This window comes from Netta rufina (assembly GCF_964035555.1).
Source record: "Netta rufina genome assembly, chromosome: 7".
Taxonomy (NCBI): Eukaryota; Metazoa; Chordata; class Aves; order Anseriformes; family Anatidae; genus Netta; species Netta rufina.
In genome coordinates this window covers 21,123,489-21,411,846 of record NC_140130.1, presented here as the reverse complement: position 1 = coordinate 21,411,846, position 288,358 = coordinate 21,123,489, and the positions used below count along the sequence as shown (strand labels likewise).

The 288,358-nt window shown below is 37.8% G+C and overlaps 7 protein-coding genes across 13 annotated transcripts in view; 5 read left to right on the top strand and 2 right to left on the bottom strand.

Moving 5' to 3' along the window:
• EXOC6 (exocyst complex component 6) overlaps window positions 1-92,300 on the top strand; it is a gene marked incomplete at its 3' end in the record, with an annotated part of 92,634 nt that extends 334 nt beyond the window's left edge. Inside the window, exons 1-23 of one of the 7 annotated variants that reach the window (XM_084290003.1) lie at window positions 1,709-1,906; window positions 18,847-19,018; window positions 20,347-20,394; window positions 20,501-20,591; window positions 21,483-21,528; window positions 29,100-29,304; window positions 30,624-30,779; window positions 31,783-31,851; window positions 35,433-35,516; window positions 35,616-35,662; window positions 36,032-36,152; window positions 38,108-38,179; window positions 38,876-38,973; window positions 40,089-40,194; window positions 42,607-42,716; window positions 43,726-43,837; window positions 44,930-45,064; window positions 48,979-49,158; window positions 52,108-52,137; window positions 58,827-58,968; window positions 66,510-66,583; window positions 90,205-90,317; window positions 91,167-92,300. In XM_084290003.1, the coding sequence (XP_084146129.1) occupies window positions 1,824-1,906; window positions 18,847-19,018; window positions 20,347-20,394; window positions 20,501-20,591; window positions 21,483-21,528; window positions 29,100-29,304; window positions 30,624-30,779; window positions 31,783-31,851; window positions 35,433-35,516; window positions 35,616-35,662; window positions 36,032-36,152; window positions 38,108-38,179; window positions 38,876-38,973; window positions 40,089-40,194; window positions 42,607-42,716; window positions 43,726-43,837; window positions 44,930-45,064; window positions 48,979-49,158; window positions 52,108-52,137; window positions 58,827-58,968; window positions 66,510-66,583; window positions 90,205-90,317; window positions 91,167-91,299 (2,427 nt within the window). In that variant the 5' untranslated portion in view covers window positions 1,709-1,823. Of the gene's footprint in view, window positions 1-1,708; window positions 1,907-18,846; window positions 19,019-20,346; window positions 20,395-20,500; window positions 20,592-21,482; window positions 21,529-29,099; window positions 29,305-30,623; window positions 30,780-31,782; window positions 31,852-35,432; window positions 35,517-35,615; window positions 35,663-36,031; window positions 36,153-38,107; window positions 38,180-38,875; window positions 38,974-40,088; window positions 40,195-42,606; window positions 42,717-43,725; window positions 43,838-44,929; window positions 45,065-48,978; window positions 49,159-52,107; window positions 52,138-58,826; window positions 58,969-66,509; window positions 66,584-90,204; window positions 90,322-91,166 lie in introns of those variants that run through there. The other 6 variants (XM_084290001.1, XM_084290004.1, XM_084290005.1 and 3 more) reach the window with 6 other exon arrangements.
• Window positions 92,301-92,966: 666 nt separating this feature from the next.
• On the top strand, window positions 92,967-102,747 carry CYP26C1 (cytochrome P450 family 26 subfamily C member 1; the record flags this gene model as incomplete). Its single annotated transcript, XM_084290197.1, has 8 exons — window positions 92,967-93,158; window positions 93,241-93,465; window positions 93,583-93,858; window positions 95,533-95,688; window positions 98,614-99,108; window positions 99,204-99,552; window positions 101,373-101,621; window positions 101,888-102,747. The coding sequence occupies 8 exons, from the start codon at window positions 92,967-92,969 to the stop codon at window positions 102,745-102,747; spliced, it is 2,802 nt and encodes a 933-aa protein (XP_084146323.1).
• Window positions 102,748-102,888: 141 nt separating this feature from the next.
• On the top strand, window positions 102,889-105,503 carry CYP26A1 (cytochrome P450 family 26 subfamily A member 1; the record flags this gene model as incomplete). Its single annotated transcript, XM_084290381.1, has 7 exons — window positions 102,889-103,077; window positions 103,283-103,507; window positions 103,603-103,890; window positions 103,998-104,147; window positions 104,479-104,613; window positions 104,818-104,970; window positions 105,162-105,503. The coding sequence occupies 7 exons, from the start codon at window positions 102,889-102,891 to the stop codon at window positions 105,501-105,503; spliced, it is 1,482 nt and encodes a 493-aa protein (XP_084146507.1).
• Window positions 105,504-174,906: 69,403 nt separating this feature from the next.
• On the bottom strand, window positions 174,907-245,242 carry MYOF (myoferlin; the record flags this gene model as incomplete). Its single annotated transcript, XM_084290195.1, has 56 exons — window positions 174,907-175,445; window positions 175,902-176,049; window positions 176,393-176,502; window positions 177,447-177,640; window positions 178,918-179,017; window positions 179,314-179,455; window positions 180,114-180,209; window positions 180,295-180,383; window positions 180,612-180,751; window positions 180,924-181,072; window positions 181,604-181,774; window positions 182,728-182,819; window positions 182,928-183,083; window positions 183,815-183,940; window positions 184,633-184,731; window positions 186,016-186,027; window positions 188,050-188,106; window positions 189,538-189,614; window positions 190,507-190,672; window positions 191,193-191,354; window positions 191,683-191,781; window positions 191,944-192,102; window positions 192,199-192,380; window positions 193,700-193,777; window positions 195,055-195,166; window positions 196,298-196,471; window positions 196,606-196,748; window positions 197,966-198,071; window positions 198,197-198,311; window positions 199,916-200,079; window positions 201,458-201,589; window positions 202,609-202,764; window positions 203,817-204,009; window positions 206,175-206,281; window positions 206,804-206,928; window positions 207,767-207,944; window positions 208,299-208,415; window positions 208,873-208,997; window positions 210,794-210,832; window positions 212,970-213,052; window positions 213,901-213,944; window positions 214,058-214,126; window positions 215,057-215,160; window positions 215,914-216,040; window positions 217,146-217,261; window positions 217,745-217,775; window positions 219,313-219,363; window positions 219,473-219,535; window positions 220,920-221,048; window positions 221,595-221,758; window positions 223,993-224,077; window positions 225,365-225,473; window positions 236,835-236,926; window positions 237,831-237,886; window positions 243,896-243,998; window positions 245,174-245,242. 56 exons carry the CDS (start codon window positions 245,240-245,242, stop codon window positions 175,410-175,412), a joined length of 6,321 nt encoding a protein of 2,106 aa, XP_084146321.1. The 3' UTR covers window positions 174,907-175,409.
• Window positions 245,243-245,613: 371 nt separating this feature from the next.
• CEP55 (centrosomal protein 55) lies at window positions 245,614-259,827 on the top strand (the record flags this gene model as incomplete). Its single annotated transcript, XM_084290194.1, has 8 exons — window positions 245,614-245,787; window positions 246,701-246,985; window positions 251,029-251,094; window positions 251,866-252,007; window positions 253,959-254,275; window positions 255,916-255,987; window positions 256,776-256,901; window positions 259,621-259,827. 8 exons carry the CDS (start codon window positions 245,614-245,616, stop codon window positions 259,825-259,827), a joined length of 1,389 nt encoding a protein of 462 aa, XP_084146320.1.
• Window positions 259,828-270,152: 10,325 nt separating this feature from the next.
• Window positions 270,153-275,298, top strand: FFAR4 (free fatty acid receptor 4; the record flags this gene model as incomplete). Its single annotated transcript, XM_084289999.1, has 3 exons — window positions 270,153-270,674; window positions 271,105-271,233; window positions 274,891-275,298. The coding sequence occupies 3 exons, from the start codon at window positions 270,153-270,155 to the stop codon at window positions 275,296-275,298; spliced, it is 1,059 nt and encodes a 352-aa protein (XP_084146125.1).
• A 4,314-nt stretch (window positions 275,299-279,612) lies between these two features.
• On the bottom strand, window positions 279,613-283,683 carry RBP4 (retinol binding protein 4; the record flags this gene model as incomplete). The annotated part of the gene is made up of 5 exons (XM_084290193.1): window positions 279,613-279,695; window positions 280,874-281,086; window positions 282,447-282,553; window positions 282,713-282,849; window positions 283,516-283,683. 5 exons carry the CDS (start codon window positions 283,681-283,683, stop codon window positions 279,613-279,615), a joined length of 708 nt encoding a protein of 235 aa, XP_084146319.1.
• Between the last annotated feature and the right edge of the window lie 4,675 nt (window positions 283,684-288,358).

Below are 288,358 nucleotides of genomic sequence, written 5' to 3'. Positions count from 1 at the left end.
TGTATGAAAAAATACAAAACAAGGGCATCTATGCAAGTCTTTACTGGGACAAAGCTTTTTGTCTACAGAAGTCTGGCTGTGGGTTCTCTATAAATTAAAAAAAATAAAAATAAAAATAAAAAAATACACTTAAACCTGAAAATGAGGGGGAAAAAAACACTTTTTTTTTAAGCATTTTTTTTTTACATGGTACATTTTAAAATAATTGCTTATTCTTAATTTGTAATAAATGTAACTTTCTTTTCAATCACTCAAGTTGGTACTTAAAGTAAATCTTTACTATTGATGTTTGTAAATATCTGAAGATTTTAACTTTTTTTCTTTTACAGCTTATGGAAACAACCTAATTAAAAAGTGATTGATTGATTAAATTAATAAAAAGTGCAACTGAAAAAAAAATCTTTTGCATATTCATTCCTACAAAAAAAGTAACATATAAAAGATTATGATGTAATGTGCCTAAGTATGTTGTTAGTAGCTGTAGATGAGTTTTAAAAATAGCCTGCCTGGGACTGTAGGCATCAGGTTGCAGTGACTACCAGGCTAAAGAAAGAAAATGTAATTTACCCTGAAAAAATGTATGTGTCAATCTATTAGTTAAGTAATTTGATGACTGAAAAGAAAGGGGGGGGGGGGGCGGTTTTTACTGCATTTGAGTGATTTCTTGAAGGAAATACCGCATTAGTAGCCTGTGGGATTTTTCCTGTTTTAGTTCTGCAGCACACACTTTGTAGGCACTTGTCTGTATTTTGAATAGTTGTTGTTTTAGTAGGTATCATCAATAAATTCAGCTGAATCAACATTGCACAGGTTAAAACCACGAGCATAGACAAGATGTACGCAGCCTCCAGTGCCCTTTGTTAACTAGCATCCAGGTGAAGTCACACCAGGGCAGGGGGGGGGGTGAAGAGTTTGATTACAGTAATTGGAAAGGTGGCAAACACCATTGTAGCTGGCTGGTGTCTAGACTTAGATGCACTCATGGCTGTGAACGGTTGTCAGTTTCTCACTGGCGAAGCAGCCGTATGTCACCCTGGAGTTTTACGCGGTGGGCCTATTTCTTTCAGTTGGCTTCCCGCTTGCGTGCAGATAACTTTGCCCAGAAAGCAGGTGTATCCTGTTTCCTGAGCATGCAAAACCCAAGGACTCGCTCATCTTCGGCCACAAACCACAAAGTGCATAATTTAAATAGAAGATGAGCTATTCCCACTTCATTGAAAAACGAGGCTTTATTGTACACGTGCCCAAGGACAGCAGAAGACAGCCGTACCAACGCAGGAAATGATGTGCCAGCTCCTAGTGAAGCAGAAAAGCGAGTGGAAGGCAGCAAGGCACTGCACCAGAAGTGCACTCAGGGGAGCAGTGGAAGCTCAGAGACCCAAAGGGGTAAATAATGAAATAGACCAATCCCCGAGAAACAGACCAGAGCTAGCCCACAGGGGAAAAAAAGGCCTTTATTGAGTCTGCAAGGCTTCGTCTCTAGCATCCTAGCACAGCGAGGGCAGCTCCTGGGAGCTCCTGGTGAGGCAGAGCCTTCAGGCAGATCCCTCCGTGAGGGGCTGCGGCAGGGCGTTGGTCTGAGCCGCGCAGCACTGCCGGGCGAGCCTAGGCGATGGGGGGGCTCTGCCGAGGGTACCCTCGGAGCCTGGCAGAGCCCTTCTGACGAGGGCTGCGGGGCACCGAGGAGCCGTGCCGGGCGGCGGGGAGCAGGAGGCGGGTCGCGGCTACCGGTACCCCCCGCCGGGCTCCGTGGCCGCCTCCGCCCTCGGTCCCTCCCCGGCGCCTCCCGCAGCGGCGCGGCCGGCGGGTCCCTCCCATCCAAGATGGCGGACAGCCTCCCCGAGCATGATCGGATCCTGCAGGAGATCGAGAGCACCGACACGGCCTGCGTGGGACCCACCCTGAGGTGAGGGGCGGCGGGGGCCGCGGCAACGCCGCAGGCCGAGGGCCCTCAGCTCGCCCCACGCCGCCCGGCCAGCCACGGCCCGGCCCGGCGCGGCCCGGCTCTGACAGCTCGTCCCCAGAGACCCCGCGGGGCCGCCCGCAGCGCCTCCGCCGAGAGCGGCGGCTGAGAACGAGGGGGCCGCGGCGCGGACAGGGAGCGGCGCTGGGGCGGCCGCGGGCAGCCCCGGGCGGGCTGCGCTGACAGGAGGGCGGCGGGCAGGGCCGAGGCGGCCGCCGTGCCCCCGCCCCCGGCCGGTATCTCCAGCAGGGGCCGGGGCTGGGGCGGCCCCGCTGTGTGATGGGGTCTCCGGGGGCAGGGAGGTGCGGGGCGCTTCTCCGTGTGCGGGTCTGCGCTGGGAGCCGGGCCGAGCCCTCGTTTTGGGTGGTGGCTGCGTTGCTGCGAGGCGCCTCTGTGTGCAGCCCTTTCTAACCGGGCGCAGACGGAAACCGCCGGCTGAAATCTGCCACCCTGGATAGTTTCCGCGTCCTGGGGACTTGACAGCGTCCAGAGCGCTTTCCGAGTGCCGCGAGCTCGTTGGCTTGTCCCTTTTCGATGCCACACTGGCAAATGGCGTGGGATGCGTGTCGAGGAAGAGGTTTAGCTCTGTCCCGTGGGAGAGAGGCTCGCTGCTGCCAGGCCTGGAGGGAGTGAAGCAGGGTATGGGGAAGGTGCAGGGGGCACAGGGGTTTTCACCCCGCGGCTGTGCTGGCAGCCCGCTGGTCAGAGCCCTCTGAAGTGAAAGAGCCCGGGCACCAGCCAAACAAGGAGGAGATGGCTGCAAGTTTGCACAGTATCTCTTTGGGAAGATATGGAGATCTTGTGTGCAGGGAACTGGAAAAAGCGGTTTGTGGTGTCAGCGTGTGCAGGGTGGCGAGCACAGGTTGTTGATTCTCCCTGGAGAGCATGTACTGGAGAGTGCAGGAGGGGGCAGACATGGGGTGGGAGGCTGGGGAACTTTTTGCGGAGAACTTATGGAAGAAAAATATCCATTGCCCATGAAATGGGTCATTTTGCGCTTCACAGCGAATGATGTTGTGACGTGTCTGCAGCAGGTCCTCCAGTAACGAGGGGTCCAGGGGAGTTTGTGGGCAGGGGACTGGTGTGGGGCTGGGGCTAATCAGCCCCTGAGCAGCCCAACCGGGGAGTGTGTTGGAGCGGACCAGACATCACTAGCGCTGCTGTGGTCCCCCCTTACTGTTTCTTCAACACAGCCAGTACAAGGGGTGCACGTGGGGCACTGAAGCTGGGCGTCACATGGAGCTTCATCTGTGAGCTCAGGCTGAGAGACAGCAGCTGAGATGTTCTCAGACTTGAGTTGGGCCTGGAGGCAATCTAGCCATGTTTGAGCTAGCAAGCCCAGGCACATTGAAGCTGATGTCTGCAAAAATACCCACACCAAAACAAAACAAAACTTAGTAACAAAATATTAATCTAAGTGCAGTTTCACTACAGTCTCCAATACAGAGCTTATATCAGATGTGCAATGTGTCCTTATGCAAAGGACATGCAAAGAACCGGGCTGAACAGTGGAAGAAGGCACATTTGGGAGCCACAAGCATGGATAGGGGAGAGACATGAAATGAGGAAGGAGCGATATGAGTCTCTTATTTTGTGTTATACATCTAAAATATATTTCCAGTTTTTACAAATATAAATATTTAGATTCTTGGTTTTTATATGCTTTTGTCCTTCCAGTTTATATATATATAGAAAGATATATAAAAAATACATATATATAAAATATATATAAATATAATATATATATATTTATATTATATATAAACAAATAAATAATATGTTCATATTGATATAAATACATCTTGTTATCTTCATGGCTTTTCAGAAATGTAGCTTTGCATTGGTGACTTTCAGAATTTTTAGAAAAGCGTACATTGGTCTGATTTAGCAGCTAGTGCTTATTTACAAACCCATAAATCAAGCTAAAGAACATTTACATCTGGCTGAGTGTTTTGAAAGAAGTCCAGCTGACATCACAGAAATATTTTGCTTTTTTATAGAATGAGACGTGTTTGAAATCAAAACTGTCTGTCTGCTCAGCTGTTTGTTAAAATTTGTGAGTTGCTGTGTGAAACTGAAAAGTCTAAAATCTCAAATCTAATTTCAAGATCTATTTCAATAAACAAAAGCTTGAACATAAAATGGAGCATTATTTTCTGCACAAGATACAGCTTTTACTTGTTAAACAATATAAACCAGATAAATGAGTTTAGTAATTCCACATGCAGTTGCCTAAGCCTACCACATCAAGTGATCCATTGATTTCCGTCACGGAATTCATTCATACCAGTTGTGTCATGTAATGACTGAAGTTACATCCATTTCATTGTGTGAAATGGAACATTTTAGTAATTCTTGGTCTGTAATGCTGGGAGAATATTTATAGCATCATGACATGAAATGAAGCACCAACATACGTTTTAAAAATAGCAGAACAATAGAGGTGTGCGCTTTGGATAAGCAGTGTGAGGTAATACTTAATGCTGAAGATCATAGAATGTGCAAGATCTGACTTATCCTGAATTGTTCCTATCGCAATCTGAATATCTTCCTAATGCTTTACAAGGAAGTATAATTTTTATTTTATTTTATTTTATTTTTTTGGGGCCATATGTGGGTTCCATGGAAACGTGCTTCTGCTCCTATTTTTCTTCACTGTTCTGTTTGCTCGCTTGGTGTAGATGTCTCTGCTAGTGTAGCATTTCCTGTCCTGCTGGAACAGCAGCAGCACTTGTGTGTAGGGTATTGATGTATCTATTGCTGAGGGTATTTTATGTGTTACTGACAGATAAGGACCATTGATCCTGCAGGTGATTTATAGTACTGAGATGCACCTATGTATAGGAATGGGAAACACAGGTCCTTCACAGAAGGAGCAAAGGGAGAGCTGGGATTACTTACTATTTAGGACCATTAGCTCCTAAAAATTGTGCAACTTTTTTAGATATCAAATGCAGAGATTATATTTGATTTTTATTTATTTTAAGTATTAAGTGGATGAACTTACAGCTTTCAAATTGCTGGCACTTAACTTGCATCTCTAAATATAGCGGCATACACAGAGTCCTTACAAATGAGATGTAAATCAACTGTACAACATACTTTTCATTAACAAGGTAAACTGTGTATATAGCAGGCCTGGATTTTTTTTTTCCTCCCGCAGACTCTGTGACTGCTTTATCAACATCTTAACATCTTTCTAGCTTTAATGGCTAACTAAACATGGTTAATGACAACACCTGTTAAAGGCTTGTCACTCTCACATTTTTATATAATGTGTTAATATCTTATAATTCCTTTCTTATACGTACTATTGGGCTTTGCAAAACCAGGAAGAGAAGAGATGTCAGTGAATATTCGAATATACAAAGGAAAAGGTGAAAAACACGGTGAAAAGCAATACCCCTGTTCCCCTCAGAAAAAAAATAATCCAAAAGTTAATAACAAAAAAATCTTAGGCCCTACTGAGCTTCATAGGAATACATATTAAGATTTCAACAGCCAATTTTTAAGAGTGTCTTCATACTTCTTGAATACTCTGTTGGACGCACAAGGAAAATTAATAAGATCAATTATATTCAGAAGAAAATAACTGACCTTATCTGCTGGTTAGTGATATGTAGGTCCACAGAGGTCAAACAGAGCAGACAGTACTGTTCCAGCAATGTCCTGATGTACTGTACTGAAGAGTCTTTTTCAGCTTGTGGTAATGTGTAATATTTCAAAGTCCTTTTCTAAAAACTGTATGAATTAACTCTTAACTCTAACTTGGCAATGTCTAGCATAAGCAGAGAGCAGGCTTATTTTTTCATCTCATCCTTCACGTCACTGAGTTTGCGGTGTTCTGGGAGCCCCATACAGCCTGTCAAAGGAGTGCCTCCAGACCTGCAAGCAGTAGGCTAAGCAACTAATGCAAAGTAAAATTTAAAAATTATGGGGGAATCAGTGATGGGAATTTTGTAGATAGGTAAAGTTGATAAAGAGGTGCTATGTCATTGCTATATGGGATGTAAGCAGGATGTTCTCTGTGGCTTCCACCCATAATTGCAGCTCAGAAGTACTCCTCCTAAGTCAGTGTAAAAATGCTTGCAAGCAACTTTTCTCTCGCCCTCTTCCTGAAATCCATCATCACAAAGCTGTTGCCTCAGTAGATCTTCTCAGTTGCTGTAAATTGTGCTGGCCATGAAACTTCTTGACTGAGTTATTGGGGGGCTTTGTAGGAAGACGTTGCTGGCATATTATCTGAGGCTCCAGGCACGGCACTGACACAGCCGTTACATTGCTGCTTTTCTGCCTGGTGCTGCAAGAGGCTGTGGTGACCTTCCACAGACCTAACACTGCCTTGCTCTGATAATGGCAATGGAGCTGCCTAGCTGAGAAGCAAAATCACTTCTGCCTGATGCTCTTTTTGTAGTATGGGTTGAACAGAGTTTGGAGGTAGAATACAGATTTGTTGCAAGCTTTGTTAAAGAATATGGGTGAAGTGTTAGAAGCCATTAATGAAAAAACTACTCATCCTGAACTTCTGTTTTTGTTTTGCAGGAAAGCTAAAGCAAAAAAAAAAAAAAAAAAAAAAAAGCATGCTCCAGTAAGGCAGTAAGGCATCATTTGAGGAATAAATCAAGAAAGCAAGAGTAGCAAAATGGTGCAAGCAAGGCTGTTTTGTCCTTCCTTGATCAAGATTTCTAAGAAAATTTAGAGGTAGAAATATGAAGAGAAACTAATTCTGCTTTTACTAAGTCATGGTACACAGTGCAACTGCAGACACTTTGTCCAGACTGGGGTCTGTAATTTGTATTTCAGAGATATCCCTATATCCATTGAGGGGCCTGTTCAAAGCCAAGTAAATGAAGTGCCTAAATATATAGCATATGACAGGATGCTCTGAAGCCTCAACATGATTTACTGAGAGCGTACATGATTTACTGGTAGGTATAGTTTACTTATGTGACTCTGTGTTTTTAGCAGTACAGGTAGCAGTAGCATAAGCAGTATGAATGATTTTTCTAGATGTGGGAAGACAAAACAACATCAACACAGTCGCAGGCTGGGAAATATTTTTTCTGAATGCTTGCCTACAGACTGCTGGGATTTGTGATGTGGTTATCCAATGGCAAAATGTGGTTGCCCTCATTTTTGCCTTGTGGTCATATTTGTCAGGTATGATTATCTACAGGCATTTTTCCATGTCCTCATAATTTTGTTTTTGGACTATAAGGCAGCAATTCACATCTGTTCCTTGCCAATAGCTTAGTCTTCTTTTAAAGGCAGAGTAAACATATTGATCTCTGAGTCCCTTGTTTTGAAACAGAACTTATATGGTTTAATAATGTATTTCAATTTAAAATAATATGATAATTAATATTTTAGGTATTACAAGCTATTTTTATGGTTCAAAAGTCACTCTGTAACTTTGTTAATAGTCTGTCTTCAAATTGTGGGCTGTTTTCAGGTTAATTTGTTTCATTCCTTTTCAAAATGAAGTTGCATGGTAGCCCAAAGGAACTAGCAATTCCTTCTGTGTCAGCTGTAGGGATTTCTGGATCAGGTCATAGGATGTTCTCGTGTATATGTAAATATCGATTTATCTTTATTATAATAGCTATCTTGTATGTTGCAACTGGGTGCTATAGAGCAAGGAGAATAGCCTGATCATTGAGAAAGCGTATCCTGAAAAACTGGTGGCTTGCTTGTAGCCTGTCTGTTGCAGTTTTGTCACTTGGTGCAGGACTTGGTGATATTACAAATATTCATATTGAAAGGCAAGACTCAGATAAAACCACTGTCTATGTGAACAAATCTATCGCTGTGTGTATTTTTATAAAGGAATAATATATACATATATATATATTATCACTAGCCCACTATATAGCATCAAAACAGTGTAAGAATACTGTATGCTGTAGGCTAATTAATTTGACATTTATATATTCAGTGGAAGTACTGCCTTTTTTTTTTTTTTCTGTAAGCTAGTCTGATATTTCAGAAATTCTTCAGATTTGCCACTGGTGGCAAAAAAAAAAAAAAAAAAAAAAAAAGATATTAGAAAAAGGTGAGGATTCACTTCCATTCTTGCAAGTTTCAGCACAGTACTTCACTTTTTACAACGGCTGAAACTGTTTGTGGTTAATATCTGCTTTGCATTGCATTGCATTTGTAAAAAAATCTTTAGGGTTGATGCTGATTAAGTCTGTCATGAAAAATGTCTGCAAGTCAGGCTATCTTGATCTTTTTAAATGCTTATACATCAGCTTCTGACTCAGTTCTTACAGTGGTTTCCAAATGGACAACTGCCAAATGAAGTTTTAAACTAACTAGTAACCCGTGTGGAGAATACTTCTGACATAGATCTCTGCAATTTCATGAGCATTACCAAAGAGCTTGAAATTTTTCCCATGTTTAGGAGACGTATTTCAAAATACATGAAAGCTTTTAAAATAAAGACATCATCTGCTGAGAGATCCAGAATGGTGTACTTACTAGGCGGCTGATGTAGTTTGTATTATTGTGTTGCATCTAAATGTAACCTTCCTATCATACGAATGGCTTACTTGTTGTAATATCAGGTACATTCAGGAAAGCTAACTGTTAATCATGTAGTTTCTTCACATTCCTCAAGCTGAAGTCTGTCGACCCAGATTTTAGACCTGTCCTATAGGAAACGCATTAATTTTACATCCTGCATGAATGTCAGTCATGTGGGTAATTTCCTGCATTTTTTTCCTTAGAAGCCAGTGGCATATGCTGTACCCTAGCTTTCTGTGTGCATTTCTGAATCGTTGCTCTGCGACTTTGCAATTTCCTCAATACAGATCTCTACCTGAGGAGTGCTAGCATACTTCAATTAAACATAAGCCTATTTTTGACCAGTAAGTTCTGGACCATTTGCACATAAAAGTCAGAGCAACTGCAGTTAAGCAAGTTTTGTCATGTTGTGTTTTATGGATTATACTACTAAAAGAAGTTCATAAAAATCTGTGAGGACTAGTCTTTCTTAAATAATGCCAAACGTAGATTTGCAAATAGGAAACTATTTCTATGGGCTGTAGTAAAATATTCAGTACTAACTTGTTCAAAAACATCAAGCTAATTTTGAATCAGCATCAAGCAATCAAATTAGATATTATCTTACTTAAGGGCTTGCTATGGCTAGTTAAAAAACCTAGCTGTTGCCAGTCTTTCTGGCTGTTATCTGACAGTGGATGAAATGCCCAAGCCTAATCCCTTTCACCACAGACCCTGGCAAAACAATGACATCATGTTCAATTTTATGTTCATCTTCAGGTGTGCTCAGCAACGCATCTTTTCCTCATCCTGTCCACGTCTGCTAAGGAATTGCTTGTATGCCTGGCCAGTTGCGTCCTGTACAGGAAGGAGTTAATGATCTGTGCTGGAGGCTGGCTGTGCCTCAGCCTTTGCCAGTCATACCAAACTGGCATCGAACTTAATCGCTGATGGAGGTGTTAAGAAGGAAAGAAGCAGCTTTTGGAGTGCATCAGCACTGGTGGGAAGACTTGGGTTTGACAAAGAGGACCTAAAAGATGTCTTTGAACAGTTCTGTACTGGGAGCCTGCAGAGATGGCAAGGACAGGGACTTTTCTTTTTTCCCCTGTTCATAGCATCAGATTTTAAGAAGGGTGTTCAGCTCTAAAACTGAGTGGGATTTTCACTGTCTCAGAGAAAGTAATTTACTTGCAAAACTACAAGTGAGTGTAATTCTTGCAATTGTCCCGTGAATCAGAGCAATACAAAACTAAAAATGCATATGCTGTAGTACATATATCTAGGGGCGCTTGGGACGCTTCAACTTCAAAAAGAAGTGTTTGCACTTTCAAGTATCACATACTTGAATATTAATACCCTCTACTCTCCTTTCTATTACAGAACATTGGATGTTTCTGTTGGTAGCAGCTGTCTCTGGGACTTTCACAGTTTGCCAACTTCCTTATGCTTAGGGTGCCTTTGAACTATCTCTACCCCATTGATATCGGCGAGGCAGTGTTTTCAGTTTTGTTCTTAGGTTAATTTCAAGCTGAAGTTAACATAATTGTTTTATATTATGTTTGTTTTGTTTTATGACTTTAGGGAATTGTAAGCAGGTAGCCAATATGCACTCCCTCCTTTTGAAATGTGTCATCAGTGAGTTGTTGGTTTTATCTTTCTCAAAGGAATGGACATTTTTTTCTGCCATTTAGTCTGTTTATCAAGCAGATGGACTATTGGAGTAAGTTTCATAGAATCAATTTAACAAATACTAGTACAAGTCAGTTAACACATGCTTTTACTTGCTACTCAGCAGAGAGAAGCTCTGTTAATTTTAGTTGGTCTTTTGAATTAAACTGAGAATTAAAAGTCATCTTCCATTTTCTTCAGTGGTCCTGGGAGACAAGAATATGTAATACAGACTGGATTTGTGTGAGAAGAATCATTTTATTTTTATAGAAAGAATGCATCCTTTTACCTGGCTTGCCCTGGACTGAAAATAATACATTCTTAACACAATTTTGTGTAAAACTTCAATTATTGGATATTTTATTAAATCTGAAACTTCTTGATTCCTAAAATAATGTATTTACATCTGTGTGGTGTTGATATACAAAGCCAATTGAGGTAAATAACCTAGACATCCTAGTTATGTCTGTGGGCCTTTGTTACCTTAAATGTTCTGTTGAACCTTCATATATCTCACAAGGTCTGTACAGAAACAATTGGTATGTATTTATCTTGAAGGTTATGTCTAAAGTGTTGCAGATAAAGAAAGCAGATTAGTTGTAGATTGTAATAGATGGCTATTTTTGGACCATACAGAATAGAAGTCTGATCAGATCTTTAAAAACAACTTAGAAGCTAAACTTTTCATTTCTAGATGAATCTCTGTTCGCTCCTAAAATGGAGCAATTTATGTTACAGTCTGGGGAAATAAGAAGGGAAAATAAGAATATTGCTTTATGGACTTGAGTTGCCTATTTTATTTGCTATGAAATAGCGTTGGTTCCACCTATGTCTGCTGTATTCGTTTAGGCACATGAAGCAGATGGCCAGACTTGGCATTTTGTTATGTGTCAATAGCTATTACCGAAGTGAGTGGGGCTGGCACTTTCTTTGCTGTTTTTTAATCTACTATTACAACACAAATTTGGAAAAAAATAGTAGTACAGCACTTGTTTTTCAGTTTCTTGCTTCATACATCAGTAAGTAGCACAAAGGCTTAGCAGGAAGAGGCATCTCCTTGGTCAGCAGTGTAAAAACAGGAAGGAGGAAGTCTATTGCAAATCTGGGTTTGCTGATTATCAGTTCATGTTTCACTGCAGAGGATGTCCATTAACAGCCATCAGCGTCCTACATTGCTTATCCAGAATGAACAATGACTGCCGTAGTGTTGCTACTACAGAATATGGACCCTGGTTATAGGAAGTAATGTTAACTAACAAACTGTACTCAGCCCTTTCCTGCTCATAGAAACAGGATACTATTAGTGAGAACAATTCACAGAAACTGCACATACAGGAAAACCAGGCAAGTAAAGCATACCAGCTAAACTAAGATTAATAAAATCTTTTCTCTGATTAGGCCATAGCTTTGGTTGTGCATTGTTCTGGCATGTAACATGATCTTTTAAATAGAGTGGTGAGAGGTAGTTATAAATAAGGATGGCAGAACTGGACCCTAGGTAGTGTCTGGCATAGAAAGTCTGCTTAGGTTCTAAGAAATGTGCTTATTACCATAACTCTAGTTGAATTACAGGAAACACCTGGACATTATTTTATAAAGCTTTTTAAGGGTGTATGCAGCAACCTATATGAAATTACTCCATGGAAAAATCCATACAAAGTTTGCAGTTTGTGTAAACAGAAAATATCTTTGTATATTGCAGGACAAAGGAAATTTCTGCAGTGTTTCCTGTGAAATTGCAGCTTCAATTGAATATGTGATACAATATCGTGCTTAGGGATGCCATGGTTAGAGTCAAAATGACAGTTCTATTCTAAGGGCAGGATCTTAATTTGCATGGTCAGTTTTTTGCACTTGCATAGATTCCACTGAACTCATCATGCAAATTTGACTTATTATTATTAAGTGTTATTATGTATCTTTATTCAGTTTCTCTCTTTCTCATCTACTTGAATACCTCTTGCAATGTGTATGTGGGAGCTAGTTGGGAACTTATCTGGCCTCCTTTCAAAATTAGCATTGTTAGCAAGATATTAATTCTAAAAGCATGATTTTTCACAAGCACAGTTTGTTCATTTGAGGGCTGTTATTTTTTTTAATTTTTTTTGTGTGCCTTGGTTTAACTACTCACTTTAATCACTTCAAAATTTATTTTTCCCCTACACTTGTAAGTCTGAAGCTCTATGCATGAACGTTTTTCTGTTGCATCCTTTGCAGTTCTGGAAGTTGCATGATTAGGCTTACGTTCCCTGTCAAACGTGTACGCCTATTGTGCAGATGTGTGTAATTCCCATTATTGTTACAGCACTCATGGGGATGTGGCACCTACCTAATGGTTATCAGTATACAGCAAGGAATGTGTGTATACAGTTTTTAATTGCTTCATGTGTCTTGTGTAATCAGGAAATGAAAGACTTTGTGGCAATGCAGGCAGGGGTGGGGAACCTGCAATTCTTCCCAGAAATGGGACAGGACGGGATGGGCTGGCCGCTGTGAAAATGGTGGAAGGAGGCATGTCATCCGCGAGGGGCTGCTGCCTTCCAAACCACCGCACTGTCCCTGCTGGGGAACTTCAGTCACATCTTTCTCTGCTTAAGTCCCGCTCCTCACATTTACCCCAACTTTATGAATTATTACTAACATCAGCATTTTCAGTTTGCATCCTCACCACCTTCTGAACGGGACAGAAATGGAGTGCAGAAAACTTGGTGTCTGGAGAAGTAGAACTGTTGTTTTCTCTGTGCTGCTTACCCACTGGCCTGGGTATTTCAGCTCACAACAATGGATGGAGAAGTGAGGGAAAGCATCATGTTTCTGCCGGAGTGGGCTTGTTGTAGGTCAAAATAAGAACTGAAAATATTTGAGAGTCCCAATGCATTTCATACTTGAGTACTTGTAATGTGTGCAGATGTGTTTCAGCCTTTGGTTTGCTCCCGGAGTTCTGTTGCTCATCAAACTCATCCATATATTTTCATAGTCTGTAATTTGTCCCCTAAAAAGATAGGTGGGATTTTCTCTCTTTTCTGATATCTGTATTTGCTATTTTTTAAATAAACTGTCTCTTTTGAGAATCTTTGCTGCTGTTAGAACATGTTATTATAAGTAATTTCATTACTAGGAAGAGAATTGTGCACTCGAAAAACTTCCGGTAATGCTGCATAAGCTCAGAGATTTCTCCTGAATATAGGTTGTAATTAAAAATCAAATCATCACCCATGTAAAGCAAACCAACCAACCAGCCAACAAACAAACAAAAACAAAAAACTTGGAGAAATAATGCTTTTTTAAATTTTGCAACCCAAAGTGGATGTTTGTCTATTTGACTGTGTTAATAATGATTTTTCATAGACAATTATTTACCACCAACCAGGAAGTTACATTGTCTTCTGAATCATTATTTGCTTATGAATGACTGGAACTTCTCTTTCTCTCTTTCACTGTCTCTCTTTTTTTTTTTTTTTTTTTTTTTTTTGTTAGCTTGTTTTTCCTTTTTGAGTTCATTTTTACCTGAACAATGAGTAGTTGAGCAGTTCTGGCTACCATTTTTTTTAGTTACATCTATTGCCATAGATAAAAAGGACAAAACTATCTCATTTCTCATTCTGATTACTCTTGCAATTCACTCTTCCAAGCTAAACTCCCACCAGGTAGATGACAGTGAAAGTTGTTTTCAGGTTTCCGATTATCCACATTTTCTAGTAGGAAGATGACATAGACATGGAGACTGATGGGAGGGGTGAAAAGGAAATTTGGTGTATTGGCTGATTTCTCAAAAATATTTTTAAACTCTTCTCCTTTTACACTTCCTAACCTATTTGCCTACCTTTCCACTAGTCCAGTCAATGTATTAAATTAATCATTATTTTTCTTTGGCCTGTAGCTTTTTTTTTTTTTTTTTTTTTTTTTTTTTTTTCCCCACATTAGTGAAATGCTGACCTTTTTTTAATCCACTTTGCAGTTGGGCATTTAATGGCTCACATCCTGGCTGCATTGACAGAAATGATCTATGTGCATCTCTAGCCGAAATGGGTTTTTGAAGCTGTACTGTAACCATCTGTGAAGAGATCTGTGATAGCAGCTCAAAGTGACAACGCATATGATGGAAATTGTCATTATAATGGAATGGATAATATGAGGGTTATATATCATAAAGGGTCAGGTGGAATTCATGGCAGGTTGGATGTTAACAGTTCTTTGCTGAATTTTAGCTCTCTGGAGATTAGCCTTTTTGCTTACTCAGCAGATGTTATTTTTGTGTGTGGAATGGTGCCCTCTGGTGTTGCAGTAGATTTTTGCAGGTAAACAAACAAAAAAATGAGACGTACTAAATATTTTTCTTAGTGTGCTTCAGTTTAAAAATGAAATTAAGAAGTTGTTTTATGGTTATTATTAAAGTGTCCAGTAACCTTGTTTGATTTTAATAGTAAATGGTTGCATATGTGTTTTTTTTTTTTTTTTTTTTTCCCATCATTTATTTGAGACCTGAGTTCAAGTATGTTTATGCTCATCATTCTCCCTTCAGTCCAGCTGGTAAGAAAAGACCTGGGCAAAAATAACCCTATTGCAATATCATGGAGTCAGCGAGGGAGAGAGAGATCTTTCTCCCTCTTTACATATTTTTTTTAATCTTTGTGAGCATTGAACTATTACAGAAAGCTTTACTACTGCACTGTACTAAGCTCTACCTCGATATAATATTTAAAACCAATTTTTTTAAGCTGCCTTCCAAGTCTGTCTTTCTCTGTTTTTTTTTTTTTTGTTTTTTTTTTTTTTTTTCCCATCTTTTGAGTACTTTTTGCACTATCTTGTATTTACCTGTAGCCAAATAGATACGACTCATATTGTCCAGTTATTGGGATGATTCAGAAGTAATCTCTGTCTATAGACAGAGTTCTGGGAGCAAATAACCTGCTACACTCATTAACAGAACATCCTTTGCCTCTGCTTGTGCTTTTCCTGGGTGCCCAGCTTGCCCCATCTGTTGAGAGTGAGGGTAGCACCTGCCCTGTCCTGGCAGCTTGCACATTGCCCAAATGCACATGGTGATTTCTCTTGAGAGTTGAACTGAAAAGCACAGAATTATTATTGGAATTGCTTGCAGTGCCATAACTTTCAAATAATTATTCAAAGTTCGTAATTATTTAGCTACATCAAGGTCAATTTTGAAAATGTGTGCGCAGCAAATAAACTTCAGGAGCAAAAATAAACCACACTGTAGTAGGGTTACCTACGGGGTAAATCAGGCATGCATTCCTCAGTTCTATTTCCAGTTTTGAGAAAAAGTGTAATTTCAGTCCATGGCCAGAGGTGGCACGGCTCTCTCAAGTACGTGTACACTTCTTAAATACTGCTGCTTTAGGTCAGACTTCTTTCTAAGCCTCTGAAGTAGCATGTGTATAGTGTCCTAAGAGTGCAGAGTACTGAGAAAGTTAGGGAGCGTTTTAATTCATTTTCTTACTTATCATGGATATCAGGGAATTGTGACACAAAGTATGATTTTTTTTTTCTAAATACTGTGATTTATTTCTTTAAAAGTAGGCAGTTCTCAGGATTTTTTTCCTTCGTGTGCTGAAGAGGGTTGATTTGTTACTCTTCCCACAAGGTGGAGCTATTTACATTTGGAATTAATATGGAATTTATACCATTAGTGAATCTTAAGGGACTCCATTAAACTATTGGTGTAGATCACAGATTATCATTTAGGTCATAATTTTGTTAGTATCCTTCCAGTAAGCAGTATAATGTAGAACATAAAATAGTTACCCTTATTTTAATAAGGCAGAGTAATCTTGTGGTTAAGTCAGTGTACTGATATTGTTTCCTGACATTAAACACTTACTGTATGGTTTTGAATTAAATATTTTGATAATACATCTGACCTTTTATATATTAATTTTATGCACTGCAGTCACCAGGCAATAACAAGGTCCAAAAAGACAGTGTGTTGCTGCCACCACAAGCAGAAACTTTGGTGGTACAAACGCAGCTGTGGAGTTCCCCTTCCTCCATCTTTTTACTGTCTTGTTCTCGTTTTAGGTATATTTAGTCTACTGTGTTTTACTGTTTTCACTTACAAATATGTTGACAACTGAGTACACAGTGCTAGAGAGAAGTCCCCTATTTTTGTGATAATGATACCTCTTTTTTTTGGCCTTTTTGATTTTATTTTATTTTTTGAGAACACTGGAAGGAGACCTAAACTTTGAGACTCCTCCTGCTGTTAAAAGGCTTAAGGCAGCAGTAATAAAGAGAGCTTTTTGCTTGTTCCGTTTTAGCACATTCTGGGGGAGCTCATGCATGCACAGTATCTGTGAGGGCACTATCTGATGCCTCTGGTCCTCCTAATCTTTTTATTTCTTCTCCAGAATTGGTGCTCTGCAGGAAGGCAGGTGTCCCTCTCTGCCCACCCTGCAGGTTTCGACACCTCTCACCCTTTTCTTGTAGAGCCAGAGCAGAGCTCACATAACCAGCTTGTGCTGTTTTGGAGCACTCCAACATCGCTTGTTGAACCTTTTTCCTCACCCCTTTCCCATATCTTTAGAGGCAGTGTAGTCCACGTGTCTCTCCCAATTTCTCCAGATGCAAAACATCAGCTTGCCCAGCGAGGGTTCACCCAGTGCCATGCAGCTTGCAGCTTCCTCCCCCCTCTGGGCCGCAGTAGGCCGCAGGTGTGGGTCGCTTCCATCTTCCAGCCCAGCCCTTCGCACCGCGGCTGCCCTGGGCAGCCATGAGGTGTTCCTGTCAGGCAGCCTGCCAGGAACCTCGGGGAGCGAGGCTGGCTGTGACACTTTTGCTCCTTCCAGCTGTCATTTCAAACTGCAGCAGTGGAAAGGGTGAGGGGCATTTTTTTTCCCCCTTTGTGATTCATTTCATGGGTCAACAACTTTGGATTTTCCACTGTTGCTCTTAGGAGGAAAGAGCCTGCCTTTCAGCGTGCTAGCCTTCTTTTCCTATCAGAAGCAAAGGAGAATAATCCTCGCAACTTTTAGGGGTTGATTTATCAGACAAACCGGAATATTTTATTGCATGGATAATGAGAAAATATTTAGAGCAAGCAGGCTGTCTGGAACTATCTTCCTTCACCATGTGGGACAACGTATTACCTTTCTTATTTCTGTAACTTCAATTGCTTCTCTCAATATGTTGCCCAAGGTCAGAAGGAACTAAAAAAGCATCAAGAATCTAGTTACAGTCTCTTTTCAGTCTTCCTTGAAAGGTCAAGTTCTTAGCAGACACTCAGCCATAGGTTTGTTGAACCAGGTGGTGATGACCCCAGACCTTGGTGGAGCCCAGCTGGTCTGGTTAGAAAAGAGGATCTTGACTATGGGAAGTCATACTTCTGCAAGAAGACCAGAAGGGAAGTCCTTTCCCTGTCCTTGAGAGTTTTAGAGACTTTTGCTTACTGTTGCCTCGTTTTTGAACTTCAGACTGAAGTCTCCCACAAACAGCAGTGAGACCTTTGGAACTTCAACCTTTTTCCCATTTTATTCCCTCATGTTACTATTTATTTATTCTACATTTATGGAGAAATCTTTGCAATTATGGAGAGAAATTAAAGGCTAAAAAAAAAAAAACAACGGCATTTTTGAGGTCTTCAATCTCCTGTGTTTTTTTTTTGTTTTGTTTTGAATTGCTCGCTTTCTTAGGAGACTTCATACCTTTGATTTCCAGGGTAGCAGATTAGGATTATGGTTAAAGTTAGGGGTTAGTGTGAGTGTTTAGGTTAGTGCTTGCATTACGGTTAAGAGTTAGTGTTAGAGGTAGCATTTGGTTACGGTTAGGGATAAGTTTTGGTGTTCAGGTTCAATTGTATTAGGGTTCCTTCTTGGGAAAGGGTTAGGTATAGGGTTAGGAGTTGCAGTTACGGAATGCAGTTCTCTGTAATACCCCTTTTTTGCTTCTTCTACTAAGTCTAAAGCTTTAAATTGTCCACAGTTGTCTTTGCTCTTTCTCATGCTTGAGTATTTTTCCCTGCAGCTTTCTATTTCTGATGCAGCTCAACAGGCTACACTGGTAACTTCTGGAGTCATATTTCCCACTTGAGGTTTCTATGTTTAGCACTCAACCAATTAGTAAAATAAATCAAAAGGCATCATTTTAGCCATTCCTGAAAGTTAGATCCCATATAGGTAGCAGCCTTAGGCATGCGCATATCATGATTTTCCTTTAGGACATGTTTTGAGGGGGCTGGAGGATGGGAGGGGAACAGGGTGGCTGGGCATCTGGCCATAGCAGCACACTGCTCGGGTCACGCTGTCTGCGAGTACCCAACACTGGCACTGCTGGATAACTGCTGTTAGGAGTACTAGAAGAGCAAATTTGTATGTTTGCACTTTTTTATACTGAAGAAATAGTGGAGTTTGATGGAAAAGTGATCCATGCTATTTGAAGTGGTCAGAGAAACTGAATCTTTTGTACCCGTATTTGAGCATTAGGGCATAAACAACAGACCAGTGAGGCTCAGGTCAACCATGATGTAACTGGTTAAGCACCTGGATTAATGCCATAAGGGCTGGGTTCTGTTCTCAGTTTTGCACTATCTGTTTGTTTTAATGCTGATTTTGGTGGAGTGCATCACAAATGATGGTACCATAACATCAAGTTTGCATGCTTTTGTGTATTTTAGAGATATTTCAATAAAGATTCTTGCATACTGCACTTAACTGGTGGGTGGGAAAGTAAACTCTGATTTTCTTACTTGTATTTAACAGGTCTGTATATGATGACCAGCCAAATGCACATCAGAGGTTTATGGAAAAACTAGACGCCTGCATACGTAACCATGACAGGGAGATAGAAAAGATGTGCAATTTTCACCATCAGGGCTTTGTGGATGCTATTACAGAACTTCTTAAAGTTAGGGCTGACGCAGAAAAATTAAAGGTAAGGAACTAGTTTCTCAGTGTTTTGTATCATTGTCTTTGAATTCAAGGAAAAGGGACTTGACTTTTCTACTGAAGAATAGTATTTTCATGGCTATCACATACACCCTGATATTTCCAACAGTTCTGTTTGTTTTTAAAGTGGATTACCTGGGACTTGTGACAAGGACTGTGTTGTCTGATCCAGTAATACATTTATAAAGCTGAATATGTTATTAGGTCCAATTCTGTGTTTTGTTTTGTTTTGTTTTGTTTTTAATGTATGTTTTCGGAACATGTTACCAAAATTATTTTTGCCATTTCTTAAAGGCTTTCTCACATGGTAAAGAACAACAAAGGCTAAAGTATCAGCAAAACCAGTATTGTTTTTGTAGGCCTGCTTTTTCTGATCATGTGTTTATATGTCAGACCTTAGAAGGTTTCAAATCTTTAATGGAAAAATAAAAACGCTGCAATTATTCATGAAAAATACATTTTATTTACTCTGGAAATGAGTAGGAGAGTAGGTGGAGTTAGCAGTTTTCTTTAGAAATGAGAACTAAGATTTACTCACAAATCAGAATGGAGGATAGTGAATTATGAGATCCGTCCCTTTTAGCTCTCTTTACACTTTTGAGAGCAAAATATGCACACCAGACAGAATGAGCATAGTTCATCAGAGGTTATGATTAGAAGAGCATTATATAAAGGATATTCAGATAACAAGAGACCAAATACAGCGTCAATGAGGTCATTGAGCATCTTTGTTCAGAAATTAATGAGATTTTTAATAAACTAGAATGTGCTTCCTTATTATGATGACCTAATGAGTCACTTACTATGTGGGAAAATCTGAGGTCGAGCTTTGCCTGCACCTGCAGCATTAAAATGTTGCTGTGGTTTGGAGATTTCCACGTTTGATGTTAATCAACCACCCAGTGTTTGCATTCAGCAAAGTATGAATGTTTAATTACCATAAAATGCAATCACCATTTCTTACAGACAATGAATGGCCCATAGAGCTCATTGAGGTTATCAAAAAGGGACCAGTGGTCAATTGGGTCAATGATTTGAATTGTTTGACAGACCTACAGAAACAAGGAAAGTTCAAAAATCCCAAGTAAATTTGAGAAGTTTGCCACAGAATCTGTTAGAAAGAACTGTCATAAGTAATTGAAGTTAACAAAAGCCCTTTGCGATCAAAAGTTCAAGTTCAAGCTGTAGAGTTAATTTGAATTTGCATTTCTTTGTTCTAAGTTTCTCATGAAGCATGATCTGATTACAAGGGTGAGCAGTCACATCAGGGCAATATATGCATATTTGTCTAACAAAGGTGAAATTATTTTTAAGGTCCAAGTTACTGATACCAACCGAAGGCTTCAGGATGCTGGGAAAGAGGTGAGAAAATGGTGCTTCCTATATGGGCATTATGAATATTTGTAGCAAATTAAGTTTATTTGCATAATTTAATTGTAATTTTCTTTTAAAAAAACAACACTCCAAGGTGATAGCCCAAACAGAGGAAATCATCCGATGTAGAGTTCAACAACGGAATATTACAACAGTTGTGGAAAAACTACAGTTGTGTCTTCCAGGTGAGTGCCAGATAGCTGAATACGATGGCAAAAAGTAAGTCAAAATAGCCAAAGTGCAAAAGAATTTTATTTTTAAGTTGTGTTCTTGTAACATCCAGTTTAGCAGAAGGATTGCTGGGTTTTAGAAAGCTGTCTGCATGTAGATTCCGCAACTTTACAGTGTTTGACATAGGGTAATTATGTCACTTTGTGAGAAGACATTGAGACAGATATAAATGATGCAAACAATGTAGCCACATACAGCTTCAAATGCAGTCATACTTTTAATATGGTAAACAATAAATTTGTTGCTTAATTTTTTTTACTGTTTGAGTTCTGTGAAAAATACTGATGAGTCCATTTGAACATCTTTTATCTGTGTCATTGCAGTCTTTTTTTTTAAATAAACCATAAGGGCTCTAAAAAGTGTTTTAGAAAGGTGATATTGTAGGGTTACACCTAGCTCTATAATGTTTGTAATATTAGTGTAAAACAGATTTGAGAACTTTCCTTCGTTAAGTCTTGTTGCTGACTTGCTATGGTTACAGTAGATGGTACTGTTGCCATTTAATGGAGACAGGACATAAACTTGTAATACAGTTGAAGTTATGGTGCATAACAAGTGAACAAATGATGTAGTGTCTGCTATTCTGTTTAATCTTAATTGTTTTTTCATTTGAAAGCTGTTAAGATATTGGCATTTTTTTTATTTGCCTTAGCTGCTTTCTAGATTTTTTTTTGTTTTGTTTTGCTAGTTTTACTACATTTCTATTGTAGCAGGAATCGACTAAGGCAAATTTAGCGTATCCTTTTCTGTGGTTTATTTTGTTCTTTACAGTATACGTTGCCTTTTTTTTTTATTAACTAAAGCCACAATAAGATCCATGGGTTAATCTGCTTGTTTTTATGCAGTGCTGGAAATGTACAGCAAATTAAAAGAACAGATGAATGTAAAAAGGTGAGTGAATTTATTTTTCTTAGCAAAATATGTTTGTAAATAAACCGGTAGATTAGCAAAAACTAGTGCGGACAAGTCAATTTTCTAAGTCCTGTAGTGTGGTATGAATAGTCTTTTCATATCTTGTCTATGTTTCAAGAATGTCAGTACAAGTGGACAAATGTTATACTAAATAAAGACTTCTGGGACCTTAACGATTGCCATGAAAAGTAATGTTTAGTTAAAAAAGCATTAAATGCAGTGAAAATAAGTTTATAAAATGTGAAATAGAAAGTATTTTTTAATACTTGAAACAGTTTAAAATGCAAGAACACCACAACTGTTAGGGAGTAAAGACCTTTGCAGTGTACATTAATATCTGCTTAATTTATCATAATACATTTAAATCAAAATTATAATCCAAGAAAAAAGGACATTTTATTCCATATATTTTTCCTCAGATCTGTCTGGTATCTGTGCTAATTTTTTGTGTATGTAGAACTATGAGAATGAAGTGCAGAAAGTGTTGTGTTTTTTCATCAGTGTTGAAAAGGAAAAAAAAAAAAAAAGCAAACATAATCAAAACCATAATGAAAAATAAAATTCTATAATAAAAATAAAATTGTATTATAGGGTTTTTTTTGACTGGTACCTCACCAGTTGCACCTTCCTCTGTTGTGTCTTCATTTTCCGTTTTCTCTGAGCGCCGCTCGTTGCAGCTGTACCCCTTTATTCCCAGTTCTCTCTCCCCAGCCTCTTGTCTGCCCCTGCCTCCCTGCAGCTGTCATCCTGTCCCACAGGGCTGCTGCTGCCACCTTGTACCTCATGCACGCACACCCCAGGAATACAGCTTCTTCTTTTTCTTCTTCCTGCTTTCTACAGGATCATTGCCACTTTGTCCCTTGGTGCGCTTCATGCAGCCCCAGTCACACTGATTGCTCTTTCTCTTCCCTGCTGGATTTGCGGTCATTGTCATCGCCTCTGTGTGCTCCTGGCACCACTGCAGGGAGCTCCTGTTAACAAGTCTGTCTGGATCGAACTGTCTCCATTTAGAACCATTTGTGCATAGTCAGATGTATGCAGTGCAATCTGGAAGTACTTTTTGACTGTGTGTTTGGATTTCTGTGGTCTCAATAGGCAACATCTCTTGTCATACTGCTGGACACTTAAATATCCTAAACAATTGCCTTTGTGTATGAGTAAATCAGCTCGAAAGCCTGTGTGCAGACATGTCCAAAATGGATCAGATCTATGCACCAGATTAATCAGCAGCACTGTAGCAAATCTGATACATCTTCATCATCAATTAATGTGGTATGTGACACTTGTACACACATACTGTGGAGGAGGTTTTCTGCAGAAATACGAGTGCTTTGAGGAGAAACTAATAGCTATGGCTTTTGCTGTATCACATTACAATCAAAACTTGCTGGATAGGACCCAGTGTGGTAGATCTCACCAGCTTGACTACTATACACAAGGTCTTCTGAGCAAAACACTGGCTTGACGTTTGCTTGAAGTAGCTGGCAGCATGCCGTTGCAGTGATTTTTGGAGCTGCTCAGCAAAAGGATGTAAACAGTCCGGTGCCCCTGCTAGTCTGCTTGGAGAATGTAGTGCAGGGTGTGCTGCCTGAGCTGCACCACTTCCTGCTGCCTTGTGCAAGGTGGTCTGCAGAGTGTGCTGCTTCTTGCACGTTGAAAATTTGGAAACACTAGGATCAAGGTCTACATTCTACCATTCCACTGATCTGTCGGGCAAAATAAACATCATTCTGGCTTTAAAATTGTGAGGGAAATGATAATTCCTAACATCATCGTGGAGAGATCACTTCAGTGAGATAAAATGGCAGATGGCTTTTAACGTTTTCACTCTGTTTACAAAATAGATTTGCAGTTAGAGTTCACTGATATTTGATGGGCTTTCTGAAAAGCATCAGTATTTGTTAAATCTAAAACTAAATTTTCATTATTTAAAAGATTCATTCATAATTTTCCTGTGGAAGGAGTTGCTAGACTGGAAATCTTAAATGTTGCAAGCCAAATGATGATACACTGAACTGAGGGGTTTGGACATGTCCTTGTCATACCATAAAAAGATCTAAGGGAAAGTGGAGATGCCATAGCTTTGATGTACCATGCCTTGAAATCACATGGAGTACAGAAGGTTTAGACTGTGCTGCAGGCTACTGCTCCAGCTCAGATAGATCTCATTAGCTACGGTATGGTCACTACTTTGCCTGTGACTTACAATTTTCTATAATACAGCCTAGAGGTGGATATTTCATAGAACTTGCAATTAATTCAAATGATAATTTCCTTGTGGCTTACCAGGCAACAAATCCAAAGGGTGAATGTGTCCTGGTCTTTATCACTAAGTGGTTCAGCAGTGACAAGGACATGCAGAGCATTAGTGCTAAGATTTCACAGCTGATGTGTACAGGTACAAGGAATTTCAAAACTGCCCTTCCTAAGTTCTGCTGTGAGGCTTTCTTGGAAGAGTCAGAGATACAAGCATTCACAATGCCTGACTTAACAAAATTATAGGAGTGTTTATTTTGGACAAACATAATTTTTCACATAAGCTTTCACTGAGATTTGTGAATGCAGCAAAGCTTTCATTGGTTTAAAAAAAAAGGGGGGGGGGAGGGAAGACCTCTTTTCTTTTGAGTTTGTTTGAGCCTTTTAGAATATAATTTCATTATTCCATTTTCTTTAAATGTGACACTATGAGTCAAACTAGCCTTTCTAATATTTGGAAAAAGGGAAGAAGAAAGTGTGGATGTTCTATATTATAGAGAATAGTTGTTCTACAATAAAAATTGGAATTCCATTTCTTTTTTTCTTGATGGCCACCTCTCAAGATAATGTGGGATTTGGGGTCTGGAACACATTCTGCTTTATGCAGACAGAATGAAGTTTTACTGAGGAGTCCAAAAAGTCATCGATTGGTAGCAACTTCTGGTCACTACCAACATGGGCTATGTTTGAACTGATGACCTAGAGGTGAAAGAATCTGTATCCTATTTATCTGTTTCCTGAGCCATGCATAACACAAGTTGACAAGAACTATAGTTGAGAGGAAATAATTGAGGAATCTGCTCTAAACAGACACAGTTGGCTGGAAAGATTTATGGAGGGTTTAAAGTCTTAGAGGAGGAAGCACAAGGGAGAGGCGTGGTTTGTCCACTGCTCTTCAGAACACCTAGTGAACTTCCTTTAGTTTTAAGTCAGAGATAAGGTCATTACATATTTCATATAGTTCTGTTGGCATGGCCCGTGTGTTTGGGTTTTGATACATTTCACTGGAAAGAGCTCTCATTTTGATACATTTCACTGGAAAGAGCTGCTTCAAGTGATTGTGGATGACCAGTCTAATTGGAATCGTTAAAACTGGTGTTTTTGCAAAAATTCTTTCACAGTAAGTATTACTAAAAACAACAAACAAACAAACAAACACTCCCAACACAAAATGAAAATAATTAAATGATTAAATCTGCAAAGGTTGTTGCTGAATCTTCTTCAGTCTGTTCTGGGAAGGACTATGGTCTTTCAGACTGAGCTTTTTGCCCTGAAAAGCTTGGGTTTATTTTCTGACCTTGCTATACCTTCTTCTGAACTGTGGAAAAGACAGACTTATTTAGTCTTTTAGGTTACTAAGGCTCACTAAGAATCATGCAACCTTTCTCTGCATAAACATTCCATGCATTCAAATAAATGTTAAGACATGGAGAATACAAATAGGGAAACTTCATAGTTTATACATGTATAACTTGGTTCTCATATCTGTATGACAAGGGAAGATAGAGCAGATAAAAAGCGATGCTCATTTGTTTTTCTGCATTGTTTTGGAGTGATGTCAAAATGAAGCACTGGACTTTACCAACTGCATATCAGTGCCCAGTGGCATCCTGCTTCTGGCAACCCCCTTCCCCACAACAAAACAGAACAATAACTACAACAATAACAACAAAAGAAACACCCTAAAAATAGGCATTCGTTACTGTGCTGAAAGCTGCATTCTTTCTCACCATCTTCATAATATTATTTGTTTGATAATTACTGTTTTAAAGAATGGACACCTACCACATCATTATGGATGAAAAATGTATTCCATAGAACTTGTTTTTGTTTTTTTTTTTCACACAGGAGGTCTTCCATATGATTTTTGGAAATACTGAACTTTTGAGTCACTATCCAGAAGTTTCAGAATAGCGGTGCCTTGATCTTCTAATTTGGTTATCCTTTGGGCAACTTTTAACATTAGTATGCTGGAGAACCTTAAAAATCAGGTGTTGAATTATAAAGACAACTATAAGACAGCTAGAAATAAAAAAGTTGTTTGTGTAGTGAAAGGTGACATATTTTCAATTGCATTTTCAATGTGTGAATTTGACTCTTATTACTGAAAAATTCTAATCAACTCCCTTAAATTTATTTTGTTTTGATAGAGAACAAAAAATATTGAGTATTTAATCAATGGAAATGTAATAAGAGGGATATATAGTATTTGTCTCCGAAGGAAGCACACAATTCAGATAACATCTTTTTCTTTGTAGATTCTTTCTGTTTCTTAATAAAATTAAAGTGAGAATTTCAAGATTATCTCTTCTTTTCTTTTCTTTTTTTTTTTTTTAATGGGAAGTTTTAGTTACATGACTGTACATTTCTGTACACAAATACTTGCATGCAAATGCTTTCTACTCAATGAAATACACAGCCTTTGAATTCATCTTGCTCCCATCCTGTGTCAGTTCTTGACTGCTCTATTTAACGTGGAGCTTTTTTAGTAAGTTACAGTAATTCTCATATCTGCCTCCAAATGACACTCCACTGTTAAAAAATCTCCTGGTTTTGTTTGTTTGTTTTTCAGTCCCACTTTTTGCTGATTTTAGAAGTTTCCATTTTTATAGTGGAGATGTTATTAAAGGTCTGATCAATCGATTTTACAGTGTTCTGGCAGTAATGACAAGATGGATCAGTTCAGTACAGTCTTATTGTATGATCTCCATTGTTGTTTCAAACTTCTATCTTCGGTTTCAAAACTTGTAAGATTTGTTTTGGAAAACATATTCTTACAAGATTAGCTCAGAAGAATAGATAGGTGACTGCTACATTTATATGACAAAAATAACACTGAAAATGCTTCTCATTTATATTTAAATGGACAGTCTTCACCTTTATATGATAATGTATGATATAATGTAAAAATCTTCAGCATTGAGTTAAATCTATGGAATGTTTTTAAAGGAAAATATTTCATGGAATGATGTATTTGTATGATATGCAAAACTTTTTAGTTTAAATCCTGACCTGCAAGTGACCTTCAAATTAATAAGACTTCAGTGCTTTATCTGAACAGATGCTAAAAGGGCAAGGTCTTGAGCTCCATATATATATAATTAGTAAGCGACTCTAGAATGGATTTAAAGTGGATTATGTTAATTCTGAGCTTGGAGACAGCAGTCAAAAACCTTCCAGATGAACTAACAGTGTTCTGATAAGCTGATCTGTATAATTTAAATACAAACCTTTTATACGATTTTGATGCTATTATGGTTTTATTCCCCAGAAATCTCACCATGTGGCCCCTCTTAGTCATTTGCTATTTAAAAAAAACAACACACAAAAAACACAAAACAACAAAACCCACACACATAATACCCCCAGATCCATTCTTATCTGCAACATTCCTGTTGCCTTATGTATATTTTATATAAACCAAGCACATAATAAACAAAAGCACCTAATTTACACTTGAAACCTCTTTATTTGCAGTCTCCTGAAAGCAGTTGTGTTCTAGAATAAAAGAGAAGGTTTTTCACATCCTCTGCCTACGCTGAATTGTTAGCTTAGCTTAGAAATGCATTGACTGAGAAAATTAAAAACAAAAAAAAAAGTGTTTATTTCAGAACGAAGCATTAAGTCAGAACTGAACTATTAACAACTTACTATTGCTTGTCTGTGGAAGGGAAACCATCAGCTTGAATTTTATTTCAGTTTGAACATGAAGACCTATTCTATCTATAAAGTCTATCTATCCAGATGAACCACAACTGAAAAAGTACACATTTCCAGTTTCTCTTGAACATTTTCAATGAACTTTGCAGATACTCTGTTTTACCCTTTCAAAATGATTCAGTAGTTTTGCATTACTGATTGTGTAGGACTTCAAAAAGAAAAAGGAGCCAAGGTTGTAATACAAAAAGCTAAAACTGGGCTAAGTACATCGCTTGGCATTTTTGGAAAGGTTTGGAACTAAACAGCAAGTTAACTGAGTTTGATCTCGGTTTTTCTCCTTTTCCCATTCAATACCAAGCTAGAAGACATTGGTTCACTTTAATCCATTATAATAGGCCAAAATAAATGTGTTTTTTTAAAAGCCTCCCGGACTAAGAATGCTGTGTAAAGGAAAATTCACATCTACAGATAATTGCTGTCCTATCTACAGATAATATGCAGACATACTAAACTCTCTGGACTAAAAGTAATAATCTTGTGCAATATTCATATAAAATGTTCTGTTACAATTTACTGGGAGTTCAGATCCTGTTGTCAGTACAGCATTTTCAGTATCATTTATTTTATGTGATGGATACAAGTTATTTTCATTTTTCCTGAAATGCTCCATAATTTCATTTAAATAACTTTATTATGAAAAAGATAAATGAAAAAATACTTTATCATGATATTTTGTGTGTAGACAACCAATTTCAGTATAGCCTGTTTCACTCTTTCCTCTACAGTTACCTATCTTCATAATTTATGGACACGAGAAGAAATATTTCTTGGTGTTTTCCTTTTTCCCCTCTTTCAGGCCACATCTTCTGTATTTCTGCTACGAATAGTCTGTAGGCTAATAGAACACTGAAGAACACTGTAAATTATACAATCTTTGTTGTTTTTCGTTTGGAAAACCTTCTGACCTTAAAGCTTGTTCAAAGCAGTCATTTTGTTGGTGGGGCATACTGTATTTTGTCAGAACAGTAAATTAGATGCATGACTTATAGCAAAATATGTTAGACTGCTGGAAAAAATGTTGCTTAAGATAAGTTATGCATGTCTTTTCGAGCTACAGATGGTGGAAGGAGAGTGGGTATGGATGTGTGTGTGTGTTCACATACACCTAAATAAATTACATGCATGCAGGCACACTTTTCCAAGATTGTTTTTGTTGTTTGGTACATATACTGCAGTGTTAAATGATTGGCAATTTGTGTTTCAAAACCAAAAATTAATTTAAACAACAACAAAAAATCAATCTAGAAGGAGAGAGAGTTGTTAAAACTTTAATGCCTCTGTTCCACAAGTTTCTACATGTGGTATTAGGAATATATTGATTAGAAGAGCTATGTAGAAGTCCATTTAAAATCTTGACTTGACTGAGTTACTCTGATGTTTGTTTGTTTGTTTTTTCCAAATGAAAACTGTATGGACGACCTTTTGTTTCACATTACTCATTTTTCTAAGAACACAGTAATTTCATGAGATGCTTATTGATTGCATGTATGATATTGATATGCTATATCTAATAAACAATGTTTTATTAAAATTTGATAAGAAAGCTATATAATTTGCTTTTAATCTCTTTGTAGGTACTACTCTGCTTTAAAGACAATGGAACAGCTAGAAAATCTGTATCTTCCTAGAGTTAGCCAATACCGTTTTTGCCAGATAATGATAGAAAATCTTCCAAAACTACGTGAAGAAATAAAAGAAATTTCTATGTCTGATCTCAAGGATTTCTTAGAGAGCATTCGAAAGCATTCTGACAGAATTGGGGAAACTGCAATGAAGCAGGTAAGTCTGCCTAACAGGATGATTTGAAAACTGACCTAAAGCTGCAAAACAAAGATGCTGACATCTCATGTAGTTTCTTCCTCTGGATGTGAAGTTCACAATTCCAGCAGTCTGTGTCTAATACAGGAGGCAGCAGCATTACCCCTCAGTAGCATTCAGTTTTTTCTTTCAGATTTGTGTCTGTGTTCTAGACAAGAAGTATTTTCCTCCCTTGGAAGGGAAGGGAAAGTGCTGTGTATCTTAAGTTGCAATAAATAAATAAATAAATCATAAAATTGTGAAATGCTTTGAGTAGTCAGCTCCTAGGAAGTCTGTAACTCAGCTACTGCACCAAAACAGAGTAGCACATCTGGCCAGCCTGCAAGGATGAATAAGACTAAATGATGCGTTGAGATTACCGCCCAGTTCTTTCTGAAGTGCTACTAATACAGGGTATATTATTGGCATATTATCCTTCAGAGGCATGGTAAGAGGGAAGAGAACTGAGGAGAGAGCCAGGATGAGATTTGGACAGATGGAGCCATTGCCTGTTCTGTCACAAAATACTCTGCCGCATAAAAGCACTGGTGCAGGGCAAGTTCTGGGCAAGCAGTTAATGCTTTTAAAAATTATTTGGAGAGCAAGTCAAGTTTTAACTTGACTTCTTGCTGAGCAGAGTTCATGTTAGGTTGCCATTTTGTCATCTAAGATTTTTAGAATTTTGTTTTGTCTTTCAGAAACAAAATTCTTGTAAAATGCAGTGTTGATTAGTATAAATGAAACTTAACTGTGTCTCTCAACAAGGTTGTTTGGATACTGGATATTGTATTGTCCCGTGCCATACCCGAGGAAAAGAGCATCTCTCCACACTTAAATACAAGATTATACAGTGCTACCTTGGTGCATTTCTTTCAACAAATACGGACACCATAGTGCATTTGACTTCTGCAGCTGACTGTTTGCTAGGGCTTAACTGAAAACAGCAAACAAATAGCTGGAAAGTTATGTTATGATAACTGTATGAAGATTTGAATTTTGATTCTGTGCTTGTAGTTTGATTGGGAAAGTTGTGAAGATGACTTTGTAATTTTTTTTTCTACTACATTCTGGGGATTTGGGAAAAAACATACAAAAAATAGCTGTTCTGATGAATTTGGAACTAGAGTTCACCACCTGAAACTAACTAAGGACAAAATCAGCAGTATAGGTTGAGAGCACACATTCTGCAGTTACCCTGATTTGTATTCAATATCACCACCTGTTTTTCATGGCATAGCATATACTCATCAATGATGGAATTTGCATTACATCCCTCTCAATTGGTACTACTTTTAAAACAGGCACAACAGCAGAAAACCTTTAGTACCACTCTTCAGAAGCAGAATAACGTAAACTATGGTCGGAATATGCATTTAGGTAGAAGCAGAATTTTGGAATCCAAGAACGAAATTACATTGAAGCGAACATTTGAAGAAGATGATGAACATGAAGAAGAGGTGATGTTTTATTAAATCAGTACATCTTATTTAAAGTGGATTTTGTAGTTTTATTGAACAAAACTTGGAGTCTGCTGTCTATAGATGGAACAATGTTAGAAGGGACAAGAGAACACTTTCAAGGGACACCAGACGGGATCAACATTTTAGGGGGAAAATGCAAAATATTAATTGTATGAATGACAGCTTTAGTATCATGTTTGGGAACATTCAATTGAATAGAAATTTTAATTATTCAGGAATCAAACTGCAAGTGATATTATATAGTACCTGTTCACTTAAAAGGTTATTGGACCCAGTGGAATTTTCCTCTGTTGCTAAAGCCAGCAGTTCTTTGTTCAGGACTTCAGCTTGTCTTAGAAGCGTTTCAGAACACTTAATATCCATAATTTGAATAAAATGGTAAATATTTAGACCTTTAAATCTAAGGTGGAAATAAATCTAAATGGTGGAAAATGCTGTGAAAATAATGTTTTCATAACACAAATAAAATCTAATACTGTAAAAAAAGAGAGGGGGAAGTCAAGCAGTTAATTTACTCTTCTGTGTTAGAACAGTCTTTTTGGGTTCTGAATTACTGGCAAAAAGACTGATTCAGTGGCTCTTCAAGTCATTAGTACAAACTAATTCTACCACTTTGTGTCAAAACAGCAGCTTTTATAGCCATAAAACCTGTCAACATGGTTAATTTTGCTGGACCCAATTTGGCTTTTGTCAACCCCAATGTATTTCCATATTCACTTGAAACTTATATATATCAGTCTGTTAACTTCTCACCCTACTAACTGATCAGTTCTTCCTTAAATATTTCCAAATATTAAAGAAGCCAAATCAGACAGTTTTAAAGATGAGGGCACTAAGACTGAATTTGAAAGTTAGGGACATTTCCTTTCCAGTAAGATGTCTTACCAAGTATGTAGTAAGTGGGCGATTTCTATTGGTATTGTGTCACATTTTGCAGATTATATGCTTTTTAAGATTTATAACTTTTTCCTTTCCTCAGGTTTTAACTGCTCAAGATCTTGTAGACTTTTCTCCAGTCTATAGGTGTTTGCACATTTACTCTGTTTTGGTATGTATGACTTTAAAAGACCTTTTACTTTTTTTTTTTTTTTTCAAGTTGAACATTCTTCTTTATTATTATTTTTTGCAAGCAAGCATATTTCTTCCAGTAGTTGTAGTTCTGGATGAACCAGATGAAATGTATATACCATGGACACAGGGCATGACTGCATATTTTATTTTATATGCATTATAAAGGACACACAGGAAGACTTACTAATTATGTAAGTGGTTTTAGTAATATGGTAAAATACGTGTCTGTTTTAATATTGATGTCACCATTTTTGCAGTTCCCCCTAGTGTTCCATGTTACCTGAATGACTGGGGGGAGACAATCAATATTGCAAAACACAGGAATATTCATTGTAATTTTTTCTACGTACAGAAAAAAATGCTAAGGGCGTATAGATGAAATACTTCTGAGTATTGCTAATGCTACAATTTCAGTTGGACCTGGCTTTGACTATTCAGCCTGGGTTAGAGTCTTCCTGTGGAACACTTGCAGCTGTGTAACATGAAAGCTTTATCTTAAAATAATTTTTAGTGTTATTTCACATTTTTCATAAAGAAGGAATACAAACAAAAGTATCCATAATTACATCAGCAATTATTCATCTCAGTGAAAAGGAACAGAAGGACAGGCTGCCAGAACTGTTATAAAAGAGAAGACCATTTATTTCTACAGAGGAAATAAGTATGAAGTAACATGAGTAATATAAAGTAGACAGCTAACTTTTGCATATTCTTCCTTTAGTGTAATAAAGCAACAGGAAATAAAATTGATAGATGACATTTAAAAGTAATATATTATTATGGTCTTCACTGTGTCAAGGATCGTGATGTTGGGTCCTTGATCTAAGGATATGCTCTTTGGGTTTGCAGAGAAAGAACGTTTGCCAGCTTGCAAATTTACTGGAGGCAGAAAACAACTTTGGAGTGTTCTCTGATGTTAAAAGTCCTTAGCCCCTTAGAAAAAAGGCTTGTTGATGTCTTCAGAATAGGGTTTCTGTCTTTCCTGCCAACATCATCCAATTAATAAGCCATGGTAACAATATCAAGAGATGTGCGTTAACCACTTCTTGGATTCCTTCTCTTTTAGCTCCTATTGTAAAACATTTTTTTTTGGAGTTTACAAAACTTTATGATAACAGCAAAGGAGAGTTTATACAAAATTCATTACACTAGTATATCAAAGACTTATCTCACAGCAAACATCACCTTCTTAGTGAATTCTCTCTCTCCTACAAAGCTGTAGAAAATATTCTTTTAACATAGAACAAAAGTTTTCTACTCCTTTTTATATCTCAAAATGAGTACCTACAATTTTTTACAAGATACATACAGACCAAAAATGAACTTGTATTTATTGACAACTAAGCTTCTTTACACTGCTTAACTTCTGTACAGTAGAATGATGAGATTATTAAAAAAAAAAATTAAAAGGTGAATTTCTTATATAGAAAAAAAAAATCCATAGTTAAATAAGACTGACTGAAATATTTGCTAGTTGTTCAGATGGGAAGAAACTTTTATTTCACAGCAGCTTATGTTGTACTTACTAATTTTCAGTTTCTTGCAACTTCCTGTGATGTGTCTGAGAAGCATAAAGTGAGAGACAGTTTATATGGCCCATTATGACTGTATATTTCTGGGTTTTAAATGTGAGAGACATCCTGTATAATTTCAGTTGTATACTTGTCACTCTCATTATTATGTCTTAGTGAAATTTAGTCTCTTCATTACCCATTTTTCTCCATTACTCCTTTTGGTGGTGGAAGGAGTTGTATTTTTGATAGGGCAATCTTTGCACTGAGACTGTATATTTAAGCAATATAGAATTATATATAACAGTATCATTATGTGAAATGCTGTATATTTAATTTTTACTGAAATTAAAAGGGTAATTGCATACCCTTTTGTATGCAATAGTACCTTTTAACTAAATGCTATGTTAGTATAAAATAAATGTAACTATGGTGTGAAACATTTGATATATGAGCATATATTTGATATATGTATTCTTACAATGTATAACCTAGCATTAACTGATTTATTATTTCTGTTGATATAAACGCATAAACTTTTGGAAGCTGGGCAAAAGAAATACATTATTTAGGTATATTTTATCTTGGCTTTCCTTTGTTTATTTAGTGCATGAATCACCAGAATAGTTGCTGTACTCTACTGATTGCTTTAGAGCATATGTTTAAAATAGTTGTTATGCCTGAATTGCTGATCTTGATTGCATAAGATAGCGTAGTGTATAATTATTCATGATATATTTTACATCTCAGTATTTGGTGTGGATTTGAGAAGAACACCTAGTCTTTTTCACTTGAGAAGCTTCTGTCAGGACTGAGTAGAAATTTGGCATTGGGATTAGAATTAAATAATGTCTTTGTGCATCTGAAAACTGTGTTGAATATTTGGGCTGGAAATGACTGTTTAGCATGTCTGATAAGTATGTGTTAGTATGAATTACATCAGACTAAACTTCTCCTGTAGTAGAAAGTGTCCTGTAAAATATGCATCTCATTTACAGTGGGTTTATTTTTAAACAAAGTTTCTTTTTTTTTTTTACTTTTATATTTTGCTAGGTTTGCATTATTTCTAAATATGACAAAATACTCGTTATGAACTTAAAATATTAAAATTAATATTTCTTTGTTACGTCTTATAAAAGAGGTAAGTAATGCTGTAGCATTACAGTAGCATTCAGTCTCTGTAATATTTTGATTCAAATATATATTTTTTTGGAGATTTTTTGGAAGTCCAAGTAATGGAATTCTAAATAGCACAGGCATAATAATTAGGCCCATGATGTAAAAAACAACCTTGAATATACTAAGCTGCGTTATTCTGCTTGCATACAAATTACATTGCATTCAGTAGGTAGATAAGTAAACGTAGCACTGATTTCAAATGGACAGATGGTTTCTACTGAATGGTCATTTTAATGAGATGGTTTGGATGTCACTTGAATTCCTCACAATGTAATCATTAGGCACAGAGGGTGTTGTATTTTGAGGACTGTGATAGAAGAAAAATCCACATCCATTGTCAGTATATTTAGCAATTCCAAAGAGAATAAGCAAATACTCAGTAACTCTGTTGTGCTCTGTCAAAGCTCTTGCATTCAGATGTATCATATAAACACAGAAACAGCATTGTAACTTAGCTTTGCAATGCAGTCAGTTTCTTGAATAACCTAAAGAACCATTTTAAGAGGCATAGAGTTTCAGTTATAGAACAACAGGTAATATGCCGTATCTATTAGCATTACTATAGTCAGAAGGCTATGGTTTAAAACATAAATATTGCTTAAAATGTCCAATACTGTATGATGAAATACAATAGATATAAGCTTTTTTTTTTTTCTTTATGATACATTGTGTAGACTGCACTTTTTTTAAAGTAATCTATATATTTCATGCATGCAAAACTTCCTTGATGTCAGCTGGAAGTCTCTATGTGGAACAAATGCAAAATATGTGGCTTAGTTTAAGACAGAGAATTCTACCATTATTGTAAAAAAGTGTCTTGTAATACTGAAAAAATGTTCTTGTTTTACCTATTTTTGTCCTCTTTTAGGGTGATGGAGAAATATTTGAAAATTACTACAGAAAGCAAAGAAGGAAACAAGCAAGATTAGTTCTGCAGCCGCAGTCAAGCATGGTAACCAATACTTTATTTTTTGCATTGAATTACGTTGTACCTAATAATTAATGGTATTTTTATTCTTAATCCTTTTTTTTTTTTTTTTTTCACTGCAAGCATGAAACAGTAGAAGGCTATAGAAGATACTTCAGCCAGATTGTAGGGTAAGTTTTCTAAATGGAGATTTATTTCAGATGTGCAATACTGATTCTTAATTTACCATTTTATCTCCCATTGTCCAAAAACTTCTGTAAGATTCAGTTTCTGCACAAATCATGTGGGTGTTGGTAGCTGAATCTGAGCAATGAAAAGCATTCATATCCTACCAGTATGGTGCCCCACAGGGACCCTCCAGCACCCTGGGCTCCAGGGGGCACAAAACAAGCTTTTCACAGTTTGACTTGTGCAGGGCAAAGCGGAACACCAAACCTACCGAAGTGTTACTGCTCCAGTGGGAAAGGGTTTGACTATACTCGTGTGCGAAAGAGTTTGCGCTAATGTTACAAGACAATTTAAGTATTGCTTTATTTTAGTTTCTTTGTAGTAGAAGACCACATTTTACACGTAACCCAAGGACTGGTAACTAGAACATACACTGATGAACTCTGGAACATGGCCCTTTCAAAGATCATTGCTGTTCTTAGAACGCATTCAGTAAGTGAAAAGATTTATCACTATTTCAGTTTAAAACCTTTTACCCAAGAATTCTGTGTGTATAAAGCTGAGATAATAAGAAAGTGAAAAATTACACCTCTCTCATGTTTTCTTTTCCTTGTGATTAAAAATTGCTCAGATATGGGAGGGAGCCTGCCAAGCTTTTGTTTTTTACCAACAGTATCAGGCTGTGATCCACAGCCATGGGCTATTTGCATAATCCTTCTCTGATTTACAACTCACTGGGTCTTCCAAACGTTCTCTTAGTCCAGCAGCTTAGAATATGCAGAGTTAATCTGCTGTTATTATTGCAATCCTTCCTCATTAGTCTCAACTGACCTCTTCATTAGATCAGATTGAATAGTTCAGCACTGAAAGCACCACCAGGAAATAGTTCCTAATTATCATTCCAAATGCTGTGTTTCCAAAATAAACTCCGCCAGCAAAACCCTTGGAGCTATCTCTTCAGTGCTATACTAGTAATATGTTTATGTTGAAGTAAAAGAAAAATCTTCAGGATGTTAGAATGTAATTTCGTGTCAGCTGAGCATTTCACTATATTCATAGGGTACCTCCTAAAGTTACATTTCTATTCCAGCTCAAATGATACTGTGTGCTATTTCTTATTCCTCAGTGAAAATCAATGGAATACCATTGTTCACTGAGACTGACTTGATAGTGAATTGCTTGAGTTTACCAGTAAGGGCTGGTTTGACATAATATTTGCTATCAGAAAAAGTAGAAAAGTTTTATCTTTATCTTTTTTAAAATTTGCCAGTAGTGGTTTCTTAATAGAACGTTATTTTTAGTACAATTTTATTTTAATTTGAGGAATATTTTACTATCCATATATACTTAGAAAAACTGGGTAAAAATTCAGATTGCAGCTATAGTTTTATCACAGTAACTTTACTGATCAGTGTTATATGAGATGGTCTAATGACTTCTTAATTCATTTCAGAGGATTGGGATAAATTAAGAGATATTCATGTATTTTTTTTTAATCCAAATACTTTGCAGGTTAGTTGGCTGCATACAGATTTATAGAACTATTTAAGAGTACAGTACTTTAAGCAGTAATGTAATCTCTAATTTAAGAACTCTTCCATGTAATGTCATTGATGTAGTTGATCGTTATTTCTTCTTAAAACACATAACTCCTATCAAAATCAGTTCTATGACAGTCTCTTTCTAACATCATCCCAGTACAGAATAATGTTTAGATAAACATGTGTTGTCTTATAAGGTGTTGCAAATGAAACCCTTACTTTATTTAAGTAGACTCAGAGCAAAAATTAAAGAAAGCTGAAACAGTCAAAAACAGTCTCTAACCAATTTTACACTACCATGATGCTTTAAATTATATAAAAATAAGTATTTTTGTACTGTATACATTATTGAAAATAATGAAGTTAAGGTAAAAATCAAGTTTCAGTCATTTAGTCGACTAAAGAATTTAATGTCTGACCTTTTTTCATCAAATCTGTAATTTGAGTAAATACTGAGAAAGTATTTTTATAGGGTTTTGCCCTTACATCTGGGAAACTGTCTGAGGTCTTAGCACTAGTTACACCCAGGCTTTTAGTGTTCAAAAGAAATTCTTATGGAAATCTCTGATGTTAATTTAGCAAAGCATTTTGATATATGCTTATATTCCATTACAATAAATGTAATTTGCTGTTTTTGAATCTCAGCTCAACACTAATTTTTATTGCATCTCATATTTTAGTTTACTTTTTCTGAGCTTTGTACTGCTGATATATAATTTCACATAAGAAATTGAGCAAATGCTTTTATATAACTACACTAGGTAAAGATAAGTTAGCATAAGTTGTTTTTCACCAAGGCAGTCAGTTAGGTAAATGGAGACTTTAACCTTCTGTGCTAATGTTCTTTGAAAACATATGTCCACTATTTAAAACCATTTTAACAAAACCAGATTTTCTCTCTTTCAGTCATATTGCAGTGATCCTGATCTTGTTCTGGAACTAAAGAATCTCATTGTAGTATTTGCTGATACTTTGCAGGTAGGTATTATATTAGTAATTTAACTGAAATTCATAGACTCATTTTTTTGCTTTTATGTGTAAATACAGTGCTTTGGATCTCTTAGTCACATATATGAATCAAGTACACAATAACACAATATTTTAAATAATTAATTATATTTTTATATTTCTTGCCCTTGTTCCACCTCTTCACTATTACTAACTTTGTGTATGCATTCTGGGCTATCCAGCTAGCATCTAGTTATTCATATGCATGCAAAATCATTGTTAGCTTTGTAATTTTTTTACGTTTTTGTCTTTTGACAATGTTTTACTTCTGATCTTAAGCAAGAATTAGCATTCCAGCTACTGTTAACTGTGTAACTAGAAGACCAGATAAACATCATTAAAAAGTATTCTTGCAGTGTTTAACAGGCCGATGAAGAAGATAAATTTTTGCATAAATAGGAACTTAAATGTTACAGAAAAATGGGACAAATTTCTGCTTGAAAACTGAAAGCATGGCATAAAATATTTACTAAAAACTTAATATGTAATCTTCTAATTGCAATGGTGTATTTACAGTAGAATAATTTGTTTTATAGAAGGGATAAGATTGAATGATGAGTCTCATCGCAGATTTTTGAAGTGATGTGATAGAATGAATTTATTATTTCTTGAATCTTCCATCTTTATTATTATTATTATTATTATTATTTATTTTTTTTACCTCAGGGCTACGGTTTTCCTGTGAATCGACTCTTTGATCTTTTATTTGAGATAAGAGACCAGTACAATGAAACACTTCTTAAAAAGTGGTCTGGATTGTTCAGGTTAGTATTTCAAAATAATTAATTATGCTTTTCATATTGCATCTATTGTTTTTGTCTTGAAGTTTTCTTGATAGAGTTTTTAAGTCTGGAAAAATTGATTGAGTCTATATGAACTAATTAAGTAGCTAATCTTTAGGGAGAAACCATTGAGGACTGTTTTTATGGTTAATGGGGAGAAGGAACCCTCCTTATTTGGGACTTGATTGGAGAGTCACCAAAGAGAAGGACACCTGTTTTTCTTCGTTAGGAACCTAATCAACCTAGCTAGGCAATTGCTATAGGCCATTAGGTTCCTAATTTAGGTTATCTTAACGTTTAAAGTTAGCTGATATGTGTATCTCCCTGACAAGAGTCCTGACATTGCCAGTACATCATCACGTTCTTTTAATGCACTTGGGTTTCCACCTCATCCTTGCAGTCGCTTAGTTGACCAAGCGACTTAAGTCTGGGAATAGAGTAGCCTGGAAAAACTACTGGAAAACTACTCAAAAGCCTGTTTGCAGATAGGGTATGATGTCTAAATATGCAGATGTTGTTTACCATAAAAGATGTTATATCATAGTGCAGAAAACCTTAAAATGAACTTGACCACTTAAGATTCTCAAGCTCTTTAGACACCTAATATAGTCAATGGACTAGCAGAGAAGTCCAGAGAATACTTCAGTAAAGCTGCGTCCGTTTGTGTAAAGTTCTCTGAATCATCCCTGTTGACTCTATGTACTGAAGTGAGATGTTCTATATATCTCCTTTAGTGTAGGCTAAGTGTAGGCTACCATAATTAACAAACATCTCATTATGGTTTTCCTTGAAGTTGATTAGTTGATCTAAAGTTCCTTTACTGTATTAAAGTTCCTTTACTGTATTAAAGACACACATAGTAAAATGTTTTCAGCTATTTTTGCTCTGTGATAATACATGGTTTAAAGAGTTATCATATAAAAGATACTTTCAATTTACTCTAAAAATAGTTTGGATTTCTGATATTAGAATGATCCCAATTCATAACATTTTGTGGTAGTAAAATTTATATTAATTTACGTATTTTAACTCTGGAAAGTATTATAAATAAATTACACATCCCATTTTTTTTTCCACTTTACCAACAAATTCACCAGGGATATTTTTGAAGCAGACAACTACAGCCCTATTCCTGTAGCAAATGAAGAGGAATACAAAATAGTTATAAGCAAATTTCCTTTTCAAGATCCAGAACTTGATAAGGTAAGGAAAAGTTTTATGTTATTAAAGTTTGCCAAAATCCAATTAGGGACTCATAGGACTGTAATGATGTTTATAATTAAAAAATAATTAAAATTTGAAAAGCTAGGTAGATTAAGAGGCTAAATCACCTTCTCTGAATGTAATTATCTAGTAATAAATATGAAAATTAAAGCTTTAGTCATTTGTTCTGATGCATGAATGAATAATGAAACCTATTGTTTTGTAAACAAATTAATAATATGGTTTAACTAATACAATCTGCCTTTAATTACTTAACTTAAATTTTGTTGCAAGACATTGGGTTTTGTAACCCAACAGTATATTATATATTATAACATTGCAAAAGTACAAGTAATGATAAACAAGGATCTATGAGAGACAGCAACTTCTTTATTTCACTTTGTAAATTAATTATTTGTGTTTCGGCATGTGGGACAAAGCAGACACAAAGAAACTGTAAATAATTCTGCTCTACTGGCATCCCAGTAGGATATTCTTTCATAGCATCAGCCATTCTGTCACTAAAATACGCTTTCACGGAAAGATGGCTAGTAAGTTCTGCTTTCTAAATATGGTTTTGGTAGTACTTATCAAGTAGTATTAGACACATGGTAGAGTCTGCAGAGGGGATCTAAATATAAGAACCACATGACAATTGGAGTAACTGGTGTAGAGGGAAACTGGTTTATTCAAGATCCATCACTACAGACATCTGCAAAAATAAAGAGATATTAAGTCCGTGATTCAGCAGTTCATAGAGAAGAATACATGTAGACACCCCAAAGGACTAATTCCATTTTGATGCATCTGTGACGCCTATTACAGATTAAAATGAATTTCACTTCTGAAAATGTGTATTTCTCTACAATTAATATAAAAAGAGATGAAATGTCTAATATTGCATTATATATTAGGATGAATCAAATTCAGAGCTTTACAAGTAAGTTTATTATAGAAGTTGCTTGCAGCACATTAAGCAGAACTGAAACCAGAACAAGAGTAAATATTTAATATACCAAATCCAATCTGACTAGACAAAAAATTCTTTTCTGCACTCCACTGTTCAGAAATCTAAAGATGGAATGTGCCAAACTCTCATGGTTTGATTATATAATCTAATGTCTGCACTTTACTCCCTGTCCACATTCAGAAATGAAACAATTGGCTTTTCTGTTTTGTTTTGTTTTTTTTTTTCTTTTTTCTTTCTTTTTTATTTTCTTGCTGGTTACTATAAGAATCTGTTGACTGAAAGAATGTTGTGTCCTTCTGTATTGACTAGACACTGTACAGGATTGCACAACAAATTGCTTCTCCTAGATTGTTGACTGTATGAAGGTTGATGCTCAAGCACTGCTGTTAGAACACCGTGAAGATCTTTATAGTTGAATACAATTGCTCTTGTTTTATCGTAAAAATGCATTGCTTGAATCAGATGCACATATATCTGAAGTCAATTTTATCATTAAAAATGTTTTCTATCACTGTTGAATGACACAAACGCATGCACTTATACCACATACATGTCACATCATGTAATTTTAAATAAGGAGCACTGGTTAGAAGGGTGGAAAGTTTTTTTTAATATAAAAACCTTTGTTTTGTTTTTTATGTTTTGTTTTTTAATATAAAAACATTGAGCTGCTGTTGATTTACTCTCTTATTTAGAGAAATAGAATTCTCCTGGGATGATACAGATTGTTAATTATTTTTCTCTTGGATTATGATCTTTCTGTAATAAACAGGAAATTGTTTTGCAGATTTAAAAAATTATATATTCAATAACGAAATACCTGTTTTGTATGTGTAAACATAGTTGAATTTTTTTTGTTCATCCAAATGCAATATCAACTTTAAAAATGAAATGAGAAGTGTAATTTTATTACTGCAGATGACTAGTATTTCCCATGTGTTCATCTAAATTAATGAAAAGAGTCCAAATTATGTTAAAATTTTGTGAATCATCTAGAGGTAAATATATGTCTAAACATTCTTAAGATGCTTTGAATATCTCAGACACATTGGACAACTTCTGATTTTTTTTCCTATTTCCCTTGTCAAACAATAAGCATTTTTTTGAGCCTCTCATCACACTTAAGTCTATATCTTGTCTATTCAGACTGTTTTCTAATGTGTTTGTAAATTGCTTTCTACAGAGGGATCTTAAACTACCTACTGTCTCTAAACTTTATTGCAATTAAAATAAGTGATAATATATTTTGCTTCTAAGCTATTTAAAAGATTCAGAAGTTAGCTCAACACATACCACTGTTTATATTTGATGAAAAACATAAAAGCATAAGAGATTAAAACATTGATAGTGTTAAGTGGTTTTCCAGTTGTTGTGTTTAATGCCAATCTCACCTTAGAATTAGAATTTGAAGTATAAGATAGCATTGTCTTTTATTTTTACAGCAATCCTTTCCAAAGAAGCTCCCAATGTCTCAGTCAGTGCCTCAGATTTATATCCAGGTTAAGGAATTTATTTATGCAAGCCTTAAATTTTCAGAGTCACTTCACCGCAGGTAAGCTTTAAGTCTGACGAATGTGAATGGGTATAAAGTAACCTATAACTTCCAGGTGAACTAACAATACATATTAAATTGAAAATACATTTTCCTGGGTACTTTCTTGTTGTGCTTATTTAATAATTTACATGTATACATTTTTTATATTTAATCTGTGATTTCCAATGCTATAACATATTTCATATGTTTACGTGTGTGTATGTATGCTGTGTGTGTAGGTGAAGGTAGCTTGGCATGGTGAATACTCTAAAGCGGTGCTGGGGCTTTTTAAACACTACTGGCTAATTCAAATAATCTGGAGATTTTTTCTTTAACAAACCCTGTAAGATTTTGAAAATATGCTTTTATACTGATCATTTCAGGAATAATTGTGTAGAACCCCTGATTACTTCAATCTAGCTTTCCCTCTGTAGAGCTTTGAGTTTTCTTCGTGATGATTTCTCTTGCAATGAACTGTTGCCTACATGCTAATTCCCTCTTCTTTTCCACCTTTTTCTGAAGGAAAACATCACAATTCTCCCATCTTGTTTACTCTTGTGCACCTCAGAAGCTCAATTTTAATTACGTAAAATAACATTGTAGATCTGAAATCTGGGTGGTATTTGTGGCTGCTCACCCACTTCTGCACTGTTAAAGATGTAAATGACTCGCTTTCACACATTCTTAATTGATTCAGTTTATAATTTACACGTACTAATTGGCACATGTTGACCTCTGTGGTAACTCATTAAAAAACACAAATTACTCTGTCCTAACTGCTGTGTCAATAAACATGTCCAAAATCTAAAAATAACAAGTTTTGCTTCAACATTGAAATTTAGTTAATGGATAATTTGGTAAGTTAAAGAGGTGTTTTGTGTGTTAGAACACAGACGATTTGAAGCAACCAGATATTCAATGCATATGGTAATTCTGAACATGAAAAGTTCTCTTTGCAAGGAAGAAAATAAGTTTTACTTACACGTGTTGTCATGTACAGCAGAGTTATACTACATGTTTTTTTCAGCTCAACAGAAATAGATGATATGCTCAGAAAATCTACAAATTTGCTGCTCACCAGAACTCTAAGTAGTTGTTTACAGAACCTAATTAAGAAGCCTCATATAGGTTTAACAGAGGTAAGTTTTAAAATACACACTCAAAACTGTGCTTTTATAAGAAAATTAGTGCTAAAACTATTCTTGTGAATTTTGATATAATATAGAATTCAGATTGTATAATAAAAGCAAGTTGTGTTTTCTTTAGAGATGACATTTTTAAAAGGTGAGAGAAGTATGAAGAATTGTCAATATCTACTACATAGATAAATAAAAAAAATAAGATACAGTGTTGGGTCTAGTTGGAAGTATATTTACATAAGGATGCTTACTGAGAGTTAGGTGACAATGAAAGAGCTTTGTCTCCTGTATGATAAACAGGGGGTTGCAAGAAATTACCTGAAAACTCTTACCACTTTGCTTGTATACAGGACTCAATTCTTGTGTTCTGCTTCTGTCTAGCACTTATCAGGACATTGCCAAGTTTATTTTTCCCTTTTTAAAAAAAAAAAAAAAAAAAAAAAGGGAGAAATAGCAAATCACTCTATAAATATTCACTGCAGGCACATACAAGGTCAGGAGACAGCAGGTACTGACATACTGTTATGTCAGTTACTATGCATTATCTGTGTTGTCTAATTTGTGAACTGAATGTGAATAAAGGTCCTTCTTGTAAAAAGATTTATATTATTTATATCAATATCTATATCATATATTTATATCAAAAGCAGGATTGTTACTAGTTGGGGGTTTGGGGAGTTGGCAACCTTATTTTTGAAGTTTCCTAACTTCTTTATGCATTGTGTTTTGTTTTGTTTTGTTTTTTAATTGCAGTAATTGTGTTTGTTTTGTTGTTTGTTTACTTGTTTTTGTGGTACAAGTTATTGTTTTTATTTTGGCAATATATTGTATTTTATTTTCCCTTTTTTAAATCTGAATTATCAGTTGGATTCATTTCACTGAGTAAATGTCTGCAGTCTTCATTTTGAAAATGGCATCATTTGTATGTAAACTGTGGTATTGCTCCTTAATGGTATTTGAAAGATAACTTAAAAATTGCCAGTTAATAGCTGGTAACTTGAAATACTGTAATTAACTTTTAGAACTACCCTTTTATTAAAAAAAATGGCAAAGGGAAAAAGGCTTTATATAATAACTGTTTGTTTCTTGCAGCTTGTTCAAATCATCATAAACACAACCCACCTGGAACAAGCCTGTAAATACCTTGAGGATTTTATATCTAACATTACAAACATTTCACAAGTGACTGTTCACACTGCAAGACTTTATGGACTTTCTACATTTAAGGTATAGTTTATGTCATCTGTTACATGACCATGTGAAAAGTTAAATCATTTATAGTGATTTTAATGTTTTTAAAAATAAAAGGGAATGAGGGGAAAGCTGCACATTTATTCATTTTGAACGTCAAAAAAACCCTGAACTGTTAAGACTTAATTTATAACACTGAGCAGATAAACACCTTTTTATGTTATCAATATTATCTGAAATATGTCATTATATGAGAAGCGCATCCCATTTTTACAGATGCATCTTTTACTACGTTAAAAAATCTTTCAGTAGATTAAGCTTCAAGCAATGTAATATCTTCCATTTCTGAATGGAATCAGGCAAAAACAGCAACTGTAATCTGAAATGTTTGTAATATTTGGTTGTTTTTATTCTACAATAGAAATATTTGTAGTATATTTTCAGACTATGTAATGATAATATAAAAGCAGTATTAAGAATATTATACAAAGCATAAATTATTCAATTCTTTTTAGAATTCATATTTCATTTATATGTCCTTTAAATTTATATGTGCAGTAATGGTCATTAAAATAGAATATGTAGGGGTAAATATAAGTAATTATTTTAATGTATAATTATCTACAAAGAAGCTGTAGTATTTTTTTATCTTTAAATAATAAGAGCTATTCTAAGTAGGAAGGGGAACAAATTGAAGAACATTTATTCCAAAACACTTATATCTACATGACCAAGTGGTTGAGATTATATTCAGAATTGTATATTCAGAAAGCAAATCTATATATGATTGTCTATCCAAGTAGCTTTTTTGGTTTAGAATAGAAGCAAATGTGTGTGTGTCAGGAGGGATGGATGGACTTAGGGGTTTCTTTCTGAAGAAAAGATTCCTACAGAAGAATAATCCTCTATAAGTCACATTGTCCAGTTAGTGCATTCGTTAGTCACCATGTTCAGCCAGTGCATTATCTTCTTAGCCACTTGGGACTTTTATGTAGAAATTTTTGGAGGAGAAATAAAACATTTAAAAACAAAACAAACAAACAAACAAAAAACTTAAAAAAGCAGCTGTAACTTAAACTTTAACGTGTATGTGTTGTTTTTTAAAGATGGGATAAGGAGAATTAATCCTATTTAGAGTAGCTCTGTTTTCTGCACCTATTTTTTTTTTTCTCTTGGTACAATATGTACCCTATCCTACTATAGTATCTCCTCTGGCATACATTTTAAAGGTGGGTGAGGTAACACCAACATTGCCATGCAGTTCATATTTCCAGTTGACACGCAATAATTTTTCCATTAACTTTTTTTTTTTTTTTTTTTCAAAGGGTTTAATGAACAAGGCAAGGCAGAAGGGTTCTGACTTAGTAGCTGTAGCTAGGTTACCATTGTCCTGCTAGTATGGTTTTACTAAATGTTGACCTATGTTGTAGGTATAGGCTGAGTAGTTTTTTTGTTATATACCAGTAGTGTATGTGTATATTTTAATTTGCGTGTATATGGATATTTTCTTGTAAGGTCAGCTCAAGCTCTTTTTAACAGTCAAAGCAAAATGCTTAATGCAGCCATAGTCTAATTTCATTGAAAGGTAAAATGTTCTTTGTGTTTGAATTTCATCTGATAAATGCAGTTTAAAGTTTGCATTACATTTTGTGCTGATTGCTTATGCTATAAGTTATGCTAACTCTACTAAAAACTATTTAAGTTTCATTGGAGAGAATCACAGAATATTATACATGTATTTAGTGAGCATAGGGCCTAGGCACTGTGGCAAAGTACAGAGTGAACAGTGACAAACATAAGAAATTTTTTCTGTTTTCTCTCCTATCTCTTTCCCTTTTCTCCCCTTTTTTCTCTCCTATCTCTTTCCTTTTTCTTCCCTTTCTATCTTAATGAAAAACTACATGTGGTTCCCCAGCTAGCACCTCATGGAGTTTGGTATGCTATACAGTTATTAAATTCATCTCCTGGTAGCAAATCATGTCACATCCATTCTTTCTTGAGTGATCAAAAATTTCCTTTTATTAGCAGTGTTGATCAGATTTACATTCCATGAGATGATCTTACAAATACATCTACACTGTACTTTTTTAATAGAAACCCTCAGACCTATTTCATTGCTACTATATTAGAGAACTGTTTTTCCCATGTTATTATTGTATATAAGATGTCATTTTCAAATGCCATTCAAATTCTCCAAGCATTGTTTAATGGTGCTAGAAGGAAATAATAATAATAAAAAAATGCTAGTTTATTTTTATCAAATTAAACAATTGTGTAGCTTTCAGTATTTACAGCTACACTTTCCAGCTTTGGATGACTGACTGCAAATGTGGATACCATTATATTTCTTTGTCTCTTGAAAGCAGTTTTTGATGCAATTCTGTCATCAAGTTAAGAGATGGAATACTTCCTCTGCATCTGCTTCTTGGAGTCATCTCCTACTGCTAATTCACTCTTTATCGTGCATGGGATTCACAGTGCTGCTTTTCAGAAGTAATTTCTGGGTTTCTAATCTGTTCACAGTTTTCTCAGGGAACAGTGTACAACATTCCTTGCTTAAAGTGTTGGTAGCACAGTGCTGCTGTTGTAACCCAATAACCAAAGCAAAATAAAGTAGCCAAAACCAGGCTTCCAGAAACAAAAACCAATGGGCTGGTCTTGTTGTTGCCATTTAGTAGAACCAGTTAACTGTTGAAGATGATACAGCCACTCCATAAATGACTTGGGTTTTGTTTGTTTTATAAACCAAGTAATCTCACTAAATTTAAGCAGATGTATTTGCTAGCCTTGTTCTTATAGACTGTTGAAACATCATTAATTAGAAACTTTGAACAAAGAATTATCTTTAATTGAAGCTGTTACATTAATAGCCATCTATAAAACTGTGAATATCAACGTACTTCTTTGTTTGAGACATTTTCATATGTGTTAGAGGAGAGCTGTTTAGTGGAAACTTTTACAAGTTGGTTTGGCATTAAAGTGCCATTTTTAGTGAACCATACCTTGATATTGTTACATGGCAGGACCATATGCTTGCTCACTTCCTCCTGAAATGCCTCACAGCCTGGAGCCTGGCAGAAAATTGAATTTGGTGCATACCTTTGGTGCCACCTTTAGGCTCAGGGCCTTTTGATTTTTCCTTTTTTTATTTTTTTTTTTCCTTTCCTTTTTCTTTTCTTATCTACACCTTGTCTGAACTGCCATGATTTTGGGCTGGTTTATCTTAGAGGAAACTTGCAATGGGAATTTTATCCACTTTTATGTTGCTCCAGTGTACCCAACCTATTTTTCCTCTCTAAAAACCCTCAGCAACTGACCAGTTCATTTAAAATTAAACCTCTTTATTGATTTGTTTCTCAAGATCACTGAAGAAAGTTTCATCTTGAGCTTGAATCACAGTATGGAATTTTTCCAGTATCATTAAATTCCAGTCTGGCAAAAACATTCCTTTCCAGCAAGATACACTTTATCAAGCATCTGTAGGTAGATCCCATTGCTTCTAGGAGGATCTGTCCTAAACAAATCAGGCAGATAGCATCATAATCTTGCTTCACAGTAAATGCTAGATGTTATCTCTGATCAGATCATTTCTACATTGACCGGCACAAAAGCAGGATCTAGATAGTGGCAGAACAAAAAGGAGCATGAGGAAGTAGGGGAGTGGTCTGCATCAGTGTGTTATGATCAGGATATGTACGGGAGGGTGAAAAATGATGTGTATTCTTCAGATATACAGCATTAAATTAATTACATAAAAATCCTATGATTGCCGGACCTCCTGCCATAACAGATAAAATAACTACGTTCTTTTGTTATTCTCTTTTTTAGATAGGGTAAGTAAACCTTGTATCAGAGAAAAACACAAGACTTAAGTTTAACTGATGAGAACTATTTATGTTCTAGTAGTATTTTAGAATTCTGACAATTGTGCACTATTTATTTGTTTTCAGGATGCAAGGCATGCTGCAGAAGGAGAAATATATACAAAACTTAACCAAAAAATAGATGAATTTATTCAAATTGCTGACTATGATTGGACAATGTCTGAATCAGATGGAAGAGCCAGTGGATACTTAATGGACCTTATTAACTTTTTAAGAAGCACATTTCAAGTTTTTACTCATTTACCTGTAAGTGTTGAAAAATACGTTTAATTTCAAGCCATTGTAGCTTTATTTTATTTTAAAATACTGATGTTTTGAACAAATATGTGATTTTCGAATTGCATACATGCTAGCAGATTAATTTTCCAGTATTTTCAATACAGACGTGTTTTCAGATGTTTCACTATGTTGATGATGCTTATCTATCATAATTAGAAAAATGCTTCTGAATACTTTAGTAATAATTGTAACAACAGCTAATTTACAAAACAATTTGTAAATAGGTGGTTTTCTAGAGCGAGCTAGCCCTCAACTGGCCTTCTGTGTACAGTTCTGTATACACATTCATTGATTTAAAGGACACCGAATTGGTGTAAGTCCTGCAATTGTGCAGAATATTCTGGTTCTCCAAAGTTGTTTTTAGTTAAATAGTCATTTGATTCTTGTTAAATAAGCTTCCTTGAACCAAGTCCTTGTTCTTATTCAAATATATTCTTTGTCACTTTGTTCTAGGTAAAAGGGCATTGGCAACCTGTTTTGTGTGTTCATTGTTATATTCTGTTGTCTGATTTCCCCTTGCTTTAAGATAAAAAAGACAATTTCTAATTTGAGTTACCATCATAATAGTTTATACCTTTGTAAGTATGGAGTAACTTTAGTAAGTCTTTTGAGCTGCATCTGCTTTTCATCAGCTTGTCCTTGGCTGCTACCGTCACACTGATGTCTGATTGCTTTACCCACATGCAGTGCCTATCAGGAATTAGTTCTCAATGCATAGAATGTTTTGAGGCTCCAGAGTGGAAATAAAATATAATTTATTTATGTGCGCAGCAAAGTTTGAAGTTGCTGGCATAGCAGGCTTCTCAGGTCTTCTAAATCATGTTAAGTGGTTGTGATTCTTTAGTCTATTTTTTTTAATTACTCAAAGACATAACCAACTCAAAATGTATCACATAATGTTTATGTGAATGGAAGTATGAGGCATGTACTTTCATGCCAAGTAAGTCAAGCATTTTTTTTAATAAAGAATAGCATGTTTGTTAGTTAATTTCACTGTCACTTTTTGTCACTCTTTGAACAAATGGCATTGCTCCTCAATGGCCATATGCATATAGCAGCTGTGAACAATGATGTACAGCTTCTAGAGAAAGATGTAAAGAGGTTTATCATGACTGTATGTTGTGATATACCTGTTCTAAAATGGGGCCCAGACAGAAATAATGTTCTTCTATGAGCTGAAATGAAAATGTGGTTTCCTTGAATGAGATAGTTTGTTAGGAGGGTTGTGAAGATGCTACTATGGCATTAGGACTTAGCATGAAGGGAATATGAATAAGCGCCTGGGGACACAAGCCAAACTTTTGAGAAAACTAGTTCCTATGAGGAGGTTATTCTATAATTTCTAACTCTGGCCAGGTAACGGGCTGGGGCTGTACAATTGACTAGTCTGCTCTGGCAAGAGGGTTCTTCTAACTTGACTTATACCGTGCATCACTTACTGTTCTGGCTTGGCAGATTATAGAAAAATACAGTCCTATAAATGTTGTTGTGCATGAGCTGTGAAGATTATATGAAAATGTGCATACAGTTTAATTTTGGTGATTCTAATTTTCATTATTTTCATTAAAGATATTTTCTGTGGCAAGCTCAAAAGTAGGTTCTTTTCATTAAAGATATTTTCTGTGGCAAGCTCAGAAGTAGGTTCCATAATTCAGGAAAACATTAAGTGCTGTGGAGTCATAGGCAAAACTAGATTAGCATATGGCACAGTTAAAATTTAGAATAATTTTAGTATTCATTTTCATTAACAGAATAAGGATGTCACAGTGTCATTTCTATAACAATTTTTGTATTGCTGGCAGAAACAGCAAAATAGTTCTTCAGAACCATGCCCGTAATCAGAAATCAAAGAACAAAAGTTCTGACCACTGGTTGTAATTTTACTAAAGAAAAGAGTGGGACAGGTAGAGGAACCTCTTCTCTTACTACCATAGTGGATCCAATTGTGCTATAGTGCTAGGGCTTGGGGCACTACTTTGCTGCATTCATTCTCCATAGTCTCATTCAAGGGTTACTCACATTCTCTTTGATACTGTTTCAAAATCTAGTCTTATGGTAAAAGTGTTAGGCTATGTTCTTTAACAATTGTTTGGCTGTTGTCAAATTCCTGCCATTAGAGTCCTGTCTTGTTTGAGATGTATGTGTAAGCTGTGTAAACACATGGGGATGTCTCCTTTTGTGCTCCCACATGGGTCTATACAGAATTATTTCTGTAGAAATGTAGACACATGGAATTGCTAGAAACGTCTTACACCTCCAAATGTTTTTTCTTTCAAGTTTTATATCATAATTTTTCTTCTCTGTATTTATGCACTGTGCTTTAGTGTCAGTTTGGGGAAAGAAAATACATTTATTTAATAAATTATAGTACCAGTTATAGTACCTTTTTCTTTATGTTAAAAAAATATTAATGCATTGTGTTACATTTAGATTAGTACTGTCCTAAGCCATTCTAAATTTTGTGTGAAATACGTTAATAATGTACAGATAGTCTCTATAGGCCAAGACAGTAAGCATGGCATTTATTTTAAAACCAAAGTATTTTGGAATTGATTATTTGTGGTAATGAAAACTTTCTGGAAAGGCATATCAACAGATGTTTCCTAATTTGAAGGATTGCTAATTTGGTATTTTGGCATACTTGTCCTTATTACAGAAAAACATTTTATTATTGAGTTATTATTACTTCAATTATAATCTCTTTGTTGGGCCTTGACAAAATACTATAAAAGTTCTTTTGTTTTTCTTTTTTTTTAAAGAAAAAATGAATTATGTAGATATAATTGTTATTTTTTGGAACTTTTCCTTACCTTTTATTACTACCAATTTTTTATTCTTTTTTTTTTTTTTTTTTTTGATGTTGACAGTACATCTTAATTTTTTTTGTTTTGATTGCCTTACTGGTTTCCTTCTCAGAATAACAACAATGACCATGCAGCTATGTCGGTAAGTAGATGAAAGATGAAGAAAAAGCATGTGATCTGAAAAACTATGAACTGCCTGCAGGCTTATTGCTTCAATGTTTAATCATTTAATAAAAAGATATTTCTGTTTTGCTGATGACTTGCTGTGTACCTTGTGTGATTGCATGCAGGAATCAGGTTAACGACTAACGCTGAGTTTTCATGCACTTGAAGGGCAGGAGCCCTAAAAACCTTGCAGAAGGGTGGTGGGGTGTGCATTGCATCCCAAATGAGATCATTTAGAGGAGGCTGAAACCTTTTGGAAGTGAGGTCAGGTATCAAAATGCAGCTATAAGGCATGCATACAGAATAGAGGTGGAGTGACAAAACAAAATAAAGAATCAGTGAAAGTTCCATTGTTCCTCTGCTACATCTGTCAGAGGTCAAGGGAATGTGTATGCCCAAATATATATTTGTTTAGAAGATGATGAATTACATTTAAAAATTCTTCCAAGTTCTGATTATTTTTAGGTCATCAATTCATTTGGCATAAGCATTTTAATTATAATGAAAATGTTGAAATTCATATAGTTACTTTTAGTAGTTTTCTGTGAATATAGAGTTCTGGTTTATCAGCTCTGATGTGTTTGAATCTTATTGCTGTATGCTGCTTAATTGAACAAATGTACACTGTGCCATTCACTATTTAAGTGAATAAATGTATAAGGCATTACCATACACAGTGTGGGGATTCATATTTTTACAGTTAAAATTACATCTCCTCAGGGAAGAAATAATTAACTCAAGACATTGTGTGTTTTAGATTAAGGGTAAAGACTGGAGCAAAAGCTTTGAAACTCAGTATCTAACTGTTCCACAGATCTATTCTCTGCATTCAGTAAAGCATACACTTCAAATAGATGTGTAAGAGGTGGGCAAATACGAAGCAGTCATTTTATTCTATTAATTAAAACCTTCAATTTATGTTAAAACAATTTAGAAGTAAAATAAAACATATCAATCAAAAGGGAAAATAACAAACAAACAAACAAAAAAAACCAACAGTAGTACCAGTGTTATTGTCTAGGACTCCTTGCTGTATTTTTCAGTAATTTTCAAGAGTAGCATTAGAAAGCTTCAGTTATTATATTTGTGTGTGGTGTGGATTAGAATGTTTTATCAATGGTAGCCAGACATCTGGACTATTTTCTAACAGGACAGCACTCTTAGACTAGATGCCAAAAACAGTAGAGGGAATCTTGGTGTCCTGATTTCCAAGGAAGTTGTAAGTGGATCCAAAGTACCTTGTGTCAGAGTGTGTAGAGAATGTCTTTAAAGCTGACTAGCATACATTAAGTAGCAAATCCTGTTCCTGACTGCCAAAAAAATACGTTGGATGTATATAAAATTATACTACGTTTGCTTTTTTTCCTTTTAATTTTGGATGGTTATAATGTTTTCTCAGGATTTTTAGTTTGCACCTAAATTTATCCTGGTATTTTACATCAGATAAAACCAAAGCTTAATTCAGTTACTCAGCCTGGATAGAGCCTATCGCACCAACTAGCATGCTTCCTCTACAGTGTCATCAGAAGAGTGTGCTTTAAGGAAAGTTGTTAGAAATTAAGTATCAATTTCCAACATTAAAGGTCCTTAGTAGTGTGCTCAGTTTTCCTTTATTTCTGATGGGGTGGTCTTAAGATTGGTGATCTCATTAGAAAGTCAGCAGTGCCTTGAGGAACTTGCCTCCTTGTCTTACAGAGGCTGGGACACTGGAGCCGAAGTGCTGTGGCTGGGAGTCACTGCTGAAGCAGTTTTAGTATGTGACCCAGTAAGAGTGAATTCCAGCTATGGTTTTATTTTAGTCTTTCTGTCTGTGCCTCTAGGGCTGTTCTCATCTCTTTCCAGTTAATTTACCACTCCAAATAATAGAGAGGATGTGGGTTCCATACAGCAGCTTCTTTAAAGCTAGTTCCTGTGCCACCTTCCCTGTCAGGAAAAGTTTAGCTGGCTTTATTGAAAGACGTAGTACACGTTTCACTAATCAAAGAAAACTCAGTTCAGTGAGTAGCTTATGATCTTTTTTTCCTAACTTTACACACTTGCTTTAGTAGATTGTGGGAAATTCCACCTGTCTCATCATCACTGCAGTAAAAAACTGTATTAGGCAGAGATCTTCTGAGAATAGGAAAAGAGGAAACAAACCTTCACATTTCAAAACCTTTCTTGGCTCAGACGGGGAAAAAAACAAACAAACAAAAAAAACCACAAACAAACAAAAAAACAAAACAAAACAAAAAAACAAAACAAAACAAAACAAAAAAAAAAAAACAAACAAACAAAAAAAAAAAATGGGCCTAAACTAGTGTTGGAAGTAAACAGCTAAATGAGGCATGAGTAATCATACCTCTTGTTTTAGATAAGTTAATTTGAAATTATAGAGAGTATATAAGGGTTTTTAACTGAAGTTTAGAATGATCTGAACTTTTATTCCAGACACAATTTACATGCTTTGTCAGTACAAAGTTAGTATTGGACAACTCTGAAAGAGAAAATGAATGACCAGTGAAAAGTTAAAATTACAAATTACTTTCAATTAGGTATTTTTTGACTGTTTTCATTAGAATGTGGAGATTAGAAGTAAAATTGAGTCTTAAACTCTATTTGTGATTTTGAATATACTTGTTTTTTTATCAATAGTTCAAAAATTGTATTTTATTCTTGCTTTAGTTATTAGAATCATAGAATCATTTAGGTTGGGAAAGACCTTTAAGATCATCAAGTCCAACTGTTATCATATGCATATGCAATGTGTGGGCTGCTATAAGCAGCAAAGAAGCAGATAAAGCAAAGATTACAAAATCTATGCACTTACCAGTTATTATAACTGATGAAATCTGTATGTTTAAGGATTGGGTGTTGTTTTTTTTCCAGTTTCAGAAAGTCTTTTTTTAATTATTTGTCATTTCATAATGTTAAATTAATTCCTAAGCTTAACTTCTTAGTTTTAACAGATAAGTTTTGTTATCTCCTTTTATGCTGAGGATGGCAGTTTGTGTTATTTTATTGTTTCTGTGATTGACAGCAAAAGCCCAATTTCACAGCTTGCAGTGAGGGTGAAGGGGTGGTGGTTTTCTGCAGCTATATTCAAAAACTGTCAATCAAAAGCCTTCACAGGCTACTTAGTGAATGGTGGTTTTTTCCCTGATTTCTCCAAATGCCGCTTCATGCTGTCTTTGATTGGCACAGCCTGGCAGGGAGGATGGATGAATCTGTCACTGGACGGTTAATTGTGTTGCTGGTCTCAGCCTGACATCAGGTCTTTGACTCGTAACTGGCTCAATACAAAACAAATTAGCAGATTGTAGTCATATTTCTCATTCTATATGCTTTGACTTTGTTGAATGCAGTCCATAAATCATATTGACTGACACCATAGTGAATGATGAAAGCTGCTTTTGAGACGGCTAGCGTGGGTCTTAGAAAGCAGCACCATGAAGGTGCCATGGAAGGATGCATATGGCTGACCCTTTGGGAATTTCCTAGGAGCCAAATGTCTCTTTACTGCAATTGTTCTTAGGAGAAAAGCTTTTGGGTCCTATAAAAAAGGATTTAATATGTCAGCAGATTCTCTTTACAAGCTCCTTTGAAATATAAGCAGTTTGTCTAAGGGGTTTCTCTTTTTACAAACTTGTATTTCAGCAAAATGTGAAGACGGGGTTAAAAAACAGTTGCCTTTAATACTGTTCGCAGGTGTTTCTGCTTATAGAATAGGGTCCTTGTTTCTTAAACTTTACATTGGTTGAGTGGAAGAATAGGTTTTGTAGATAGCAGCAATTAACATAGGCAGAGCAGAGATAATAGTAGTGTTTCCCAAATGGGAGGCAAAACTGGAACGAATGTGAGAAGCATCCTGAATCTCTGCATGCTACTGAATATAGGTATTTAATTGCTTCATACAGTAGCCACAGCCACCCCCTCTTAAAAATAAAAAGATAAAAATTATGAATGTTTTAAAACTGAGATTTGTTTCATTCTGGAAAAGAAACATGTTCTTTTTATGTTCATAGATCATTAAATTTCCTGCATTATGAAAATGAATGCATTATGAAAAATGGCAAGTAATTGATTAATTGGGGAAAGATGGAAATTTGGAAAGAGATTTTAACTGGAACTCATTTGTCAACCAAATTTGAATTTAATTATTTTTGGTATGTTGTACATCCAGCATATTTTGCTCTGGGAAGCCCTGAATTTTGAGGAGGATAACAGTAAAATCTGTATTTTTCTGAGTTAAAATTCAGCATTTAGGTTGATACGTTTAGCTTCATTTTTTCCTCTAGTCTTACAAAAATCAAGTGATATATCAAGTATAAACTATGCATAGTAAACTTCTATTATTTGTTGATATACCTTGTGAACAATAAGCCTGTAGTTCAAGTTGCATAGTTGGAAATAGTTTAAATGTTAGGATGTTTCCATCTTACGAAAATTTAAAAGAAGCATTAAATGTTCATGTATTGATACTTCTTTAAAGTCCAAGTGACTTTTACCATGTCATTTCTGTATTGTAACCATTATTTCTTGTGCTCCAGTACTATTGATATTTGCCAGATTGTAGAAACTACCTACAGATATTTGTCAGAAAGATAAAATTCTGTCTTTTACTTATAATAACAGGGGAGGGAGTAAACATCATTTGTATATAAAACAAATTAAATGTTAATTTTTTTCTTGACAACCTATCAATCTGGTTGAACTTTTATTACATTATAGTGGCAGCATAAATAGGACATGGAGCTGATTTGATGGAGCAGTACATTAAACGGAGATGCACTAGTTGTTCCATTAAATCAAAATGACATTTCCATTAAGTATTTCAAACCTACTACATTGTAATTAAATGAACTGTGGCCCATTAATTCCCCTCTTCACCCCCTTTTTCTCTCCTTCCCTCTTCCCCCCCCATTTTTTGGGCTTTTTTTTTTTTTTTTTTTTTTCCATTCATATTGATATTGTTCTGCTTGGGGAATAGAGCTGCATGTCTCCCAGTGTAATTAACATTGGGTTTGGGAGACTTTTAAGCATGCTGTTCTTGCATTGTTTCTTACATTCTTTGTTGTCAGTTCATCTATTTTGGTCAAAAATGTTATTTGCTTTTCTGAGATGTTCAATTAAGAAACTGACATCTCATTTTAGATATAAAGCTTCTAACAGTTCAAGGTGTCTTAATGCCAAAGAGGTATTAGCAAAAGCCCTTTAATGTTTCTGTTTGACATATGAAGAGAATGAACATTTTACATTGTATTGTCTACATTTTATTATGCTTTAACAAAGCATGGATTTTTAAAGTACACAATGTTTATGGAGAAATGTGCTTTCTGCAATATGTATACATGTACATGAATATACAATGCTACGTACAAGTTGTCTTATTAAGGGGAAGGTTGGGCTCTTCAGATGTTAGAGCAGAATTTTCCAAACTTCTGGAAAAGTGAACTGCTGTCAGTCCTTCCCATTTTTCATTGCTTATATGTGTTTCTCTGAGTCAGTAGTGAATTGATCATCCTGACCTTGCAGAAAACAGTTGGGGAACCATTGCTTTAGAGAATAGGTGTCATCACTTTGCTGATGGATATAAGGAAAACAGTAGTGGTTTGTAGTCCAGTAGGTGGATTACATAATTACGATTTCTTTCATATAAACATGTTAATAGTTACTTTTGGTTCCATGTATACCATAACATATGTCAATTGAAAAGCGTGGTTTAAATACATGAAACTACAGAGACAGAAATTCATATAATTGCATTTGCAAGGTGTCTCTGCTCTTAAAGATCGCAGTGCTATGAATAGCATGTTGCCATCTAATCAGGTATCTGGTCTTAACTGATTTTTCTTCTCTGGTAGAACTTCTATATTTTTCTGATTTTCTGTATGAAATTGTTAGTAATTTATCAAATTAACATCTGATTTGGGGGATTTGTTTTATTGGTCTCTGGTTTGGAAAATTATTTGTCTCAATTACATATACATTGTAAAAAGATGAAAAAACTTTACTTGCTAAACTGTGATTAGAGAATTATTTCTATTTTGTACAGCAGAGGGCTGCATTTCATTTTGCAAGTTGTTGATTGCCAACAGCACTGATTTATTAAGCACCTGAAAGATGATGGATAAGCATGAATATTTAAAATAATTTAGCAACAACCTTTGAGATGGAATTCAAGTAATTAAGTGGCACAAGCTGTAATGAGAAATGCCCCAACTGAAAGCAATGGTTTTGGTTTATATATATACACATGTTTATTTATTTATTTATTTATGACTGTTGTTAAGAATATGTGGCATGTTGATTTACATTCCTGCTTTCATTTTGTTTGGGTTAAAAAAATAAAAATAAAAATCCACTCTCATGCTTCTGCAGCTTACATTGTTATTATGCTCTTCCATGTTGGGAAATGTCTTTGTATTCTTAAAGACTGTTGGATTTCTGCAAGAAGTATCAGTGATTGTTTGATTGTTTAACATACATTTAATTTAGCTCCCTAATTGATTTAATAGAAATGAAGCTAATGGGCCAAAGAAATAACAAGAAGTGTGATCATTCCTCTTCTAACCTAAGTCCTGCATCATTAAGACTTTGGCTGTATAATAAATTCAAATCAGATAAGACGTTCTTTACTGACATAACATTTGTTTCTATCTTAAAACCTGTTGCTCTTTCTACTAGGGAAAAGTGGCACAGACAGCTTGCATGTCAGCCTGCCAGCATCTTTCAACATCCCTAATGCAGATGCTACTGGACAGTGAATTAAAACAAATAAGCATGGGAGCAATTCAGCAGTTTAATTTAGATGTGATACAGTGTGAATGTAAGTAGATATCTCCATATTCCTATCTATATCTGTCTTAGCGTTGCAAAAAAAATCTTTAACGTAAGCTATATAGTGATCTTTTTCCATTATCTGCTAAAACTGTCTTTTTTTTTCTTTTAATGTTATTGCATTACAGCCTCCTGTAAAAGTATTTATGATTAATTATGTTAACATTTCTGGGAAAATTTATATATATATATTTTTAAAACTTTAGTATCTGATTGAAACGTCCATCTGTTGTTACTGTTAATGGCATCATAATGAGTACATCCCATAAACAGACCATAGTCTAGCACAGAATTGCCCCAAATCACTATATAAATATTATGGTCTAATAGTTGTGCACCAAAAGGTCAAAAGTCTGTAAAATTTAGTTTTCCCTCCGGGGAGTATTTATTACAATACAAGTTTTATTTGTGTTGTTACATAGGTTTTGTCTCTCCTAAAACTATTGCCTTACTCACTGTAAGTAGGGGTATTCACTAGAGTAGTAGTACTCATTTAATAGATGTCAGACATTGTTTTATTCTCACTATTCAAAATACAGCATCAGAATTACTTCATAAAACTGGTTGAATCCAGCACTGAAGGCAGGATTAATTTTATCATGTTTTACATGGAACTCGCCACCGTAGGGTGAGCTCATACTCTGTATTAAGGAAGTTACTTTCATAACATTGTGATACGAATAGGTTTTATGGTCGATGACTGAATAGGTTATGAATAGGTTTTTATGGTTGATGACTGAGATGCAACAAAAAGGCAGACTAGGGCTTTTTAAAATTCATATCTTTAGTTTCTTATACTCTTTTTTTTTTTTTTTTCCTTTTTATTTATTTATTTCTAAAATATCATTCCTCGTATGTTTGAAGCAGAGACCTCAATGATTTTGATGACTGCTTTAAAAAGTGGCAGTTTTGCAAATCCTCAGGTGTGTTTAGTGTGGGCATATGAGAAAACTGATGACTACTCAATTAGCAGCCACCATGGGAAACTGGAAATCTGTTTTCAAGTAATTTAGTGAGCATCATAAAGGATTCTTGTGGGAATAGAGTTAAAGGGCATTTGTGACTTTTTCACTACAAATGTATCTTTCCTCCTCCTGCCCTGTTTGTTGCATTCCATCTAAACTCCACAACAAGGCAGGCATCTTTCTGACAGTCCTTCCTTGTGCAGCCTTGAGGCCTTTCAGTGCAATGTGAGGACCTGACAGGATTATCAGTCTGTTTTGAAAAAAAATATTTGTGATTGTGATGTTAAAGTTTGCCTCATGATTGCACAAGTTGGCCAAATAGAGGTATGCAGATGTTTTGACATTTTTAGTACAAATTTATATATTTTTGCATTGCAAATTTGATAGAGTTCTTTTCAAGTAGGTGAATAGGGGTATGTATGCACATTTGTGTGGTTTCTTGGTTTAAAAAAAAAAAAAATCCAGCTGCAAAACAAATTCCATAACATTGATAATACTGATACCATAATCATTTATCTAGACAAGTCAAATTGGTGCATCCACTACATAGTTATCTTCTGAACTAATAGTATAACAGCAGAGAAAGCTTGTTACCACCATGTTATTTTTTCTAGTGCCTGAAATATGTACAACTGCAAATAGAATAAACTTCAATTCTTTCTACGCTTTTAAAGCATGTTAGAAAAAAATGGTTTTGCACAGAAACCTTTTGAGTAGCTTAAAGATGGCAGCTTGGCAGAATAGTATGTTGCAGCAAATGATGCCTTACAATCTGTAAGGGATTGTCACAAGATGATGTTCAGAGTCTGCTTTGCTGTTGCAGTTCATTCATAAGGTCTGTCACAGGCACATTCCAGGCCTGGCTGAGACGCCTGTGATTTATGTTCTTGCTCATCACCCTCCCCCAGCTTTATTCTTTGACACTTTGGGTGTAATGGATACAACAATGACATTTCAATTAGTGCTTAGGGTGTGCAAATAATTCACAAATGTTGGGTAATTTTCTACTGTATTTTACACATGGATATGACACTTTAGTTATAGACAGGGTGCATTCTGAACGAATAAGTTATGTGAAACATAGAAAGTTATGATTATTTGAAGATGCATTTCAAAACATTGTTGGCAATATTCTACTTATTTATTCTAATTTTTAATGTTGCATTTTTATTCTTTCTAGTATGAAATGGAGGAGACCTAAATAAAAACAGGAAAATGTGATTACTAGTCAGAAAAAGCAATCAGCAGCCCAACAAACAGCCCAACAGTCTGTTAATGAGCTGTTAAGTCAGTAAGTGCTGAAGTTCTTGAGTCATAGCAACGAGGTAGAATGATGAGTGGAATTCCAAGAAATGGAGGTGGAAGGGGTTCACAAGAGGTTATCTTGTGAACGCTGAGATTTTGTTATCCTGTGCTGCATTTCAGTGCAAAGTACCTAACTCTAAGAAGCAGAACAGAAAATCTGGGAGTACCTGATACTTTTCCTTGAGAATAAGATCAGGTGGTCTTATGTTTTTAAAAAAGAATAGTGATGATCATCTTGTTCTGCTCTTCAGTTTCATGTGTTCCTTCCAAACGTTCTAAAAGCCTTAAGTTTGATTTCAGGATGTCCTGTTTTAATTGTAATGTTTTCCACTCTCGCTACCTATTTTGTAATGTAGAACAGTGTTCCACCTTTGGTTTTTACGCCATTCTTTCTCAATTACGATCTTCTGCTATGATGACTGGGTTTCGTACAGCAGGATTCAGGAAAATAGCATGTACTAGACTCCATTGAACAAAAGCTGGAGAATGGCCTTTTGTTTGCACATTGCATTTCAGTGTCCCAAGGAGGAAAATGGATCGGTGAGGAGAGGCATTTGCCATTTCTTCAAGATGAAATTCAGGTGTGGGTTTCTGTATCTCACTTTATGAGAAGCAAGTTGTAAATAATAGCACACAGGCTTTTCAGTGATGGAGTTGACTTTGGGAATGTGTACTAGTTGTGTTCGGGAATCAAAAATTCACTGCAACCAGGCTTCTGATCTTCAGTACTTTTGAACTGCAATTGTAGTTGTATCTTTCTGATCTTCACAGAAAAGTACTGGTAAAATTCTGTAAGCCACTTAATACATTTAATACATTTACATGCTGTAAGCCACTTAATACATTTTACATTATGAGGTTTTTATGTAAAATGTATTAGTTATTGTATATTTTTCTCTTGTTCAGTCAAAATGATTTATAGCTGCACTATCAGCAAGTTGTTTTGCTGAAGAGATCTAACCATACAAAAGTATGTGTCTCTTTCTTGGTACAAATATTTTATACTTTTTTTCAACTTTCACAGAAAAAAAATCTTTTTGGGGTGAAGCTGACATATGAATACTAATTTAGACTTCTTCTGTTTGTTTTAATCCTTAAAGTTTACACTTTAAGGTTAAGTGGTCATAGTGCTTTAATTTAGAACACCATCCAGATCTAGATATCTTACATCAGCATTTTATTAGTTAAGTAGAACTGATCAGAAATTCTGATTGCTGGAAAAGTTATTGTTAACTTTTGTAATTTATGTCTGTTTTAAAGTAATGGAATTGTGAGACAGGATTAATTGGCAGAAGGAGGTACAGTTGAGTAGTCAACCTTCTTCATCCAGCTGTGAATCTGTGCGAGGATGGAAAGGTTTTGAGCCATGACAATAGGTGAGGGTGAAAGAAATCCTGAAACAGCATCAGCTAGCAGAGAACTAGCACAAAGCAAATTGTAATATACCTTCTTTACCAGCCCCACCTGGGGATTCCTGCCAGTCCCTCCTTTGTCACACACTGTGTTGAGAGCTGCAGTGTCCAAGAGCAAGAGAGAATCTTGACCCATGTACTCTCTGTTGAGGAGGCCCCTTGCTTTACCTGCCTTGTCTCCCTTCTGGGAAGTCAGGTTAACTTGGCTCACTTGAGACCATCCTTCATCCCATGGTCTCATATGGCAGCACAGGACCGAGAGTAAGCTGCAAGTCCTGGGCAGCGCTGGGGGCTGCTGCCCTGCCAGTTGGCAGCTCCCTCAGCAAGGCTCCCCTCCAGGCGTGTTTGAACAGCTGGAGCCTCCAGCAGGGCTGCGAAGTGGATAAAGGCTACTGTGATGGTCACCTGGCTTTCTGCTCCTCATTCCAAAATACATCTGCAGCTTTGCTGTCCTGCCTTTGAATCGAGAATTGATGCTATAAGGCTAAAGGAAAGGCTGCACTAATTTAGCTTTTAATCCAAAATTTGGACACCAATTGTAATTTTTGCAATTGAACTACAGCTATCTGTCAGAAAATAAGTAAGTGAGTACTGAATTCCCAAACAAGCACAGGCACACACAGATTGTATGTATCTAAAGTCTGGGTTTTGAGAGAATAAAATGAAGAGACTGGTTAATAAATCTAGAATTGCATAGAAATTCAATGCAACCTACAGATGTCTTTAATTCCATTTTAGCAGATGCCAAGCTTTTTCTTAAGATAACCATCAACACACATATATATCAGTTCACATACATCCTGTATACAAAATGTAATGAAAGAACCAAAATGAAGTACTCAAAAGAAAATGAAGTCATCTTTTCAATATTTATATTTATCATTCTTATGTATGTGTTACCTCAGAGCCCATTGTGGTGTTGTTACATGTTGTTTTCATTGGATCTTACCTCCTGTAAATTACCAACCTGGCTGTTACAGGAAGCACATTTTTGTGCTTAATAGTAATGAGATTGGGTATACCCAATACATTCTGCCAAAGATCCTGTATTTTATACACAGAAAAGAACTACACAGTATTAATGAAGTGCGGGAAAAGATGTTAATAAAAACCTTTTGAACACCAGTCATCTAATGCCTATTTTCATTTTTTTTTTCCTGAAAACACTGAGGTTTTTGATTCAAACTGCTGAGCAGTTAGTTATTTGCCCTTATATGTGATAGTTTTATGGTAATCTTTGCATTTTCACTCTCAGGTATTATAAAATTCCTGTATTTCCTTATGCATACTAAAATAAACAACCAAGTAGCCCCCTATCCTTCCAAATCCTCTTTAAGCCTAGAATGAATGTAGGGGGTGAATATTTTAAAAGACGTTTATGTGACAATGTTTCATTACTATCTGGAAAGGGACCCCTAGGACACAGACATTAAGAATGTTAATCCTGTTCTTATAATATCTTCCTAAAATGCTGTGCAGCAGAAAACATTTAATTAGCTTTGTAAAATTGTTAGCAAAACTTAAAAGCCCTGAGCTGAGGGGGTTGAACTGTCTGACCATTACCATAAGTGGATTATCTTTTTGCCCTTTGAACTCATGAAATTGTAATAATGAAACAAATCCTACTGTAGGCACCTGTCAAAAATGACCAAAATGTGAGAATAAATTCTTATGCTATGGTAAATGTCCCCAGTGTTGTAAATTTATTTATAAAAGGAAATTGTAGTTAAAGAGAAAGGAGCATATACAATAATTCAGTTTGGTACCTTGTTTGCTCCTTGTACTATAGCTGCCACTGCAATAGGTGCTTTGCAGGGAAGCAAACTAATTCTGCATTATTAAATGCATTAGGATAATTTCCAGACGATGTTAACCTGATGAGCAGTATCTATTTTGTTCAGTGCACAAACTGAAGAGCCTAAGAAAAATTCACTTAAACTCTTTTAAAGGATACCTTACTTAAGTGAAGAAGTGAGGCAATGGGTTTTTCTGCAAATGTCTGTGTTATAAATGTGTGACTGGGGCAAGAGCATAAGATCTACCTAGTGAGGCTAAACCTTCCTTTAGCCAAGTGTCCTGTCTCCAGTGGTGGTCAGTGACAGGTCTTTAGAGAAGAGTGTAAAACCCTGGGCTGTATATTGAGTGGTCCTTGCCATTGCAGATCCATCTTCTGTAGCTTAGGGATTTAATGAACAGCTGAATTCAGACTGTTGTTTTATCACTGTTGAAGAACCTGTATTTCACGTTGTTTGTTTGTTGTGTGGGGGGGTTGTTTTTTTTTTTTTACATTTATAATTTCTGCCTCATTTATACTTCTGCCATTCACAACTTGGCACAAGAATGAGTCCTATAATTAATTGTATTGTGTTATATAAACAAGTAATCTATTTTGGTTTGCATAATTCTGCTGATTTATTGAATTGCCCATTATTTCTTATATTATGTGAAACAGTAAATCAATGATAGTTTCCTTTCCATCTTTTTTATGCAATTGATGACTTCCTAGAGTTTGGTTATTAGGCTTCTGCAGTGCTGCTGTCTGGAGGGCTCGACTGAGTCCATGAGTAAGTCCTCTGATTGTGTAATAGACTCTATTAATTATGTACTCTGTGCTCCACTGCACCTGATCTACTTCTTAAAGTGTTGTCATCATGTATTCTATTTTACTTACTCCCCCCTTTACATTTAAGAGACAGTGTCTGGAAACAGATTCATTTGGACACGTGGGCATATTGCATCCCAGCAGTAGTAAGTGCTGCTTTTGAGTACAACCTGAAATCATCTGAAATGTCTACGACATTTTGCTGAGCTTGCGTTCATGTGTTTTTCAAAGAAGAAAGTGGGAAATTGCTCAAGTCTTGATTTAATGGAGCTCTGTGATGTGGACAAAGGGAAGGGGCTGCTGGAAAACTTGTTGTCTTCTCTTTCCTGGATGTGCTGGCCTTCTCCGTAGTACAATTTTTTAAGTTTGCATCATTGCTTCCTGATATTTCCTGGTTGATAGTTCAACTATGATATAGTGTATTGGAGATTTATAGTTTTAATGAATTTTCAGTGTAATTGTTTTTGCCTAATAGTAACAGAAAGTTGTGACATTTCTCTGCCTTTGTAGATGCTTTTATTTTCTTTAGTTGCCATCAAATTGTACTTGAAATTAAAAAAATCTTTTAAAAAATTGTTTACAATTACTGATAATTTCCCAACTTAAATGAGTAGCTAACTTGTTTTGTTAATATTTTACTGTTTTCTGTATTTTGAAGATAGATTTGCCTTCCTATTTTGAGTCTATTTTGGGGTTCCAAAAGAACAGAAGTTCTTGATCAATAAGCTAGCTAAAAGGCATGAACAGGCATTTCAATTATGTTCAGACTGTAGCACTTTGAGCTTTCCACCTGTCACCTGCACATTAAACTAACTCCCACCTTAGTGTCTGTCTTTTATTGCTATTTGGCTAGAGGTGGGGTTTTATAGAGCGGATGCTATAACAAAAGCAGGTGTTTCAAAATATGTTGACAGCCATGGAATTGGTATTATTTCAAAATACTTCAGTAATCGTTTACCTCAGGCTGAAAATGTAAATGTGTTGGGTTTCACGCTTGTAACTTTATTACTGGTTTAGAATTTTAAGCTGAATTCGTAAATGTACTCCTAAAGGTATTTTTCCTGGAAGGTTTTGTTTGTTGGTTTGTTTGTTTTAAAACAGGGTGGGTTAATTAGTTGTAATGTGATTGTTTCAACCTAGTTTCATTTTCATGCTAGCTAGCATTTATAATGCATGTATTGATTTTCTGTTAGATTTCAAACAATATAAAATCTGCATCCATAATATTTTTAACCTTTCCTTGCAGTGTTTGCTAGTTCTGAGCCTGTGCCAGGATTCCAGGGAGACACCCTGCAGTTAGCTTTCATCGACCTCAGACAAGTAAGACACTAGTTGTTGTTTTTTATCCTACTAATTTCCCCTTTTGACCAGTGCTGGAGTTATTAAATTCAAGAACCTTTCATGCTTTAGAATTCCCATGTAATTAGTTTTGAAAAGCAGTTATTTGAAGTGTTATTAGTGGCACTATTCCCTGTAGCTTAGTATAAAAGTTTTCTCCAGTGTGATGTTAGGGGGCACTGTGCTACTGGTGGTACTATTGCATGTATATAACATTGAAATTTGGTCCAAACAATTTTGTAAAGATCCTGTGATTTTTTTTTTTTTTTTTTTTTTTTCCCCAAGAGTATACATGTTACCGTGTTGTGCTGTTACCCTGATTTCATTTTGAGCAATTGCTCCTTTCTAGAAAGTTGCTCCCTGGAGAGTAGAATCGGGCACGGTGTTATCTAGTGCTTATTTTCCTTAACTTGTTACATAAATTTATTTTAAACAGTTAGAAAACAGATTTATTCCATCCTTCTGATCTTTACTCTATATAAAATATAATTTTAAATGCCCTAATATTGGAAGCACTTCTACACAGTTCTTGCCAAAAGGAAGGTTTTTCTGGACTGAAATCTACTTATCTTAATTTCATGTAGTTATTTCTATGCCCTGCTCTCTAAAATCTGACACTATATCCAACGATAGCAATCACATAACACCATTATGAGTCTGCCGAAGTCATCAGAAAAGAAGAGAAATGCAGAAAGAATAAAGTATCAAATTATTTATATAGCAAGAATATTTTTGCTTTTGATGGTTTAGGATGTTTTTTTCACAGTAAGATAATTAAAAGACATTTCAGAATGGAAAATTCCTGTAGCAACAGCATTCCAGTTTCTCCTAGTAGAAAGGATTTAATTAAACTGTATTTTAAATGAGAAAGTTCAAAGTTAGAGTTGTATGTTATATTCCCACAGCAATATAATATAATGAACGATATCTACAATAGGATAAGCCTGGTCTACATGAGGAGGATACAGGATTGTGGCCATAAGATTCATTAATGTGCTAACTATAGAGTTCCAAAATTCAATATGTAAAGATGTGCTTTGCCGGATTTAAACTACTACAAGTCTTGCCTTGACTAGCAGCCACCTTCTTTGGGATTCTGTTTTATTCTCCCTTTATTGCCAGTGTTAGAATTGACTAAACATCTTCCAATTTGTACGACAACAATTTAGTTGAAGGGAAAGGACGTTGAGAGATTTTTGGCATCATTTCTTTCATCCACCTGAGTGCTATAAATCCTTGTGGAGCCTATGTTTGTTTCAAGGAAAACGTGATTTCCAACTATGCAGGAGGGCAGGGTGTGTACATACTTGCTACAGGAAATAAATAATATTTTTGTGTGTTTAAAGTACCAGCTGCTGAGCATGTCACGTAAATAAGGATTATGTTGCTTATGATAGCAGTCAGTTTATGTTAGCAACTTATATTTAGAATTCTCTTGATGCAAGTAACACTTTATAGAGAATGCTCTGTATGCCATGGGAATCTAATTGATTTCAGATAATTTATAAATAGCTAAAGTCTGGGCAGCTCTCTGTACCAGGTTGTAATGTGAGCTTGTGCGTGATCTACTATATTTGCTTTTTTGTTGTTTTTACTATATATTTTCATGCCCTGCCAGAAGTGCATACATATTGCAAGAACACATTAAAAATAACGCTTACCATTTAGTATGGATTTGCAGTGTTTTTCCTCTCTTCGTTATTTGTGATCCATTTCTATCTTAATAGGGTGGATGACAGTTCTTTTCAAGAATACTTAGAAAGGCAACAGAGCCTTTTTCAGAAAGTTCTTATAAAAGGTCATGCTTCTGTTTTTTAGTTTGAATTTGATACTTCTTCATGAATTGCAGGATATGAAAGATAAGGAAGTAGGTCCAGTGGTCAGGTTTTACCTGCCCACCCGGACTGTGCCCTGAGGTCAAACTCCTGATACTGGCTGTTTGGTACAGAGGAGCTGATGACAGGTAGGGGCTGATACAAGGGGGAAAGCTTGAACCGTATCAAAGCTAAAAGGCAGGAGATTTGGGACTCAGTGAGAGACTGTAGCTAAAAGATGGATCAGCAGGATTGCCCTCTTCTTAAAAAGCAGCTGACCTGCAAGGGAAAAGACTTTATCGTCCTGCCAATCACATGCTTGCTAATGGAAGCCAGTTATCTCAACAACAGCTTACTCTCTCTGTGTTGTACCAGGACAATGTGTAAGATTAATGAGGATAGGGTGGTAGAATATTATAGCACATTTTCTGAAAGAACTAAAATGGCTTACGAGGAACCACTAGCTTGGAAGAAAAAGAGGGAAGAGCTACACTTGGATGTACCACAGGGAGAGAAGCAGCTTTGAAAAGAATTGACTTAGGTATTTGCATCCCGATGGTTCATGGAGGCAGTGTATGAACAGTATGTTTTTCTCTGCAAGCCCAGTTCCTTCCTTTTTCCTCCCACGAATGCAGAAGAGCCAACAGAAACAGTTTATGTGAGAGAGGATTGCTTCTAAGAAGAGAACAGTTCTAAGTGAGAACAGTAGCAGAAAGCTGTAAGAATCTGGGAAGGATGAAGGGGCAATCACTTAGTGTCCCCTTTAATGAGCCACCTATTTCTCCTTATATTATCCCCTTTTATGCTCTTGTACTTAACATACTCCTTAAAGAAGCTTAGTAATTTGTAGAAACACTAGTAAATAAAGATTTTTACTCTATTCCCATAACTATAGTATCTCAGCATCTTACATATATGATGTACCTGTTGCAGTTGGCTAATCACACACGGTGCATTTATTTGCAATTCTGTTTTCTGCTGCCAAGAGGAAGACTTCTATGTGCATAGACTTCTTTCTAACTTTTATGTTTTGACTGTGCTCTGCTATATGTTTTTGGCAGGCAAAACAAAAAATGTTGGGTGGACACAATTTCTGAAGAACTTGAAAGCTTCTATATCACATGAAGTAATCTAGAAAAAATGAATCCAGGATAAGTTTATATTCAGTCTCTCTGCTCTGTTCAAGTGAATTACTTCAAACGGCAGAGTCCATTATATTTGCTTCATGCTGACTAGTATGTAATGAGCATAGCCAAGAACATGGTTGGCTTTTGCATCACTGCAAATTTTTGCATGGCAGCCAAAGGATATATGTAGCTATGTAGTGTCATCCCTCTGCTGGTAAGATGGGTTTGTAGTTCAGACTTGGGAATACAGGCAGTGGCTGTAGAACCACAGAATAACATACAGCAATTTCTTAGAGTTACCTGAAGTTCAGTACAGGGAGAATACCAATATACAATTCCCTGTACTAGTTAAGAATCAGGTGGCCATGACCATCTAGAAACTTGCAGCTCTAGCTAGTTTAGCACTAGTTAAAGCAGCCAGCAGCTGTTAAGAAAATTGGGATAAATTCATGGTGCTGTACGGCTGCTGTAATTGTATCATGTCTCCTGCCACATGTCTTACCATATGACCTGAGTTCATACTTGGGTGCACTCTTTCACCCCACTTAACACCACTGAGGTACAAGCCAGCTCACCAAGGCAATTATCAAAGCGGCATGTGACTCTATAAAGAAACTGGTCTTTGGCATCTCTTGAAGATGACCCATCTCTCAGCTGACCTGCCTCGCTCTCTGAAGATAAGCTCTCGCTACTGACTATATAGGGAGCCTGGGTAAATAATGTACTGGCCCAACGTGAGGTGGAATGAACTTTGGGGAATTCATTACCATTTCAAATCTTAGGTCAATTGGAATTAAACTTCAAAAGTGAACAGATGCTAGTTTGTCCTACTTGAATTAGTCTCCAGGGAAGCTCAGCCTCCTACATGAATTAGTTTTGTCCCGGTTATGATCTGTTCTTTAGTGTCTAAACACTAGGAATTTCTAAGCATGTTCTGTAATGTGAGGCAGTTTCCTGGATGTCCTGGACAGTTAAAGGCTGTGAGGAAAAGACCTGAATGTTACAATGTGTGCTTTTATTCTTTGCAGAACCAGTGTAGTGTGTAGTAGACAATAATGATAACCTAATGGTAGCCTTAGAGGTCCTGCTGTATTGTGTCGATAGTTGATTTCCCAGGGCAAATTTCATGCTTCTTAACCATCTGGGAGGTAATAAATGCTTATTCTTGAAATAAAATTATTGCCTGCAGACTTGCAATTTAGGCTGCCAATTTAGTTTGACTTTTTTTTTTTTTTTTTTTTTTAACCTTAGACTTCACAGGTGATCTCTTGTGTTTCTCTCTGCCATGAGCACTACTCCAGATTCAAACAGGCCTTCTTCCTCTTCTGTCTAATCTCAGACAAGTACTCATCTAGTTTGATGATTGTGGAATTTTCTTATTTTGGCAGGGGTGAAGAGAACTGACTCATCTGTGTTCTTTTGGCACTTAAGCATATGATTTTAATATCCTCCAGTTGCCCTTAGTGCTGGTCCTGTGACAGGGACAGCATTTTGAAGTGAAGCAGAACGATGTGCTGTTGGTAATCCCCAAGTTAAGTGACCACCGCAGCAATATCTCCACCCATGTGCTAATACAGAGTTTACAGTCTGTGAAACTGTTTAAAGACTGTGAATGATAGGGTCCATAAATTCAGGAGAGGTAATGAGAGAAAATACTCAATCTTCTGCAGCAGTTTCTGTTAACATTTTGATAGAATTAGACAGTAATTATATATAAAGCTGTAATACAATCAATGCAATCAATATACAGAATAATGTACCATGGAAGCATTAGCACATACATTTTTCTTAGTCTTCTGTTTGTGTTGTGTATAAATAAGCATGCGTATAAGCGTTTCCAATAGATCAAGTTATTGTTAATATACAATATGTATTCATTTTAAAAAATTATATTGGATAATTAAAAGTATAGTATATTTCCTTCTGATTCCAAAGCATAATGGAAACTGGATTGCTAGTTTCTTGGGTTGCTTTTCCACTTAATTTGTAATACATTTGCTGGTGTACTGTTGATGAGAAATATCGCTAACCTTCTGAAATGTGGTGTTGCATGCAGCAGATGTAAATTTATTTCAAAGAGAAAATTTAGTATCTTAATATTGTCCTTCTTTTTCTTCTGCTGCACACCTTAGTTTCTCATTCATCACTGAGAGATGTTACTGTCCTGATAACTCAGTAGCAACTCGTAGGTAGAAACTGTGAAACAGATCGCTGGAGTTCAATCCCAGCCACCGAGGTGTCTGCCACTAAAGGCAGACTGACAGCTTGGTCTTCTCCACTGTTTTGTTTGCAGTGTTTAATTTGATTTAATTTCTTGTAGTAGTACAGCTCTACATTTCAGCTCTGGCTTCTCTCTGATTCCCCCAGTGTGCAGCGTGCCAAAGCTCCCTGCCATCTGTAAGGAAAATGCTCTCAAGTAGACATCAGAGAATAAGTTGTAGGCTGTTGCCAAAATGCTCTAACATGATTCTTGAATGCCATGGGCTCTAAAGGCATCCTGCACAATCTGCCAGTCCATGCAGTGCCTAGGCGTTGAAAGGAGTCAGGTACTCCTAGTCCCTGCTTCATGAAAGAGTCTTGACTAGAAGGACCATCAGGGTTTTCCAAGAGGAAGAAATCCCTAACAGTATGTTTAGAAGCAAGTCTTAAAAACTTTGGAGTTTAAAGATAAAAGTAAGCTTCTCTTTTTATAAGACAGCAGTTTGAATTTTTAATTAGCAGGTATTATAGAATATTTCATCTTTCCCTTCCTGAGGGAAATGATTGTTGAGACTTTCATCTTCACAGAGGCTCTTTCACAATGCTTACTGATCCCTTTCTCCCCCCACCCATTCTCCAGCTTCTCCGAACAAGCAGAGGAGCATGTTACATCTGTAACATGAAGCCCAGCCTCAGGGTGCGATGTAATGGGATTTGCGCTTCTCTGAGTTTTCAGTGCAATGCTGCTTGTTCAGCTAAAGAAAAGAGCTCAGATTTCAGACAGCAACAAAACAGGAGTTGCACCTCTCTGGATTTCAGGTCACAAATCTTCACTTTGCTGGGGAAGGAAGCAACTCCCTTGCTGACCGTCCCCCTTTCCATAAATTGACTCCACACTAAAGCAGGAGGAGGTCTTGAGCCATGCAATGAGCAGAACAGAGACACTGAAAGGCTCAATTTCTCACCAGTTTGTGTTATATTGGGGTAACATGCATATATATATATATACCTGTGTTCAAAATAACACAGTTACAAGTATGACTGTATGGTAAATGTGTGCTATCCAGCTTGCAGGGAGCACACAATGTCTTCTGAGTACTGTAGTCTTACAAATAAATGGGAATTCTTCTCACAAACATGACAATCTGCTTGTATGCACTTATATTCCCCAGTGGAAACTCCTGGTTTTGACTTTTCCTTTTCACCTAGATTCTGTAAAGCCAGTAGGTAATCGTGGTAGGCTCAGATCACAAGATGTGTGTGTAGAAATTCATGAGGAAGATCTCAATCAGTGCTCTGTACACAGAAACCAGCTCATTACTTAGATGGGATTTATATTTGCCAGCTGGTAAGAATTAGGAAGCTTTGGAAACAAATGCATGGTAATTAGCAGTGGGGATGGTCAAAACTAAGCATGGCTTTGAATACACTATCTTGATAAGGATTTTCAGAATCAAAGCAGGATGGCATGTCAGTCACTTCCTGGCAGTAGGTGTTCTTACCCAGTACTGCCAGGAACTAAGAGACACGTGCCAGTTATTAGATCTGTGTTCTTTGGGACATTGAATCATTTATCAAATTCAGTGTAAAACAGTCTGTATCCAGGTCAGCTTCTGAATGCCCCTTTTTCATCAGAGAAGTGCAAGTAACATGGTGATATTGCACCAAGTTTTCATTCTAGATCCTGGATTATTGACAATGAGGGGACATAACTGAAAAACAGATTAAAATCCTCAGTATACAAATACTGTTACTTCAGTAGCCCTATCAATAGCTTACCTAACTAAAACAATATACATATAGCCATTTGCCTACATGATACATTATTCTACCTCTAGCAAAAACCGTAACAGTTTCTCCAGAGGAAAATACAAAAGATTATATACAGAAGACTTCATGGTGATGGCTATAATGTTTAAAATGAATGGCATTTCCTAACTGACAGTAAAGAATACTGTAGGTACATGTAACTGTGGAAGTTATCAAAAATAAAAACATTTCTTGTTGTTTCTTTATGCTAGTTCATGTAAGGGATACAATTATCGTAGTTCTCCACTTGTTGAACCAGAAATATGCAAGAATTAGTTGAGCTGCCAAGCAATTGGCACTGTGTATTTAGAAAATGACATAATTCATGAAGCTTGATGTAGAGACTTGCAGATAACACCTTTGTATAAGATCATGAGCTTTTCTTGAACAAGTGGGGGTTGTTGTTGTTGTTGAGTGAATTTATAGTTTTTAGAATTGAGACAGGAAATGTTTTTTGTTGATCTCATTTATCATATGCAGATTAAACATTTGACTTCTTACAGCAGTGCACTGGAGCTTCTAAATGCAACCGTCATAGAAATCAATAAAAACTTCACTGGAGAGGCTGATCGAAGTGGATATTACAGAAATAAAATTTAAAAAGGGCAAAAGCTCCTGTCAAGACTCTTTAGGTGGGCATATCTCAGTCACTTTCTGAAGACTGCCAACTTTCACAATTAATCAGCTTTCAGCTTTTCTAGTCATCAGAACGATCAGAAGACAAGGTTTAAGAGGAGTCAATTAATTCACTCAAAAACTACAAGGCTGTTATGATGAAAACTCTGTATCTGCGGAAAGCCTCTCTCTCCAAGAAAGTTCATCTCTGAGTTACACCGGAATTCTCTTCAAGACCATAATGTAAATGGCATTAAAACCATATCCTTAGTAGTTGAAGTGCATATACCAGTTATGCCCTCTCCATAATGGCATAATGGTCTCAGTTTTCTCAAATGGAATACTAGATTTCTTCAATAAATGGCATGCTATGTGTCTGGAAAACTATTTATGAAGCAGTCAAGTTTTAATTTGCAGTATCTCCAGGACGTTATGAAAGAAAGCACAAAATAAGCCTTATCTGGAAACATTTCCATTCTTCTGCAGAAGTACCTCGTACTAGAAAGTTGCAACTGGGTTGACTTTCAAATAATTTCTCAATTAACAAATCTCATGGTTGAATTAGAAGAAATTGATCCATTTGCCTATTATATTTATTAACTCCTACATTCACTTTCTTTGAGTCACTGATATATATCCTATTCAGTGGAAGTTATTTAGTAGAATGAGGAGTTTCTGAGTTTTCTGCTGGCAGTTTTGCTCCCCAGCTGATTCTTGCCTTTATCTTAATCCCATAGGAAATTACATAAATGCAAACTGAAGGCTTTGCTTACAGGAAGATTTGGGTGCCTGACTTTCCTGAAGTTTAGGAATACATTATATCAAGCTGTTGTCTTCCTGCTGACAGCCAGTTACTGCAGGATCCCTGCCTTTGTGTCTGAGCCTTTCTGAGCTGATGGATGGAGTTCAGTTTTTGAGCCCCACACCTCCACAGGACTTCCTCTGAATCCTGTGGGTGGTATTTGGTTCCTATGACTAATGAAGGAGCATTGTTAGTTGAACAACACAAGAGAAGAAAACTGTTGTTTTCCTTCAAATTACTTGTTATTTGTATTCTTTTAACATCTATGAGCCCTAGTCACCCATCAGGGAGCTGTGGGGCTCCTAGCTGCTTCAGTGGATTCAATAATTTCTGCTCCCAAACTCCTTACATCCTCCAGCCTTAGCTAAGCAGGTAGTATCACTGATATGTAGTACTATATATTGGGCTAGACTACTAACCCCTTAACCCTGAAGAGTTGCCTTCAATATTTTTTCAGTTGCATCTATCAACATATTTAGATTCCATTCCTTCTATAAATTATCTGTCAAGCACAGGCAGCAGGCAGAATACGCCCCCCACCCCCTCTTTTTCTTTTGCTACAATTTATTCTGTGAAAAAGAAAGTTAATCAATTCTACATCAATTCCTTGGCCATCACTATACGGGCAATGTAAAATTCTGAAAAATCAAGGAAATCTTTTATAACAAGGAATTGGGGAAGGAATTGAGGAATTGGTTTGGTTTGGTTTTTGTTTTTAAGCACAAAATACCTTCATAAGTAAAAGGCTTCCAAAGCTCACATAGATGCAAGATTGCATAGATGTGGCATATTCATTTGGAACATAGCTTTCCATACGTTTGGAAACGAATGTATATTCATTTGAACCACAGTGTCGTAGAACAAAAGGTTATATCTTGAAATGTGTTTGTACAATATATACCATAGTGTGACATTGATGCTCAGCTGGGTGTTTCGGCACTGCAAAAATATAAATAAAACAGTATTTTCCTGGCTGTTTGACTACCTCCAGACAGTCAGTGAAAGCTGGGAGAAGAAAACTGACCACCCTCATATTTTCTTCTTGTTAGTCAAGAGATACTTAATAGGATGACAAAATAAATGAATGAATTTCATACAGTTATTTAGGTAACTGATTTCTAGATGTTGTGAACTAATTACAGTATAAGCAATTTGAAGCACTGGGTTCTTAGGCACAGTTTGATATCGTAGTGGCTTCTACCTTTTTAATGCATGTTTCTTGTAGGTGTGTCTGGTTTGAAGCAATTCGTCATCTTACAAGGTGCACTGTTTTCAATAATATTGATAAAGTGTTTTGGAACCTTTAAAAAAAAAAAAAAGCCCTCTTGGAGAGGGTGTCCCCTAGATCGTTATTAGTGAAGGAACAGCACAACTTAGAAAACCCCACAATGCACAATGACAGGAAGTGCTGGGTGGGGGGAGAATGAATAAGACCAGAAATGTGAAGAAATGGGGGAGAACATGAAATGTCAGAAGATAAGTAGATGAAAGCAGTAGATGATTGAGGGGATGAAGGGGGGAGGGAGAATTTAAAGATATTGGTTGAAGGACAAGAGGAAAAAAATGAGAATAAGTTCCTGCCTACAAATGCACTTTGTTGTTATTCTTTTTTCTTTCTGTGTTTATCATTTTCTATGGTTTTATACTGAGACCCATTAAGAACAGTGTTTTGTTTTGTTTTGTTATGTGTTTTTTTTTTTTTTTAACAGTAGAAGTTTGAAGAGGTGTTTTTACCCAAAGGAAAGAAAGGACTTTCAGTACACAGTTAATGGTGTATAAAGCCCGTGAAGCCATCAGGTAGTCTTATTCCCCAGAGAACATCAGCTTTCCTGGTTTCAGTGGCAAGCCTCCAGGAAATCATTCCAGGAGGACACACAATTAGCCCACACTCTTCCAGAGTGCACAGTGTAACATGATGCAGTTAAACCAGAAGACAGTTTTCATCTTTTGACCCTGTGTCAAACATGTCAATTGAGCAGCTTACCTGAGATCTGTAAGAGCACATAGGCCTTCAGAGGCTTTCCCATAGACAGGAACATGTGGTAGATGCACAAAAAAATGCAGTTTTAAAAATTGACTTACTTTACCTTACTCAACATGTATGAGGACAGTAAAAGTTGCTTGCTCATTTTAAGCTCTGACAGGATATTGGGTCCTATGGAAGTACAGATTTGATCCTAATTTTGCTAATGTCATTGAAACACATATCCAGATGATAGTTTGGGGGAAGGTTATCTGTTCAGTATTGTGCCAAAGTCTTGCATCCGTTCACACAGAGGACACTTGAAAAAAGTTCCTAGTGAAACAGAGTAATGCAGAATAATTCCTGAATGGAAATAGGCAGGCAGTGGAGGAAAGCTGCCTAACTGGTAGGTTGGAAAAGGCAAGCTGAAAACTCAAATGACAGTGTAAAACAGTCTCCATAGTTTAATTAAATAAAACCAATAATGCGATTTAAACTTCTTTGGGTTAAAATTACTTTAATAAGGGTGTTAATTACTAGAGGATTAACACTGCTTACATGTGATAATAGATGCAGTCAGTCAATAAAGGGTGAGAATAATGTTCATTTAAGAAGCAAAAGAATCTAGCACAGGATTACTGACCAGAAGGGGATAACATTTCAAGGTAGCAAGTAAGATCAGGGGAAGAGTTTTTCAGATTGCAGGAGGCATTAGAGGCTGAATTGTGCCATCACTGCCCAGCAAGGTTCCACGTGTATTGGGATCTATTGGGGCTAATGTATGAAGAGTAATTGTTACAAATTACATACTGTGTATAGTTTGGAAATTTTCTCTCTTCTGGAGCAACTGTAAAAATAACTTTTCAGATTAAAAATTTTCAGAAAATGTTGTCACCAGAGAATTGATGAGAAAAGGAAAAGGATCAGCTTCTAAGAATAAATTCTGGAAGATGTGTTTCTTAGAAATGAAGTAATATTAGGTATTGACATTGAGCAGACAGGGGTTTTCGTAAAACATTTGTAAATATAACAACAGGAAAAGAAAGATCTTTTTCAAAAGCCAACAAAAACAAATTCTGAGTTATCCAGGTTTCTTGTTACTGCAACTTACTAGGCTCAGAGACCTTTGCTAAACCAAGTTATCTAGGCAAGAAAAACAAACAAAAAAACAAATACCAAGATTTTATATAGGCAGCAGTGTTTGCAAAATATTTTGAGTCATCTGACAGATATAAATGTGGAAGTAAACTACTTGTGGTAGCTGAAGAAGAAAGTGAAGGTTGTCCAGGAAAGAATAGGAAACTTTAGTCAAGTGATTTTGGCTTTGCTTTTAACTTGTCTATATTTACATTCCTGAGCTACTGCTTGTGGAATTCCTTGTCCAGTGGTTCCCAGGTCTAGTATAGCTTTCCCTAAGGGATGTAACTTCATCTGCTGTGAAGGGTGGGTATGCAAGCATACTCTGAATGCACTACTTTGGAAGAAACAATTATCTGTTTACAGTAAAGTCATGGTGAGCACATCTGTAAGCATCTGTGCCTTATGGATTGCATTGGATTTTTGTTTGTTCCTGGATGCAAACAAAAAAGATGCTGGTTTATTGTCTGTTATGCCTTAGATTTCGGTTCTGGTTGAAACTTACTTGTGCTACTGCTGATAATTATTTTTTTACACTTACAAATACCATTAGTATGCTATACATGTTCTTTAAAACTGAAGTGTAGACCTTATGTAACATGGATGGTATGGTGGTGGTGCTCTGAGACAGAGTCACTGAAAGTGACCAAAGGCAGAGCAAATACAGCCTCAGAGGAATATTACATTAACTTGGGTGTGAAACGCTGGAGGCTTTGTTGGCCAGGTGGCCAAGAGAAGAGTCCTGAGCACTATGATTTTTAAATTTAGATTTGTTGCTTTTCAAGAACTGTGCACATCTTAAAATTAAACAAATTATAGATTCAAAAATTACTAAAACTGTTGCATTAAAACAATTTGTCCATACCTGCTGTAAAAGCTGCAGTTACCTTTTTGGAGGTGATGTGTTTCAGTACACACTGGAGATCACTGAACTCTGTGGAGACCATATGCTGCACAGTCAGGAAGATGTTCATAAACTTTATAGACCTGATGTATATCCTCCTGTAATGTTGAAAGCCTCAGTCTCTTTAACAATGTAATTTCAGTATTTTCCTGAGATACGTTATTCGATCTAGTGTTTTGGTCTAAGTGTGAATATGGCAAGGAATAACTTGACAGCTAGGAAAAGGAAATATTTCATCCTGACACTAAATAGCTAACTCTCAGTAGCTAGGTTAGCTGCTTCCTGGGTCAGTTTTGCAAGCTGCAACTTCATACAAAGGGCGAACATGGTTCATCTTTGCATCCTTGTGAATGCAAGCCTGATGCCATGGCTCTGTGTCATGCTTACTTGTCTACTTGTAGGCATCCATTTACATTGGTGGGCCAAGACTGTGTTTCTTTAACTCCTTCCTTCAACCCTAGAAGTAATCAAACTGAAATTTAAACGTGAAGGTACAATTATACTTGGACAGACCACTACAGATGTATAGTTTCAGAGTACAACAGCCTGACTTTATGCATTAGGTGTACAGGTATGCAAGGACAGTTTGGATTAGTTAGTTCAAAACAGCAGTTGTCAGGAAATGACTTCCCATGGTACAATATGTATCCTAATGTTTGGTGAGATTGTCAATATCTAGGGTTACTCACATGGCTACTGCTAAATTTTAAATGTGACAGATAGGACAAGTGTCTTCACTTCCACAACACATTGTGAAGGATGTTTTGTGTGTAAGTTTTATTCCAGTTACACCGTTAGATTATTTTAACTAGTCCTGCTGTCTCTAAATTAGTTAACTTTGACATTTGATTTAAAAATTTTTGAATATACCTCAAATGTATTTGTACAGGAACAACTGAGATAAATTATAGCTTAAGTCTTCAAGAAATGCGTTTAAGGTACTGTGCCAAGTAACATGCTATTTAAGGCCTTATTTCATAGATAACCAAATAGTTGAAAGCAAGCCTGTTAAAAGTATCATGCATTTAAAAAAACTGTTTATTGATAATTTAAGTTTAAATAAACTGTGCTGCAAAAACTCCCTTGTCAGTTACTAGTGTTCGTGGTAAGTTTTCGTGTTCAAGCACTACTCACACACCTGTCTGTGTTTAAAAACGAAAAAAGAAAAATGAAAATGGCAGCTTTAAATTTAACTGTGATATATCAAAGACTTCATGATTCTAACAACTGAAATTATATTTTCAAAGTCCCGATCACATCAGAGGCAGAAGCTCTGTTTTGGGGGCTGCTCTTGTTGCTCCCTGCATGCTACTGGTAGGAGTACGCCTTAGCGTCAGGAGCTCAAAAACAAACAAAAAAAATTGGTGAAGGACCCAAATATTGCATAATACGCAATTTTTAATCCACACAAATTTTACCACTGACATAGTTCTATGCTTTGTCTAAAGGCACTGCATGTACAGGCTGATGGGCTTGACAGGAGCAATTTGGCCAGAGCCCGTGCCCTCTGGAGCCTGACTGTCTGCCAGGCTTCTGCTTTTCAAACACTTGCCTGTTTCTGGGCTCAAAAGACAGTTCTTTTGCTACTAGTCCAGTTTATTCGTTAATGATGAAGAAGAACGCACTTCATAATAAACATTCACACCGTAATCAAACGAGTCTTCTTTGAATATCTATTACTTGTTGCTACATTCTATATTGCTTGGGACTTAGCTATTTATATTTGCCTCAATGACTGTACTTGAGTGACTTTCTTGGGAAGTTACATCTTTGGTTGCTTGAAGTCTTGGTGTTTGTTTTAGTCATGATAACAGCAACAAGCTTGTTCACATGTCCTCAACAGTGTGCATTTTATTTTGCAGGCAGGAATATGTTCATTTCAAGTGCCAAAAAATATTCATGTACATAACAAGATCAGGCATCTGTCAGAGTGTACCTGAAGGTCCAGATTTTAGGAAAGTATTCTGCCCTTTGGGAGAACTTAGGTTGTAAAGGATATATTTGAAAACAAGTAACTTCTCATTTTTTCTTAGCATAACAACAATTCCCAGCGGTTTGGCTGTCATAACCGCTGAGTTTACATGTTACGCACATGTGTTAAAGATTGTAACCCAACATTCAAGATAGTGACAGATATGATTTTCACTTATAAATTCGAAACAGATGTAAGCATTTAAATATAAAACTGTTTCATTCTTGTAAACATTTAAATGTCCCCAGTTTAAACCCAATTTGTACATGCATAGTGCTTAAAAAATAAAAAATAATTAAAAAAAAAGGAGCGTTTTAATGCAGTGGCTTAAAAACTTAAAGAAACTGCCTTTCTAACACAAACTATCCTTCCTTTGAAAATCCGGGGCTCAGTTTTCAAAGCATTGCCTAGGAATTTAGCCTGCGACCCCCATTGACACTAATGGGAATTGCATAGCTAAATCCCCATACCATCACTTTGAAAATGCATTTGCTCTACCAATCCAGAAAAAAAGGTAGCATAAACTATAGGGAGACATTCACAGATCAAGAGATCAATTTACACTTTGAAATACAAAACCAAAGTGTGTTATTCCAGTTATGTGATCAGTAGGGGGGGATTTTAAAATTCACCACGTTCACAAAATTAGTCACCAGGAGTAAATAAAACAAAATATTTTGGCAAGTGGCAGGCAGACTTGCTAACCAGGCTAACAAGATATTTGTCAGCAGTAAAGAACACCAACTGATGAAGTGATAATTGCATTCCGTTGGTGCAGTGTTATTCTACAGTTAGCAAATGCTGTCTTTTTTTTTTTTTTTTTCCTTGTAAGCCAGGTTTAGATACCTATGTTCAAAATACTTCTGTTGTTCCTTTGCAACATGGAAATGTTTAGAGTGAACAAGCTTTGTCTTTGTCCAGTTCTGATTCTGGTCCTTAACATTTTAGTTCCACTCTAGTAAGAGTTTTCGTGGAGCGCATGCTTTTATAAACAGGGAGCTAACATTTTGTGAACTAATGGGGATGTTACCTTACTATTCATAGAGGGTTGTTTATTAATTCATTGGAAATAAGTGTATACCTGTTTAATGTATATTTGTGTGTACTTGTGCATGAAATGGAGACAAAAAAACAACTTTATTTTGTAGCTGTCTTACTGCAGACTGAGTCCCTGTCATAGCCCATGGCCCCATTACACTGGGCAGAGTATAAATAAGTGTTTTAACAAAAGGAAGACAGTGTTGCCTTAGAGTTCACAAGCAGATGAGATTATAGCTCCACTGAAAGGTTAATACTATGTCAAAAGTTACGAAATAACAATTTTGGTTGGCATGTTTCCTCTTCGGTCAGCAAACTCATTTGTTCTTCTGAATAGAAGGTGCCTATAAGTACAATATGAGCTCTTTGGGGGGGGGGGGAATTTTGAGGAGTGAGATGGTTGTGAAAGGCTTCTATGAGTTTGCTGTCTTTAAAACGAAAAAGTCCCATTCATCTTTGGGGCAATTTAGCTCCCAATTCCAATACAAATACTAATAATAGTATTGTTAGTATACTTGTTATTATTTTATCTAAAAAAATTTAAATGATACATAGATGGCAGTCACAGTGATTTTTTTCTAGCTGTGCATCCTCAAGGAAAAAATTGTAATATTATTTTGGTATTCTGTCTTAAAAAAAAAAAAAAAAAAAAAAGATTTGTAATAGCTTGTAGTTGTATATGGTTAGCATCAATCCTTTCCTAGCAGAGCTCAGCAGTGTCCTAGGCTTTGGGATTTTTTTAATTAAAGAGGTCAAAATCCATTATATCTAAATTTCAAAGAATTTACCAATTAGCTGTAGTCTGCAATGCCCAGCAGGTGGCTTTTATACTATTAAAGGGAGATTGTTTCCATCTCTGATCAAAGTAAAAAGAAAACAAAGGAAAATATAGAATATTTTTCTGTAGACAATGCAAACCACAGGCGGTGTAAATTATAGGTGAAAACTGTATGTAGGAGACTGTTCAGCTGTACCACTTCAAGCAAAATTCACTGTATTTTCACGCTGTTCCCCGTGAGCATTTCAATGGCAATGTCTAAATCTGTTTAGATCAGAGATAAGCTGAGAAGATTAGACAGTTTGCTATTTCCTAAAATTAAGATTTGAGCTTTTGCTTATTTATAAGTAAAAGTAAAAATGCACAATTAGGTAGATTAATGAATGCGATAGAAGTAAAATTAGAGAAAGCTGTCTGTGCTGGAATGCCGCAGGATTCAGGAAAGTTCCAATTTGCACTTTTCAACGAATCTGAACTTCCCAGATTTTTACCTACTTAAAAGAATGTTTGTGACCTTTTGACCCTTTTGTTATCCCTTACTCAGAAAGGCCTTTATTCTGTAAGGCTTAGGTATAAAAAAATAAAAAGAGCGTTAATGGCATAACAGTCCTTTCTGATCACCCTGTGTAAGATGTTTATGCAAAGTGTCAATAGAAGCAATTGGCCTAACAGTGTGACAACCTGCTTTGCTTGGAAATGGGCTAATCTCCTGTTTGGGTTATCCAGAGGTCAGGTAAGGATTTCTTTTTTTGCATTCCCCATAGTGTGTGGGTGCATAACCTGCAAACACTATAGGGAGCAACAGAGTCCACGGATGCCACAAAGATGTTGGGAAAAAAAAATTCCTGCCCTCTTTGCTTTTCCTGAATTTTGTTTGGATCCGCTTTTGATTTTTCCTTTACTGGTCCCATCCCAGAAGTCTACGTGAGTGTGTAACATGTAATGCAGACAAGGCCCAATATCAGTATCTGCGGCTTCACTTTGGGTTTTTTGTTTTTTGTTCTGACCTCAAACAGGCATCATCTTTTTTTTTTTTTTTTTTTTTGAAGTTCATGTGGAATCGTGCTTTAAATCCCCATTTTTCAGGACTGCCCCCGTTGCCCTGTCACAGCAGGCTGAACTCAATGAGCGCTCAGGCAAGCGGAGCGGCCACGAAATAGGCCTTGGCTGCGGCCTGCTGGGAGCTCCTGCCGGAGTGAATCAGCTTCTGTGTGTTTTTATAACTGCCTTTTTTTCCCCCTGTTAATTATGCCCCAAGGCTGTGGAAAGACAGCATTTATCTGTTTCAACAGACGAAGCAGCAAGTGTTCTGACATGTTTATCAGGCAAATTGTACCTGACAAAAGGTAATTACACATGCAATCAAATTCAGAAGTAACAGGGTGATTAGGGGTTAATAAACTGTTTAGCATTAGAAATATTCTGCTTTTGAGCAAGGAGAGGGGGCCCAGAAGGACATAACCAAGAATTATATGTTATAAGAATTACTTTTCTTTTGATGGAATATTGGGATTCACAGGAAGGTAAGCAGGATGCTGAGTGCACAACTTCTCATTTTTATCTCCAGCTGCTGAATCACTGGTGCCTACTTGAACAACCAAAGCTTTTTGCTGACACTCTTGATAGTTCAGAAGAGATAACAGCACCATTCTGCCTTGTACTAAACTACCTTGATACTTTTAAATTAGACATCACCAATAGTGTTGGTTATACTAGAAAAATGCGAACAGACACTGACCCCATTTCTTTCTGCAAAGCCCCTTTCGTTGTCTTGTGTCAATGTTGACTCTGTGGACAGCTAGTTCCCAAAGTTGCATTCTCTCCCAAGATTATTCCTGACAGTTGCCTGAAAGTAAAAAGGAAAGGGCATCTGTATGATAGCCAAGGATGTGACAGAGGTTCAAACAGCATTGAAAGGGCCGGATGGTTGATTCCAACAGTTTTCAGTGCATAACATTCTCAAGTAATTACAAGATGGCCTAAATACAGGAACACAGATGAGATACTCAGGACTTAAGGTAATATTAAGGCAAAGCTTTACTAAGACGTGATTACCATTAATTTCTACACAAACATGGCCGTATCACTTAGATGGGGGGGAAGGCAAGAGTTCTTGAAGAATAGATGCAAGTGCCCCATTTGAAACAGAATCTTAAAATCCTAAAATTTTCCCTGAAATCTCAAGATGTTTTTATACCCATGGCATCAGTATTGTAATGCATTGTGTCAAAAACAACAACAACAAAAAACCACGTTAGCTATCAAGTCCTTGAAGTGGGACTTATTTTGACTGAAAAGTAGTTTAGTATGTCTTACAATAATATCATTGTGTTTAAAATGAAAGTTTTACGATTAAAAATAGCAATTTTATCTGCATGATGTAAGAGAGTAGAAAGGGAACAGCCTTTATGTATACTTACATAAAGCACTCTAGTGCTTTATGTAAGTATATTTAAACACCTTTTTTTTTCCAAGTGGTGTATATTTCAAGCAGAGGAAGCTTACATTAGACATGCAAAAGGTATTTAGAAAATACATAGGCATGTACAGAAAGTTAGAAAATCCAAGTATTTTAGGGTATCACTCAAAATGCAATTGTAACGCAGCAACAAGACACTTAAGCTTTATCTACCTTGTCAGTGTCAGTAAGCGGACAGTCGATTGGACACTCCATCTGGTCTACTGGAGAGGGTAGAGCTTTTCTCATGTTCCTTTCTTTCTTGGTAAAGATTCACACACACACTTCTCTGCAAACTCTTGTTAGTTGTTCCCTGTCAGAAGGGCTTGAAAATCAGTTCCCCTGCTCCTATGGAAACATATTCTGCTTCATTATAAAATTCTCAGGTATAACATTGCCTGTCTTAGCTTACTCTTACCTTCCATGGTTGTTATGGGATAAAGAGAGTGCAAGTGCACAATTGTTCTGCATAGCAGAGTAAGTATGCTATACAGGAACTATCAGGTGGCTCCTTGGGTTGGAGTGGCTGGCTTTCTAACAGCTAATGGGTTGCGCTGCTTCCAGACTCTGAGGGTAAAGGGAAAGATTTCTGTCCAGTTTGAAGTATTTCCTGGACACACTAAGTTTGGAAAGATACATGTACAAAATAAACATTTTTTTCTGTTGTAATTTAAATACAATAAATGCACATTCTAACTGAAGAAATAGCAGCCAGCAGTGCAAATGTGATGTGCTATGCTATAGGCTTTGTCTAGTTTTTAAGGCAGGAATATATTTATTGCCAGGATTTGCTCTGTCCGTGTATTTCTCTTAATACAGTGCATGTCACTATGGACTATTCCTTGCTAGCTAGTACATCATGTTTTCATTTCTTGTGACAGTAGTAACAACCTTAGTGGGTAGAACAGCAGTGGGGAAATGTTGCTTTAATTTGGCCTCTGACAGGTTGATTTTAGTTGCCACAATAAGGGCTATCACTGCACGAGCAAATTCTCCTGTACCTTATACCTTACAACTGAGAAAACATGCAACAAGCTCACCTGAATTTATATCCCCAAAATGTTTTGTTTTATTGTAGCTGATACGTTTTTTGGCAAAACTAGTATTTATACAAATAGACTTGCCCTTGATACAAATAGTACTTTTATTTTTCCGCATGAGTAGTAATTACAATATTTAAAACCTCCGAAATTTACAACCTTCTTTTATTTCAGTGGAATTTAACATACCCCTCATATTATATCTCTGTAGTATGAGTTACATCAGCATGGCAAGCCAAATCCACAAAATACTTCCATTATATCTTCACCTTGAATACTGTGTAATATTACCAAAGGCTGTTCCCTTTCCTTGTGGTATTGTCCACGCCTAGGCCCTGACACATTGTAAGATTATTTTAATATATGTCTATTTTGAATGAAAATACAGCAAAAATATAGGGAAAAACTTGTGTTTTTTTTTTTTTTTTAATTCTCTATTGAAGAGTTGGCCATGTGTTAGTCTTCTTGATAAATTTAGTGTAGCTATTTGTTTGCATGAATTAAAAAAAAAAAAGAAGATTTTTAGATTTTTTGTATCTTCTTGTTCTTATTTTCAAGAGTCTTTGTACATAAAGTTCAAGATATCTTTATCCTTTACTAAAATCATATTCATCTACCAAAGAATTAGGTAGGCCAATGTTTCATTATGTTCAAATTATATGTAGTAGTCCAAATATTTGTCTGTATCTTTGAATGGATGGACTGTTTTCCAGATCATACGCCTGTGATCAAGACAGTCACAGCTTAATAGAGGTCTTTCTGTTTTTATCTAAAAGAAATATTCTTTATATAAGGCACACATTTTTTATAGTAGAAGACAGTGTAAATGAGCAAAGCAGCAGAAGTTGAAGCAGACTGTGGAGTTGATGCCTCTGCAGCATGGCTGGGGGATTGAAGATAAATTCGTGACGGCACTAAAGGGAAGCGTATGGGAGGACTGAAGTTATTTCCCATACGTGTGGTGATCCAGGAACTATCATTTCTGCTAGACAGTCCTGGCTGCTGGTGGCTGCTTGCCAGCACAGTCCCCTCGCAAAGCGCCTGCGCTGACTGTACGTCTGCCAAGTGCCAAGCCAGATGCAGGTGATATGAATGGCCAGGACACAGATCCGAGGAGCTGCACACCAGGCAGCTCTTGCCCACCCACAGTGTACAGTACATGCTGTCAAAGCCCATTACACACAGCAATATGCTGCAGTGCAGAACTGCAGCTGTAAGGGGGACAAAACACACAGTATGTAATTGTGCACAGCAGCAGTCCAATCTTCAGCAATGTCTGCGGTCCTCTGTCACATTTACTGCAGCAGCAGGGCACATTTGTCATGATGTAGCCCCTAAACGTGTGCAGGAGGGAAGGGAGTTATGATAGGATAGCATGTGTCAGTTGATTGCATGTCCCTGGTCCTTCACGTGGCCTGCCACATGTCATGACAGCTGCTTTAACTTAGGAGACTTACTAGCATGAGGCTGGTTGTGTGCAGCTCTGACCAAGTGCGGAGAAAAGAGGGAGCTGTGTTAGTGCTGGGCACATCCCCCTTGCTGATAGTGTTTTCAGTGCTCACTCTTCAGAGCCAGGACTGCCTTGGAGCACACAGAATGTGCTTCATGTTGTCTTGGGACATTGTTTTACCTCACGAGTTGAAAAGCAACAGACTGCATGGTCTGTTTAGAGCCCTACATGCCTATCTGTGTTTGATCAGGTGACAAATTAGGTCTAATCTTCCACCCCCACCATCAGTAGCACTAAGATGTCCCAGAGCCACAAGACAATCAGATGGCTGATTGAGATGCTGGAAGTGTGATATGAAAATCACTCATGCAAAATTGACAAGAAAGTTTCTTTGAACTTGACAACACTATCAGTGATCAGTGGCTTTGTTGCTGAAGGGACACCGAAAAAGTTGTTTAGAATGTATCCACAATCAGTATCAATGTTACAATGGGATTAAGAAATGAAATCTTTCACCTTTGATTTGCTGAGTACATTGGCATTCTCCCATGTGGAGCCCATGACAAATGGCATTGTAGTTGGTAGTAATTTATTAATACATTCCATTTGCTTCTCTGTGAGAGAGAGGGAACATGAAGTCTCCAGATTACATGGTCTGTGTTCCTGTGGCTGTCAGCTTTGTCCTCTCCAGCTTGTGTTGCACATCTGATTGTCCTACTTTCTGCTCTTTTGATCATGCTTTGGAATATAGTGCACAGCCTCTGTGGCTGGGCGCTACTGACTGGTGTAACACAGGTAATAAGTGGTGAGTAACATGCAGCAGCAAGTGAGGCCATGGGTTTCACAAATGCCACTAATTCCTGAGTTATCAGACTGTGATAGCTCAGGCCAAGTCTGTTTGCTTAGTGACTGAAGGCATAGTCTCTTCTCTCCAGATCAATAGGAGAATTGATGGTGATCATCCTGAGAAAGGAAATTATGAGAAAGAACTGCTTGTATTTGACCTTGACAGTTATCATGGATGTGTAGTCAATAGAAAATGAAATGGGCTCCTTGCCTTTTATATGCTTTTCACCCAAATGGGGTATGAAAATGTAAAGCTAGGGGTGTCATTGAGGTTTTTAATGGTCTTTGGTGGACTTTGGAAGGACTGAGCAATAATTATTTCAGAAGTCTGTTATAAAGCCAGGAAATGTTACTGCGTGTTCATAAAAGATTTTATTACATATATGGGAGGAATAATTAATTATAAAGTAATTAATTTAAATCAGATGCTTTATTTGAAAAGAACATAAGAGGGGGGTTAGAAAGGTGACACAGTTAGAAACCATGTAAATTTGAAGCTGCAGAGTGTGTCCTTGCTGTAACAGTTCTGGTTTGGCTTAGAGGCAGCAGAAGCAAATGTTTGAAGTGGCAAGGATTCTTTATTTAAACAGTGAAATTATACAACCCGCAGCAGTCTGTTAAGTTTCTTAGAGTGGTTTTGTCACAGGCAGTCCTTTTCCACCTCACTGTTCCAGGCACCAACTCCGGGCGAGCAGGGGCTCTGGGCTGCCCTGAGGCCCCAGCTCAGCAGAGCCACCCTGGGCCCCTGGAGCTGGGACATAGCGCTGCTAATGGCTCCCCACGCTCGTTGTAGCAGCAGCTTTGGCTAACACAGGGCAGCCTGAGAACAAGCCCACATTAGCCCTCAGCACCAGCAGGATGAGGCCGGGCACCAGACACAGGGGGGAAAGCTTGGGGGTGTCCTACCGTTGATGTTTCTGGGAGCGGGGCCCCGGCTCAGCCTGCAGATAGCTGTGGGAAAGGCTCCACCGAGCGGGGCTGCCTGCACCCATCAGTGCCTGGCCTGTTTGTCTCATGGCCGTCCTGGGGGAGTCAGGGGTTTGGGCTGGCTGAGGGGTGATTTGGCTTTGAGGGCTGCTAGAGGTGAGGCATTGTGTCTGCTCATAAAAGTGAGCTGCTGTGCTGAATGGCAGCTCCAAGATCGTGAATGAAAGGCCCAGTCTGAAACTGCGGCCAGCATGGGGCTGTGCTTGGAGGTTTTTTGACACACACGCACCCCACTCCCCACCCCCCAGTTTAAGTGTTTTGAGTTTGTTTCAGCCAGAAGTGTGCCCAGCACTCGGGGCTGAGTCATGGAGATCAGTCACCATGGAGAGTCCAGCAGGGGTTATTTAATTCACTTAATTGAGACTACCTGCCCCCCTGGTTTAATGTACTGAGAGCAGCACCAGCCGCGAGTGTCCCCTTCTACCTGCCCACGGTGTATCAAGCCCCCAGACCACCAGAGAGGGAAGCCACGAGCATCCCCTCCCAGGGCTGACCCTGCACAGCCGCCTCCCGACACACAGAGGGAGAGGGAAAGGCGCTCAGGAGAGAAACCAGTGTGGGATGCAGGGGTTCTAGGGCCTGGCCCGGTGCCTCCTGCCCACAGAGCAGGGGCTCCAGGCTGCAGCTACATACTGGCTTCCTTCACCTGCCGTTTCCCCCCCAGCTCCTGGACCTCTTCATGGTGTGGGACTGGTCCACCTACCTGGCTGACTACGGGCAGGCCACCTCCAAATACCTGCGGGTCAACCCGAGCACAGCCCTCACACTGCTGGAGAAGTAAGTGTGGGGCTGTGAGGTTGGGGCTGGGGCCGGGGCCACCCTCCCCAGCATCTGAAAGCCCACGGCTGTGCTTGCCCAATGCTTAGGACCCTGCAGAGCTGCTGGCTGAGCCTGAGCGCTGATCGGAGCCATGGCTTCCTAAGCTGCCGCTGCATGGGCAAGAAATGCGGGAGCTGTCGCTGTCGTGGAGCCAGGGCGAGCTTTCAGCCGCCCCGCGAGTGGGCTGGGGCAAGGGACGGCGCGGTTCCACCAGCCGAGCATCAGCCTGTTTTATACAGCTGGATCCGCGCGCTGGGATGCAAAGGCATTTTCTAACGGTGTTTTCTTTCCTCTCTGGCCTGCTGCGAATGTGTGTTTTGCAGGGTTCACAGAGGGTACGTATCACCGCTATTGTTACAAAGTATTGTTGCTTCAATTTATTTTATTTCACAAATTTCGTTTTAAACTCCTTTGATGCTGGAGATTAGCAATAGCAGTATCAGGTAATTTGATGATAACTAAAGGACTCCCGTTCACTGAGTCTGAACTTAACCTGGAGCCAAATGATTTGTACAAATTTTGTTTTGCTTCCCTCCTAACGCAATTGGTAGACTCTGTTTCTTGCTAAAATGATACTTGATAAAAAGATATTTGCTTAGTACTTACATGCAATTTGTGAAGTAATATTTGTTGAAATGACTTTTGTATGGTGGAAGTTTAATTTAAGACCACAGGTTTTGTAACCTTTTGGTTCTTATTAGCACAAAGATCAAAAGAGAAACAGAAGTAAACCTAATGAAGTAGATGGATTTTTTCTTTTCAAACTGTTTCCAATGTGTTTGTATCTTTTGCTTTTTATTTCTCCAGAATGAGAGACTCTAGCAAAAAGAACAACATTTTTGCTCAGTTCAGGAAGAATGATCGTGACAAGCAGAAGCTAATAGAGACTGTAGTAAAGCAACTTAGGAGTTTAGTGAATGGTATGTCCCAGCACACATAGGCCTGCTAAATCAACTGTATCTCATCATGCCAAGAGGTATTTCTTAGCCACTATTTCTACTAAGCAAAGAGTGGTATCAATTAGGACATTTGTTTGGCCAAGTAAAGGAAAAATGCAGTAGATTGGTTGTATACAGATTCCTCAGTAAACAGTTCTTTGTACGTATTTTTAATGGATCGAATACTATTTTATATATTGTAAACAAATGGTGAAAAATGAGACTGTACAATAAAAACCAGCTCAGTCGCATTGTACATGGAACAGCTGAACTGTAAATACATTATTTAAATGTCTGTAGACAAGATGTTCAAAATTTTGCTCTGGGTAGGAATTATTTGAGAAATGATCCTTTAGTTGCTGTTTTCAGGATGACTCCTAATTAAATGTTTGGGTTTTTTTTTTTGGCGTTGATACTTGCATTTCAGATACTGCCTGTCATTTTCCTGCATTAAATGTATACTAGCCTTAACGTGATTGGACATAATTTTGTATACCACATTTTGTAGTCTGGAGGTATGAAAAAATCTTCTGATTTTTAGTACCTTTGAAAACTACCTGAGAATTAGACTTGATATTTATTTAGCGTTAGGACTTATAGGCTTTATTCTCCGAAAGGGTTTAATCTTGAGTTTGTGAATGTAAATAACCATTTGAGTTCTTTATGATGTGACTTTTTTTGTTTCTGTTCCTCAGGGTTACCATTTCTAACTGTACTTTTTTAAGACCCCGGGTTCTTTCCCCAGGCTGCAGTAAGGAGTAGACTTGCCACTGTTGGTTTCGTGCCGCATCTGTTTGTCAGAATGCGCTTCCTAGAGCCAGCCCCATCCTAGCTATTTACGCTATTTAGCGTTTGTCCCACAGCCGGTCTCTTTGCACCGTCCCCTCCTGGCTATTTTAGACACGAAGAGAATGTCTAGCAAATACAAACCAAATGGAACGTGTAAAAAATACTGTACATTTCGCTGTATTTTTAAGTTATTGACGGTCTAAATACAGTAATATAAACCTTACCCGTGTTCGTGTTTAATTTCACGCCTTAAAACGCGCCTCAGGACCGCGTTTCGCTGGGACCTGCCCGGGTCCCGGTTTCGTTGCTGATTTACCTCGGGGCGGCCGGGCGCGGGGCGGACAGGGGCCGGGACCGGGGCTGGGATCGGGGCCGGGGCTGCGATCGGGGCCGGGGCTGGGATCGGGGCCGGGGGGCGACGTGCCGAGCCGTGCCGTGCCGTGCCGAGTCGAGCTGAGCCGAGCCAAGCCAAGCCATCGGGGGGGGCGCCCCTCGGGGCCGGGCGGGAGGCGGGAGAGGGGCTCCGGGGGCCCCCGTCCCCGGGGGGAGCTGCCCCGACCGCCCCCGCTCGCCCTCCGCCGCCATCCCCGCGCCCCCTCGATCGATCCCCCCGGCTCTCCCGCTCCAATCACCGCACTTGGCCGCGCTGCTTAAATATGCAGCGGAGACGTCATCTCCGAAGGTGGATCGGGCGCAAGTGGCCAATATCTATATAAATGTGGCCGAGGGGCGAACCGGCAGCAGGAGGCGAGCGGGGCCGGGCGGGCCGGCAGCCGGCAGGGGCCCATCGGCGGAGCGCCCGGCCGCTCGCTGCCTCCCCCGGTGCTCGCCTGGCGGCGGGGCAGGGACCGGGCGGCCCCCGGGCGGCCCCCGCAGGAGGATGCCGGCGGGGCTCTCCTGGCCCGCGGCGGCGGCGCTGGCGCTGGCGGCTCTGGCGCTGCTGCTCGCCCTGTGCAGGCACCTGTGGGCGCTGCGCTGGAGCCTCAGCAGGGACCGCGCTAGCGCCCTGCCCTTGCCCAAGGGCTCCATGGGCTGGCCCTTCTTCGGGGAAACCCTGCACTGGCTGCTCCAGGTGAGGCGCGGGGCGGCGGGTGCGGGGACGGGACGGGGACGGAGGGTTGGGAGCCCGGGACTGACCCACGGCTCGTCCCCAGGGCTCCCGCTTCCACAGCTCCCGGCGGGAGCGGTACGGCAACGTCTTCAAGACCCACCTGCTGGGCCGCCCGGTGGTGCGGGTGACGGGTGCCGAGAACATCCGCAAGATCCTGCTGGGCGAGCACACGCTGGTCAGCGCACAGTGGCCCCAGAGCACCCAGATCATCCTGGGCTCCCACACCCTGCTCGGCTCCATCGGTGACCTGCACCGCCAGCGCCGCAAGGTGAGCCTCGCAGGGCACGCGGCCCAGGTGGTACCTCCTGCCTAGGCTTGGGCCTCAGTGGCATGTGGGTCCCCTGCTTTAACCACCTGCCTCTCTTCCCCCTCCTTCTGCTCCTAGATCCTGGCCAGAGTGTTCTGCCGCACCGCCCTGGAGAGCTACCTGCCGCGGATCCAGAAGGTTGTGAGCTGGGAGCTGCGGGGCTGGTGCATGGAGCCGGGCTCCATCACAGTTTATTCCTCCGCTAAAACCTTAACTTTCCGCATTGCAGCTCGGATTCTGCTGGGACTCCGCCTAGAGGAAAAGCAGTTCAAGGACCTGGCCAAAACTTTTGAACAGCTGGTGGAGAACCTCTTCTCCCTGCCCCTCAACATACCCTTCAGCGGGCTGCGCAAGGTACTGCCGCCTGCCCCGCGCCTTCTTGTGTGGGGGCCGGGGCTAGGCTGTAGCGACACAGAGCCCCTGTCCCCAGGCCTGCCAAGGGGACCCACAAAGGGCCAAGACCGCTGCAGCACCTGTGCCGGGCTGAGGGCCTGATGTTTTGCTCGCCCTGCTCCTGATTTGCTTCCAGCACCTCCCTGCATGGCCTCCAGTACAATGCAGGGCTGCCGTGTGCATTGCTGGAGCCTTTTCTCCAGGATGAGTTCCAGCTCCCTTGAACCTCTGTTTTCTGCTGCTGTGCAGCTGTCAGCTTGTCAGATCCCTTCTCTGGAGGTTGCCAGCATGCCCCTCGCCTCTTCTCACTTGCTACATACATTGCTAGTTTTGGCTTTGGCTAGTCCATCACACCTCGTCCTGTCCCATTTCATCCCACCTGGACTTATGCTTGCCCATGGCAGAGGCATCTTTGGGCATGAGGAAAAAGGTCACAGCAGGGACCTTCCTGTGCAGCTCAGGCAGACTGAGGACTTGAGATCCACTTACGGTCCGTGGTCCCTTGTCCCCCAGCAGCGGACAGACAGTGAGGAGTCCTGGAGGGGATCATGGCAGAGGGACAGCCTCCTCTGCCTCTTACAACCCCCAATTTCTTCCCTGCTGTCCTGCCCCTTTCTACCTGCCTCCCCACACTCCCACTCTAGGTTTTGGTCCTGTGTCCCACCCCTCCTGTCCCATTTCAATCTGTTGTCCCTCCCCTGGCTTTGGGCCATTCACCCAGCCCAACTCTCCACCTCTTCTTGTTCAATCTCTTACTTCCACTGGGAGCTCTGCCCCACCGGATCACCTTACCTGGCCAGCCCCAGCTCTCCCCCATCTTCCCTGTGGCTCTTCTCACCAGATTAAAGTTCTTGTTCCCCTTGTCCTGCAGGCTGACACCACTGTGAGCTTCCAGCTTCCATCCTGTCTCAGGTCAGCCACAGCTTGTCTGGCCCCAGACCAACCTCTTTAACTTACTTTTATCTCTTCTTGTCTTTCCTCTTGCTTTCCCATTTCCTTTGTCCAGTCCTTCCTAACTCAACTCCCATCCTTTGCATCTTCTTCCCAGCTTCTGGTCATCCTAACTATCCGATCCAGGCTTTTGCAGGAGGCCTCTTGCTACAGATCCACACTCTGTGACTTTGCAGCAGGTTGCTTTTCAGTTGGCTCACGAAGGTCTTCCTAATGTTTTGCTGCACAGGAGTGCAACACAGCCGGAGATCAGTTGGGTGTGGTTAACATGTATCTGGAAAAGCCACTCGTTTTTTTACTGTCAGATGTGCCTTGCCTCCTGGACTCAGTTTTATTAAGTTACTGCTTCCCGCCCTGTCAGACAAGCTTCCTTTGGACCTGACAAGACCATGAGTTTGTTCACTGCAGGCCCCCCTGGATTCAGTGCTATGGGCTTGCTGCTGTTGTTTCCTCTCCAAATGTTTCCTAGGACTTGTATTTGATTAGCAACAGAAAGCTGAAAGAACTTGCAGCAGTTCTCACCGAGCTGCTACCTCTTGTGAGGCTTTGGGGCTGGGCAATAGGTTAAACAATTTTTGCTGTTACAGATCCTGGGATTAAAGATGACCACAGAAGGGGTCCCCTGGTCTCTCTGGAGAGGGGGGCATTCCCAGGGCTCCCCTGACCTGTGTCTGCCTCCCACAGGGAATCAAAGCACGGGACATGCTACATGAGTTCATGGAGAAGGCTATACAGGAAAAACTGCAGAGAACCAACTCAGAAGACCATAGTGATGCTCTGGATTTCATAATAAACAGTGCCAAGGAGCATGGCAAAGAATTCACCATGCAGGAGCTGAAGGTAACCAGAACCCTTCAGGCTGGGTGTCTGTGAGAGGCTTGGGCTGAGGGGTAGGAGAAAGAAGGAGGGCTGTGTTGGGACAAAGACAGTTGTGGTGGGACAAGGACGGTGTGGAGGGACCATTGTGAGCTGCTGGCTCCCTCCCGCCTCTTGCCAACCCCGAGGAGCCCATCCCCAGTGTGAGCAAGACAGCCTGGGCCCAGTGAGCTCAGCTGTGTGCTTGCCACAGTGTCAGCACGCGTGAAAAGCAGCTCATCTGCCTCCAGAGTGAAAAGTGCTGGGGAGGATGGGAGCCTCACCTGGAGTGGGTGCCAGGGTGGGTAGGTGTGCAAACAGCCCCTAGCGCTGACACCAGCACAGAGGTGGTGGGTGGTGCACTACTCAGATGGTCTCATAGGGTTGTGTCTTTGCATTGCAACAGAGCTGGTATTTAAAGAGGAAATAAACACCTCTTTTGCCTTCCTCTTTGTGGCCACCTGGCTTCAGCCTGCCTTAGTGTGTGTTTAGGGTTATAAAGCTGTGCTCAGGCTCTGAACTTGGTAACCTCCCAGATAAAGTCTTGGATATACATAGGGCTAGTCGTGTGTTCCTCAGGCAACCCCTGACATCTAGCACAGTGTGGCGTGGAGATCATGTCACTGTATTCCTCAGGGCTGGGAGCCCAGAAATCACTGAGACAGTACATCAAAATGGGCCCAGGGATGGAACGATGAGTTCTGGGTCATTCCCTATCACCTCATTAATTATATCACGTAGCTTGTGGATTGCTGTGATGCAACATGACTCGTCGCTGTGACTTAGGGATGAACCCAGCAGTCCTCACTGAGACAAAACCCAGTGAAAAGTACTTTGCCAGAGATCCTGGGAAAAAATTGTCATTAGCGCTGCATCATTCATGTGTCCAGGTCATTCTGTGTCGGTCAACAACACATGACGCTGCATTTATGTAACAAGTTTTGAAGCAGTTTTGTATGGGTACAGCAGCTGAATATAGTTTAAAAGTAAGGGACACACAGTTTTAGTGTTTATTTAGATATTTAAGGAGAGTTATCTAAAGACAAATGTTTTGTATGTATTTTGTAAAAGTGTAATCTCTAAATTCTGAAGTATTTGAAAGACATTACAGAGATTATCAAGTACAATTAGAAATAGCGTATATTCTTAAAATGGCTTCATTATATTTATTTATATTATTTATTATAATATTTTTTTATAATAATATAATTATTAAAAATATTTTCCGGATTCAAAATGTGATTGATAAGACTTGATTAATCTCTGTTAGTATTCACATGTATATTGCACAAGGATAATTACGCGATCTCTCATTCTGGCTCTGGCTCTGACCACAAGTGAGACAATAACAGTAGGAATAAAGGGTTGTTAAACATAGCATGGAGTGACCTAGGGCCAGCTGGTTCAAGTGACAGTATATTTATATGCAGTCTGGTACCTTTACAGTTATAAAACTTTCTATCTTGCCTACGTTTAACAAAATGACTTGCAAATCAAACGCCTATGCTTGCAAATATAGCTCTATTATCTGCTATTGTAGAGCTCTTATCCATTGCAGGTGTAATTGGGTAGAAAGTTCAAAACTGTCCTAGAGTCATGGATATATTCAACCCTGAGAGACACTGCAAAATTTGTGACACTAGTTACTAATTTGCTTTTTTTTTTTTTTTTTTTTTTTTTTTTCCCCTTGCATGATTTGGGAGGAAAATTTTCTCAGAAATTTTCCTAAATATGCTTTGGTTTGCACTAGTGACCTGAACTCAGAAAGAGCCTTGAAATATCAAGGATATTACAAATATATCATTCTGTCAAAACTACTTTTTTAGAAAGTTTTAAACCTTGGAAGGATAGAAAAAAGCATCCTGCATAACCATGCTGTCACTGGCTGAGTGGCTGAGCAGCAATGCTGTAGGTCCTGCATCACAGGACGGGGAGCTGGGCTGCAGCATGGGGACAGAACCGACTGTGGGAGGGTGCAGCCTCACTGTCATGGCTCATGTTGGCATTGTAACAGCTGGGATAGAAAGTAAGCAGCTGTGTCACAGCTGGGGTGGCAGCACCATCAGAGGTTGATGCAGAGAGTCATAAGGGCCATTGTTTCAAAATGCAGAGTCTCACATTGTACTGTGGTGGCTTTTAATTGCAAGCTGTGGAACTGAGAGATTTATTTTCATCTGGGTCTGCTATCTTGAATGTAAAAGTTCCTACTGATGCCTGCAGGAGGTGCGATGGGGTCGGTAGGGACTTGTTATTTCAGAGGCTTCAGTTCAGCTGAAAGATGCCTTTGAGAGCTACACTTTGGCAAAAATGTGTAGTTCAGTCAATATATGGTGCTGGGGAGAATAGCAAAGACCGGTTCTTGTTACATGACCCTTGACCTTACCAGACTTTGTTCCAGGTACCTTAAGACATCAGGTGTCCTTTCCAATGCTTTTGGTTTCTCCTTCCAGACCCAGCTGTGGGTAACTCTTTAACTTCCTGCTCTTGAGTGTCGGTTTGAGTCACCTTCCACATAAGTAAATGGTCAATTATAACTGGAGATGGATTAAATGCAGCCCATTTTAGCTGCTAGTGCATCTGTTTTCTATACATAAACATGCCTCATAACCCCTGCTGGCCAGAGAGGCAAAAGCTGGCGCAACAGGGAATCGGCAGATGAAGGTAAAACCCATAATGCTTAAAGTGAATGTCACTGTATGATAAAATGTGTGTTAAAATTCCTGTTAGGGTTTGTAAATCTTGGGAGGAGAGCTGGGAAGAGGGTGAGCGGGTCTGTGGAGAGCAGGGGCAGAGGCAGGGAGAGGACCCTCTGCCCAGGGGCAGAGCCTGTGAAGGGAGAGGACAGTCAGGCAATTCAATCACAACCAGCTTAGACTGACATTCAAACTTGTCACATTCCTTCCCTCCCAGGAATCAGCCATTGAGCTCATATTTGCTGCTTTTTTCACGACGGCCAGTGCCAGCACCTCTCTCATCCTCCTGCTACTAAAGCACCCCTCAGCGATCAAAAAAATCAGGCAGGAGCTGATGTCCCATGAGCTGTACCCACAGTGCCAGTGCTGCCCTGCAGGACCCAGCCCGGACACCCTGTCCACGCAGGGCAGGGACAGCAAGAAGCAGCTCCCCGCCGTGGCCAGAGATACTCATGAGGACCAGAGCCAGTGCTCAGGCCCCCTGGAGGAGGCAGAGCCCAGCACTGGCCTCTCCCCTCAGCCCCCAGCCCTGTCAGAGCCCACACAACCCCAGAGCAGTCCCCAGCCCCAAGCCTGTCACTGCCCCTCAGACATCAGCCTGGAGAAGCTGAGCCGCCTGCGCTACCTGGACTGTGTGATCAAGGAGGTGCTGCGGGTGCTGCCCCCAGTCTCCGGAGGCTACAGGACAGTGCTGCAGACTTTCGAGCTGGATGTAAGTGCTATGCACATAGAGGAAAGGGAGGGAGGGCTGTCCCTGGCTGCCACCATTCGCAAGGTGCCTAACATTCCTCTCCTCTGCCCTCACAGGGCTACCAGATCCCCAAGGGCTGGAGCGTGATGTACAGCATCCGTGACACGCATGAGACAGCCGCCGTCTACCAGAGCCCCCCTGGTGGCTTCGACCCTGACCGCTTCAGTGCAACCCGGCCAGAGGCTGTCAGCCGCTTCCACTACATCCCCTTCGGTGGTGGGGCGCGGAGCTGCATCGGCAAGGAGCTGGCACAGGCCATCCTCAAGCTGCTGGCCATCGAGCTGGTCACCACAGCCCGTTGGGAGCTGGCCACCCCCGCCTACCCTGCCATGCAGACCGTGCCCATTGTGCACCCCGTGGACGGGCTGCAGCTCTACTTCCACCCCTTGCGGCCCGGCTGCAGCAGTGAGGCCTAAGCCATGGTGCTGCCCTCGGCACCAGCTGTGGTGCTGATCCTTGGCTGGCTGGGTCACTGCAGAGCAAGACCCTAAAGGTCTTCTTTTTATTATTATTATTTTTTTTTAACTCTCCTGATATCCTGCAGAGTAGGGTCCCGCAGACAGAGTCCCGCAGACAGAGTCCCACAGACAGCCCTGAGCACCAGGGCAAGCCTCACCCCCAGCCGCAGGGGCAAAACAGGAGCTGCCAGCAAGGACCATGCCCTGTGGGGGCCCAGCCAGCCCCTGCCACACACAAGTCCCTGGGGAGAAAATCCCCAGGCCCATAGCTAAGGCTCCCAGAGCTTTTCTGTCTCATGGCTTTCTTCCATGGGTGTGCTGTAGGAGAGGCAGGAGGAACATCCTGCACACCGGGGCTTTTTGAAAATGTAAAAAGGGGGGAGAAGAGGGGGCTCTGTAGGAAAACACAAAACAGGTCTTCCTAATCCACAGCATCAGCTGTAGCTAGAATAATAGTTTGTAACATGTTTTTTATTGTAAATATTTAATCTCTTTCCTGCACTTCCCATTAGAGCCAGCACAAACAGGACATTTGTTCACCAGATCATAGTAGCAGTGGCATAAGCACCATGCTGCTGCTCGGGGTCTGCCGTGAAGCCCCCTGCAGGGTACCTACAGGATGTGTTCTCCAGTCAGGGAGCGGCCTAAAGCAGGGGAGGGACCAGACCTATGGGGAATAAACATTTGGGAAATGGACATTTCTGAGTATGCCTGCTTCATGGTGGCATGTCCCATGTTCCTGCTTGTGTCGCTCATGTGGTAGAAGGGACATCATCACAGTGGCAGAGTGGGCATGGGCCTGCAATGACTGTCTGGCCGAGTGACAACTGTGCCCCTCCTGCCTGGCCCTGCTGGGGAAGTGCCAAGCCAGGAGCTCATCCATGGGTGGTCCCTGGGGCTGAGGGCACCTTCCCAGGCACTGCTGAGGCACGGGATGTTTCTCTCCCGTGTAAAATGACATGAGTGCTGTCACCTGCACTCCAAACATCCCACTTTAGCACCAGGCCAAAACCCACCCTGCCCAGGTCTGTACTAGGACACTGCAGTAGGGCATGTGCTGCCTCTTGCCGTCAGGGCTGCACAGTGAGCACAGTGCTACCTGGGTCAGAAATGTGGCTCCCAAATGTGACAGGTCAAATCTGAAAGAGGTTGAACCACGGTGCTGAGTTAAGTGCTGTTGGCAGCTCGACCCCGTCATGAACCAGAGCCTCTGCCCCTCCTGACCTTGTCCCGAGAGGTGAATCTCTCTGGCTATCAGAGGTGAAATCAGTAGGCGGTGGCTGCAAGTGGCAATGACTAACTCTGATGAGCAGGCACTGCTGGCGTGGCCGTGACCTGCGGGAGATGTGGGGTCCTGCCGTGGGCAGGGCTGGGCCAGCAGTACAGGGTGCAGGAGTGTGGAGGGCTCCCCCAGCAGAGTACTTAAAAATTACCATGGGCACTAACGAGCCCCACAGCCACCCGCTGAAAAATGTAACGTGAATCTGGTTAAAAAAAAAAAAAAAAGACTTGAAACTGATTTTGTTTTCAGATAAACACGAGCATTTACAAATGAAGTGTAATAATTGTTACTTGTAATCAAAGTTTGTTCATATTAGGCTGTTAATTTCTTGACCTCCTTCCAAGATGTTTTTAATTATCCCTTTCACTCTTTACCATTTGATTCTTTTCGAGCCGGTGGCTGCGGAATACACAGCTGGGGAGATAATAAAGCCTTCCTGCGGCAATTATCGGTGCTCAGGCCACCGTATCTCGTTATTTTGATAGACAGTGAACTTGGCGCGGTTGCCGGCCGGGTTCACGCAGATGTCACGGTCCGTGTTGTAGGTCACAAGCGGGTCAGCGCCCGGCAAGGGGAGGGCGCCGGGTCAGGGCGCGGCCGCCGCTCCCGGGCAGCGCCGCCGGGCCCCGGGTGCCGCGGAAATGCCCCCGGGGGGCTCCCTCCGGAGCCGGGGGCTGCGGGGACCGGGCAGCGCCGCGAAGCATCGCAGTTGGAAGGAGGGTCCCGTCCGACGCGTTGGTTGTCGGAAAAGTAGTAATTAAAAATGACACCTCATCCCCCCAGCACAAACACACGCACAGCTTCCAGCGTTTATTGAGTTTGTGGTAGGGGAAAAAAAAAAAAAAAAAAAAAAAAAAAACAAAAAAAAAAACACGGAACGGGGAGGAAGAAAGGAGGGTAAAAAAAAAAAAAAAAAAAAAAAAAGCATAAAAAGCGGGCACGCCAGTTTATTGGTAGCAGCGGAACGGAGCGGTCCGTGGCTCCGTCCCTCCCTCTGCAGCCCCGCAGGGACCGGCGATCGCATCCCTCGGACGGCGCATCCTGCAGCGGGACCCGGCGCTACCGCAGCGCTCCCCCAGCCCTGTCCCGCCGCTGTCCTCCCGCCGAACGGGCTCCGGGACCTGCCACCGGCTCCGGGAGGGGAGCGGGACCCGGCCGGGCTCGGTGCCGCGGCTGCAGGCGGGGTCCCGGCCGCGGCAGCCCCGACGGCCCCGGGCGAGGGCGGGCAGCGGAGCCGGGCGCAGGGCAGGGTGTTCCCTTTCCGCGCTCACCTCCCTTTCCCTCGGTGACCCGCGGGTGAACCTGCACCGGGAGGCCGAGACGGACTGCTGCCCGCCGCTCCTTCCTCCGCAGCCGGGCAGAAACACAAGCCGGCCCTTTCGAGGTGAAGCAGAGGACAGCGGAGGAGGCTCCTCCGTCGACGCGGCGGCTCCGCTGCGGTTGTGCCTGGAGCTCCGCGCCCCAGGCAGGGGCACCCCCTGGCCCCGCTGTCCCCGGCTCCGGCTTCTCGCTCCCCCGCCGTCCCCGGCCGGCGACGAGAGGACGGGCGAGAGAGCCCCGCAGCTGGCAGCGAGCGGCGGCGCCGGGCTGGCAGCGCCCGGGAGTAGCTGCCTCCGGAGCGGGGCATTTCTGTGCCAGGCACAGCCTGCGGAGCTCCAGCGAACATCGGCGATAAATCCGAGGAGGAGGCGACCGGCCCCAGCCGTCGGCTGTCGGCAGCGTCCCTCGGCCCGCTCCCACCGGCACCGCTCGTCCCTTCCCTCCCTTCCCCGGCGGCTGTCTGCGGCGGGCAGGATGCGCCGCGCCGAGCAAACGGTTAAAGATTTCGGGGGGAGGAGCCAGGCCCCAATCCGCAATTAAAGATGAACTTTGGGTGAACTAATTTATCGGACCAAGGTAGGGTGGGCAGCAACCTGGGAAGGGTATAAAAGGCGGCCCGCGGCGAGCCCGGCCCGCGCACTCGGAGCTCCCGGGGGGCCGGGCTGGACTCGCTTCCCAGCCATGGGCTTCTCCGCCCTGCTCGCCAGCGCCCTGTGCACCTTCCTGCTGCCCCTGCTGCTCTTCTTGGCCGCCGTCAAGCTCTGGGACCTGTACTGCGTGAGCAGCCGCGACCCCAGTTGCCCGCTCCCGCTGCCTCCGGGCACCATGGGGCTCCCCTTCTTCGGGGAGACGCTGCAGATGGTGCTGCAGGTAAGACGAGGCGATGCCGCGGGGAGCGGAGCAGCGCCCCGGCTCCTCCTCCTCGTCCTGCTGCTGCTGCTAGGGAAGGGGGCGAGCAGCGGCTTTGCCGAGCTCCCGTGTCCAGGTGGGGATGAGCCGCTGCCCCGCCTTATTTTTATTTATTTATCTTTTCCCTCTCCAATATACTTATTCTCGCACCCCTCCCGTCCACCAGCGGCGGAAATTCCTGCAGATGAAGCGCAGGAAATACGGCTTCATCTACAAGACTCACCTCTTCGGGCGGCCCACGGTGCGGGTGATGGGCGCCGAGAATGTGCGGCACATCCTGCTGGGCGAGCACCGCCTGGTCTCCGTGCAGTGGCCGGCCTCGGTGCGCACCATTCTGGGCTCGGGCTGCCTCTCCAACCTCCACAACGGGCAGCACAAGCACCGCAAAAAGGTACGGCCCCGGCGGCGGGCGGGGAGCTGGGACAGCTGCCCTGCACAAGGTGGCTGAGCCCGTGTCCCCTTCCTCCTCCTCGTCCCCCCGGGCAGGTGATCATGCGGGCCTTCTCCCGGGACGCCCTGCAGCACTACGTGCCCGTCATCCAGGAGGAGGTGAGCGCCTGCCTGGCGCGGTGGCTGGGTGCCGCTGGGCCCTGCCTCCTGGTGTACCCCGAGGTGAAGCGCCTCATGTTTCGCATTGCCATGAGGATCCTGCTGGGCTTCCAGCCCCGCCAGGCTGGCCCCGATGGTGAGCAGCAGCTGGTGGAGGCCTTCGAGGAGATGATCCGCAACCTCTTCTCCCTGCCCATCGACGTGCCCTTCAGCGGGCTCTACCGGGTAAGGCTCCCCGTCGGCTGGGAGCGCTCCCCGTGCCAGTGGGGAGTGGGTGGGAGGGATGGTGGCACAGCACAAAGCCCACCTTGCCCCCCCCGCTGCCCGTCCAGGGCTTGCGGGCACGCAACATCATCCACGCCAAGATCGAGGAGAACATCCGTGCCAAGATGGCCCGCAAGGAGCCCGAGGGCGGCTACAAGGATGCACTGCAGCTGCTGATGGAGCACACACAGGGCAACGGGGAGCAGCTCAACATGCAGGTGAGGTTCCCTGGGACCAGATCCATCCCCTTCCCACCTGCTTGTCTTCCCAGTCAGCAGCATGCTTATGTTGTGGGGCTAGAAGGAGAGAGCAGGAGGTATTGCCCCTTCCTGGGCAATAAACCAGCTTGCGCAGTGCACTGGGGTCCTCTGGGTGGACGATGCAGCCAGGCTGTTGGATGGGGTGTGCAGGACTAAGGCCATGCCTATAGTGAGCATCCCCCACCTTGGCTCCCGCCTGGGTGCAATTACAGCATTAGTAGCGGGGTGGGTCTGGTGAAGACAGCACGTTTGGGGCCTGTTTTATCCTTCCTCTGTCCTGTGCAATAAGGAACTGAAAGAGTCTGCTACGGAGCTGCTATTTGGGGGCCATGAAACCACCGCTAGCGCTGCCACTTCACTGATTGCCTTCCTTGGGCTCCATCACGATGTCCTGCAGAAAGTGAGGAAAGAGCTGCAGGTGAAGGTGTGTGTCTTCCCCCTGAGGCATTTCACAGGGGTGGGTGGTAGGCAGCCCCCCCAAGGAAAGGTGTTCCAGACAGGGCTCCCCCTGACCGAGGAGGTTCCCAACTTATAGGGGTGGCAGGAGAATGCCACTAGCAGGGGGGCAGCCATTTTGCACTGCCGGGAGCCTCTTCCAAAAATGTGATGGTAGCATCTTCCTTTCTAGGGGTTACTATGCAGTCCCAACCAAGAGAAGCAGTTGGACATGGAGGTCTTGGAGCAGCTGAAGTACACCGGCTGTGTCATCAAAGAGACCCTCAGGCTGAGCCCTCCTGTTCCCGGAGGATTTCGAATTGCACTCAAGACCCTTGAGCTGAATGTAAGTGGGGCTTGGGCTTGCTTCTCAAATCACCTGCAAAATTATGAGCACACTGACATAGCGTACCCACCACACAGTGACCTGCAGGAAGCCAGGAGGGAAGACGAGGTGCGCTAACATGTCCCACACTGATATTTCAGCCCCTTTAACACAGCAAGGCATTTCATGTCTTCTCTCTCTTCTTTTGGTAGGGTTACCAGATCCCAAAAGGCTGGAATGTTATTTACAGTATCTGTGATACCCACGATGTAGCAGATCTCTTTACCAACAAGGATGAATTTAATCCGGATCGCTTCATGTCTCCATCTCCGGAGGACTCCTCTAGGTTCAGTTTCATTCCTTTTGGTGGGGGCTTGAGAAGCTGCGTGGGCAAAGAGTTCGCAAAAGTCCTTCTAAAAATATTTATAGTGGAGCTGGCTCGGAGCTGTGACTGGCAGCTGCTGAATGGACCTCCTACAATGAAAACAGGACCCATAGTGTACCCTGTGGACAATCTGCCTACCAAATTCATAGGTTTCAGCGGCCAAATCTGAGAGTTCAACACTTGCCTCTGGATGAATTTCTATATAGCATCTAATATGTACATAGTAATTTTTATAGTAACAAAGGCCTTTAAATATTTAAACTTGTAAATGTACAATAGTTATTTATGTCTTCTAAGTATTTTAAATGGCTATGATATTTTTTTCCCCAAGCACTACAATTATGGATCTCTGATTCATAATTAGATAATGTTATTTCTATAGAAATAATTTTTCCCCTATTTAAAAATCTTATTGAAAGCTGGCCAGATAAGTGTTTGAAGACATTTCACAATGATGTATGTATTAAATATTCTCAAAGGAATTTGAAACAATGGTAACTAGCTATTCATCCAAATTACTTAAACGGTTATTGTTTGAGAATGTTTTCAGTATTATTTGTGTCTAGATCTTACATTTAATGTGTGAATTTTAAGTTTGATAATAAAGTTTATTTTTGAAGATCCTCTGTATGAAAATCTGCCTGTATGCTAGAGAGTAGCATAACCATCTCACACAGGTCTAAAGTGTTTGGATGTGAAGTTGGATCTGTTTTTGTGAATGAGCTGTTTCCAATTTCTACTGTCCTCATACCTCTGCCCTACCCTCCCGTCCAACCCGTATATTTCCAACTTCTGCATAGTAAATTGTTGTAATAATATGGAATGATAGCAAGTGGTAGAGGTCTCTTTGCCAGGCACATAATTTTGAGACATAGTAAATAAGAAGCAAAAGGGAAGAAGAATGTGTAACAGGCTTTCTCTGGAACTAGAGAAAATAGGTTGGGGGGAGAAAAATCCATAAACGTTCTCTTCTCCCATATTCCTACAGACTTGTATAAACAGACCACTGGATTTTGTTCTGTGTTGAGTCTGCAGTCTATGAATCTTTACTTATGAAGGTGTCTCTTATCAGCTGTTAGAGCAAATAAAATCTGCTGTGATTTCTTGTTAAAATGCAACAGTTCTGCATAGGGCAGAAATAGAGTATGCATTTGGTTTAAGAACTTTCCTGGAATTCAGCAAAGTGAAAACTAAAAGGCAGGCACTAATGTGAATTGATTAACAGGGAATCAACTGTTGAGATGTAATTCCCCAGGGGTGTGTAAGCAGGGCAGATAAAATGCCCTAGGCATGACCCCTGTTTTGGCTTAACCATAAGTTTTTTTTGTACACACCACACCCCCACCCCTGTCCCTATTACTACACCTATTAGTCTTCTCTCAAAAGTCAAACATAGGGTGGCTCTGTAAACATCTACAAAGTAAACTCATGTAATTTGGTGTCATGATCACTTATAAAAGTATATAGACTTTTTTGTTTGTTTGTTTGTTTCTGGAAAAGTCACTTTTTCATTATTTTCTCCCAAGATCAGAATTAAGGATGATGTTAAGATAATCAAAATCACTGCAGGTGGTTAATAGCACATATGATGTTTTTGGATTTTTTTAGGGACTTGTTCTATTATGTGTTTGATATGTATTTAAATGCTAGCTGGAAACAAAAACTTCTCATATAATACCTTAGACATGACTTACACACAAAAATGAGTGTAGCTATCAAGACTTTTTCATAGTTTTTTTTTTTTTTTTTTTTTTTTTTTTTTGTAGTCTTTAAATACAGGAGACATTCATTTTAGATTGTGCTTGGGTCTTCTTGGCAATATTTAGAATCTTAAATAATTTTTATTATAATAACCTCCTGTACCATTATGCTCTTCAGTGATTTGATCAATAATCTCAGTTTAAGACCCCTTTATTAGCAATGCAGTAGCAGAAAATTGCAAACTGATCCTGATTTTGAGGTGATCCTGGAGTCTGGAAAGCATCAAGACTCTTGTTTTGGTATTCCTTGTTAACATTTTCCTCATTAACATTACAACACCCTACAAATCCTGATAGATGCTGATATCCTAGAATTTTTTTATTTATTCTTAATTGAAGTTCTTCATATGTGGGAACTCTTTGCTTGTTGTTATTTGCATTATTTTAGTTTATACTGGCTTTTTATGAAGAGTGGGAATCTAAGTGGTGTATGGAGAATATATACTTAATTCACTGTGTAAGCCTAAGATAATATATACATTTCTGTTTCCTTATTTATTTATTTATCTATTCATTTTATTTATTTATTTATTTAAATTCTGGTTTACAAGGCTACTATATTTGTAGAAAAAAAATCATACACTTAATTCTATTTTGTCTTGACATCTGGGGGCACATCCTCAGCTGTTGTAAATCATGACAACATAGCCTATGTTAGCCACTGCCCCCATATAATTTATCTCTGCAGTTAAATGGTCTGTCACTGCTGTATAATTTAGGCATTGTGAAGCTACAAGCTATCCCAAAAAATGGTAGCAGTGTAGCTGCAGTAATATGGAGCTCAGCGTAGGTTAATTGCTAAAATATTTGCCCAACTTCTTGAGCAGGTTTTACAACCCTTGCTAATCTCCTCTATGCAGCTGTATCTCCAGAGTGTGGATGCTGGCTGCGGACCAGTTTCAGGTGAGCTCTGGACAAGTTATGCAGCTCTGCCTGCTCAGTAGCAGCTGGTGTGGGTGCAGGCTAGGACTGTGGCTGCTGTTCAGGGGCAGACCTGCTTGTCCACCCTCAGCCCTCACTCCTGTTGTTATGCTGGATACAGGAACTGATCCTGCTGAAAAATTGCCTACCCAAAAAGCTATGACTTCTATTTTTTCTAGCCAGACCAGGTTCTCAGCTGACTGCAGGAGTAGTAGTTTGTGCTGGGGTGTTACAGCAGGCAGAGGAGGTAGGAAGAGGAAGCAGCTGCTTCAGCCTGCATTGATGCTAACAGGGCCCTGCTATAGCTCCTTTCGCAAATGTGGCCATGTGCTGTTGCATGTTCCCGGTGCTCCAGGACTTACAGACTGAAACACACCAAAGGGCTGCATCTGGCAGGGAGCACTTACTACTCTTGTCTTGTAATTGGGCCTTTTGGGGATATTTCATATTCCTTCTCTTCAGTAGTCTGTCATTTAAAATATGCTTTTTAGTTTCTCTCTCATTCAGGAAAAAAAAGGCACATGGCTCAGTACTCTCAGTACTATGTTTTAGTCCTGGAACAAAAAGCCATGCCTTATTTGTAGTGTCCTAATTCTCTGAGGCTACTGTGACACACGCCTCTCCTGAACCCAAGTAACAGCAGCTCCTGCCAGCCTGCAGAAGCCCAGCACTTAGAATTTCTGAAGCCTCCATGCAATGCTTAATGAGGTGGTTTGTGTCAATAACGCACATTTATATCCATTCTTGAACCAAAATGACATCGAAGAATGACTTCGGTGTAAACTGACAGAGGAATGTTATGGGTAAATCAATTCGTTATTGAAAGGCAATAGTATTTCCAATTCAGGACAGAACAGGTAACACTTACTTTTGGGGACAGTTACATAAACAAGAAAAAAAATTGTAATTGAATGCTGTAGGTTTATTGGAAATAAGAGTATGTAGTTTGAATAATAAAAGATCAAATAAATTATTATTTATATGTAAATAAAAATGTTACCTTTAGCCAATAAATGATTTTATTTTTTTTTCTCTTCAGTTCTTAAAAGCACCTATTGAAGGAACATTATAACTTTAAGCCTTTTTAAAGTTATAATACTTAAGGTTTTACACTTTTCTGATGCTTTGAGTTTATGTTGTTTTATGTCTTTTCTTCAGGAGTCTTCCTGGACCTTGCAAAATGAGGGGATGACAATCAGATTGCTCTTCTTTCTAATCCATTTCAATTGCTTATATTTTCTTATTTTACTCTGGTCACTGATTTAGAATGAACTTTGGAGGGTTACCCAGAAAAATACTCAACAGTATGTAAAATATTCTATCCTTGACTTTCAAGTGGCAATTACCTAAGAGCTATAGGAAGTTTTTTAAACTGTTTTTGTTGTTGATGATGTTTGATTGTTTTTACAAACCAGCATCTAGTTATCTTTGAAAAAGAGAATACTGCTCTGCTTTGTTAATACTGCACATTGACAGAAGTTTTCAGTGTAGATGCTGATGAAAGAGTTAAAACCAATTGGTTAAAAACCAATGTGCATAAAATTGGACCTTATGGTTCACACCTTGATACTTTTATTTCTTTGATATTAGAATTGCTTTTGTAAGGTATAAGTAAAAGGGGGAAAAAAAGGAAGAAAAAAAAAAAAAAAGAGAAAAAAAGAGAAAAAAGCTATCTGTCTTAAAGAGAGCTGTGCTGCTGAGGAACCCTGAAAATCCAACTACTTCTCCTGAATTAAGCAGCCTAAATGCAAGCCACCCATTTCAGAAGTTTTTTATCTTCAAAATGTTACATAGCATCTTTGCTAGGACATTTTCATAAAATCCCATACTGGACTATGTCTCTGCTTAACATTTACAGAAACTAAAGATCAATCTATATATTTCTGGTAATGTTTCCAAAGTTACAAAAGGCAGTCACAGTTCTTGTGTTTGGGACATATTGCTCAGTAGGATATGTTCCAGTCCCAGATTAGTTACTTTTGTTTACCGCTAAAAGGTACTGTGTTACATGTAGTTGTCTTTTCTAGTGTAACAAAATAGAGTGCCTAGGTTTGGATGCTATTTGCTAATGCAGATAGTTTTGTTTGCCAGGTGGTTTGTATTGTAAATTCTCTGTCAAGTCATACATCCAGCATGCAATGCAAAACATATACAGATTAGCAGCAAAGATTCGAAAAGTTTATTAGTTGCAACCATTAGAGTGATAGATTAGGAGAAAGGAAACATAACTGGCAGCAAGTTTAGAGAAGGCTCATTACTAGACTGGCTTGCTTCACTTGTTTAATAATGTCTTATGAAAAATGTTATATGAGAAGTTCAATGAATAATGCAGCTTTCATTAAGTTATGTAAATGAATGTAACTTCGTGGGTGGGTTAGAAATAAAATATTTAACATATCTGTTTATATTCAAAGAGTAAGAGAAGCAGAGACAGCTTTTAATGAATCTCAGATTAAAATATTTAAAAGGTGACAGATGAGAACTTTGGTAGTACAGCATAGTAGTACTGTTTTAATAGATTTTTACAGATGATATTTCAGTTGTAACATAGGCAGGGCAATATTTTAAGTATTTTCAGCTAATTAAAGTGTTATATATTCCTTTATCAGCAGTCCCTATGATGTTGTTTCACTTGTGGATGTTGCTAGTACCCCAAAGCGACATGTACAACTTGGGTGATTTGCAAGGTAGAAGGATCGTTTTAGCAAAAGTGACTTATGTACTTGTTTGCAAGGTCATTTTGTTCACAAACACACAATCATTCACAGACGGGTTGATTTCAATGCATTTTTGTTTTTCACTTTATGACTATTTAAGAAAGCATAAATCTCCACGGGTTAAGCTTACACTGCCATACTGGATAACTGCCATAGCATAAGAAAATTATAAACCAAAAACTGAATCAGCTGTTGACAATATGCTTTCCTACCACACCCACAAATGGCCAACTTTTCTCATGCCTCTCCCTGCACAAATCCTTGGATTTGGGCCTCACAGCTTACTCAGAAGGTCAAAGATTATGGGAGGCTGTTTTTGAGCAAAGTGGGGAATAAATTCCAGAGCTGAGGGCCCCTCAAAGGATCTTTCAAGAGATAAAAGTAACCAAAAGGCAGTCCCATTTGCACACGTTAGGGTAGGAGGCAGGTCAGTAACTTCTTGCAGTGGCTGGGAGCTGAAAAGATCAGTATTGATACAGAGATCTAGGTCCTGAGCAGTGGTCTAGCTACAGCTGAGACAGTTCAGGATGTGCAAATAAAATGCATATGCTTGTACCAAGGTTATGTTGTCGTCATTGTTAATGCTACTTAAAATAAAAGAGCTTCCTCCAGGAAACGACATTTTGAGGGAAAAACACCAACTTGGTTGTTTTATTTTCTGCTTTTTAATTATATGCATAAGGTCATTGTTAAATTAATATGTCTGTATCTCAGAAATATACTGCTTTTATGTATAAAATGTCAGCAGAACAAACATCTTTTCAGGATTAGACCTGAATTTGCACTGGAATGATGGTAGGTCTTGGCTTTCTTGGCTGGCTGACTTAATTGACTGAAAGAAGTAAAAGGCTGTGGCATGCTTTGCCCTAATAGCCTTTATTTCATACCAAGGCCCCTCTGAATTAACAACCTGTCTGTATCCCACGGGAGAGGAAGGAGGGGACAGGGTGATGCCCTGCCAGCTATAGCAGCGCCAGCCTGCCTGAATAGGATTGTTTTGTTTCCTCTTGCAAGTCTACGTTGTCCACCTAGTCATAAACCACCACGCTTCTCTCAAATGTTTCCCTTGGAAGCCTGGGGACCACATAGTAAATGGAAAATGCTCCCTGACCTGGCAATAGCCTCCTTTTTGTGAATTGGTCTTAACTTCCACGGGAATAGAAGGAGATAGGGTGGGAACAAAGGGGAAGGCACCGTGCCGTGCAGGGAGGCAAACAGCCCCAGCATTGCAGCACTGCTCCATCACCCTGGCTGCATGATGTACAGGTGATTTTCACTCTGGTGTCATCCTTCTTGTCCCAACTTCTTGCACCCTTGTCTGTAGTTATAGTAAATATACATTATTGATGATGCTAATGATGCTGTCTACAGCACTGTAGCAAACTAGTGCACGCATTATAAATCTTGCAGTTATAAAGTTCATTAACCTTATCAGCAGATTGCTTGAAGTAGCAGCATGTCATGACCTTTTTGATCATTGTATGAAATGAAATGGTTCAGGTTTGTGTCATTTTTGAGGGAGCCTTTCCTGTGTCTGGGACAGAGGGACTGCTGATCCCTGAAATGTACTAATTATCAGTCAGCATCTTTAGAAAAGATCAGAAATTCCAAAAGAGACAGACACAGAAAACTGCATTTCATGGAGACAAATTACATGCCCACAAAGTGGAACCAACTGCATTTTATGGAATCATCATTTGCCTGTTTTGCACAGTGTCAATTCTTTTATTTTTATTTTTATTTTTATTTTTATTTTTATTTTTATTTTTATTTTTATTTTTATTTTTATTTTTATTTTTATTTTTATTTTTATTATTTGTAATTAGAGTATTCACTAGGGGAGAGAGAGGAGATGGACAGAGCACACTGGGTGAGGAAAAATGAGAATCCTTAATCAGTCAAAGGTACTATTTGTTTATTTTGGTGCCTCCGTGGTGATTGTTCTTTTCACCTTTTATTAACCTGCAAATGGATTAGTCCTTGTAAACTAAAGAGGAGAGACCAGTGCACAACCCACTGCCCCAGAGATAAGGTCACAAAGAGGGGACGTGTCCTGAGCACAACCTCGGAAAAGAAATAGAAGTCTGAAGGCATTTACACTAGGCTGCCATTGCACTTTACTAGCACTAGTGTGATTTACCGTATCAGCTCAACTGCTGACACCTTTATGTCCCTCCCTCCTATCCCAGCAGGCCACAGAGACACAGTCCATGATAGATGCTGGTGAACTTTTCCTCTGATCACCTTCTGAAGAACTTTCCCATAATCTATTGTTTTCTATCACAGTGGAAAACAAAACAAGGTTTTTTTTTGACTTTCAGTTACCAGCTATTTTGCCCTAACTTTAAAGCAATGTACTGAATTTATTACATCAGTGTGAAAGAAGTTTTAAACTCCTGTCTCTTTATCTTACTCCCTGAACTTAACATGGTCCAGAGTAAATCAACGTAATTGCTGTTAGACCTACATTGTTGCAGGAATGTTTTATATTCCATGTTGTCAGTTACTTAGAACAGTTAATTGAAATTGCAAGCATAAAAGAGGAAAGCTACAGTTAAGAAATTAACTTTTTTTTTCTGTGCCTGTGTCTACTGTATGAATTTATATGAAGCACTAATATTAATTTCAGCATAAGACCAAAAGTGTCCAGAATACCTAAGAGAAAAAACACAGGTTGTAGATTCAAGGCAAGTCTTTCCTTTATTTGACCGTTTAAAATATGAGAACTCATTCTGGATTGAGAGAAGGAGCTGACCTAGCATAACTCTAAAATACCTATCTGGTCCTTACTGAATGTTGCATTTGCTTCTAAATAAATAAATGCGATGCGATGCACCTGTTTTTCTCTCATCAAAATTCAGCACCAGTACTACAGCATGAAGGGAAAAGGAAAGTCACAGCAATGTTACATGTATTGAAGAGAGTGCACTTAAAAGATAAAAGAGGAGAACTGTGCTGCAAACTGTCTCCTGCAAGGGTATGTCCTGAGTACGCCCTGCCTCAGCTGGCCTCCTTGCTGCCTCAGCTGGCTGAAAGAGTGAGCAGAGAGATGCGTGTATGAGCAAGCTTGTCTTGCATACAGAGGAATCGGTATGTGTGTAATGGTGAGGTAACTGGCAGCTGCACTGGGGAGGAGATATCTGAGAAATTACTGGCAGGCACTGAATCAGCCTGTGCTGATCAATTTCAACCTTTGAGCAGAGAATTATATTTGAGGAGGTCTATGCTCAAGGTGCTTCCAAATATGCTTTTCCTGTCTTCCCCAAAGCTCTCTGCACTCTCTGGCTTGTGACAATACAACAGTACATTAATCTTCCAGATCAGGTATATGGAGGGCAATGAGTAATTTCTGCCAAAACGGAATTTTCACTGCAGTGGCCTATGAAGCCATACTTTTAGTGTGAGACTCTTTCCCTTCAGAAGATCCTGCTCTGTTGTGGGGCAGTGGTGAGCTTAGGAAAGAAGTGGAAAGAACAGTGTCAAAGACTTGGGCAGGACTTAAAATTACCTCTCACTTTCCCCAGAACTGGGCAGCCAGTCTTACTAAACCAGAATGTGCCAGGTTGCCACCACATGTCCTACCTCTACCCTGTGCATGGTAGAAGTGGTGCCACAGCCACAGCGTTCCCCTGACAGCGGACATGTTCTCAGTGAGCCCTCTGATTTACGAGCAAGACTTGTTTTCCCTGAAGGCTGGAGGAAGCCCAAAGATTTCAGAAGAAGCTTCCAGAAGAGATGCACTGACCTTGCAGCTGAAGCAGGGAAGGGGCAGGAGTGAGGTCAGACCACCAGCTGGGGACAACAGCCACGAGGGAATGAGGGCCTCCTGCCTGCTCAGCGCCTTTGGACAGAGAGGACTCAGGTAAACTGAGGAAACAGTAAGCAGGGAGAGCAGAAACCTGGCACTTGCACACTGCTGCTCCTGTAGCGGATCTGGGGCAGTGTGAGACCTCACCTCCCTGTCAGCTCCCTGTGCCTCCTTTCCAGTCCTTCTCTGGCCCCTGCATGTCCTCGGTACCTGTTCCTGCACTGTGCTGCCAGTGGTTTCCCTGTGCTCCCTCAGATCCCTGGGCAGAGGGTAAATGTGGTTTCATGTCCCCTCATGCTCCCTGCACCTTTTCTCCCTGTAGCAGGCAGGCTTTCCTACTCACAGGCTTTCCCTTTCCTCTCACAGCCCAGAACAGTGCTCTGGGTGGCCCTGGCTGCCACCTCTGCCAGGAGGCTCCCATCTGAATTCCCAGTCTCCTACCCTTGCTGAAGGCAGTCTCTCCAGTCTTTATTTGTCTGGGAAATAGCTCATTTAACTGGGACAGGGAGGATGGGCAGAGATGAGAAAGAGCTATTGTTATGCTGAAAGCAGTTAATGGGTGCCACCAGACACTTGTGTGATCTACAGACCGTTGCAGAAGTCCCTTAAACTGTGCTGGTGCTGCCCAGGGCACTTCTCCCTTCCCGTTTCTCTGATTTATTTATTTTTTTTCCCCGTTGAAGAAGGGTCTGGCACTAATCTACATCATTCCTTGGCATTTTCAAATGAATTGGATGGGGTAGTCATGACACACCATAGCAAAGGGAGAAACACCCTTAAGAAAAGGTCTTACAATGTGTCATCAAAGACCAGAGGCCCTGGATTTGGCGATGGCAGGAGCTGCCCTGCCTGGGAATGACTGATGGCTGTAGCTGCAGACAGGGCTCCCACCATGTCCCCTTGGAGCTAGCTGTGCACTTGCTGGATGTGTGGAGGAGAGTGTGGTTTGGTGGCCTGGAAGACCCTCACTTTCTCTTGAGTGTTTAAACAAGCTATGACAAAAACAAACAAAAAACAACATTTTTTTTTTTCAAGAGAAAATGCGTTTTTCACAGGAAGATGCAGAGCCTTCAGCAGATGTGTCTGTCAGCTGTATGTTTGCTTATTTGATTAAGGAAGTCTTTGTGTTTCTGTATAAATTTGTCTTAACTCTGGATTGAGCACTGTCAAATAATTTGAAAGCCTAAATTATAATTTAACTCAGGCTTTTACACCAAAAATCATTCACTGTCATATTTCTTCAGTTTTTCAGGGGTCTGCCTCTTGGAAGCAATGTGAATTGACGCTTCTCAGGTTTTCAGTTCTGCTGTCTGAAGACTTGGAAATGACTTACATTTTCCCCCTTTCCTATTTTTTCTCTCCTTTATTTTCTGTCTGTCTCACAAATGTTGAATATGGTATTTATTCCTCCACAAGTAATAAGCCTATCAGAGAGGCCAACAGTGTTTTCCTTGTGACCAGAAATATGGAATATGGGTAAGACTTTGCTGGTCAGAAATTGAATGTTAGTGATTCATCGAAACAAACCCAAGTGGCTGGTAGGATGTCTGTAAATGTGCTGTAATGAACCACTAGTGACCTCTAAGGGGAGAATAATGTGTCAGAGATTGCCCACAGGTACATCTTCTAGATTGGTATGGAAGATGGTTGTTTCCAAATTCTCTGAGAGGGACGTGAAATAAATCTTGTATGAAACAGAGTGGCTGGCATATGGTGTCAGTCACCTACGAGTCACATCCAGCCCAGCTCAGCAGTGGCTGAAGTTGTTAATATATCATTGCCCTTTAATGGTCAATGAAAATGAACTTTTGATCCCAGTTCTGTTTTAAGTAAACAGATGACCCCATCAAGCAACACCATCCCATTTGGGAGCTCAGCAGAGGCTAAAGCTAGCAGTAAAAGATCTGCCATTTACAGACATTACTAGTCAGCTGTGAACTTTTGTCCAGGGGTTGTGGTGGTAAAAGGACACAGGAGGAAGAAGGAGGAGTGAAATTTGGGCCTGATAATTTCTGGCAGATTTTTTTGACCTGTAGTTCCTTCTATCACAAGATACTTTGGAAATTAAAAACATTATTCATGGATATGCTCTGGAGGCAGAAAAGGTTACTCTTCCTGCTGTATCTCCTAAAGGCTACCTGTGTGGTGGCAAGAGAGAGGTCATATGGTTCAACTGTCCTTTGCTGAGAGGACTGTAGTGGCAGTCTAACATCACTGCTTTTAGTTAGAGGGATGCTAAAAAATGACAGTACACGTGGCTGTGGCCTTGCTGATCTGAACTCAGTGATGAAGTGAGTAAGTGTTTCTATCACAACTGGCCTGCAGATTGAACTTTCCCATTTCAATGCTAGGAACCAGAAAGGTATTGCCACATGCTGCACTTCAGGGATACCACAGGCCACTTCTAATTTGATCTTAAAACCTTTTTTTTTTTTTTTTCATGAACAAGAAAATTCACTGTCTATAAACCAATTTTTGCAGATTGCAGTCTTCTTTGGTAAGCCCAAGTCACTAGTTTAAAGTTAAGAACTGCCTTGTACCATAAAGCTGGATAACCCTATTTTGCTGGGGGGAGGGAAGGGAGCTGCACGGCCTTTCACCCTCCAGCTTTACAAGCAAAGCCAAACTTCTGGGCAATCACTGCGTTTTTTCCCTCCCCCCCTTCCAGTGATGGCTGCAAACAAAGGTCTTTAGGGCTGGCTACCCCAGACTTCAGGACTTTTAAGGGTCTTTACTTGACTGGAGATCAAAGGTTTCTCCTTAAAGAGTTTATCACTCAGACAAATACTCTGCAGTTAGCATTTCAAACTGGGTTTACAAGTCAAATAATTTAGCAATTTCTTCCAACCATGTGGCCTTATGCAGAGGCTGCTGGATGCCAATTATAGCACCACTTTGACATGGAGTGCAGCAGTATCTATTGACAAATGTGTGCACCCTTTTCACCATTCTTTGCCACGGGGAAAAGTGTTTTCCACATGTTGTGAGTAGGTCCCAGACTGCTCAGCTGGGGCTTGAGTTCCCTTCCTTGGATTGCTGATTCCTTACTTGGCACCTTCACGACGTCTCTTCACCTCTTTCTCCCCCCTTCAGAAAGCATTTTTCTCCTTCAAAAGCATGAGAGCTGTGGAGACATAACTGGATGGTTGGCAATATTTTAGTAGGTGTACAAAGCAGTAATATGACTAAAACGTCTTAAACATCATTGCTCAGATTTCCCTTACTATGAAGCTTTCTCCGCTGAAAGTTATTAGAATGTCTTTCATGTTAGCTGCCTGAGTCCAGAGATCCATTTGTGTTTTCTTCTATTATTGTCTAGGTAGATTCTCTTGTCCTGCTTATTACTTTCATCATCTTTCAGAAGTGCACTGAATTATGACACTAGCACCTGTCTTGGATTCGTGTATTTTTTCACCTCATCAGGCAGAGAAATGAAGTCAATGGCTTGTTTTGGGGAAGGTAGAACTTTATTTCTCTTTCCCATTTTTTTTTTATCTTGCATCTTGCTTCACCAAAAAACAAACAAACAAAAAACACAGAAAAATGTGTTTACACATTTTAATCTGAATGTAAAATTATGGTTGGGATATCAGCTCTCCATAACATTCTGAAAAGAGTAATAGAAGACATTAATTGAAGAGAAGGTTCATATGTTATATGTTGATATTAGACAAACAGTGTGCTCTACCTGCAGCTGTAGTTATGTGTGATGCTGGTTAAAGATTGCTTTTCATTTGGAACATTTTTTTCTTTGGGGATATTAGGTACAAAGCACCACCTCTAGTTTTGTATGACTACGGTAGTTACCAATGCTAAACTTGTAGGATATGTTTTTGATCAAAAGATCCTTTCCCACTCATCATGTCTCACAGACAGCATGGTTATTTTCTCATTTATGGAAAACTGCATGGCTTTCATTCCCCAGTCTAACAGTTCCTATAGGAAGCTAAGGCCATTTATCCAAATGCATTGGCTAGACGAGAATTGAAGGTTGAGGAGCACACTGTTGTATTTTGACTAACTTCTTGCTTTCCTTATCCTGTTCATGCCTTCTCATCCATTACACAGGTCTCCCAGTGCCATATCAGAACGGTGTCTCCACCATGCTGAAGGCCTTAGCAAAACAAGTTGAAGCGGATGGGGTAACTACATCACTTCAAAACCAGGACGATCAATTTCTGGAAAGCTTTCACATCCAATGTAGTTTCTGAAGATCATAATGAGATCAAAATCTTGCTTAGTTCTACTGAGAAAAACTGATGCTCTGTTGTTTCATTTCTGAATTATGAAGATGTATTGGGATGGCCAGGAGGCAAGATTCTAACATGGGAGTTGGGGTGCTCGTCTGAAAGTGAGGGGGCTTGGCTACACCTTTTATAAAGTTGAATGCCTTTTGATGAAAGCCTGATTATGTTGATGATGATTTTGTTGCTGCCATTTTGGCTAGCGTGGTGGTGAGAGGTACAGAGAAGTGTGGAGCTGATGTTTTTACCTCTATGTACTTTTTACATCTACCGTAGCACTGGAAAACACCCAAACATATTAATGATGAGTGGTTTTAATTTTTGAGATCAGAATATTTCAGAGAATGAAAGCTAACCTGCCAGGACAGTGTACTCCCAAAAGCTTAAGCCTTACCCTCCATGACTTAGTTCAATTTTTTCCTATGATGACATTAAAGACCAATGCACAGGAAAGCATATATGCACATCGTGGTCATGGGAACAGTAGTTAAAACTGATGAAAATGTGTGAGGCAAAAAGCAGTGACACTGGCTTACTGTAGATGTACTCAGATTTCCTAATGGACTGTCAATGTTTCTGTGCCTGAATACAAACATTGTCCACTTTATTATCTCTGTCTGGAAAGAGGAATTGAGTAAAAAATATTCATAGACCTGAAGCTTTCAGAGTGATTTATCAAGTCATAGGAGAATGTGGAATATGAGGGTTAAATCTGGAAAACAGCTGCGTTATGGACTGAATCGATGCAAAATATAAATTCCTAGTGCCTTTATATCCTATTTGGTTTGTTCATTTCATTTCAATGTAGTACATAGAGATCCAGTTTTGTAGTCCTTAATGAAAAGCACAATTAATGTAAAAGAATCACAATGTCTGAAAAGGAGTTATGATAGGTCTGAGTTAAATAAGACAGGATGGGGTAGTAAGTCATACACTACAGATTAATAACTCCCTAGCATAATATTATTACATGCCACAAAAAAATAGAACTAAAATATTCACATCGACTGTAAAAAGATCTTTCTACATCCCACCACATCCTAAGCTATGTTTTCTTTTGGAAGCAATGACATATTGAACTTTCAATAAAACTGGGTCAACATTTTGCATAATATATTCCTATCATTGCTATTGCTTTGTGAAATGTTTCTTGTCAAGTTTAGTACCTGCTGAAGCAAGTGGTGAGAGCAAGAACAGTTGTTCCTAGGTTTTAGCTTTGAGAGGTACAGTATGAGTATGTAAATACTTTGCAGGTGTTATTTTACAGATAACTTTATTTTGGCAATGGTGTAGTAATTTTTATATCAGAGTTAGTATGTTTTATCATAAGCAATATTTTATAGTGATGAGCTGGAAGAAACCCTCTTTGATACTGCTGTTGCAGGTAACTACTATCTGGTCACAAAACCCATCCTCAACATGCGTCAAACTCAGCCTTAACAACAGTAAAGATTTTTGGTGCTTCTATTCTTAATGGAAAGCTCTTCTTGACTGTCTCTTTTCTAACAGTTAGTACCTTCTTTGAAATCCAGGAAAAAAATGCTGAGCTAGATTATATCTATTTATCCTTGCATTAATTTTTTGTTTGTTTGTTTGTTTCATTTTGAGTAATATTTTTTTTCATGTATTTATAGAGAATCATCCTAGTAGCCTTCACTCTGTTGCACTACGCAAGCCTTTTCATTCTCATCTCCTGGATACTGTCAGTACAACAAGTCTTCTCTCCAGTCATTCAATTGTGAACGAAAAATAATTTTAAAAGTGGGCTAATATGAACAATATTCCAGATGAGGCTTGAACAACACCTTCTCCAGTGTTCTGATTATTTGACTATTTCCACTGGAAATGCCTTGCCTCATATATTCCAGGATCACTTCTGGCTTTTCACAGCTGTATCATGTTGGTGACTCAGTCTTTCCATGAACAGGTAATACCTCCTGATCTTTTTTTTTTTTTTTTTTTTTTCCCTCTGTTGTTTCCAGCTGATGAGCCCTTCAACTTAATTTACTCTTTCATTATAAGTTTTTAAATATATTCTTGTACTTTATATATTACTTTTCATCCAGCTTCTATTAGGTTAAACTTCATGAGCATCTGTTTCTCTCGTGTTGTTCTGATCATTTTTATGTGCATACCCTCGCCTTGAAGCTTTTTGTCATATTACAAAACAAGATAGGTCACAAAACTTCATAATTGAAAACTTACAGTAGTAAAGCACCTCCAAGCAAATATTCCTCCTTTCGGCACCTCACCCCTAGCAACTTTTCATCCACCTTACAACTCTCTCTGCTCCACACTTTCTCTACCTTAATGACCAACTGCTCAAGGCAGGACTGAAGCATAGCATCAAATAGTATGCCATAAGCCTTGCCTGTGCCCACAAGTTCTACTATTTTCTGAAAACAGGCTATCATAATGTGTCTCATCCACTCTGGTATATTTACTATAAATTCTCACAAGTAAAGCTGAGCTTCTTATGTTAGTTCTGTACAATCTCCCAAGACAAAATGATCCTTAATATATCAAGAAAATGGAAATCATACAAGAATTGACTCAAGACTACCACAGAACACAAAAGAGGAGAAGAGATTGCTTTCTGTCAAAGCAAATGATACAGATTCAATTTTATCAATGTTTTCAAGTTTGGAACCTTATCATATGTCCTACTGGGACAAATCACAGAATCACAGAATCACAGAATTTTCTAGGTTGGAAGAGACCTCAAGGTCATCGAGTCCAACCTCTGACCTAACGGTAACAGTCCCCACTAAACCATTTCCCTAAGCTCTACATCTAAACGTCTTTTAAAGACCTCCAGGGACAAAGACATAACTGAAAGGATATTCTAGTGAATGTTATTTGAGATGTGCAATTGTATGCATTTCAATTATTGGTGATAGTATTATTAGCAGGTACAGCTTTGCAATATGTTAGTGAAATATTAAAAAAAATAAATTATTCCATTGTAGAGGGGATAAAATGTGGTAGCAGGATAAATATTATTATTATTATTTTTTCTTTTAAATGCTTCTCTGACTTGCTTATTGTCTGGTGGTTTCTTCCAGACTGTGTGATGAAATTCTTTCAAAGCTGATGAAGAAATTTTCATGACTAAATATCTTTATTTACTGACTGACGAAGTCTTTGTAATAGCTGGTCTATCCTAGTTAAAAAAAATATATATATATTTCAAGTAAATTTAATATTCTCCTAATTACATGGAGTTGAGGTACATTTTAATACCGTCATTTCTGTATTGTTTCATGATACTACGTTTATCTGAATATAGATGAAGCACTACTGAATTGCGAAAGAAAAGAGGAATTGTCTGTTTTTCTTCTGTGGATAACTACAAGCAGATGTAATTACCTATACAAAACTGTCTGTATACCATTGAAAAAATTAGGCTTCAAAATTTTTCCCTTCTTGGGCTCTGTTGTAAAATACCTTCTGTAATTTATATATTAGCTTTTTTTTTTTTTTTTTTTTTTTTAATAATGTACTTCAGATACAACCTCCTAGTACTTTTTTTTTTTTTTTGTGTGTGTGTGTGTGTGTATTTATATATATTTTTTATTAATTCCATCATTAATAATGTTCTGGAAAAGGAAGTAAGGATGTGGTTAGGGTTCGTATTTGTTCAGATGACAAATACATCTGGTAAGGCACCAACATCTTTTCTCTGCAAAATGGAAAGAAGCCATGAATGATAGGATTTTCTTCCTCAAAGAAAAATATCTGTATTTTTATAGGTTATAAAGCCCAGCTAATAATAATAAGGTAAACATTCAGACTTTAGACTCAGACACCTGGTTTTGAAACACAAAACCACCTGTGCAGTGTTAAACATTAGAGGAAGGAAGTACAGTATACAAGGTAAAAAGTACAGGGCAAGGTGATATGATGTATCCCTTAGGTCAAACAAGAGGCTGTTTGTAAATGACCCTTCTGAGGCAGACATATGACTTCCCAAGATTGGAGCATTCTACAAAGGGATGCATAAATAGCAGTTGTTCACAGCAAGGGTTATACTATATGGCTATTAGAGTGAATAGAAGCAGCTTACTTCTTGCCAATGACAGGAAATAAGGTCAAGTAAAGATAACAGGTCTTTGAATTAGAGGTTTTCAAAATATTAGTCTTACGCCTTCAGTATGGAGTTGAATGGTTCTCTTTTAAAATGTCCTGCTTCTAAAACTCAGAGATGTTTGAGACCAAGGGTATGAAACAGCAATCTTTAGGTTTTGTACCTGCGTTACTCAGCTTCACTTACTGTAGAAGGCAGTACAATTAATAGCATAGACAGTCTGAATGTAAATAATTAAAAAACATAATTTTTACTTGTGTTAAAAAAATGTGCCTTTGGGCACATTTTTGTTTGACCTAGTTGTTCTCTAAAAAGAAAGAAGAAACTATGAAGTATGTCAATACTATAATTGCACAGATAAACATTCAACTTGATAAAATTTCTGTGACAGTGACAGCATATTGCTTACCACTAACCTTTAATGTCTGTATTCCTGTGGTATAGGTATATTTCTCCTTTTCCATAATCCTGAATGGACTAACTACTTAATCCATTTCCAGAGGGGCCCAAGACTCAGCTTTCTTTTTTCCTTTTTCTTTTTTCTTTTTCTTTTTCTTTTTTTTTTTTTTTTTTGACATTTGATAAAGGAAAATTTATCTTTTCCTGCAGTATGTTGCTGAATGTGCATGATAGGTCATCATCCAAAGACAGTCATTACAATGTTTTATAATGCAAGCATTTAAAATCAGATTTTGTTAGGGGAATAGTTTTAAAGGGATTCTTACATGTTCCATCATAGCTACTGTGCTCTTGAAATCTTAGAAGAAAAATTTTCCTATGAATCATTAAAAAAAACGTGAAGTGATTGGATATGATAGTTATATAAAACTAATCACAAGCATAAGTTTAGGATAATCTAAACTCTGTCAGTAAGCAAAGCGAGCCTATACACATTTGATCTATGATGGGGTGAATTCAAAATTAATGAAGTTATCAGGAACATTGAGAATCTGTGCAAAACATGAACGAAATTAAGCACACCTTGTTTTGTAGCCCCCTTAGTAAACCAGTAGATTCCATTAATTTTGTTTAAATATTTTCCAAATAAGAAATTAAAAAATAAATAAATGTAAAATCATTTCTTATAACTGATACACATTTGTAACATAGTTGTGTCTATGTACAAATTTTGTGTGCTTAATAGGTATGTAATTTGATTTTTCACATGTATTGTTCTTTCAAAAAAATACAAATTGCTGCTAGATAAATAATTTGGGCTAGCCATTAGGGTCATGTAGCATGAACAGACAGACTTCCTATTTTGTTCAAGTGTTTGTGTATTTGTGACATTTCTGTCAAATGTACAAGGAAAAATAGTTAAGGTCATTTTTTTAGAAGGGAATAAAAAGTCTGGTCTTTCATTTAGCAAGAAAGGGTAAAAACCCTTGATGGTCATTAACACGTGTTAGGAGGGTTGAAAAAAAAAAAAAAAGATTAAACATCCTTTCACATTATCCCTTAATCATAGGCAATTTCCTTGATGCAGCAGTTTCATACCTTTCATAGGGATGTCAAAATGACCCATTTAAATAGATCAGCTGCAAGACAAGGGCAAGAAAAGGTTCACACCTTTGTGTTGTTTTTGTAATGTTGCAGCTTCTTCTTTACAACAACAGAAAGCATATTTCCACTTGGGGTTTTGCATTTAAGTGAAAAATGTTTCCCCTTTTCTGCTTTGTTCAGCAATAAAATGCCGGTGATGTTAACTAGATAGATAAATATTGTAATTATGTAAGCAAAGTATGTTTCTAGTAAAAATGTGCTGTTCAGGCAGAAGAAATTGGAAATGTTAAAATTTACTTATTTAAAATGACAAGTTTTAGGTACGTATCATGCCTATAAGAAATGCTTCACAGTTCACAGAGTGATCCATAACTTATAATGAGATCTATACAGAATAAATGCTATAAATATTTTTTTATTTCTAAATATTGTATATATGCCTGTATTTTAAAGACTGGTGCTTTGAAACTATGCTAGGACAAGGTTCTGTAGTTAAAAAAAGATTTCTTCACTACTGTACATCTCTTTAAATAGTGGGAAACAAAAGGTAGTAGTCTTCATCAGCTGTAATATCACATTAAAAATATAAATTAAAAATATAAAAAATATAACATAAATCTGAATATTAGATTAGCACAGGAAGGGTGAGACTGTTGTCTGAAAATATAGATACTGTGCCAAGATCACAGATCCAATTGTTTCACAAAACTGAATACAACATCTGCCTGCTATCAAAATTTCTTCCGATTATTTGTTTATGTATTCCAGTATGTGTTTTTGGAAGGGTGGAATGAAAAAAAAAAAAAAAAAAAAGGTATGTCATCTACTTTGAAGCCTGCCAAATCTAAGCAGATTAAGGTTCAGCTTTAATTGTTCTCTTCTGTATTCATCCTAGCCTTGTTGACTACAGACAAGAAACGACTACTAACGACTACAGAAAGTCAGTGGTGTGTTGAATGTGTTCTTTCGACCAGCACAGCAGAAAAATCTCTTGCTTCTGGTCCAGTTCCAATAGCGAACATTTTGTTCACAAGTGAAAAGTAGTATGTTTGTTGATAACCATTAAGCCCTATCTGTAATAAAATCCTATAAATTATGGAAAAGGAAAAGAACGAAAAATAAAGAAGAAACAACTCATTACTGCCCTTCTGATCCCCCACCCTTCCCACGAACCAAAAAAAAAAAAAAAAAAGTTCAAGCTGGTCAATGCAATATAATTTACTTAGAGACTCATTATCCTATATGAGTCTAAAGTACTGTTAACAGTATATTCACATAAATCTAGATGTACTGGAGGAGGAAACCTACTCCATTGCTGGAATTTCTCAAGGTTTAGTAGTATTTGCCTCTAAAGTTTTGAGTCTACTCACTCAGCAGCTGCTATTCAACAGTCAAGTTATGTTAAGGCATGAGCAGGGATCAGTATTCTGTGTTCCCCAAGGCACATGCACCCAAATATGCAGTAGCAACCAGGACTGGCTACATTGCTTCTCCCTGTATTGCTCCTGCAGTAGGAAGCTGTTTCTTACCCTCTTTTCCTTACAGAAATCCCCAATTTCCAAGTCTTTGCTTGGCCTTATTGAGGAAATGGAAGAGAGAAAAAAAATAAATTATGATTTGCAATACTACTTTGAGTTTTCCACAAACATTTGACATTCTTTTTTTTTTTTTTTTTTTTTTAATTCTGATTTTTTGTTGATTTTGAATAAAGAATTTTAGAGTTTTCCTTTACACAGTGTGTAGAGTAGTATTGGATTGACAACGTGTTCTTGTGTTTTATGTTTTAATATATATGAAAGATTATCTGTCTCACACTGGTCTTCTACTCTTCATTAACTTTAATGATTGCTTATTTCAACCATATATTCTGTGAGGTCCCTGAAGTAAATTTCTGAGTAGTATTTTGTTTTCCTTCTTCCTTTGGTCTTTAACATTTATTTAAAAACATTTAAGAACTCGTGCTACATTTCCTTGTTATCTTGAGTTATTCCTTATTCTTTAAAACATTTAACTCAGAGTTCACTGGTTCTGTTAACTCTTTTATTTGTGTCATTCTGGGGCAAAGGACAACATTTTACCAGGGTTTGAATGGCTTTTTTTGGTAGCTGTCTAAAGTTAAATATTTTATATGCTCATGAGAGCTTTACTCCTCATTTGCCATCTGTATGTGGAGAGGATGTGCTAATTCAGTGTGTATGGCTGTGCTTCTGTGCCCTGACTACACAGAGCTCAATCATTCTGTTCAAACTTTCATTCCCAAACTGCTAAGAGGCTTCCTGAGCAGCACTGTCTGAGACATATTTTAAAATTGGTCTGTCCTGTGTGTGGTCACTATGAATATACTACCTGACTACTGTAGTCCCAATGCTTTTTCCTTGCATTTTCCTAAATAAGGAAAGTAAGCATTGTTATTCTCATTTCACATATGGTTCATCATGCTTCAGTTTGTAACTGGCTCAGTCTTGTGGTGGATGACAAACTTCAACATAGATTTTCAACTCCTCAACTTATGCTGTAACTAATAGAGTCTTAGTAGGGTTATTATGTTTTATGTAGGGTTTCTACCTCAACTTTTTTAAAGGAAAACTCTTTAAAGACATAGGAGTCTATACAGCCCCAAATTCTTGAGTTTTTGGACAAAATGTGCTGAGAAATTATTGCACAAACTTACATATGAGCTTGACTCCGTCTGCTTTGTCTTATTTTCTGTCTGTGTGGGTGCAGTTTTAGGTTGGGACGGTTTTTTTGTTGTTTGTTTTCCTCTTGCCATACATACATGTATATGGACTTTCTGTGTCTATTGCAGCAACATTCAAAAATATTAGTATTGTATCTGAGGTGCCTGCTGAGTGTTTCCAACACTTACCCTGGGAGGGGCACATATGTTAGTAATGATATCTCCAGCTGCCACTAAATAAATCATAATGCCATCTTAAAAACATTGACAAAATAGAAACAGATTCCATATTGAAAGCTGGCCAATGTTTCATATGATGTCTTTCACAGAAATTCCTGGGCACCTGTTATAAGACTTACTCTTCACTTTTAATTAAAAGATATCCATAAGTATTTTTATTAAATACCTAAGCACACGTGGTCATCTCTTTTTATTTTTTTTTCTTTTTATTTTTTTTCTGTAGTGTGTAAAATCACCTGCCAAGCATTGTAAGCTGTGCAAAGTTTGTGGTTTGAAGGTCAGGTTAAAATGGAAACCTGACAGATGAAAAAATGGATGCACAACTCTGAAACTACACATGTATATTCAATGCATACAGTGTTACCTGAGTATTATAAAGCAAAAATATTATATACAGTTTAATATTAAAGAATGAAAATATATGTGGAATAAGATTCCTAAGTAGCTCAACTATGCTTCTATATTCTTTGTGTGAATGTACCAAACTAAAATCTCATTCCTCAACTGTGAAGGTTCTGTTGTTTTTGTAGTGTCATGTTCTATGATGAATGGATAGGCTTCTGCCTACTATTTTGGTCTTTCTTCTAACAATTTGTCCTTTTTTTTTTTTTTAGTTTGTGTTCCTGTCTCTTGTTTTGTGTAAGGGAAACTGCACAGCTACAAAAATTACCACTAGACCGCTAGCATAGAGCATTCAAATTCACTGGTCACTTTTTATAGGAACTTATCCATGTTCCTTCCATGCTTTGCTTTCATGGGAGAATTTACTTGTCAGCTTAGAAATCCCTTCTTAATGGTCTCTTTCAGAAATACCACTTCAAGACAATTTTTCCTTATGTGTCAGTGAGCTCTGCAAACCAGTGTCTGCTTTCAATGCAGGTTTTGAGGCAGTCGCATCCCCTGCTCTGCTCTGTGCTGTCCTTCACATTGTTTTAGCCTAACAGCAGAACACCAGTAGGGTAATGATAGCTGTCTTGAGGTAAAATGAGTGAGAATCTTTGGACATCCAGACTGTGTAGAGAAGCATATGTATATCAAAAATTTTAAATGTACATTAAAAATTTTAAAGTTGTCAACATAAATCTCCTTAAAATAAAGAATTGTGAGCTGAGAGCCCAATAGAAGTACATTTTTAATGCTAGATAAACAAGCTTCATAGCTCTCACCTGCAGTCTGTATTACAAGAAGTATACTTAAACCACTGGCTATTCTGTACTGTGGCAGAAGTAGGACATGTGTTCAGAGGTAACAAATGCTGCTAACATTAAACTATCATTTTCAGTGCATAAATCTACTATTATGCTGCAATTTTGTATCGTGACATCTATTAAGAGATGGAATGAGATTAGAGAAGCAGTGCAGCACCATTATGTGTTGACCTCCCCTCATTTCTGAAGGTGGATGATTCATAAAGCTGTTCAGAAAATCTATCTATCAGAAGTTCTTAAGAAATAGAGGATAGTTGATTAGAAGAATGTAATCTAGCAGAAAGTAGCATGTACTTATATACATTTTCGTATTAGTCACCAGCCAGTGGAGTACTACTATGAAATCATTGCAACATGTAACACCATGCATGAGCACAAGCAAGAAACCTTACATCAGAGGTGATGTATCATACATCTCTTAACTTCAGCTCTGTAGCAAACGTCGCCAAACCAGGAGGCCCTGTGTGCCTTATGTTGAACTTGCTGTATTTATTGCCAAACATCTTGAAGAAACTGTTAAAAACTGTTTGTCTTTATGCAAAGAGAATCCCTGAAATTGTGCCAAGGTTAATGTTAGCATGGGTTGTAGACCATTCCAGTGTCCACAGGGCTAGAAAGCCTGCCCAAAGGCATAGGAAGGGTGTAGCCTCATTTGGAATGGCTTAATATGATGAGGAATGTAATGTAATCACTGGATACTAGAAAGTAATAAAGCATTACAGATTAAAGATAGAATTTACACTTTTTTTCTCTACTTCAAATGTATGCGATGGAAATGTAACTTTTTTTTTTTTTAACTTTCTTCCTCTAACCTTGTACTTTAAGCTGTTTTTCTTCATGAGTATAGGTAACTATCCATTTTTTAGAAGCATATTCTCTCCATTAGTCTCTTTTCTTCCAGTAACATCCTCAAAAGCCAACGCTTTTAACTGTGAACTCATTTAACATCCATTAATGGAAGTGTATGTATATTGACGGTGTGACATACAATAAGTCTAGAGTTAAATTTAATGGATAAACCACAGCAAATATTAAAACTGTTCCATGTAATAAATAAAAAAGGGGAGTAAAAACTGTCTGGGGTATTGTCATATACAAAGTACGCAAGACATCTCATCTGCTTTCTGGCGTTAACCCAGCTGAGACCTAGCTACCATGTAAAAAACAGATTAAACTAACATCCATCAAGGTGAAAGATAATTATTGCTTGTGTCAGACAACACCTGTTTTTGCAGCATTCCTCAACTCAGTTAAACTAGAGACATGCTGAAGCTTTCCACTGAATTTTACATTTGACAGTTCCCTCAGGCAATTGTGTCTGTGAAACACCTTCACCTCTTCCTTTGTTTACATTTTGGGTAGTATAAAAATGTTAAAATACTAAATGGAAAATTTAAAATTAAGCAGAAAATCCAGCAGCAGAATATGGATATTTGTTGAAAAAAATATTACAATAGTCAGTCTATTGTGAAGTCTACATAAAGATCTGTTGAAAGCATTCATTTGAGAATGAGTACTGGTTGCCTTACTTATGTGAGTAAACCCATTTATTTTACTGGAAGTTTGTAAGATGGAAAGTAGTAGTCCCTAGAGAAGGGCATAATGCACTCTTGCTATCTTTAATGGCACTGCATAGGTTGTAAGGCGAAATGTTGATCCTATGTGTAATTTGTATTACAGGCACAAGACTTCACAACAAAGTCCTGCTTCAGATGTGCCAAGACAGCTTAGAGCTGATGGATCAAAGTGCATTCTGTTATGTGAAAAGGAATGATACATATGCATGCTATAGCTTTTTATAGGTCAGCTCACAGAAGGATTTGGTGTCTTTTCTGTTTTGTTTTGCATTTTTTGTGACATGTAGGATAAAGTTTGCTTTTTTGTGATTGCAATATCAGCAGAGGTATTTTGAAATAGAACTTATTTTTGCTGTAAATAGATAAAAAGAATTGAGAACTCTAGGTCATCAACTCCTCTGCAAGTTACAATGTAACTTGATCAGGTTAAATACTAAAAGGTCCAGCCCAGACTGCCCATACATCAGGAAGGGTCTTTTAATCAATTGGGGGTGGGGGATAGGGGGGGGTGAGGGGGGGAGAAGTGTTGGATTATTCTTGATAGAAAGGCCAGGTGAATGATTTTGCTTAAACAGCAGCCCATAAATGAATCTGACTGGAGGAGATGTTACTTGAAGGAGAGAAGAAGTTCAGAGTTTGGTACAAACTGCCCATTGAATCAAGAGGGAAGGGAAGTGGAGTGTGTATAATGGAGTACCAATCATCCCATTAAAAACAAAACTGCCAGCACATGATAATCTATGGTAAACCCTGTTCAAAAGGTGAAGAAAGCCTCTCTGCAAAAATGTGCTTCCCAAGAAGAGAGAAACACCGAGGTACATAGAACAGAATGAACTGAGGTCACAGATGTGATGTTTATTGGGGCAATAGAGCCAGAGACAGCACAGCATGCCTCATTGCAAAAGGAGGCAGCAGTTAACAGTGATCGGTGCTAGAGGTTTTTAACAACACAGTACTTCTAAAGACAGCACACAGATTTGAAAACAAACATGATTGGATGGTGAAATGTGTAACATAAAGTCTATAATCCAAAGGCCTTAAAGGAAAAGGTGCTGCTGCAAACAACTTAGGGGAGGCAGTTACACTACTACAGATAAAAGAAGTAAGAGCATCTTGTGGGAAACATTTGCTGAATGACCAGGCAGAGGAAATACTGGGGCTACCTCAACAAGTCATTCTTAAGGGTTTTATCCAAGAGCATATCAGGGCAATATGGTCACAGAAAGGGCAGTGCTGACACCACCCACAAATAGAGGGGTTGAAATGACTGCAGTGTTACCTTTTCCATTTGAAACTCATGTGGAGGGCAAACTTTGGTCAGCAATGTCCTTAAGTGAGCAACTATACTCCTGTTAGAATTAAGAGAGCAACAAACAAAACAAAATCAATAGAGGAGACCACAAATTGATTAAAGTCAACTGGCATCTCACCAAAATCTTAGTGGTCTATATAGATCCCTAAGATTTTGTTAAGAGTGTAATAAAAAAGCAGTATTACAGAGGACAGTCGGTGACACAACAGTCATGAGCCTTCCATAAAAAGGATGCTTTACAAGAATCCATGGTCTTACGATAGATGACAGAATGGCCAAGATATGTACATTTCGTAATACTTTAGTAGCATCGACACATTAATTTCCAGAAGCTTCAGAACAATGGATGGACAGAGACCCAAATCTAATCTGGCAATACAGAAACCAGAGGCAGGAGTTAAGAGTATGCAAACAGCAAGAGTGTGTCTGTGGAAAGTGTTTTGGAGACGATGCATCAATAGAGGATGAGGTCAGTGGAGAAAGCTGTCAATTATTTGAGCTGGAAATCTACATTTGCTGGGAGCTGTATTAACAATACAGCTGGTAATGATTACATAAAAGCAGTACAGGAAATACCAGAAACAGAAGATAAAAAATGTCCTTTGGCTTAAATGTATGAAAAATGCATCTTTGTAGTTATAGTGATAACTGTGGAAGGTCTTAGTGCATTTCTTTACATTTATTTTAATATACTGATTCTGTGTTTTTGAATAATGTGCTTAGAGCATGAGTCAGTTACATTAAACCTAACTAAATAAAAGGTGTAATTGGTGGTTAGAGCAGTACAATGAGATCAGTGGGAGGAACCAAATAATTAGGTTCCATACAATGTTTTTCAGAGTTTTATTTTTCAGACAAATCTGAGCACAGACCTAACATACATTCTTTCAAATCCCAGACATAAAATACATTGTTACGGTTATGAAACATAATAGTCTTAGCCCTGGAGTTTATAGCCTAGAACTGAGTGCCAAGTCTATATTTCTATCTGTGTTAACACTTTAACATCTAATACCGTCTGAAATGATTCAAAACTGGTAGAGAAAATCCAAATCCTCAGGCCAACAACCAATTTGAAGAACAAATCATTACAATTAGCTGCCAAAGAGGAGATGCTAACTGCTGGATTCTGGTTGAAGGAACTGGCCCACTGACCAGCTGAATTCCATGTAACAATCCCTTACCCCTTTGCCTGTGTGACACCAGGTACTTGAGTTGGTACCAGCGTTGAACATGACACTATATTTATCTTACCGATTTTTTCCTGGTCCATACCATCCAGATACTTACACAGCTAAAACCTTTTCATAAAATTCTCACCCTCTCATATCTCAGTTCTAACATATATTTTTGTCAAGTTTTCACTAATTCAGTTTTTCCCTGTTCATTTCCATTCAGAAAGACAGCTAAAAAATTATTTTCCTAGACTGTTATTTCACTCATCTCTCTCTCAGAAGCATTCTCTCTGTAGCGTAAGTCAGGGTAAGCGATTTGTCTTTTCTTTTAAGGAGTTTCATAGCTTATCTGAGCTTCTCATTCAGGATCTAAAGGTCGACTCCTATTTTTAACCCGTTAATAATGCCGGTGTCTATTTTCCACTTGTTACATTTTCAAAAGAGCACCATAGTGCTTTCATCCATATATTTGGCAGAAGCGTCATTAAGAACTTCTTTAGAAGTGCAACCTATTTATCTTCATTGCCCTTAGATACAATGCCTACACAAAAATTGCCATCAACAGACTGCTGGGGTCCTGAGACGCCTGCTCCTCAAACTGATGAGTGTTGCTCTGGTGTTCTGTTGAAAAGCTCTCTGTAATTTGTTCTCTTTTATGGAACAGTTGAGGTCTATGGGGCAGGGACTTAGGGACTTTTACTGCTCTGTGTTTATGCAACATTGCTAGGACCTACAGTAATGCTAACAGAAGAATAATTAATAAGACAGCATCCGGAATTATGACTCCCAGAGGGCAGAGTTATTTGCTACCTTATAGCTTATGGATAGCTATGCACAGGAAGACAACTTTTACAATAAACGGCAGATGACTTTTACATGATCTACCAGTTATCTCAAAGACCTGACCTTTCTTTAGCACCAAGCAGGGAGATCCTGGGTGATTAAAGATGCCGTGTCTGAAAACAGACCTAAAAAACTGGCCCCAACCTATTTCGGTGGCACTGCTCCCTTCTAAACTTTCTCCCTCCTAATCTCTTAAAAATGTATGCATCAACACAGCAGTCTAGCAAGCCATTTTAGGAGCTGATTTGATTGATGCTTCTGTAATAGGTTGCCAGTACTAAGTCCTACAACAAATTAGAAAGAAATGGGAGAGCAGGGGCACACACAGGGTCTACAGAGCAAGGGTCAGCTTCCTAAGTCTCACAGAGGATTCAGTGTTTCAGTTGGGGAATGGGTTTGATATACTGTTCTGAACTTCCCAGAAGAACAACAAGGGGATGTGAAGGATTAAACATATTGGTCATCCACACCTGCCACTGTGATGGTAACAGCAGCCTCAGGGGGGCTGGCAACAAAATCTTTCCTGTCCATTATCATGCCGGATGCCAGAAGTAACTTTCTCCCGGGCTCACAAAATGGGTGCCAACGGCCACTCTTCTACCCCTAGCCCAGAGGGATCCCAAGGTGCAGCTGCTCCGCGGGTCCAGGCTGAGCTGGGTTTGCGGTAGCTGTGTCTGGGTCTTCTACTGGAATGTCAGTGGATGGAGAAAAGTAACTTTATCCCTTGAAAAAAAGCATCAAGCTAGTTTATGGAACATATAGGGTGTGAATTCTCCACTTCATGGGGAGTACATGGAGCCAATCAAACGTTCAACTGATTTTATTACATTTTTTCAAATTAGTGTGAGTACTGGAGAGAACAAAATGTTCGTGTCATATGTAGATTAGATCCCTGTATGGAATTTAAAGAGGGTACTGCCCTTCAAACTGTGTGTTGCTGTCAGTTTCTTCACATACTTAAGGACACTGTAGAACACTGTGGGGGGGTGTCCCAAAACCGTAAAAAAGAAGGAAAAAAAAAAGGCTCTGCCATCACTGCTGGCGCCCCTGATTAGCATGGAGGGCTGGATTGAAATCACAGGTGTGAGGCCACCTCCAGCCCCCAGTACTGCCACCTTCCGTGCCAGCAGGGAGCCCGCTCCCCGCTCCGCGGTTACTGAGGCGGGGGTGCGCGCGTGAGGGGGCAGCGCGGCCGTTAGCGGGGCAGCCGTTGAGGCCGGGGGCCGCGGCCGTTAGGGCTGAGGGAGCAGCGCGCGGCGCAGAGGTGTGCGCGGCGGGGCAGGTGCGGCGGCGGCATGAGGGCCACCCCCCACACACAGCGCCGTGGCCGTGTCCCCTCGCCGCCGCCGGGCTGGTGGCCGGAGCTCGGCGGTGCTGGGTTTGGAAGGGAGCGGTGAAAGACACCGGGGCCACCTGCTGCAGGTACAGGGGAGCGATTTTTCCGCGGACAGGTGGCGGGGGGGGGGGGCGGTAGGAGGTTCCCGCCGTGCTCTCCGCAGCCCCACGACGTGTCGGGGCGTTTCCTTTTCTCGTTCCTGCAGGATGCTGTCGCCTTGCAGGGGGTTTAAACAAACAAGCAATAAATAAATAAAACCCACCAAAAAAACAACCTGTGCGGTGGAAGGGAGCCTTGCCCACCACAAATGAAGTGGAAGGCTTAAAGTGGAGCTGCGTAAGTGGGCTGTGGTGTGCAATGGTCATCCTGAGAGGTTTAGGGGGAAAATAATGGAATAGCAAATACTTCAGGGGTTTTCTGGTACTCGAGCTTGTCTTCTTGGTATCATTCAGCTGGGTAAAAGCGTATATAACTATGTTGGTAAGCTTTATTGGAGAGGTGACATTAAATTTAACATTGTTTGCAATTGTTACAGCTGCTGAAAGTAAATCATTAGGTAATCTCTGGGTTGGTCTTTCCACTCTTCTGCATGGAAGTGAAGTCCTGAGCAACGCTAGTCTGATGGGATGGTGAAATAAAGGTTTTGGTGCGGTATGATTATCTTCACTGGGGATTTACAGAGGACTGAATGGTTGTAGGGCTTCATCACCCATCTGTTGATTTTGTAAGGCCCATCTGAACCCCATGCAATATGCAATCATCACTTTTAGTGTGGTCAGATATCTTTGTCATTCATAAATGCTGGTGAATTATGAAACTGATCGTGAACTTGAAGTGTGGGACATCTTCCAGGGGCTTAAAAGTAATTTTAAAAGCCTCAAAATAGTTTCCAAGTTTTGCTGGCTGGTAGGTCTAAAATTGGTAACGTGTGAAGTGAGACTTCCTTCTGTAGAATTTTTAGTAACTCTTAAGAAGGGATCATAGCAGTTAGATACAAGCAGACCAAGATTTAGGGTCTGTGAGGAGCATTGCCATAAGGATCTTAAATGCACCTTATTTTCTCTCTCTCTCTCTCTCTCTCTTTTTTTTTTTTTTTTTTTTTTTTTTTAAGGACTCATTCTCATTCTGGTATATGTCAAGACAAACTTTTTTTCCCTTTGGAAAAAAATATTTCAACTTCTCCAGAATAAAGAGAATCTAGCCTGAACATAAAAATGAAATTGCAGTGTAGGGAGCCAAGTGAATTCATGTGTGCAGAGTATTTTTTTTTTTTTTTTTAACTAACTTTATCTGTGAACTCCCAGCCCTGGAGCCTATTTGAAATAAGATAGGAAGCTTCAGTCTTGTCACAAATGCAGCTACAACTTGTCCTGGGGAAGCCTTCGTAATGGGGTCAGGTAAAGTTCAATGAACTACCAAACCAGCACTATTTCAGAAATGCTAAGGTGCTCTTTCCACTGATCTCTGCACTCTCTCTGCCTGTTATTAAACTGGTAGTTTTTACAACATCAATAAAGAACTTTCCTACCCAATTGCCCCAGACAAAGGCCTGAAAGCTAGGTTTAAACTATGAAAACTTTGTGTTAGGTTCATTTAGATTGTTTTGCTGTGTCAAATACTCACTTGAGTTCAAAAGTTCAGATGAACCATGAACTTTGTCATTTCACAGCAGGCAGTTCTACAAATATAATCGGAAAGTGAAAAAACACGCAATATTTAAGGTGCATTTGTTGTTCTGTGCAGAACATATTTGGAGTTCCGTGTTTGCAAAGTTCTGCTTGATTTAAAGAAACTTTTAACTATTTAAAAGATGGAAAAAAGGAACTAAATACATTTAAGCCAAATAATTCCTTGATCCCTGACCTTTTAGGCTTTCAAACCAACACATATTCAGTGACTAATCATTACTGCACAAACTAAACCCAGCTAATCTTCTTAATAAATTGTGAAGTCTTGTATGTCTCATGGTTTCAGTGATGGCTTTTCTCCCCGTCTGGAACACTGCAGAATATCAAAACAAATGGGTCATGGCTTTATGTATTTGTTTAAGTTTGAATCCATGTCATCTTATGATACAGTCTTGAGTTGGGCAGGTTTTACAAGTGTATGTCAATTATAGGACTGTTAGTAATGAAAAATCCGTCAATGCAATTTTCAGCTACTTATTAGATAAAAATGTGTCAGCTAAAACAGTTTGTGCAAAGACACTTTTTAAATATGGAAACTTAACAGGCTGAAGAGCCTGTAATAAATTCAGTTTCTTTTCCGTGAAAAGGAATTCCTTATACCTACTCTCTCCTTGCTTCTAGTAGGTCTGGAGACTCGATCTGTTGGGAATAAGCAACATTTCTTTTTCAGACTTAAATTTGGCATCAGAAACAACAAGTCTTGCTTTAAGTCTGTCATCCCTGACTGTTCAAAAATTGTGATTCATAACTCCCAGAATTGTTGCATCTGTTTTAAATAAATAAATAAATCCATGACGTTATTTTATGTGTATTTTTTAAATATCACATTTTCTGATTATTACATTAGAAACAGAATTTTTGAATTTCTCTTTATGCTGTGTAAGAGCTTATAATTACAACACTCTCGGAAACTCTCTTTTAAGGAAAATGTCACATTTATGGATTTTTTTGGTTAAAATTGCTATATTTGGTCACTGTATGAAGTGTGTGTTCTTTGCAGTAGGCATCATTTAATTGTATTGAAACAATTCATCGCTGTTGTGTTACTCAGCAAAGAACAGATATAAACGTAAGGAAGAAATTAGCAGTCATGTCCTTTGTGAACAACAAAGAGGGGAGAATGAGGAAATGTCAAATTTGGTGGACATCTGCAATAGTTCAAGATCTACACTGCTAAGCCAATCTCTCTAATTCAGATTGTGATCAAGTTTGTGATGTGAGTTGTGATTGTTACAACGCTCATAACCCTACTTCCTCCCTCTTGCTTCTGCTAAATGGAAAAAACTACATGTTCTCAGAAAGAGTGCATTTCAGCCTTTCTGAACAATTGCAATTGTTCATTGTCTTGGACAGTTCTGCCACATCAGAAAAGGCTGCAGTATCTTAACTGAGTGCACCTATTCCAGTAGTCGGTGGTCTTTATCTCATGGGGATAGCTTTGCTGCAGCAAGCATGAGCTTTTTTCTCACTTTCAGGATATATGATGAAGCCAGGGAAGGAAAAATTGAATTTTCCAGAATACAAGCAGTGTAATGGCAATATATTCTTATTAATGGTATCAGGAAGGGATCAGAATATACCACAGAACTTGTTTAATGGCTTGTTTATAACCTATTTTATGTAAATGCATGTAAATCTTTCATCAGTCCTTTATACTGGGTAAAAATCATAGAGTGGTACAAAAATTCTAGGTCTAGGTGAGGACTGTCTTCTGTGACATCTTGTGCCTTCTCTTCCAGCACTTGTGGGGACAGGTTGGTGGTAGGATTGTTTCTGGAGGTGAAGGATGAAGGCTGTATCATCACTGAGGTTCTGGGCAGCCTTTATTGATGTGGGCAGTGAGAAACTCCTGACAGCGGGCTGTGGCACAGCAGCAGGGAGCTCTCGCACACAGCTCCAAGTTAGTCGGGAGTTCTCTCGCTTCCCTGAAAGCTCTAGGCAAGGCCACACGGGGGTACAACCTATGTATGGCTTCTCTGAAGAGCTGTATAACTTGAGCTGATGATAAAAGCAGTGTTTGTTGTTGTTTATTTGTTTTGCAGTGTATAGTTTGAGCCAAAGTCCTTTAATACTAAGGTAGCCATTCTTTGCCTCCAGTTGTTGAGGGTGTTTTTGTTATCAGTTCTTCTAAATGTTTTAGAAATTGCTACACAGTGCATTTAAAGTATTTTGGAGTTATAAGGAGAAAATTGAAATACTATTAAAAACCAAGTGGGATGCACGTTTTGTTAGAATTTTCTTCCTATAGTTTGTCTCGGTCCTTTGTAAGTACAAATAGCAAAAAACAAACAAACAAAAAAAAAAAAAGATAGGCACTCAGATTTCTTACTAAAGCTGTGCAAAAAAAAAAAAAAAAAGTCAAACTCACCTAGCACCAATCTACAGATTATACTATATTAATTTCACAGAATCACAGAATTGTCTAGGTTGGAAGAGACCTCAAGATCATCGAGTCCAACCTCTGACCTAACACTAACAAGTCCTCCATGAAACCATATTGCTAAGTTCAACATCTAAACGTCTTTTAAAGACCTTCAGGGATGGTGACTCCACCAATTCCCTGGGCAGCCCATTCCAATGCCTCACAACCCTCTCAATAAATTTCTCACATTCTTTTGACTGAAAATACTATTTGTGATAATTACAATCCGTGTTTCCATTCAGGTTGCTGTTAATTGGAGTGATCAAATCATGTAGTGAACAAAAATGGCTCTAGGATGAGAGAGAGACTGATGTTGATCTTGTATTCATTGTGAAAGCTTGAATTACTAGACCTTTCTAATTGTTTATTATAATTTGTTATTTGTTATAACAAATTTTGTAGACTTACTTGTTATAATTGTATGAATCATTTTATTTGTTGCTTACAATGATGTACTGGCACTGTATCAACATAAAAAGAAAGAAAGCATGACTGTTTCAAGAAATATTAAAGTTGTGATTTGTTGATTTAAGCACCTAAAATACTGTCAGTTTTTCCAAGCTTCTTTAGACTTTAAATGTTGGCTGTAAAAGCTGAAACAAAAAGTTGATTTCTGATATTAACCTCTTACTGTCTATTCATTTGGTGATGAGAATATTCAGTGGTATTTTGGCCTTTTGGCTCTGCTTGCAAGGTAAGTAAGATTGAAAAATCATTAAAGTTATTTCAGAAACGTTCTGTTTAGACTTGATGTAAAAACATTTAAAATATTTCTGGATGACAGTGGTGGAAAATTTGTACATTTTTTCCAAAGTGGTTGAACCATCACTAATTCAGTGCAATCTTACCCATACAATGCAGTAGAGGTTTTGAGCTTCGTTTTCAAGTAGTATCCTTTGAGAATAAATATTAGTCTCACACTTTTCCTTCATTAATGTTGCATTACTCTGGGTGGTTACCAGATTAACCAGTCTTTGGGGGCTGACATGGAGTTTAAGTTACTTAAGGGCTAAACAATAGAAAATCTGAGATGACAGAGAAGGGGCTTGCACTGTAGTACACTTGTTTATTGTATTGATAGCCCACCAAAAGGTGTAAGAACCTGATACTCTGCATGCAAGTCTGAAAATAATAGAGTAGTATTGGTGTGATCCTAAGAGGGAACAGGAAAGAGGTAAATTGGAGTCCTGACTCAGTGATTGTGGTCAAACTTTGCACTGTTATGGGCAAAAAGCTGCAGTAGTTTCATTTTTGCCATTGGTGTGTAGGAGCAGTGAGATATTCCTTTTGGTGACTTGCCAAAGCATTTAACAGGAGTGTTCAAATACATGGCAGCTTACTTGTGAATGGTAAAGAAAAACGCGATCAAAACAATGGGAAGAGAAGAATGGGAATGCTAAATTGTAATAATTCCAACACGCAGTTTGTCTTGGTTCTGTCTGCCTTGAGATTTCCAAATGTTTTCTTTGACATCCTGTTAAGGATACTGTCAAGAGAGGTCTTTGCTTGATCTTAAAGAACTGCCATTTTCCTGCTAAATGAGAGTCCCTGACAGCAGATTAGCCATAAATTGGCATAGTTCCATGTTTCATATCCTCATCATCAGATCAGATAACCCACTGAGTTGTGGTTAGCAAGTCTAGTTCTTTGGGTTGTTTGCTGACTGCAAGACTGTGTTGCTTAGGCCTTCAGCACTGCCTTCTGTTCTTCTATCGCTTACTCAGCTGCTACCCTCTCTTCCCCTATTTTTCTTCTAAAGCCTTTTTTTTTTTTAATTTCTCCTCCATTTTCTGTTGGCTATATGGAAGTAAGAAACTGTCAGTAGTGGCTTCGCAGACCATAAAATATTCAGTGCTACTGATAGTTTTCACTGCAGTATTTTGGAAGTTGTACTGTTGTAGAAAGCTGCCAGCGTGGGTTTATATACCCTGTGGAGCAGCCTGAGGCCACTCAGTAAAGTGACACTCCTTGTCCCGCCTTGGTAGGCCATAAATGTTTCTGGCTTGTCCTGTGCCCTGGCAGGTTATCCCACCCCAGCAAAAACTGCAGAGGATTAACTAATTTGCTGCAGTGAGAATGCTGGTGCCTTGTCACTGCTGCAGGGTTTCTGATGTGGCCGGTCTTGTTCAGTTAGTTGTTTTTGAAGAGAAGTTGAGTTTCAAATGGAGCTTGTCAACATTTTTTTTAGTTTGTTTCACTAAGTCAATAGGTGTATCTATACAACTGAGGGAGAACCCATGAAAGCAGACTGACGCAATATAGATTAGAAAAAAAGCATCTTTTCAGGCTTTCTTGCAGCTGCAAAAAATCACCCTGTCTCAGGTGCCATTTATGCAGGCAACATATTTGTTAAGGTGTCTAAAAGACACCTTAAGAGCCTCAAAAGCAACGCTCAATTGCATAGAGCTTTGTTTCTGGTGGAGGGCCTGTTTTGAAATGTTCTGTGCTAATAGGGACTCTTGGGTCCTTTTCCAAGCCATAACTTCAAGATTTTCAGGATTTTTGGAGGGAATTGTCTCTACTTGCAGTCATATCCAGTAATTATGCTAAGCTGCCCGCATTTGCTTGCTTACCGATACGCTCAGAGTAGGCTGAGCCATCCCTGTGCTCAGGATGGCTGGAGCCACCCCTACTGTATGGCTGAGAGGTGGTTTTGGAACTGAGTGTTCTGTTAGGTGCCATGGCCTTGAAATTTTATAATGACCAAAAAATAACTGGGAGTGACCTTTAGAGAGTCGCATTTTTCTTGTGTAGTAAGTGACATCAACAATTTATTTCAGAGAAGTCTGGTGGGAATGAGAAGAAAACAGGCAGCTACCCACTTTCAAATAAATCTGTCACATCTTCTACCTCCCTTCAGATGAATCCATTATATTCAGAAAGGAACTTTGCTTTTATTAACCTACTATGTTTTTCTGTATTACTTATTTGAATTTGTTTCAACAGTATTCATATACAAAAATATATATTTCTGTTGAGAACACATTTTAATGGATAACTCCTCTCCCACTGGCAACTTTAGTATACAGGTCCCGGACTTGCCTGTCTTTATGCTTATATTTTCTTTGGAGCTTTTTCTCAGATTGGTATATGAGCAATGTTAAATGACCACCTTCCTCTGACTACTAGAAATGAAAGATTATGTGGTGATACCTTGTTAATCTAAGTGGAGTAAATATCTTTTGACTTTAAATATTGTTTATTACATAGGTTAACTGTATTGTGAAAGATGGTATTCTTTACCGAAACCAAGGCATATCCATGTGTCATCTGCTAAAATCTCTGTGCTGTAAATTCTGTAAACTCAAGTTTTGCATGTGTTTGCTTTTTAGTGTTTTGAATAAGCGCTACCAATTTTCATAGGGGTTGCTTCCTTGGTCAGTTATATTAATGGACTTCCTGATGTTATGTTTCCAGCTTGAACTGGATAGTGCTGTTTATACAGCGTGCTCACAATTTGTTCTAGCTCTACGAAGTCAGTCCAAGGAAATCACTTTCTTTAAATGATTCACTGTGTAATTTGTAGCTGGATGCTGCGCAGACTCTAGCTGTTTCACTTAGTTCACAATTCACTACTGGCATTGACTGTCTGTTCAGCCTACGTTTTATTCTATAGACATCTGAATTTTTTGTAGTTCTTGTTTTCTCTAAAATCATAAAGTTGTGGCTGGTAAATCTGAAAGTTTGTGGTAATGCTGCAGAATCAGTATCTATTCTAAGTTCAGATGATGTTGTTCTTTTTTCCTTTGCTTTTTGTTTTCTACATGCTTCTAGAAAGTATTAATTCTTTAAAAATCATCTGTATTACCTGCATTGTCACCTATTCACCTTCATATTAACCTCATAAACACCAGTAAGAAATGACACTGACACTTAGCTGTTCCTTAAGCATGGGAAATATGTTTCTCTCAAAAACACTGTATTTTAATGGAATGGTTTTCTGTCACAAAAACATGCAGAAAGCACAGCTAAGAAGAAACAGAACAGACAAAATGTCATTTTTATGCTACCTGGGATCTGGTTAGCTTTTGACACAGATGTGCTTGTAGCAATCTTGAATGACTGCTGGTCAGCTAGTGTGTGGTCCAGAACAGGGAAGTACACTTGGCTCATCTTCTATATGGGAAGAAAACATACAGCTTTCTGTCTTGGGCTTCTGTGAGGATGTCTTTATAGCAGCAGAGCAGCAGTGATCATTTTCGGATGCACAGCACTTCTATCTGTTGGTGAATGTGCAAATATAGGACCTGGCTGCAATGTATCTACTGTTTCCTAGGGAATATTTCATCTCCTTGTATTGGCACATCTGTGACGTTAGGGTATTTAACAGAATTGTAGAAGACCAGGATTGTTGAGATGGTCCAATATTTAAAGCAGTGCACTATTATTGAAATTAAGATCGGGGCATTGTAATTTAGTTAAAAGACTGGATTACTTGATGGAATGGGAAACCTGGGAAAACAGGGATTACTGCTTAGAGAAGTGAAAGAGGGGAGAAGGAAAAGGTAAAATTGGGAGCTGATGAGAAATTGTTTGGCCTGAGAGGCCAAACATATGTCAGTGGCATTTTCAAATAACAATCTACTTTTTAGATGTTCTTATATCTGTGATCTCTGCTGTGAAAAATCTCCACTTGCATTCTTTCATCTTACAGCTGGAATATTGAATAAGTGACCTTTTCTGACTCAGACACATTGTTTTCTCTGACCTCCTCAAATCATGGTTTCACATCTGTTGGTGCCAGATGCCCGACTATCTTCCATCTCTCATTTTTCTATACCTCAAAAACTGTCCTTCATTCCTAGCTGAGTCTTTTGTGTTGGCCTGTCCCAGAGCTGCTTTTCTCACCACTTGCCTCTCAGATAATTATAATTGACAGGCATTTACATTTTATTCCACATTAGGAAAGCAGCTTCCATATGGAAAACACATTTTATTTGATGTTTGATTTATCCAGGAGCTGATCTTAGTCATAATAACTATTTCTCATTCAGGGTTGCTGCTTTTCTTTCTGTATTTTCCAGCTGGACTGTTTGAGGCATAGGAGGTCAAGTGACTTGTCCCAGACTATGAGTCAGTGCTGTGAATTTGGACTAGGACTCAGTATCCTAATGGCTCTCAGTCTTCTCCGACCATTGCTAGACCATGCAGCATCTGTGAAAGGCTTGGCTCTGTGAAATAAAAGAAATTAAGAACACAGAGTTTGAATCTTTAATTCCCAGAATGTAGTTACTGAGCCTTGTTCAGATTACAATAAAAACATGTTTTTTTTTTTTTTTTTGTTTTGTTTTTAATTAAATAAACCATGCAAGAGTTTTTTGGGTTTGGCTTTCTCTCTTTTTCTGCCCTGCTAAATCAGACTCCTTTTGTAACTGCATGCAAAGACAGTTGGTTGCCTATTCCATTTAACTGGAGCATACTGCTGTTTAGAGTTTGAAGGTCAAATCGTCTTCCTTATCTGTGATGCATACTGACTTTTCTCAAAAATGCCTTCTGGAATGCTAAGGCTTAACCACAGTTAAGACATTTTGCTTTCAGAGCAGCTCTGCAAGGTGACAGGGTACTCCAGCCTTTATGTGAAGTATGACTGTGGTGAAGGGAAGTTGGTGCAAGAGTGTCTGTTAGGTTTGGGTCTCCAGTCTGATGTGTTTAGATTTGATTTATGAAGGAAAAGAAAGAGATGGCTGGTTGTTTTTTAAAGGAAATTGAATAGAAAAAAAGCTTTGTGAACAACATCAGTGTATTTCCACAAGATGGAATTTCAAGGTATCAATCCCACAGAGACTTCTGACAGAGTTTTTGGGCTGACAGCATCTAGTTTGTTGTCCTCAGTCACTGGTGAAGCAGTAATTAATCTGTGGACATGAATCCTTTTGCTAAGGTCCTTTTTTCTGCCTTCCCCTCCACCCACTGATTCTTCATCCTGATCTCCATACTGAGCTTATACATCTACAAAATAATGGTCTGCCGAGACGAGTTTTTAAGTCCTTGTTCTTAAACGTGATTGTGCTAGGCTTTGTCATCTGCATGTTTTGGTGGGGCACAGTTATTCTTCCTTTCCTAATTTCATTTAAAGGAGCAGTGGTACCACTGCACCGAAGTTCTACAGAAGACTGTTCCAGGGCAGAGAAGAACGAGAGAATTCAAATTAATCATTTGAGGATTTGCAAAATTATAGGCAGTTGATAATATAATGTGAAATATTGCATAACCTTAGCTTATGTTGAATCAGTTGTGAATAGAGAAGCTGACAATGGTACGTTGGTTTGGCAAGAGCCACCATTACGGTAGCAATCTGGCCATCAGGCCGAGTTCTGAAGAAAAGCAGCAAGATTTGACTCACTGACTGCACAAATTTTGCTAGGTACCTGCTCTCTGACAGTATTTCCTGTTGTCTTTTGACTAATATGCAGGCCCCTGACTGCCTCCACCTTTTTTGTTACCTTGTATGTGATTAGGTCTGAGTTTGCTTTTAGTTCAAAAGCACTGATAAGTGTCTCATCAACACTTTGACTTGCATGTCTGTATTGCTACAAACCAATGGTAACCCCACTTATGATGATGCATTAGATAGTCCTTTGCAAAATAAAAGACAGAAGCTCATATAGTTTTGAAAGTACCTAAACATGATTGTTTCACCCTACTTTTGGTCAGCTAAGCGTATCACCTGAGTTGATTGGTTCTTATGTCAAATGTTTTTGATTATCTTCAGAATTTATAACACAGTGCTGGTGTTCCTCTCCCTTTTAGATACTCTGTCCTAGGTAAACATAGCAGAAGCAGATCGGTGGCCCTTCCACCACACATTTAAATTTAAAATTTAAATATTGTAAGGGGAGGAATACAGATGGTACTCCAACTGTCACACCCCTAAAAATAATGAGTAAAGAGGTTTAGGTCCAGTGTAATTTAAGGTTGGATTGAAAAATGGGCACATAAGAAATAGCATCCACATGCTGTAAGATTCCAAGGGAAATTTTTCAAGGTTACCAAGTCTTGTAAGATGTCTGCTCTTTGAAGCACAGGCCTCATGGAAATTCATATTCTCATGAAACTTTCAACCAACAGATTAGAACTGGAGCAAATCTGTCTGGTGTTGATTTTAACTGGAGTCAAAGCCCTTGGTTTAGTATTGTGCAACTTCAGGGAGTCTGACTCGCATATCTGAAGTCCATTTTTCTGCTGAAATGTTTGGCTGAATCAGGGCATTTCAGATGAGGTTCTGATTATAACTCCTAACACACTTTCCATAATTGTGTTACACATAACTTTTTTACTTTTTTTTTTTCTTACTAACTTTGTTTACCAATTCATACCTGTAGTTGAAGATGAATGGAGGGTGAGGAAGTGTTGTTGCATGTTGTGGAGATTTTGGGAGGGAGGGTGTTGGGGTGTGGGTTCTGTTTGTTCTTGTTTTGTTTAAACTTGAATTTGAACTCTGGAGGTAAAACTTTCCAAAGAGTATCTGTCCTGGGTACTTCTGGGACACAGACACTTGTGAAATGGGGAACAGCTGGTTCAACACTGTTAATCTCCATTTAGAGAATGCCAGTTAGTTATTACTCAGTCTTTATGGTGAAAAGAAAATATTTTGTTTTCCAATGTTACCTGTTGTTTTTCTGCATTTTAAACTTTTCTGAGGTAGTGGAACAGAAACAGTACACACTGCAAATATACCAAATGTATTATGTAAGCAATGGATTTTTTAGCTCTGCAATTGTGAAATGGATAGTTTTAGTGCTAGCTCAGTCTGGAATGATGAGCTACTCTAAATAGCGAATTACAGTTCTGCCTACTTTATTGTGGGACTACAGTATGCAAACTTGCAGCGTAAACTGTTGCATTCAAATGACAGAAAATGAGGGCAAGGGAGGCTTGCCTGGTTTTTCACCTGCTGCAGTGAACTTCTGACTTCATGGAATTTGTATAAAGACTCAAAAACCGTTAAAGTTTAACAGCTACCGGTCTTTCATCAAATCATTTGTAACAACCAGTGCTTGAAATACTAGTTGATCTCCTGGGTTTCGTATGTGCAATGTAAGAACAGAATTTTATTTTCCCTCTTTTCCATGTTGCTTTAACTCCTATTTAATAAAAATTACCATACTGTAAACTGCTTTACAACACCCACTGCCAGCCTCCCAGAACTGTAGTTGTTAAGGAGATTAGAAATGTTTCAGTGTTGTTTTGTTTTGTTTTAATTATTTGTTTTCTCCCATCTTTCCTCTTCTTCTCCCCTCTATTCTTTCTGCTTAGAACATCCATATTGCCATTAACACTTGACATTGACAATTCTTCTTTCCTCCACAGTACTCTACAAACTGGGCAGAAGATAATTTTGCTTGATGCAAAAATTAAGGCTTTATACACATAACTCACATTCCCCATTAAATGCTGCTCTTACCTCTTTGAATTTCCACTGTCCCATCTATTGCTCCAGAAACTTTGCTCTTCAGGTTAGCTGCTGAACAGTTTGCATTGAAGACTGACTAATAACTGCAATAAGTTAGTAGTGTGAGAAAGAAAGGAAAAGCCTTAACCTGTATTATACTTCTTTTAATTAGTTGGCTTAATTTTTTACTGTGGTCATTCTTGATTTTTTTCTGCAAAGAAAATGCTTTGGAGGATTTAAGTAAAAGCAAACAATTTCCACGAATTTTGTTACATACAATAATTGAAAAGTTAAATCCAGCATGTTCTGGTATTGTTTTGTTTTGGGGAAAGGAGGAGGGTTCCTACACGTGCAAGATCTCCTCTGAAATGAGGAAAAAATCTGTGGGAAATCTGTTTTATCTTTATTGAATTTTCTTTTTAATCAGTTATGACATGGTGCACCAAGAATGGCTATATCCCTCCCACCTCCCCCAATGAATTCTTCAACAAGTAGCAAATTATTTAAGATAAATGTCTACTGCTGTAGACAGCTGCCAGAATAGAAGTGAAAATAAACTGGTGAAAGGAAACTGCCCAGTTCATGGAAAGGGCAGCAACGATATAGTGCAGCAAGTCCATGACACTTCTGGATACACATGCTGAAAGACTTACCCTGGCTGGCCTGCTACAAATCTCCCAGTAATTCATTAAGGGGAAACGCTCCTTGCAACATTTCACTCCTATTTTAACACCCTTTGTCTTTACCTTCCATACTCAGTGGGTTCATTCCTATGTCAAGTGAGCCTCAGTGAAACCAGTTTTTCATTCGTGATACAGCATTCTGTTTTGCTGGAGTAGAAAGATTAGATGGATGCTTTTACTGTAAGTATTTTAACAGTCTGTGGTATTTTTCAAAGTTTGGGGTCAAAAGAAGGATTTGATCATTGTGATCCAATAAATAATGTAGACTAAAGTAGCGTGACTAGTGACTGAAGCAGTGGTGAATGTTATCATGTTCTGCCCTAACTTTGAGAGAGAGCCTTGAAGAAACTGTCATCCTTTAAATACAATGCAATCTGCTGTATATTAAGATGAAAAGATAAAAACATATCCCAGTTGTTCTGATCTGCTTCAAATCTCTGAAATTGCAGAATTATTTTTTTTTTTCAGTATCAGAGAGAGGAATTTGCTTTAGTTGTTCAGGGAGGAATCCCATTAACCTTACTCTTGAATTTTTCTGAATGCTGACCACAGGATTTGACCTGTTTAAACAAAAAATCTTGCCATTTATTCCAGCTAGTATTTAGTTACATCAAGTGTCTCTATTCTTCCTTATGTAACTTGACTATCCTAAAGAAAGTCATAGCTGAGTCCTGGTTTAGTAATTTTGTATCTCTAAAACAGATCAGAGTGACGGGACAATACTTGAATTTACACAATAGTTTCTGAAATATGTTGGCAGGAACTTTGGTCTGGATAACCTGAGTGTATCCACAGAAGTAAAAATGTCATCTTTTGCTCATAGTTCACTGTTTTATGAGAATAGGCAGAATGGAAGGGCAAAGTATAGGAACGTATGGGAATACTGGTATTTCTGGTATATTTTTTAAAAAATTATAATAGCGTAATAGGTGCATAATGGAAAATTGGTGCATAACGGAATAATAGCAATTGCTGTTGTAGGTAGAACTGATTTGATTTTCTAAACAGCAGAGTGCAGGTCCTTGAGCATAGTTTGTGAATGGTTCTGTTAAGAGAAGCTTTCAGAATGGTTCGAAAAAGCATGCAATTCAAGAAGTCTGTCTTGTGTTAGTGTGGCTTTAGCTACAGGATCCAGTTTTTTAAATTCATATTATTGTTTCCCAGTCTATAAAATGGCTCATCATTGATAGCCTTCTGTGGGGCCTCTGGATTTCATTCACAAACCTTTACAGTCTAATGGGATTTCCATGGTCCTGAGATGTGTTTCATTGTGCATATGAACTCATACATGATTGTGCATGCTGCAGTCTTACCTCTGTAAAGAAAACTCCTCTTCAGTGAAGGTGTATAAATAAAGCATCATCTATCTGATGAATCTTTATACTAGGCCAAGAGTGGATTGTATATTCACCCTGGTCCCTGATGCGGTAAGAAATCTAACTGCTGTAGTTCTTCAAAGTTTTATTGCCTATTTCTTGTGTTGCTGTTGTATTAAATGTGTTTTTAATGGTACTAATCTGTGTGACTGAAGGTACGAGAAAGTAGGCAGCAGTAACTTCTATTAACTCTTGTGGATTTCAACTTGGAATTTCAGTGACCTGCTGACTCCTTGGTTTAACACAAAAGGTAGTTGGATCTGCTTGCTGTAACTTATGAGGATGGAAACATACAACACTGTAAAGCAAAAGAAATCAAACATTGTGTGCATTAATTATTTTTTTCACTCCCTGCATTAAGTTTGAGACATTAGCATCTATTTATTTAAGTCTGTTCCACCTTTCTAAGTGATGAGTTTCCTGTTTAGCTCTCTAAAAACATTAAGAATCTGTATTTGGCATGATATGGAAGCACTATTCTTGATGCTCTTTCTTTTTACACACATAGAATGTTATTAAACTTTTGTTTTCATCCTTACATTTTATCACTGCTGTGTGGTATCAGTGTGATTTTATGTTGTGTCTAAATATTGTTTGTACTGTTGTTAGTTTGGGTTTAAAAAAATGTCCCTGCTCTGTTGGATACATGCTGCTTCTGCTTGGTATCTTAACACATGCTTTGTACTTTGAGAGTAGAACGCAGTGACATGGTCTGAATTCCAATGTGAGCTCACAGTACAGTGTCCCTCCAGACGTTTTTGGAACCTGAAGTTTCCTTCTTGCAAGGCAGATAAATTCTCCGTGTATGAATGTGTGTTCTTGTAAAGACCATCCAAGAGACCCTGTGAAATTGCAAAGCTCCAGAGTTGTAACAGGGGAGATAATTTTTTCCCTTTGATTTGCATGGCAATATCTATTTGCCTTTTTTTTTTTTTTTTTTTTTTTAATTCCATCTCCTTCTTCTCTGTCTCTCTCACAAGGTTCCAGTCTGGAATTTTAGGCCAAGTTATAGATCTCTCTTCATGGAAGAGTGGACTCTTTTCGCATACATCTTTACCCAAATGGCCTTTGGTTCATGTCCATGTTGTGCTAATAAAGAAGGCAGTCAAAGATCTTCTAGCTTAAAAATAAATAAATAAATAAAATTCAAGAGGTCTTTAAATTAAGCCTGAAGAACACTGCATGTTATGAGGCAGAATTTTCTAGAGGATATTAAAAACCAAAACAAAACAAAAAACATCATTTCCTTAAACATAGCCTATATTCTGATCTCAAATGTATGTTTACACTGCCTTCACACATATGATTCTTATGTAAACTTAAGTTTGTTTAAAATTGAAAGTTTTAATACATTAAAATACATCTGGAAGATTTCCTTGTGTACAAATAAGATGATGTATGACCTTAAAATTAGCATTTAATGCATTTCTATAATCCATAGGATTCTATTTTTATGGAAGTAATCTTTTCATTGCTGTATGCGAGATGGGAGTGTAAATGATGTATTCTATAGGCTTTAAGAATAGGATAGAATTTACTCTTAAAGGTATGGATTTTTTTGTTGTTTTTGCCAGTGCATTCATTTTTTGAAACAATTAGTAACTTTTAACAGCGTGAAAGCATTTTAAGAACCTTTCAGCTTCAGAAAAAGGATTTTACTGAGACAATACTAAATGCTTTTTATACTCCAAGGCTAACAAAGTCAAATTCCATTTTTAAAAAAATCTTTTTTTGGTAGGTAAAGTGATAGATTGAAAAACTATTATATAAATCATTATTTACAATTAATGATTATTTGTATGCCTTGTAGTTTGATCATGGCAATTAAATGCAAGCAAATTGTTACTTCTTGTTGACCATTCATTCTTCGGTAAGAAGAGAATTGCCACGTTCTCTCTGTCACAGGTGCTGCTATGTTCTCCAAATTCAGACTGTTTGTAGCACAGGTTTTATGAGTTTAAATTTTGCTGCTGGAGCTGCATTGCTCTGTTGGTATCAGGTAAATTGTTACTCCTCTTTTTAGCTAGAGGGTAATGAACAACAAATAGAAGCATGTTGTTATTTCCATGATTTGAGATATCTTTGACCACAGTGAACAAATCATTCTGTCGATGGTTTAACTATTGAAAGTTCTTTTCTTATAAATTTATGTCCTGTGTCCCCAGTTCCCAGCCATACTCTAATTCCATTTTGTGCTACAGGGTTTCCTTGCCTCAGACAGTTTTTTCTCTGTTGAAAAACACCTGTGACTCACATAGGCTTTTTCTGCTAGTACAAGAAGCAGCAGCATGACCTTAGTTGGTTTAGACAAAAGTGTACTTATTTGCTAGTTACTTCATGTGTTCAAATTAATCAACAAGCAGGCCATGCAGAATAGGTGGCTATTAAATAAAGGATACTGTCTTTCAATGATGTTGCTGGTGAATGCTTCTTTACTCACCTTTTGAATTCATGAAATATATATGAGTTTGAGATCTTGAGACTGGTACTTAGCTTTCATAATTTGCTTAATCCAATTAACAGGAATAAACATTATGGGGAAGAATGGAAAACATGCAAACAATACAATAGTAAGAACCTCATTTTATGAAAATGAATTAGAAAAACATCTTTTAATCCAAAAATTCTTCTGCTTCAAGAACACTTGATAAACTTTTAGCATCACTTGGAGAGCTTCTCCTACCATACTCAATCACTTCAGCTATGGATGAGTCTTATAAAACAAAAGAAATTAAATGGCTGTTGAAGTTCTGTGCTCCTGTTTCAGCAGCTACTTTGTCAAAATCTCTGAATTCACATTCCCTAGCAATGAAGAGTTTAAGGAGTTTTGTTCTTGTATGCTCTGCTGGAATTGCTATCATTATTTTTATTAATCCTTGTTATTTACAAGTCCATTTGTTTTTTCTTCAAATACTTTGGTCTCTAAGCAGCATTCTTGCTGTGGAATCTGAGGAAATATTCACCCTTCAAGTTTATACCTCAGTTTTCTCCTGTTCTTACTTGGTCCTAAACAGAGTTAAAAGGCTCACAAGGAACCTATTTTCTTTCTTGCAATTTAAATACATAGTTAGGAGTGCTTCTCCTATAAACTCTGCAGCAGCTCAAAACAAGAGTAGGGTTGTCAGTATCATGTAAAAGGGGGATCCATTCCTCTCTGTAGGCTGATGAGCTTGCATGGGAACTTGTGAAAATATAAATTCTGCAAATTTCTAAGCCATATCAGGAGGAGCTAGACTGCTACAATTTTTGAAAGGCTACTTTACATAGAGAAACCACTAAACCTTAGCAATAAAATATACCACTGCACTTGTGCACAGGCAGGTACCATTTATATAGCCATTGGTGATCTTTTCATGAAGATGTCTTTTTTGCATGCCTTTTCCTTACCTGGTGTATAACGATGAAAACAGCAGCTGGCATAACTGTGTTTGAACAGGCAGAAACTCAAACATGAAGCCACATGTATGTTTTTTAATTCTTTGTGCAGTCCTAGAATATAGGAATGATACAAATGAGCATAGCTTTCCTTAATGTTATCCTGCAAAGGTTTGATTTATTCACCAGCTTCTATCTCATGCAACAAGCAATTGAAATAAGGAGGGGGAGAAAAGGCCATGTTAATCTGAGTGGGGTATACTGTCAGTCTTTCACACAACTGTAGGCTATAGTGGTTTACCATGGAAAGCAGCTTAGTGATACAATGTCTGTTCTCTTTTCTTTCACCTTACCATTGAGATTGTTGTGTTAAACTTCAGTTTTTGGCCTGTACTTTCTGAATCCAGAAGTTATGTAACTCATAAGAAAATCCAGACTCAAACAGTGATGAGGTGTATTGAGGGGAAATGAAAGGATCCTTTAAAAGCAAATATTATAGAAGCACAAAGGTAAAGCAGTCAAAAGGGGATCACATTTAAAGCCACACAAGTATTGTGAAAGTGTGAAGTGTGTCTTTCAATTCAAATGCAAGTGTTCTAGATACAGTTTCATTAGGAATTCTTTAATCATACTTCCAAAAGCATGTACTGTGCACAAACCTGTTTCTTATCACACAGACCTGTTAATCACTGGTTCCCTACTTATTCCAGAAAACAGCAAAAATTGGTGTTACTTTCCAAGAGTTCATCACTTGATACTCTGGATGTTGTCTACCCCAAAATTCAGATAGCCTTGTTTAGAAAAATGAAAGTACAGCTTGTCATTTGATAAGGACTTGAGCAACTTCCCTGTTGGAAACCTTACAGATCCAGGAGCAAAAATTGCATTACCTTGCAAGGCTTTTGCACGTCTGTACCTTATAGTGTACCTTATAAGTGCCGTACCTTATTCCCTAGATTGACACAGAGCATTAGTGCAGTCATAATCACCATTCCTTGAGTTCAAAACAAGAATACCAAAGCTAAATTTTAAGTAAAAAGAGGCATACAGACCTGTGGGATGGAGTGTCTGCTTTACCAAAGGTTTATCTTAGGTTTGTATAGCAAAAAGAAAGTTTGTAATGCATAGTGCAAGAACGAAGGGACAGCAGCAACAGCAATGCTTTGCTGATTGTGTTTTTGCTTCAGGAAGTCATCTTTACTTTAGGAAGCATCAAAAATAGAAAAATGAGATGATAGGGAGGAGAAGAATAGGAGTGAATCTAGCTGGATGTGAGAATAAAAAACGTTGTGTATTAGAAACATAAGACTTTTTCTCCATTGAAAATGAAGGAAGAAAATTTGTTTTTAATAAGGAACTTTCAGTAATCCAGTGACATATATTTGTTTTCCATGAATTGGCAAGAATTGTTACTAGGATAGGAGACCTGGAGAGGTCACTTACATCATGCTATTTATTCTACCTCATGTATTGTGCCATTGAATGTACAGCAGGAAGTGTGTCCTGCCAGTCTTTCTGTGATATTTTAAAAAGGGCTAATCAACATGAAATCTAAGCTTAGTGTACCTTGATGAGTGAGTTACTTTCTCATCTGGTAAAGATGTGAATTACAGCAACTGCTAGAAAGGAAGGAGGACATGTGGAGAGCAACAGGTCTCAGAAATACAAGTTTCCAAGTGTTTTAAAGCCTTAGAGATGCATAGACTTGAATAAAGTAACTTTAGAGAACAGCGTATATGATAGTGGAATAGCTGCATATTTTCTGAATTAGGTCACATGAAATGCTGAATTAGCTCATCCCTACCTCAATGACTTCAGAGAGGAGCCAATAGCGTGTTTGAGTTATCTGACAACTAACAGTTCAACCATGAAAGCAGACTAAAGGCACAACTGGACTAAAGGCACAACCTGATAGTCATGTACCCTTTCAAATGTTTAATGTTATTGTTACTTTCCTTCTGGGAGTCTATCTCCATCAATTAGTCCTCCTGTTGAGTGTGTCTTGGGAGATAAAGAAGCCATCTACTACTGAATTCTGACATTGACTCATCTAGAACTGGGCTCAGGTTTCAGAATTCATTGTCAGTCTTCCTTAAGTTGAGTTAGAAGTTGCCATAGCTTTGTCAGCTAGGTAAAATACAACTCTCAGACACTTGGGTTTGGATTTGCATTGCTATCATTGCACTGAAGTACTAAACAAAGAAACCAAACCCAATGCCACTAAACTTTATTGAACATTTAGTTATCTATGAAACTAGTGCTAGCAATACTCATGCTTGAACTTGGCTACTTGCTAAAGAAAGAAAAGAAATAAATAGAAATTAAAGTGCATTACGGTTTCAGAACAGCTCAGATTGCTTTGATCCAAAGAATGGCACTGATTTGAGATGAGGTCTCTGCAAGCTTCTGGGGAAATCTTATTACAAAATTCTCTTTGTTTTCATGATACTTCTGGATTCATGCTTGTTCCTGAATTGCATTATGCATATGATCAAAGGTACTCTTTGTTTTCTTGGAAACAAATGGGTATTTAAAGGAAAAGACAAGTAAAGGAAGACTTCAGAAATCAATTTAAATTTTAGTCTTAATAATTGAGATACTAGTCTATTTCAGATATTCAATAACTGGAATACTAGCTGGAATAGTAGCTGGCTACCTTCAAGAAAGGATGTTCAGTGGGAAACGGGAATATTTATTTATTCCTGGGGAGGAAGTTAAAAATCTTCAGGTTCACGCTTAGCCCATGATCATGAACAACAAACCAGTTTGTCTGCTTCTCAAGGGAGAAACCCTTATATATCCATGAAGGTGTGTAAGACCTTTAGTAGAACAAAAATGGAAAAGATGACAGCTTTATCTTAAAGGAATTTCTGAAGTGAGCATTCTCTGTTTAGTGAAACAGAGTTTTAAGAAGTTCTGGGACTGACTAAGGAGCTCTTAATGCAGAACAGCAAATGCTAAAACATGAAATTAAGAATGAGCTTCAGTGAGCTGCCGTGAGGATTTCTTAGATGATTAAGAATCACTATGAGGAAATCTTGCCCACAGAGATTTACCTGGGATCATATGACAAGTTAATAGCTGTGCCAGGAATACAGCCTGGATCTCTTGGCTTCCAGTCCAGTGCCTTGTCCACTGCCAAAACCAAATAAGGTGATTAACAAAAAAGCATCAACATGGATTTTGGCAAAAATGGGAAGCCATAATATGTTTGAGATGACAAATGCCAGAAGTCTGTTAAATTCACCTCTTAAACACATTCAACTTACAAGTACATTAACAAATCTTGGTTGGACAAATGAGCAAAAGTAAGGAAATGTAAATTTCCTAGTTAATCTTCTTTTAGTTACTCAGTTCTGTAATTCATACAAATGTCTCCTGCTTATCAAGAACACTTGCAAACTAGATGGGGAAGAAAACACTTCTGTTGAGATCTTAGTTAATTATGAGAAATCGTATGTCCCACTAATTTTAGTAATACCTTTTTTTTGTTTGTTTGTTTGTTTGTTTGTTTGTTTGTTTGGGACATTTTCCCTGTTTGGTTTATTGTCATTTCGAGATATTTTCCATCATATTTTCAAGGAGCCTACCTGATTTACTATGTCCCTTTTAACTTGAGTTACAAAGTTTTACAAGTTCAATAATAGTTTTTCTTGCTACAAAAAACAAAGTTCTCAATGAAAAAGTCTTTTATATGATGATTGATAGGTCTACTGTATTTCTGGTTTTGAAATTCACTTTGTTCTTTTTTTTTTTCTCTCCAAAGAATAGTGTCAATATTACATTCTATTCAGACAAGTCCACTATAGGCACTCCGATGTCAAAATGTTTCAAAAACATATAAAAAATAAAGAAATGAATAGAAGCTTCCTTGTTCCTTAAATTATTACTGTGTTACCCTGAACTGTAAGTGAACCCTTTTTGCTTATAAAAGAAGCAGCTGTTCATGCGATTGAAACCATGGTTCATTACAAGCTGACCTCAAATTCAGGAGTAAAACTTCCTCTATTTTACTACAACTATTCAGACATGGACTAGAGATAAACAATAATCAAAATCAGGATGAAACTTGACTGGGAAACCCTCTATACTCTTTGGCAGAATTATGGCAGCTCTTGGATCACCGAGAGTGATATAATGTTAAATGACCCTAAAACATTCCCTTCTCAAATGCAGCAGGTCCTTGCTGCCAACTCTGTAGCAAACAAAGGCTGATTGTAATGACTCCTTAAGCATAAGAGTATAGAAACTTTAATTATCACATTTTTTCACATTAAACGTTTACAGAGAGTCAAGATGTAAATGGGTCTTTTTATGTTCATTTTGCACTTATTTTTGGGTAAATTGTTTTTAAAACGAATCTTCCCTGTGTCCTATTTGAGTTTTATATCTCTCCTAAATGGTTTTGTTTCTTAACCAGTTTTGTAGTTGTGTTGGATGTAAAACTAACAAAAGTAAGCTACTGTGACATACGTCTAGAATAATGTCATACCATTTAAAAAAAAAAAAAAGTAAACTAAATTAATGCTCATTACTAGCCCAACTGTCTTTTATAAATGAAGTAGGGCAGTGACATAGTGCCTTGGATGTATGTTTCTCTCTTTTGGTCTATTGTGTTTGTTATCCCTCTTCTGTAGCTCCCTTGTTTGTTGTTGTTCAATTTTGAGACACAGCAATCCTTTCTAATATTAGTCATGACCCATATAATGAGACTTAGAGATAAGATCTTTTACTATTAACTGGAGTGCCATATAAGATTTCTTTATTATGTACAAATAGCAGATTCTTTGTGAATGTGTGTTTGCCATGATACATTTAATTACATGGATTTGGGATAAGAAGTTTGAATCAGTGAAATACAGTATGCATCAAATAATAATATTAATGATTCTTGTTCAGTAATTTGGACTTCTTCCTTGTATTATAACTGTGTTCAGACAATTCTTTTGGGATCTGACCTAACTTAAGTATGGGGATTTAAAAAATTTTGCAGTAGGAATATATCTCTGGGCTTGTAAAATGAGTTGTGGAAATGTCTTAAGAAATTGCAGAAGGAAAAATTTGAGCCATGTGGGGCAGAAACTGTTCTCCTGTGTTTAGAAATCTGCTGGCTGGGGTTGTGTAATGCTGTTCTGAGATAACCTATACACAAAAGCTGATACTATCTCCCACTGATGGATAGTTTTCCTTATGCCTTACTCACCCACTGAAGTGCTTGTGGTGGTTGACTCTCATTATTAATGCATGAAATTGTTGATTACCCACAGGTTATGAGAGGAGGTTTTTTTTCCACAGATGACATTTAAATTGTTTGGTCTCTGAATCTTTGGGAAAGAAAAATCACTCTGTTGAAGTCTCATTTTTAGGGAAGATCATTGACAAGTTAAAACTTCAGACTTCTCAGAAATGTTTTCTTAAGTTTGTCGGATTTTATTTGCTCATAATGCATGCACTGCATACAGTGTCATCTTCCCTGTTCTGTAGAATTCTGTGTCTTCTTTGTCTAGGTGTCTCCTGCTATTCCTGTAAATAAGCCAGGAGGAGACCAGCTACCTTTCACATCTGTCTTACTAATTCTGCTGTGTGGTTTGATCCTAGCACCTTCTGACTTCATTAGATTACTCATGCCTGCTTGACAGAATAACAAGGAGTCTTGCTTGGAGCTACATATGGAAAGAGGCTAAACTAGATAGGTGGTGTTTGTTTGTTTTGTTTTTTAAAAAAACTTTTCTTTCTTAAGCTATTACCTTACTGGTGCAAACTCAACCATAGTCTAAATGGGGAAAACAAAGGAAAGGAAGGGTGGAGGCTGAACGGTTGTGACTATGCTGTATGACAGCATCATGCTTAATGCTGACCATAGCTGTCTATTGCAAAATGACTACCCTTCTCTTTGTCCAGACTTTAGGGATGAGTCTCCCCACAGGCTGCACATATCCTGTTTTCAATATCCTACAGTTTGTCTCTACTTGGCCCATCTTGATTGCAGCTGCTGGACTTATTCCATCTAGTTGTGCCCTATTTTCTTGTGTTTTTACTCTTACAGGCCTTTCTTCCTCTTTGTTTTTGAACTTCTGTCTTATGTGCTTTCAAGACAGACTTTGATTTTGATTCCGGTCTGGTCTCAGTCCTGGTGATTACTTATTCTATTTTTTTTTTTTTTCCTGTAAGAGTGTTAGTATTTTAGATTTGAAATAATTTTCACTATTAGAAAGTGGAATTACGGTCATTAGTTAAGTATGTCTACCTTGAGTGTAGATAGCACTGACCATACCCAGCAATGTTCAAGCTCCCTTGGCCGCCACTGTAAGAAGAGTAATGGATGTCCTCATTTTCAGCCTCATGTCTCGTTGTTCATCACCACAGAAAAGTATCCAATGGATCCATTGCAGTTGTTTGATGTCAGCCATTTGTCTGTACTATTCCTGAACTCTGTGTGAGGAACTCCTACAGAAGGAAAAAAGCAGAGGCTGGTGAAAGCTTCCTGCTAGCTCTGGCTTCCACTTAAGGAGGAAGCCAAGCTCACCCATAACCTTTTGGACCTGTCTTTGTGGTCAATTAACTGGTAGGGCAGTACTTCCACTTAGTGAAGCTTTAATGGTTCAAGGCAGCATGTTGTGGTTTATTACATCCTCTTGTTACCTGACTATGAAGTGAGTCAGCAAAATGTATCAGCTTTCTACAGGGGGGACTTGTTTCTTTTATAGGCATCTGCTCTGCTAGAAGTGTCTAAGCAATCTTACTGTTAAGATAGGGACCCCAGTTACTTAGATACTTTTGATGAGTGAGCACCCCCCTTGGTACTGGTGTAATCAGCAAATTACCAGACCTTTTTTGATATTCATTGGGCACAAGCTCATTTGTCATCACTACTTGCTTAACCTCTAGTCTACTTAGTCCATAGATGACTGTGGTATTTTAGATAGCATCAGCTCCTTTCAAGATTCTCTTGTGGGACATTTCTAGGCAGAGCAGGTCAGCTAGTCTTCTTGTATTTTTTATTGATTACTTCTGCTTCTATGAGAACAGCTGGAACTTAGCAGCAGCTTCTGGAAGTGCCTTTCAATAACATTGAAATACACCAGACAGAGATTATTGAAGAAATGGGTTAGGACAGTGTTTTTCAGTTGGAAGAGATGTATGAATCACTTGAAATCACTTCATCTGCTCCTAAAATGAAGCCATATCAGTTCCAAGAAAGGGCACAGAAGATGTGCACTCTATTAGGAGAGTAGAAAAATGAACAGAATTGCCCAGTGAAATAAGTATCTTTTTACCCCTATAAATGGCCTGAAATCTATGTGATCAGGAATACTGTTTTGTCTGTTGCTCTGAGCGTAGGGTTCAGAGTGCTCCGAAGCCAAAAGGAGCACATTCTCCTTGCCTGGTGGGAGTAGTGTCACCTGAACCACTGTTTCTGTTGCTTACAGCATTCTGGATTGTCCTGTGTGTTCTCTTGTCAGTCCAGGCTTTAACAGCCTGTGGGTAAATTTAGGTGACAGTGTGATGGTACAACTTGCAGACAGTCTACCACCTCCTGTCTCCCTCTTCAGTCTCTTAGATGAATTTGATAGATAAAAGAATTTTTGTAGTTTTAACCTTTCTTCCCCTTTTCAATGGCTTGAGTTAAAAAGTGAGGTGTCAAATGTAATTTTTAATTTCCTGCCTATTTCATTTTAAGCCACATCTTTTTGCATTATTTAATCAGTATGATATTTTAACATGGCTGGTGACAAGTGACTCTTAGGAGTGTTTAAGAAACACAGAAAGTATCTGCAATTTAAAAAGCAAATGATGCCTTGCAAAACTGAAAAGTATAAAGAGCAAGGTAGACTTATTTTTCTCTATATTATTAAAAGATAATAAAAAATGGTTATTTTAAAGCAGTTTAGGGTGGACTTTTAAAAGATGATAAATATCATATGTTCTTGGAAGATGCTAGCCTTAGATGTAGCTCATACAGATGAGAAAATAGTTTAAAATGGGAGGGACAGTTTTAATTTAAGAGACTTGTAATATCTGGAGGCATTAAAAACTGGTAATCAAAAAAAAGTTATCCACTGCTATTCATTAATAGTAAAAACAAACAAACAAAAAAAGCTAATACGTGCCTGTATCAAAACCTGATATTAGGATAAAGTTTACACAGAATTTAAATAGCTGCTTTTAAAGTTGGCTGTAAGATACACTGTTTGATGTCATTCATGGCCCCTCTTTTAGGGAAGTTAGATTTCCCTGTGGTCATATTGGATTGACTCAGGAAAACATAGAGGGGTCTAAACATCTCAGAGGGAGGTCTTCTATTGCCTGATGCAGAGACTGCTCACGTAGTGCAATAGATTATACCCTTTTTCAAAGAGTCAGAACAAAACCACCCCTCCATGACCAAAATCAAAATATAAGATACCTTAAACGTGTTAGCCTTTCAGTGCCTTCTTTGTTCTGATACTGCACCATCTGCCACATGCTGCACTGTAATTCTCTTAAGTATTTATTTCTGTAGTGTCTGCAAGTTTGTGCTATGTATGTTAGAAACACATAAGATGGTGAAGCTGTAACCAAAGACGTTAAAAGACAAACAAATGGGATACAAAGGGAGGAAGGACATTTGTATTTATTTCTCCTTGTCCTTTTCTATTATTTTGTTTTGCACCTTCTGCCGCTTTATGTAGTTACTCTAATTTCTAGCTGCTTTCTGTAGCAACTGGGCATTTAATTGCACACACATGCCTGGTCTGTTTTGTAACCCTTTCTTAATCTGTCATGCAACTTTTATGAAGTTTTCCATTTACTCCTAGTTTTCTTCCATTTTCACGCTTGTGTACAACATTTATTTCAGCTGTAAAAATAGTGTTCTGCTTCAAACTGTTTGGTTGTCCCAAGCCTTTTGGAGAATCAGTCTGTAGCATGTAGGTTTTTGTTAAAAGTGCTCATTAGTCTACTAGTGGTCTTGCTGTGCTGGGTGTCTGTCATGGTCATGAAAGATGTAGCTAAAGCAAGAATGAAAACCTCACTGTGTTTACTCCTGGTTTACACTGTGCTTTCTAGTTCAGGGTGTTGCAGCCTGAGACATCTTTTACTTGCTTGCAAGAGCATGGACATTGTGATCTGCGTGTGTCCCCAAACACAGGCAGCTACCCCCATTTTCAGGATGCTGGTGTCCCTAAGTAGAAAAGTACAGTGGACTTTGATCTCTTCTGTGGTTATAGAGAAGTTAGCAAAGAATGTAGGCACTAGGTTTTGCAATTCAAATATCTTAAGAGACAGATTATTTGCAGAGGAGGAGGACATAAAATAAATCATTCTACTCCTGTAATGTTAGCTGATATTTGTCTCTAATATGAATTAAAAAAAAAAATAAAAATGCAGTCTTTCAAGGAATACTGATAGCTGGCCCCTGAACTGACAAGCACTGCCATGTTCTTCAGTGGCTACTCATGGCTTATTTCATAATTGCATTGCTCCTCCCACCAGCCCCACTTCATAAAAGTTATACTATTCTGCAAACTGTCAAACTGTTAATGAAATGAACATTAATAGTTTCAGAACTATTACTAAATGAACCAAAGAACTAGGCTGGCAAAGCCATGTTTCAGCTATAAATTCAAGATCTGTGAACTGGCTTAAATCCAAAGACTTTGTAGTTTTATGCTACTGCATTTAGGCTGCCTTTTTTTTTTTTTTTTTTTTCTCCTCGTTATAGCTACTTCTTTTCTGCATGGAAAATCAGACTATGCAGGGCAGGGAGCAGTATGAGTAAAATGGCTTGGATCTCGGAAGTCCTTAAAAAGTTCTTACTAAGTTGTTGGCATGAAGAGATTTGTCAGTTATTCTACATTACAGCAGTAGGACAAACTTGCTCTGATTCAGGAGTCCTGGCCTAAAGCTCTGAAGAGCAGGCTTTCAGAAGTTGTAAGTTTTGGCAAGGTCAGTGGGTCAACGAGGTCAAGTCTACGTTCATTGTGAGCAGGAAGCCCACAAGTGGGTGCAGTGGTCAGACAGGATAATGGCATCTGGTGAAAATAACATTGATATGTTTTGTGACCAGATCAGATGTAGAGTGTTATAGTAAAGACTGGTTGGATAAGTGAGAACTGTAATACGCATGCAAATAGCATGTTTTCCTGATGCACTAAGCATCTTGGGTTTATACGGAGGCCCACTTTTGTAGTTCCACATGGATGAATGGTTATACATATTTTAATTTTATTTTTCTGTCTAGGGTTTTTCTAGGGAGGTGAGGTAAGGGGGTTGTCAAGCTTGTGAAAAGACTCAAATGCTGCCTTAGTGGCATTTGAGATCTCTTTCCTTCATGTTTTTGTTTGTTGTTTTATTGTTGTTTGTTTTGTGTGTGCATGTTTCCTTTGGACTTTTAAACCAAAGTGACTTGAAAAAGGTTTAGTCTTTAAAACATTTTTTTCCTTGACACATCTTAAAAATCATTGACCTTAGATGAGATTAGAAATACATTATTACTTTGGTTGTGTTTTTTTTTTTTTTTTTCCTACATTTTTTTTTTTTAAGCTGCTACATTCTGCTTAGCTTAAGTGATGAAGTACTCATACTCACCGTTGATGAACTTAAGGTACCTTGCAAGACACTCAATCCATCTTTTCAACCAGTCAGCACTTAAAAATAAGAAAAGTCTTGTCTGATCATCATAATCTTGAATGTTTACAAGTGATTAAAGATTTTTTTTCCTTTTGAACTGTAATACCAAACTGGCTCAATAGAACAGAAGAAGCAGATCATGGGGCCAGACATCATCTTAAAAATGGTGGGAACATGTAACCTCTCCATGGCTTTGCCATTGCTGGCTGAATGCTTGGTCCCTCTTGTATTCCTAGTCTTTATCTCAGTAGAGATTCCCAATCCTATTATCCTAAGGACACATCTGCCTTGTTTAACATTAGCCAAGGTTAGTATCATTGAACTTGGTGCATTCGCATAGTTCAGTATAATTTAGCACAAAGATATGTCTCAGGTCCCAAAAGGGAAGGATAGTACTGATGATAATGTGGGGCTGCACTCTTTCTCAACAGTTTGTATATTTGAGTATGGCACTGTTTTGGCTATGGTAGTAGAGAGTTTTTGCTTTTTTAAATGCTCTTCTCAGGCAATGACTCGTTAATTGTTACATTGAAGTCTCAGAGAAAGTTTGTTCTGGTGGATTAACCTTGGATCAGTATTTAAGAAATCTGGCTCCTCTGGTTTCTGACCTGTTTGATGACAATGAGCAAATCATCTTATCACCCTGTGCTTGATACTTAGCTAATAAAGCATGTTCTTATGCACTGAAGCTAGATATCATTATTACACACCAGAGCCAAGGGTAAGAGTGTTTCACCAGAATGTGAGATGGCTTAGTCTGATGTGACATTTATCTTAACTCATCAGAAGTGCGATCAGTGGGGAGTTACCCAGGCCTTTGTTCATGAAGATAAATGTCAAATGTTATCTATCTCCATTCTCATATGGTGTCTATCACCATGGTATCTATGTGCCTCCAAACCAATAATGTACACAAATTTAGGTCTAAACCAGTCAGCAAAGGATGATCATAAAGATGTCTTCTGACAATTTTCTGGCACTGGCTGTTTGAATCAAATCTTCCCTGTTTCCTTTCATTCTGTAACAGACAGTGAGAGATAAGCTTGTTTAATTATTTGAGGGGAGAGGGAGGGATTAAATAAGGATAGACTTGGACAGTATAATGGAATACTGAATTCATAATAAATTCTTTCTTTCACCTTCCTGCTAGTTTGCCTTTCTGCCCAGGAGGCTAAAGACATGTTCTCTCTTCTGAAGTCAGTCTTGGAGTAAGCAATGCCAACAAGACCAGGTGTAATTTAAAAATATTTGTGCATTGTCAGTTCTGGAATTAATCTTTCTTAATTGAATTGACACGAACTCATGTCTGCAGGTAATGTAAACTGTCAAACACTCTGCCAGTGACAGCATGTTGGTCAGGGTGGTGAAGTTAATGAGAGATCTAAATTGTGATGGAATATCTCACTGTTTGCTTTGGAGCCTGGTGTTTATAAATGCATTAGTAACATCACATTAACTACAGGCTGCAAGACTCTTGAGTTCTGAAGGGCTAATTATTTGTTTGCGGTTTCTGAAAGAACTGAGGACAAGATATTTGTACCTCAGAAACATTTTGGTAGTGTGTTTGCTTCTGTGAAATGTCTTTCTTTCCCTTGAAATGCATATAATGGAATTTTTAAGTAGAATGTATTTCATTTGATAAACTGTTCCTATAGTCTGGAGATACTATTTTAAAATACACATATAAAAGCATTTATCAGCCCTCTCTGGGAGGGTCTTAGCCATTTCCACTGACAGCTAGATCAAACCTACAGTTACCTGTTAGTGGAGCATGTAGCACAGTCTAATAATCATGCTTCCCTTTCCTTTCCATCACGGCAGTATGGAATTGCTGTTAGCTTTCCAACATCCAGGGTAGTGCACTGAGGATACTGTGTGTGTTGAAAGAGCAAAATTAGCAGATGAGCCATTGCTTGCTGTAGACAACCATTTGTAAGGTATTCCCAGGTTTCTCCAAGCTTAGTGAAGTATGCACTCTGCGTGACATGCTCAAGGGCTGAGGCTGCAGCCAAGTTTTTCTGAGTGAAGGTAGGAGCTTATGAATCCACAGCCTGAGTGATACATCCCTTGAGAAAAATACTTGCTTAAGTGCCATAATAAATACTAGTAAGTATCACACTGCATTCTGTGCTAATTAGAGTTCAGACCCTCTTTACCGTATGCAGGCTGAGCTCAGTGGAGATTTACCACACATAATGCGAACAGGATGGTGATTGGATTTTAAACAGCAAGGGGTTGATTAAGGCTTTTATCTTGAGGTATGTGGACCATAAGAGAAGACATGACTGACAAAAATAAAACGAAATGCAGTGATCCAGGCTTCCAGACCAAAGGCACTATGTTCTTAGGTGGAGCCCTGGGAATAAAAAGCTAAAATATTTGAATATGAAATGTCTGAATGTTTGATATGGGGGCAGTCAGCCTATGGATTTGAGTGCAAATGAATTATGTGTCCTTGAGACATACCATTTTTGCTTTGCCGTTAGTTAAAAGTACTCCTCTTGAAGTCATGCATGGTTCTTCCAGAGATACGTACTTACCTGAAGGAACTAAGCAACTCAAGGAAAGTTTTAGGTTTGGGGGTTATTTTTAACTGTCAGGAATGGTTAATAGATGATTATCCACAATAAAAGTGGTAATGGAGAAGATACAGACATCTGTGCAGGCAGATTTACTGTGCCATGAGAAATGCACTGCACATAAAGAACAGACAGGTTCCTTCTTGGCGTAGCTGTCAAACTGGTATTATATTTGTGAGAAACTTGGTGTGCTGTGATCTTTCTTGTTTTACAGTCATGGATGAATAGTAACGTAGACTTTGGGAAAAAGAGATTTTTGAGAAAGAGCCCTTTGATAGCAATCCACAGAAGCAGTCATGTTCTCCGATAAATATTCTTACTAGACTGCTATTTTCTAGTGCTTTTTTTTTCCTCCTAGAAACGTAAATTATTAACCTTTTTCCTAATATATATTTTAGTGACATCACAAAGCATGAAAATTCTGTGAAGACTCCATCCACATTTTTACAAGGCAGTAGCTCATATGGCATAATTCAATACGCTGCTAATTTGTGTCTCCTTTTGATTCCTTCACTGTTACTCATTCTCTTGCTTATTTAATGCAGACAAAGATGAAAGCAATTTACAAATGGCTCATGTGAAAAATGCCAACTCAATAAGACTACAGTTCACCAAGATCTCTTCATGTTGGCGCTTGGCTTCCATGTCAGAGTTCATTCTATGGTGTCATGTCTGCCAGCTATTTCCGTATGCTTTTTCACTGTTCTCTTACAACTTGGGTAGTACAGGAAGTGTTAGAGTAGACCAGGTCAGGATATTCTGACAATGTTTTATATCATTCTTCTAAGGTCCAGATGATTTTCTGGTTGAAATTACAGTAAGTACTTTAATCTTTTCACATTTTATAGGGTGGGAAATAGCGTAGGTCAGATTTTTATGTCAGATTTTTTTATATTATTTATTTGTTATTTATTTATATTGTTATTTTTATATAGTTATATTGTCAGATTTGTTTATATATATTCATTTTCTTATCTGCACTCTTCGATATTTGTCCCTGGGGGAAAATATCTAGGGCATGATCCTAGTTTAAAATAAAAATAAAAAAAAAATGAGTAGCATTTAAATTGGCAGTTTGCATGACATGGCCTTGTCTATATGGGCTAATTGAAACAGTTTCTACTTTGCCCAAGGCTGAGAGTAATTTACTTGGATTAGAAACACCAGTAGAGAGACCTTTTCTAAATCAGCTAAGAAGGGACAGTGTAACCACTTCATTTTAGGAGGATTATGCATAATAGAAGATAATTTCATTGAGCTTGAAATTTCATTTGAGGTAGTGTGAGTATGTCCATCTGTTGTTGATAATGGGACAATGTACTATTCCAGTTTGTAATCCTGGGTCTGTACAGCTCCAGCAACACATGGGTGCATGTTCCTCTGCATGTTCCTCTGCCTACTTCAAATGTGAGCTACTACTACTGCAGGCACTTTGTGTAGCTTTCTGCAGCTTTTCATGGAAATTAGTATTTATGATAAAACCAACATGCATGTTATTGTCACAGATGGGTAATAGATTTCTTTCCCTCTTTAATTCCTTTCACACCATTAATATATATATATATATATAATATAATATATATATGTATGTATATATATATATATATATATATATTGCATTCAGACCAAAAATATTGGAAATGACATTTGGGAATTCCAGTTTCCAAACCAGAAACTCAGTTTTTGAGGTAGAAGTGACATGCAGCAGTGGAAATGTGCAATATAGTTGAAGTTTTATGGAGCAGGTGACCAGATGCTGAACAGTTGCTGTGGGAAGGTGTTTTAAAGGTAATTTCCTCACAGAAACCCTGCATCAGCATCTCTACTACGTGAGCAAAGGTAAGGCTGACTGAATTGAAGATGCTTTCCTATGTGCTCCAGTAGGGACAAAGAGCAGATCAACAGTTAGAACTGATGCTAACAGCAGAACTCTTCGATATTTTGCCAGACTGGCCTAGTTTGTGCTGTGCCAGATGTGTTTGGGGTTTCAACCCCTTTTTTCTTTCTTTCTTTCTTTCTTTCTTTTTTTTTTTCTCCTTATTGCCTCGAATGCAAAAGTTTGCTCTTGGGTCTTTTGATAGTTTGGGAGCTACATTTCTCTTTTATTGCTTTGGGGGATTTCCATTCCATTTTCCTTTAATTTGCTCCTCCCTGTTAATCGCATAAGAGAAGTTTAGAGTGTTAAGTGAACAGATAATTCTTGGTCTATGTATATGAGCGAGAAGAATTCTGATTTACATGAAAATAGCTACCCTCAGGTTAGACCTTTACATTTGGAAATAAGCTCTTTTCAGGTCTATTTTCCCTCCATTGTTATGTGCTTTATTTAATGTGAATGGTGGATGTTTGGGGAGGGACAGAGGTTTGTTTGACTATTCAGATTCATTGGCAGGATTTAAGTTGGCACAGCATGGATCAGAGCAAGATGAGTGGAGACATCTGATTTCTAATTAAAAACACACGCAGCACATATACGTATGCAATTGAAGTAAATCAAGTAAATCCTTTCTCAGAGCTGATTGCTTCTACCTGTCTACTTTTTGTGTGTGTGTGTGTTTAAACTCTCAGCACAGTGGGACCATCACCATTTTATTTCAGGATTTTCAATGCATGAAACAGACTCCAGAGCTAAAACAACTCCCCTGTGACAAAGCCTCTGTATGGGAACACCAGGATGAACATCTGCCCAGGTGTTCCAGTACTTTTGTTTATTGTATAAATACTTGTTTCAGTCTATTTTCTTTCTTAATTTTCTAGCACTATCAGGTACACTGTGCAGACTTTGCCAAGAGGGCTGATGGATTCTGTGGTAGAGCATATGTGTTTTGGGTTAGGTGGATCTGATGTGGGCAGAATTGTTTTAGAAATTTCATTTCTACTCCAAAATGGGAATAGTTGTGGAAAAAAAGCCTGCTGAAGTTGGTCTTTTGTGCCAGGCCAGGGAGTGTCAGAGATTTAGAGTAGGAGCTAATAGCTATAGAGTTCCCAGAGGTGCTGAATCCAGTGTGTTCCCTGCACCCTAGTAGAAAGAGCATGGGGCTGAAGTGAGGGCACTGATTGACTGTTACCAATTCTCAGCCAGAACAAAACTTTCAGAAAACTGTCAGCTGTCTGAAGTAAACTTTTGTTAGGCATGTTAATTAAAACAAAGGCTTCATATATCCAGGAGAGCATACTCATGTACAGAATACTTCTGCAAAGCTTCTCCCCTCGAAATCAGGAAAAAGAATGTTGGGAAATCTGGAATTCTGATGCAGAAGCCCTGATGCTTTTCTCCCAGATAGTGATATCTAAGGGTATGCTACAAACTGGAGCTTTCATTGGGTTAGCGTACATTTATATCTGTCTTTTACACTTACAGTAGCTGTTGAGTGTCTTAAAGGATTCTGTATCTCGACTGCTTAGTTTACATATTTGCAAGGTTTGTCCTCATTTCTAGTATGTGTGGACTGGTGGCTCAGCACTTTTTTGCTGTTTAATTTTATTTTTGTTTTCCCGTTATATTTGTCCTCCTATGAGTAAATAAATTCTTCTGAAGGTCATTCCTATGTGACAGATGTATTCTTGTCCACTGAGTCTGCCAGAAGTCCTGAAACAGAGCTTTGGGGCAAGGGGACTTGCTAACTGAGGACTTGGTTTGAGAATACCTTGTTTGATGTCTAAATCAGCTTAAGATACTATTCTGTAGGCCATACCCTCCACGATTTGTGTCAATACTCTATAGTACTATGGTTTGAAGCAAATAAGATGATAGTCATACACTAAAAACAATCAAAAAGTGTGAAGGAAGAAGTCAGTGGTGTTCTGATTTTGTTGGTTGAGGGCATGGTAATGAATAGGAGTAAATAGTAATGCTGCCAGTGTACTGTGAGGTGTACTCTGCTAGAATGGTGACTCTGAAGCTGATCCATGGTCTTTAGAGAATTTAGTTAATTGTGTCTTCATGGTATTTTATCTGATAACCTGAGTAGCAAGACGGAATATACACTCAAGGCAGGAAAGCTTGGGAATTCTGCAAGGAAGGGTGTCTCTCACAGCTGTGAATGTATCCTGCTGCTCCCAGTTGTGCAGTGTGGCCCGAGTTGAATGCCTTCCTGGGGATTCCTCCCAGTAAGCACGGGATGCAGTGAAGTGTGAGAGCTTGTTCATTTTGTAGTGTTGTCCGAATATGTAAATGTAGGGCGGTATTTTAGCTTTTGTTCTTATCGAGTTATATGGTCTGACGGTTTGTTCCAACAGTTAAAATCTGCACTAAAATGTCTCCTCTAACCTTTTGTAATTTTTTTTTTTTGCCTTTTCAGTTGAAGGTTTTGAGGGGAAAGGAGTTTTCATGTGTGCACATGCATGGTTTTACATGGTTTTAATACATTCCCTGAATAAAATCATCTGATTTCTATGTTCTCTACCTCTCTGTAGCTTACTTTAGATGTATTTTCTTGTTACTCTGTCACTTTTCAGGCTAGTGCTGATCTCTTAATCTTTTCTTGTACAGGAGGCCTAATTGGTTATTCTCATTGTCAAAATTTTGTCAAACATTGTAACAGCATGACCTTGGTTTATTCATTACTCCTTGTTTGATGATGGGTACAACTTTGTTTCTTTAATTTCTATTTCATATTGCTCATCTGCATTGCTTCATTTGCTCTCACTGGCAGATCTGATTAGAGGGCATGGCTGTTTAAAGAGGTACTACCAAGAGGAGTTTAGGTGCAAATCTGTAATTGTTTCATTACCACCTAAGAGCAGTTGCACTTAAGGTTAATATAAACTCACCAGGCGCTACTAGTTCTGCATCTTCTCCTTTCTGGAAGTGTCTGTGTCTTCTTACAGCTGAGAAGTGTGACACTTAAGCTTAGTCGTGGCCAAAAGATTCAGTATCTGTGAAGGCTTGTGCTTGAAGCAGTACAGTCAGAGGGGAGGTCTGTACAGGTTCAGTTCACTTCTCTGCCTGAAAGATTGAAGCCTGAATCTGTTACCTGGCTAAGGGTGCCCTTACTGGTAGGGTGTTGGTGGGGACACCCTCCAGCACCACTATTGTGGTAGCAGCACAGATGCAGAAAAGAATGGAGGAGAGGTGGTTTGGTCTGTGGGTCCCGAATGAGTGCTGGCACCTTGCTGCAGCTCTGAGCTGTGAGGGGGAAGATGCTATAGGCTCATTGTCCCTCAATGATGATGAAGTAACTCCCCTAAAGGAAGTCAGTGAATGCCTCACTACTCTGTGTTGGCACTTGTAGATCCCTTTTGAGCTGGCTGGTGGTCCCACTGCTCTGTTCAGGGCATCTGTGTACCTCTGAGTGTCCCAGTGCTTTTTGCTGCTAGTTGTGGCACCTGTTAGGGCTAGGAAAGGAATACAACTGCTTTGGAGTCTTTCATAAGCAACTGTAGTGTATTCAGAGCTTTTTGGTGGCTTCAAGGACGTATGTGTTTTCCCATCTCTGTTCTTCATCTTGCACTTGTCAACGGATTTCATCTGTTGGCCATAGCAAAAGCTTACAAAAGAGACAAACTTTTTTGAAGGGTAGATTTGTGGTCAGAGTGCTATTGGACTCAGTGGACACAGTGTCTATGTTCCCTCTTTTTATTTTTTTTCCCTTTTATTTTTCCTTTGGAGAATTTACTTTCTAATTCAGTTGCCTGTATATATACATGACAGCTTTCTTCACGCACAACTTTACACAAGAGTAAAACCTTGAGTATTATTTACTAGCTGAGATAACATACGCAAGATTCAGCAATGAGTGCTGCAATCTCACTATTTGGTTCTGCTTTCAAGTTGCTGGTAGATACCTAGGCATCTGGTGGCACAGAGTGGAAACTTTCACAGCTGCAGCACTAGTCAGTGGGGACAAGCCTTTCTCTTTCAATCATTTTCTATTTGTATATATATTATATATAACTATATATACATTTATTATTTATAATTAATATCAATATATATTATATATAGAATATATAATTTATACATATATTTATGTATAATATTATATATATGTATTTGTAGAATTGGTAAGTCCCAAATGCATTTACAACTGTGCTTGCTAAATACACTTAGCAACAAAGGACTTCGATGGGATTGTGTTTTCCCTTAACTACTAAATAATGTTACTGTTCATATGTGAACCATATTCAGGATAGGAATGAAACTGCAAAGTCTTTGTGAACACATGAGACTTGGGATGTCATCTTGTGGTTGTTTGAAGAAATGCAAGAACATTGTGGGTGTTGGTGAGTTTAGGCCTTCTTTATCTTACCCTGAGTTGGTTTAGGTGCTGATTTTTTCTCAAGCTACATGATGAGTTTTTCTTGTATAATCTGTGCAGTTGTAAAGTATGTGACAGCAGCTGTTAACCTTCTTACGGCCTGCTTCAGTGGTCAGATTTTGGGGTGAATATAGGAAGCATTTACCATCATTTGAGGGGCATCTGATAAGAAATAGCATGCTTCTTGGAAAGCTGAATGTATCAGAGAATGCAGCTTCTGCTTCTTGAACATAACACAGTGTCAGAGCCAGAAGGACTCCGATGTACTGTTGGCAAGTGAGATAGTGCTTTTATTTAGCCATTTTTGTTAAAAGTGCTTCCTGTCTAGCTTTAGCCTTTACCAGGCTGTTTCAGCCAGCTATCATCTCATGTTTTAAGGACAGTCAGGTGCAGAGAAGGCAGCTTCATCAAATAGATTTTTCCAAAACAGAGAAGTCACTTTGGACCCAGATAATCATCTCTGTGGAACGTAGAGTCTGTGCACTAAGGAATTGTGACAGGAGTGCTCTTGAACTGGGCACATCAGCTCACAGCCCAAAATATTTTGGATGACAGTGCCTGTGGAATTGCTGAAGTGAAAAACAGAGTTTATTTCACTTTGTTCTCCTGACTACTAAGAAAGGAACTCAATATTGATCATCTGTCGTGACCTGTTCTTTTTTGTTGTGGATGAAGGGTGGATTTGACTTTTTTGATTGTGTGGCTATACTTCCCAAACTGCTTTAAAAGGTTGTAAACTTGAAGTGCACACCTTGTGGAAAGAGTGGCATAGACCTGTTCCAGGCATGAAGGAAAATTTGATCAGAAAAATGTGCGACTTGTGACTCCTATGTTCCAAACCACAGACTGAGGGTGAAGATCAACTAGAGATGTATGCCTAGTTGTAGTACTGAAGATAGTAAGACAAAAATCTTGTATTTTTATGGAGTAGTTAAAAAATCATCGACATTTATATTCAACAGGTTATTATTAACTGAGTTATTAACTGAGGCAAAGCAACCTCACAGGAGGAGGAATTCCTAGGGTTAATTTGTTTCCTATTGAAAGGAAGAGTGTTAGGTACATGTATACTCTGCCCTTTTTACTGTATCCTGAGGGTGTTTCCCTCAGTTGCTGGTAAGGGGAGCAACATGACCTAAGTGAGCATCCAAGTAGCCAGGGCTCAGCAAGCATGGCACAAAGTTGTTTCCACATAGGGCTAAATCTTTGCTGCTGTGTGAGCTAGGTAAAAAGCTACTCTACTTTGGAGTCATGCACAGTCCACTACACTGCATTACAGATTTGACTAGCATTCTATGTAAATGATAATGTTCTCATTTTCTTGCATGTGAACATTTGTTTTCTTTTGTTTGTTACTGGGATAAGCTGGGAGGCAGAATGGCTTCTCAAACTTTTCAGTTATGTTTTTAAGTGTCATTTGCATAATTATAGTGAAACTATCAAGCCTATGCATACTTATACAAAGAGGCATCTGGTAGGCAGTGAACTCAGAAGGGGCAATATCTGCCCCTCTTCAAATACTAGGTGAAGAGGCTTGCTCATATCTATACTCTGCTTCATAATTGGTTTCTGAGGAATGCTGTTCTTAAATACCTCCTTAAAGTTAAATGCTGTGCTAATGACAACCATTACAAGTAACACACTTTCTTGTTATACAATGAAAATAAGGCTGCTGTGATTTTTACCTTCTGTCATATTTATGGCATCGACTGAGACAGATTTTAATAGTGGATGATCAAACATTAGGTGACACAATTACTGGTTATTTCTGGAGTGCTATTTCATCATTAGTGAAGGGACAATCCATCTGGATAGTGATTAGTTCCAGCTCTGAGCTCTCATTCATAGGTCAAGATGCTTGACACTTTCTTAACCAAAAAATATGGGTGTTATTATCTTTTTGACAGGATGACTGCTACTTTTGCCTCCCCTTCTTGCCAAAAGGACTTCACATTTATGTAATACCTTTACTATAGCTTATTCTACAGAATTAAATCAGTAACATTTTTTTTTTTTTATTTTGCCTGACAAGTGCATGGTTATTTTACAGTGCTGTAAAAAGCATTGTGTGCCATTAAATACACAACAGATTTTTTTTCAGGACTAATTAATTCTTGCAGTTGTTACTGCCATCCTTCTAAAGACAGCAGGAATCTTAATGCAGTTAAGAGTGTGACTATCATACAAAATATTGTTTTCAAGTTCTGCTGCAGATTTTTTACATTTAAAGCACTGGAGAGTGCTTCTGCTTTGGTCCTCCATAACATCAAGGTGGAATTCCAGCCTATAAACCTGAGTTTAGTGCAGATTATTTTATGTTCTATAGTAACTAGGAGGAGTCTAAATAAAATACTGTGCATTCAGATCATGTTTTAAACCAGGGTTGATCTAGATTGCGTATCCCTTTATGTTCTGATTCAAGATCATCTCTAAATCCAAGAAGTATAATGAAATTATTCAAGAAGTTTCATTTCTTTATTAATTTCCTCATTAATGAGTAAATTCATTAGAATTTTGTGCAGAATTATTTCCTTATTCTTCACGGTGAAGACAATAATAAAATACCATAAAATCCAGATTAATAGACTTATTTCCTCTGATTGACACTATACAATACCTAATGCATTGCAGTTTTGCAAAAGAAATGAAATCTGGAAACTTGCATTTTACTTGTGGATAACTTTATTTAACCACTTTTACATTACAGTAAGTAAACAGTATATTAACGTATTTATTTTTGTGTGCATGCCGTTGTCAAGATACATACAGTGTTAAGTCTACAGTGCAATAATTAAGAATTTAAAGCAGAATGATGCTGCAATCTTTTCTGAAAACATCTGACCCATTACTGATTGCACTGTGAGGTTTCTTAGGCATATGTAATTATAAGTAGGGTTTGTTTTGCATTACATTAAAAATTAAAAAGTTTCAAGGTGTACCCAATACAGATAAATTCTCAAAAGTATCCATAAAAATAGAGATAGCAAGAGCAGGCAGTCTCCTGAGTGATTTTTATATATAAAAAAAAATTAGTTTAAAAGCAATGGAAGGCAGAACCTTACCATGTGTAGGTGTTACTGAAGACAAAAGGCCTTGTTTGTTTGTGTGTTTTTTTAAAACACCAGTCATGACCCCTTGAACCTTGGCTAACCTTGGTTAAATTCTTTCTTCTCATCTATTTTCCAGTTCAAAATAGTAGCAGACAAAAAGCATGCTGAATTTGGTCCACAGCCTGGGGCAAAACCTCACTGCTATTGAAGATGAGGTGAAAAAACTCTTCTTTAAATTGGTTTCACAATCTTCATTGATAAGTAGTTCTGTGGGAGTGAGGAAAGAGGAAACAACAGAAGTGAAAAGATTTATATTTTTATGGAATATTTCAGTGTAGTTTTCTAAAAGACACTTAAGATCCTAGACCGCATCAGAATATGTTCAGGGTATGCTAATTTCAGTTAAAATATGGTAAAGATAGTAAAGTAAGATATTTCAGAGTAAAATAGAATGAAATCCATACACAATTTTTAATTGTGTACATTAGTAACACCTCTAAAGCACCGTCTTCAAGCTTCATCTTCAGTTTTAATGTAGTTCTTATTTCTTTATCATTAAAAATCCATTGGAACTGTTTACAGGTATAAGGATATAATCCCTATCTCCCTGCTAGAATTGAGCTGATTAGAATTTCTTGTAGGAGGAAAGGGGTGTATGCTGTTGACACTCATAAAAGCTAGCCTCACACTACAGCTGAACAGTAACACTGAAAAAATTCTTACCGGCAATGAATAGAGGAGTACTGCTACAAACAAGAGTATAATCAGCAAGATAATAAGGCCTATGAAGAGCCACTTAAACCTGCGCCACACAATAAATTTCATTGTCTTGCAGGGATTTGTAAACCAAAGGAAGGAAGTGTCTGGTCGGCTGCATTTTGAAAGAAAAAAAAATATTAATTGTACTATAAATATAGGGAATAGTTAAACTAACCCAGCAAAACACTGTGGTTTTAGAGTTGAAAAAAACATAGATAATTTTTTAGTATAAGATAGCAATTTCAGTAAACGTGTGCTATTATATTGAAACCACCTTGCTTTTTTATCCTTACATTTGCAAAAGTAAACACAGATGGCTTTTATAAGCTTTTTATAAGCGCAGTTTTGCAAAGCATAGTTCAGGTCTAATATGTCACTTGCTGCATGCAGATCTTGTCAAGAGCATCAGTTGCTAGATGCATATTTCTCAAGCTAGTAAGAGAAGAACATCTTACTTTGGTAGATCTAATTTGGGGTTCATGTTGGGTTCATCTCTTCCTTTACCAGCTGGCCTTTCCTCAGCTTCTTTTTCATTGACAACTTCCAATGTCATTTCAACTTTACCCTTCAGAAAATACGTGGCATGAAACAAGAAACAAACATCTTACTGAAACAGCAGGAAGAATACTTGTTTGATACTTAAACAGCGCAGTCTTGTACAAGATTCTTTTGTGTGCACATGTGTGTTTCCATTTCAAAGTATACCTGTTTCTGCACTGTGGCAGTGTCACAATACAGCCATAGAGAATGACAAATAAAAAAAAAAGATACAGTACATAAAATGGTTTTGCTAATTTACTAGCAGTTCGATTTTAGGCTAAGTATTGCTTTTACCAATTTGGCAAAACAAAGTTCTGTTTTTCTTTCAAGAACAATGCAAAGACTGAATCTTTCCCTAATGATTAAGTGTCTCATTTTTATGTTGCTGTTGGATTTTTTTTTTTTTTTTTTTTTATCTCCAGATAGATTAGATCCTTGGCAATAAAAAAGTTTGGTTAAATTGCTTTGGGTCTTCTGATAAGCAAGAAGCCAGTCTGTATTTTCAGTATATAAATTTTATATATATATAAAATATATTTATATATAAATATAAATAAATAAATACACACACATACATATATATATATATATATATATTCAAAAAGCTTTGGATTTAAGCTTTTTTTCTTTATTCTTTAATTCATTTAAGATGTCTCATGTTTCTCCTAAGCAAGCAATAACATGCTAAATTCATTCGAATAATAACAATATTTGTCGATTTGGTGAGATAACTGGACTCAACATGGTGCCAAAGTCCTTCAAGGTAAACAAAGTTAAAGACAAAATAAATGAATTAAATTATTAAACTCATAGTTTAATTGTTGATGGAGCAAACTTCCTGAATTTGTGCATGGGACCAAGTATTTACTCCTCTATCCACTGAAAGATAACAGCTAAGCAAGGGTCTCTTTTCAAGTAACCAAGAAAGGCTGTAAAGCGAAGTAATTTTTAAAGTAGTAGTAATCATACTGCTAAAATGCGTGAGCCATCCTTTTCAACATAACACGGCCACCATCCTTTCATAGATTTTTGTTCAAAGAGAGAGGCAGTCTTGGGAGCCTTCTGAAAACTGTCTGCCTTGTATTCTGGAATCATGTCTATATTGCATTTCTCTGGAATTTTTGCTGGAATGATTGTTTTATGTAAATCAAGTTCCACAAAACCTGCAAGACATAGAGATTAAAAAATAAGCATTGTATAATGCTACCAACCAAAAGCACAGTGGTTCAACATAAACCTTTTATCTCCAAGCATGTTCTAGAGGAAAAGTGATGAACAGATGTGTTACATTCTTATTTATCTAAGCATGTTGTGAGGCATGTAAGAGGCTGTGTTTATACCCATCTTGTTGGTATTGAAAGCATTGGTGTTGATACAATGCCTCAGCAAGCTGCCCCCCTCCTTTTTAATGCAACATGACTTGATATTTAATAGTGTTTTCCCCCATGTACCTAAACAGAAAATAACCAAGTACAGCAATATAATGCATATGTAATTTCTGGTAGTTAAACATATTATTTACCAAACTTTTTAATGATGGTTATCAATTGATGATTTGTTTCCAGTTTTTAAGGGCTATATGGTTTGCGTGTAATCTAAAGATTTATCTACCTTAAAACAGGGTAGAGAAGTTTCTGCAGAGCAGTATCTCTATAAGGTCTTTTTTTTGTGTGTGTAAGCTACAGCATTCAACTTTGAAAATCGGTATTTGTCATTTTTAGAGCAAAACTTCAGATTAGTCAAAAGTGACTAAGTGCAAAATTTCTTGCAAGACTTCTTGCATGACATGTTTTATTGCAATACTTCTGTTTTCCTACGTGTTACTTAGTTAAATAAAAATACCATAAGAAAAAATATCCTCTGGTGTTAAGAAATCTTAAATCCTCTCAGTCAATGCTTTTCACTGAACGTATGTAAAGGCCTGCCTCAGCAAGGATGCTGTATGAATCTGAATTAATAATAGCATGAAATAGATTGTTTGACCTAATTTACAGCATTATTATAGCATAATTCCTTTACATAGAATTGAAGTACTCTTGCTGTAAGTAAGTTTTCATACACATTATGAAATTTCATACACATTTAAAAGTTGGACTTGGTGCTTAGGGACATGGTTTAGTTGGTGACATTAGTAGTAGAGGGATCAGATGATCTTGGAGATCTTTCCCAACCTTAATGATTCTATGATTATCTTGCCATTCACATGTTGTGGTAAGACTTACATGAATACAAATTATATTGGTTTACCTGCAGTTAGGCTTTCACTGAGTGAGTATCCATTAATTCATGAGCACAAGTCACAAACACTGTACTACTGTGTGAAGGCAGGAGTGTACTTGCATGCTCAGTAGCTAACTTTGAAAATATAGACTTTAATGCAATAATTTAAAATTGTTTTTATACCCTACTTTGATATGATGATAATTCTTAGAAATCTTACCGAGATAGTCATCCAAAGAGAACTTGTCATTATCCCATATCTGGATGATCAGTTTGGGTGGGATTCTGAATTCTGTCTTGTCAAGACTCCAAAAATGTTCCTATTTTAAAAAACAAAACACAAGTAACTTCTTAAAATTACATCTGAAAATTCAATTCTGTGGTCTGTTAGTAGTTGTAAATTCTAGGGTGGGAGAGGGAAAAATTAAGCATCCCTTGACCTTGCTAAGAGGAGACTGCTGTTCCTTGCTCAAAGGAAAAATTGAATCTGCTTGCAATAGCAGCTTGAGAAAATTATGCAGAAATGAACCAAGCTGCCTCTATATGTGCAACAGAAAAAATTAACAGACTAATTATGGTATGTATTCAAAGTATTGAAATCTTTAGAAATACCTACCTTTTTGGAAACTACACAGAGTTGCTCTGCTGGGAGATAGTCAAAAGGAAAAACAAATCTCCAGTTAAAGTTCCCTTCACCATCCAATGATCGGTAATGGACATCTGTTTTCTGCTTATTTTCCTCATTACCAGGCATCCATCTGAAAGTAGAAACAGACACATTTACTGTTTGTAGTGGAACTACACTGGTATGCATTTGTATTGCAACCATGGTTTTGAGTGGTTGCAAACAAGCCACGGGAGTTGCTCATGGACGGCTAGAGGCTTCTATAGACACATGGATGGAGACTTTCACATGCTTCCTATTTGGTTCAAATTTGGCACTGCAAATACAAACACCTGAACTGAACTTTTAATCTGCTAAGACTAGTACTCCAACTGTGGTGAGTTTTATTATTATTATTTTTTGGAAGAATTAGATCAATAGCCTAGTAGTATCTTGCTGTATAGCTGTTTTTTTTTTTTGTTTGTTTGTTTGTTTTTTACATTAAGACTACGAAATGTAACAAGATTCCAAGCTGTGTAGTACCAAAGCTAACACACTAGCTTGTCTGTTGCTTCTCACCTCTAGATTTTATTTTTTTGTAAGGCTGAATTTTTGGGATCTTTCACAACACATTAACTGATCATGCTATATCTCACGATACTTCTGTACTTATCTGAGGTTAGCACTACTTCAGAGTGAAGGGTGCACTGCCTTGGCTGAACCAAATCATCTTTGGTATCCATGTTCTTGGCAGTTCCAGTATATTCTGAACATCGTTTATCTGCAAATGTTAAATGACAGGATGCTCCTACCCTTTCACATAAATGTCACTCATTTCTTCCCCTGTGATGCTCTTTTCATCCAGAAGGACATCTTTGGTGTTCCAGACAATCACACGTAAAACATACCTAGGAGAGATGATGTTTGGGGAAAGAGAATTGAATTGCCTCTGTCATGGCTGCCAGATGATGTGCAATATGTATAGATACTTACTTCTTGGCTTTTCGGGGAGTGATGTTGAAGGGAGGGCCTGGAGGCCCTAAGCTTTTAGGGAAAACATCAACCCACATCTGGAGCTTTCCCTGTATTAGTAAAGAAGATGAATGAGGGATTGTTTGCTGCATACGTGTTTATCACAGTAATTCTGTGGAAATGTCTATTGATTAGTACTCATTTCTAGCTCATTCATGTTAACAGTGTCAGAACTTGTACAGGCTTCAGGCACCCTTATGTATTTTGGCTTTTCTGCTTGCAAAAGGAATGCTCTATTTCTGCATTCAAGAAACAGAAGTAAAACCAGTTCATAGTACCTGAGGGATGTTGGGCTGGAATGTGCTATATAAGGTCCTCGTCTCCACATGCTCAGGTACCAAACCCTGAGTTCTGAGGATATGAAGGGCTAGCCGCTCTTCACCTGGACCAAGATGCTGATGCAGTACTTTGTTAGCTTCTGAAACAAAATAAATGGAATAAAACAGGGGCTCGTGACTCAGAATTTGCATTTGAAATTTTTTTATAAAAGTTAAAATTGAGCACAAAACTGCGTACATTAAAGTCAAAGTAGCTGAAAAGTTTTATATTTGTGTCAATATGAATTTAAGAAGGAAATTAAACAAACTCACCAGCTTCCTCCAAAGCATAGTCTTGTCCCGCATAGTTAATTCTTCTACCATTTTCAGAGATGACAGGAGGAGCATAACCTTTAAACCTGGCTATGTTTTGCAATAACTGGGTTGGTTTCAGTTGATCACGCCATGTGTTCACACCAGAACTTTTAGGAAAACAACAGAAACATATCTTAAAATTATTCAACATTCAAGGTATTTATCAATTATCTTAAATTTATTTATTAGTTTTAAAACGATTCAGAAAGGACAGCAACATATCTGGTTAGATTGGCTGCTTGCGTCTGATACAATGACATGATTTTGAACCAGCTCAATTACCTTTCAAGACAATGCTTTTTCTTTACATATCAAAATAACACATTAACAGATTCTTTCAAATTAATTAGCATGAATAGGTCAGAAAACTGTTAAGTATGTGTTCGCTGTATAGAAACAACACACATTACCATATGAAAAGAGAATTAAAATGTTTTATGTCATTGTTTTCAGTCAAGGCTCTTTTGAAGACTTTAAAGCTTAACTTGGAATTCAGATGATACAGTGAGCTCAACAGAAAAGCATCAGAAACCATACAATTGTTTTAACTATACAATTGAGATGAAGGAAGTCCAGATTTGTTACAGACAGTGGAGACCAGATGTACAGATGACTTCTCAACAGACAGTATGACTTACATGCAGTACTGCTGCGGGATGCCACAGTGAGACCCGTAACGAGAAAGATATCTGTTCTCAAGATCAATTGTGGTTTCTCCCACTTTTTCATCACGAGTCAATGTGTCATAGTCATAGACTGAAATTTTCAGATCTTTTTCTTGAGGTAAGAAGCAGCTGAGTTCATACATTCTAAATATAAAAGCGTCCAGTTAACACTATCCCTCAGAATGTCTATTTTTGATATAACATACTAAATGGATGCTTCCAGTTCAGCTGATAATTCTAGTAGCAGTTACCATTGATACTCTACTTCATTATTTGTAAATATTAATATTTCTGTTTTGTACTGCTATGGATATTTCGAAGTTCCTTTCTACACAATGCATTACGTGGGTTTTTCTGTGCAGCAGCTTGAAATGGGACTTGGAAAGAAGCTAGTGTGGCTCTTGTTAATCACACTGTTAAAATCCACTTTTTTTGCATAATTAGAACTACTAAATTTTTAAATCACAATACACACACAGCTGGAGTTTCAATAAATATGGTCCAAATGTTCAGTGTCTGACTAGAAGGGATTAGTCATCTTGCTGCCCTTTACAAAAAAGACTGGAGAATTTGCCTAAATTAATTCTCTGAATCTACTTTCAAAGTATTCAGTCTGATGTTTGTCACTGCTACTGAATGCATTACTTTTGAGTACTCTAGTGGCAAATTATTCTCAGTATCCTTTTTTGATTTAATTTCTAGTCTGACTTTTTAACATAGACTTCCAGATTCATTATAGAAGAACTTGGAAGAACTGGTTATTCATTGTGACACCAAAGTTTCAGAACTAAAACTTTTTCCATATTTTCTAGGCACATTTCATTATTCTTATACTAAACTGCCCTGTGTTATATATGTATGTTGTCTGCATTTGTGCAGTGTACCCATGTAATACAAAAAATTTAGACCAGTCAAACACCTACACTGTACATTGATTACAAAAGGGAAATACCTTATGTAACTTCAGTCACAATCATCAGTATAAAACTGTGAATACAGCACTAGATATTTAAGATAATGGTTAATCTCAATTGCATGACGTTCTCAGAAAACATGAAACATTCTAAAATGCGGAAATGGAAAATAAAATTTGTTACCTGCCAAAAACTGGGTTGAGAGTATTAGGCACGTAATTATCTCTGTCTTCAATTACTTTTTTACCAAGGGATATTTTTATGTAAGGATCACACTATTTAAAGTAAGAAGAAATGTTATTAACAAGTAGTTATAAGACTAACTTTATGTAAAATATATTACAGCAGAGTTAGCTCACAGACATTCCAAAATCAAGTCTCACCAGCCCATTATTATCCTGGGGTTGAAGCTGCAAAGCTCGAACAATATAAATGCGCACAATACACTCCTGAGGCCCGCTGTCTGGTAGCTCGCGGAACTGGCGAGGAGGAGTTGGAGTAGTGGGATCATCAGGTAATGCATAGATTTTAAAGGATCCCTAAAAAGTAATACAAAGACTCAATCAAGATAAATGTAGAAAAATCTATATATTTTTTTCTTATTTATCCTATGCATACACGCAGTTTTACACAGAAACAGGAAAATTATATCCTTCTTTAAGTTAATAGTTGTCACTTGGAAGTCATTTGACTTCAGTGGGTTTTGGGTAAGACAGCAAAGGCAAAGTTATATCCCTAGCTGACTGAAATTGATATACTTCTTAAAAATTTCAACAGTATTACTTAGCTTGCTCCTGCTAAGAACATGTAATATACTTCATGTTTATTTGCCTTACCAAAAACAATTTATGTTATTTTTAAACCGATGTTAACATTATTTTCATCTTTAAAAGTCATAAAGTCACAGATACAGTACAAAATACTTTTCACAAATTCATTCTACAAATGTACTTTGCTGAGAACGTCTGCAGGTGAAACTTTGACTCTGTTCAAGGGACTATCTGGGAAGGTTCTGTTCCACAGACAGGTTCCCAGAGAGACTGCATTAGCAGGAATGATATTTCTTTGAACTTACCATGTATCACATTTAATGTAAGCCATGAGCAGCTGTCCCTTCTGTGAAAAAAGGAAAGGCCTATACCTAAGCAGGTAAGAGCATTTGCATTTAACTCTGCTGAAATGTTTGCATGTAGATTTACTCAAATTATAAGCTCTTAAGAACAAAAGACTGCATCCAGCATTTTGTTGTTGCCCATTACCTGAAATTTACCTTAAATTCTCCAACCACTGATGGATCATCACCATCCTCAGTTTTGCCTCTGTATAGCTTAAATGTATCACAGAAATCTGTTAGGTTATTAAATTCAGGTACTTTCTCCAATTCACAGTCGTATACCTTAAAGAAAAAAAAAAAAAAGGGAAAAAGAAAAGAAAACACACAGTTTAGAAATTAGCATACCTATCAGCTCCAACAGTGTGGTACTGCAATGTGTACTGTATATTTGATGGAATACCTTAAGGAATTAAAGCATTAAAAGCTATTTTTACTTTTACATCTAAGTGAGTGGAAGAGATGCAATATTTGGAGAACATGATATCAGGCTTTATTTAGGTCTTGTTAAAAACAGAGTAAACAGCATTTTACAACATTTATTTTTACTTTCTTCATTAGGTGTATTTAGATGAGACATGAAAGTGATCTGGCTTCAACTTTCAACAAAGGGACAGTAAAAGATGCTGTCCTCAGTCTGTTCATACTTTTTATTTATTTATTTATTTTTCAATCTGTAGGCTGAGTTCTAGGACCTGATTGGCAACCAAAAGATTAGGAGTAAAATTCCATTTGACTGAAGGTTAGACTAAAATGCTTAACTACAATTATTAAGAGAAGTACTAAGTAGAAAAGAATTAAAGATTTTTTTCTTAAAACTTTCATTTCACCATGTGAATTAATAATAAACCTTTAAATGAAATCATGTACAGCTAAATTTTGAAAAGTGTTTAAAAAAAATGAAGGGATTGGCTCTGACCAGGTTTTGGGTCTGCAAACGTTGGCAAATATTCATTTATTTTTATCAACAGCAATACCTTTAAAGTGTCATATCCTTTTTTAATATACTGTCCGCATTTTTCATGGTCTCCTGTTGAAGCATAAAATTTGCTCCACCAATCCACAATTTCTTCCTCCTTAAAAGAAAAAAAAAAATAAAAAAATATTGGGAGTTAAAGCCTGTCATATCATACAGTACAGCAGACACAATGAACAGTTAAAGTCAGGAAAAGCCAAAATTCTCTAAAACTCATTATCAGTTAAATAATAGTAAAAGTTCATCTGCAAGAGGAATAGAATGCAAATGTTAAGGCTGAAAAGATGGAATTACTCTTACCTAGGGTTAGACATCTAGCTAGCTTGTTAGTCAAGAGAGAGACATCTCCAACAAAGCAATTAATTACTGCTGTCTAGATAACCATTTCAAAGGACTGCTTTCTGGAGCTGTATGTATTTTTCTCCTCCATCTTCCAGCAGTGCAGCACAGTCTAACCACTTAAGTTTTAGATTGCTTAAGTCACAGGAAGTGAATGTACGCTTAGCTGGTGCAGTCATTGTTTTGTCTGCTAAGGAAAAACACCATCAAGTCTGGGATTCATTGCAGGATTTGCATTCTTGTAAAAACTACAAGTGAACGTGTTGATTTATTTATTTCCCCTGGAGGAAAAAATATGCTAGCTTGCTTTCAGCATTCCCATTTAAGTAACTCGAACTGATCTGACCATACATCTTTCCATTAAAACCAGTGGACATCATCTGTACCATGACAAAATCTAGTCAGTTAGTGGTCTTCCTTAGTGATTACCAAATGTGGTTAAAAAGAAGGAGTAATGAAATCTTGAACTCTTAAAAATATTAAGACATGCAACCACTACATGTATATATACAATCTACGCATTCCACTAAAACTGTATTCCTGTGTCTTTTTTTCCAATCTTTACTTATTTATTTAAAACTGATACCACTTTTTTTTGTTGTTGTTGTTGTTTTTTTTTTTTTTTTTTCCAACGGAGTACTATTTTCTTTATTTTTACTCAGGGATTAGCATAGTAATAACCATTTGCCCCTAAAACATACTCTAATTGGTATTCATTCGCTTTGTAATCTTTGACTGTTTGGATTTAAAGAGATTCTTAAACTACTATACAAATTACAGATCTTTGAATGTAAAGTTTTGATTTTTTTTTGTTTGTTTTTGTTTGTTTTTTACTGTCTAGGGGTTATTATTTCAATCTTAGATATTTTTCCTAAATTTAGCATTTTACAAGTTGATGGTATATTTAATGTCAAATACAGTCAAAGATTACCGTTCTCATCCTAATGATTAAAATTTAGGAAGTGATATTGATGTACTGATTTTCAGTTGAAGTTCTTATTTACAAGAAAGCATTTTGTAGATTTTTAAATATATTATACATTACCTTTTCTGTTAGCTGCTCATGAGGATCAATTTATATATAAAAAAAAAAGAACAAAAGAATAATGATAAGGAGATGTTTTGTAGAATTTAATAAATTAAATGAACTCTAAAAGCTTTGCTTTTTTGTATATAATTTTGCATTTAAAGTAGCTAATGTCAATAATTTATAAGTTTTTAGGGATATGTAGACACGGTATAATTTTTTTTTTCTGCTGTCATTATGGCCTGGATGTTAAAATTATATATATAATGTGGAGCAGATATATGTATATGTGCTCCATATATATGCATATATACATACATACATTTTTATCAGAAATCAGAGCACTTACAAAACTGAATTTATTCTTTTCCAAAGTTCACATACATAAAATTGATTTTTGTACCTTTTGAGTATCTACTTCTTTATAGAACAATACACTAAAACAAGAACATTTTCCCTTTGTATTATCATTTTTTAGTTGTTTACAGCCTATAGAGTTTCAAGAGTCTGAAAAAAATGTGAATTATAAAGTACAACAACAATCAGTACATGTGCTACAGATTTATCTGTGTAAATGCAATAATCTGCTCAATCCAAAATGCTTCACCTGTTAAATCACAGATACTGCAATTATGATCAGATACTCCATTTAGAGCAAGAATCACACATCCCATTTGTAAGCTCTAATAAGCTAGTATAATTTGTGCTAGTGTTTGCATTTTGTCCATTGTATTTTAATTTAAAGGCATAATCCATAATTTTTTTATGCAAAGCCAAGCAGAATATGCAAAACATTTTATGAGTACATGCCCAATATATCAATAGGTCATGACATTGTTCTGATGTATCATATTCAATTACTTCCATTTTTATTCTGAAAATAATTATCTTGCAGGAATATTCAAGCCTGCTACATTTAGTAATCTTGTCTAACTTCAAAATGGAAATACATTTTTTTTTTCAGGTTAACATGACACTTGTTTTTCTACAGGCAATTACAGTGATTTATTCTTAGAAGTTGTACCATTACTGATTTGCAAAATTCAGGAATTAAATTCTTTACCGTATTTAAATTTGACTTAGCTTAAATGGTGTTTTGTAATGTTGATACCTTGAAAGGTAGATAGCATAACCGTACAATAATTGTATGAACTCCCAATTAGAGCCTTTTCACAAAATATAATTGTGTCGATCTGTGAGTCATTCATTAGAGCATAATACTTAAGGAGTTGGAATTAGACATTTTTTGGTTTTGTTACTTTTGTTACTCCCCCCCCCCCTTTTTTTTTTCCCCTTAATACACCTTCAAATGTCTCTTCAAATAATGCACTTGGCAGCTCTGGGAAGAAGAGGTTATGAACCTTCAGGCCATCTTTAAAAATTCCCCCAACAAATAATGAGTCTTCTCTATTTGGATACTATTGCTCCTAAAACTGGTAAGCAGGATGTGCTCATAGAATGGGGGTTGAAAGCCATGATGATAAATTTGAGATTTTGGAGTGAAATATTCACATGGCAATAACTATATACCAATTACTGTCGTTTTTAAAATCTATCCATTGACTTCACTATGGATTGTTTTATGTGCAATTTTTGAGGTACTGTTAGCTTTTTGAACATCTTAAGTTTATGGAGGAAAAAAAAAAAAGATGTAGTGGATCCCTACCATAGTTAGAGTTAGAATTTTATTTACTGTAGATTTATTTTATTCTCCACAAAGCTGACTTTTGAACAAAGTTTAAATAGTGTGGCTCAATTATTCCTGTTAATTTTGGTGATTTTAGTAGATAGATTCCAAATAAGGCAATACAAAAAAATCCACGTTTTAGTAGTTCATAACTAACATACATACATATTTTGATATTTATGACTTTCCAAAGAAGGGTACCTTAATTTGTAACTAATCCTGCTAGATTTATAAGCATCATTTCCTCCAAAATCTCTCTATGGAATGATTGCTAAGAGAAGCTCAGCCTCAAGACTACATCCTGTTATCATTCTTTCCCCATCTGCCCCCATTCTGGTCCATGCATTAGCTCTGTACATACATACATGCACTGTGGTTGGAGAAGTCATTTTGCTGAGTGCTGTTGACATACTGCTTAAACACTGGAAATTGGAATGCAATTGATGTAATTTTGGATTTTTGTATTGTCCTTAGGGTATGGTCTGCATATCACTTATTCCTTCCTTATTTATTTCAACCTAAATTGTTTCAAATATTGTTTCCTTCTCTCACATGCATGTTATCACTGTGTCTAGTATTATACTGTATTTGGGTCAGGTGATGTCAAACTCTAAAAGAAATTGTTTCACCTTAGAGTAGCATTAAAAAATTTCCCTATCATAGATTAAATCAGGTATTAAAATTCATAGCAGTATTGCCACTGGGTTCAATTTTTTTTTAATTTAAATCTTTTTTCTTAAAATTTCTAAAGAAAATAATCATCTGTACTATCTATAAAGTTTTCATATTAGAACAGAGGGCCTAATTCAGACGAAAATTAGAGAAGTCTTTTTTGCTATAAAATAAATATCCATTATACTTTCCATGTATGAGGAAAGTAAATATAAGAAAATGTTCTATCAGAGTTTAATTATAGTCTTAATATCATGACATTAAAATAGCAAGGAAGAAGTAAAGGAAGAACACTGCAATCAGTAATGTTACAATAGCAGTGAGTTTGAAAGTTAAATTCAGTAGTGTTTACTTTGGGACCTCTGTAAATTAAAAAGTCTGTCTTTTTGAAAAATCAAAGTTGTGGATTAAGAGCCTACAAAATTAATATGTTACGGCGTATAATCTTAAAGCTTCCTTTATCAAGCTATCAGAAATTTACGAAAACACCTAACATTGTACAGTCCTAAAATTACTGAAAAAAAATCCTTAAAAATATATTGTCTGGAATTTGCCTTCACTCAGGTTTCAATTCAACAGCAAAATTCTGCAGGTGGAATTATTTTTTTTACCTGTAAAGTAAGACTGTACTGTGGTGGTCCTGAAAGAATCAGAGTAGTAGTGTAGAGAGATTCACAAGGCACAACAGAACAGGAAAGAAAAGAGGTGTTAGCACAGGAAAAAATGTTTCAGTGTTAAAAGTTGTGGATGACTATAAGAAAATAGTTGTGGATGACTGTAAGAAAGGCAAAGCCATGACAGCTTTAGGTTTGGGGTAACATGGCTTTGATTCTGTACCCACTTAAGCATAAACCTACTGCCTGCTCTATTTAAAGCTGTTCAGTCTGTGTGGGATCAGACTGAGAGATTAGACTGCATCACCAGTGGACAAGTGGGTAACGTTCTATTTTATGCTTTCCGTAGCCATTGTATGAATTCATTCCTAAGCTACTCGGTGAACTTTATCTTGCACAAAAAGCTATAGCTTGATGTTTACTACATGAAAAAAGAGGTCAAAATAATTAATTAATGCTTTCCTATCACAAAGAAAGTTTGCTTCATTTCTGATCATTTTGTTTTCTAGACAGTTTCTCAGAAATCACAGATTTGAAGAAAATCAAGCATCAAATTTCAAGCATTACCTGGGCTGCTAGCAGTGGTTGTGCATCTTCCATTTCAATTACCGTATCCTGGCACGGTGCAGCAGAGAGTAGACTAACTGTAAGCCAAAGATTTTATTAAGGCAACACAACGTAGGAAAAGAATAAATTACTGAATTTAATTACTGAGTAAATTACTGAATTTAATTTCCATAGAATTTGAAATCCAGTTACATAAGATGTAAAAAAAATAATTGCCTACATGCTTGGTCCTCTAAAGAAAGCAATTAATTGCAATATTCTGCTAAAAATAGATATGCAGTATTTTTCTGTGCAGTATCAACAAACATTTCTCAAATATATAGAATTACAAAAAGTAGATTTTGGAAAAAATACAGTGGAATATCTCAGCTTCACATTCAGAGCATTCTTGCTGGAATTGTTATGTTGGTAATCAGTGCAGTGGTAATCAGTGCAGTGGTAATCTCCAAGTAGTTAAGTTCATTCTAAAGCAGAATGTCAGGATCCAGTATGCTCATTCTGACAGTGGACTCCCCTTTGCACTCTTATACCCCCTCAGAGGTATACTGCACTACTTACTAAGTTATATGTATTTTTTTTCTTTCAGATCATACTATCTTCAAGTAAATACTCAACATGAGATGACTCTGTATGCTGTTCTGAACAGTTAACACCAGAGCATTCTTGCTGGAATTGTTATGTTGGTAATCAGTGCAGTGGTAATCTCCAAGTAGTTAAGTTCATTCTAAAGCAGAATGTCAGGATCCAGTATGCTCATTCTGACAGTGGACTCCCCTTTGCACTCTTATACCCCCTCAGAGGTATACTGCACTACTTACTAAGTTATATGTATTTTTTTTCTTTCAGATCATACTATCTTCAAGTAAATACTCAACATGAGATGACTCTGTATGCTGTTCTGAACAGTTAACACCAAAGGTTGATTATTCTTGCTCATAAGAAGCATAACTTTACATTCCATGTATTTACCTTTCATTTGTGGTGCAATGTCTTCTTTAGTAGTGTAGGGGTCACAGCGAAAACTTTCCAGTAAATCAATAGTACACTGTCCCACAATCGGTTTCCGTCCAAATGGTCTGTGGTCTATTACTTTAATAACAAGAGATGGGCTGTACAACTCCTCTTTTGGCAAAAGCTAAAAGTGAAAGGTTAGATTTTGTTTATACTGCAGACAGAAGGAAAATGAACAAAAAAGATTTTTCTCCTACATTAGAGCTGATGCTACATTTATTTAATATTAAACTATTATGTTCTATGGGCGTATGGTAAATTAAACTTCTAACCTCATATTATGATTCAGTAAAAGTCAGTAAATAAGAATACTTCTAGTTACTGTAAATTTTAGTATTGAATCTTACACAGTTCCCATCCTAGCAGCAGGAAAGTAGCCACACACCTATAGGTAAATTGGTGTTTTCTCAAATAAATACATCTATACACTGTACTGGAGCATATCAGACCATATAATTTTTCAATATATGTACAGACATATTTACACTATCTTTGTCAGTCACACTCAGTGCCTTGCTTATATTAAGTCGAAAAAGGACACAAGTTTTTCTGTTTGTGCTTACATAAACAAATCCTTCACCTTTAAAAGTATGGTGTAACTGTTTTTGCTATAGATAGCTGGTATATAGTTTTTAGCAACGTACAACTTTCATGAAGAGAACAGACGATGGAAAATTTGGTGTCTTTTTGAGATTTTTGATCACCACAGATTCCACCATTTCACCCCCACATTCCACAATGAGACTAGGAGACATAACAGGTGCCAGTTGGTAGTTTTTCATGTTCCGCAGCCCCCAGGCCAGAATCTGTAAAATAAAATTCAATATAAGCAAGAGAAAGAGAGAGATCAATATGCTTAGAATGATACTCAAAAAGATGCTCAAAAAGTAGGAAAGAAGAAATGAAGTTTTCTTCACTAATAAAGGGTGACTGGCAAAATATTTCAAGGTTGTTTTACTAGGACAGCTAATGGAAAAAAATCAAACTCAAAAATACTTATAGAAAAAAATCCCACACATAGTTCGCGTTATGATTTTTTTCTCCTGTCGCTGCAAACAGACAAAATTGCTATCTGGAAGATGAAGATGAGAAATGACTGCGCTTGCATTCAGTTACTTTAAAATTAAACAGTACCTCAACAGCAGTGAGTTGAACTACTGGTCTGATTCCCTGAGGTACCATGTAAAGCTTTGGTGCTCTTTGCGATGGAAGAATTGGAAGGTTGGTGCCACCCTGTTAAGACATAAGTACATAAGTACTATTTTCTCTCTCCTTCCTTAAATGAAATATCTTGCCAGTATTAAGACAATTCTTCATATTATAACTCGCTATAAAAGTGAGTTATAATATACATTATATACTATATATATACATACATAATATAATAATACATACCTTGTCCCTCAAAATAAGTTCTGCAGCAAAAAGAATGTCTCCGCTAACTTTGCCATTATTTATTACAGGATACCAGAGCAGTTTTGGTGTGACGTCCTCTTCTGGGATCAACTTCACCAGGGGAGAACAAACACTTCTTCCAAGGAACTCATCTTTACCCTGCAATCAAAAAATAGTAATTATAGTTGTTACTGTCAAATATGATAGGAACAACAATAATAATAAATACAATAAACATAAAAAGCTTTCACATACCACTTGGTCACTGTCAAACAGTTCAATAACAACATGAGGTGGATTCTCAGCTACTGTCTGTGGGTCACCATAGATCTCAATTTCATTAAATATGAGAGTTTGGTCCCATGTAGGATTTAGAGTTGAATGAATGATCTCAGTTGTTTTGCTTTGATGGAGGAAAGAAACATGAGCATACGGATCTGAAATATTATACAGAGATTGGAAGTACATAGTTACAAACAACCAAAACCTTATGAAGGTGTAAGCCACACAAGCACAATTATCTAATACAGTACCTTATTTTTCTTCTCTTCTGTTATTACCAGTTTTATAAGCTATTCTATATAAAAAAACCCACTGTATACATCATTCACATTTAGTAGAGCAAATTCTACTTGATTACTAAATAGCTTCCTTTATACAAGTCATTATTAATGGAGTAATAAATGAAAGTCATTAAAATACCTTGCAAATTACAAAGTGAACTTGAAAACTAAAATGAAACGTTAACTATATGAAGCTCCTCTTAAATATGGTCTGTAGAAGCTTATCTTGTTGTATCCATTGATATACAACTGTATTGACCCATAAATAATACAAGGAGATTGTTTCAGTTCTGACTGGTTAATGCCAAATCACATTCTCCCAGGCTCTATTGCTGAGATCAGACTTTGATTTCAAACATGCTTATTTATATCAACCCCTTCCTATGAAACAGATGAATGATTAAAGTGGTCTTGGTCCACTGTTTGACAAGCCTTTAAATCATCAGGAGCTCTGCAGAAAGTATCTTAACAGTTCCTGTACAGATTTCAATTACTAAGGACTTGAGGATAATTAAAAGATTATCTTCAGATTATTTTCAACAGCTTCTGGCTAGGTACCTGACCAGAATGTTACAGAATTTGGCTAACTCTTCAAACTAGTTTTAGAGGAAAATAAAACACAGCTGTCTTGGTTTATCTGTGGGCTGAATCTAAGGTACGCATCTTGAATTCTACATACATAAATTAGAAGCATTTATCATCTTCTCTTTGTATTGTTCTTTGTATTCTAAACATTAATCTCAGTAATTAATTAATATAAAATACTGGACACTGACAGGAAGTTGCTGACATAACAGCCACACAGCTTTCTTCATCCTTGCTTTTATACAAGCTTTCTGCAGGACAGTTTAGAAGCAGCATGTATGCTTTAGTTAGAAGGAGAAGCTAGAGCATGGGGAAAGGATTGGTCGTGGGCAATTCAGACCTCAATGAATTCCCATTCCCTGACTGAGAATTCCATTGACAGCAGTAGGTGCTGCAGATTCAGACCACTTATTTTCTTGGCAGCATCTGGGGTAGTACAAACTAGATCTGAAGTGAACATAACGAAGCTGAGTCGTCTTTCCTGGCATAGTTTCAGTAATTGGGAACTATGCACAGAACTTACAGATGTAAGATACTCTGTATATAAATCAAATTAATAGGTCATTGCAAACGTGTGTTTTTGCACCACTAGTGGGATTTTTGCATACCTGAAAAACTGTCTTTGTCTAAAGCCATGAGATTTCTTGCCTGGTAGACATAACAGCGAAGGTGGTAAATATATACTCCTGCATAAAAAAAAAAAGTTCACATGCATTACACAGGCATCTTCTCTGAAATGAAGCTATTTTAAGGTATACAAACACTTTAAACATTTTCTTAACTAAAGCACAAACACTTGTAACATTTCTGCTTTTCTTTGCTAGTGATAAGTGTATTAGTACCAATGCGCTAGCACCTGTGAACATTTGTTTAAACATAACAACTTAGAGCAGAAATGAAAAAAAAAAACAACCACACACTATTTAGGCTTTTTTAGTGAATAATCATCTAAAACTCTTTCTACTCAAAAATTCTTGTTTGAAACAGTGATAATCTAGCTCCTCCAAACAACAATAAGAACCGGGTATTCCTGTACTTAAATTAAGTATTCACTACAGCACTTGCAAGGACCTAGGGTTTCACACTTTTTGCTATTAGATCTAGAAAATTATTCTAATTGCATCCCTTTCTGACTAAAAGACTAAGAATAAATAAATAAATAAAATTGTTGCAGGCACAGCGGAATAGCTCAAAATGAGGACATGAGGGAGGCCCTGACCCAGGACAACACATGGCTATGTTACTACAGATTTTCTCAGAGGATGTCATCTCCAACCCTTTCAGACCTTTGGAAAAAAATGACCCACTCTATCCACAGTGAGCTGAAACCTCTGAACTCTGGCAGGAAGAGAGGCTATTTTCCTCCTATTGTGATCATTACTTGAAAGAAACAGCAAGATGTTTGTCTACATGGTCTTTCTGCTTACTCTGGGTCAGGCATTGGTCTGACCTTGGAGTTAGCTGGTTAAGTGAGCTACACCAGCAGAAAATTAACTGTACATATATTGTCTTTGCTGGCTTAGCTCCCTGCATTGGTAGGGAAGGATCCTATTGCTAAAATTGCGTCTTTTAATAGAGTTTAAAATTAAGCTGTTGCAATATTTAGCTTTAGAATTCCTGCCCCATAACGGTTTTACAAATGTCTGAGTGACACTGAACAAACTGAGATTACTTGATCCATATAACATTATCTTATTCCATTTTTTATATTAGAACATGAACTGTATATAATATATAATATAATATAAAATATATAATCATTTATATAATAATATGAACTGAAGACTCGCATATTGAAATGACCAACTGTATGTTTTGTTAGTAGGCTAATAAGAGCCTGATCAAGAATTGGATGGTAATTATTGCAGGAGGTGCATAAAGCTTGATGTAAAACACAAGGAATCACAACTCTGAGATCGATGAGAAACAGACCTGATTTATAAGAAAGGAATTAAGAACTTACTGTCAAAGTAGCAAGAAACAAGTGGCGTATTGGCACCAAACACTTTCATAGCTGACTCTTTGGTTTTGTCTGAACTCTTCCCTTCGCCATCATCAGTACTAGTGTCTGCTCCCTAAAATTATGTAAAGAAAAAAAAAGTCACTGCATGCTTACAAATGCAGAAAGCACTTCATAAAGTATGAAGTATAAAGTATGAAGACTATGTGAGAATATACACGTTTCAGTCTTTTATCCAGGATTAGGAGAAATTTACCTTCCTGAGTAAATGTACTATAAAAGATATTTACTCATGCAAAGGCAATTTCTTGTTGCCATTGAAGCTGAGCAGAAAATAGATCCAGTCAGTTCATCTTCCTTGCCAGAATGTCTTATTGCCGGAGATAAACTAGCTACTTCTCAGCTCTTACTGCAGGAGAGGTTGTAGGTCTTTCTATGCTGCCCTGTTGCAGGGAAGTTCTCTAAGGCTACCCTAGCAATAGGATAGCCACTTGGACTGTGGCTATTTGTAGTCAAAAGAGAAATGGGCATTTTTAAACTCTGTGGCACCAAAGTAAGTGGAGAAAGAAAATACTATCACTGAAACATGGGTTGACATTTTGTGAAAAAAAGAGAAACATGCTGAGAAAAAAAAAAAAAAAAAAGCAAACTTGCATTAATACTATACTCAAATCATTAGCTCAGAAAAAAACAAATGAGCCTTCTCTTCTAACGCTGTGCCTTACTATTATTCACTTCAATTTGTATCTTGGTAAATAGAGCTTACCTATAAAGCTATGTTAACCTGTAAACTTGAGGAATACTTATATTTTGATGAAATTTGACTCACAACATTCTGACTTGTCCTATACTTTGCTATTTTTTTCTTCTGCTTGGTCATTTGTACATGCAAATACACTTAAATTATGTGCAGGGAAAGCTTGAGCCATCTTGTCACTTTATTTACACAAGGATCATCTAGTCATTTTGCCTTTTGACCGAAGTCTCACATAATAAAATAATAAAAATCATTTGAAGAATCAAGTAATAAATGTGTTATTCAAAAGCCTCAGTAGTTATTTCAGTGCTCCACTTCAGACTTCAAACAATTTAAACAATATAAACTACATTAGTTCTCCAGTTATATATCAATCTATGATTCAGGGACTAAAATAGCTGATTAAATTGTTATTGATATTTAATTGCTTAATTACTGAAAATTAACAGATTGACCTTTTAAAGACTTCATTGATATTGTGTTCCTTACCAAAGCACCTTCGAGTTTAAAGATAGCTGCTGCACCATGTGTTTCTGAGGGAGCCATTTTTCGTCTCCATCGTCTTCGACGGAAAGTGTCAGAACTGCGTTGTTTCCAGTGAAATTTCCAGCCAATCAAGGAAGCATATTCCCATCCTTCTTGATCTTCATATGATGGCACCCCCTGGGAGATGTAAATCCCTGTTATCTACACTATCGTATAAATATCATAAAAAAAGGGGAGGGGGAATTGCTCTAGAAGACACTATTGCAATGTGCAAGAAATACGATCTGTGATTGCATCTCTCTTCAGCTTACCCTTCCTGTTGTTACTGCTTGAGCTGGATCCCTCTTACGCTTCCGCACCAGTCTTCGTCGTCGGTGTGTATGATACATTTTCTCTGCAGCAACCCATGACTTTGGTTTAGAGTCTGGAGGAATAGTAATTCCATATTCCCATCCTAAAAAAAACAGAACTGTATAGTTAGTATATTTCTAGAAACACATTCAAGATGCAAATAAGAAAAGCATGAGTAGTAGTTTAACTGCAGAGGGTGAAGATTTAGTCACAAAGAGCTATTCGATACGTCCTGTGAAGACATTCTGAGAGAGTTGGGATTGTTTAGCCTAGATAAGAGAAGGCTCAAGGGTGATGTTATAGCAGCCTTCCAGTACTTAAAGGGGGACCACAGGAAACATGGGGGAGGGACTCTTAGTTTAAAGCCTTGTCCTGTTATTACAGTCCCTGAAAAAAAGAGGGTAAGGTTATATGAGACATTAGGAAGATAATCTTCACAATGAGACTGGTGAGGTACTGGAACAGGCTGCCCAGAGATGTCATGGGTGCCCCATGCCCAGCAGCATTCAAGGCCAGACTGGATGGGGCTTTGGGCAGCCTGGTGTCCCAGGGGGAGGTGGAACTGGATGGTCTTTAAGGTCCCTTCCAACCTAAGCCATTCTGTGCTTCTATAATAATGAAACCTTTAATGCCCAATAGCTAGAGAATGATCTTCTCCAACAGATGGAATTTTATGTACTCTTGCAACTCCAGCAGCTTGGCATTTAAATAAACAACAATTTGAACTCTGATCATTAATATGTAAGAATTGGTGAAACTGTTACTTTATTTTGGCTCTGCATGTTAGAATTCAATTGCCAGGTATCTAGAACTCTGATTTTTACTGAGATTGATCTCTTACTAAAATGTTGCTGCAGAACCCTATCAGAGGTTCCAGTTCCATAAGTACTCTTCAATAAATAAAATCCTCTAAATAGTTTGCTGTGAAGGATAGATTGCTTTTTCCTGTTGTAGGATCCAAGTTATGGTCTTATGAGGTTGTTTACATTGCAAGTTTCTAAGCTGGTAACAGTTTTAATTTAGTGTAAGTAACAAGCATATAGAAGTCATAGCAAAACCATGAAACTTCTTTCAAACGGGGATAGGTTCTATTTCCAAGTACATTGCTGATACATCCAGCTTTCCTATGTGGAACCTCTCATGTTAGTAGACCATTGTTCACATTAGTCTTTTTACTTAATTTTTCAAAGCTTTTGATTCAAAACTCTCAGCTGCTTCTGCAGTCAAAACCAGCATACAGCTTCTTAGAGTATACGATATGCTCTCTAGTAGACACTTACAAATACATTTATTACATAGAACATGAACAGTAAATCTTACCATGCTCATCCACGGCTCGATTTAAATCTGATTTCCAAGCATCATCTTCCCACATCCATCCAAGAGGACATGTGAACTCACGTGGCGGTGGAGCCTTTTCTCCATTCTTTTATATAGAGGAAACACAACAGTTCTGTGCTTTAATAGATGAAATACACTGTGTAGCAAATCATAGAACTCCTTCTCTTAAACCTTCTTTTTCAGTGAAAAGTATTAATTTATAAATCTCACCACATCTGTGTAACTCTCTTCGGCTGCTTTCCATTCCCCTCCAGGATAGCGACTCTCATTTTCATACACTTCGTCGGTAAACTCAGTATGACCAGCATCAGCTTCAGTCAACAAACTGCAAGCTCAAAGTAAATACAATATTACACCAAAAATATTTAAGCAAGCTACAATATATACAAACAATGTATATTCTGGAATTCTGGATTGCCCATCTTTGCTAAAGTCTGTTTATATAGCGATAGGAGGAATGCTACTCATGAGCAACTAGCAGGAGCGTTTTAACTGCTATAGTATTCAGGATCTGCTTTGAACACTTCTTGGAAAAAGTAAATATATCATACATTTAAATGCAGGGAAAAACAGACTGCATGACAGCTACATGCATTTCTAATTTTTATGTAAGTACACACTAAAATTTGGCACTATTATTAATTTTATCCTCTTTCTACTATTGACAAGGTGAGTAATCCATTGGCTAATACTTTTCTAACTTGCAAGTAAAATAAATGAGAGAACATTAATTTACACAGAAGTCTTTTTTTCCACTTGTGATTAACTGGGATTCAGAAAACACTAAAATACATTCTGAAATGCCATCTGCTGTTCAAGCAAGGCCATGCAGATTATTGCCCAATAAAAACAGGTATGAAGCATAAACATACTTGAGCATTTTAACAGTAGTTTCCTTCCAAGTATTTGAGAAAATGAGCTATTGCTTTTATTTATCTTGGACTATTCATTGAAATAACATGAAAATAAATCCATCCATACCTACAAAAACCCACATGATTTTAAAATGGATCAAATAGCACATATTTTCCTGCAGAGTGTTCTATATCAACTATCCTGTGTATTCCTTACCATCAGAACAAGAATTAAAAATGGATTGAACCTTTCATTTTAAGAAAAAAAAGCATCTTTTTGGAGGCTGGATTTTGGTTTTTAGACAGCTTGTTTACCCAGTCCACTTTAAAGTGTGGCAGTGCAAACAGCTAAACGGGCACAATTTAGGCATTGAAAACTTCTGACTGAGCAAGACTGAATCTGCTGTAGCTGGGGAGGACAGAGAGCTTATGAATGAGATCTGCCAGGAGAGGAAGAGTCTTCGGCTGGATCCCTCACAGCCTTGGGCTCTGAAAGTAACCCCTGCCTTAAGTCACTCTGAGAAATCACTTGCAAATTGTTGTTTAATAAGCAACATTTAGTGAAATAAACACACAATAAAATCATCTATTGTACGTGGACAACCATGCAAATACTATAGCAGTGTTGATACATGGGCCTCAGATTTATACCAGATGTCTGAGTTAAGTTTCCATCTATGGAAGATCAATCTGTCTAAGGATCTTATCTGATACCTTCTCAGCAGGACATGAGAACCTCACACAAGTGATCCTCACAATAGCTCTCTAGGCAAAGAAAAATATTATCAATTATTTTAAAGACGGGGCCCTGAGACACTAGGAATATAAAAGCAATATGCCTAGTATCACGTGAATACTTTTAAAATGTATTCTTTTTGTCATATGATTTACTTTTTAAAGAACATAATAGTATCTTTAGAGTTATTTAATAACTTTGACTATTGGCTGGCTTTTACTGTCCTACAAAGCTCATCTTAAAACCTTCCCAGTGAAGAAAACAGAGAGGGGGTGTTTTCCTCTACACTCTGAGGTCAACTCCTTTATTCCTGCTTGTATAAAATTAAAAGAATCTGACCTTCTTTCAGGATCAACCATCCATTCTCCTTCCCAGTCCCAGCCCTTTGGGGGTAGAAAATATTCTCTTTTCAATTTGATTTTTCCTGTGACATCAGAAAACTTGTGGCGACCAACAAGTCCTGAGGTACCCCACTTTCCAAAAAGAAGAGCCTGATTTTCATACTGTTTGAGAATAAAAAATAAAACAGTACTTTAGGAACAACAAAGAGATTTTAGAAAGAAAGAAAAAGATTTATGTAACTGTTACAATTGAAACATTCTACTATGTATTTTCTTTCTCTGAAATGAAGTATTTCCTTCCCACGTTTCCCTGCACTACCTTCACTAATTTCTTCCTTTCATTTTCTCCTATGTTGTCTTACAAACAATTCCCTTGCTAAACTACACCATCTTTTCAATTTAATGCATCTCTACAACTACAGTCAAACTTCCCCCAAACTAAAGGCTTGTTAAGTAAAATTCTTTTACATTATTCAAACAAAAGTTTCTTCCATTCCCTAAATATACAATCCTCTAATTCTTTTACATCTCAAACCTCCTCCTATTTATACCCGCTTCTTTTGTAACATGCCAAACTGAAAATAATGGTCAGTCTTACTATAGAAGTTACTGGGGAAACAATTCGAATGTCAGCACAGTTTATATAGTATATTTCCCTTTCTGCTAATTTTTATTCCAAATTTTTGATGGCCTTGAGTTTTCTGCTTTTATCACTACAAAAATTTTGGATTGCTGTATTAAGAGGAAAAAAAAAAGAGGTATTACACAGCCTCTTAAACCCCTACATTTAACAAATAATGGCTTTGAAAATCCATTGGCTATTGTAAATTACTTACTATAGAACTACTAAGTATTTTAAGTATAGTTGTAATGGTGGCACAAGCCCCTGTAAAAATGCCTTGTTTCATCAGCTGATACAAGATTACATGTGCCATTAGGCAATGAGGCAGAGAATAGATGCTTACAGCTTATTATCATAGAAAATATGTATTATATGTGGGACTACTTCAAATATTTTTGTTAGCTTTTACCATTGACTTGTTATGATACAGTCTTTTGTCAGCAAAATCTAATGCATTTGACCAGTTTTTCATGTAACAGTCAACTTCTGGTAATTTTCTTGCTCCTACAAAAGAGCCATTATTAAAGAAAACCACTTATATCCGTGTATCATTTGTAGAGAATTGAAGTAATTAATCCAGAAAGTTATTCTCATGCCAAAACATTATGTTCTAGATCTCAATCTTAAGTACACTGATACCAATCTAAAATAAGCATTTAGAAACCACCAGTTACCCAGACTTTCACCTGATTACCCTGTTCAGAATCTGTTCTGCTTAAGTTCACCTGGTAGGCACAATGAACTTGATCATTAATTGTCTTTGATGTGGTCTACTTGTTTCAGCGCTTTTTTTCAGGATAATAAACCCTACTCTCCCTTTCTGCCAAGCATGCAAAACAATTTCAGAAGAGCTACAATTTCACTGGATTCCAGAAGTTCATATCCAAGTTTAATGTAAGAAAGCAATGATGGACATACCATTTCTGCAAAAACACTGAACGTTCCCTCTGCAAAGCTATTGAACTTCTTTTCAACTGCACTCAGCCCAAGCCAAACGTTAATTCGCAACTCCACAGGCATTTTGACATCTTTCGTCTTGTCCTGTGGGTACTGGCACACACACCACACAAGGTTATTCTTTGTTATGTTATGCAGGTAATTGTAGCTTTCAGTAAAATATGTACAATAACACAGAAATATGAGTAATAATACATGATTGACTGATCTCTTCCTGTACAGCATTTCCTCACAAGGAGCTAATAAAATAGTTCACGAAGAAGACGTTCTTTAAACGGTACCTTCCTCGGACATGTGAAAACCAAACACAGTAGCCATTAGTATCATCCCTGCTCCCGTATATCCACTCCCAAGTTTCATCCAGTAATGAGTTTTTAATGGGGATGACAACTTTAAATTTTAGTGTTTCTTGTCAGGAGAGTCTAGAAATGCAGCAGGTAGACAGAATGGTTCACTAAACTTAGAAGCAGTGCATCATATCACACGTGATTAAGGGGCCTACATAAGGTCATTAAAATATGGATTTATCTGCAGTGTAACTAATAGTACATTAGCAAACTCTAAATGCTATTGTTCCACAGTCAGATCACCTTTTTTCTGCTCAAGCTCATACCACTTAGAAATAGTATCAATTAACTGGAGAAAGGCACTCCTATTCAAGAACAAGATTTAATGCAGAGATGTAACAAGGAACTTCTGAGTGTAGACATGCTCTACAGTACATGCAGAAAAACATACAAAACTTTGAAAAGGTTTATGGAACTTATCTGACTTACACTAATTCTTCCCTCTGAAAGTCTCAATTCACATCCAACCCACACCCACCAACTCCAACAGCACTTTAAAAGCCCTATCAAAATTCTGAGCTTCTCCAAAAAAGCATCACAGGGGCTAATGACTGTTCTAATTCTGGCTTATTACAAAGTTTACATTACAATTTCTGTGATTTGTTGAAGAAACTGTATGCATTTGTATGCATTTGGCTTTTATCTGCTCAGAATTTTGATACCTCATTGTTTGGAATTTGCTCGCATGTTCCATGCACAACATTGCAGTTTAGGGAGTTAAAGTTACAAAATGATTTTTTGGGGGGGGGGGGGAGGAGGAAGTACCTTTAAGAAGATTGTTTGGGTCTTTCCACAATATTTACCAGATGATTCAGGGCTTGTGGTGGAATACAGCACTTGGTGTGCAGGAACACGAGCATACGCCAGTCTTTTCTCCCCTCGGATCATCCATATGATTACATCAGGCATACTGTTTTGTGGCTGTGGATTATTTGCGTGGAAAAGAAAGTAAAAGTTGGTAATTAGTAGGAAGTTAAACTAACCTAATGCTTAGACAACAGCAACGTAGGCTAGTTATGGTCAAACAGATCTCCCATGTAAGAATCAATACTAAACACGATAATGTTTATGTTAATAAACATTATGATAATGTTTAATGATAAATGGCAGAAACTGTTTTACTTTGTAAGCAATACAATTCATAGTTCTGGAACAATCATTGAAAATACCATTAAGATTGCTGGAAAACAAGGTGCTCTTGTTAAGAGATTTGTTTCCTACATCTTTTGAGATTTTATCTAGAAATATGCTGTGACCCAATTCATTTACAGTGACTACAGTGACTGATTCCAATTCCTAAAAATTTGTTTTGATGTGGTACACATTTAAATGCTTGTAATGCTTGCATGCTAAGGGTAGATCATCTTAAGACTTTTAGCAGCAAACAAATACTACTTTTTTTTTTTTTGCAGGTTTGTCCAGACCTTTGTATACTACCTTCCAAATGAAGTTTTTGTTTTTGTTTTAATAAAAATAAAAAAAAAAAACAAAGCAGAAATGACAAAGAAAAAAGCACAATATTTCTATAATGTCATTAAAGCCAATTATTAGAGATAATTAAAAAAAATAATAATGCAGATGTTTAAGACTTAAGACATTACTGAAAATTCAAAAAACTATGTTAGAAGTTATGAGCTGCAGAATTACTACATATATCCTACAGATCCCAAACCAGCAAGGTGACTTGAAAATCTGGAGGAAAATAAAGGGCAAAATACTGCCACCTTGTACAGGTAAGAGTCTATTCTAATTCTACAAGTCAGTGGTTATTTCCCAACTTACATTCTCAGTGAAGTCTGATAACAACCTAGAACAATACGTTCAAGTAACAGAGGCACACATATTTACTTTCACAGCATCTAAAATTTCTGTTCTAAATAGGGGGGATATTGCTTGATCAGCATTGAACATCACACCAGTTTGTGCTGGATGGCTACTTCTAAACTACCTGAATAGTACTGTATAGTACTAACCTCTTCACTCAGTTGAAGTAATTTATCCAACCAATCCTCAATTTCTGTCAGAGTGGCTTTCACATCAGTAGCTTCATTTCTCATCCTTGTTGCTGCTTCTCCAATCTGTTTGAGAGACTTCAGGCGCAGTTTTTCTATCTGAGTGTCAAGGACTGTAATATTAGATTTGCCTTCTATGAGGGGAAATGGTTTACTAAAAAGAAAAATTATTGTCGTGGTTAATAATCTAAGTGGATTTTATTCAGCCATACACTAAACGTAGACATGCATAAAGCAGCAAGAGATTGAGTGCTACTATTTTCTTTGATTGAAAACCACCAAATTAGAAATGTCTCTGCATCTATTTCTGCAGAGATTTCCAACTGAGAAAGCATTTACAGTAAGAAATGTAAGAAATGCTGTGCTAGGAAGCATGAATATAAAATAGTTTGAGGTTTATGCTTTATGCTTTAATGTACTTTTTGCTAACCAAATCAAGCAAAATCCATTTCCCTGTATATGCAAATCAGAAAATTGTCTCAGAACGTACACCTCAATGAGTTCCCTCAGACCAAGATTAGGATCTTTTCTTTCACTGAAATATAAATTCTCAGAAATTCAATATAAAAATACAGGTTGTATTTATGACTATGAGAGCTATCTAACTCTTTGGCAACAAAACATGGAAAAACTCTAAAACAAATCCATGACACAGAACTTTCAGTCACTAGAGGGCAGAGTACGCTGTTTAATGGAATCAAGAAATACTATAGCATTGTAGTAGGGCCCAGAAAAAAAAGCTTTTTGTGTGTGTTTTGTGTTTCCTTTTTTTTTTTTTTTTTTTTTTTGAGGTAGTTTGATGAAAAGGCAGCTTTTCAAAGACCAATGACTGTATTCCTTCAATAGATTTCATTAAAAGGTCTCTAATATGATGAGTAAAAAATAATTAAAAAAATCCAGAGACCCTGCCAAGTTTAGAAAGGATGATACTCCTTTGACCTAGTTTTAATAACAAGCCATGTATTTCCGACTCTGACTCCGGAAAACCTTATTACTGACTGTTGCACTTACCAGTATAGTTAGTTCTGCTAATCTGAATGCAAATGCTGCCTGCCCTGGGTTAAAGTATTTACACTTGATTCAAATGTACCAGGTCAGAACTTCCAGAAAGTCATCACATTCCAGGTTTGAAAGAGTTTTCAGTGCACCATTTAAATTTCTACTCTATTTAAAACTTTAACATGACAAAAGAATGTGTTTCATGAATTCAACCCAGGGTATTATACCTTTGGGACAGCTTTCATGTGTTTCCTGAAAACACCATAGAGGGCATTGTATCTTGCACACTATAGGAAGCTAATGTGATGTGATTGATATATCTGGGTGCTAATGCTATTTAATAAAATAATAGCCTCAATAACAGTGCAGATACGTCAGAGGATGGCTTGTTATAACTGATACAAGGCCTCGAGTTCTTTCATTCTCCGGATGGCTTCATGCAACAATAGTTTGCCCTTCACATTTTACTTTCCTAAAGTATGTCAATTCTTTCTCTGATTTTTCTGTATGAAAGCATGCATTCTATAAAGTTACTAGTTTATATTTTGACATAAGCTTTCTATAATAAATTTGCTTATGTATATTGGCTTCCATTGCATTTGCTTTTTCCTATGTTCATTTTTATTTTGGCTCTTCAGCTTGATAAATTAGTTCTCTCATGTCATGTTTTCTGTTATTTTCTCTAATGAATAATAACTGTTCTCTCATTTTTCCTTTCCTTTTCTCCTTCTTTTTCTCATACAATTCCTTCCTCCCTCCTTTTAAACCCTAAGTGGCAACTCCTATTGCCTTCTCAGACCACTCCTACACATACAGACATGTTGACTAAAGGATCCCTCAAAAACATCATCTTTATGGCCCTTAAGCTCTAAACTGCTTTTATATTTTTTTTTGTTCTGTGCTCACCAGAAAATAATGAAATTTCTTCCTTCTTCAGTTTCACAAATAACTTTGAAATTTAGTAAACAAAACGTACATGAGGAATTCTAAAGAAGGAATGGTGACAGAAAGACAGCAGAGAGCCACAGTTTCACATTTGCAGAGTAACTCATTTTTTTTTCTTTCAAGACATGCTGTTTTACGACTGTCAGTGACTAAGAATAGAGAATGATAAAACTAGACAGATGACTTCACTGGCAATATCTGTGCTGCTTTACTACTTTCAGAGACTTGCAATTGCAGTTTTCAGGTCAGTTCATAGCAGTAATCAGTTTTATAGTCCTTAGAATTTGCTTTCTGACTTAGTAAAGGCAACAGAGAAGATTCCAAGCAGGCCTAGAATGATAAGGCAGCAGATAAAAAAGAACAAGGTACTTTTACCTTGTATCTTCTGTAAGTTCATCAATCAGCTTCAACCACATCTCAGCTAATCGGTTTTCAGAAATTTTAGCCTGCATTCCTGATTTTAAGGTGGTTAAGTTGGATTGCTGTGGAATTTAAAATGAAAGGATTTATATTTACAATCTTCCATCATGATACTATAGTCAACTCAATTTTTAAGACTTTATTTGATCTCACTTATTTGTATGTATAAATCCCAAATCAAAAAAGACTAAGATGTTCAAACTTGATACACATTTAAGAGGACTCTGTATATTCCTTCACACTTTATTTAACACCACATAATGTTGCACCTAACTTCCAAATCAATTACAGTTCCACGAACTTAACATGTCCCTAACTAAGACGACTTCCTACCTGTGGGAATTTCCTGCATATTCAAGCATGAGAGCCTTGGTTCTTGTCAGAATACACTACTATGATTAGAAGTGCCATTTGTGACACTGTTCTATGTTTAATTTTGAATAGGAAAAAAGGAATTAAAGAAGAAAAATTTCCACAATTTGTTAAAATGTCACTTTTGATTATACCTCAGTTTTTTTCTTTAAAAACAAACAAACAAACAAAAAAGCACACAGAAAAACATATCAGCAAAAAGAGTTACTTACCAGTCTTTCAACCATATTTAGGATTACATTCACAGGGTCTAATCTATGGCTTATGTCCTCCCAAAAGGAAGTCAGTGTTACCACTGGCTTTGTGTTCGCCCATGGCAAATAGTAATAATAATTACCTGGTGTGAAACATCTGTATGTTAGAACTCATGGCAGGGACACATAGTGTACATTGTACAAGTTGCTCTTATGCACTATAATTCACAATGAATGCACGTGCTAGTCCAAACTTATCGAAGGATATACATTTTTCAGCCAACAGAACATCTGCTGAATGTTAAGCTTTTACCTCAAAGTGTTTCAAAATCCAGGGGATTTTTTAAATCATTAAATCATCTGTTAATATGTTCATTACTCTATCCAGTAACTTACTGATGTTGATAGAAAACTGATGTGTTTCTCTGAAATAAATTGTTCAAATAATCATTTTACCAGAGTAAAACTGATCACTTCATTTCATAGGCAGAAAAAATAATTCCTGCTCTTTGCATTTAATAAAACAAAACTTAAAGGCAAAACATATTTTTTTTTTCTGATTTGGGTAGGTTGTATTCTTCTAGGCTGCCAGACCCCTGGTTAAAAAAAATAAGTTTTTATTATTTTTTAAATCCGATGTTCTGATGGTATTTTTCCCATCTTAATCCCTAGCTTTTAGATACCTGTAAAATACTGTGATTTGTATTCTTGCTAGTTTTCTTGTCCACATCTAGTACATAGTCAAAGATCTCACTGAATTCTACAAAAAAACCTTTAATACCATCAGTAGGCTTTCCAGTGTTTATTAACAAAATGTAACTTTTCGTCAAAGTTGATGAGGAACCAAACATTATTTTCTGACACATTTTCGGTAATTTTTACTGGGGTAAGAACTGTCATTCCAAAGCTAGAGAATAAACACCCTGCACCTTCAAAGGAGACCTTTACATGGCTTTATCCCCATACCAGCAGCATACTTACCGTCAAAAACAGCACGACTGTACTGAGTTGTTGATGCCAAAGGTTTACAGGTAGTATCAAACTTGTTGCCATAGTTACCAATGCTAACTTCAAACTGGATAGGCTCGCCAGTGTCTTGCAGCATGGTAGCAGAATGAAACACAGCAGCCAAGCAGAACTTTCGTCTGCGCTGGTATTTCTACAACAAGAACCTTGGAAGTTGTATTGACATATTTCTAAAATAGAATCCACTATCACAGAAAACGGTAATACTTTTTTCAATGGAAATAATTATTTTAATATTTTTGCTAGTTTCTGAGATGCACCAAAAGTCTGTATCTGTCGCATAAAAAATTACTGTTTGAGATTATAAAAACGTCTCAACATGTCATGCTGCCAGGGTCTGACATTTTTGTAACCACACCATAAAAAAGCACCTCTTAATTCTAAGATTCAACTCAACTGCTTCAATTTTTAAGTCAAACCATTCTCCAAAACTAACCTGACAAGGCACATCTCCATTACCAACAGTGACAGTAAAACAAGAATTTACCTCAACAACCAGTATGTCATCATTAGGAATCATGTCTAACTTTTTATTAACAGGTTTGCTTTCAAGTACTGTTGATAGCTCAACCAGAATTCTCCCTCTGTAAGCAACTCCTTCTCCCTGTAAAATAGTGAGACATTTAATCCAGTTTTATACCTTTCTCCTAAAATAACATAATCTTTCTTTAGCTGTACATGCTTCTAGCTTCACTTAAGTGTTCTCAAAGCTTCTGCAGGGGTATGTAAATATGTATTTGAACAAATGAAATAAACAAGTTAGGATTAATGAATACTGGAAGCAAGAAAAATATATGTAAGAAAAAAAGTCAGATAAGAATAAATGCATGTAGAGGTGCAGATAGTGAAAATTACCAAAACCACTGCTGCTCCTTCAAAAAATACATTACAAAACATAATATTATATCATCCTACCTTGCTAATCTTAAATCCAAATTGTTATTCAAAAAGAAACACCAAAGGTAGCATAATGTGAAACAAGCATTAAAATGAATGAATTCGTTAATTAAAAACAATTGGATTTAATCTTTTTATTGAAAACAATGAATAAAGAAACCGACCTTTCCAAAGTTTAATTCATCGTATGGATCTGGGAATCCAGTGTATTCTCTTGGACTTCCATAAAAGTTTAGGTAACAAGGCCCAAATGTTGGTAAAAAGCCAACTTCCGTTTCTCCAGTGTTTGCTAACAGGAAAACATCAACATTTTATTTTTGTTAATAATTCAGATCCAGAAAAGCAATCACCATTACTTCGAAACCCAACAGAACAAATGTTAGATGTTAGTCAGTATTAGTTATTAGTGAAATAAGAACACTATTTCTGGATATGCAATATGAATTTAAAGTAGTTATATCAATTACTGTAATTTCTTCCTAACTTCCTCTGTCCTTGTACAGTATTTACAATATACTACTTCATACAGTAAAAAACCCCACAGAATAAACAGAACTTCTGCCCCAATCCGAATATCAGGTCTTCATTAATATGAAAGAGTAATATACTCTTATGTTAATGGAAAAACATCTTTTATAGAAATAAATGAAACTGAGTAACATGAAATTTGCATTCACTTAAGTGCACAGGTCATTACTGTTCTCGCTAAACAGCTACAATAAAGATACAAGCCATATCACAAAAATCTAGTATTTAGCAAAATGAATCCTACTGTTTCTAATGTAGTATATTTTTTCTGTGATTATACTTCATGGTAAAACACAGACTACCGCAGACTCTTTAATTGCTACAGTGCAGAACACTGCACAAACTACCTTTTAAATAAGTTAGAATTCATGCAAGATTGACAGTTTGCAAACTCAGTTAATTCTCAGTTAATTACTATAACAATAAGCTCCATTTTATATCCTATTTTTATTCCACAACTAAGAAAAAGGACTGCATAGTTATGACCAAACAGGAAAGGTTCTATAATCCATTTCTTGCTGTTTCCTAACTCTCATCTTGTTTAAATGATCCTGGTGTAAAAAATATCAGAGTCAGGTTCTAAACTTTGCAACATAAATCACTTAGAATAATCTGCAGCACAATGAATGACACATTTATCACAGCAAAGGATAGCTGAGGTAAGAAGGTGAAAATAAAGGGTTATGCCTTCTATGATTGCCACAGTGACTAATAAGTGACAGAAATTAATAATAAAAATTAATGTAATGTCTTGATATTGATACTTTTCTGTCAACAAAGACATTTAAAATCTGCAAAATATGAAATAAAGATTTGCACTTCTCTATCTTGCATTCTTTTGCCCTTTTTATTTATTTATTTATTTATTGACATTTAGAAAGCTTATGGTCACATATTACAGAAAGCAATTTCAAAACACTACTTCGGCCTTCAATTTAAAATTACTTTATTACAAAAGAAAAATTATAAACAAAGTATCTGGGTGAATGAATGTGTTTGTTACCTTTGACCTGTACTCCAACTTTCTTCTCACTACATCAATATTTAACACAAAATCTTTCAAAACTGGATCTTAACCTATAAAGTTACATCAAGCCATCTCTGCACAGGTTGTAACAGAATCAGATTTCATTTTTTCAAACTTATGCAGCTATCTAAGCATAATCAAAGCAAGCACTAATTATTTTATGCAGTTATTTACTTCTGTACAGCTCTGAAGCTAGAAACATAGTTTTGATCTCACAGCTATGTTAAAAATTGCAAGCCATTGTTAGAGCACTTTAAAATTGAAGAGACTGCATAGTCAACTCTAAAACACAGCCTGAAGCACCAGCCAAACAGAAATATTTTCAAACCAGTTCCAGTGCCGAAACTGTTTTATAAAGTTAGCAGTGTTTGATACTTTCTAATAACAATTGTGAAGTCCTTCACACAATTAAATAAATAAATATATATATATACACACACATATATATATTTTAAGATGATATATTTTCTCAAGCAATACTTCTGTTTGGGCAACGGAAAGAAAAAGCAGTAACAGACCAAGATATAAACCTTCATATGATGAAGCCCCAGTTCCCGAAGATGAAAATTCTATATTATAAAAAGAGAAGATGTTACGTGACAGGAGACAATGACATTTAAAAATAAATAAAACAAGAAGCCACCTGCTTTAAAAATACAGCTAAAGGCCTGAGGAAAAAATAAAACTCAAGTGGGCTAGAATTTTGTTTCCTGATTACAATAACAAAGGTACTACTTTTTTTTGTACAAATCCCCAAGAAAAAAAAATGAAAAAAGCATATAGCATATAGCCAACCCAAGAGATAACTCTTTTGTTGCCTGTTTCAGATTTGTACAGTCCCCCTCTCCAATTATAAAAAATAAAATAAGAAAACCACTACATTTCATAGCCCATTAGGATGTCCTTATTTACTGAAGACTAGCTCAGTTTCCCAGTCCCTTAGAAGCTAGAACAGGCTTCAAGCACTGATCTCCTGGAAAGATTACCAACTGGCATTTTACACAGAAATGGCCATTCCAATGTCAGTACTTCAATAGAGAATCTACTTAGATTGATAAGCAAGGTATCACTCAGCAGCAGTTCAAGTTGCATATTCCTGTGAGTAGCACAAGTGATTTCTCCACAACTGAATTTTCCGCAACAGCCCAGCTTTAACTTCCCATTGCCTTTTTCTATAACCTTTGCTTTTGCCTCTGATTGTGTATGGGATACACGAAAACAATGTTTGCACAAAGCTGTACTTTCAACAGCAAATACTTTGAAGGGGGATGAATTATAAGCCTGAGGTTATCTGACTGAAAACACACTTCCATCTGATAAGATAATTAAATACTTGCTCAAGTCACTGCAGAACTGGAGCCACTCCTTTTGTTTTTAAACTCCTGACATAGCTACCAACTCAAGGACAAACTAGTCTGTTTTCAGACAACATGCATGTATTATATGTGTTTCATAAACACAACAGAAAAAACAGTAATTTAGATCCTTATTGTGGAAATGGTTTTCTGTCAGTGTTCTACAAGCACTAAGTATGCAAATAAATAAATGTTAAGTCTGTTCAAGTCTGTACTTTATCATATTGTATAGACACCTAATATGCCACACTACGTATATTAAAACGCAATTTTTTTTCTGGCTAAGTAACACAATAATTGTCACGGAGCTGGCTCAGTTGTATGAGAGATTCTGCTATAAAAATAAGATGGGATTATAGAAGTAGATCACCAGGAAATTATTAATAAAATGTTCACAACATTGTATTAGAACAGAAAAATAACAGGAAATGTGTAATTTAATGTTTCCCAAAATCTCGGCACAAAACTCCTTCTTACAACATTGTAAAGAATTGTTTTATTGAAAAGCTATAGTCTAACAAGGTCAACACATTAAGAACTTCATATCCTGCCTAACAAAATTTGTTTTCTTGCAGTTAATCAGTTCTGCCTTTTAATCTTTATGGAATCACAAATCTAGTCACCTAAACTGAAGCACGTAAGCAAGTTCTCTGCAATCATAGTATTGCAGACATTCCATTAGTTCATTGAAGCTACTAAAACAAGGGCTACTTAATAGTTATGTGCAGCACTCATATGATGAGAGGCAGTGCCAATTTCTATAAAGCTGCTGATCAAAGCAGTGACTGATCCAACTCCTCCCCCCCAACATCTGAAAGCAGTATAAAGGAAATGCACAGGTGGTTCTAGATCATTCCTGCAGACTAACTATTCAGGAACATTCTCCTGTTTTTAGGTTCTCTTCCCAGAGAAAGCACAGACAATCTTATAAGGTGGCAACAAAATCTTGTCCGCTAGCACCTGATGAAGTAGTGATTATGAAACAGTAACTCTGGATTGTAAATGTTGTATTAAGAATCTTAGTAAATGTATGCATCTCACTAATGACACAGAGATCATATGGTTTTCTGAAGTTGGTAAAGAACTGGTTTGCAAATTTAATTGATTGATTATCTTCGTAAGTAAAACTGATTTTTGAGGTAGTTACTGCAATTTAATGATGATGTGGTTTATATGTTTTACTATTTTGAAAAGTCTCACTGTGTGTTTTCCATGTGCATTGTTTTGAAAACTCTGGAAATAGACTATCTTGTTGCCACAGAACTGAGAAACTACAGGAAACTAGACTTTCTTAGGAGCACTGACCCTTGCTATTCCTAATACCACAAGAGAAGATAGCTGAATCAGTTACCTTCAACTTCTCCTCCAGATGAAGCAATTTTTGAGAGACTTAAATAAGTTGTTCCTACTACATCATTTTTTGTAAGACGATCCCTACAAAAAGAAAAAGATTTTAGTTAAACATAATGCTGGCCATCCTACATTGAAGCGAGACAAAGGCACTCCAAGATGGTGTATTCACATTTTGTATCACTTGGAATGCTTTAATATTACTAACAGAAGGCATTTAATTGATAATTACAAAAGTGAGCTGTATGATGAGGAAGTCATGCGAAGTACTGTAAAACTCTTTAAAAACCTGGTAGAATTTCAGTAACCAACCTAGGAGCTGCTGTTGAAAAAAATCATTTGCTTCTCAGGAGTACAAGTAGTCAGCAATGTGCAAACCAGAGCCCTGTGATATATTCTGCCTTCTCCCCAGAACTATGCTTAATAAGTACAATCAGATATACAGGAAGAATAGCAACTCCGTGGCTTACTAGTATTTGAACCACCTAAACCAGAACTCAAAATATGCTTAATGTTCTGAATAGCATTCAACAATACGCGAATAGGAAGATGATATGAGCATGACACATGTTTACAGAACCAGGCATTCAAGTTTTACTTGATAATATAATGGAATTAATTATTTTTTAAAACATTAGTGACCCAGTTAGTGGGCACAAAACTAAGAAAGAAAAATGACAAGTGCATGTATTAGAAACATTACATTATCACCTAACTAGCAATAGCGCTCAGTGCTCACTGTACAAAAGTAACAATATTCCCATATTATGCTAATCACACCTATTGTAAAGAAACCATATTATTAAAATTACCTAAACACTTGTTTATATACTCTTGTGGATTAAGACTCCAACAACACCTGATACTTACAGAACCAGACTTCACTTAATATAATTTATGTTGTCTAGTACTTTGATTAAGTCATAACTCACCAGTCAACAACTGCAAGCTTTATTTTCTCACACATTGAAGGAAACTGAAAAAAGCAATGATAATAAAATAACTCATTACTTATTTCAATTCTGTAATGTTAATGCCCTAGATTCCAAAAGAATGCCAATTTTCTGAAGAAATGAGAAAAAAACTGACCTTGACTTGAAGATAAATAATTTGGTTCCACTCTGGGTTAGCATTTTTCTCAATTATGTTTGTGCAAACCTAAAAAAATAAAAATCAAATACATAGCATATCAAAGATATAACAGAAAAGCATATACTAGCTATGATTTAGGATCAATCGTATTCTAATCAGTGAGGGAGTAGTAAATGCTAAATGCTGAGAGGTTTATGCTCCAATCAGCTTTCATTTGGTAAATACTGCTAAACTGACCTACATATACAATGTTGATGGCTATTGGATGGAAAATAAAATTTTGAAACTGTGTTTAAACCTGAGGCTGGAGTTGCCTTAAAAAGAAAAAAGCTTGTTATTTCCACTAGCTACAAGAAAGATGCTTTCACACTAGTACTGATCTGTTATCACAGCAGAGAAGTAAGACATAGGAATGACCTGATTCCAGATTATTTATTTAATGTAGATTTTAGAGAGGATGAGGAATATACTCTATGGGAAAGACTATATTAATTATTGGTAATGTCTGCTGAAGATTTCCTATGTTTATTGGGGGTGTTGACCTGATTATATAACATAATAAAGGAACACATTTTTCCTCTTGAAGAAAAAAACATTTTTCCTCTTGAAGACTGTCTAGCTATGAATATAGGCTGTGCAATTAGGCTTCAGCTCAAATTTGGTATTCTGAGGAACATGTTAGTCATAAAATGCACAAATGCTGTTAATCTGTCCAGAAAAATCTGCACCATCAGTTACAAAAACTGATCAGGAACAACCAGTAGGTAAGCAATCTGGCATATATAATTTCCTAGCATTTAATCATACATTCCTTTTCTTAGTCAACAACTTTGCACCCATTCTACTCTACCTCATAAGTTTGTCCTCATTCTAATAAGTGAACTTTAGGGCTAATACTTCTTTATTTCCATAATTTAAGTAAGCTTAAAAATGTATATTGGCATATAAATTCTGTTCTCAGGACTATGACTAACATAAAGGTGTTTACTCAATTACCTTTTTTCCAGCAAAGGAAACTTCTACAAAGGGATCCACCAGATTTTTCTTGTCTGCTTCTCCTCCAAATATTTCCTTTACAGTCTGTGCAAAAGCATCATCCACTGCACAGAAGTTTCAAAACAGAAGTAAGTGTTTATGCTTTCTTTTTTTTTTTTTTTTTTTTAAATTATTATTATTATTTTAAACTTGCCATAGCAATCCCACCAAAATCAACCAATTTACAGATCTAGGTAGGATGATCTGATGAACAAAGTTGTGAAGAGTAAGAATCTACCAGTGAAAATTGAGAGTTTAGGCTTCAGTGAAATTTCAGTAATATAAATTTTTGAAACATTCTACGGAGTGCTCATGTGCTCCTCAATTTAGGGGCATAGTTGTATTTGAAAAAAATTTACTCAAGTTCCTGTAGACACAGTCACTTGTTGTCACAGATAAAGGAAGAAGTCATGCTAAGATGGATGAAACTGAAACATGCACTATATACTCAAACTAGACATGCACAGAACATCCAGCATACCTGCAGATCATCTGGACTCGAATCTTAACTTCTGTGATTGGACATAATCTAATGAAGATGACCACTACCTGAAGCAATGTGGCCCACTCAGCAACAGAGGAACATTACTCATCTAGTGCGTAACATTAAATTAACCATTACAAGAATTAAGTAGACTTACTGAGTATTACCAAAGAGCTTGAAATAGGCTACTTAAACCATCACAGAATTATTGGCTCAAATAATGATGTAAAACGCTCTAGATGTGTTATGTTCATGGAATGTTTCCAAACAGCTATCACAGGTATTTCTAATGGCAATCGAATACATCAATGGACAAGTAATAAGACTGATGTACTTTGTGGAATATCCTCAGCTCTGTAGATTTTGAGAAGGAAAGTGACCCATCGAAGTGCAATTCCAGCTGGTAATAACAGATTGCTCTCCACATCATCACTTTCATTATCTCTTTCCCTTTTTTCAACCTGTTGGGAGATATATTGGCACATAGTATCTGGTATGTAAGAAAGACGGAGTAATCTATAAATTTAAGGTGATTAGTTAAACTGGTGCCCACAACATCTTACAGGTAGAAGACTCTGTCAGTTTCATTATAAAGAATGAGACTTCATTGAATTATCAAACTATAAAAAATAATTAAACTATTTTATTTATATTTTAATCTCTATGCTATTCAACTGTAGAAGCCTACTACAATAACACTTCTGAAAACATCATCTGATGATCATTATTGCACTCATGCGTAAGGCCAACTGTGCAATTTTCATACCTATCTCAAGATGAATATTGTGGTAAGGAATCTAACTATAATTAGAAAATACATACAATCCTGATATAATTTACCAAAACTTACTGCTTCCTCCCTTAGAAATAAACAGGAGATCAAAAATGTCACCACAAATAACTACAAATATCCTTGTGATGTTAAGAATCATGAAGACAGCCTGATCTCTAAAGGTCCCTTCCAACCCAAAACATTCTATGATCCTATAATATTGAACGAGAAGGATATATTCCATGGTTGTAGTGACATTACATTTAACTAAGGAGTAGCAGAATGTATAAATCTTAATCAGGAATAACAGCAGTATTGGAACTACAACAGTCAAGTGAGAAAAAAGTTACAGAGAGGGCTTATTTTTTACCTTTACAAGACAACAGACAGTTAAAGACTGAATTGTTAAAAACAGTAGTTACTTTTAACATGTTTTCCTATACATCAAATTAACTCATGCCTAAACTGTAATTATTGATGGGCCTGATTTTCACCTGGTAAGTATTTGGAGCTTTCTGGTACTCAGGTTTCTCTGCAGGCTTGTCTATATTATACAGTAGTCAAGACATCCCTGAGTTAGTCCTGGAACTGATATCAGTATGCTGCTCAGTCTGATTAGATATGCTAAGAGGAATTACATATTAGCTTGCATGTGACATCAGGCTAACAGATCTGTGCTTCTTCCAGGACACAGAAGTTACATACTGCTTACAGAGGACGTTATACAGAGCTGTGAGGGGGAACATGAATTATCAACGGTAGATAAAGAAGAAAAGCATGTAAATCAAACTTACGGGTGGCTCATCTCCAGTTCCTAGGACAAACATGCTAACTTTCATATAGCCTTTAGCTCCTGAGCTTGTATCCTCAGGATCACTCAGCAAAAGCCATTTTCTCATGACTGCATGGCCTAAAAGTGAACATAAAACACCCCTAGTAACATCCATTAAATAAAGACAGAAATCAACGTCAAAGCCAACTGCTCCAAAAAGCCTACTTTATTCTACAAGTAATTATTTTAAAAATTTATCCTTAGACAGGTCTGAATATCGCTATTCAAAACAGAAAATCTAGTGGTGTTAAAACATTAAGTGGCACACTATTTAACAATTTACAAATAATTTTGCATCATCTTTCATTTTTTCTTTTTGGTCTTTGATACCAAAGCTAATATACAAATTTTATGTGCTTGTTCTTCATCTTGAAATCATTGAAAGGAATTACATATTATTGGATTTTTTTTGTTTGTTTATACGTTAAGCAGCAATTTCAACTTTCCATTTACTTACATTTTTACTTTAGAAATAGTAATGAAAATGTTTCAATTCCAAGTTTCAAGAACTCAAGCACACTTTTCTTCTAGGAAAGAAGCTCTGAGGTAGCTGTTACTTACCAGGTTCATCATAAACATAGCCAATGTCAATCTGCAATAAAGATCAAAGGCATTATATCTGAAGAAATACCAGAACAGGAAAATGCTAGGCAAGTCCTCCACACTTTTTCAAAAGTTTGTCACAAACAAGAGAAAGTTTACATAGCATATTCTCGGGATGAGAAAGAGAAAACGCTGTACATTTACAAAAAAGGAATTTTGAATGGGTAGAACAATCAAGAAGAAAATGCAATAAAAGATGGATGCAAACTAACAGCTTGCTCCTTCCTTCCTCAGATCCCCAGCTTTCCCATTTATTGGAGACAGAAGATGGGGCTAATTACTTCTTCTTAAACTCCTTATGTTCCTCCATTATTTTATGTTCATACAGGCTTTTCAGAAATCTTTTTTCCCCTATTTCCTGCTCAGCATCCTGCTCAGATCAGTTGCAGAAATTAAGCTTTTTTGTTTGTTTGTTTTGTTTTTAAATGAGTAATTTAATTTCTCTTTTTATAAAAGGTGAGCAATTTTTTCCCCACTGTGTCAAACCTGGACAAGATTGCACACGAACCCCTCCTGTATTGATTGTATCAGGTTTTAAACACGTTCAGGAATGTTTACTCATGGCAACTGGGCCAATATTCCTTGCAGGTCTGAAAAGGTCATTTTCTAGAAAGAATTGCTCTTGGGGTTTCTTCCTGGAATGCACATGGGAACAGAAAGCATCTGAATGACATGCTGTCACCTGCCTGTTCTTATTAGTCCTTCAGTCCTTCATAGAGAAATATACCTGTCTGAATCATTAGAAATTACATGGTAACATAAGCAGCACAGAGCAAAACCAGGCAAGCTTCATCTAGAGAGGAGCGCTCTTCCACATGTACATATTTTCATGAAAAGGTGGTCCAGAGATGTACTGAATTTTTGCAGTACAAAATAAGCAGACACAAAAGACAACCAACACTGACACTGGAAGTGTTATAATAGGGGATCCCAGCAACTACTACAATTGTCATGTGAATACTTTGTCTATACTGCCTTAGGATACCTTCTATAGGCAGATGTTCATCTCTCAATAGTGACTGTAACGCATACAAATAAAAACAACATCACCGACATGAGAAGGGCAGAAATTAATTTAAACTTTTCCATGATTTTTACTTAACAAATTTCTGACAAAATGACCTTTCCACATCACTTAAGAATGTGCATTTTACGCTGACATGTGCATCACTATTCTGCCTAATAAAATTATTTCTTCAGGCCCTACCTCATACCAAATAATCACCTTGTTACTTTTCAAGTGAAACATTTACCTTTTGGAAAATATATTTTTTCTCTTGGATACAAGTGAAAGAACTTGGTAAATAAAACAAAATTTTCTTTAACAGTAATCATCCACTCAAATCAGAAAACTGATTATCAGTGGTTAGAACAACCAGTCTCTAGCATAACAAGCAAGACATCACTAGGTAACCTTTGGCCCCATACTAAAGCAGTATAATTTTAAATTTTTAAAACAAGGACTTAAAAAATGTATCTCATTTTCTTTAATTTAGTCAAGATACGGAGGTTGGTTTCATACTCACCTTAAACTCTCCCATTAGACAGTCTGCTCGTAGAGAATAAGAATCATACACCTATAAAGATAGATATGAAACAGGAATGCTCCTAAACTTCACAGTGAAATGGCCAGACAACCCCATATGCATCCATCTGCCCCTTGGAACATGCACCATTTTTTCTTACCCGAATACTAATTGTTTCATCAAGCAACTCCAAAGGAGTCATGTGGACATTGTAGAAAAATAGCTGTTAAGGTAAAAACAAAAACAAACAAACATTTTGAAACAGAAAATGCCTCACATAACTCTCTGGATAGAAAATATGAAAACATGACTTTAAAAGGCGTGTGAAATATGCCTGCTAAAATACTATCAGCCTAGCTCCTTGTTGGAAACATTATCTGATAATTTAGTGCAGAATTAAAAACTGAACTACATAAATAAACTTAGTATAAAATAGAAGACAAAGTCAAGACTTCCATTTGAAAGAATGTAGTAGTAGGTATAGTCCTGTTGTAAACTATCAGCGTTGCCCTTGCTCTGCACTTCATAGTCTTCTCAGGGGAACAGCTTCTTAACTATAAAAGTTATTTGTTCTCTGGGACATTCAATCCTGGTCTAGTCATCTCTGTTGTACCTGTCAAAATAGTCTTTAGTGTTCATGATGATAAGCGATTGTAATGATTTGCATCTGTGAAATGGCTATTGTAACAAACCTGATAGTCTGATGGCATGAAGAAATATACTATTTAATAGGTTATTTGCTTTATTGATAGCATATGCTTTACTAAGTTTGGTCTTTGAGACCAGAGATACTTCAGTCAGTACTTTATCCAGCAACAGAAAAGGAGTAAATAAAAATGGCCCCACCTCTAAATACTGAGACTGACTAAAAATTGATACAATGTGCACGTGATTTTCTCCCTTTCCCTTCCCCCCTCTTTTCTTTTTCCCTACCAATGCTTAATGAATTTTAAATGCTACCTGCAGCTTAGTTCAAGTCTCAGTCTTTTCACTACATTCCTTGTTTTTGCCTGCATGAGTTAAACGTCCACATGTTTACTGTTCCAAACACAGGATCATTTATTTTTGTGCTGTTTATACTTTTATGTTTATAAATTCCTTCCTGCCATTTCCATATGTTTGATGTACAAATCCTTGTCTGGACAAAAATCTAGCTGTGCATTTACAAATCATGTGTAGCAACACAAAGGCTTTTCCAGATTCTGTATAGTAGTCTTACTTACCCAAAGCACTGTATGGAAAGCTCAGCTGCAAACACCAAAAGAAGACTACAGTGATTTCCTAATTTTTCAGTGATTTTATAACCTATTCAAAACCCTTGTTATGTCACATGGCCGATCATATCAAAGAACAAGTTCCATATGTCTCAGTTGAAGTTTGATTTCTTTCTAGATAGTTTGCTAGGACTGCCAGAAATAGTGATGTTGCATTTACTAATGTGAATACATAAATAAAGGGACTGGGCACTTGGAAATTCATGTTAGTCACATTATCCTTAAATATTACAAAATTATTATTTATTGACTATAATGAAAGCTGTGATAACCATTTTTTCCTCATCTGATGGCATCAACCTTTCAGCTGAATTTTTTTTTTACAACACTCACTTCATCAAAATATGGGTTGTTTCCTCTTTTGATTCTTGTTCGGTGTGTCTGACCACAAACATGAACTTTGACAACTGGTTTTATGTTATTTCCAGGCAACTGACGACCTTCGATGACTCTAACACGAATCTGAATAAATATAAATAAACAATAATGAAAATTAAATATCTGTATTAACTCACACCCTATGCTTTCTCTGTTGACAACAATTTCTCAGTATGCCACCAAAAAAGTTAACCAGCACCTGAAGTTGCTGGCAGATACACTTTTAAGCATAGATAGGCTTTTAAAGCATCAACTATGACAGCAAGTATAATTTCACTTGACTTTTTCAAAACAAGTTGGAGGTAAGTTTTGCAACAAGGTTGTTTTTTTTTTTTTAACATGCTTTTACTACTTATTTTTAAAGGTGCTATTGTAGCTTGTTATCTACAGATGTATAATAAATAAGGTTTACCCAGATTTCAGTCAAATGTTCAAAACTGGACATCTCTGTAACAGGCACTTTTGAAAAATAATTTGTAAGTACAGGCTTTCAAGCAAAGTGGTTAATTGTTTCTACAGTCTATTAGCTTTGCATGATCTGACATTAAATCATACTCAAGACAATGTGAAAGGAGTGATGTCATGATAAGTCAGAAAAAGGCAACATGCAATATTTAATAAATCTATTACCTGGAAATCTTGTGGTTTGTTAGAAATGATTCTCCGTGTTTTCTTTCCTTTGGTGATGCGCCTAGCTAGCTGGGCTTCCTTTGTGCCACTTGGAACTGTTGATGTGATGTTACCAACAGGACCATCCATGCCATCCTCATAATCTCCATCGTCTTCTCCATCTGCTACAGTTAAAAAACATTGCAGTCAATAAACAAATAGTACAGCTTAATATTGAAGTTCTGTGAATAAGAGTCTGATATACGAGAGTTATACTGGAATTTTATTATCATCTCATTTTAACAAATGTATTTATTTATTTTTTGCTGACACGCTTCCAAATCCTTTTGGAAGTTAGTTATTTTAACCTGCTTAAGAATAAATTTATATCCTAACCAAGCTAACCATAGGTTTGTCCCACGTCAGAATGCAGATTATCTAATACAATTCCTATATACTTTTTTGAACCAAACAAGTTCAGTAGTAGTAAAGTGCAATTCTTTCATTCCAGCTAAAGCTATTTTTCCTAGAAGCAAGAATAGGCTCTAGCATAGCATCTGAAGTTTTTACCTCAGAGCCTTGAAAATATGAAGATATTTAGAGTTTCTCAAGGGTGAATAGTGCCATCTTAAATAAAAATATGAATCCCCCTCCACAGCATTTAACTGTGGAATAAAGGGAAGTTTTTTAGTAAGTCTCTTCAATGACAGTTCTGAAATCACAACAGCTCTGTGGAAGACAGTTCTATATCAAACAGTGAAATTCCAGCACTGCAAAACAGAATCCATAAATATCTAGACCACAAAATTGTTTAATTCCCTTGTGTTTCTAGTTTCTTTTCTTAAACAGAGGACAGTGAGTATGGTAAAATCTACAGTAAGAACAAGCTGTGCATCTGGTGGCTAGCATTAACAATGTTTATTATCTTTGTGAGTGAATTTGTCAACACAGGGTAATGAACACTTTGATAATGAATTCATCAGCAGTTCTTGCAAGAGACATGTAAAACCACAAAGACTGACATACCATCTACTTGATAACTGGAAAACTCCACCTCCCTAACATTTTTCAGATTCATCTGCCCTGATGGATACATGCAACTGTTTGATTACACATCCTGACTTAGCACTTCATTTTTAATTTCCGAAAAGGAACTGCAGCAGTCACAACTGGGGAGGTGACTTTATTTCATGGGAAATAGGTATTTACAATAATGAACTAAGGTGTGTTTGCTAACTGGCACTGAAATAATTTTCACGCAGTTGCTGGATACTAGCTAAAAGCCTGCTGTGTTCTGTTTATCTGTATTACCTTATAGTTCAAATATAAGTGCATTTTTAAAAGGCTATCAAAATAATCTCATACAAGTCAAATAGTATTTTTAGCCTGCAAGTCCAGATTTCAATGTAATATTGCAAAGTTTAGTAATTTAACACACAACTTTTCTGTTTACATTACCTAACCTTCCACTCCTCAAGCACACCTCTCAGTGGAATCAAAATTTCAGGAGATTCTTCATCTCTAATTTTTTTCCTTCTTATGTAACTCTCTATCAGCAGATAATGGCCAAACTGATTTATTTTTTCCTCAAATGCATCAAATTTTTTACATTTAATTCTTTCTGCACAAGCACAGCCTGGCTATTAGGGTAATTATTTGCCTGTCAACTGAAGAAATCTGTTGTTACTTCACAGTTCTCTCATGAGTCTGAAAAAACAGTGGATCTCAAAAACATTCTCAGAAAAAGACTGGGTAAAATTATACATCAAGACAAAAGAATATTCCCTACAATAATTACAAGGACTACTCAAGTATCAAGCCTAAATTAAGATACAGAAGTGTATTTCAAAACTTACTTATTCTAAAAAAAAAAAATTTAATGCTTTAAGAAAATCTTTTCATAAGGCTCCAACATAGAAATATATTTTTTTCAAAAAGTGCAACTTCCCTGCTTATTTTTCTTACCTCTGCAATAAGCTGATAGATAACTGCTATTTCTTTGAGCATTAAAAAAATATATAATATGTATGTAATATATATATATAAATCTTTCATTCTTTAACAAAAGCCCTTTTGAAAAGCTTTTAAACGAAGTTATTCTTTTGTAACTCAATTCCACTGGAGAAAATGAAGCTAAAAACATTTTGTGTCAGGAAATTCCAATTTTCCTCCTAACTGTAGTGCTGAGTCATCCTCAATTTCTTTTTAAATCACTATTTGGCAGTCTTCGCATGCTTGCTTCTGGTTAGTATTATTTTATATATATATATATATATATATATATATATATATATATATATATATATTTTTTTTTTTTTTTTTTTTGTGGCGAACAATTCTGTTTAATCACTTTCTTGCCTTATCTTACATATTTCCATGATCTTTTAACAACAATGTTCTGAAAACAAGGTTGAAATACCTTCTTGTGTATTGGTCCCTCCTGGGTCATTTGGATTTGCAGGTCCAGCTGGTGGCTCATATCCTACTACCAAATCAATTGTTGCCTATAGAGAAACACATGGTTTTGTATGAAACACACAGTATTCACAATAATTCATTTAAAGCCGTTAAGTCGTTCTAACACTGAACACGAGCAGTAACTATTCATGGTCACAGCAGAGTTTATTATAAAGTTTCAGCTTATTAGTAAACGAGTAAATTGATAATAAGCTATACATAGATACAAACAATAAAGGCTGGAGAAGTTCCAGGTAATGGAATAGACTCTAAAATTATATTTAGAGAATGGGATTGCAGTGTTTATATTTAGAAAAAACACTGTTAAAATGCATGCATATAAGATGTGCAACAAATATTAATATATTTTCACAACGCTGATGGCAGATTAGTTGACATCCTAAATTTACAAATGAAAAAGGCAGAGAGAAATAACACTATCTAACCAACAACTTAATAAGTCTGAACCGTAAGTAAAGTTTCCTATCTGGCTCTCCTAATTGCTTGTTCATACTTCCATCCTGGAAAAAAAAAATAAATGTCATTTTCCACTGTAATTACAGAATTGTTTTTTAGTGCTAGGCTGTGTTTTTGCATTAATGAATAAAACATTATTCCTAGTTGCCACAGTAACGTGAGGAGTCAGCAAAACCACCACAACCCTGTGACCAACTAACCATGCTATTAAACTACAGCTGAAGAGATACTGAAATTACCCTTTAAAGCCTCTTATTAAAAGGACTGGAACGTAGTATGAAGTGGCTTAGCAGCCAGTCTGTGCAAACAGTAAGGTCCCAGTTCTAGACGCTACTTTTATCAGATATCAGTTAATCACTCTCTTAAATTTAAACACATCCTAAATAAACTAAGTTAAGCAAGTTCTTGCCTAATTTTCTGAACTGAGCTGGAAGTAAACATGCACGTGATTATGTTCTTCTTAGAATCAGCATTATGACGCAGGTGGGTATTAGAAAGAATACAGCAAGAAGTGAATATGGAACTATCCGTTATTTAAGAAAATGCTTTTTCTTTCTTTCCTTCTTTATTTTTTTAATACCAGGCTGATTTTCACAGTATCTATAACACATGTATACAAATACATAGTTCATACAGAGAAAACTGTTTATTTAAAGAATTATCTTTGATATTAAACTTGGTGTAATTACATTCTGTTATAAATTACATCCGTCTTAGGCTTTTGCTACAAAATTGCAACAAACTTAATCTATACAGTTTAAAAAAAAAATTGGAAGTATGTTTATATCACTGTTAGTTCTGTTGCTGAAGCATTTTGATCAAGAATATAGAAAAAGAAAAAAATGTGAGCCACTCACTCCAGTTTCTTGTCCCCTTTCGTTTAGCAGAGGTATGAGTTTGAAGGGAAAAGATCTGCTTTGGTTACCTACAAGATCCTTAAGTGCTATGGATGCACTGCCAATTAACCTGAAATGAAGTGAAAAATCATTATTATAATTCAAGTATACATCAAACAGAAGTTTCATTTTATCCTTTGCTTGTGTCTGTCAAACAAATGATTCCAGCTGTGACTTGAAAACCCAAGACAAAACAAAAGATCATTGCAAATGTTATCTAATGACCGAGTAGTACTGATTTGTATTTTTTGTTTCACTGAACTTAAACATGCTCTCTTCTTTCCTGAAGACACACCATTAACCTAAAGGTTAAAAAGGTTAGAGGTTAAACATCTAAATTTTAAAAAAGATGTATATTTTTTATAATTATTTTCTGTATAACCTTTAGCAGCTACATCACTTGTTTCTTCCACAGAGTTATCACTGGTAAACTACAGGATATAATATGTTCTTCACCTATGTAGTTTTATATTCTCTCAGATGAGAAGTACTGTATGAAGATATTACAGTTGTATCACACAAAAAACTGACACAAAGACATACACGCATCTCTGTACTGAAAGCAATGAAATAGAACAAATGCAGTCAACGTGCTTACTACGTTCTTCACAAAATTAATCTTCTTGCCCATACTCTACTTTTTGGAATAGGTTCATCTGCTTGCCTCTAAATTCTCCAAATGTATCCAAATTAGATATGGCTCATGGGAGTGCTACCAACAGAATATGCCCAGGAGATAATGACTCCTGTGGCAGACCCTGCCTCCTTTGGGTCAGCATTTGTCACCCTCATCCTCCTTAAAAAGTGAAAATTGCATGCACTTTTAACCTCAGAAACGTCTTTTAAGCAGACTTTCTAACAGTGTGGCATTGGTCTCATGATTTCTGGCACTGCCTTTAGTTACCATAGCATGCAGTAACAGTTTACTCCAATAATGAAGTGGATTATTGGAATAACTGAGATTGTTGCCAGTGAGAAAATCCCAAGATAATTTTACTTTGTAAATATTATAGAGAACATTTTCAAACAAAATACCAATTTTGCAGCTGAAGTGGGGAAAAAAGGACCCATAAGCACACAATGAAAGTGAGGTCCCTTTGAGTAGATTACAGTGCTTCTTCACGGAGAAGCTAAGGATTCTCTGCAACAGGATCTGGGTCTATGCAGCTCTCCCTCTCCCTACTTCTGCAACTCTCTCCATGACAGGCTCAGAACTTCTCTCTGCTTCCCTGCTGACCCTTCTTGTTTAACTTGTGAAGCTCTGGACATTCTGTTTCCCAATCTAGATTTCCTCTCCTTGTCTTAACCTCCCTCTTGCATGTCTTTCCCTTTCTTTGTCGTATCTTAAAAAACACCCAGCTCTGCTTTCAACCTATGGTCAATTCATTTTTATCTGCCAGTTCACTGAGCACATCGTTTACATCTGACTGGGGATGCTCCACTTCAGGTCTGAGAACCTCTTCAGTCCATCCTGTTCTCCCCAGCTAGATTGAGAAAACTTGTAAAAGTCTCTAATGAAGTCTTCTCAGCTAAATTTCAGGGTCTACAACACTGTCTTGACTGAACTATCAGCATATTGATACCATCATTCACACACTTTTCCTTCAAGCCTTAGCTTTCCTTTAGGTTCCATAGGTCTTTCCTACCCTCCTTACCTCTTTCTGTCTAAAAACTTCTTTACTTTGTCACAGGACTTTAGAAGTGAAAGGATATAAATAGAGTACTAGGCTCAGTCTCCTGCTCTCTTAGGTGTCAACATAATCTTAGTCCTTTTCCACACAATATTGTCATTAAATTAGGTTATGAATTAATATTCACAATCCTCTCTTGCAGAGCTTTTTACTGTCTGAAATTAAATTGCTTTTGGTCCTGTAATTTAAGTGTTGTGCCGCATAAAATAGTCATTGTGTGCTGGCACGTTGGCAAACCTCAACCAGCAGCCAGTCCCAATACCACCTGGGGGTCTTCCACCAGCCCTGCCCCTCAAAAAAAATATATAAATTGGGGAGAGAGTGGCCAGAGCACAGTGATATTCCAGCTATGCCTCACATATTTCTCACACATAGGGGATGGGTTAGATGTGAAAAGCAGTTTAAGATCAGCATTTGCCGTACAGGTACTGCATGAAGCTGTTCTAACCTTTAAAACTGACCACAACCGAAACTGATGCTATTATTTTCTTCTCTTTACTGAACAGACACCTTGATTCAGTAGCATACCCTTGATCCAGTGTCCTTTAGGAGTTATGGAAATATATCAGGTTATTTCAGTGAGCCTTAAATCAATCCTAGATACATCTTCACATTTTGCAAATTGTTGCACAGAGCTGGACATTAGCTGAAACTGACTCCATGCATGTCTCAACTTTAGGGAGCTTAAGAAAACATTTCTCCTGTTATGTAATCATAATTGCATTCAACCCACAAGACAAACCTAGATTTAGAACATCAGATATGCCTTATTTCAGTGTTTATATTATTATTTAGGTTATTTATACCCCTGACTGTAGTACTATATAACATTGTCTGTGATTTGATGCAGCAAATCTTGACATTACAGAGTAATGTACACCCAGCACAGGAAACAACAGCAGATGGCCTTTCTCAAACACATAGGCTTTATTGTTTTTTCCTATGCCTTGAACATTCCAAAAATTGATGTTCTATACAACTCATATAAGTCTGGCATTATACAACAAAGAAACATCTCCCTCTACATTTGACCAAACTTTTCTAAGAACAGACGTCCTGCAGCCAGGCACTGGTATTATTCAACAGTCAAAGATTAGTCCAAAAGTTTCATTCCATACGACTGCAAAGCCCAAAGTGCATAAACCAGAAAAATACTGTGTAGCTTAATGCCTTTTTCCTCTTTATTACATCTTCTAGAATGTAAATATCTTTGAAAGTAACTATAATATGAACAAATTGGAAACAATTCCCACAGGTGAAAGGAACAAATGCTTCAATGTCCTTTATGCAGCTGGATAATGAAAAAACAACTTCTCTTCACTCTTTTTCCATCAATGCAAAATTAATCAACAAAAAAATGTCTATTCCAAATTTTCTTATTTTCCCTTACATAGTTCAACCACCAGTATGACTTCCTATTTCAGAACAACAGATAAAAATATACGTGGTTTAAAGAATAATGGAAGGGGAAATCAAACAAACAAACAAACAAACAAACAGTAAGACTACCCAAAAGACACCTAAACCAAATCTGATTCCAGGGAAAAGCAAATAAAATATTTTCTCTTGTACATTTGTAGAAAAATTTTGCAGACCCGCTATTTCATTTTGATATGGAGCTGGAGTGACTTACATTAACTCCCAAAAGAACTTCAGAAGTCTCAGATAATCTGGATGACCAGATCAGCAACCACACCCTCTTACATGATGACATTAACTCAAGAACAGCTCATCAACAGTAGTGCTTTCAAAATTTTCCAGTGTTAATTTGCACTTCCACATTTTCATCTGTCCTGAGCAAATGACAGCAGTGCACACATTTGAACACATGGTAATCTTTAAAATTGCGATACCTCAGGAAGGGTGGGTCAGTTAGACAGTCTACTTGCCTGCTACTAGTTGCCTCTGAAGTCCTTTGTTTCCCCCAGTTCTAACAAGTTGGACAACAATAGCCTCCCATCTTTTCCCACTCCAGCAAGAGCAAGACATCTAATATTCAGTTGATCTTAGACTAATTCTAAGCTTTAGCTAAACTTCAAGCTTTAGGCAGTTGGTCTCTTGCTTTCCCTAAAGTGATCCTGTTCACTGGATGTTTCACTCCTCCCTTAACAGAAGGACAGAACTGCTGAGGTTGGAAGCTCTCTGGATCATCTAGCTCAACTCCACTGCCCAAACAGTCTCAGCTACAACAGGTCACCCAGGACCATATCCAGTCTGGTTTTGATCACATGGCTCCCCAATGGCTGAAGTCATGTTTTCAAATGTAATAAGGGTGCTTCAAGGTCATCGCTAAATCTCATCTGTATGACTTCCAAAGGTCTTGGAGAAAGCCTTCCCTCCTCTACCCTCCCATCATGTCTTTCAACAATTTGTTGCTGTTCAATCCTTTACTGCAAGGTCTTCTACTCTGCTTGTTTCTGATATGTATCTAGACACCCAGATTTCTGTACCAGGACTGTGAATGCCTATAAAGAAGTTCTGTTCCTCTGAACTCTTTAGACTTTTTTTTTTTTTTAAACTTCAAGGCAGAATTGCCTTCAATCTCCCTCCACATCATGACTTTAAAGGTGACAGGGAGTCCTTTCCTTCCCGCATAGCTGTTAAGACCTTCTGTCATCTATTCATCTTCAAAGGACACTGCCCTTTGCTGGAGTTCTTTCAGCCTTCTTACTCTTGCCTGGGCAGACAGCATTTAATTCCAGCTCAACACTGGTCTCCTGACACCACCAAGTGGCACATCGTTAGACATAGGATAGTTTCTGCTTTTGAATGGCTCAATAAATCTTCTGACCTTTTTTTCAATCAGGTGTTTTGTCTGCAGACAGCAACTGAGTGTTGCTTCTTAACTCCGCATACATACCTTCCTGGCCATCTCCAAGACTTACACACGTATGGTGCTCAGCCAGGCAGGTCTCAAACTTTTCCAGCTTTGCTGAAGTAAAACAGTAACAATAAAAAAAATCCCATCCTGTCACAAACAGTTCTGTTATATCACTAAATAAGATATCAAAAGATAAACGTAACTCCTACCTACCTCCAGAAGCAGATTTTAAATCACTTCAAGTATACCATATCTGTACTAGGTCTGCAATACTTTCTTATCAGAAATCAAAAAGGGAAATACTTGGTGTATCACCATGAAATGACTAATCTACTGATGACCAACTATTAAACACAGTATTGCATTTGAGCCAAAGCTAATTAATCCGTTAGTGGTGTGGTTAGCACTTCCTCTTAGCTGCCCAAATAACCAAGAGAAGTGAAACTTCACACCCATTCCTGGATCTGAAAATGCTAACTCACATTACCAACCACTTCATTACTCCCTCTCTGTTAGCAGGTAGCAACTTGCACTGAACTCCTTAGAATATCAAGTCCTCCATCCGCTTACATGCTACGTCTGAGTTCCAAGGAAGCCTAGTGATTTTAACCAGGAATTTTAACAAGTTACGATTCAAGCCATTAAATTTTTCTGGCTTATTTTTAAGGGCTTCTTTAGCAGAGATTTATATTGATTATTCTTATCAGCAAACTTGATCCCACACTGCAGTTTTAATTTTTATATTCACCTTTTCTTTTTCAGTATGTAAGTTTCATTTTAGTTTCTATGATACAAGACCTAACAGCGACCTTCTCTTATTTGTTATTTGTGTTTGAAAATTTTTATTAAAAGTAAACCAACTATTTTTATCTTCTTTAGTTATTTGATAATACTCATGGCACAAACAAAAAACAAATCATGGATGCTATTTTATGCAAAGCAGAAAACCCCCAAACTGAATCTTAACCAGGCTTGATCTTCTGTTACAAAGTATGTAAAGGAAAGCTTGCCATCATGCCACACAGACTTCGAAAAGAAGTCACACTAAAGGATCCAACTTAAACACGATTAATAATTTGCTGCACTGTTAGTTTGTGGCTGCATTTTGCTACTTGATAAAAGGGTGTGCACAGTGTTTTTCCTCTGTGTTGCTATGTTACTAACTATGCAAAGAACCTGGAGAAACACATAATCACAACCCTTTCCTTCAAATAGAATGAAAATCACTTCACTCAGACAAAACTGTAACTTCCTGTTATTTTTTGTTGTTCTTTTAACTTCACACAGGGACCACTGAAGGATTTTTGTTGTTGTTTCATTTTTTAGACTGCATAAAGGTGTGTGTTCTGAGAGTTTGAGATCTTTTTACTAACATTATTAGACATAATAGAAAACAGATGTGTTCTCTTTTCAGACATCTTTACACTGGAAAATCTAGCTTAACACAGATCATATGAGTTCTATTTTACTCCTATGGTGATCCATCTGCATACATGTGAGTGCGGTTTGCTTTATTTATCTTTTCCAATGACTGTCTTTTTACCATCAAGAGCACACATTTAATCTATCTGCAAAAGTTTAATGATCTTGTAAATGAAGCAGCAAATTCTACCTCCAGGAAAAGAGGAATGGAAAAATATTCAAATGTTCTTTCAAGCCTGTTTTATAGAAACATGCCAAAGCCATGAGTCAAGTGTTTTGGCACAGAGTAAAAAAAGAATAACATCCACTGTGCTCCTCCTCCTGCGTCAGTACAGGAAAGTTCCTCCAGAACAGAGAAAATAAGGCCAAAGACAGATTCTGTAGTTTCTTGTCAGTGCTTTCTCAGGCAACACAATCCCCTACACATACGTTTTACAATCAAAAACTAAATCCCAGCTCAATCTAGTCTTTAAAATGAAGTAAAATGATAAATAAAATCATGAACCTTTACAGAAAAGATTATTGATTTAGACTCAAATCTCATTATATTAAGCACAAGACGTACCTCTGAAGTTAATGGATCTGCTCATGAGTAACATCAAAAGACCATGACAAACACTGCTTGACTGAAATAATTAGTTCAGTTAACAACAACATTACATCTAAATATTAATACAAAATAACCCTGCTCTGCCTTTATTTATTATTTATTTTTTCACTGTAATTTATAATGACAGTAGTGAGAACCTTAGGTAGACATTCAACTCCATCTTTCCAATCCTAAACTAGCATGCAAACAATGCAATGCAATGTCATTTGCACGCCCCTTTTGCTGAGCATCTTTTTGGAATGCTGCAGCACTGTAAATATGTGCTGGACTGCCCTGAGGTCTGTGCATGGCTATTTTGTCCTTACTTTGGCTACCTACCTTAGTGAGCAATAAATTAATAGAAGAATTAACTGTAGAGGTTTCCAACATGAATTCTCAAAGAAATGTATAGAAAAAACAGAATTGGCAGGGTGACCTCCTTGCAGTAGAAGACTTCTGCAAACCTTTTGAGGATTTCAATAGTTCCTAATTATAAATGTAATGTAAAACTCACTCTTCTTGTAAGTCAGCAAAAGCTGAGACTGATGAAATGAGAAAGTAAGGCTTAGTTTTCGGAGCAATGCCTCATTTATTCTCTTTGAGAACTAAAAATCTGCATTCTTCTTTATTATATATAAACAGGTATAATAACCTGAAGAAAAAAAGACAGATATAATTTCTGGCATATTTATGCACTTCGAAGAATAAATATACCAATATTACTGTGCTTGGATGAGTACAAGATCTTGTCTTTAAAAAATAAATTGCTATTTAAAAAAACACAATTGTTATTTTTTTTTAAAGAATCATTAATTCAAATATGTTTTAGTTCCTGTCATGGTTTAACCCAGGCAGCAGGTAAACACCACACAGCTGTTCGCTCCGAAACCAGGACAGTCCCATTAGCCTTTAAAGGCATTTAATAGTATGTATGCCCTACAAAACCTCTTAGGCTATGATTGAGACCACCTTGGTACAAACTCCTATCAGATTATTCTGAAGAATGGATGAATACCAACACAGAACTGTTATTTTCTCAAGTGCTTAGACCTTAAGGTTCACCTGCAATACAGGTCTCTGAAGTATGAGCCAGAAAAATCGCTTTGATTATTATGAGCAGCCCTAAAACAAAACTCCCCAGACAAACCAACTCTCTCTACTCTACCAGATGTATATTGAACTAAAGCCATGAAGAAACAATAAACAGAAAACCTGTCAGCATTTACAGCAAAATCTAAAACAAAACAAAACAAAAAAACAACTCAGTAAACAGAACCAGTAACTCTAAAACCTTCCCCAACTCAGTATTAGTAAATAGGATCAGTAACTCTCCAGAAATACAGGTTATGCATACATGCAAGTAGTATCTGGAAAGCTTAATGCGGATCTTCTTCTACCTCTTTCATACGCTCTTTTATCTAAATGTTCATTAATACCAAATCTCTTCTGCTGTTACAGTGCTTCCTGTCTTTAAAAGATATCTGAGATGACATTTCCTATTATCTTCCTACAGTCAGGAAGCCTGTTAATGTACTCCCACTTCTAACCCTGCTTATCCTGCTTCCCTGCCAATAGCCCTTCCAAATACATTACATGCTACTAATATGTTCAAATATGTTTTTTTATTATTATTATTTGTTTTTCTTTTGTTTAGGATTTATTTTCAAAGAGTAAAACTTTGTAGATGTTGCTCTGTGTTTGGTCTAGCCTATACACATTTCTGCACTGTTCCATGCATGGAACTCATTTTCAAACAGGATTTTACTGGTTTACTTTTTTTTATTTACACAGAACAGGTAAATGGCAGACAGTGCATAAACAGAAGGAACACAGACAGGTATTTGCATAAACTGGGGGTTAAGCTCTACAGACATGAGTCCAGGTGACATTTACAAACAGGGTTTGAAAACAAAAAACAAAAAACAAAAACAAACAAACAAACACAAAAACGCACAAAAAACATGTTTGCTTAAGTTTGAACCCATGTACAGAACAGAACATTTTAGGGCTTCAGATAAGCACCTTCTCTGATATGGTGATATTCTGTAAAATCCATTACAAAATTCTGATTCCTGGCAAGATTTCCTCTATAAAGTTGTGCGGTTTCTGGGATTTCCCTGAAGTCAGAAGCACACAATATATTCCTACTTTACTGACCTAATGGAATCTCAGCAATGAGAGACCTGAGGGCATCTGCTTGCCTAACAGTGATTTAAAAGTCAAGTCTGATGAGGTACTGTAAAAACCTCAAGTGCAATTTACATGTTGGGAGGAGGCAGAAAGCTGTAAAGAAAATCTAGAATGGAAGTGGACTACTATCAATAGATGTGAATGTATACAGCATCATAAAAAAAGAAATCCAAATTTACCACAAAAGAGGAGATGATGACATTATATCATAATCCCTTTCAAAACAGCAACAGGCAATGCTATTTTGCATTGATGTGGAGAAACAGGACTGACCGGAAGAGAAATGAATCCTTTTTCAAAAATCTAGTACAAAGTAGTAGGGAACTGGCATTTCATTGTGGATAAGTTGTGGGTATTTTTTTTTCCACAGATTTTAAAAAATCCTCTCTGAGTTGGAAAGTGGATGTTTGTTCAAATGTACTTATTTAGTTTTTTAGAGAAAAGCAGAGATCAGCAGAAGAGCATACACACTATGGGATACATATGGCACATACCACTATGGGATAGATAAAGATTAAACATTCATAAAGCTTTAACTTTCTAGGAGCACTAAGAACTCCTAGGCTTTGCCAGAGCTTTTAGAACAAGCATGTTTGGATACCGAAGTGTACACTATATCCCTGTGACAGATTCCCTGAAAGAAAAGCTTTCTGATAGCTTACCCTCACTGAAGAACTTAACCTTCCCCTGCAACTGATTTTAGAGAGCGTATTTATTTCTCTGTGACCAACAGCAGGCAAACCACGAGGGGCTCCCAACAACTTCACCAAATTTTCTGTAATTTATGTCTTCGTTACTGGAAGGATCTGTGTGCATTGCTTTAAGTTGTCCTGTACACCACTAATTCTAATAATAAATCAAAGCTGAATTTCTACAAAACAACACAAGAGATTTTAAAAGTAAACAAACAAAACAACCAAACTTCAGTTTTTTGAAGCACCAATTTTTCAACAGCCACCATAAAAAGGTCCTACCCACTGAATTCATAGGATCAAAATTCATTTAAAAAAGGTAAGCTTGAAAAATAAATGAATTACTTTTTAAAGTTAGTGGGACAAGAATGCTTTGTTATTTATATAGTTATTTACTACATGTTCCTGTTCTGTAAGAGTATAAACCCATGAAAAATGTTGAAATACCAACATGGATATCTGACAACATTTCAGTACACTAAAACGTTTTATAACGTCCTCTCCCTTCACATAAATATAGCAGCTTCAATTTAATTCTTCATGAAGAATATTTTTGTCTGAGCATCAAAAGCCTAACAAAAACAACTGCATAATTAATAAAGCTTTCCTTTGACCTCCCACAACAAGAAAAAAAAAAAAAGATCAGCAGCCTTGGATCCCATGAGGCTTGAATTTTGGTCTCCTGAAGAATGCAGAAGCTGATGTTAAATTTATGGATGTTCTACATATTGCACTAGGAGAGTTTAGGTTTCTAGAGTATGATTCAAGCCTACTAGAATATATTAACAGCACAGACCCAAACAGAAATATAAGAGGAAGGAAAAAGCCTTAAATACCTACCACTAAGGTTATTCAACTTTTCTCAGAAGACTATCAGAAAATACTTTATTTTCCTAACAAAAACAAATAATAATAATAATAAAAAAAAAAAAACAGCAAAACAAAAACAAAAAATCCTCGATCTGTTTTTAAGAGTCTTTTTATAACAAAACTGATGTGGAGGTAGCAACAGCACTGCCAGTCTTCCATATATGTACTGAGCCTGAGACTTATAACATTCACCTAGCAGTTTGAGACTGAGATTCAGTTCCTTGCTGAGTGTGAGGGAATTTACCCTCACACTGAATAGTGTTCTACAAGTTGATCTTAAGGAAATTACTCTTGTTTTCAAGTTCAAGTCTTTTACTGACTGCCTGGAGAACTCAAAATTCACTGAGTCAGGAAGAATACAATAGGAACATGACTCCACTGGCTAGGACATTCAAAAGAACAAGAACATGAATTTCATTCCCAAGACACTTTGTGTATTTCATCAAACATATTAATCTTGATGATTAAGTCACTCTTAGAGTGACTTAGGAGACTGAGATCTAGCACTTCAATCCTAATCCCTTCAGACAAGGTAGGAAAACAAATTTAGGCTTCCACTTTTCATTGACAAGACTTTAATAAGTGTCATAAAATGTATCTTTGAAAAATCTCACCTAGAGGCTATGAGCCTTAACTGCGTTTTTTTATTTTGTGGGGTTTTTGTTAGCCACTCTCTGGGAATGCCTAGTTACAGCTCTTCAGGGCTACTTTTTAACATTTTTAAACTATAGTAGTCTTGGGTACTGCAGTACACAGTTATGCAAGATGACAACATGCTCCAGGTATCCAGAGTGACATAAATCTAGTTACACAAGAACCCTAATTACAAGGAAGCACCAACTGAATCACAGCAGCTTTTCAAATGACAGTAATAGCCGTAGGGATCTAAATTTTATCCAAATCCTGCCTTAAACACCTTGGATTTAGCTCTAGCATTTCTAAAATTAAGTCTAAAAGGATACCTGACACTTTCCTTCACATTAGCAGTCAAACTGGTGAAGGACGGGAAACCTGCTGGCTTATTGGCTACAAGTAGTTACTACATCAGAAAACATTTAATTGCATTCATCATTTCTCTCCAGCAGCTATCAGTTCTACTTTCCCCCTGAACTTCTGCAGAGAAAGTTGTGTTTGATATTCCAAAAAAAGTACATACTTGTTTTGTCCAATTGTTTCAAAATCTTTCACAATAATTGTCAGGGAAGATGAACTATCCAGAGCAATTCCTTTCAAGTCAAATTCAAGAATCTGAATTAAAAAAAAAAAAAAGGTGAAAAACAAAATCATAAGTTACACAGAAATTAATTAAGTGGGGTAGCATATACAATAAAATTATTCAGAAATATATTTTTCATTTAGTTAGAAATAGATCAGATCAGTTTGCATTTGCAAAAGCAAAATTAGAAGTCTTGGAATATGCTCATAGCACATTCTTGAGTTGCTAGTTACTATTAACAATAACAGAAAATTAACAGTAACAGAAAAATAGCTCAATTGTTCAATACTGAGATATTATTTCTTTTGCAGTTCTACTTCCTCATACTAACATAAGTATTTGTATTCACAGGCTCTGATACAATTCTCCTTCAAAACTGCTTGAAGTCAGTTGTTAAATTTAGGCAAGTATTTGTAGGTTCCCTTTCTTTGAAGTTCTATCTATAAAATGTAAGAATAATCTTTATCTTCTGATTGTAAATAACATACTATGAAAGTATTTTCCCCAAGAAAAACACTATTGAAGATGCAACATAGGAGCAGCCCCACACATAAACTACAAGGATATTCAATTCATAATTCATTCTAATTTTGTGACTTTTTTTCTTAGAATATATTAAAGTATCCGATTATGTACCCATATATATGACTAAATGGCTGGGGAAGAAGGGAAGGAAGGGAGAAAAACAAACAAACAAACAACAAAACACAAGCCAGAAATTCACCAGATACTCATTTACTTTTACCTAAAAATATTACTTAATGCATTGTAATACATGGCACAAGATAAATCCACTCATCTATGTTTGCTAATACCTTGTAAGAACACACGTCACTATCTTCTGTTTCTTATATTCTTAACTGTAGAAATTGACTTAAAAATTTTTACAAGCATTTGTACTATAAAAGATCACGAATTAATTAAAGTAAAAATTACCTCATTCCAAACAGGATTGAGTTCACTGTCAATTTTCTTTGTTTTCTTTTTTTCATCTGTAAATACAAATAAAGCATTATTACTTGCTTTCACTAAAGCATTGCAAGTACCAGAATTCTTCCTTTCACTTTTCAGAAGGAAGCTTGAGATTTAAACCAAACTTTCCAATTCTTTTTGCCTCTTCCAGTACCTACTTCACAGTCAAAAAGTTCCCTGGGCAATTTGAGAGATTGTTGAGGTTGTTTGAGGGGCTTTTTATTCTGTTCTGTTAAAGCACAGCTAGATGTACTCCCATAAAGAAAAAAAAAAAAAAAGATTGTTTAGGTACCTCAACCTTTTCTGAACTTTGACTACAACTTCAGTACTGATTTAAAAACACAAACTTAAAAGGCCTGGAGACATCCAACTGAACAGTAACCTCAAAGGGATGGAACTTAATTAGAAAAGAAAATATGCTACACATTTTCTGTATCAGTGTTACACAGTATTTCTAAGTGCATAACTATGAAATAGCATCACTGAAAAAAAAATATCTTCAGAATGTATTACAATGCCAACACTTTCTGCTTTAAATGAGCAATATTAACAAAATAGAGAAAACACAGTCCTTCCTCAAAAAAAAAAATAAATAAATAAATAAAGGAAAAAAAAAAAAAAGGCTTACAGAGCTCATGTAAACGTATCACTTCACTATCTTTTATTGTAGCCTAAAGTTACAATTTTTCCATACTTCCATGGTAAAACTTGCATTTGGTCAACCTACAAATGACAGAGGAGGGTGGGATTGTAAACCACTTAGAGAGAGACATTTCTGTTCAAGCTCCTTCTCCTGAGAACAATACAACCTAAGTGCTGCAGAGGCCATTTGCAGGTCCTTCTCACCTAAAAACAAGTGAAATAATTCTACTGTTACAAAACCTTCAAAGCAGGTAACAAATTATATCTTTATTTTTAAGTTTTAATTGTATTATACACATACAGCTCCAATGGAAAAAGTCCTTACCCAACACTTGGGAGCACTGAACACCAGCAAACAAACAGATCTCTGAACAGAAATGTCATATGGTAGTGACAACAAATGAGTAAAGCTAAATGTTAGTACACTAGCTGAGTTTAAGGAGTACAGTAAATGTGGTTACATTTTTATTACTTGCAAATTATGGCCATACTTTGCCAGGAAAACTTTGTAAAAGCCTGGGAAGCAAGAGTAAAGATATGCCACGTGGGCAATGTCATTTCATACACACTATTCAAGCAGAAGACTGTGGTGACTCTTTCTGCTGGATGAGAATGGGATGTACAAAAAATAAAAAAGTCATCCCAGAATGCAAATGGTGAGAACTGACTCATATTTATGTAACAGGAATTGTCTACAATTTATTCAGGATATTGACTCACATCATACCACAAAGGAAAGAGCATTCATAACCTACCACGCTTAACTCACATTTTGCGGAACAAAGAAGTAATTATCATGCCAGTAAGGGAAATCCAACTCTACTTTGCATAAACAAAAGTTATCTAATAGAAGTTAAAGCACTCTCAAAACTGAATAACCTGAACATCTGGGGTTTGGGCTTGGTACTCCAAGTTATCCCACAAATAGGAGCTGACAGTCAGAGAAAAGATGTTCTCAACGCTCTTGGAAAAAGGAACAGTTGCAGCTGTTTGTAATGGAGACAATGAATCACAGACCTGATCCTGAGAGAAGTGGTGAATAAAAGGCCTATGATCCCCGCCTAAGCTCAGATGTAACTGTAACATACGGAAAGCCCTGGCTTTAACAGTAATCAAGATAATTCTTAACAAGGAATGAAGTTTTCCCACTGTGGACTATCAATTTTCATAAAAACAAGAGAATAAGACTTATGATTCCAGTGACAGTACACATATTCTAGACTATACCAAGGAAAAACATTTTGTGTTGCGTGATTTCATGAAAGTTGGATGAAAAACACTAGGAAGCAGGGCTTACGTTGGTATTCAGCTGTAACTTTAGTCAAAGTATAGCATTCTTATTTCATAAGCACGTATTTTGCACATATTTTCTCCACTTTCTTTTTTCTTTCTTTGCCAACTTTGTATTTATTATACTTCAATTATTCTTCTAATTAACTTTTTTTTTTTCTTTGTAAATTGTTGGCAAGCACCTTCTTCCCTCCAAAGGTACCTTACCATTTCTTTGCCTTGCAGGATAAGATGGCCTGCCCAGTTTTCCCAGGGTCTTACATTAAATTTTAGATCCTTGGTCTGTCTCTTTCTACTGGTAATGAGCCCACATACAGTAGCCAAGACTGTAAGCCAAACCACAATAAATTTAAGACAGGGCCAGTCATTATTTTTAGTTTGGCTCTACCAAGAAATAAGTACAAAATGATAACGGATACAGGTAGGACACTCTACACATCTGTTTCATTAAACAACTGTGGTAACCTCCATACTGTAAAATAAATCTTTCTTTGCTTTATCTTGATGGAGGCATCACACTACCACAGGCTATTCAATAGTCTCCACTGGAAATATTTCAACATAAGAAGAATTTTGTGATAGTCAGTGAGATGGCAGCAAAAAAAAATAAAATCATTCTGATCTGTTTTAGAACTGTTCCATCATTACAAAGGTAATTATATTCTTCAACCAGTGGATATATCTTAAATTTACTCTCCTATTTTAAATATTATTTTGATCAATTTCAGCAGGTGGGGAATAGCAGAAGCAAACATTATCTGCTAGAACAGTCCGAAATCTGAAATTCAAAAGAGTATCACATTCCAGTACACTAAGTTTTTTTTTACCAAAGTGTTGTGAATGAAGCATTAAGATTGCATGTTTTTAGCAACTGCAGGAGGAAACACGGAGACCTCCAAAGGCCATGAAATGCAAGTTAGGGTAATCAAAATCTCTGCAAAGCAAAAAATACGTTTTTGTGAACAATTACACTCTAATAGTCCTTTCTTTCACACACTGAAGTATGTACTAACATATTGCTGCAGGCCTGCTGGAAAGCTCTTAGATTTAAAACTAATGGAACAAGATGTTGTGTTCAGGTTGACCCAATAAAACTGAATGCCGTTTCATGTCAGCTTTTAATGAAAAAAGCTAAGTAAAAGTCAAAAATGAACAAAACACTAAATATCCTACTCCTGACCGCACATATAAGCAATTATATCTTTTTTTTTTTTTTTTCTGCATCCAAAGCCATGAATCTTACACATTTTTCTCCAGTTTGATATATCTAACTGGATTAATCATTATCTTTTCACGCCACTTCAGCAAATGGCAACACTTTTTCTTATTAATTTGATGAATACTTTGTCTCACATAAAGTGATGGCAAACTCGGAATTCTGCAGTAACAGCACTGAGTTTCAGATGGCAATACTAGTTTACTCTCAAGGGCGTAGCTCTGTTTGAACAATGAGTTGTTCTTAAGGTAAATAAATGAAACATTCCAATCCACTGGACTGGAGAGAAATGTGTTAAAAATGTCAGAAGCTTGCAAAAAAGCCTCTATTGTAAATAAAGCATCCAAATGGAAACAGCTGCCTATTTCCTCTTGATATGTACTTAGCATTACATTGTGCTGACTGTAGATAGTCTATAATGAACTTAGCTCTACAAGTATTGATGAAGTCTGTTCTCGACATAAATAAAACTATACTAACACATGCACGTTAGCATATAAAGTGTTTTCAGGGTCACTTACATACTAATACCTGTAGGTTCATGGCCTGTTTTATGATATGGCTGTGAAGATCTAATCCTGAGAGATACTGAGTATTTTCAATGAAGTCTTAAGATTACTTAACCTTGACATGAGGGGAGGCTATGTAAGCTCAATTTTGAAAAAGCTAAAGAAGAAAACATTGTTTAACAAAATGTGAACTTCCAGAACAATTTTCTGTCAGATAAGTAGAGTACTGTACTCTGATACTTCTCCATGAGTACTCCACAGTGCTGAGTCAACCAAGAACATCAAAACATACTGCAGGACTAACTTGGGCTTCTGAGTTTCTTTCCTGTCTGGGAAATAAAGCCCCAGGCTTTTTTATGTCCTACCCAGGAGCCATGATGGGTATGGACTATAGCTAAGGACCACTGTCCTTTGATGCACACTTTCCCAGAACTAAGACCAGTTTTCTATCTCCACACACTGGGTGACGGGGAACTGGCTGTATGTAAAACACCTCTACAAACAGCCAGCCAGAAGTTTGATGTATTTCAGACACGAGGCCCACTCCCTTGCACCTGCCAACCAGCTACTCCAACTACAAATTAAAGCAGAGCTCCCCAGCAGCAGCTACAAGCCTGATGCTTTCTGCTCCCTTCAAACAACTCTCTACAGTAAGCAAAAGAACTGACCTTTGCTAGGTAGTATAATGACATAAAAAGAAGTGGTAGGTATAATGATAAATTACATATTTTAATTGGAAATCTGTCAAAATTATGAAGTTGCATTTAAGATAATAGTTAACCATGTTTGTAAACGCTAACAATGCCAGTTGTAGAACATAAAAGATTAAATGTCTGATGCAAAACTCCTGTGTCAGAGTAACTGCAGGACTGAGAAATCCAGCAATACATAAATACATAAATAAATAAAATCTGTAAATTATACTTCCTGGGTAAAAATGAATTGTATTAGAGCACACAGGAGAAGCAAAAGATATAGGCAGGAATTAAACAGATTCTTGAGGCACACAAAATAAGAGATTACATAAGGCAACTCTAGAGCATAAAACTACAGGAAATAGAGGTGACACAGAAAGGCAAAAGCGAGACAGGAAAACAAAAAAAAAAAAAAAAAAAGGACAAGAAACCGAAAAGAAAATATGAATACTTATGATACAGCAGCAACAAATGGAGCAAGACAAGCAATCACAGTACACCAATTCACTGATTTTTTAATGGCAATTTGCAGGGCAAATGAAATCATATTTAAGAACTGGGAAGCCCAGAAGCTCCTGAGACAGGCTCAGCCATTTGTCCTCCCTGAAAAAGGTGGGAAAAAAATAAAAAGGGAATACCACATCTTTTTTCTGAAATAAAGTATCTGAAATTATTTTGGAAGTTAAGAAACTGGATAACTACTGCCTCTTCCTCTTCCAGCCTCCAGCAAAATGTCATGATTTCATACTTGGTTTCTGAAGGTGGTAAACCCTTGCAATGCACTTACATATTATAAAAAACACCATTGCCATTTCACTGCACAGTTAGGAAACTAAGTCCCCAGGAATTAAGATAAATTTGTCACAGTTATGTTTAATGTATTACATAGTCCAAAACTGCATGGATGTTTCTGCACCTTTAAGATAAACCAATACCTGAAATGAAATTCTTTTAGTCTACACATGAGAGGAAATGATGGCAACAGGTAAAACATATAACAAAATATCATTACCTTTATATATTACTTATAAATGTAAAATTATAACATTTTATCCTTCTCCCAGATGCATTTAACAATTAAAAGCTCAAAATGTATCCTCATCCAAAATGTCTCTCTTAAGACAATCTTTAAATTGTCTTAAAAGGGAAAAAAAATAAAGTACAAACCAGATTGTAAAAAAAAATAACCCTTAGATCTTCAGTAATTGTACTACTGTTTTTCAACATGATGGTAATACAGCAATAAACCAGTCAAATCAAAGGTAAATTGGTGTAACAACAGTATTGTTAGTGAGCAGTGGCTGGGCAAAGTAATAAGACAGAGGACTGATTTTTCAGATCAACAAGGAACAAGGTAATTTAAAAAAAAAAAATAAAAATTGAAAACGTATTTATCTATACAGCATAGCTGAGGTTTATAAAGCAAAGGACTAATCCTTTGTAAAAGCTCATAAAATCTGGATCTAGCAACAAATGCTGCAGGCCAGAAAAAAACAAGGCACTCCACCCAGTTCAAACCCCATTCAGGTAACTCCAGTCTCTGCAATTAAAAAGTCTTCCCTGACATCACATCAGCTGTAACTTCATGAAAACACTTTCAGAGATTTTCAAATTCTGACATAGAACATTATCCTTACAAAACCTCCCTTCCCAAGTATGTTTATGAGTTTTCCTTACCTTTAAAAATAACAGAAACAATAGGATCTGGTTTCCCAAACTTGGTTTTCGGGATATTTGTAGCAGATTCCACAATGACCCGAAGCATTGTTTCCAGCCTTGACTAAATGTCAATTGTTACCAAAGAAACTGAAGGAAGTCTAAGTTGCAAACTCCATAGTCTCTGGACTGAACTGCTAGCAGGAAGAGGAGGCAGGGAATAGCTCGCCCACAGTAAAGAAAGTCTATGGGTGGATCTGTGACGGACTAGCTCCTGAAGGCTGTGAAAAAAGTGCCTGTAAATTGACACCAAGTACTGTGCTGTTGCACAAAGGGGCTCTGACTGGTGAGATCCAGTAATAGAAAGGGCACAGTGCAAAAACTGCAGATTTCTTTTGTTGCTTTGATTCTTACACTGGGTGACAAATATCTCGTAAATTACCAGTGCAAGAATAAGCTTAAGCAATACATTAAGCATGACTACAGTAGTCAAGATACACCCACATCTGTCTCTTGCAACACCGAGGCATTAAATTTCATGACAGCGTTTTTCCTCTTCATTTTTAGAACTTCATCATTTGTAAATGTTTTCAGCCTACCTCCCTGTCTGCCTGTAATCAGAAACACCCGTGTCTGCAAGAACAGGCTAAGGGCTCCCCCTTCAGCTGTGCTCTGGAACAGCCACGTTTTAATCCACTGCAGGTGGCACATTTAATTCGGTGTGTTTAGTAGACCTCTTAAGAAACGACTAGAATACACATTCGTAAGTAAAAAAGATACAAAAAAATAACACAAAACACCAACAAACAAACAAACAAACAAAAACAAATACATTCAAAATAATAAGCGGAGGTAAGAGCCTGCGTATCTCAAACACGTACTTACTGCATGGGCTTGTGTTAGGATTGCACTATGATGAAATTCGGTGAAACTTACATGGCATGAACAAGAGCTCTTCGCATAGAGCTGCCCCTTTGCCAACATTGTAGCTTCTCTCAGTGGTGAGCCAGCTGTAAAAGAGAAGCGGTTCACACCGCTTCCACAAAGCCTATTAGACGAGAGAGGAAGCTGGAGCCAGCGAGACGGAGCACAACGAGCTACCCACGGACACAGGGCAGCGTTGTAGCAGGGGCCCCACGAGAGCCACGCTCAGCTTATCACCTTTGAAACCAAGCCCGCTGGCGATCACATTTTAGACACCTAAAGGGACAGGGAGGGCGTCAAGGGAAGGAGAAGGAATCCAAGGGCAACGTGCCCAGGAACGGAGGAAGAGGAGGACGCGGAAGCAGAGCACAGCACCGCCACAAGGCTAGCAGCCGCCGCCTGGCCCCGGAACCACCCGTCAGGCCGGCTGCCCTGTGAGGGCATTGCGGACCCCTCCAACGGAACGCTAACAGCCGCTGCGCGAGGGCAAACTTGCCCCGAGCACGAGGGCGGAGGCGGCAGAAGGAAGGCGCCGCTGCATTGGTCAGCCGGACTGCTACACCGCCAGCACCAGCCAATAGGATGCCTCCTCTCATTCACCCCACGGAGAACCCAGCTGCATCCCACCGGCCGTTAACGGTCGCCTAGGCACAAGCAGCACGTGCCCCCGCGGCCGCGACCGCGCCCCCTCCGCCCTTCCGCCTGTTTTAACCCCCGGGAGACGCCGTAGCTCTGGCTTCGCGGGGCGGGCGGTGTGGGCGGAAGTGACGCTGAGGCAGCCGCGGGATTCAAACTCCTTTCGGTGGCGCCGGGCGATGAGTGTCTGGGCGGGCCGGGAGCTGCTGGCGGGCCGCTGGCGCCGCGGGCACGGCGACGGCCCCGGCCCCGGGAGGGGCGAACGGGACGGTGCGGCGCCGAGGAAGCCCCCGGAGGAGGCGGTCGCCGCGCGGGGCCCACTGGCAGCCCCGGAGAGAAGCAGCCTGCTGCAGGTGAGGGCTCGCCTCTGGCTCGGCGCCTTGCTCCGCCGGTACCGCCTGTCCTCAGGTGTCTTCCAGCGGCGGCTGGGTTAACGCGGTCGTAGGTCAGCCGGCCGGGCACGGGAACGCTGAGCCGTGAGGTCCCGGTGTGCTACGTGCAGCAGGCAGTAAGGGTGCTCCCGGGAGTGCTGAGCGCTTACTTGAGTCAGGCTCCCATATTTCCACTCGGCTGCAGGTGAGTAAAATTGTAACCGTGTCCCCGGGTGGTTCCATTGCATCCACTGAGCAGGAGATGGGGGTACTGCAGCTTCCACACCTCCTGGTGCATCAAAGGTAAGCCTGTGGCTGCAGAGAAATGGGTTAGACTTCCAACGTGATGGTATCAGGCTTTCCAGGATAACTAAACTTTAAATGGAGTCTTTCAAAGGATGTAACAGACTAGGCACGATATTTATAGGCTACCTTCTTTCACAACATGCACCTCAACAGGCATTTTTAGATAGCATGTGGTGTCAGTGTTTTAGTTCTAGTGAACACTGTGTGTTGTCTTCAACTCCCTAAATGAGGTCCTGTAAAATAAAATATCACCAACTTTTACTTTTAACTAGAGGTTCTTGTACTGCTTGCGTTTTCAAGTCCATATACTGTAGTGATTCACATTCATATACAAAACTACTAAGTCTGTGAAATTTGGTTTTCTGCATTATTTCCTTGTTTCATCTGCTGTAGACTGTCTTACCATCATCTGAAATATTTCAGGTGATCATTGTAGCACTTTCTGTTTTACTAAAAAGTAACATTCTAAGCTGACTAAATGTGAAGAGAAGCTTTCAAAGTGACTATTTTAAGCTGTTGTAAACTTGCTAATTCTATTGTTGTATGCAGACACTTACTCATTTGTGCCGCTTCTTTGTGTTTCATTTAGAAAATATTTTCTCTTGAAAAAGAAAAACAAAAGCACAACCATCTTCTTGGAGAGAAGGACAAGGAAATTCAAAACCTAAAAGACAAGCTTAAGTCCAAGAACAAGAACAGTGAAGTCTCCTCATTACAAAGTCAACTAGAAGAAAAAACAAAGGAAGCAGAAAGGAGAGAACAGTTACTTAGTTCTCTATCAGAAGAAATGAACCGGTTAAAGTGTAATTTATCCACTGTTACTGCAAAATGTTCTGAGCTTGAAAACAAAGCCAGTAATTCTCAGGTATCCCAGGTAAGCACTGAAAAATAGTGAAACTGTTTACAGGTTGGGGTTGGAGCTTGCATCTGCTAAGCACCAGTGCCTGTTATAAAATGGGATGAGTCTTTACTCTTATTACAAATCTTCATAAAAGATTGCAGCATGCAACATGATGAGGAATCTAGACTGAACACTAAACAAGCAGTCAGGGGGTACACCTTCAGGTAAAACAGCTGAGAATTCTGTACTGGCAGGTCCCTTCTTCAAGCTGCTGTGCATGTGGGTATGGCAAGTGGTATGACATGAAATGGCCCACAGTTGCTTAAGCAGATATGTGCCCTTCTTGAATACATATGCTCAATGGTTAAGCAGACTGAGATGGCATCAGTAATAGTGATGGGGCCTTAAAAGAACACTAAACTCATCACCTAATTAATTCATGCTCAGTGATGACAATACTTCTCCCTGCTGTTATGAATCCTCATTTGTTTCTTGGTTAAAACTGTCTGCAATTTACATGGCATAATATGTGGGAAATCACAGAATCACAGAATCACAGAATTTTTCTAGGTTGGAAGAGACCTCAAGGTCATCGAGTCCAACCTCCAACCTAACGCTAACAGCCCTCCACTAAACCATATCCCTAAGCTCTACATCTAAACGTCTTTTGAAGACTTCCAGGGATGGTGACTCCACCACTTCCCTGGGCAGCCTGTTCCAATGCCTCACAACCCTTTCAGTGAAGAAGTTCTTCCTAACATCTGACCTAAAACTCCCCTGGCTCAACTTAAGCCCATTCCCCCTCGTCCTGTCACCAGGCATGTGGGAGAACAGACCAACCCCCACCTCGCTACAGCCTCCCTTGAGGTACCTAAAAAGAGCGATAAGGTCACCCCAGAGCCTCCTCTTCTCCAGGCTGAACAAGCCCAGCTCCCTCAGCCGCTCCTCGTAGGACTTGTTCTCCAGGCCCCTCACCAGCTTCGTCGCCCTTCTCTGCACCCGCTCAAGCACCTCGATGTCCTTCTTGTAGCGAGGGGCCCAAAACTGAACACAGTACTTGAGGTGCGGCCTCACCAGAGCTGAGTACAGGGGGACGATCACCTCCCTAGCCCTGCTGGTCACACTGTTCCTGATACAAGCCAGGATGCCGTTGGCCTTCTTGGCCACCTGAGCACACTGCTGGCTCATATTCAGCCGACTATCCACCATCACTCCCAGGTCCTTCTCTGCCTGGCAGCTCTCCAACCATTCCTCTCCCAGCCTGTAGCTCTGCTTGGGGTTATTGCGCCCCAGGTGCAGGACCCGGCACTTGGCCTTGTTGAACTTCATGCAGTTGACCTCAGCCCATCGGTGCAGCCTATCCAGATCCTCCTGCAGAGCTTTCCTACCCTCAAGCAGATCGACACACGCACCTAACTTGGTGTCATCTGCGAACTTACTGAGGGTGCACTCGATGCCCTCGTCCAGATCATCGATGAAGATATTAAAGAGGACCGGCCCCAGCAGCGAGCCCTGGGGGACGCCACTAGTGACTGGCCTCCAACTGGACTTGGCTCCATTCACCACAACTCTTTGGGCCCGGCTATCCAGCCAGTTTCTAACCCAGCGAAGCGTGTGCCAGTCCAAGCCAAGAGCAGCCAGTTTCTTGAGGAGAATGCTGTGGGAGACGGTGTCAAAAGCCTTGCTGAAGTCAAGGTAGACCACATCCACAGCCTTTCCCTCGTCCACCCAGCGCGTCACTCTGTCATAGAAGGAGATCAGGTTCGTCAGGCATGACCTGCCTTTCATAAAGCCATGCTGACTGGGCCTGATCGCCTGCTTCCCCTGCAAGTGCTGCATGATGACTCTCAGGAGGATCTGCTCCATGAGCTTTCCTGGCACTGAGGTCAAACTGACAGGCCTGTAGTTTCCCGGGTCTGCCCTCCAGCCCTTCTTGTAGATGGGCGTCACGTTTGCTAGCCGCCAGTCGATTGGAACCTCCCCTGATAGCCAGGACTGTTGATAAATGATGGATAGAAATGCTTCAATGTAACAAGGTAGGAGAGGAATAGTGAGTTGTTGACTTCATTTAAAATGCTAAATAGCTATGGTGTCAGGTACTTGGCTGCTTTTACAGGTGCATTTAGTTTTCTACAGTTGCTTATTCACCCCTGCCTGTTCTAATGCTCAGTGGGAAATGCAGTACCTCCGTAGGGAACATGGAAACTGCTGCTTTACAGGAGGTGCAGCTAAGTTCTTTCCAGTTTTAACCTATAGATGGTGCTAGTTACCCAAACTACATAATGAAATTGAGTAATTTCTAGAAATTCAGCTTTAGTTGATAATACTGCATTATTCAATGTGATGCAAATATGGATCTTGGGAAATATTACTACAAATGTAATGTGCTTACTTCCAATTTCAAGGGGCTTTGAACCTTGTTAGACAAAATTAATGTCTTTTTATGCTATCTTTGTCAATGGACTTATCTTTCTAGTACTCACTACAGGAGTTTTTCGTCTAAACCATAACAATATCAGAACTGAATCTCTGAATATGAAATTAAAAGCCTCTTGGTTCACTCGAGAATATCAAGTTCCTTTCTGTATGGACATTCCTTATTGCATTTAGCATAGTAAGCTGCAGGTAGTTGAACTTCAGTAGCAATACAGTATAATATTCTGACTCTGCAGAAAGGTTTAGAGGTGTGCCAGAATAATAGGTCATAAAAAGCAAACAAGGGCAAAGAATCCTGTAGTCTACAGAATCCTTCCTGGCATTGAATGATGAAGACCACCACTTGCTATCTGTACCAAGTCTGCAGCACTGATGTGAGAAATACCAAGTGGTCTGCTAGTTGGAGGAGGTGTATTTTTCTTTCAATCTGACGTATAAAATATGAGGATTAAAGAGTGTAATTATAACCTACCTGTTAGACAAGGTTTCTTTTTGGTTACGTTAGAAATTGGGCTCTTTCTCTACCTTTAGAGTAGCTTCCTTGCTGTCACAGTGATAAACAGAAAGAAGCCTGAAGGTAGCAAGATATACTGGACAGTTATAAATTGGATTCTCATTACCAAAGTATGTTTAATTAAAAATTATATTATTTTTTACTCATGTATCATTGAAGGACAACAAAACTTCACTGACTTTTTCACTGAATGCTTTGGGGAACTTGAAAGTGAGTTCAGCAATGTTCCTTAAAACTGCTAGGGGGCATACAAGCAGTGGGTATACTCTGAAGTAGAAACAACAGTTGTATGGCTATGAGGAAGTGGGGAAGTTTTCATTGATACAGAGTTCTAGTATTTACAGAAATAAGTATCTGAGCAATTGTTGTGGATCTAAATCCTATTAGAAAGCACTGAACTTTAATAACTGCATTCAAAATGCAAGATCTCTTATTTTTCCAGCTGTAAAACTGGTTCTAGCTCACTCTAAAACAGAAAAACTTTGGGGAAAAAGGTAGCTTGGATTTAGGTAGTAACCTACATTTGTTATTAAAGTTCCCTCTGCCTTACCTAACTTCAAAAAACTTTCTATTGAGTAGTGAATAAACATCCTCGCATGGTTTCCCAGTTAATCATAATTCTATGGTAATCACAACGAAGTTGTTGAGCTCTCTAGCTTAGCCCAGTGACTCCTATAGGTCTGCTTTATTGTCAAACTGGTATTCTGAGGATATGAAAATAGAACAAACACATTTTGTTTTATTTAAATAAAACCCTATATATCAAAATTTATCGAAAGCTCTCCTATACCTTTCAATTCTCCCAAGACAGAAGTTCAGTGAAATATAGTCTTAGAATATATTTTAATGTAACTGAGCTTTAGGATTATTGAATAAACAAAATTTAAATCTGTCCCATATTTTCCAGTAGATATTTAAAAAAAAAAATCTATTAAGTGGTTTCCTCCATAACTTAGATCCTTCTAAACAGACTATGAAGATCTCTAAATGCAAGTGTCAGATGCATGAATCTTTTAAATTTTAAAGTATACTTATTTGTTTATGGTCTTAATAGTTACATAGAACTAGTTTTACTGTTTCATTCTTCTATTTTAAACAATGCTAACTGATTATTCTTTGTTTGCAGGAAGCTGTAACAAACAGCACTGGATCATCAACTAATCTTAGTGAAGTAGAGAAACAACTGAAAGATGTAAGCTTTCTGTACAACACACCAAGGATAAATCACATTAAAATCTATAAGAATGGGAACTATTACCATGTTTTTGGTAGACTGGGACCTCAGAGTTTGTTTTCCTCTAAAATACTGTAACAAATTATTTTGTGAGAAAGCAATCAAATAATGAAGGGCTTGTGAAAGACATTTCTATAATATTGCAAATCTGAATCTATAATTGTTGAAAACAGTCCTTGGAACAACAGAACATAGTGGCTGCTGACAGAACAGAAATCCCAAGGCACGCGGTCTGTCAACAGAACTGATGTTGTCTGGGATAGTGTAAGGTTAGATTTTAAGCCTCCTGAGGTCCCTTTGAACCTCAGTAATTCTATGATCTAATGAGATATAAAATCTATGTACTTGTTCTTAGAAATTTTAAGTTGTAGTTATACAGTTTTAGTTACATATAAAGTAATAGATCCTGATGATGAAATAGAAAATGAAAGGATAATTCTTCATTATCTGGGGCGTGTTTCATGCAAGTGTTTAGTTCCAAGTCATTTCCCTATTCCTGCAAATATGCCGGTCAGAATTTAATATTGCTGCAATTTAACTTATGCTCAATGACCCACATCAAGATGTTTTTTTTATCATACAGAGATAACTACAGTTTACAGAGGAATTAACTAACTTTTATTTAAACAAATGTATAACACTTACATTTTTAAAGAAATGAAACTAACACATTAAATCTGATAAAAACAGAAAAGCCTCTAATAGTTTCTTCTGTTCCCTTCCATGAAGGCTCTTGAGAAGAACCAACAATGGCTACTGTATGACCAGCAACGTGAAGCATATGTCAGGGGACTGCTTGGAAGGATCTTTGAACTTGAACAGAGGTCAGAAATAGTTAGCCAGCAACAACCAAAAGAATCTAATACAGAAGGTATTGATTTTTTCCATGATTGACTCAAACCACAGTTTTCTATAGAGTACATTTTCCATGAACTATAGCATATGATGGACTCTTTTCACAATATTTTGCTTTCTTAATGTAAAATTTAAAATTTTGTGCTTTATCTAGCTGTTACTTGATCAATATTTCTTCTTCCTATCTACTTCACCAAATGTTTTTCTAAAGCCTTGACAGTCTATTGGCCACCTTTCTGTTTGCAGAAAGTGTTGAGGTAAATATACGTATATACCAGCCTTCAAAGTACACTCTCAGCCTACATAAAGGAAACATTAAGAATTTACTGGCTAGGTGTGGATCAGTCTCTTTTCAAAATAAATATTGTAAAAGTGACTCAAGACTGGCACGTTCTTTATCCATCTGAGAAGTTCTTACATGGCATGAAGACCTGTGATTGATTTTTGGCACTTATCCAAAACAATGCTTTGCAATATGGATATGGTAATCTCTAGCTTGCTTTTATGTGATGCAGTTCCTTATTAGCACCATCTCAGTACCATGCATTCAGATTGACCTGTCATGCTTGACCAGCAAGTGGAATAAAATTAAAATCTTGAGCAGAAGAGCCAGAAGTTTACTTCCCTTTCTTATCAAACTAATCTCATATATGCTGCAACTGGTCTACAAGGTAAATTCTCTGAACAGAACTAGCCTCACCTACAGTAAGAGTATACTCACAGGTACTTGCTGCTTAGTAATTTGTTTGCAGTGGCTTGGTTTCTCTATTGGTGCTGTTATTCTTATGGAAAACAATAAAATGTCACCTTAACCTTTAGTGCTGTTTTAGAAATCTGTTTTTCTAGTATTTTAGAAGGAGGAAGATTGAAGTAGCTCACCAGAAAAAGTTACTCAGTTACTGAGGTCAAAGCTTTCTCATCAGAGCAGCCAGGAAACATGGAGTAAGAGGATTAAAGTTCCTCTTCAAATAGACAGTAGTAGAGATCAAAGATGAAGGAAAATCTAATTTAACAAATTGAAAGTAGAAATGGCAACTTTTTTCCAAGGAAAACCTTGGTACCTCTCCGAAGACCTTGCTACCTTATAAAGGAATATTGTTAACAAAAAGCTAAGCCTTAGCTTATGTTTTCCTTAGCTTGAAAACATTCAAGCAGGAAAACTTTCCTAGTAAATTATACTTTGAAGTACATGAGGGAAGCCTTCAACAAGAGAAGTACCAAAGTCAAGAACTTCAGAGTGCCGTAAATCACCAAAGCCTTTTTAAGACAGCATTCCTTGTTCTGTTCTAGGTATACTTTGTATTGCTTCTGAGTTCTTGCAGATTGCCTCTTCCTTCTAGTTGATGAGCTTTTCTTGGGTGAACAAGCACTGACTTCTTGAACATCGGTTTAAGCAATAGTCACTAGCCAAGAAGCAGATGCCTTTGATCAAAAGTTCTATCCTAGTTTGCTTTAGTTGAAATTTAGAAATCAGTGATAGCATTTAATTTGAAGACAGTCTAACAGACAAATATTCTGTCTTTAGTCAATGACAGACCATTGGAACCCCAGGGTATCTCTGAAGTGAGAGTAATGCCAGAACCTTGCCTAACATGCCTAAATCTGGAAGTGAGATTTCAGTGCCTCAATATAATGCGTGAGGTTATATAAGAACTGTTTGTGGGATCATGCAGTCTGTGTAGTCAGGGCAAATGATGTAACATTACTTCCTTGACTGTTATAGCAGCTATAGCACAGTATGGCGTGTGAAAGTAGAGCTGCTCTTTTCCTATCTTGAGAGAAGATTTTTCTCCTTTAGAAGTATTGAAAGTAGTTTTAAGTCCAACTTGGTGATAATCTGAGCTGTGTAACAGCCTAAAATGTCAATTTATTGTCAATATGCTTTAAAATGCTATCAAGGATTTGGTGCTCTGATTTTTAAGTGATTTTTTTTCCCATGTTACTGTCTCTTTATTTGTCTCATTAAGGTCATCTACCAGAAGAAAAGCAAAAATATTATGACCAGCTGTTATTAACTGCTAAAAGTGATCTCGAGACTGAAAGACGCACTATAACCCAGCTGAGATGTGAACTTCATGAATTCAAAAATAAGTATGAAGAAACACAACGAGAAATAATGAGTTTAAATGACTTACTGCAGTCCCAACAGGCTGTTGAAATGAAAGCTCTAGAAAATGAAAACAAAATAAAAGGAGAAAAATTGCAGAGACTAAAGCAAGAAAATGAAAGTATTAAAGTACAGCTAAGAGAAGAAAAGGATAAGTCTGAAGAACTGCTATCTCAGGTAAGTGGATGGATTTGGAAATTGAAGATCATTAGCAAAGATTCAAGAGCTGAGAAGTCATACTCACTTGCTCTGGTAGCTGCTCTTTATATACATCTAGACTCATGTCCTTGTGGTTAAAACTGAGTTCTTTAATACTGATCTGGGTCACAATCCAAAGTTTTGTGAGATTTACTTGTTTAAAAATGTTCTAGTTCACTTATCTTAAGAGTCTTGTGGGGTGTAAGAGGAAGTGAGAATGCACTGTTGATTTTAATCTGGCTTCATCTTGAAGGCTATTGGTGAATGAGAACAGAAAAAGTAAAAATTCAAATTCATACAGGCCATTTTATCATGTGGTCTGAACTGGGATGTTGCTATTAGCTGTCAGCTGTAATTTCATATTTGCTGGGTAAGTAGCCATGTTCCCAGATAGTGTCCCCATCCAACAGTTGTAACATGCAGCAGGTTTTTTCATTCAGATGTGTTGCTGCAATAGGTTTTGGATATATTGTCACAGACAATAACTAAGCAAGCATATCAGACTACTGAGAAGAAATGGCCAGATAAGCAAGGGAAGGGAAGTTATCCCTGTTTTGGACAGCTATGGTAGAAACCACTGACAAGAGTTCTGGAACTTGTCACAAAACTCAAGAAGTTGCATGTGAGGCAGGCTGTTCATTATATCTGGGTTTCGCTGTTACCACATCTGTTTCTCTATCAGGTTCGAACTGTTTGTAGGGCTTGCCTGTCTCCCAGGGAGTAACTTCATGACTTCAAGTTAAACAGTTGTTCGTACATGTAGTTTTTGATTCTACCTTCAATTTTCCTGAGGCCCATGGTTTTTAACCCCTTTGGGTTAAGAGTTTTTCCATCAAAATAGGGAAAACAAGTGTATATTGTATGTTTGGATAAAAAAAATGATTATTTTGGAGTAGTAATGAGGACTTTGCTACCTTTCCTATGTGGACAACTACTGTAGTATCTTGAAACAAAGTACTCTTGTTAGCATCACCATGCCAACAAAAACTTTTTTTCTGGGCATGAAATCATGATTACCTACTGGTTGAAGAGAACCTGGATAGTTCTCCTTGAAGGTCTGCCCTCAGGGCATCCAAATATGATACACCTGCTACTTAGAGAAGTTTGCAGTCAATAGCATAAAACAACATAGAACTGAAATTTGAAATAAGAGGATATAACTTAATAGGCACCAAATTAGGTTAATGGTAGAACATCAGTTTAACTCCCTAAAGAGGCTTTTGCAGTTACTTAATCCATTATTGTTGAGTATTTTCTAACTTTCTCACTTAAATATAAGGATACATTGCTTAACTTTAAAAAAAAAAAAAAACAAAAAAAAACAAAAAACACATATGTTAGTTGAAACATGTATTTTGCGTATTTTTGTTAATCACTAGGAATTTTTTTGTTTAGCTATAGTATTAACCTACATTCTTCCCCCTCAGTGCAGTGATAACACTTCCCTGGGTTTTCCCCAAGGAAGTATTTAAACTGGGCTTGGCTGTTGCGTAACAGGCATGTTTTCTGCTCGTACTGGCATACAAAAATGTAGCTCCATTCCTCTCTAGACTAATTGTTTCAAGTTCGCTATCTATTGTATGTGGAAATTGCTTGTTACATGTTCTTCTGCCTTGTAGGTACAACTTCTTCGTAAATCATTGCTCAAACAGCAGGAGGAACACACTAGGATAGCTTTGTTGGAACAACAGGTACCCAATTACATGTTCAGATACTGGGTTGATTATTTAAGAACCTGATACTTAAATTGTTATATGCAGGAAGGCTTTCTAGACTAACTTTTCAAGTTTAAGAATAAGTGCAATATTGAAGTAATATTAGACCTAAATATGCAATTAGGGGTGATCCCTTAGTGCTTCTAAAAATTCTGACCCTTGTTGAAGGAAATCCCTAACCTTTTATAGGGGAGAGGCTGCTACAAAACCTGATGCTACTTTCCACGCAATTGCTTGTTCAAATAAATAGAAACTGTATAGCCTTAAATTAGGTATGGGAAACATGCTAAAACCATTCAGCTCACTGAAATCTGTAACATACTCTTGATAGTCATTGACATCTTTCATGTTACTGATTCTTTTCCCAACTACGTTCTTGCAGATCTAACTGATGTCCTTGGAGAAAGTTATATCATACTTGCCAAGCTTGGGTGTAGTGTTATTCATGTACTCTTTTCAAACTGCTATAAGAAAGATCCCTGAGTAGGAACTGGCATTTTTATTGAACATGTACTACATGCTCTTCCATGTAAAATCTTCAGTTTAAGACTGAGCTCAAATGCGCTCTAACCAAAGTTACCTTTGACTCCACCTCTACAGACCTTCCTAATTGGGCATGTATGAACTTTACTGAAATGAAAAGAACAAGTAATTTTATCCCACTTTAGGATATGATTGCTGAGTAAAACTTCAAATGGATAAAGGGGCCCTCACACATGCTTAACTCTGCCTTTAATTCTTTAATTTTCCTTGGGGATTGCCAGATCCAGATATGTACTACAGACTTTGAGAATGAAAAGCTAGACCGCCAGAACTTGCAGCATCAGTTAAACCAAGTCCTTAAGGAACTGCGCAAGGCCAGGGAGCAAATAACCCGGCTGGAACCTTTGGTATGTACTGGATAACTTGCAGGAAAACTCAGATATGTTGCATAAATGAACACTTCTTCACTTCAGAGTGCAGTTAATGTCAACAGATTTTGACTGCAGGTGTTTACATCTTTTAAATACATAGTCCTAAGGTGCAGAACCATATGGTAGCTAGCAAGCTATTGCTGTATTTTTCTACAGTGCCGCAGACAGCTTGTACTGCAGAAGGAGATATAGAAAGGAAGAGATATAGAATAGTCAAGAGTCCTCAGTAGCAATTTGTATTGCCATATGCAACAGACAAAACTACATACACAATAACAAAGCTGTAGCATGCTTCTACTGGAATTTGCTGCTAGTGGACAAGGCACTACCCTTAAATGTAGTTGAGTTCCTGCCCAACCCCCATTCTATACACCCACAATATAGAATGGGTGTGCCACAAGAAGTGGATCTGCCTACTTCCTAAAATGAAAAAGAATACTTGTACTGAGGGCAATGGTTTGCTACTTATATAAGCCCAAAGAAAGCCACCTAGATTTGACTATCTGATTCAACAAATTTATAAGGAAGGATTATATATCAAGCAAGTCACTGTGTAACCCTGACACAGGGTCTTGTAAGATTAGTCGTGACAGTTCTATTTAGCTATTACCTACAGTTCTGGATTTATTTAAATGAGATTCAGAACAGAAATCCAATGCCTCTGTCCTTCATTAGATCAGGTCTGAGGCTGCTGTGCTTCTTACAGAGAATATAAATGCAAAAGCTCCTAACCAGTTGCAGAGCAGAAGAATTCTTTTAACTCTGACAAACTGTTCTCCCTCTTAGTTGCATGCAACTTAGGATTCATTTGAGAAAGTACTTCTGAGATACTGATGATCTGGATGTGTTCTTGTCCCTGTGAGAGCCTCGCTAGCTAGGATTGTAGTTGCTGCTGCTGCCAGCAGAGGCCACTAGAAAACCTTTTGGCTGCCAGGAGCAGCAGCTGTTTAGCTGAAGTTCGTGCACAGCAAGGGGAAGCTGTAGTACTCTTTCCCTGTGTTAAGTTGGCTGGCTAACTGCCAAATGGAGAACCAGGTGACTGTCTCTTCCTGCTTGGAAACTGTCCATGGTGTCAGGTGGAGAAGAGGAAAACATGGAAGAGTTTGGGAAGGTAGCTAGGCAGAGGCAGTCAGCATCCCCTATAGAGGGGGTTGGGGTATTTCATTAAGGAGGCATAGTATGTATGAGTGCCTAGGAAGACTGTTGGGGAAGGGTTTGTTACAAAGGTGAAACAAATTTCCTTTATATAGGTACACCTATACATCATGTTGAATTCCCTGGTATGTGTATGGGCATATTTTTAGAAATTTCAAATGTAATCTAAAACAACTTCCAAAATAAATGCAGCTTAATTTTTGAACACTGCACTTTTTATTATTTTAATGTTGATATTAAGCCCGGAGTCCTGTTGTAACAAGGTTTATTTCCTTCACTCTTCCTTCCCCCCTCCCCCCCAAAAACAAATCCACAGCAATATGTAAACAAATGTATTATAAAATGGTTAAAATACCTGCTTTTTCTAAGAGTCATGCTCAACAGTTTCATATTTAGTGTACAGCAACTTTGCTTTTTTTATTAGGATGTATATGAAAGCTCTAAGAAGCCTAAAATGCTGTGTATTAGCAGTGATAATATGGGAGTCTGAGGCTTGCTGTCTCAGCTTTCACCATAGCTGCTTTTGTTATACCTTATGAACCAGTGGCAGGAATGGCATTTTATTCAGTGGTCCATAAAGAGGAAACTATTTCAAAATACGAATGTTGTGTTGGGTCTGTCTGAGCTGGAGTCACGTTTTCCCTGCAGCAGCCCACACAGGGCTGTGCTCTGCACTCGTAGCTGGAACAGCGCTGGTATCGCTCTAGTGTTGTCTATTACTGCACAGAGCTGGCACAGCATCAGGACTCCTTCCAAGCCCCCAAGAGCCAGCAGGCTGGGGGCGGACAAGTGATGGGGAGGGGACATGGCCAGGGCAGCTGACCTAAACCAACCAAAGCAATATTCCATAATGCCTGATGTCACACTCAACAATAAAAAGGGGGGCTCTCGTGGGGAAGGGGGCTGTTCCTCCTGAATAACCACTGTGTATTTTGAGGCCCTGCCTCTCAGGACATGGCCGAAAGGACGTGGCCGAACATCGCTTGTTGATGGGAAATAGAGAATTTTTTTCCCCTCTCTCTGTGCTTCCACACGGACTTACTGTTTCTTTTGTTTCTTTTTCTCACTATTCCCTTTCCCTTTAATTAAACCTTTCTCATCTCAGACCTCGAGTTCTGTGTTGTATTTTCTCCCCCTTCCTCTCTGAGGAGAGGGGGAGTGAGAGAGCAGTTGTGGTGGAGCTCAGCTGCCCACCTGAGTAAAACCACCACAAATGTGCACTAAATAGTGATATAATGTAAGTGATGTACTCTTATTTGTTTACTTAATCAGACATTGTGGAAAGTTTGCTTTAAATAGCCTGCAGAAAAGCTACCTGCAATCTAATTTAAATGCAGTGTTAAAATTATACAACAGGCCCATATTGCTCTGTGTTTTTAATGCAAGTAGCATAATTGCCTTTAGCCATCTTTAAAATTCAATCCTTAGTGCTGTAACATGCATAATTTGTGTGCCATTAAACATCTTTTTCCCTACATCTATTTGACTGGGACCCTCTGATGCATATTCCAATCCCTCACTAAAGATTCTCCTTTTCCAGAAACTCCAAGAATCTGGATGTGTGGAACCACAAGGAGACTTGCAAGCTGCTTTTGAAGAAAAGATGACAGTGTATGACAGAAGTCCTCCTCAGAAACATTCAAGTCTACTTGATGAAAGTTTTCTCGAGTGTCCCAGATGTAAAGTGCAATATCCAACAAGCCAGCATAGAGAATTACTAGCGCATATTGACTTCTGTACAGCTTAAGCTCCAAATGAACTTCCTATATTTGCTCTTTATATGCCACCAGTATACTATCTTGCAAAGGCAAAAGATTTTTGTAAAGCTCTTCTTTCAAGGTTGTAAAAAGGACTACTAGCATTTCAGTTCAAAAAAATTAGTAATTTATTTGGCCTCATATTTCACCTGACATTTGTGGAAACAGCTACTGCTTTCCTTGTTTCAGGTGGAAATATTCATAGAATTAGGAATATTTTCAAATAATAAACTACTGACATATTTTATTGCACTTTTAAAAATAAGTAAAATACAGCTATTGTGTCAGACATTAATACTTTGCGTATCCAGTTCTTGGCGGCTGAATCCTGACTGCTTGTAGCAAAAAAGACTTGGCTATAGTATGTGCACTACACACACACGTATGTAATGTGTCACATCTACATATACAAACTCAGGAAAGTCTGTGTTAACATGTCTTTGCTACTTTAGATTTATTTTGAAAACATTCTAAGTAGCATTTTTCTGAACCGCAGTTGGGGTGACCTGGAGTTCATACAAAAATGTTGACAATGTGCAAGCTCTTCTTATCATTCATCATTGGGTAAGCAACTTCTTAGCAACTGTGAATGTGATTGGTACTGAAAAAACCTTCCATCTCAGATGCTGTCAGAAACCAGTTTGGAAATTTTAGTATCCAAATAAGCTGAAGTGAACTTCAGTTTGCACTTCTGTATTTTACTGGTTCAAGTAGGAAAATGTCAGTTACTAAATTTGTTTTAGGTCTTCCATTTTAAAAATGCAGGTTTGAATAAAGTACTCCAGTGAATTTGGAGTGTTGCTATTTCATACCAGCACAGAAAATGCCTGTTATTGTTCAAGAGCTGTGTAAGTAATGCCGTGATCCGTACGCTTTAAATTTTGGTTAGTCTTGAAACAGTTGGGCAGGTGGACTAGATGATCTTTGAAGGTCCATTCTAACTGAACTACTCTCTTCCAAAACAAGCTGGCAATAACTTTTTGCAGTTAGTCAGCTTTTGTCAGTTTCTAATTATTTATTGATTTGCAATCACATTGCTTTCTTCTAGCATATACTGTAAACCTGGGTCTGTTGCTAGCACTTTCTTCCTTTAGTAAGGTTCAACAACTATTCCTTTCATGGGAATGATAAAAGTGAGGAAATCTTAAGGCACACTAGCTAAAGCATTTGCTGCTTTTACAATTTTATGGCTTGCTGAGGCCAGGAAATTACCTACACACAGCCAGACTCCAAGGTGTAACTTTCTCTGGTATACTGAATTGAATGGCTACCTGGTGTCAGTTTTTTCTATTACAATTTACTGTAAAATTTTGTGCCTCAAACCCGTAACATTCTCTCTACTCTTTAATGGTTAAATCTTTTACATATAAGTGTGTTTTCCAAGTTTTTTTTTCCAATTACTATTATGATATTATGTTGTTGATAAAGCCAGTGTTTGAGACAGATATTGTATTGTCACTTCAATTTTAGTGGCTGTCTCAGGCTAATCTTTGTCTTTGACAATTTGGCCAGAAAACCTGCTGCTGCTATTTAGGGAAGATGTGATGAACGAACGAGTGAAGTAAATTATGCTTTGGAATCATAAGGTTTTGCTATGATGGAAATTCCCTTAATTTCATGTTCTCCTAAATACCTTTTAAATGCAGGATAATAACGGCACTTTTCATTCCAGCCTTTGACTTTAATCTCTTATTAAACTACTTTTGGAAGTTTAAGTTGTCTTTTAGCAGTACATTAATCAGCTAGTATTCTATTCTCAGTTGTATACTCAGCATGGCTTCTGCAAGGAGAAATTCTGATCTTTTATGTATTATAGATGAAATAAGTTTGCCTGCCACAGGTCAGCAGTCTTCTCTGAAGTAATTCTGAGGCTTTTTTAAATTAGCCTAAAACACTTGCTCATTAGAAGCTGGTACTGTAGAGGAGGACTGAAAGGTAGCAGCTCATTAGGTGGTCAGTTATTTAATATGAGAGTGAGTACATTCAGATGAAGTTGATAAATTAATATCCTTTAAAATATTTTGTGTTCTTCTGAACTCTCACAACATGTTTAGATGTAACTAAGCACAAAAAAATGTATTGATAAAATTATGTACCACCAGTGTTGTGTATGTTAAAAACTAGTAAAATGACAGTCTCCAGTGTCAAAAGTCCTACTTTGAAGGCACAACCACAAATATGTAATCATTTACGGGATTACAACCAACTACAGAATGGTAGTCAGACTCTTTCATAAAGCATGTAGGTGATATCACTGCCTCTTTTTTTGACCCTGTTCTTTTTTCTTACATTAAGTTAATCAACGTATATTGAACCATTCTACTACCTCCTCATTATTTAAGTGCTTGTGCAACTTCATCTCGTACTCTTGTTTTTGATAAAAATAAAAAATAAAAAAAAAAATAAAACCTTTCACACAGGTATTTGCCAATGACTGCTCTACTGATGTTTAGGCAAGCTATATAATAAACCACTTCAACTACACAAATAGAAAGTGGCAGGGAAGCCATAGTGCCTGTTAACGTTGTAAAAGCATTATGCTGAAAAGCACAAATATTTAAAGACAACTATTCGTCACTGCTTGGCAGATAACACTAATGTGAATGGTACAGTGTCTTCAAAGCAATTAGGGGAAATATTGCTCTCATGATATATCTATGGACCAAAGCAGATGTAGGTGAGCGATTACAAGCAAGGAAAAGGTAGCAGTACAGGAGTTTTAGGCACTTCCATTTTAATCTGCTAATCAATATAGTTTTCACATCTTGTAATGTGATTGAGCTGTTAAGACTACAGTGACAGCTGTGCCTATAGTTTTATCTTAATTATAATCAATTATCATACAAAAAGATACAATAAGAGATTAACACTATTGTAATACAAGCTATTTTACATAGTTTGGGACTACACAACTCAGAATACTACTTGTAGTAGTTCTAAATCTTTTCTCTAATTTGAAAAATATAGAATTAAGTAGCCAAGTGGATCTATTCCCTGAAGTAAGGGAATGTAAGGATGATCCTGTTGAAAGTCTGTGTGTTAAAAACTTGGAAATGTTGTTGCTTTGAGGGTCTGTTTGGGGTATTTTCAAGGCACCTGTCAAGGCAAAGCATATGTCTACCAGTGAAGGACAGTGCAGGACATCCCTGAAGTCATCCATGCAGCTATGTTGTATGCTATGATGGTTGAGGATTCTGGAGTAGGTGGGATTTTAAAAGACTGGGAAGAAAATAAAGAAAAGCATGATGCCAAACAAGGAAGAAGAAAAGAAGTCAAGGAGTTTTAGACCAAATCAAACTAACAAGAAGAAGAAAGACTATCATAGAGCTGGCAGTACAAATCTCATCATGTGTTCTCCATTTCCTTACTGACCAAGTGCTATGGATCAGGAAAAAAGCAAAAGATGTGCTAACATGGACCTTCTGTTTCAAATGCCAGTTTCTTAAAAATGCAGAGAAATACAATTATTTCTATCTTATGCCATGGATGGCACAAGTGACTGAAAAGCTGATACGTAATTAAGTATCAATAATTCACAGCTACTAGAACATAAGTGCAGCTAAAGTTGTCTTAATTCTGACTGACATAGTCAGAACGCATTGTCTCTGCCAAGCAGCCTCAAGTGGATTCCTTGTGTAAGGACAGCGGGTGCATCTATGGGACCTTCTAATAATCTCAAGCTTTGACAGCCAGACATGGTTCCCACGTGGTAGTAGCTCTCAATGGATTTATCTTGCCTCCCCTTAAGCTTTTGTGAAAACATGACATGAATAAGTAAGGATAATGTATTAGGCAATTCCATGGTAATCTATTTGATTCCAAAACTATTTAGTATTTCCACATACTTCTGGAATAGGGTACACATAAAATCCAAGGTAGGAACTAAGAACTCGTTAGAGGACAGCATTAATTTTCAATTTGTCAAGACCAATGAACTAAATAGGATGAGTACAGTAAGTATTACAGGCAGGAATAATCAACTACCCAAAAGCAAAATACATGGTATGACAGTTTATCAGCTTTAAAGGAAAGTTTCTTGGGATTACAGTAAACAGAAACTGAGTGTGACTCAATATCCCACTTGCATGATTCTGCAACAGTTTTACATCATCATGAATAGACTCTTACATATTTGACACATAATCTTGTATTTCTAGTCAATACCGATGAGTGTGTTAGCTGGAATACCAAAACCAATTTCAAGCACTGTACTTCAAGAACAGTTTAGGCTAATAAGAACGTAATAAGCCTTTCAGATTTCTGATCAAAATCATTGAAGAATCAGGGTTATGGGGTCTACAAAGACTGCATGCTGTCATGGAAAATGACATTTCATACAGAGGAAAAAATAAAGTCTTCCTATGTTCAGTGAGAAGAAAAGCTTAGAATTGGAACAGGGGAAACTCCAACCTGAGGAAAAACTTTCTGGTGGTTGGAATAGATGAGCAGTGAAACACACTGCTTATGCAGGCTGCACAACCTCCACCACTGGAGATTTACCGGGACAGTTAGATAAAACGATCTAAACCATTCCTGACAGGTGACTCTGCCTTAGGTCATTGGTATTGGCCTGATGTTTTCTCAAAGTCCCCTGAAGTCCTATGTCTGATTACACGCATAGACCTGTAAAACAACAGACTGCAACATTCAAAAAGGAAGCAGTTAACACAATAGTTGTCCCTTCTGCACTGACTCTCCATATTCTTTCACAACACATGAAATTAGTAACTACTGCACCAGAAGTCATTTTAACAATTTAACTTCACCTTGTTTCTCAACTGGAAAAAATATTGGCATTACCATGTCTGTTTAAACTTCTTGTCTGAGCAGACAAAGCCATTTTAAATTAGTAATTGCACTCGCATCTGAACTCCACTGGTGCACCTCGATGCTACTGAATTCCCTAGTGCTGGGAAGCGCCTCATTCCCACATCATTTTAACAAGCAGAGCTATAGTGTCTGGCTCTTCCTCACTCTGTCTCTTTACACCTTCCAGAGCTCCAAGCTGGGAGTTTGGGATCCAGCCCACAGGGTGCCCAAGAACACAAATCAGGAAGCCACGTACTGAGGAGAGCTATCCAAGGAAGCATGAAACCATCCTTGGGAAAGGTTGAGTGTGCAAAAAAGGAGGTAGTGTTAAGGATTCACAGATGTAAATTTTCTTCTAGCATTGACTGCCCAGGACAAATGAGTCTTTTATTGCAAAAAAAGTGGACATTGTCCATGTCAGATACCCACAAAGCGAGGCCTGCTCTTGCACCCAGTTCCCCTTCAGAACTGCAACAGAGCTCCCCACCAGCAGGCAGGGACCTACATTCATTTCTGTGGTCTCTGTGTAATTGCTGCTTAAGTGTTTTATACTGAATAAGTAGTCACAAGATGAGTGAGCAAGACATAGTGCCTCAGAATATCCTGTAATAAACAAGTCTGGGACCTTATCATAATGACATCCAGTTTGCTTCTTGACAGAAGTGCAGCCAGGTTTAATTTTCCTGATCTACTCAAAAGCAGTGTATACGCAGACTGCATCTGCGAGAGCACGAGTTTTATCAATGTAACAAGTATGATCTGGTTAGCATTATCTCATTTAACTGGACAGAAAACTACACGTATCATTTAGGTATCCACGCGTTCTGGACATGGTTTATGAGAAGCTGTAAGTCACATCTCTTTAATCATTTCATATTAAATTATAACGTAACCAGACTCCCAAACAGCCACTAATAATGAAAAACATGAACAGTGTGGGAAATAATATGATTTAGTGTTACACTTGGGAAGTTAGAGGGGTTTACATCATATCTTAGAGTTAGCTGTACTTCTTATTGGTGTTGCTTTTTTTTTTTTTTTTTCTTTCTCTAGTCGTAGTTTAATCCTAGCTGAGTACAACCCCTGTCTTCCAGTAAAGACAGTTTTTCTTTGTTGCAGAGAAGCACCCTGTAGCCCTTACTTCAGAAGTCCATGGCTTTCAGAGGCAAATCTTGCTTCCTGATTTTGACCTGAAGGACCACTGCTGCTCTCAACAAGTTACTCTTCTAAGATGAGATGTAAGGGAAATAAAGCAAGCCAAACCATAACTAAGAGCATTCTCTGATCACTGGGTTCTGGAATACAAAGGAAGATGACGATGTCTGTGATCTCTGCACTGTGTGCAGCCCAGTGGGCAGGCATGTTCAGAGAAGGTCCACGTACATCTCATGAGCAAGACAGGTTGGTGACAAGTTTTGTTTGTAAATCCTTCAGAGGAACAACATGGTATTTGCCTTGATGGCCCTGCATCAAAGCTCATCAGCAGGTATGTGAGTAACATAATGCATACCTGAAAATTAGTAACAGGAAGCTTGGGGGTGGGAGGGTGTTGATGACAAAAATCTGACCCAGCTGTTTTAGTAAGCACATCCACTGAGCGTATTATTGGTGGCTTTGCTTTAGTCTGAGGCATTGGCCAGTAATTCTGCTGCAGCAGAATCTACAGCAGCCTTGGCACACAACCCAGCCTGCTAGTGATGGTTACTGAGCACAGGAAAATGAGACTCCCCACAAGAAACTGGGATTAGTTCTTGACAAGATCACACAGATCCAATGAGCATCTGTTATTTTCTGTGGATGCTGGAGTGGGTGAGCTTGCTACTATATAAAGACAAACAAATGCATTTAAATTTGCATCAAGTTTAAAATAATCCCTTAGACATTGGTGTAAATGCTTCAGCTCATTGATATTGAAAGCATACTGTGCATGAGCAGTTAGAAAACTCCATAAAAATGCAAAATAAATAAAAATAGATTTACACTTGAAACAAACATGAAAATGGCATAGCTGCTTTCAAGTGCATTATTAATAGTATCTAGAAGAACAGCTACAAGTATGGTAAGTGAAAAAAAAAGATGAAAATAGAAAGCTCATCTGTGTTGCAAGTTGTGCTAAAACCTTTATTATATAGACACAGCTTGAGTCACCTGCCAGCCTGCCAGCTCGGAACCTCTTTTGTGATGACAGAGTCAACATTTCTAACACAGTAAACTTATATTGCTTAGCAAACAGTAAATATACAACGCACCTGTTACAAAAGTGAGTACTATTTACTCATTGTGACACAAGTGCAGGGAAATACTGCCCAAAGACCTACACAACAAACTACAGGCAAGAGAATACATAAATAAGGCAGAAGCTTTCCAAGGTCATGTCCAAGTGGAACAAGAATGCCCACCTCCCAGCATCAACTAGCCCAGGAGGTCTCTCTGAGATGTCTTTCTTATGCCCAAGAAATAAATAAGCTGAACTATCCCCATCTGTCGTGACAGTTCACGGTTGTCAGGGGAACAATCTGAAAAACAGAGCCTGGCTTATGATATCAGGTAACAGAGCCTTTAATTGCCACAGAGGAGGCAAAGACTTGGGCTTTTATTCAGGACAAAAAGCACAAAAACAGAAACAAGATATTTTTCCCCCTAGGCTGGCTAACTAGATCCACAGAGAGCCTCATAAATTTCATTTAGGCTAGAACTGTGAAATCTGAATTGACTCTGTGTTGCATCACTTCTGAAAGTACAAGAGCAAGTAGGTTGAAAAAATGATATAGGTTAAGCAATTGTAACAGGTTTCCAAGCATTTTGTTAATCACTTCCTTTTCATAAGCGTATGTGGACTATATACTACACACAGCATCCACCTATTACAGTAGTGCAAAAGTGCTATATTGAGGTTATGATTCCTCCCTTCCTCAGCTTTCACGATGTGATGGTTGCTATGATTGCACCTATCCAACAGCAAATACAGCTTTTGTACTTCATGAGAGGGAAAAGAAAACTATTTTTTTAGGTAAATGGATCCATTAAACCCATGAATAATCAGACTGGTTTTTACCTGCAAGGAGCTCCAATTCATTTGATAAAGCCCCACTGAAATGTGCTTGTTTCTTCACACCTCTGCAGTCTCCATGTACAATATTCTGTACACAGGCCAGCCTGAAGCTCTCTCACTGACAGCATACTGAAAGCAGCACTTTGCTTTGGTACTCCTGAGCAAACAACAGGTTTATACCAAGTAAATAAGGTTCTCATTCACACCTAAGGACCAAAGCTAAAGGTGACCCTTTCTAAAGAAGATCAAGGACCTATCCCAATACTTCCACATTTTCAGATCTTCTGCTCCTCCACAGCATTTCTTTCCTTCCTGACTGAACGTATCTTCACTTCTTCAATAACTCTACTTTGTATGATTCCCTCCCTTTTTTCTTTCCTGCAATCAGTTTCCATTGTGTTTACCCTGAATTCATAGGATCCGTTTCCAACTTCAGTTTTCACTGGTGCCTAAGGGCATAAAGATTTTATTCATAACATGATTTGCATTGATCTGTGCTACCAGTGGTCAGCTACTCCCTACAAGTCCTGTTAATGCCTTCTAAGCTTTTGCACAGGCACAGCCAGACCTCTGACAATTGCCCTTTACCACATGCCAGCCTCTATCAGAACCAACCTCATGGCTGCTACTGCTATTTGCCCACAGCTTTGGGGCTACTTTGTCAGCTTGTATCAACTTCCACGCCTGAGTGATTGTAGCAACAGGAAGGTACTTGCCATATTTCAAGATTTGTTATGAATTTTACAGAATCAGTCCATGGCACAGTCAGTATAAATTGTGCCTGGATATGACAAGCTTCGCTGAACCTTCTGCAATATAGGTGCAGTTTTTTCTCCTAGCGAATGATATGGAATAAAATGTGTTTTCAGACACTTGCCAGTCACTTGTGTTGCTGGCTGCCAAAATTTCATCTTTCCAGGTTTTCCTATTGTCTTCTTTTGAGGTCACTGTTCAGAGCAGCCACCCACTCACTAGCCAATCTGCCCACATCTGATACAGCCAAATACAAATCAGCAGGAAGTAGTAGGAGCATCTCCTCTACCTGCTTAATTGGCCCTGCAAACTCTGATGAGACAGAATGAAGAGTTTGTGCCACTCTAGCTCAAGAGAAAACATGCTAATTTAAAGAAATGTAAATTCTGCACTGGCAAAGACGTGGGAAGTGGTCCAGTAAAAATCTTGCTCTTGTCAGTCCGCATTACGTGATCATCTCCTAGAATGACCAAGTTTCTGGAATCCCTGCTAATGCCATTACGTAACAGGTTCATTTCAGGGGTCACATCCAGAATACTGCAAAAGCAATGTCTGCTTACGAAGCCCTGCTGATATATCAGTACGGAATAACTCTCACCTAGAATACAGTTGATAAGAAAATCAAAATAAGTAGCTCCATATGGCAAAGCCTCTAACAGAAACCTCAAGCACCTACATTGGCACTGAATCAAACTAATTCATCTAGAGCTGTCTGAAGTTATACAACTGTTTACACACTTTCTGAAAACATTTTATCTTCTTTTATGAGGCATTATCTGCTTGTTTGTGATGATTTATACGCTTCACTCCCTGTCCATTTCAAAATCATCTGGAATGAAGAGCGTAAGAAGGAAAGCCTCCTTTACAATTTGAGCAAACACTTAGAAATTAATGTCCTGAAAAATGGCGCTATTTCCTACACATCTTGATTAATGAGGCTTCTTCCTCAAGAACTCGTAGCACAGAAAGGTAGGACTCTGGATCAAACTAGTACAAGGCTCCCCAAAACAGTATTGTAATGCCTCCTCCCGACAGTGGACCACCATCAGCACATGCAATGCACAGGACCGCTGTTTCCAAAAAACACTAGCAAGACATAAGGCAATGGGTAAATCCCTCTTTTTTTACCTTACAACAGCACTTGTTATCCTGGCCCCTAGAAGGGCTCTCAGAGCCATTCCTCCTTGAAAGCCCTTCCTGGAGTTTTTGCTTTGCCCTGTGCTTTGCCCTGTGCTCCCAGCGGAGGGGTGCATCATGGCAAAGTCTGGGAAGCCTCCCCAGGTCACTGGCACCTCAGGGGCCTGTCTGGAGAGCAGGTCAGACCAGGACCACCCTGAAGGATGTGGCCAGGCTGGGTCCCCTCGGCACGGAGGTGCCACCGCTGTGCCACACGCCCTCCCAGAGAGGAGCTGGGTGGCCCCACTTGCGCCCAGCCCCTTGCTGCCTCCCCACGCGCACCGGCCTCGCCTTTGTGTGAGTTGCGCCGTGTTTACCCTCCCACTTCCTTGTTCCACTCCGGCACGAGGGCCATAAACCACACGGCTGGCACGGCCGAGCCCTCGGCAGCAGTGCCAGGAGGAAGGCGAGAAGGGGGATGGCGGCCAGCCCCCCGCCCCGTGCCAGGAGGGCACCCCGGGTGCCACCGTGGCGGCTGGGAGCGCAGCCGTTCCCCTAACTCGCTCATGCCCACTGGCCGCCCTCATGCCCGGGGCCGCGGGGGACGAAAAGACCTACTTCCCCTTCTTCTCAGACTTCAGGGGCCGCAACGTGACGGCCCTGCGCATCGGTGAGTCGGTGGCGCTGGGCTCCATCTTCCTTCTAGCCTTGCTGGGCAACGTCTGGGGCATCTGCCTGCTGGCCTGGCGGCGGCACCGGCTGTGCGTCGCCAACTGCCTGGTCCTCAACCTCTTCTGCGCCGACCTGCTCTTCATCACCGCCATCCCCTTCATTGGCGTCGTGCGCTGGACCGAGTCCTGGGTGCTGGGCGACGTCATCTGCCACATGCTCTTCTACGTGATGACCCTCAGCGGCACCGTCATCATCCTCTCCCTGTCGGCCGTCAGCCTGGAGCGCGTCGTCAGCATCGCCCGCCTGCGCCACGCTGCCTGCCGCCGCCGCAAGGTGCTGGTCGCCGCCCTCCTCGTCTGGGGCTTCGCCGCCGCCGTCACCCTGCCGCTCTGCTGCTTCTTCACCGTGGTGCGGCTGTCCACCGCCGCCGGGGAGGTAGGGGCGAGCGGGGGGAAGGCTCCAGGCTCTCTGCCTCCGCCACCGGGGGGCGAGCGGCGCCGGGGAGCGGGCGGCAGCGGGCTATGAGGCGGGCAGCAGCCGGCCCCCGGCCCGTCCTGAAATGGGGCTCGGCGAGGGTCAGGCTGCTCCTCTGCCCCTTGTAGGTCGAAATTCCCCGTTTCGGTACACGTTAGTGTGTAAAAATGCCGTTAGCATGTGGTCTGGAATTGCTGGCACTGACTAAATCGAGGACAACTCACCTATCTGTACACGTGTGGGCTTTTAAAACCATAAAGTGATACATGAAAGTTTTCACGGGTTCAGTTTAGTCTGCACCCACTTTCTCCATAGGCACAGAGGGAGATAAGGACAACGTTGTGGTAAAAACTGTACAATGTTATTTTTCTTCTTTATTCTTTGCAAACAGGAGGTTCAGATTTGCACCTTGGTTTGGCCCAGCACTGCAGGAGAAGTACTTTGGGATGTGACCTATGCCATTGTTGTCTTTTTAATACCGGGATTAGTCATTGTCATCAGTTACTCCAAAATCTTGCAGGTACTTTTCTATTTTGTTATACAACTAGGAGAAGTAAACAACCATTCACTAGGCATCAACATACCATCATTGTATGCAAACACACTTAAAGAATATAGACATTATTAGCTCTCATTATTAGCACATTATTAGTAGAAAATGTGTGATATAAACTGTGACATTTCAACCTGTAAGCATGTACCTTTCAACTAAAGACATGCTTGAACGGCACATTACCAGAAGCCTAACATAAAGTTTGTCGTCATTTATATGCAGTATATAATACCCTTCTCCATTTATGTATTATTCATATTTAAAGACTCTCAATCTCCTAAATGCATACAGACTTAAGTATCTGAAATGCTTAGATGTTGCATTCCTTTAGCTTAGACTCCACAGACTTGCAAGGGAGTTGTACGAAAGCAAAGAAAAAGCAGGATTGGAAACAACAGTCCTTCCCCTTTTAGATCTACTGATTTTTCTGTTTTCTGTGTGGATTTCTATTTCACAGATTTTATTAGAACACATTTATTCCTCCACAACTTCTGACTTTGCAATGTGCAAATGGAACACCATATCCACATTCTGAGTAGATGTTGAAATACAGGCACCAAAGTCTATATCCTAGCAAGCATGGTACTAGGCACCTAAATTCCTTTTAAAAATCTGATTTCATAACCCCTCCTCTTCCAAAAACGGTGTGAGAAAAGAACTAGAAAACTACAAACTAAGCACAAGAATGTATGTTTTTTAGCAACTGCCCTGGAAAGATTCTTGTTTCCTGTATGGGCTAATTAAATTTCTCATACTATTTTACTACGGAAAAGTAAAAGCTTTGGAAATTATTGAGCAGGGAATTAATTGGTGAAATGGGGAGCACCAGAAGCTGTGGGTACGTGAACCAGAGGTATATGTAGGTGTACATGAACCTGGGACCTAGACTCCAAGGCTCTCAATGGACTGCTATTGATCAGTCATCAATAAACTTGTCAGTCATCAGTTCTAAGTTTATCTACACTCTAACCTCATTACAATCTTGAGGTAAATGCATTAGGTAAACCTCTTCTAGTGAAGTAAAATACTTGCTTTTTGCAACCTCATACTATCTGTACGTGGAAAGCATACAGTAACTCAATGGGGAGTCCAAGCCCTTTGAAAAAATTGCAAGAAACTGCAGGCCAACAAATGCCACAGTCCTTGTTCAGAGAGCAGGACAGGAATGGTGTTCTGCTTGTCCTTGCAGACTCCAGATTATTACAGGTAGATTTAGAAAACACAGTGGCACATATGGATATAGAATCCCCAAAAAGTGTTCAGCATACTGGATTACAAAACAACCCCTTGCTGCTATGCTCACATTTCTTTTCCAGCTTGATAACACAGATGCTGAGATGTGTTACCACTTCTCCTGAACTGAAAAAGGAATAAGGCCTATAGCAGATTCCCATATGTTGTAATTGATTCTTTCTTACACAGCTTTCCGGAAAGCACCCAGAACTCAGATGGAGTATATTTTAATCCTTGAGTCGAACAGATTCACTCTAACTTTGTCAGAACACTCCATGATGCCAGTACTCACTGGGTACAATGCTAAATATTACTGCAAGAAGTTCAAAGCATTAGTGTATTCATTTAACACAGCATCTATGAGGATGATGATTCACTACAAACGCTCTAAGTTAATAAGAAATATGCTCTACAAATGTAGCTCAATTTAATCTGAAACTGAACATTATTTTTATACAACACTTCCCAGAACACTGGCAAAAATGACAGGCTAGAAGGCACGTTTAGTTAATGGAGTTACTTGTTTTTGCAGTGTTCCCCCTTCAGGTATGGCCCAACCCATATGGATTTAGATAAAAGGCAAAAACCAGTAAAGATGTTACTTACTTGTATATACATGACCTTTAAATTACTTGTCCTCAGAGTGTAGTCCAGATTCCCACTGTATGTGTCTAGATTCCTTATGATAGGCACACCAAAAAGGGATCCAAAACATGTCACTGTCACCCTGTTTCAGTTGAGCATTTCATTCAGATGCAGTTGCATCTTACTGCAGTGCTGGTGATTCTTTTATTCTCAGTTCTAGACTGTGCAGTTCCAACAGCAAAGATGGAGGGTACTTTTATGGTAGATACAAAACCTGCTGGTTGAGGACTTTCTGTAGACATTGCTTTGAAAACTGGAAGCTGAGGAGAGTACAGAGCTTGTTTTTCCTACTTTTTGGACAAATGCTTAAAACCCTGCACACATATTTGAAGTGGGCATTAGTCCTTTGTATTTTATGCAGTGCATGTTCTTACTAAGGTGGGTTATGTATGCTCTGGGAACAACTCTTGAATCATTCAGAGTTAGCCTGATTTCTGGATGTCAGGAAGGTACAGCAGGAGATGATCAAGCTGGTATAGTTCAAAATACCAGAATTCTCTGCCCCTTTTAAATCAGGGAAGTGGCTATTGATATTGTTGGTAGATGTCTAGGTTCTTACAGGATACTTATTCTAGGACATCAATCTCTGTGACAGACTCAGAAAACTGCAGGAAGAAGAACAAATTACTCAATGTCTACAACCATTTTCATCTTTACCTGAACCAGGAAACTATTAAGTATTACTCATACTAGTGTTATCCTTCTCTTAGTTATTGGTAAAGGGAAATGCCACACATACAAATAGCAGAAAGACTCTTATGCTTTAGACTTTCCTATTTAAATACCAGATTGATTGAAGCTTTTGAAAATAACCATACTTGGGGTAAAATGGCATCTTGATTATTTAGCTTTTTTTTTTTTTTTCCAAATATATATATATATATATATTACTTTGCATCACACATATAAATCTAACAGACTTCAAATGTTCTGTGCAAATTAAAATTAAGACATTGTGAGTAGAGCTTAAGATTTAAAGTTTTCTGCAAGACCTTGGGATTCAATATTCTATGTAATGACAGATGATACATACCCATGAATAGTAGATTCCCAAACTAGCCATCCTCTGGTTTATTACATCAGACAGTAATTTTACAAGACACAGAGATTTTAGTAGTGACAAAAGGATCTGTAAGATTTCAGATTAATTCATAGAAAGCAATTCTGATTATTGACTGAAAAACTTAAGAGTTTACACAAAACCTGAAATCCCATTCAAAATTAAAACATACCGTGATTTCGTTACTGTAATAAATTCATGCTCCTTCTAATACCTACCTTATAATACCAACATGGCCATAAGAGAATTGGATTGTGTTCGTTCTTGTGCATCAACAGGATTGTTAGCTGTGTTCCAGTTTGCATTTGTGGAAAAATCAATGTGATTATTTAAATAGAGAAAATGAAGTCGTAATTTGAAGTTAATGGGATTTCATGAGTAATTAAGGCCCTATTTTATGCTGAATAGTATTTATGGCTTCTGGAGAGCCATACAGAGAACAACCAGTTTCATTAATACTGAGGTGAGCTCACAGCTGAGAGGAAGAAAAACCTCGGTAGTAAAGTGAAAATGTTTGAAATGAAACCATTAACAAAAAGTAAACATGGAATTCTCCAATGCCTTTTTAAGTAGTCACTTTTCAAAATGGAAACATCATGTGCAGAGACTTGCTTTTGCAACTATAAAAATGTGTTAAGAATATTTCTAGGTTTCAGTGAAATCTACTTTCTTCTCTTTTACTGCAGATTACAAAAGCATCAAGAAGAAGTTTAAATGCTGGTTTGGCCTACTCACATAATCATCAGATTCGTGTTTCCCAGCAGGACTACAAACTATTCCGAGCCCTCATTGTGTTGATGATCTCCTTCTTCATCATGTGGAGCCCAATTATAATCATTGTTTTTTTAATTTTAGTCCAGAACTACAAGCAAGATTTAAATATTTTGCCATCAGTTTTCTTTTGGATAGTGCTATTCACTTTTGCTAACTCTGTTGTCAACCCAGTTTTGTATAATGTTGCCCATTTCAGACGTAAATGTCAGGAAATTCTTCTCTATTTTATAGGGAACCATACAGGGAATGGGGCTGGTACAGAAACCACTGCAAAAAGAAGTAAACGTGAACAACCTAATTTGTCTTTCATTACTAGATAATTATTTAAAGTCTGAACAGTGACACACTTTGAATGTTAATGGCTATACTATCCCAGTTTGAATAGGTCATTATACTATAGTATTACATGTTGGAAGAGGCAAAAAAAGAAAAAAAGGAAAAAAAAAAAGAAGCTAATTTTAATTCTCTTGAATTAGTTGCTTTGCCTCAGTAAGATTGCACAATTTAATCCAATGGATTGAATTTATACTGGAAGAAATTGAAATATGGCAGTGAATTTGGTGAGTGTAAAATAGTTGAAGTACTTAGCAGAAGAATTAAATTCTATGGGAGTACATTTTCTGTTGACATAAATGTTATTAACTTTAATGAAGTTATAATGAAGCCATATCAAGAGTAGACCTGTTCCATTTTTAATCTGTTTTTTCTACTGAGTGAGATTAACTTGCTTGTGAAAATGTACATCCACAGAGAGTATCTGCTCTTGTAAATTACCAGAAAAAGGACACTTGATTATACAGTTAGAAAACTGACTACCTGAATAAAGGTTTGGGCAGATGAGATGATAAATGTCACCAAAAGAATGACTGTTTTGGTTCCATCTCAAATTAAAAATGTGGATGTAATGCCTGTTAATTTATAAATAAACAATAAATGTTTACTTGTTATGTTTAAATTATTTCTTTAAAAAGGATGCATTTTTGGTGTCTTCAGTAGTCATAAAATTAAGCAGTGATATATACAGTCATTGAAATTCCTTCCTCCTTTCTAAAATGCTATTGGAAAAGATTTCCAGTATTTCCTAGAAAAAAAAGATGACATCATACTTGAAAAGAAAGTAAGTTTTAGAAAGCAAATACATACATATATATTCCAATTAAAACACCATTAGTCAGAAATTGAAACCAATAACAAAAAAAAAAAAATCTTAATTATTGGCATCTGTCAGCAATTTAAAATAGTGCATTATGATAATGGTTTATTAATAAAACCAATGCCTACATATGTACAGATGTGCATACAGACAATTTGCATCCCCTGTAATTTGAGTTTATTAAAATGTTTCATTGGTTTATTAACAAGATGAGCTATGCAGCTCAGATAAATATATTCAAAATCTAAATGAAGCCATCCAAAGGCTTTTCAAAAGAGCACCTGATCAACGTATTAACTTTACATCCATGGTGCTGTCACGTGGTTTACTTCCATATTTTTGGATCTTCTTAAGAGCAAAATCCTGTAACACACAAAAACCCAAATTTAGTTTTTCATCCACATTAGACAAAACTATAATATACACACTTTCACCAAACTTAAAATGAATACGTATTTAATTACTTTTAATATGTTTTTAAGTCCAGTAGTCTGTTGCTTGTAATGATGTGCCAATACTTAGCTCTGCACTTTATAAGCCCAAAGAATTTTCAACTCAAAACAAAACAGGAATTTATCCAATCTGTTAAACCTGTCCTGATCATTTTAATACTTTGACAAGCAAGGCATTGAATAGATCACAGGTAGAAGTGTTATTTATGTACTTAAACAAGCTTCAAAGTATTTTCAATTTTAAAATTATTACTTTAAGTACGTCTTTCAACAAAATTAGAATCTCCTGACCTCCAAAATTTCTAATGGCAATAGTAAATTAGTTGAATTTACTACTCTTTAGCTGAAAATACTGTTATTTAATTCAGAATTTTTGCTTCTAATAAATGCTAAACTGCAGATTTAGTTTTAAATTCTATTAATAACAAGCTCTAAAAGCTTGCTCTGAAAGTAGCCACACTGTGATATCCACTCCCACGTTGAAAAACTTAAAAGCAACTGTGTTATATACTCTGAGAGACTGTGTCAGTGTATACAGTACAGCCGGATGTATATTTGGAAGGGAGCTACCACCAGAAATGCAAGATCAGTTATAACAACAACAAATCCTATGTTTCTCTTTTGCCTAAAACAGCCAGTATACAAAGATATATATAATATATAATATATAATATATAATATATAATATATAATATATAATATATAATATATAATATATAATATATAATATATAATATATAATATATAATATATAATATATATTATTATTTTTTCCATCAAGGCAAGGTTTGTACATCTATTAGTCTTTTGGGGGTGCATTTAGTACAGTATAAATTTAAAAAGTTATGGATAGATCAACAGAAAAAATATTTAGCTTCAAGACATAGGCAGAGTATGCACAATCAGAAACAGATACAAGCCTATTCTTGCAGTGTCTATTAACTTCAATCAGAATTTTACCGCAATAACAGCTTAATACAGTCTTGTGCAGATAATTGAAGTTGGCTCTTTTTGCTAATACTTCTGCAGCTCTTAATAGCAGAATTAAAACCAAAGTAGCAAGGCTCATGCTTCATTTCATGAGGAATTAAGTGATTTTTGTGAGTTTCTAATATAAAGCTTTTAATAATCTTTTGTCAATGTAGCTTGCAGTCATTCTCTCATTTCCAAACATTTTTGATATTCAGGAACTCAGCTTAATGGTACCAGATAATTCAGAATCAACTAACAAAATGGTAATTACGGGTCTGTTCACAGTAATGGAAGAATGCAAATTGCTTGCTCTAAGTTTCATTTATAAATGCTGCAGACAACATTAGAGACCAGACTACCATTTTTCATTTGCAAACAGTATTGGACTCAAATGGTTTTATCAGACACAGCACTCAACACCTAACATCTGAATAATACAAATGAGGGTAGGAGAAACAGAACAATACTCAGCAGAACTTGGTAGATTTGATATTTCTGTAAAAAAATGGAGGCAACAACATCAAGTTTTAAATTAAGGTCAGGAAAGTAAAAGAATATTTGGGGCTTAACTTTCAAGAAACATGCTGAGCTTTTATTTTTAAATTACCCTATTGGATCTATATTATGTGAAAAATACAAGCATTCTATTATATGAAAGTTCTAAGATATTTAAAAAGATATAACACAAATTATGAATAAATTAATAAACTAATTTTTTCTTTTTTTTTTTTTTTGAAGACTGACCTGAGCAAAGTCTATGCTTGCCCACACAAGCAGAGAGAATTGGATAGTAAAGAACTTGCAAACATAGGAATACTTTCTTGCAAGGATTGACAATGCATTTATTGCGTTGTGAGCCTCATGCATCCTAGAAATAATGGAAACACAGATTCTACAGAGCTGAATCAGACTAGTACTGAGACTAGGCCAATGTCCTGATTTTATAGTTGGACAGTAAAAAAAACTTTCTCTGGTTTGACAGAAATGCAAGGAACCACCATAACATACACCTCTCACAGTTAAGAACAACAGCTGTATATCTATACATGTACTTTATCTTAGATTTAATGCAGAAACCTCCATAACATCTCTAATCATCTCATTATTTTGTTTTCTCATCTTCAGAAATTTTAATTTTTGCCATACTTAATTTGAAGAGCAGTAAGTGTGGTATTCAAAACAAGAAAGTATCATCTATTTATATAATAATGTTGTTTATTTTCTATTCTACACTTCATGCAATTAAATACAACATTAACTTTCTGATTGCTGCAGCAAATGAAGCAGAATTTTAATTATGTTGTCTGCTGCATCATACAGATGTCTTTCCTATACAAACAGGTCAGAACTCAACAGGTTAAATTTTTTCCTGTGAAGCTTTATTACAAGTCAAAAGCCAATTTCATTTGCATCTGTGATTTCTCTTAAACCTGCTTTAAATACTGTTATGTTGCCTCCAAATTCTCATTCAATTTTTTATTTTATTTTTATTTTTATTTTTTATTGTTGTCAGGCACTTTTTCCAGGTCACCAATGAGTATACTGGCCACCACTCACCTTAGCACATCTTTCAGGCACCCTGTTATCAGGATACTTACTTTACAACATGGCTATATATTTACTCTCTGTTTATAGATCAGATGAACAGGTAATAAAGACACAAGACCTGACTACTCATCTGTTCTGACTTTCTTTATAGTACACCAAAGTTCCTTCAGTCAATCCCAGTTTATTCCAACATGTTGTTTAGAAAAGCCTTTTATCTTGATTTACAGATTTCAGTGATGAAGACCATGGAACAACTCTTGATAAATAGTTCCAAAGGTTAACGAACTTTGGAGTTAAACAAATGGCTATTTATTTCTGCTCTGAATGTGTCCAGTTTAAAGTTCCATCCATTTTATTTTATTATTCCTATGTTTGCAAGTCCTTTACTATCCAATTCTCTCTGCTTGTGTGGGCAAGCATAGACTTTTCTCAGGTCAGTCTTCAACCTCTCCTGATGAGAAAACGATCAAGCTTTTTGAAATATTCACTGGGGGACACATTTTGCAAACTCAATCATTTTCGCTGCTTTTCTTTAAAATTTCTAATTCATCCTCAGTACCCTTCCCAGTTACACAAGACATATCGAGTGGACCTATGCCAAGCACAGTATTCTCATATGAATCTGTAAATTCATCTTTGACACCCCTGATTTATGCACTCAAGAATCATGCTAGCTCTTTTGGCCATAGCATTGAATAAGGAGTTCACATTCCACTGATTCACCAGTCAAGTATTCTGTAAATATCTTGTTTTCCAGAATGCAAAGAAAGGAGTGGGGGAAAACTGCTATTTTTTTTTTGCCCTAAATATTCTGATCTATCTTCTTCATAATTTACTATTTCCCACTCCATATATAATCTTTATCAGTAAATATACTATGTTTTCTTCCAGATCAATGATTAATCTAGCATAAGTAGTCACTTGGCTTTTCCTAATATATTTTTGAACCTTCTGTGCTGCACTCTACTGGCATAATTTGCTGGATGGACTAAAAACAACTTGAGTCTTTCGCCCCTGTCCCCACCCCTTGAACACTTCTGTTGTGCTGGAAATGTGCACATTGCAAATGTAGCCCCACAGCTTCTCTGCAGTTTTTCAGACCCAAAAGTAGGACGCAAAGATAAGCCACAGAGGAGCTGAGAAGAAGCGAGCTAATCTGTATCACTCCTTGTGTTGCAAGTTCCACTTGATTATATAACTCAAGATAGGGTCATACCTCTAGCATGAGGGATATGTCCCTTTTCCATAAACCTTTGTGAAATGGTTAGCATGAGGACCTGCGAGAAATGGACACCCTCTGCTGATACAAAGTCTGCATCTGTATCCATTCCAAAAATTCTGATTTCCCTTAAAAGCCTTTTGTGAATAATTTTCAAAGAATTTTTTGAAAACACATTCTATTTCTTTCACCAACACTTTTTAAGGAAGGCAAAGAATCATGTTTAAAGAGAGAGAATTTCTCTTTACAGCAACAATGAAGTTTATCCTTACTATGTTTACTCACATTACATTAATTTGTTTTACAACTTCCTCTAATTATTATTTCAGCTGATGCGATACACCACATAAAAAGCTGTGCACCTTAGCTCTCCTTCAGATAACAGAAATAAAAGTTGAAATTAACTTACTACAAGCTCCAGTTTTCACAGGACAATATTACAGCCACTAAGTATAAGACTTCATGTATTTGCTGTTTAATGAGCAACAGACTTCAAGTGCTTTTCTCAGTAAGTCCTGAAATAAAATTGTAAAGAAAAAAAATACTCTTACCATTATGAACGATAACTCTGTATTTTCTGTCCAAGCAGAGGTCTATCTGCCTTTGTCTGACAATCTTCTGTGCCTCTGGAGGCAATCCCTTGGGGTCCCGGGAGAACACAAACGAATAGCTATCAGCACAAGTGCCATCTTCATTTAGCTGGCGGCAGGAGTAATGAAGAGCATATGTATCATAATCTGTGTCCACTACCCAGTGATCATCATCTGGAAGAAACCATAGCAAAGAAGCAAAGGAGTTATAGAGATACAAGTAAAATATAATAAACCAATAGAGATCTATAGATCTATAAAGATCAGGGTCATAACTCTATAGAGTTAATACAATGTTAATACAATAACTTTTTTTTTTTTTTTTTAAAATAAGCATATATATTAGGGGCAGTGAAGGAGAGAAGAAGAAAGGTTGGCACCACTGCTTCTCCTCTAACATGGGCATTGAAGAAGAGAAGCATGTGGAGTGCAAGTAAACATCTTTTAAATCTATGCCTGAAAATCATTACAAAATATGGCACCAAACACAAAAATAGAACTATGCATTAGAGGAGCTACAGTGAACACTAAGAAGATTTTCTTATTTTAACCAAACAAGGGGTACAGTCAGGAATAGTTAAAAAAAAAAAAAAAAAAAAAAAAAAAAGAGCTCCTGGTCATGCCAGTCATGCCAGATTACTCAAAAGTCATCACTATTTTCTCTTCAGGGGTGTTACTGAAACCATATTTGTAAGAAAAAAGATTAATGCAGTTGCCAGTTGAATTCAGTTATCTTCCCTGTTTCTCCTGTGGGTGGGGACCACAGTTTTTAGGAAGATAGAGCTCCAGATCAGCAAGTAATCTGCAGTATCCGTGAAAACTTGACTCATCAGCATGCTGTGAGGAGATTCAGCAACAATTCAGGAGAAATTGGCATCCAAAACATTCTTTATAACTGTGCTTTTGGAGAGAATGGAGTTTCAATCACTTCCAAATTCTACCTGCTTTTCTTGGAAACAATCCATGGAAATGTCTTGAGCTACAAGTGACTGAATGTCTATTTGGCTCAATAAAGTAATTTTGCATAGGGTCTGAGAAATGACAGGAGAGGAAAATATGAATATATATATATACTGGATCATATTTGTTTCTTAGAACAGATAAATCCCTACATTTGCAGATACTGGATTAAGCAAAAAGATTGTAGAAGAATTCTCTTCCCTGCTGGACCAAGTCTGATGTTAGACTTTTTGCAGAGAACAGAGCAATCCAGTAACTGAGTTCTGAATGAAAACAATACTTAAAATACTTTATTTCTTCCAAACAGTGACCTTAGATTATATTGCTGGGTAAGAAACAGAAGAAACACAAAGATATACAGAGGTCTGGTCTTCAGTTTTTTAAACAAAACCAGACAGCTGTCCCATCCAGAAAGAAGTAATTACCCTGTTCATGTTAAGACTTTGCTATATTATAGTTATTACATGTTTTAAGTGTTTTAGAAATTCAGCACTACTTCTTTCTTCCCAAGCATGGACATTCAACATAACTAGGCCCCTAATTAGCTCTGCATCTTCTATAGCTAAGTACTCACTTCCTTTCTGCAGAAAAGAGGCAACTCCCCAGTACTTCATCTTGAACTTGGCAGGATCATCAGTGTCAGTGAAAGAGCCAATCATATCAGCACAGACATCCCAGTTACTGCAATCAGAGAGAAAGAAAACATCACATTCAAACCTAACAGCACAGATTTGGTGAGACTGTGTGACTACCACAGGGATAGAAGGTAGGATTGAAGCACAAGCAAGCAAAGCAGAAACTTAGTGGAACGGAACAAAAGGAAGACTGCAAAAAACTTACTTGAAGAGTCTGACTCTGCCCTTTGCAGTGGCACTCATCTGTCCATTTTCATCTACAGCAAACTGGGCTACCACATTGTCCTGCAGGAACAGCCCCTCGGGATCTTTTTTTGCCATGGCATACCAGGTGCCGCTGTACTGCAAGGAAATGAGAAAGGCTGCAGTTAGCCCTAGAAGTATGGAGAACATTACAAACAGACGTTACAATTTAGGGTTGGGTGACAGAGGGAAGGACATGAAGATCTTTGACACCATGCCTTAAAGTTGTACCTGAAAAACAAATTTAAGTCTTCTAACATCTAGCATGTCCTAGTGCAGACAAAAGAAAGAATTTACTTTTTTTTTTTTTTTTTTTTTTTTTTTTGTGTGTGTGTGTGTGTGTGTGTGTGTGTATCTTTTTTTTTGTATTTACAGTTCTCCTGTACTGAGAACAGAGAATTTGGTGGGAGCAGAACAACTGGCACATGTTGACAAATCTACATATAAATATGATTTTCCTTTGTAATGTTGCCTGAAAACACCAGGCATTTTTCATAAAAACAATGGAGTCACTACACTCCTTTTCCATTTAGACCATATAGTTTGAGAGCAGCCTGCTTGACCTACATTTCTGCAATATTCCTGTATTGGTTGCATCAGGATCCATCACTGCGGAGTTGTGGGCAACATCACACACACCTGCTGTTTCTCAGTATTGCAATCCGTGACTTTGAGTAAAAATGTGACCACACGATGCCAGATGTTGTAGCCTGGGAAGGGCAGCTAGGCAAGACATCACAGATCCAGAAGAGAAAAAAGTTTTACCCTGTTCTTGTCGAAGTTCTCCTTGACTTTGAAGCTGCTCACCCGGCAGTCCCGCTCTGCCATGCTGCTGCCCAGGAAGGTGAGTGCCAGCAGCAGCAGACAGGGCAGAGCTCTCCTGGTGTAGGCCATCCTATCCCTACAGCAACAGCAAGAGACAAAGAACAGCATCAGCAATGGGCTCCATCAGACACCTGGGGAAGGGAGGAGGGTTGTCCTGACAGGTCCCCAGGGCATTGTGCAGTTTTCCCTGATGCAGGCAAGGCGCCCAGTGCCCCCCAGCCCACCCCAGCAGGGTCCCTTACAGCCAGTGCCAGTCCCTGCAGCCTCTCAAGATCTGTGTGTTGGGGGCAGTGGCCAGGCCACCCAGACAGGGAATGCTTTATGTAGTCCTGGGGCTTTCGCAATCCCCTGAGGAACAAAGCCAGAGTTGGAGGGGGAGTAGGAAGGTGGATTGATGCATGCTGCAGTCTGGGGCCCCTTCACAATGGCCCCTTGCATAATACCCATGGGCTCAGGTGGTCTTTGACCTTTACCTGAAGCCAAGCGGGTGCTAGGATCGAATGCCTCTCTGGTTTTCCTAACCCAAAGGCAGAGCTCACACTGGGGGGAAGGGGTGTGCACGTGTGTGGATAGAACAACGGGAAGGAGAGGCACCCCACCTTTTCACAGCAGGGGACACAGCCGCCTCCACCTTCTCTGCCATTTTACCCTGCAGCCCAAAGTACTTCTTGCCCAATGTGCCAGTTACAAGGTGCAGGCTTGTTTCCTCCACCTCCTCCCCAGATTTCTTTCCTCTCATCCCCCAGTAAACAGTGGCAACCATCATACAAGTTTCTGCTACCATCTCTGAAAGCCTCTTCAGATCCACACTAATGGTTCCCTTCTGCATCCCAAAGGATGGCTCTGGTGCCAAAACTACCTCTCAGGAGAAGGATCTGAGGCCCTGCAAAACCTCAAAAAGGCAGAACACATTTATGTGGCCCTGCAAATACCTGAGAGCATGTACACACCACATCTGGTCCTTTTGGCATCAAATATAAATCAGAGCTTCCAGAATTTCTATTTTGTTTTTGACAAACTGTTTTCAGTTATATAAACCATTATTGTTTTAGCCTGTTCAGGCAAGTTTTGCTGCCTGTCAGTCAATATTTGTTCTATAGTTTCAACATCTTTAGGAAGCATTAGAGAAAACCTGTTAATTATTTTCTAGATATGTAATCTGAGTAGGGTAGGAATGATCGTTACCAAGAGAACTCATTCACCTACTTATTTCACCTTCCAGTTTTTGAAAGAATAAAGGCAGAAGCCTGTTAGGGGAAGGGTTTGTGTTCATTACTTTCAGAATTAAATAAAAATATAATTCAAATATGGAGATATTGATGAAGCATAAAAATATTTCAATAGTGGGTGTACAGAAATAAAAGTTTATTCAGCAGTTTCCCAGAAATGTTTCACCCTTCTGTTCCTTTTATATACTAAAAAAAATTAAACTTTTTACTGTTGCTGCCCTTTACAATCTTTTTTGTAATGCACACAGTGGCTGGGTTTATATGCTATTCTTTCTTTTCTGCTTTGCATTGGAACCTTTTTGCATAGAGAGTACTATGTTTTTGTTCACACTCTCAAACATAAAATGCTCTGGGCTGTTAAAGTCTGTTCTGAAGCCTTTGATTCCCTGGATATCATCAGACACTTTATATTATATTTAATGTTAAACTGTTAAACTTTTTTTTTTTTTTTTTTTTTTTTTTGAGTAAAAAAGCTATTTAACACAGGTAACCAGAAAAATTCAATGGATATTAATTGTCTTAAAACGTTCAACAGTAACCTTTCAAAAAGCCAGTATTTATATTTTTAAATGAGATTTCAGGTTTGCTAATTTCCACACAGACTGAGGAGCAACAGAAATCTATATCCTGCTAGCAACCTTTAAAACCTTGCGCCATCATCTAGCAATGGTGTTATATATACAGATTTTTACACAAGTTTTAAAAAGCACACACTAGTATTAATATATGAATTCATCATATTTACAAGATCAAAATCAACATGGATTTTCTTCATTCAGTTTCACATGACTGAAAGATAATGGCTTTATTTATAAACTTTAAATTTCTTACTGTCTTTATTACCAAAGAAAACAATTCTCTCTTTATTCTCTGCCAGTTTGTGAAACATTGTTATTTCTCTTACTTTTGTCTTCTTCAAAAATCTGTATACAGATTTATAATCCCAGAGAGGTTCTTTCAGGATCAAACCTATTCCTACAAAGTTTTGTCGATAACATAATTATCCATGAAAAATCTATGGCAGAGGTTTTCAAAGGTGTCTATGGTCATGCATCCAAATTAATCAAAATCTGATGAGATCTGGCAACCTCTGAAAATCTAGGTCACTAGTCCCATTATACTTGCAATGTTGTCCTCAGCAGCTTTACAGAAAGGAGACCAATCCAAGTTTCACCTAAATGAAAATTTGCTTCTGTTAATTTTTTATAAAATCAGTTCTAAATATATATTAGAGCCATTTCAGTCTCTTAAATTAATCTGAGGTCATCAACAATAATAAATCAAAATAATTGTATTTTGTATCAGCCATGGCACAGCATTTCTTTAACTGTGTGCCTCCGATGACCTCAGCAATGTTTGGCAGCTCATCTGGTGGAGGTGCCTGGCAAAGACTTAGCAATTATAACTTATCATTCATTCAGTTCCTCAGGCCTGGGATCTCTACAAACTCCAGGAAATGCCAGAGAAAACCCTTTTTCTGAACTGCTGTCATCGTGGATTTGTGGCAGTGCAGTCACACCAGTATTTCTAAGTCAGATCTCAACAACTGCAGAAGAGGACCTGGACAAGTCAGTAGGATTTGAGGTCATATTGGAAAAGTCTGGCTCTCTGCCTCATCTGGTTTGCCTGTATTTCCAACTCTGCCTAGCTGAGACACGGCTAACATTGATGAAGTCCTTTCACAAATGCTGGTAAAGCACTCCTTTGGTTCAATGAGACAAACTTTTTAGGCAAAAAGGCTCCTCTGCTAAGCCAGTTATATCAGGATTGGTATTGTAGTGGAGGAAGGAGGGAAGGCTGCTGGCAGGCTAGCATTGTTATGGCAATTCAAGGGTGAATTTTTTCTCAGTCCTAACAGATGCAGCTATGCCAGCTAAACTCATATGTAAACTGATAAACAGTGCCTCAGTTAATCATTTGGATTGACTTGGGCTATGGGCTCTGTTGAGAAATGGTGCCAGCAAGTGATCCTCATCTAGATCTTTGGAACCAGGATATAGCCTTTGCAGGTTTCTACTTCTCAGGCAAACAGAGAGGAACAGAATTTGGGCAAGGATTTCAACTGAATCTGAGACCAACATGCAGAGATCAAGTAAATGGCATCAAATGATTGATGGATTCTGGGAAAGCTTAGACAATTAAATTTAAAAGATTAATTGAAATATCAATAACATAAACATGGAAATAGCTTCTAATGTAAGACATAAATTAACAAAACTTGTGCTGAGTTGCCAACTTGATAAATTTCATATATGACTTTCCATTCCAACATTTGAAACTGGCAGCATATTTTGAATATTACAGAAAGTTTTTAAAAGTGGGTATGTATTTCTTAAAACTATTTAATTGAGGATGAAAGAAGCCTTCTACCTTTGCCATAAAGGGTTAGCTTCTGGCAGTGATTTTGCATTTAGATTATTTTTTACATTAATAGCTCGTAAAATTCTGTAATATTTTCCATTAGGAATAATGACAGAAAATATGCAGAAAAGGTGAGATTTTCAGAGCAAATGGCAGAAAAAAGCTTTCATTGTAGGACCTATTTTAGTTTCACTTATAATTGCATAATAAAAAAGGAGTGAGAGTCAAATTACCATTTAAAATTTTTTTAATGCTGAAACATTGAAGCTTTAAATATTAAAATAACTAGATTTTTATTTATGGTCACAAGAGTAAGTCTATCTCTTAGGAGAAAGCTGACTCAAAGAACTGGTAAGAGGAAACAGAGCATCCATTTCCAGCCAGACTGCACACCAACTGAGAGGCTTCGTGCTGTGTTTGCATGGTTATTTATTTATGGAGTGCCATGCACAAACACGGGTATCCATTAAACTCTCAGAGGCAGATTTTGCAGGGGAACGACTGAGTGCTGTGTGCACAGAGCGGTGGATCCGAGTGGAGCCCCAGCCGTGTGGAACCAGGCTCTTACGAACAAAGGAAAACAACTGGTGTGAGCTGAGCCAAGGAGCTCCGTGTACTTTGCAAGGGACAGCTATGTACACTGTCACCATCACAACTGTTCCCCTTGGTGGCAGTCTGAGTACAGAGGTCAAGGACAGCATTAAACTGAAAATACAGGTCTTTGGACCATGCCAGCCTGTGCGCTGCATGTTTTTGTAATTTAATGACGTGATACTCTGCTTGAAGGAGTATATTTACACTGGACTCTTTATAAAAAAATATAATAAACTTAATTTAAAGTGGTGACTTTATTCTCTTCACCAAACATTGGTAGGGATTGTGATTCTGAAGTGTTTTTCTAGATGTCCTACTAAAATGAAAATAAACTTGAAAGAAAGATGTAGAGATGTCTCTGCCAACAGGCTGGCCAAGCTAGTGCAAAGAGTTTTAACCCATGAGTGACAGGGCAGGGGATGACACCCAACAATCGAGTGAGCCTTGAAATCAAATAGAAAAGTCAAAATTCAAGTGTATGCACATAAATAAAAGGATGCCTACAGGACATTGTCATGGGGGGAGCTCTCAGACCTCCTCTGGGAAATCAGCATGACCAGACACCTCTCTTACACACCTGTACGCTAACACATACGGCA